The sequence below is a fragment of the Saccopteryx leptura genome, chromosome 2 (genome assembly GCF_036850995.1).
Source record: "Saccopteryx leptura isolate mSacLep1 chromosome 2, mSacLep1_pri_phased_curated, whole genome shotgun sequence".
Taxonomy (NCBI): domain Eukaryota; kingdom Metazoa; phylum Chordata; class Mammalia; order Chiroptera; family Emballonuridae; genus Saccopteryx; species Saccopteryx leptura.
Window position 1 is genome coordinate 138,000,442 of NC_089504.1, and position 243,793 is coordinate 138,244,234.

The 243,793-nt window shown below is 40.8% G+C and overlaps 1 protein-coding gene and 1 pseudogene across 6 annotated transcripts; both read left to right on the forward strand.

The window, feature by feature from the left end:
• The first annotated feature begins 6,665 nt into the window (after positions 1-6,665).
• BICD1 (BICD cargo adaptor 1) lies at positions 6,666-239,755 on the forward strand. 6 transcript variants are annotated; one of them, XM_066368927.1, is made up of 10 exons: positions 6,666-7,351; positions 105,375-105,587; positions 151,017-151,169; positions 160,736-161,161; positions 186,407-187,501; positions 191,826-191,977; positions 202,295-202,612; positions 203,570-203,763; positions 228,873-228,948; positions 233,450-233,652. In XM_066368927.1, the coding sequence occupies exons 1-10, from the start codon at positions 7,139-7,141 to the stop codon at positions 233,535-233,537; spliced, it is 2,928 nt and encodes a 975-aa protein (XP_066225024.1). In that variant the 5' UTR covers positions 6,666-7,138; the 3' UTR covers positions 233,538-233,652. The 6 variants fall into 6 exon arrangements, with proteins under 6 accessions (XP_066225024.1, XP_066225025.1, XP_066225021.1 ...); XM_066368928.1 differs by lacking the exon at positions 228,873-228,948 and having other exon boundaries at positions 233,450-234,638; XM_066368924.1 differs by lacking the exon at positions 203,570-203,763 and having other exon boundaries at positions 202,295-202,502; positions 233,450-233,552.
• LOC136393904 (matrix metalloproteinase-15 pseudogene) lies at positions 164,462-169,223 on the forward strand (annotated as a pseudogene).
• Positions 239,756-243,793: the final 4,038 nt, after the last annotated feature.

Here is a 243,793-nt window from a genome sequence, read left to right on the forward strand (position 1 = left end):
CTGGCAAAGGTTACCCTACAGGATTCACACTATAAAGAAAAACACTTCTCCTCCCGTGTACCTCTACTCTCACACTACTCACCCCTGGCACCAGTCAGGCGGGTTCTCCACACATCAAGTAATTCTGCGACAACTGCTGGGCATCCCACAATGTAACTAAATTCTGACACTACCCACCTGGAGATAGCATGAGATCCCACAGGTCCAAGGCTCAGTCCTATAAGACTGCCCCCATTCCCATTTCAGATACTACTTGAAAGTCCAAGTTCTTACTTTTGCTTCTGATGACTGGCTATAAATCAGAGTTGTCATACTCCAATCTTTGGTTTCAATTAGCTTGTTATAGCAGTTCCCAGAATTCAGGAAAAACAGTTTACTTACTAGATTTATTATAATGTATTATAATGGATATAAGAAAAGATACAGATGAACTGTCAGATGAAGAGATACATAGAGCAAGGTCCAGAAACACAGGTGTTGGGGTGTGCCACCCTCCCAACACACGGATATGTTCACCAAACCCAAAAGTTCTCCGAACCCTGTCCTTTTGGGCTTTTATGGAGCCCTTGTGTGGGCTGTGAACACCCTCCTTTGTAGTTGAGCCTTGATTGCAGTTGGTACATCACGGGGAGGGATTTACCCCCAAGCTGATCAGCTGCAAAGACTGGCTTCAAGGAGGATCAGCTATGCAGGGCCCATCACACAGAGCAGGACTTATTTTAGTGGGGATCTTGTGCTTGCTGAGTCCACTTGAGTGTGTCACTTGTGGAGGTGTTAGGGTGGTGCTTTGATGTGGTCTGAAGCTGTCCAGTGGGAGCGATGGCTCTGGGGCCAAGGTCAACCACTGCCTGTGTTCTGCTTGGGTTCTACCCACAGATGGCTAATACTTGTGCTGGGCTGGGAGGTGCCCAGCAGAGGCCAAGCTGCAAACCAAGGCTATCTGCTGCTAGTGCCAAGCCAGGGACACTTAATGAGCATGGGGCATACTGAGGCCAGTTGCTACTTGTTTGAGAGATATTAGGAAAATCTGAAGCATGAGCCAAGAAAGGCCATTTGTATGGAACAGCCACTAGAAACAGATCGGGTGGGCCCACAGAATGGTTGGGGGTGGGCTTCAAGGAATCACCAGGGCAGGGTAAACAGTGATAGCCAGGTTGATGGAGACTCAGATATGGCTTCCACCCACCAGCTCAGTCTCAATGTAGCTTCTTCTTTATATCCTTAGTTGTAGGACTTCTATTCAGCTAGATTTCAGGTGGTTCTCAATGATGGTTGTCTGTAGTTTTGCTGTATTTTTTATTTCCAAAGAGATTTTAATGCATGCCGAGAAGCTAAACAGAAGTATCTTGTCTCTTCTGTCCTTGTGTGGTATGAAACTCATTTGCCTCAGAAAGATGTTTACTCTGTGAATTTTTGCACTTTGAAAGACCGTATCTTGACCCTGGCCAGCGGCTCAGTGGATAGAGCATCAGCCTGGTGTATGAATGTCCTAGGTTCGATTCCTGGTCAGGGCACACAGGAGAAGTGACCATCTGCTGTTTCCTACCTCTCTCTCCCTCTTCCCCTCTCACAGCCAGTGCCTCAATGGGTTTGAGCATGGCCCCGGGCACTGAGGATATCTCCATTGTAGTGCATCAGTCTCAGACACTAAAAATAGCTTGGCACTCGAGCATCAGCCCTGGATGAGGTTGCTGGGTAGATCCTGTTGGGGCACACGTGGGAGTCTGCCTCACTATTTATCCTCCTCTAACCTAAAAAACCCACACACACAAAAAAAAGACCACAGCTTTTTCTTTTTAAAATTTAGATATAATTGACATACAGTATAACACATTAATTTCAGCTGTAAAACACCTAAATTCTTTATTCTAACTTGCTTAGTAAGCCTCAGACTGTTTTTTTTTTTTAACTCTTTTTTATTGATTGACTTTAGAGACAGAATTAGGGAGAGAGAGACAATCATTCATTTGTTGTTTCACTTAGTTATGCATTCATTGGTCACTTCCCATATGTGCCCTGACTGGGGATCAAATGTGCAACCATGGTGTTTCCAGATGATGCTCTAACAAACTGAACTGACTGACCAGGGCAGACTCTAGTTTTCATTCTTTACAACCACCAACTCTTCTCTGCTTTAGACTTATATAAAAGTGGCTCTCTCTTCCTTGAAAGCTCTTCTCTCACACTTTGCATATTCAATTCCTTCAAATTCCTTAGATACTAAAATAAATTTCACTTGTTGTTGTTCCACTTCAATCTTATTCTGTTTTTCTTCAAAAACTTAAAAAATAAAACATATATGCTGCTTATTAGGTATCAAATATCCTATTAACAATAATCTCATCAGTAGTTATATTGTTATCCCCTCTTTAAGAATGAGGCAACCTACACACTCACTGCTAGTAAGTGGCTAAGTTGGATTTGACCCAAACTGACTAGCCTCTTCTCTTAACCCAGGGGTCCCCAAACTATGGCCCGTGGGCCGCATGCAGCCCCCTGAGGCCATTTATCCGGTCCCCGCTGCACTTCTGGAAGGGGCACCTCTATCATTGGTGGTCAGTGAGAGGAGCATAGTTCCCATTGAAATACTGGTCAGTTTGTTGATTTAAATTTACTTGTTCTTTATTTTAGATATTGTATTTGTTCCCATTTTGTTTTTTTACTTTAAAATAAGATATGTGCAGTGTGCATAGGGATTTGTTCATAGTTTTTTTTATAGTCCGGCCCTCCAACCGTCTGAGGAACAGTGAACTGGCCCCCTGTGTAAAAAGTTTGGGGACCCCTGTTTAACCACTATGCTGGCCCAGAGGTCCCCAAACTTTTTACACAGGGGGCCAGTTCACTGTCCCTCAGACCGTTGGAGGGCCGCCACATACAGTGATCCTCTCACTGACCACCAATGAAAGAGGTGCCCCTTCCGGGAATGCGGCGGGGGCGGAGAAATGGCCTCAGGGGGCTGCATGCGGCCCGCAGGCCATAGTTTGGGGATGCCTGCCGGTAGCCTCTGCCTGTCAATGTTACAATTTGGAACTATTGTATTAATTTATCTTTTTAGTAGTTGTCTGTTTGGTTTCTGAATGTTTTGTTGGTTTCTTTTTTGGTTGTTTGTCCTTACCAGAACAGAAACTCCATGAGGCTAGGGACCATTGACCATTGACATCTCATTGGTCATTGATTTCATAATGCTTACTTACTATTGTACCTAGGACATAATGGATACTTAATAAAGATCTGTTTAATAAGTAAGTGAGCAAGAGCAAGACAATACAATATTTATGCTGATAAAGTTGGTTAGACTAGAGGTTGGTTTGAGGTACTAAGTCACAAAATACAATTTTTAAATTTTATTTAGAAAATTAAATTTAACGGGATGACATTGATCAATAAGAGTACATAGGTTTCAGGTAAACATCTCTATAGCATTTGAACTGCTGATTGTGTTGTATACTCATCACTCAAAGTCAAATCATTTTCCACCAACGTATATTTGTCCCTTTTTACTTCCCTCCTCCCAACAAAATACAAATTTTCCTAAATATGTGTAAGTAAGAACATTCCATAGGTAATTGGAGGCTGCTAGGATAAAGAAATATGAGAAAACTCCACTTTCAGGAATAATTTTCTATATACTTGTCATTGATATACTTATAGATCTAAATCTATCTATTTATCTGTGTCTATACTCACCTATATTTCTATCTTTATCTCTATATCTATATGTACATGATATGTATGACATATACATGAGAACAAGAAAAATGTAGCTGTGCAGTACCAGGAGAATATGGTATACAGTATAAGAAAATAAGTTTACTTTCTTCAAGTTAAATACCAACATAGAAAGGATAATAAGCAATATATATATATATATATTAGCAAAAGAGAGAGAGAAAAAAATAGGGAGAGACAAACAGGAAGGGAGAGAGATGAAAAGCATCAATTTTTCGTAGCAGCACCTTAGTTGTTCATTGATTGCTTTCTCATATGTGCCTTGATGGAAAGGCAGGCTCCAGCTGAGCCTGTGACCCCTTGCTCAAGCCAACGACCTTGGGCTCAAGCCAGTGACCTTGGGCTTCAGGCCAGTGACCTTTGTGCTCAAGTCAGTGACCATGGGGTCATGTCTATGATCTCATACTCAAGCCAGTGACCAGCCTGTGCTCAAGCCAGATGAGCCCGCACTCAAGCCAGTGACCTCGGGGTTTTGAACCTGGGTCCTCTGTGTCCCAGGCTGTCGCTCTAACCAATGTGCCACTGCCTGGGCAAGCAATAAGCAAAATCTTAAAAGCATCTTTTAAAATTGATTTTAGAGAAAGAGAGTAACATCAATTTGTTGGCCCACTTATTTGTGTACTCATTGGTTAATTCTTGTATAGGCCTGATCAGGTATCAAATCTGCATCCTTGGCAACTGGGATGACACTCTAATGAACTGAGCTATCCAGCCAGGGCAATAAGCAAAATCTTCAAGTGTTAAAGTAGGGTACATGTCTGAATGAAGTCAGACTGAATATATTAACAAAAGCATTTTAGTCATAAAGGTGGTACAGGGAATGGGCAGCAATTGAACTTAGAAAAAGGAAAGTCACTGAGGCAAACTCCATTATTTGTTTTATCCAAAGGAAAGGGAGAAACCGGCAATGTACTCCAGGCGTTATGACCCCTTTGGAAGGACTGGGCTTACGCAATGTGGATGAGGGATGGCCAGAGCCATCCTGGAAAGGCAGTTTAACTAACTACAATTACAGGTCTGTCTTTTTCACTTGAGTAGTTCACAATCATTCATCTCTGTGATAGAAGGTGGGTGCTACGGGAGCACACAAGAGGGCTTTTCAACTGCAGTGTGAGGTCAAGGCAGCATAGGTGACATGATGTGGTCATTATCATCCCTGCCTCTCTGACAGGTTGGATTCATGGTGGTTGCAAATTTCAAGTGTTTTCTTTCTCTTTCTCTCCCTCCCTCCCGCCCTCCTTTCTTTCTTTCCTTCTTTCTTTCTTTCTGCCCTCCCTCCCTCCCTCCCTCCTTCCTTCTTATCAGAGAATATTATGTTGTAATTGTAAGCATCTAAGCTTTCTTGCCTGTTTCAGAGGCAGTGAAAATCACATTTGAGAGTCTACTAGTCAAGGGCGTTGTCACTTGCTTCTCTTATCGTACCATCAGCAACTATTTTTTTTTCTTTACCATGTACACAATGATGGGAAAGTTGAGTCCTGCCTTTTAAGTCAGAAAGCTTGTGAGTGTGTGTGAGAGTGTGTGTGGTGTGTGTGTGTGTGTTGAACAACTCCTAGTCACTGAGAAAAAGCTGTGGAATAAGTGCCACCCAAGAGAGGGAAGGAATTGGTCAGACCCTTGGTCTATGGGTCTCACAGCCTCCTAGTTACACAGAAATTGCTCATTTTTTCCTCCTATCTCTTCATTTCCTCTTGGTTGTTCTCGATCCTCATTTTGTCTTTATTTATTCTCTTTCACTCTGACTTTGCCTTCACCTCCTTTTGTGATTCTTCATCATCGCTCTTCATATTGATTAAAGTGGTCCTTTTATGAGCATATAATATTTAGTTGCTGGGTTTGTATTAGTAATGAGTGAAGGTGAAGCCAGCATAATGATCCAGTTCAGTGCTTTGAGTTATGACTCAGTTTTGGCTTCATCACTTAAGGGTTATCTGACTTTAGGAAGTCATTCAACTTTGCCTTCCTTTCACCACCTAAATTAGGGATAGTGGTTCCTACCTCAAAGAGTTGTTAGAATTGGAGAGAATGCATGTGCCACACTCAAAATGCTTGGCACATTGTCTCAAAAAGTATTAGATCTTATTATTTGAAAAAAAGTTTATTGTAGCTTATTGTTGATAGTGTACTTCAGAAACTTCATGTTGTTTTCCTTTATTGAAAAATCCAGAATAGAACTACTGGGGCCAGAAAGAATGGCACCAAGAGGTTTCCTTGTTGCATGTACCATAGAGAAATTTTTTTCCTTGTCAATAGCAATCTTGTGATAAGCTGGGCACAGAAAGCCTGGGCGAGGGCAAGCAATCTTTGGCAAAGACTTTCTTCAGGTGGGAATAAGGTTGTTCAGTGTGAGGTGAACCAGGCCAAGGCAGGGAGGGAGCGTGGAGAGGGAAGAAGAAAGAGGGCGGAAGCGGGCGCCTAGGGGCGCGTCTGGCAGGCTTTGCAATCACAGCGTTAGGATACCCGAAGCCTGGAAGAACTCTGGGAGCCCAGGGGGCGAGAAGGATGCACAAGCCCTGAGTGCATTAGTTACAGTTTTCTTTTCTTCGGGGATCGCGCCTAGTTCAGGCAGTTTACAGAGCTGGGGTTCCCGTAGCAGCGAGACAGGGGCGCCCATGCCACTGTCGGGGGCTTTGACGTCCACCGGAGCAAAAAACCCTAGGAGGAACCCCCGCCGCGGCGAGCGGGCCGGGCCGGGCGGGCGGGCTAGGGCGGAGGCTCCCTCCCTGGGCGTCCTTCCTCCTCCGGCTCCTCGGCCTCCGTCCCACGCGCCCCCCGGTGCAGTCGGCGGCGCGGCGGCCCTGCGCGCCCGGCGGGACGCGCCTCGGGATGTTTCCGTCTGACCCCTCCCGCCTCCCCCCCACCCCGCGCAGACTCCACCCGCCTCCCCGCCCCCTGCTCCGAGCCCCGACCAGGCGCGAGGGGAGGGAGCGGGCCGAGACTGCATCATTCCGCACCGGCTGCAGCACGGCCAGAGGGAGCAGGTGGAGCGAGCGAGCGGCACGCGAGCCGGAGCGCGGGGTCCGGGGAGACTGCAGTGACGCTGCCCGGGAGACATGGCGGCCGGGCCCCTCTGAATAAGCAGAATCCCGAGCCCCTCGCCGACCCGGCCGCCGCAGCCAGGGCCATGCCGCACGGCCGCTGACCGCACGCACCGGCCGGCCCAGAGGACACAGGCGGCGCCAGCGGCTGCCTCACCCCTGAGCCTCTCCCCTGTTTTCTCCATGTTGCGTTTCACGTCAGTTTCTCGGGTGGTGTAGCTGCTGCAAGAGGTGCAGTCGGGACATTGCTCTGCTCGTTCATCCAGCCACACTTTTCTTTACCATTTTCTCCCTTCCCTCCCCTTATCCCGCCTGCTTTGCATCCATCTCCCCCACCCTGTGACCCTCTCCTGCCTCCATCTACCGGGACTATGGCCGCAGAAGAGGTATTGCAGACTGTGGACCATTATAAGACTGAGATAGAGAGGCTGAGCAAGGAGCTCACAGAGACAACCCACGAGAAGATCCAGGCTGCTGAGTACGGGCTGGTGGTCCTGGAAGAGAAGCTGACCCTCAAGCAGCAGTATGACGAGCTGGAGGCAGAGTACGACAGCCTCAAACAGGAGCTGGAGCAGCTAAAAGAGGTGAGTTGCCTGTCACCTCTCTCCTCCTCGCCCCCCCCCCATCCCCACCTCCACCCCCACCCCAACGCCCGCTCATCATTTGTCAAGAAGTCGGAAAGGATGCTTTTGAAAGGATTGTTACTTCATTTTAGAGCCCTTTGTTGATAAGAGAAGATTGAAAGAACCCATTGTTTTCCTCACAAGAGAAAAATTGCCCAGGAAATGAATGCATAAACTGGAATTTGGGAGGCAGTGGCTGTGGGGGAGGGAGATCCCTAAGAGTCTTCAAGTCTCAGCACTCTAAGGCGACATTCAGCTGGGTTGGAATGTATAAAGCAAACTTCACAAAACTGCTGTTATTGCTAACCCAGGTTTCAGTGACAATCTCATAATTCACAAAAGGCGATAGGTAGGTAGATTTGTGTCGAGGGCCCACAATTTCAGGATGTAGAATCTATGACACCTCAGCCTTCTACTGAATGTAACCACCCCTTGATGAGAGAGGGAACTGTTAGAACTCCCCGCCAATCCCATTTGACAAAGGCTAGTCAATCTTCATTATCCTTGGATTTACTTATTCTTGTTCTCGGGCTGTGGCAGAAAAACAACCCTGCTGGGTGATTCCGCTGCCTCGATTTCACCTGAGCAAGGCAGGCTGGGCCGTGCACAAGTCTTGTAAGGTCACCCTGACCAGGGAAAATTGAACCTCCCCTACAAACGGTCTGAAGAATGATGTACATCAATTATATGGGTAGACGTGCACTTCAAATGGGGCTCTTCTGTTTGAAATGACTGTATTTACAAAACTAGAATATCACAAATGGACACTTGTCCTCTAGTCTTTTTTGGTATTTGGCTTCTTTTAAAGACTGGGTAATGTATTGGAAGAAGAAACTAATAAATGTTTTGATTTCATATCAACATTCACCAGAATATACATATTGTTGAAGGGACTCAGTCTGTTTTATCCCATTCCAGAGGCACTATGGGTAGCAGGTAACTGGTTATAAATTTAAATGTACACACCGCCTTTCTATGTGGTAAGTCTTTATTTTTAGGGGCATAGTGGCATTTTACATGTTAATTCTAGTTTTATATATAATGTCTAAAATGTTTTTCTTACAAGTATTCAAACAGTTATTTTGGGGGGGCATCTTGTTTCACGTTGTTACAGTTTAACAACTTGCCTTCTAATTTGGTACATAATATGGCAAGCATTTATACTTTAAGTACGTCTTATTTTTATTCTGATGCCTAAATGCCAAAAATAAATATATGGTAAAAATTCTACGTAGAAATCTGATATTTGTGTATCAGGCTGTATGTAAATTTCTGGTTCATGTTTCTCTTACCATATACATGTCAGTTCTTAGCAGCTGGACTTACTGGTATTTTCCAATTTAGATTAGGTCCTAGGTTGATATGTTTAAATTCAGTGATGCTAAACCTTGTGAAGTCAAGAAACAGGATGGTGATTGTAATTCTCAGAGATGTTTTGATGTTGTCTACACCTGTCATCTTCTCTTTGCCAAGAGAAGGAAGTGCGAATCAGGCAGTGTTAAGCCATCGCCTCCTTGGTAAGGAAAGGAGGTAGACTTGACTTAATGAAAAGGAGGATAACTATTACCTGCTTCCTGCTTGATTTGAAAATGCTTGTAGGGTTTTATTTCCCTGTGTCATTGTACTGACCATGCATAGTAAACCTTAATTCAATTGTTTTTAGCCTTTATTAGACCATGAGCTCTTAGGCAAGGAATCTGTCTTTACTTTGCTACCAAAGTCTTTAGCACAAAACCTAGCATAGTGTGAGTGTGCAATAAATATTTTATGAAAGAATAAATTTATACTGTAAGAAGATACTTTTATGAAGCATTCACTAGTCAATATTGGTTAATGTCAGAGAAAGACGAAGAAAAGTAGGAAGTGACTAGTATGAAAAAACTACCTGTATTACTTTCTTCAGCAATAGTGAGATAAATGATAAAACAGTGTTTTGTAGGAATAGTGTAACACTGGTTTCTTAATACAGAATAAAGCAATTAGCAATTTTCTGTTAAAATGTTGAGGCATATTTTGTTTTATATAACAGGAAGTGGATAAGAATTTATCAGGAGGATTTTTACCAAATGATACTTGTTTACATACAAATTTTGAGTTGCATTTAGCGTAAATCTAATTCAATTATAGGTTCCCAATGACTGGTTTATACAGTTCTACAAAAACATATTTTAGGGCAATAAATAATCAGTATACTTGATTATTTGATAGTGAGACCTGTTATTTTTATATTTTAATGTGATGTACTTTAGTTGGTAGTATTATTTAAATGAGCTAGGTCAGTTTCAATAATATTCCCTGTTTAAAAAGTAAATCCAAAATAATTGTGCAAACTAAGATATTTCAATGATGATAGCACATAGAACTCACTTTTGGAAAATATGCTTTGTGAGTGTCCTGATTTTGAAAAGGAAATTTTGCTCATTTTCAAGTGTATATAGCAAATGATGTTGTATGTCTATAAAGCCAAGTATAAAATAAATCTTTGGCTTGTTTCTAGGCTCTTTTAACAAATAAGATTCACTTAAAAATAATTGGCCCAGTTCATAGGAATGTCAACAGAAAATACTCTACTAAAGTCCCAAGTTGGACATTAGTCATTTGCAGTGTAGGAACATGGCTCAGTCTTTACAGGCCTCTTTGTTTTTGAGCGTCAGCACCCAGCAATGTATCTGCCCTCCTTCCCGAGCTATGTCCTGCTGTGACAGTAATGCAAGTGAGCAGTGTTGCCTGAAGATGCACAAAATCAAGATGATGAAGTCATTAATTTTTTTAGTCATGTCTTAGTCTGGATTGCTTTTTATCCTGCCTGATATTTAGGGCTCTGCCTTGTGCCTACATGACTGCTGTAATTCTACGCCCAAAAGGACACACTTCAAAGAAAAATACGAAAGATCTGAAAAAAGGGTGACTCCTCGCATCACCATGTTCTCCTTTTTATTATACTTGAGCAGCTGGACAAAGCAACATGTTGACTAGAATACTGGACTGTGGTTTGATTTCACAAGTAATGCTTGCTTTTCGATGATGTGAGGGGCACCCATGCCCAAGTATATCCTGGCTGATTTTATGTTTGGGATGTGTGTAAATCAATACTGTCCTTAGGCCAGAATAGTATTAGAGGAAGAATCATGATTCTAACATAGTTTGAAAATAAAAATATACGTGCATTTAAAAAATACAAACCTGTAGAATTTAACTTTAGAATTTTTTTAAAACTTAAAAATATAGTTGGAAACTTAAATGTAGCAAAGTTGAAAAAGAGCCCCTAAGAGAGGAATGATTCAGCATTTCTGGTAGCATTTTAGAAAACATATTCGCATGACAACTTGAGAAAAGTTTGGCAGCTGGGTTACAGCCGACTATGGACTAAGACTCTTCAACTCATTTTCTTGTGCCTTTTCCCAACCCTGATACCAAGGATAGACACCACCTGCCGAAAGCACTTTCTGGGCATTGAACAGCGTCTCCTGGAGCCAATCTTATGTTCTTTCTCAGGACCATAATGAAATCATTCAAGAAAGAAATATTTTACTTTGAGAGATTGTCAAATTAGGGATGTGATGAAAGCCATTTAATTACCTGGCTTCATCTTTAAAGAACTAATTTTTCCCCCCTCATATGCTTAGAAAGATTGTTAAATTATTTTATGTGTTTAAATTCTAATGATGAAATCATAAGGAGGTTAAAAAAAACCCCAAAATGATTTCCCCCCAATCTATGAATAAACAGAGAAAGTTAATACTTAATTTATTTACCTAAGTATTTTTTATTGTTTTTAAAGAAATGTTTATTCTATATGTTATCAAATGAAAACATCTAAACTGTATAAACATAAGCCTCGAGAAGCTGTAAACAACCTCAACAAAGAAACATAAGCACTTTCAATCCCATTTCTTTTTTCTGACCCAGTTGCTTTACCTTGCATCATCACTTCTTTTTCTTTTAATTCAACACTTCATCTCTGTGAAGTTGTTTTTCAGATACCACTTAGGAAGATGTTATAGTCTTTATTCGCATGCGCAATGTTTGCGTGAGCATGTGCAGCAGCTGTGGTTAAGGTTTTGTCAATTTCATGTGTACAAACGTTCTGCCCCATAATCCCCTTAAATATGCTTGCTCTTTATGGATATTGTTTTCTAAGCTGAAAATATGGTACTTACTTGCCTGTTGAAGTATTCAGATAGTAAAGAACTCCCTCACACATGAGGTTCTACCTATAAATATGGCTTCAAAGGAGAGGAGGGGACACGAGGAGATGCATAGTTTTACTATTAAGTAATTTATCATGTTAGGAAAGGAGGCATGTGAAGTCAGATGGCAGGAGGTGAAAGTGGGGACGGGGCAGTGGCCACATTTAGTCCTGGGAATGGGGAACCATTAACAGAAAGTGAAAGGAAACACTTAGTAACTGGTGCCTTATGTCTTATTTAATCTTCAAAGCAACTGAGAGGCTTACTGCCCATTTTTACAGATAAGAAAATAAAGCATTGGACTATGTACAAAGCTCCATTTAGGCCAGGGGTCTCAAACTCAACTCAGCATTAGGGCCGCAGAGCAAGATCACAGCCGTTCGGCGGGCCGCACTAGGTCTACAAAAGGCAACTGTTACGCAACACTTTTCTCACTGCAGTTGAAAACAAAAAAAAATCAGTACAAAATTGTTCGGCAGGCCGCGAGTTTGAGACCCCTGATTTAGGCACTTTGCATGTCTTATCTCTAATTCTTATAAAACCCTTTACAAGGTAGCCTGACCAGGTGGTGGTGCAGTGGATGGAGCGTAGAACTGGGACAAGGAGGACCCAGGTTTTGCCAGCTGGAGCGTGGGCTCATCTGGTTTGAGCAAAGCTCACCAGCTTGAGCCCAAGGTCACTGGCTCAAGCAAGGGGTCACTTGGTCTGCTGCAGCCCCCAGTCAAGGCACACATGAGAAAGCAAACAGTGAACAACTAAGGAGCCACAACGAAGAATTGATGCTTCTCATGTCTCTCCCTTCCTGTCTGTCTGTCCCTATCTGTCCCTCTCTCTATCTCTATCTCTGTCACAAAAACAAAAAATAAATAAAAACCTTTTACAAGGTAGATATTACTTGAATTATACAGAAGAGGAAAGTTCCTAGGTCTTAGAGAGGTTAAGGATTCTTCTCAAGACTGCAAAGCTAAGTGGTGAAAACCTGGTTTGGGAAGAAGCCCACCTTCTTGTCACTGTACCGTACTTACTGAGAGGGTGAAACCTCTTAGTCACAGTGCAGTTCAGAAGGTCCTGGTGTTGGTCCCAGAGGATGGATTGGAGCTGGGCCAGGGCGGCTGGGGTAGTGAAGAGGGAATAAACCTGGAGGTGTAGCATGGAACTCAGCGTTGAATGTAACTGGAAATGGAAAGTGAGGAAAAGAGGAGAGTTGAGAGTCTCAGGATGGATAGAAGGTGGATATACATTCACAAAGGAAGGTCCAATGGCCCGGAGCACTTTTAGAGAATAAAGTTGATGGCCAAGATATGTAATTCTTTTTAATTCATATTTTCTTTTAGGGGAGGCATAAGTTGCATGAGGAATTAAAATACTCAACTCTCCATAAACAAATGAATGATCTGTATAATTGGTTGCCCAAACCTAATTTCCAGAGTATGGAATATATGAACAATTTAACTCATTTTCACCAATTCAGATTGGATTCTGAGTTAGGAGATGTGCAAAGTAATAATCAAGGAACAAAGAAGCTGGGTTGGCACAGTGAGGACTTGAACTAGCCCTTGCTGACCTTTCTGGTTAGAGGGGCTGGGAGCGACCATACACCCTTCATTCATCCGTACTTGAAATTTCATTAGGACCTTGAAGGAGTTTTTTGTCATAAGAGTTTAGTTGCTCTTTAAAAATTATAGTTGTATAATTATGACAGTTTATGTCAACAACCCAAGTTAGATAAAATTATATACATTAACAGATTCCCCTTCCTCTCCTCCCAAATCTGTCTGCATTGCTCACTTTGGTAAGTGCAGTCAGTATTCTCTTGTGTTTTTTTTCTTCTTCTTCTTATTTATTTATTTATTTTTTTGTATTTTTCTGAAGCTGGAAATGGGGAGAGACAGTCAGACAGACTCCCGCATGCACCCGACCGGGATCCACCCGGCACGCCCACCAGGGGGCGACGCTCTGCCCACCAGGGGGCAATGCTCTACCCCTCCGGGGCGTCGCTCTGTTGCGACCAGAGCCAATCTAGCGCCTGGGACAGAGGCCAAGGAGCCATCCCCAGCGCCCGGCCATCTTTGCTCCAATGGAGCCTCAGCTGTGGGAGGGGAAGAGAGAGACAGAGAGGAAGGAGAGGGGGAGGGGTGGAGAAGCAGATGGGCGCTTCTACTGTGTGCCCTGACCGGAACCGAACCCGGGACTTCTGCACGCCAGGCCGATGCTCTACCACTGAGCCAACCGGCCAGGGCTCTCTTGTACATGTTTTAAATACCTTTAAACATGTGAATTCATATGTAGGGTGGTGGTTCTTGTTTCTTTGTTTTATTAAAGTGGGATTGTGCCATACATATTACTCTGCGATGTGGCATTTTTCATTTATTAGTATGTACTTTTAAAATGCAGTTATATCTAGGACAGGACTGTATTTTTAAGGCACTGATGTTTAAAGTGTGAAGAAAGTGGGGCTGATTAGGGAACAAAACCAGAGAGCTTCAGTGTGTGCGGGTGGAGGTGGGGGCGTGCAGGTAGGGCCCAGGTTCTGCCCTGACCATAGCTTGGGTGGAGACAGAGAAAACCAGTGTAGGCGTGTTTAGAAGAAATGGATGGAATTTGTCCCGTAGCAGACCTGTGTGATAATACCAAGGAAAAGGGAAAGTGTCGCTGAATGTTTTCTGGGTAAGTTAGCAGCCCTAGTCTTGTTGGCTGGAGGAGCTATGTGTATCAGCATAATAGATGGCTGGTTTCCATGGCCGGCAAGAACCCGTCCTGCATTGTAGCCACATCCTGTCCATACTGGGTTTTGGCAAGCAGCCAGGATGATTCAGGCAGTTGGGGCTCGTGACATCATCCCATCTTAGCGCTGGGATAGTTGAGTTTGAGTTTTGAGATAGCTGGTGAGGATCTTATTTGACATCTCAGATCAGCATGTTATGCAGGTGTTGGGGAGAAGAGGGTACAAGACAGAGAAATGTTTCACAGAAGTGTTCTTCCTAGATAATCTTTATGATTTTTATCAGCTCTGAACTTTTGTGATGCTGTTTTAAAGTAATGTAGTCTCCTTATTTATCTACCTGTCCTTTTCAGATTTATTCTACTTTTTTTTTTTTTTTTTTTTTTACAAAGTACAGATTACTTTTGCCTAATCGCAGTAGTTTTCACCCAGGCTTCAGGGACATGCATCAACTGTTTTCTGTATTTTTTCTCCTGTCCATTTCCACTTTGGTCACTCAGCTTCAGCCAGGAAGTGACACTTGCGTTCACACTTGTACTCTAGCCCTCCACAGTTTTGTTTTTTTCTAAACATTGATTGTTCTCTTCCCCCTTTGAACACAGGCCCGATCTCTTCCTTCTGGATTCACTGTACCTCTCTAATCAGGCCTATGCAGTTAGGGCACTGATCCATTGAGTTTGTTTTCATTGACATTTTTATACTTGGCTTCAAAAAGCAGAACAAAGCTCAGTGGGCCCTGGGGGGAGCCAGATTTTGGATCAAAACAAAGAACTATATAGCTTTCTAAGAATGGAATGAGGCAGTCCTCCTTAGGAAGTCATGAGTTCCCTGTCACCAAAAAAGTTAAAGGAGATTCTAGCCAGTCACTTGTGGGGAAAACTGGCTTGGAGGGTTAATGCTTGTTTTATGCTAGGTGCCCCTCCTAGTCTCAGTATTTTTTACCTTATTCTGGGTGTTCCAAGTATTTCCATATGTCTCTGCTTTTTATAGTCCCGTCCCCACCACCAAATCACAGTTTTTCTAACATGTTTAAAATTTTGTTTTCGTGTTTAGCGTTTCATAGTATTTAGGGATATTTAGAATGTTTCTAAACATTTATAATGTTTTCAAAGTGTAGAAGAAATTTATCCTCATTTTGATTTATGTTTCATTTGATGTTTTTCAAAAGAAAACGGATGCATAATAGAAAAATTTCAGATGACTACATCTGTAACTGTTGGCAAATTCAGTGAAACTATACATTTTTCTTTTATTTTTATTTATTTATTTTTTACAGGGACAGAGAGAGAGTCAGAGAGAGGGATAGACAAGGACAGACAGACAGGAAGGGAGAGAGATGAGAAGCATCAATCATCAGTTTTTCATTGTGACACCTTAGTTGTTCATAGATTGCTTTCTCATATGTGCCTTGACTGTGGGGCCTTCAGCAGACCGAGTAACTCTTTGCTCAAGCCAGCGACCTTGGGTCCAAGCTGGTGAGCTTTGCTCAAACCAGATGAGCCTGAGCTCAAGCTGGTGACCTCTGGGTCTCAAACCTGGGTCCTCCGCATCCCAGTCCACGCTCTATCTACTGCCTTACCACCTGGTCAGGCGAAACTGTACATTTTTAAGTTATGTGGTTGCATTGGGCAGCGGGGTTTACCGCCTGTGGAGTTTTTCTTTTTTTATGCTTCCAAAAGATGAACGTTTATTCTCAGAGACATCTCTTATTTGAGGAAGGTAACATTTTCATACCAGGAAACTGCAAACCCATTCTCCCCCAACCCCCTTTTGTTTACCTTCCATCTACAAATGGCCCCCCAGGCCCATCCAGCACCCACTTGCCATCCCCTCCTGGGGGGTGGCCTTTAGAGGTGCCAACCTGGACTGAATGGGCTTCACTTCTTTTCTGTCTCCCCCTCTCACAACCCCCTGGGTTGCGGAGTGGTCTCCAGGCTACCTCGACCTTCTCATACATCCACTTATTGATGGTTATTTATTCCACTAACGTACCTCCTCTGGTGCAGGACTCTAGACTAGACCATAACCCTCACCAATGGTGGGGTTTCCCATTCTGCTCTTCCAGCCCCCTGATCTGTAGCAGAACCTTTGTTTTCATACTCGTGCCACCCGTGATCATATACTTTGTCATTTACACATAGTCCTTTTATAATCTGCATCATTAGTTCTTTACATTATACATCAGTCTGAATTTTCCTTTTTGCTGTAGATTGCCCATTTGTAATGCCCATGGCCAAGGCCAAGGAGGTCTACATTGGATTTGGGCAGATGGTAGAGGAACTGTGGAACCAGAAAGTATTGGACCATTTCTGTTTAATAGTGTCTCCCAATGGCTGCTGAACACACAGGCAGGGAAAACTGCTTCTCAGGCAAAGAACCAGCAAAATGGCCCCTCTCAGTGGCAGGCAGGCAACCCGCCATCCGCAGACCTCCTGAGTGCAAGCGCCCATAGCCTTATATAGGACACACACACACACACACACACAGCGCTGCACTTACACACCAATCAGGCAAAGTGCTTGAAGCCGGTAAGCCAGCGAGCAAGCCTAACACAGCTGCTTCCCCATACCATTACTTCTTGCTCTGTTTCATTTATTCATTCAAAAGTTTGTATTTAGTAGTTACTATGTTTGGTACTATGCCATTTGTTGTAGATATAATTATTGAACAAGACAGACAAGATGGAGCTGTGTGAATGGCTTACATTTAGACCAGGGGGACAGTCAGTGTAAGGCTGATGGCCAGGGCCAGGCAAGTTCACGTTGGATTCGGGCCGACGGTAAAGGAACTGTGGAGCTGGAGGATGGTGGGCCATTCAAGTTATTAGAGTCTTGCAACGGTGGACGAGCAGGCAGACAGGAAAACCCGCTTCTCTCTCCCCAGGACTGATGAGGAAACAGGCTGGGGTGAAACCCCTTCTTGGGCAAACAATAGCAAAACATGGCCCCTCCCAATGGCTGTGGCAATCTACAATCTACAATCTGCCACCCTGAGGGCAAGCACCTGCAGCCTTATATAGACTGTTCCCACGTGGTGCTGCCCCGTGCTCATGCACTGATCAGGCAAAGTACAAGCGAGCAAACCTAACACACTTGTTTGCCCAGCAGTCAGCAAGCACGCACACTCTTGTGAAGTGAGAATTCCCTGGTGAAGAGATTGGGACAGGCTGGGGAAGGCATAGTCAGAATATACCTCTCCCTGTAGGTGACATTTGAGCTTGGACCCAAATGTTGAGAGGAGCCAGCCCTGTGGAGATTGGAGGAAGTAATTTTTAGGAAGAGGAACAGTGCAAAGATCTCAGAACTCTGTAGTTGTTAGGATAATGATGGGTCATCATCCCCTGTAAAAGTAACCATTTATATTTGAGAAATGACCATCTATAACATAGTAATTGACTTTGGAGTTTTTGAATAAGGTTTTGTGTCTCAACACTGGAAACGTTTGAGTGGAGCCTCCATACACCCTTAGGGCTTCTTTTGGAATGGGTGGAGCAGACCAGTGGCTTTCAATACAGACTACTTAAGGATCACCTGGGTAATTTATAAAACTACTGCTGCCTGTGCCCTAGTCTGTGGCAGTTCAATCAGAGTCAGAGTCACTGGGGATGGAGCTGGGGCTTCAGTATATTAAGCCCTCTCCCCTCATAGGTGCAGCCAGGGCGGAGACTGTCTCTCCTGGACGTGGGCAACTGTAGGAGTCAGTAACTCCGCAGCGATAGAAGTGTTTGGTAAGAAAAGCTGAGAAGTTATGAGCTAATATGTAAGCATTAATTGCACAGTCTCAGAAGACTCTGTAATGCCTTTCAGAAAATTAACAAATATCATCAAAAATTGCATTAAGCTGTTAAGATGTATGTTAAATTATACTGTGTTTATTTCATCTTTGGGGTTGTTTAAAGTTTTTTTTTAAAGTTATATGTCTCCTTTTTTCTGTTTATCTTTTTAAAATTTTATTTATTGACTTCAGAAAGAGGGAAAGGGGGTGAGAGAGGAGAAACAGTGATTTGTTGTTCCATTTATTTACGCGTTCATTGGTTAATTCCTGTATGTGCCCTGACCGGGAATCGAAACTGCAACCTTGGCATATCCAGATGATGCTCTAACCCACTGAGCCACCCAGCCAGGGCTGTTGTGTCTGTTTTGTTTTCCTGTTTCATTTGCAGTTGTTTATGCTAGCTTTATAAGTTTAGAATTAGAATACTAAAAAAGAATTGCTTCAATGGATTGATCTTGAACTTCTGGGATTATTTCCCATTGTTGTTTTGGTTATACATGCTTACTATTTTCAAACATTTTATGGAGAAAAAGCACTACTGTAAAATGTAATATTTAACGGATATGTTTTTATCTTTAAATTTGGAACCGAGAATAAGAAACCTGTTTACATTTACGGGAAGTTCACAATAACAATAGCAATTTCCTTAAGAATGTTTTGTTGCAGTTGGCGTGGGTCTGTAATAGAAGGTTCAGAATGATGGGTCTTTGTTTTTCTCTTGCTTACTGCAGACTAATGTGGAATCAAATGCCACTGCTGAAGAGCCCTTAGCCATCAATTTTTGAAACTGAAAGAGGTTTATATTATACTGTGGGTGTGCCTTCTTGATAACCATCACTGATCGCCATTTCTAGATGGTGTTAGGAGTTTTTTCGAAGTTGACCTTGGTGTGAGGTGACTAGATGGAGATTGGGTGGGTTTAGTCTTGTACATGACTTCTTTTTGTTGAGCTGAAGATACTATAATCTTGCAGATTATCTCTTTGGCCATTTCCAGCCCCTTTAATTCACAATTTGGCTTTCTTTCTGCTAATGCTGGTTTGTGTACAGAGCTTTTAAGCACAAAATCTCCAGAAAATATAACTAGGAAGGAAAAGCAATAATTAGAAGGAAAAAAGGCAATAATATAATGTATGTATTTGAGGTTACTTATTTATTTTTTGTATTTTTCTGAAGTGAGAAGTGGGGAGGCAGAGAGACAGACTCCCTCATGCGCCCAACCGGGATCCCCCTGGCATGCCCACCCGGGGGCACTGCTCTGCCTATCTGGGGTGTTGCTCCGTTGCAGCTGGAGCCATTCTAGTGCCTGAGGCGGAGGCCATGCAGCCATGCTCAGCGCCAGGGCCAACTTTGCTCCAATGGAGCCTTGGCTGTGGGAGGGGAAGAGAGAGATTGAGAGGAAGGAGAGGGGGAGGGGTGGAGAAGCAGATGAGCGTTTCTCCTGTGTGCCCTGGCCAGGAATCGAACCCAGGACTTCCACAAGCTGGGTCAACGCTCTACCACTGAGCCAACTGTCCAGGGCCATAATGTATGTATTTGAAAACCAATTATAAATACCTTTTGAATTTTGAAAACCATTTGTAAATACATTTTCACTCTTTGGATTAGTATATTTTCTTCTTCTTTTCCAAGTGGGAGGAAAGGAGAGAGACAGACTCCTGCATGTTCCTTAACAGGGATCTTCCCAGCAACCCTTGTCTGGGGCCAATCCTCTGCCTATCTGGGGTGGCTTACAACCAAGCTATTTTTAGCACCTGAGGCAGAGGCTCCACAGAGCCATCTTCAGCACCTGGGGTGATTTGCTCAAGCCAATTAAGCCATGGTGGGGGGAGGGGAGAAGCAGATGGTCGCTTCTCCTGTGTGCCCTGACTGGGAATTGAACCCAAGACATCCACATGCTGGGCTAATGCTCTACCACTGAGCTGACTGACCAGGGCCTAGATGATTTTTTTAAATTGATAGATTCTTAATTAGTGTTAGCAATTCAGAATTAACTATGGTTTAATGATCTGGTTCTACACAATGAGAAGATTCCCTTTTTGTTAATATTTTAATAATTTAGAACTAGAACCTTTTATTAAAAGAGTTCTTGGTCCTGTATCTTAATCACTCTAGTTTTTTCCAATCAAATTTTAGTGCTTTTTTTTTTTTTTTTCATTTAATGAAATAAATAATTTGCCTTTGCAAGTCACATTGAAGTGTTTGGGATAGTATGAGCTACCATTTGCTAAAATTTAGACCAGAGCTTCAAACCTACAATTACATTTTTAGACAACGGTCACAGTAAGACATGTCAGGAAAGGCAACAGAAAGAACTCTAGACCACTGAGATTTTGGTCATCATTGATCAATTCCAAGTGAAAGAAAGATTTTATATATATATATATATATATATATATAATATTTTTTTTACAGAGGCAGAGATAGACAGGGACAGACAGACAGGAATGGAGAGAGATGAGAAGCATCAATCATCAGTTTCTCGTTGCGCGTTGCGACTTCTTAGTTGTTCATTGATTGCTTTCTCACATGCGCCTTGACCGCGGGCCTTCTGCAGACCGAGTAACCCCCTGCTGGAGCCAGCGACCTTGGGTCTAAGCTGGTGAGCTCTTTGCTCAAGCCAGATGAGCCCGCGCTCAAGCTGGTGACCTCGGGGTCTCGAACCTGGGTCCTTCCGCATCCCAGTCCGACGCTCTATCCACTGCACCACCACCTGGTCAGGCCCAAGTGAAATATATTTTAAGTTGCACTTTAATTTGTGATACCAGTGTGACTAGAAATTTAAAAGGTGGACACTAGAGTGAATACTGTGAACATAAAGCTACATAATGATTCATTCATTCTTTCCTTCACTAGGATACATTTAGCGCCTCCGGTGTGTTAGGCACAGGTCTGGACACTGAAGACACAGCAGAGAACAAGCCAGACAGAAATCTCCATGCTCATGAGGCTCACATTCTGCATGGGTGGGGGACTTGGCAGGGGTTGGTGAGGAAGAGAGACAATAAACAGATTGAATAAGCAAACTAGAATGTTAGATGGTCCTACACTGTAGAGAGGAAGATGAGCTGGGAGGAGGGAGATGGCTTGTGGCATGGGGAAGGGTGGCTATTTTCAGTAGTAGTCAGCCGATGCTTCCTTGAGTGGGACTAAAACGAGGCTGCGGGGCTGGAGAGGATTCAGTGAGGGGCTGAATGGGAAATGAGGGCAGAGAGGAAGGGGTGTCAAATGATGGAGCAGCTTCTAGTTGTCACCAGAACTTTGGCTTTTGCTCTGAGCAAGGTGGGAAACTTTTGGAGGATTTTGAGCAAAGGAGTCACAGTGTTCTGCACTTTTTTCCCCATTGAGATAACCTGTATATACATTTAAGCAAGACTGTAACCTCCTAAGGGAAAAGGAGTTTAAGTTAACCTGGTAGCTCTTGAGATACGTTATAAATTCTTTCACCCTCCTATCCCTCCAATCCTCACCCCTACCTTTAGCCCCTACCCGTCTCCAATAACAGGAGTTTAACAGATGTTGATGGTATTGCATTGATTTGGGCTAGGAAAAAAGACAAGGTTATTAAGATAGCCAGCTATTTTGAAGAGTTTGGAATCAACTACTTGTTTTTAAAATAACCGTTTTGACTAATTAAACCAGTTAGTGAAAGGAACTGTGCTGACGTGCCTGGTTTCTTGTACCTGAATCTTTACCTCACTTTCATCCACTCCCTGTTCCTTTTTCTGGACCATAAGAGCCAGTCTGAGGTGACATAGGGACAGTCTCAACATCGTGCTACAGTTCACTGTTATGGTTATGGTTTTAGTTCACAAGGGACTGGAATCAATGCTGGTCATTCATTCATTCTTTCATTTATGTATTGAATATTTATAGAGCATCAATGATATGCCAAGCTTTATGCTGGGTATCCAAAAATGAAGAAGACATAGTCTTTATTTATACACTTGATCTTAGCCAGAAGGCCAAGAAACGATTGACAGAGTCTTTTTTTTTTTTTAAGTTACTTATTTACTGTTGGAGGCAACAGACATGAATAAATGTGATTACAATGTTTTATTTTTTTTGAAAGAGTATAGACTTTTGAGTCAGAATGCACTGTATTTCAATCTGTTTAGTAAGTAGCTATGTGATTTTAGGCTAGTACTTGAACTCTATGCACCTCATTTTTTTGTAAATGGATAAAGATTGTAACTATGGGTGTTTAAGAAAAATTCATGTAAAGCAATTAATACAGTCCTTGATACAAAGTAAGCACCTGATAAATGATGGATGTGATGGTGATAATGATAATTAATACAGTGATACCTCGGTTTTTGTCGACAATTCATCCGAAAACAATTGATGGAATCTGAAACCAATGAAAACCAAGGCAGTTATTTCCATATGAATCAATGTAAATCCAATTAATTCGTTTTAGACACTCCAAAATACATACCAAAAACGCATTTTATAGAGAATAAATGTAGTGTTTAATACTAAAAACAGTAAGTAATTAGTATAAAATTAATGTAAAAGACTAATGTAAAGAATAAATGGAAACTTTCTTTGGTCCCATGATGGAGCTAAAAGGAAAGGGTTAACTTATTAGCAAGGGAAACACTTAACAGGGACAATGAGATTTGAGCACATGTGTAATTTTATCTTATGTGCATTACATACATTTTGAAACTGAAAAACGCAAAATAAACACATTACACCGATTACTGAATACGCAGTAATCACTTATATGTATTATACAGTATTAGCACTTGCAATCAATAAAAAAAGCACAAGAACATTGGAAAGCAATGGAATTGTTTGGCTAGACATGCAGGGTCATGTTCACACAAAGAGAAACACCACCACACTGAGCAGGAGAACGCGTGGGCCGCCCTTTGTTTTCGCAAAACACGTGGGCACGCTGACAAAATTCGAGGCAACCAAGAAAACCGAGACAAATTTTTCTCAGAAAAAATTAATGAAAACCAAAAGTGACGATAACTGAAGTCAACGAAAACTGAGGCATTACTGTAATAACAGTAAAATAATAATGTATTGTGCTTGACAGGGCACCAAAGCTCCTATAAGTCAACTGAAAACAACAATAATACAGTAGGAAAAAGACAAAGACGGTAACTAGACCAAATGAAGAGGCTGTGTAGATAATCAATAAACATTTTTAAAATGCTCAGTCTTAGTAGTCAGTGAATGCAAATTGTAATTAGTTTCCAATTTTTAAAAAACAAATCAATTTACAAAAATCTTAAATACTGATAATATGCAGTGTTGGAAAGTTTGTTGAAATGTAGCATTCTCACTCAGGTTTGTGGGAGTGTGAATTCGTATGAGCTTTGAGACTGTGATCTGTATCAAGACAAAATATACAACATGCTTGGGCCCAACAATCTCATACAAACCATAGTTAATTATGCCAGTCCCCAAATTCTTCTTGTCAAAGAAAAGTACTTTTTAGCATTGACTATCTAATCTACACCCTATGTAAGCATAAATCATATATGTCTGGAACATAAAAAGAATCAAATTGTACTCATTCTTCTTTTAACAAATCTTTTTTGTTAAATTGATTTTAGAGAGAGAGGGAGAAAGAGACAGAAACATTGATTTATTGTTCCAGCCATTTGTGCATCTGCTACTTGATTCCTTTTTCCCCCCCTTTAAATGTTTATTTTATTGATTTTAGAGGGAGAGGAAGAGAGAGTGAAACCGGAACATGGACCATTTCTGTATCTGCCCTGATGGGGGTGGGGGCATGGGGGGGTGGATTGAACTGGCACCCTCTGTGCTTCCTGACGATGCTCTAATCAGCGATGCTCTAACTGACCCAGCTGTCTATCCAGGGCCCACTGCTTGATTCTCCTATGTGCCCTGACTAGGGATCCGACTTGCAACCGTGGCATATCCCATGGATACTCCAACCAACTGAGCCACTGGTCAGGACTTTTAAACATGTCTGAATGGACTTGTATGTGCTTAAATAATGCTTCTGTACATTTAACTAAAATAGTATTTAAAATCTAGCTGTAATTCTATATATCCCCACTTACTACTTCTTCTTTAACCCATTTCTTAGACCTGGTTTGAACTTTTAACTTAACAGTCTCAAAGTGTGATTGAAAAATTTGTTTCATTATTTTAACTCGTTTTGTTTTTGAAAATATATGTATGAGCATTTTGACAAAAGGCGATGCTTGTTATTCTGGTGGTTTCGGGAGTTGCTCCTCCCAGAATAAAGGGACCGCCATCACCATATGTGCTTATTGTTGCCCCAGGAGCGGCCCTGCCATTGCTCTACTGACCATATCAGCCAGAGGAAGTTACACATTTGCTCTTAGGTTTACAAATATACTGTACTTATAAGAAACCCTCTTTCCCCTCCTGTGAAAGATATAGGTGGAGACTTGGGACATTTTAAATTTACGCAACCTCTCTGTGCTGTTTGAAATATAAAAGTCCTGGAATGTAAAAACAACTCTTTGAGAATTCACTGCAAAACAGAAAATTTGACACAGGAAAAAAAAATGCTATTCCTTCTACCTTTTAAGTTCTTTAGCAGGGCTACTACTCAAATGAACAGATACACCAATAGGAGAAAAATCAAATTAAGACATGTGCATGGGGAATTCCACAAGCATGAAAGTGAAAGGCAATGAGGTAAAATTGGGTCTATATGTCATTTTTGGAAAAAGAAGAAAGGAAGAGTGTTTTTGGCCTGAGATTTCAAAGAAAGTAGGCAACTTACAAGTAGTTGAGGAAGAGCGGAACTTCATGGTATGTAAATTTTTGCTGGGCAACCCAGAAACAATTGAGCACAGCAGGTATCTGGTAAATACATGACAGTTGCCCTCCTATTCATCATCTTCAATTCAAATTAGGCCACTAAAATCCTGAAATTTCCTTCCTGGAAGAGGTCTTTTCCTCTGACTCTCTCAGGCAGGAAAGGAGGGGTCGGGAGGTCAAAGGCTCTCTCCGAATCTTTTGTTTCTTAATGACCAGGTTAAAATTAATATCCCCAAAGGCAGCTCTAGGGAGGCAAAACCTTAGTCGCTTTCACTAGAAATGATGAAGTTAAATGGCACTGTATGTCTCAGATGGCCAATAGGCATATGAAAAAATGCTCAACATACTAATCATTAGAGAAATGCAAATTAAAACCACAATGAGATATCACCTCACTTCAGTCAGAATGGCGCTCATCAACAAAACAACACAGAATAAGTGCTGGTGAGGATGTGGAGAAAAGGGAACCCTCCTGCACTGCTGGTGGGAATGCAGACTGGTGCAGCCACTGTGGAAAACAGTATGGAGATTCCTCAAAAAATTAAAAATTGAACTGCCTTTTGATCCAGCTATCCCACTTTTAGGAATATACCCCAAGAACACCATAGCACTGTTTCAAAAGAAGAAATGCACCCCCATCTTTATGGCAGCATTGTTCACAATAGTGAAGATCTGGAAACAGCCCAAGTGTCTGTCAGTGGATGAGTGGATTAAAAAACTTTGGTACATATATACTATGGAATACTACTCAGCCATAAGAAATGATGACATCGGATCATTTACAACAACATGGATGGACCTTGATAACATTATACTGAGCGAAATAAGTAAATTAGAAAAAACTAAGAACTACATGAATCCATACATAGATGGGACATAAAAATGAGACTCAGAGACATGGACAAGAGTGTGGTGGTTGTGGGCGGGGGGGGGGGGGGGGGGGGGGAGTTGGGGAGGGGAGGGGCACAAAGAAAACCAGACAGAAGGTGAAGGAAGACAATTTGACTTCGGGTGATAGGAATGCAGCATAATCAAATGTCAAAATAACCTAGAGATGTTTTCTCTGAACATATGTACCCTGATTTTTCAATGTCACCCCATTAAACATCCGCTATGCCCAGGCATTTCTGGGCCCTGGGGGTACAAAGTTCTTGCTCGCAGGAGTTGACATACTAAAATAATAATTCTGCAAAGTAATGTGTGCTAAAATGTACATAAAGGAGCATAAGGCCTGGCAGGAATGCTAGTGGGGAGGCTATTTTAGAAATGAGGGTCATCCCAAGTGGTGAGAAAGAAGAACTGGAAAAGGATTTCAGAGTCCTGGGTTGAAAGGAACAGCAGGCCCTGGCCGGTTGGCTCAGCGGTAGAGCGTCGGCCTAGCGTGCGGAGGACCCGGGTTCGATTCCCGGCCAGGGCACACAGGAGAAGCACCCATTTGCTTCTCCACCCCTCCGCCGCGCTTTCCTCTCTGTCTCTCTATTCCCCTCCCGCAGCCGAGGCTCCATTGGAGCAAAGATGGCCCGGGCGCTGGGGATGGCTCTGTGGCCTCTGCCTCAGGCGCTAGAGTGGCTCTGGTCGCAACATGGCGACACCCCGGAGGGGCAGAGCATCGCCCCCTGGTGGGCAGAGCGTCGCCCCATGGTGGGCGTGCCGGGTGGATCCCGGTCGGGCGCATGCGGGAGTCTGTCTGACTGTCTCTCCCTGTTTCCAGCTTCAGAAAAAAAAAAAAAAAAAAAAAAAAAAAGAGAAAGGAACAGCAAACAGGAAGACCTGGAGGTGCTAATTAGCCTGGTGTTTGTGCAGATGGTGGGGTTCTTACTGGTATTGGGGGCAGTGATCCTTTGCAAGGTGGAACTGTGTTGATGGACCTGAGGGTCCCTTGAAGGATGTTTACATCCCTGGCCCCACCCACTAAATGCCAGTGGTGTCCTGCTCTTTAAGTTGTCTGATAACAAAACACTCTCAGTGTGCAGCATGCTGACTATAGTTAACAATCAGTATTGTTTATTTGAAAGTTGCTTAAAGAGTAGATATTAAAAGCTCTCATCACAAGAAAAACAAATTCTGCAATCATGTGCCATGATGGATGTTAACTAAACTAACTGCAGTGATCATTCCACAATACATACATATATCAAATCATTATGTCCTACACCTAAAACAAATATAATATTATATGTCAATTACATCTCAATGGAAAAGAAAACTAAAAAGAAAAACAACAAAAACCACACATTCCAAACACTTCTTCTCTCCCTAAGAGGTAATGTTACCCTCAACCAGGGACCCCTGAAAGCTTGAATGGGGGAGATGGGGGGATATTCGAGAGGAAGATGAGAAGTAGACAGTGACTCGGTCCTTGAACCCTGATAAGGAGTCTGGATAAGCATAACGGAAGTCGGTAGAGTGATGTGATCTGATAAGTGTTTTAAAAAGACCACTCTGGCAGTTCCTTGCAGACTGTGCAGACTGTGCAAGGAGCGAGCCAAGATAGGAGGCTCCAGTATTAGATGATGGTGTCTTGGGTGGGGGAGAATCTAATAGAACTGAGAAGTGATCAGATTCAGGATACATGTTGAGGTATTTGCTAATTGGCTTGAGTTAGATAGCAAAAAAAAAAAAAAGAGAGAAATCGGGATGGCTCCTCGGTTTCTCTGTAAGGAGCTAAGAACATAAAGAAATCATATGCTAAGGAGATAAGAAAATGAAGGAATAAAAATGACATTTCACAATTAAATTTAGGAGATGAAATATCCCATAGTTATTTAAATTTAATTCTGTGGATCCCAAATTTGATGCTTTGTTTAAAAAGAATTTAAAAATGTGTCTGCCAAAACTTTTAGTATTTGGAAAGGATTCTTGATTTTGACAGAAAAACAAGCATCATCCTGTAGTTATACTCTATGATGTAATTTACTGCACTTAAGTTGGCTACATTTCATGATACACATTGAAGTTATAGCTATATTTCTTAATTTCCTATTACACACCTAAAATGCTGTCATTTTTCTTTCTATAAAATAAAACAAACTAGCCATATATACTCTTTTAATATTCTGTGAAGCCAGAGCCATCCAGTTACTAAAATGGATGTCAGTATTTTTTTTTAACTTAATTTACTAGGGTGACATTGGTTAATAAAATTAGATAGGTTTTAGTTGTACAGTTCTGTAATACATTGTAAAGCCAGTATCTAAGGCCAGGGCAACTATCACAGCAGCCTGGCCCATGCAGGTTCGCATTGGATTCGAACAGTCGGTAAAGAAACAACGGAGCCAAAAACTGGTGGGCCATAGTCTTTAATCCTAGCTTGCACCCGGCGGGCAAGTAAAAACACACTGGGCTCCAAAACCCACTCACATTCAGTGCTCACAAAGCTACTGATTTATCCGAGTTTCCTAGAATCAAAGGTTTCTAGCTCACCAGACTTATTCTCCTCAGTTCCCCATCTCCTTCCTTATCCCAGATACAAACTCTGCACAAACTGACATCTCACTCAGCACTCCACCATCTTGGCTGCTTCTCCTGTCCACATGGCCTCTTTCTGCTCTCTGCTCTGCTCTCTCCTCTAATGATAATCTCAGGATTATCAAGAGCACAAGCTCCCGCTCTGTCCCCATTTTATAGTGTAGAAATCCAAACTCTTAATCCAATATACAAAATAGGGAAGTCTCTAATACAAAGACACTTCTCTGAGGCATGATTGGATTGTACCGCCCCACATCAAAAAGGGTGGGAAAGGCTTAATCCCAAAACCAAGCCTCAGGCTACAATGATCCTGCCTGCCCCCAACACACATTAATATCACCTGGGCAACGGCCTCCACGTGGGTAACGTCATCTTTAACAAAGTGAGCATAATACATTTTATCTGCCCAACATACATCATCTATTCTATATCTTGCACTGTGTGTTCACCATTCTAAGGGGAGTCTTTTCCCCTTACCATCTTCTACCTCCCCCTCCCCGTCTTCTACCTCCCACCTCCCCCCTCCTCCTTTCCCTCTGGTAAACACTAGACTGTTGTATGTGTCTGTGAGTTGTTTCTTTTTTTTTTCTTTCTTTTTTTCTTTTTTATTAATCTCTTGACCTTTTTCACCCAATCTCCCAATACCTTTCCCTTTGACAGCTGTTAGTCTATTCTCTGTATCTGAGTCTATTTGTATTTTGTTTATTTTGTTCATTAGATTCCAGGTATAAATGGAACATATAATATTTGTCTTTCTCTGACTGGCTTATTTTACATAACATAGTGTTCTCCGTGGACTCTTTAATACTCATTTACTGATGGGCATTTGGTCTGCTTCCAAATATTAGCTATTGTAACAGTGCTGGAATGAACATAGGGGTGCATATATTCTTTTCAATTAGTGTTTCAGTTTTCTTTGAATATATTCCCAGAAATGGAATTGCTAGGTCATAGGCAGTTCCATTTCTAAGTTTTAGAGGTAACTCCATACTGCTTTCCCAGTGACTTGACCAGTCTGCATTCCCAGGGACAGTGCATGGCAGTTCCCTTTTCTCTACATTTGCCTACACTTGTTTGTGGATTTATTGATAATAGCCATTCCTACAGGTGTGAGTTGAAATCTCATTGTGGTTCTAATTTGCATTTCTCTGATGATTAATGACCTTGAGCGTTTTTTAATATATTTGTTTGTTTATTTGTTTTGTACTGAATTGTGTAAGTTCTTTATAAATTTTGGAAATTAACCCCTTATCAGATGTATCATTGGCAAACATGTCCTCCATTCAGTGGGTTGTCTTTTCATTTTGTTGATGGATTTCTTTACTATGCAAAAAGCTGCTTAGTCCCATTTGTTTCTTTTTTCTTTTGTCCTTTGCTTGAAGAGATATATCAAAATATTGCCATGAGTAATGTCTGAGATTTTACTGCCTATGTTTTCTTTGAAGATTTTTATGGTTTCAAGTTTAACATTGAAGTCTTTCATCCATTTTAAGTTTATTCTTATGTATGGTGTAAGAAAATGGTTTAGTTTCTTTCTTTTTTTTTTTTACATGTATCTAATTTTCTGAACACGGTTTGTTGAACAGACTGTCTTTATGTTATGGTATGTTCTTACCTGCTTTGTCAAATATTAATTTACCATAAAGACGTGGGTTTATTTCTGGTCCCTCTATTCTGTTCCACTGATCTATCTGCTATCCTATATTATGCCAGTATGTTGGGCAGATAAAATGTATTATGCTCACTTTGTTAAAGATAACACAAGAGGCCATCGCCCAGGTGATATTAATGTGTGTTGGAGATCGTTGTAACCTGGGGCTTGGTTTTGGGATTAAGCCTTTCCCACCCTTTTTGATGTAGGGCGGTACAATCCAATCATGCCTTAGAGAAGTGACTTTGTATTAGAGACTTCCCTATTTTGTATATTGGATTAAAGGTTGTGAAGCTACACTATAAAATAGGGGTAGAACGGGAACTTGCCGCTTGGTTCCTGAGGTTAGCATGAGAGAGCGGAGAGAGTAGAGCTAGCAGCTAAAGGAGGCCACGTGGAGGAGGCCAGGAGAAGCAGCCAAGATGGCGGAGTGCTGAGTGAGATGCCAGTTTGTACAGAGTTTGTATCTGGGATAAGGAAGAAGATGGGGAACTGAGGGAAATAAGGCTGGTGAGCTAGAAACCTTTGATTCTAGGAAACTCGGATAAATCAGTAGCTTTGTGAGCACTGAATGTGACTGGGTTTTGGAGCCCAGTGTGTATTTTTACTTGCCCGCCGGGTGCAAGCTAGATTAAAGACTATGGCCCACCAGTTTTTGGCTCCATGGTTTCTTTACCGACTGTCCGAATCCAATGCGAACCTGCATGGGCCGGGCTGCTCTGATGGTGGCCCTGGCCATGCCTGCTGGCTTTACATTTGGCGTAGTCTGTGGCAGGATTCGATACAGATTGGCAAGGAGCCTTTGAGTGGTGGAGTAGAGGACTGGCTAGTGTTAGGGTTCCCCATGGCTGTCCTTTTGGGGATTGTAGGCTGGCTGACTTTTACAGCCATGCGTGAGGAAACCGAGAGCTCTGTGGAAGAGGCCGCCCGGGACCTGCAAACCGAGCAGCGGAAGGAGATGGAGCAAACGCAGGAGAAACCGATGCTGACCCTGGAGCTGGAGAAAATGCTGGAGGAGGCCGACCAGGTGTTCGAGATTCGCCTGGAAATGGAGCAAACGCTGGAGGATTCAGAGGTTCGTGAGTTGCAGCTTGCCCTGGATGTTGCGGAGAGCCAGCAGCAGCAGGAGGCCTGGGCTGAGGCTGAGGCTGAGGCTGAAGCTGAAGCTGAGGCCGGGTCGGAGCTGCAAGGTCTGCGGAGCAGAAGGCGGCAGCGGCCCGGGGATCGAGCCTGGCAACGGGAGCTGGTGTTTTCAGTTCCTCTTTGGAGGATGACGAGAATCGGACTGGAGTTGCAATCCGCAGTCTCCGGAAGATGAGAGCGCAGCTGGAAGGAGCACCTACTACGGCCCCGGTAGGTCTGCGATTTTGGGACACAGGGCTGGACATGCTATCCGGAGCAGAGATGGAAATGCTGACTGCCATTGCCATGTGGCCCTCTTTGGGACAGTGTAAGACCTGCCAGGATGGCAGGAATGAGGGGGGTGGCTGACGCCCTATGTGCGTGGACTGGTTTCCTGGACTACGACCGGAGTGGGCATTGGCTCCTTTGTTGGATGGACTTACGGATTACGGATTTTGGACAATGTGAAATACCCTGACGGGGGTGGGGGTGGCTTTGCTGGAAGCACTCCCCTGCCCCAGGAAGCTTTTCCTGTAGGCCGAGGACATTTTGCGCTTTGGGCAAAGTGCTCAGAGACTGGTGAAGTGTACCTTTGTAATTGTTGAAACTGTATTATTTTTGCTGTTGTAATTTGTGTAATGTTCTTATTTCCTTGCACAGGGATGCCGGTGGTATAGATTGTGGGTAGTAAAGTGAGCATAGGGGTGGATTGTTGGGCAGATAAAATGTATTATGCTCACTTTGTTAAAGATAACACAAGAGGCCATCGCCCAGGTGATATTAATGTGTGTTGGAGATCGTTGTAACCTGGGGCTTGGTTTTGGGATTAAGCCTTTCCCACCCTTTTTGATGTAGGGCGGTACAATCCAATCATGCCTTAGAGAAGTGACTTTGTATTAGAGACTTCCCTATTTTGTATATTGGATTAAAGGTTGTGAAGCTACACTATAAAATAGGGGTAGAACGGGAACTTGCCGCTTGGTTCCTGAGGTTAGCATGAGAGAGCGGAGAGAGTAGAGCCAGCAGCTAAAGGAGGCCACGTGGAGGAGGCCAGGAGAAGCAGCCAAGATGGCGGAGTGCTGAGTGAGATGCCAGTTTGTACAGAGTTTGTATCTGGGATAAGGAAGAAGATGGGGAACTGAGGGAAATAAGGCTGGTGAGCTAGAAACCTTTGATTCTAGGAAACTCGGATAAATCAGTAGCTTTGTGAGCACTGAATGTGACTGGGTTTTGGAGCCCAGTGTGTATTTTTACTTGCCCGCCGGGTGCAAGCTAGATTAAAGACTATGGCCCACCAGTTTTTGGCTCCATGGTTTCTTTACCGACTGTCCGAATCCAATGCGAACCTGCATGGGCCGGGCTGCTCTGATGGTGGCCCTGGCCATGCCTGCTGGCTTTACACAGTGCTATCTTTTTTTTTTTTTTTTTTATTACTGTGGCCTTGTCTAGTCTAATATCAGATAATGTCATTCCTCCAACTTTGTTGTTCTTTTTCAAGATTGTTGTGGATATTAGTGGTCTTTTTGGGTGCCATATAAATTTTTAAAATACTTGTTTTAGTTCTGTGGAATACACCATTGGTATCTTGATAGTAATTGAGTTGAATGTATAGATTGCTTTGGGTAGTATGTTCATTTTAATGATGCTAATTCTATCCATAAATACGGTATGTGTATGTGCTTCCACTTATTTATATCTTCTTCAATTTCTTTCTTCAGTGCCTATAGAGCCCCTGAATAGGAACGAACATAGAACAGGAGTTCAGTGCCCTGAGGTTTTCAAAAGCCACAGTGGCTTTACTGACAAAAGTACTGAACACAGCACAACAGGGATAGAATTAGCAATTCTGATTAATCAGTAGATGGGGATATTTGAGCTACTTCCCTTATCCTTTTGTATTTTCTAAAGAAGTTCCCCTTTCTGACCTACTTATTCTTGTTTCTGCTTCTAAGACTTACTTATTCTTGTCTGTGCTTCTATTTGTGTGTATCAGTAAATACCCATGAGGACCAGGGGTCAGGAGCTGGGGGTCAGACCGTCTCATGGAACCTGCATAGGGGATTGTGAGGTGGTCTCCCCTAGGTCCCTTGGTGCAAGCCACGTGTTCCCTGAGTAGTCATTGTCTTTCGCTACAAGTGGTGCCGTGTGAGGAAGGGAGCCGAAGGACAAGTGCTTACACTTTTCTGAGTTCAGCGCTTTACATCCTTGGCTAAAGTTATTTCTAGGTATTTTATTTTATTTTTTGATACAGTTGTAAATGGGATTGTTCTCTTAGTTTCCCTTTCTGATAGTTCATTATAGGTATATAAAAATGCGACTGATTTCTGAATTTTTTTTTGTATCCTGCTACTCTACTGAATTCATTTATCAGTTCTAGTAGTGTTTTGGTGGAATCCTTAGCATTCTCTATAGATAATATCATGTCACTTGTAAATAATGATAGTTTTACTCCTTCCTTTCCAATCTGGATGCCTCTTATTTCTTCTTGTCACATTGCTGTGGCTAGGACATCAGTGCTATGTTGAATAAGAGTGGTGAAAGCAGACATCCCAGTCTTGTTCCTGATATTAAGAGAAAGGCTTACAGTTTTTGCCTATTGAATATGATGTTGGCTGTGGGTATGTAATATATGGCCTTGATTACATTGAGGTGTGCTCCCTCTATTCCTACCTTGCTGAGTTTTTATCATAAATGGGTGCTAGATTATATTAATTTTTTTTTTGCTTTTATTTGATATGATCAGAACTGTACAACTCAGTCTATCCTAGATTCTGCTCAGCAGGGTGGAGATACCAGGAGTCAGGAGGGTGGGGCTTTTATAGCATGAGGCTAGCAGATCTCCCATGAGGGGGAGGCAGCAGTCAGGTTCTTGGAAAAGTTAGAGGAATGGCTCACACCCCAAAGTCACACAGTTCAGTCACTGACACCCCCTGAGTGTGCCCAGACCTCTACCTCCTGGCCCAGGCAGCTGACTTCTCGTGCAAACTCGACAGGTTAGAGCCAGAGGCAGTTCAGAGGTTTGGGCTGTTACATTCCCCCAGGCTGATGCTATATGGAGGGTAGTGTTTCTCCCAAGAAAGATGGCATCTGTAGTGTGGAGAGAAACTCAGCACCAGGATCCTGGTGGCTGTCCCTTCAGCTCTCTCCTTGAAGTGACAAACTCCAGTTCTCATGTGAGTCCACTCTGCCCTTCCTCCACAGGAGCCCAGGGTGAGTGGCTGTGAATGAGATTTTGTGTGTTAGCTTTTTAAGAGAGTGCCTGTGTATCTAGCAGACTCCTCTCTCTCCCTGGTGGACAGAAACCCCACTGCTTTTTATAGCCAGATGTTAGGTAGGTGCCTCTTCCCACCTCTGATGCTTTGGAATGGGGAGCCTGGCTTGGAGTTGAGACCCCACTGTTTTCAAGGAGAACCTCTTCAGGTGAGATAGCCCTCTAAAATGTCAGCCATCACCTGTAGAAGCAGGGCAAGCCTTTTTGGCATCTCCATCCTTCCTACCAGTCTCCACCCTTCCTACCAGTCTCAATGTGGCTTCTTCTGTGAATCCTTGCTTGTAAGACTTCCTATTAGCTAGTCTTCAGTTGGTTATTTATGTTGATAGCTCTGTATTTTAGTTACAATTTTAGTTTGGCCCTGGGAGAAGGTGAGTTTAGCTTCCACATACTCTGTTGCCATCTTGGATCCAAAGTCAGTATTTTTTAAAAATAGTTATTTATATATTCATGAGAGAGAGAGAGAGAGAGAGAGAGAGAAAGAGAGAGTGAGAGGGACAGAAAGAGAGAGAGAGAGGGTGAGAAGCATCAACTTGAAGTTACTTTCACTTTAGTTGTGCATTGATTGCTTCTCATACATCCCTTGACCAGGGCCAAGCCAGTGTCCCCTTGCTCAAGCCAGTGACATTGGGCTTTCATGCCAGCAACCTTTGGGCTCAAACTGGCCAGCTTTGAGATTATGTGGATGATCCCCTGCTCAAGTCAGTAACCTCGTGTTGACCCATGCTCAGAGCCAGCGAATTGGTATTTCAAACCAGTGACCTCAGTGTTCTAGGATGACACTTTATTCACTGTTCCACCACTGGTCAGGCCAGAGTCAGTATTTATAAACCAGAGTTAAAATAATTATTTCTAGAAAGTGATGTGTGCACTGTAGAGTAGAAATATGGAGACTGGGGCACAAATATATCCTTCAACTGTATTTAAAGTAAAAAACGTGACTGATACAAATAACAGCTTTCTTTCCCCTCTACTGTGGATCTTTGCTGACTCACAGTGCTGGGTCATGCTATAGGCCCCAAGGGTCAGGGAGGCAAGTGAAAAAGTTGATGTGATCTTGGTTTGCAGTGATAGAAACATTGTTCAGAACGTGATGATAAATGTCAGTTCATCCACTCCTGGAATATTGTTGTTAAGCCTAATCCGGAGGGACTCGAAACATTGAAGACACGAACAAAATCCGTCAATTACACACCAAAGCTTTATTGTCTAGCTTGGCCAAGCAGCGGCAACTCTGACAGAAATCTGAGGGAGAGCGCGCCGGCCCTTTGTTCTACTTAGTTTTTATAGTTTTGCAAGTGGGAAGTACAGAAGCAAAAATTGCAGTTAGGTGCCCTTTACCACTATTGGTTATAGTCATATGCCCTTTAACATGATAGGACCATGTTCAATTTGCAAGCCATACATCATTTTGGAGAAAACAAAATTTAAAAGTCAACACAATGGTAGAAAGATGTCTCTTTACATATTAAAAGACATTCCTATATTCTCTAATGTTTATCCGCCATCTCTCTGTCCAGAGTCACACACATTAACCACATGCAATCACATAGGAGAGGTAGTTCCCATGGGGACAAATACCTGCAAATGGCTTATTACTATAAGAAAAGGTTTATTTTGGCTTTTCTCTCCCTGTACCTGGCTAGCCATTCACCCCTTTCCCCACAGGTGTGGTGGAATGTCAGGGAATCCATGTTTTCCTTCCCTTTGCATTTACAATACAATGCCAAGGGCCATCCTGGTTTTAGGCCAATCACACAGTACAGAGATTATTCTCAAAATTTCTCTGCACACCTTAACCCAAATTAATAAAATGTTCTTCAAGCCTCTGAAAATATTAATATTAATTCTGCAGCTTTTGGTACTTTACACCTCCTGCGGCTGAAGTGGCACAGTGGCTCCTCAATTGTGTTCTAGGTATAATAATGATCCAGGAACCACTGGGTATCAGATATGGGTGGAACTCAATTTAATATGAAGAAGGACCTTTGTTGGTCAAATAAGTTTGTAAAATATGATTTTTATGTTTGCTTGCTTATAGTTTGCATTGGTGCTGGGCAGCGCCAGCTATATGTGGTCTGTGAAATTGCAAATTACTTTCCTCTTGGGGAAGGGCCATTGTTTTGCTAATGTTTGCTGGGGGGGGGGGGGGGATTTGATTGTCCCCAGCCTGTTTCACAGAGAAGGAGAAGAGACAGAAATAAGCCATGTTTGCAGAGTGAGAGAAGAGAGAGAATAAAGAGTGCTGAAGAAGAAGCCAGTTTGGGCAGAGAGAGAAGAAGGGGAAGGAGAGAGAAGCCATGTTGGCAGGGAAAGAGAAGGTGTACAAATGGGGAACCAGAGCTGAGGGCTTTGGGAGCCCTACTGAGACTGGTGAGGACTTTGATTCTAGGAGGAACTGGAGAAGATTCTCCTGGTTGTGGAACTGGAGAATGTGTCATTGGCTTTGGGAGTCCTGAGTGAAAGGGAAGTGTTTTCCCTGCCTTTTGCTCGTCGGCCAGTGCGAGACTTTAATAAAGGAATGGCCCACCATATTTTGGCTCCTCTGTTTCATTACTGTCTGTCCAAATTCAGTGGGAACCTGCATGTGAATGGCTATGATGGTGGCAGCCCCTGGCCATACAACCTTCCTTATGGAAGGTAAGAGCAGTGTGACAGACAGCAGGCCTTCTGAGGTGAGACCTTCCTGTTGGCTAATGGAGCTGATTAAGTAGAAGCCAAAAAGCAACTTGGTAGGGATGTTGAGGAAGTGAGTCAGACTCTGAATTTGGAATAGAAGATGTCTAAACTGTTTTTAGCACTGTGACTCTGTCATTAAATGTACCCATCTCATTAATACCACAGGATTAGAATAAAGTCCTGATGGTCACACCAGTACTGTGGGTGTTTTGTTGTTTTTTTCAATGACTACTTAGTCATTAGACTTTACAGGTAGAGAGATATCCTGGAGAGATTGGCCCCTCTCATCGAGAGCAGAGATTGCAAACTGGTATCCATGGGCAGAATGCAGCCCAGAGATTTAGAAACATTTGATATAGGGAGCTGTTTTTAATTTTTTTTTCCTTTTAAATATATCATATTTTAGGTCTTAGAAAATTTGAAGATTTTGCCAAGTGCTCTGCCTGCATTTCCGCAGTCCCACCATCCCATCTCACCCCCATCACCCTACTGTCTGCTTCCCTCATTTCTATCACCGGTCACATCCTTGTTGACATTAGGCTTTTGACTTCTGATCTAAATGCTGACAGTCTCTTGCCCTTCCAGGGGGGAAAAATAATAAAGGAGAGCCTGACCTGTGGTAGCACAGTAGAGAAAGCATCGAACTGGAATGCTGAGGTCGCTGGTTCGAAACCCGGGGCTGGCCTGGTCAAGGCACATATGGGAATTGGTGCTTTCTGTCCCCCCCTTTTTTTTCTCTAAAAAATGAATAAATGAAATCTTAAAGAAAATAAAGAAGAAAGGAAGGTCAAGAATGAGAAGGTAGGGGAGTTAGAGGAGGATGATAGTGCCTTCCAAAGAGCCCTGGACTTGAATTAAAAGGATGAGGTTTCATTCTGAGTTCTACCTCTTATACCTTGAACCCTCCATTTCTTCTTCTGCTGAATGGGAACAGTAAACAGGGCTGATGTTTAGTTTTGAATGAAATACATAGTGTATACAGGAGCACTGGACCTTGCTCAAAGTACACACCATGATAATTATCAGCTGGTTGGCTGATGTCTCTGTTTTTCTGTAAAACCTGAGACAACTGTAATGTTCCCCTGTTCTGTGATTGTTGATCTTTCTTTTCTGCTCTGCCAGATTCTTATTCAACTTTATATCAAGCACTACACTTGACGTTTTGATGAGTAAAATAATTGAGTGAATTTTGAGAACGTGGGAAAGAGAATAGAGAAAAGGGAAATAAATGACCTGGCATCTCTTTTCTTCCACAGACCCCCCTCATCTCCTTCCTCAGATCCTCAGGCTCCTAGTCTTGTGCGAACCCTAATCTCTTTAGAAGGCATTACTGTGTATTGACACATGAGAATGGGGAATTTTGTGGTTTTCATTAACTCATATTCTTTTAAAGTAACCAGGAAAGGAGAGTTGCTACATGCAGGAAAGCTACATGTGTATAATTTCATAAAATGGTATGACAATAATAGCTAGGGCCTTCTTTAGTAAGTTTGTAGTTCAGTTTCCATTTTCTAAAACTTTTTACAAGATAGAATTCACATAGTGCTATTAGTTAGCAACTGTGTTACAATTTTCTAATGAGCACTACATACCTGTTTTGTGCCTTAGTCACTGTGGTTGCCAAGGTGACTGCTTTAATATCTTTCATTTGCCTTTGCTGCTGAATTAGATGTCAGTGGACCATCCCTGGTTTAGCCATATTTCCAATGTAGACTCACTCTGAGAATTTTTAAGGCAGTGGTTTTACGGCCTCTGCTGTACTTTTTCTTTTTGTGTGTAGCATGATGAAAAAAATCAAAAGCCCTTAAAGTAAATCAGTTTGATCCGTGTTCCTAAACTAGATGGCAACCTGTTTTAGACTTTTTTCTATATTTTATATGTAGTCACAGCTCAGTAAATACTTGCTGATTGACTGTCAAGTTAAGGATTATTTTCATAGTAGCATATGTTAGGTTTTTAAAGAATTCTGATAGTGAAAAACTTGTTGGCATGTATCCATTTTCAGATTTTTCTAGAAGATCTCATGCTAAATGAGAAGCAGCAGAGCCATCTGTCCCTGTAGCTGAGAGGGAGCTCAGCAGTCCTCCTTTGGGCTGCCCTGTCTTTGCAGTGGCTCTCCCTTGCTGCGCTGTAATTAAGTCAGCCGGCGGGGGCCCCTGTGTTGAAGGGGCCCTCTCCCTGCTGGACAAGTACCACTGTCTTTGTGTTACATGCCATGTTATTGTGGAGTGGATAATACTTCCTGCTTGGGTCTTGATTTAACAGCAGGATCTTCTGGGCTTCTTCCAAGAAGCAGCACATTTCCCTGAAAATAAATGGTGGATGAATTCTTTCTTGAGATTATGTAAAACTATGCTAAATAAAAGCTTTTCTTTTTCTCATGTTCAAAACGAGGCAAAATGTTTGTAGTTCTACTCCTAACGGTTACTTGGTTCACTGGCCTCCTTCTTGCTTTGGCAAAGGCGAATTATTTCCCCCCAAGGCAGAGACATTTTATTAAAAATGTAATATTTTAAAAATGTCTAAAAGTCAAGAATACAGCATCTTTGTAGGCCTCTCAGTGTGGTCTACTAAAAGAAAGGGTATAAATGAGACTGTTAGGATTGGAATTGAGTATCCTCGATTCCTCTTTCTCTTCATTTCATAAAGCCTTGTATTCCCTCCTTCAGCTAAAGCTCCCTCCACACAACCCTTCTCTTCACCTCCCACCCTTGTCCTGCCACTCTAGGTCTCCATGGTAACCAAACTTCCTCCTTTCTTACTCTCTTCCCAGAATATTCTTTCCATCTCCTCGACTTCGTTTACTTGTCTTCCCCTGTAGTGCTTTGTTGAAGATTGTGCTTGTTTTCTCACACATCCTGTGAATTTAAGAATCCAGGGACAGTGGCATGTTCTCCCCTCCCCATTGCAACCATTATTATTCTCTCTAATGATAATTACAAAGAATGGTCTTTATTTTTATTTATTTTTTTTTAAAGATTTTATTTATTCATTATAGAGAGGAGAGAGAGAGAGAGAGAGAGAGAGAGAGAGAGAGAGAGAGAAGGGGGGAGGAGCAGGAAGCATCAACTCCCATATGTGCCTTGACCAGGCAAGCCCAGGGTTTTGAACCGGCAACCTCAGCGTTTCCAGGTTGACACTTTATCCACTGCGCCACCACAGGTCAGGCAAAGAATGGTCTTTATTATTGCATTATACCTCTGTCATTGCCTCTGCTTTTGCTATGCATTCTTGCCTTTGTTTTATTTTGACTGAGTAATTCAGTGAGAAAGACCGGAACTCAAGGGAGGGGCTGGGATGGGGTGATGCAAGCAGGCAGCTCATCAGCAGGTGCGTGGAGACATGATGCTGTCACTGCTTTATGAAAACATATTACTTCAGTCTTAAGTGCTCAGTTCTGACTACATGGCTGAGTACAAAGCAGGTCCAACAATGGTAATAGAAAGTGTGGGTATTTAATTTAAGGATAGGAATAATATTCATGGATAAGTGTCAGGCAGATCAGTTATTTTTTGCTCACTTCATTAAAGATGGCCGCTGCTCTCACGTGGTGATGCTCTCATGTGATACAGCTAATTGCCCTCCTTGCTTGGGAAGGGGCTTGGTTATGCTAAAGGACTTGGTGTATTGGGGGAGGGGCTTTCGCACTAAAAGGTTTTAAAAAGAGGAGCTAGGAGATCATTTTGGGGAGAATGACTACATTCCTTTTTTTTGTCAGAGAGAGGGATAGGGACAGACAGACAGGAATGGAGAGATGAGAAATATCAATTCTTCGTTGCGGTTCCTTAGTTGTTCATTGATTGATTTCTCATATGTGCCTTGACGGGGGGGGGGGGGCGAGGGGGCTACAGCAGACCGAGTGACCCCTTGTTCTAGCCAGCAACCTTGGTCTCAAGCTGATGAGCCTTGCTTAAACCAGATGAGCTCATGCTCAAGCTGGCGACCTTGGGGTCTCGAACCTGGGTCCTCTGCGTCCTGGTCCGATGCTCTATCCACTGTGCCACCACCTGTTCAGGCGTGACCATGTTCTTGTAGAGAACAAGAGCCCATGTTATAGCAGGGCAGGGAGGCCATGTGGAAGAGGCAGCCAAAATGGCGGAAATGTGAAGGAGAAGCCAGTTTGCACATGAGAAGGAGATGTGGAACAGAGTGAGTAAGACGGATGAGGTGGATGCCTTTGATTCTAGGAAAACTTGGATGAGTCAGTGGCTTTGGAAGCCCTAAATGGAAAGGGAAGTGTTTTCCCACTGTGTGTTTTTACTTGCTTGCTGAGTGCGAGTCTAGAATAAAGGAAAATGGACCACCAGTTTTTGGCTCTGCAGTTTCTTTATGATCTGTCCGAATTAAATGTGAACCTACATGGCCAGGCGGCTTTGATGGTGGCCGCGAATACTGGCTTTACAATAAGATAAATAATTTCACCATGCAATGTTCAGTCAATCAGGTCAATATGGTCCTTCGTCTTCCAAGAAGCATTCCATGCCTTTCATTTCTGGCTGGAGCTTTAGAAGTCTGTTATTGTTCCAAGCACTTATTCAAAGGAACAAACCTATTAGAAATGTAAATGATGAAAAATGCTGAACTTGACTTGTGCTCACCAGCATTATGGACCTGTACACAGAGGAAATAGAAATCTACTGCCTTCTTTTTCAAAAATTCTTACTTACTGAATAGGGAAAGCATGCATGTCATGCTGTTTTGAATGTTTGTTATAAGGTTGAACAATTTTTTTTCACGTTATTTAAAAGTCTTTTACTGATAGACTGTTTTTGGGCGTGTGTAATAGCCTTCTTATCAAACTGCACATTAATACCTCCATTGAAAGAAGAGCCGTAGTTGGAGAGTAGCTTCATTTCCTAAGCAGTGTATGTATTTGATTAAATTTTTGTAAGAACTAGATCTCCAAACAAAAACCAAAATGTTGAGTTTTACGGTTTTGTTTGGATGAGTAAAACTTGACGTAAATTTCCTCTTTCTCACAGGGTTACATCTTTAAGTGTGTGTAGTTTTGGCATTTGAAGAAACAGAATTAAAAAAAAAAGATGTAGCTGTATTAAAAGCATGGTATATCCCAGAGAAAATGTGGTGGCTTAAATTCAAGTGATTGGAAACACAAAGATATTCAGTGTGATTGAAATCTTCCTTAGAATGTATATGTCTCCTTCACTCACATAGGAAAACACATTAAGAAGTTAATACTAACTACCTTCCAATTATGTAAAAATTTCTCAAATTCAGAGTCTTCTGTTCCCTTTAAGGGAATAAGAGTTCAGAACCATGAGTCGCTGTTTTGCTTCTTTTCCTTTAGCTGGAGTGGCTGCCTCCCTGAGCCCTTGGCTCTCCGTCCGTGAACAGACGGGACTCCATCTGCCCTTTCCCAGTGAGGACTTACCATTCAGTCAAGACAGTGTGATCTTACACTCTTGTCCTACACGATTCCAACTTAAAGCTGAGAAAATAGAATCATTCAAGACCTTATTATCTCATGTATAGCTTGTTCAGAATTTATACTATTTCTGATTAATTTTTCTGTCCTGATACCTGCTTTGGACCAATTTGTTGTGTTTTTTGTTAAGCTAAAAAAGATATGAAAAGATAACTGATTTAGGGGTCCCTCCTTTGGAAGCACTTTTGAATAGCACCTACTGCAGTAGCCTGTACATATTGATTTTCTTGCCTTTCTTACTCCCTATTCTTTGTAAGCTTCATGAGTCAGTGATCCTTGTCTTACTTGTTTTTGTCTCTCCCCAGGGTTTAGCACATGGTAGGTAATCAACAAATGTTGGTTGAATGTAAGAGTTAAATCATAGTCTAGTTAAAAAAAGAAAAGTATAAATCTCATCAATGTTTTTCACTTTGCTGAACAAAAGAGAAGATAGTAGAATTCTTTTTAAATAGGGAGGAAAAGTTATAATGAAAAGCACAGAAGTCTCTCCACCTATTCCTGCATAATGAATGGTAAGCCTTTCAGGCACACCAGGCTGGCCCTGTGCTGTAAAGGTCAAGAGCGCACAGCTCAGACCGTAGAGATCATGTTTTGATATGAATCCTATCGAATTGCCACTTTTGTTGGTCAATGATGATAGAATATTACAGTCCCACATGGGTGAGCCTAATAGAGTAAGCAGAAAAGTATGAGTATGAGGACTTAAATTTTAATCTATTTTGAGAACCTTTATTGTCTGAGAACATCTGACATAGAAAAAGTCAAAGTAAAATGAATTCACTTAAAAATGAGGACCAGCATATCATAGTAAATAGGAAGAAAAAGAGATTGACTGAAATTCATTACAGACATGTACACATGTGAAAATATGTTGATAAAAATAACTAATTCTTCAAATTAAAAATGAATGGTTTATTGTTATTTATGGCATAATTTTTTTTCTACAAAGAAAATTTTTGTTTTCTACAATAGCCTTCACTTCACATCTGGCTCTTGCAGCATTCCTTTAAAGAAATCTCAAACTAAATTGGAGGACTTCATTAACTTTTCCAAGCCTTTAAAAATATTCTATCATTAGAATTATTTTCTTACAAAGCATCCAAGACATAGATAGGCTTTCTTATTTTCTTTTCATTAATTGTTTACAGTCTAATGTGGCTAGATCCTGTCTGTCCAGGACTTTGGGTGTTATTGGAGTCCTCTTCTGTGGATTTTATGAAATCTTGTTTGTTGCATGATTAGAAATTCCACTGTGCATTCATCTTGCATCCCTTGCTGTGTCGCAGCAGCACTCTGTGAGACTTAGCCATGGAGACACTGATTCTAGTGTAAATAGTTCTCTCTGCCCAACCTATTCTGTGTACCCTGACCTTTCTTTCTGCATGGCAGTTGGTGTCTCCTAATAATATTTTTTGTTTGTCCTTTGTTTCATCCCATCCAATTTCTAGAGCAGGGGTCCCCAAACTACGGCCCGCGGGCCACATGCAGCCCCCTAAGGTCATTTATCCGGCCCCCACCGCACTTCCGGAAGGGGCACCTCTTTCATTGGTGGTCAGTGAGAGGAGCATAGTTCCCATTGAAATACTGGTCAGTTTGTTGATTTAAATTTACTTGTTCTTTATTTTAAATATTGTATTTGTTCCTGTTTTATTTTTTTACTTTAAAATAAGATATGTGCAGTGTGCATAGGGATTTGTTCATAGTTTTTTTATAGTCCGGCCCTCCAACCGTCTGAGGGACAGTGAACTGGCCCCCTGTGTAAAAAGTTTGGGGACCCTTGTTCTAGAGTATTTAGTCTTATATGTCTGCATAAAGCATCTTAAACTGTGAAATATACCATATATACAGAAAAAGTACACAAACATGAAAGATAGTTTTTCTTTTTTATTATTATTATTTTTTGGTATTTTTCTGAAGTAAGAAGATGAGGGGGGGAGGCAGACAGACAGACTCTCGCATGCGCCAGACCGGGATCCACCCGGCACGCCCACCAGGGGGCAATGCTTGGTCCCTCTAGGGCAGTGGTCCCCAACCCCCGGGCCGCGGACTGGTATCTGTCCATGGGCCATTTGGTACTGGTCCGCAGAGAAAGAATAAATAACCTACATTATTTCCATTTTATTTATATTTAAGTCTGAACGATGCTTTATTTTTAAAAAATGACCACATTCCCTCTGTTACATCTAAGACTCACTCTTGATGCTTGTCTTGGTCACATGATACATTTATCCGTCCCACCCTAAAGACTGGTCGTGAAAATATTTTCTGACATTAAACCGGTCTGTGGCTCAAAAAAGGTTGGGGACCACTGCTCTAGGGTACTGCTCCATTGCAATCGGAGCCATTCTAATACCTGAGGTGGAGGCCATGGAGCCATCCTCAGTGCACAGGCCAACTTTGCTCCAATGGAGCCTTGACTGCGGGAGGGGAAGAGAGAGACAGAGAGAAAGTAGAGGGGGAAGGGTGGAGAAGTAGATGGGCGCTTCTCCTGTGTGCCCTGCCTGGGAATCGAACCCAGGACTTCCACAAGCTGGGCTGATGCTCTACCGCTTAGCCAGCCGGTCAGGGCCAGAAAGACAGTTTTAACAGGTAATATAGAGCCACTGCTATAGCCACCTCCCAGGAGAAGGAAATAGAATATCGTGAGTACCCAGGGTCTCCCTGTGTGCCCCTCCTCTATTGCAGCTTCTCCTGCCCCAGGCAATCCAGAATTTTGTCATAAGTTTCTTTTAAATTTTTTATTGAATTTATTGGGGTGATGGTGGTTAATAAATTTACCTAGGTTTCAGGTGTACAGGACATCAGCTGCATATTCTATTGTATGTTCACTACTCCAAGTCAATCTCCTTCCATCACCATTTATCTCTCCTCTTCCTCCTCTATCTCCCCCAACCCTCTTTCCCTCTTGTAATCACCATATTCTTGTCTCTGTGAGTTCTTTTTTTTCCCTTAATTTGTTAATTTTTTTCATCCAGCCCCCAACCCCTGTCCCCTCTGACTGTTATCAGTCTGTTCTCTGTATCTATTAAGTCTATTTCTACTTTGTTAGTTTAGTTTATTCATTAGATTCTATATATAAGTGAAATCATATGATATTTGTCTTTCTCTGACTGGCTTATTTCAGTTAGCTTAATACTCTTCAGGTTCATCCATGCTGTTGCAAAAGGTAACATTTCCTTCTTTTTCATGGTCATGTAGTATTTTATTGTGTAAATGTACCATAGCTTTTTTATCCACTCATCTACTGATGGGCACTTGGCTGCTTCTAAACTTTGGCTATTGTAAATAACACTGCTATGGGTTTCTTTGTATATATTCCCAGAAGTGGAATCACTGGGTCATAAGGCAGTTTTATTTTTAAATTTTTGAGGAAATGCCATAGAATTTTCCACATTGGCTGCAAAATAATATTCTTTCATAGTTTTACCACATGTGGTTTAGTTTTATCTGTTTTTGAACTTGACATGAATGAATTCATATTGTACATATTCTTTCATGCCTTACTTGTTTTAACATGTTTTTTGTGAGGTTCTCCAGGTCGTTGCATATGATAGTAGTTATTTCATTTTATTATTATATGGTATTCCACTGCATGAATATACCACAATCTATATATTTACCTACTCCTTGGTTGATGGACTTTTGGGTTATTATTTTCATTCTTTGAGCTATTATGAATAGTGCTATTATGAACATTTTACCATGTTCATGAATTTCAATGAATGTAATGTCTGTGGCATAGATATACCGATCTTCAACCTTATCATGTTTTCCAAAGTGAACATGCCAATTTATATGTCTACCAGTAGTATATGAGAATCCATCATGGATATTGTCAGATTTTAAAGTTTTGCTTATCTGGTGGGTGTATAATGGTATCTTATCATAGTTATAATTTGCATTTCCCTGGTTACTAGTGAGATTGAACAACTTTTCATGTTTATTTGAATTTCCTATTTTATGAAATATCTAAGTCTTTAGCCATTTTAAATGTTAGGTTATCTGTCATTTTAAAATGGTATATAGAAGTTCTTTATATATATTCTTGATTCCAGTCTTTTATCATTTGTATGTATTGCAGATATCTTCTCCACAGTGGTTTGTGTTTTTTCTTTTTGTGAAGTTCTTTGATAAAGTTCCAATTTTAATGTAATTGAATGTATCCATTTTTTCCTTTGTTGTTCGTGTAGATTTGTGTTTTCTTGAAATTCTTTACTACCCTAAGGTCTTATGTATAATTTGTCTTCCACAGATACTTTTTAAAGCTTGTATTACTGTAAGTGTAAATAAATCTTTGAACCCATAGTAGTTGAATTGCATATATAGAGTTGAGTTCATAATTTCTAAGGTGAATATTAGTATATCACAATAGGACAATGGCTTTTTTGCTAGCAAAATCTAATCCAGTATTTTTCCTTTTTCATTCATAAAAATGTTTTGCTAAAGTAGAAATGAATGTATGCAGGTATAAATCTATAGTAGGTGAGAATGCCAAAGATTATGACTTAAACCAGTGGTAGTCAACCTGGTTTCTACCGCTCACTAGTGAGCGTTCCAGTTTTCAAGGTGGGCGGTAGCAGAGCAACCAAAGTATAAATAAAAAGATAGATTTAACTATAGTAAGTTTTATAAAGATTTATCCTGCCAAACTTAGCAAAAATCTGACATAAAGTGCTTGGTAAGTAATTATTATTATATGCTTTAACTTGCTGTAACTCTGCTTTATAAATTTTATAAAGTAAAATTACTTCCTTACTTTATAAATCACCATTACTGTGGAACCGGTGGGCAGTTAGAAAATTTTACTACTAATAGAGATACAAAAGTGGGTGGTAGGTATAAAAAGGTTGACTGAAAAAAAAAAAAAGGTTGACTGACTACCATGGCTTAAACCAACAAAACATATCTTCTTAGACACAAAAAACATTTTGTCAAATATCTGGTTTCATCTGGGCCAAATGAATAATCACCAGGAGATGTTAGGCAGTTAATTTACTTATGGTACCAGCACCTAATAACCACTTTCATTAATCAAGGCAGATTAATTTATTATCTACCTGCATAACAATGTCCAAAAACCTATATATACAGCAACCTTTTATATAGTAAATGGGACCAAATTTAGCCACTCCAAAATGTGCCTTTGGGATATTGATTTTAGGCTTGTTATTAAGAAACAAAAGAGTCAGAAAGAAGTTTTGACTTTTCCCTTTCCCCGCTGAAAAGAATTCAGATGGAAAGACCTGTTTTAGGAAGAGAACCTTCACATAGTATGATGGATGGGAAGAATCCCTGTGTAACTTGTTTTTCTGGGTTCCCCCCAACCCAGCCCCATTGTTTCTGGGTCCTTAGCAGCAATTTATTCGCTGTGTGTTAACTTTATCTTCTGCCTATTAATTGCTTACTGCCCTTTTGAAACCACAGACCAATACCCTTTTCTCTTTTTTTTATTTTTAAATTTTTCATAGATTTTAAAAAGAGAGGAGAGAGCAAAAGAGTGAGAGAAAGAAAGGGTTGGAGGAGGAGCAATAAGCACCAACTAGTAGTAGCTTCTCAAATGAATCTTGATTAGGCAAGCCCAGGGTTTTGAACTGGCCACCTCAGTTTTCCAGGTCAACGCATTATCCACTGTGCCCCCACAGGTCAGCCCCCCCTTCCCCTTTGTCCAAAATGATATATAAACCTCAACTGTCCAGTGCCCTTTGGGTCTTGTATTCTCAATGACCTCTGAGTGTACACTGGGAAAATAAACTTTGGACATTTTCTCCTGTTAATCTGTTTCATGCTAATTTGATTATTAGCCCAGCTAGAAGAACTTAGAAGGTGGGAAGAAAATATACACTGCTCACAAACATTAGGGGATCAGGAGATGTGCAGATAATCTGTACTTTCAGCCTTTTGTATAGTGCATTTTCATCAATGAAATAAAAGTTGGTTTTCCATCTCATTTGCATAATCAAACAACTTTCTTTGAGTTGTCATTTGCTTTTCTTTTCTTTTTTTTTTTTTTTTTACAGAGGCAGAGATAGACAGGGACAGAGAGAGATGAGAAGCGTCAATCATTAGTTTTTCATTGCGCATTGTGACTTCTTAGTTGTTCATTGATTGCTTTCTCATATGTGCCTTGACCGCGGGCCTTCAAGGACCAAGTAACCCCTTGCTGGAGCCAGTGACCTTGGGTCCAAGCTGGTGAGCTTTTTTTTTTTTTGTATTTTTCTGAAGCTGGAAACCGGGAGAGACAGTCAGACAGACTCCTGCATGCGCCCGACCGGGGATTCACCTGGCACGCCCACCAGGGGCGATGCTCTGCCCTGACCAGAGCCACTCTAGCGCGTGGGGCAGAGGCCAAGGAGCCATCCCCAGCACCCGGGCCATCGTTGCTCCAATGGAGCCTTGGCTGCAGGAGGGGAAGAGAGAGACAGAGAGGAAGGAGGGGGGGGTGGAGAAGCAAATGGGTGCTTCTCCTATGTGCCCTGGCCGGGAATCGAACCCGGGTCCCCCGCCCGCCAGGCCGACGCTCTACCGCTAAGCCAACCGGCCAGGGCCCAAGCTGGTGAGCTTTTTGCTCAAGCCAGATGAGCCCACGCTCAAGCTGGCGACCTCGGGGTCTCGAACCTGGGTTCTTCCGCATCCCAGTCCGACGCTCTATCCACTGCGCCACCACCTGGTCAGGCTCATTTGCTTTTCTAATGTTCTTGTTTAATAAGAAAAAATCAAATGCTTCTTTTTTTATTGCCTCATTTTCATTTTGAAATATCCCCTAATTTTTGTGACTAGTATATTTTTTGCACCCCTCCCTACAATAGCAAATTAAGCTCCTTTTTCCTTCAGAAATACTAAAATTCAAATATTAATCCAAACAACTCTGACCTGTTTGGATTTTCTCTCCCTGATCTTTTTTTTTTTTTTTTTTTTTGTATTTCTCTGAAGCTGGAAACGGGGAGAGACAGTCAGACAGACTCCTGCATGCGCCCGACCAGGATCCACCTGGCACGCCCACCAGGGGGCGATGCTCTGTCGCGACCAGAGCCACTCTAGCGCCTGGGGCAGAGGCCAAGGAGCCATCCCCAGCACCCGGGCCATCTTTGCTCCAGTGGAGCCTCAGCTGCGGGAGGGGAAGAGAGAGACAGAGAGGAAGGAGAGGGGGAGGGGTGGAGAAGCAGATGGGCACTTCTCCTGTGTGCCCTGGCTGGGAATCGAACCTGGGACTTCTGCACACCAGGCCGACGCTCTACCACTGAGCCAACCGGCCAGGGCCCTCTCCCTGACCTTTTGATACTTACATTCTACTCCCTACAAAAGGGGCCAGACGGCATTGTCAGTCATCTCAGTGCTCAGAGCTCTCTCTTGTATCCACATGCCACTTTCTTTTATGGACAAATAGCAGTAGCATTAGTGTGGGTGGGACAAGTGCCATCGTCCCTTATTGAAGAAAAGAGATGGCTGTCTCTTGAAGGTTGAGTAATATATAGAGACGTAGAGGGAGACCTAAGTTTTCTTGAAGGCAGTATTTTTAATTCTCATCAATGTTTTAATCGGTACCACTGCGCATATATTATCTCTGAATATTTTATCACCTCGTGTTGCATTCCTTCACGTTTGGTGGTTGCTTCTGCTGAGCACCTGAGTGAAGAAGAGAGGAATGAGGAAGTAAAGCAGCCTTAATCACAAGTACAGCCACTTAATGCCCATAGGTGCACATCATTGAATCACAAGGAATGCTCACCGACATGGATATAACGAAGAACAACAGAGGAAAAAGCCATGGAAAGGTGCAAAGTAGGAGAGATGGAAAGTTTCATCTTTGCTATCAAAGCCCTATGTTTATATTTCAAAATCCCATTTCTTCTCCTTTTTGACTATAATTTATTGAGTATGAAGTAAATTACCAGGCACTCTGTTAAGCCCAGTTATCATACAGGAGATCCTGAAAATCTTTAAATAGCTTCTTGTCTTAGATGAAGGAAGGAGAATGGAGATGCTAAAATAATCATACATTATTATTATACTACCTGATAATATACAGAATGCATCGGGAGCACAGAAAAAGCAGTTTTTGAGCTGGCTCCTAGCAGAAGACCAGGTTGATAGAATTTGATGATCATTTAGGTTTGAAGGGTTAGGAAGAGGGAGTTTCTTTATTTATTTTGTTCTAAGGCTGCAGTGAATATTATTTCTATAAATGCAGCTGTGTTAGGGAGAAAGGCTTAGAAAAGAGTTCCAGAAGACAGCTGATTTCTGTTTTCTGTGTGTATACACATCATCACAATTGTTCATAGACACAGCACTCATCCTTGCTCCTACGGTATTCATATAACATTTACCCTTACCCAGTCTGGGTGTCAGCTTTGGTCATAGAGAGTAGGGAGCCAGTTTTCCTTTGGTGGATGCAATGCCTTCAGAGAAGTTCTTTCTTTCAGTGATTTTTCTAGTTCAAGGTCTTGATTAGAGCTCTCTGCTTTGTCTCATAACTTATTGATCAATTGATGCCCAGGAAATTTGATATCAGAGACATTTGAGGCTCATTTAATCTTTATAAAAGGTTTTTAAAGTAGTAATTGTCCCTGAAGGCCAGTTTAGTTTTGCTAAGGTGAAAATCGCTATCATAATCAGTATCTTTTTTTTTTCATTTTTCTGAAGCTGGAAACGGGGAGAGACAGTCAGACAGACTCCCGCATGCGCCCGACCGGGATCCACCCGGCACGCCCACCATGGGGCGACGCTCTGCCCACCAGGGGGCGATGCTCTGCCCATCCTGGGCGTCGCCATATTGCGACCAGAGCCACTCTAGCGCCTGGGGCAGAGGCCACAGAGCCATCCCCAGCGCCCGGGCCATCTTTTGCTCCAATGGAGCCTTGGCTGCGGGAGGGGAAGAGAGAGACAGAGAGGAAAGTGCGGCGGAGGGGTGGAGAAGCAAATGGGCACTTCTGTGTGCCCTGGCCGGGAATCGAACCCGGGTCCTCCGCACGCTAGGCCGACGCTCTACCGCTGAGCCAACTGGCCAGGGCCATAATCAGTATCTTTAATCTAGTAAAATAGAGAATTTTTTGGTTAAATGATGAACTGAAGACTCAACAGTTATACTAAGAAAGTTTTATTTGTCCCAGTAGACATTTAGTGTGTTGTGGTGGAATTAGACCAGGGGTTGGGAACCTATGGCTCGCGAGCCAGATGTGGCTCTTTTGATGGCTGCATCTGGCTCACAGACAAATCTTTAATAAAAAAAAAATAACATTAAATATATAAAACAGTCTCATGTATTACAATCCATTCATTTCCTACCACTCATGTTCATGGTTGCGGGTAGCTAGAGCCAATCACAGCTGTCCTCTGGGACAACACCAAATTTTTATTGGAAAATGCGTAAAGTACACGGGTCATTGTATGGCTTTCATTTTGAAATATGTGGCGTTCATGGCTCTCTCAGCCAAAAAGATTCCCGACCCCTGAATTAGACCAATATTATGTCTCTATTAGCATTCTGTAAGTCTACTTTGACCTTGATAGACAAATCAAAGTAAAAATCAGCTGTGTTTTCAGTTAATTGTGTTAGTGGCTGTGTTCCTGTACCCAGCAAGTGTTTCCTGAGCAACTGCTATATGTGAAGCACTATACTAGGTACTAGCCACACAAAGATGAGCACAACACGTATGCATCCTGCCCTCATAGTACTTAGAGTTGAGTAGGGGTGGGGGTGGAATTAATCAATTTTCCATGTTTATAATTACAAATGACATACACATACAAATACAAAGTTTCTCTCATAGCCCATGCCTTCTTCCCTTTCACTTTTCCTCCTAATTATACCATCTGTACTAGTTAACAGTCGTTTGTCAGGCTTATTTAGCAACCAGTTCTGCAATTTTCTCTTGCATGTTTTTGTTAACAACTACTGTTAGATAGTCACTTTTATGTATTGGCCAGTAGGACCTCACATCCCTGATGACTTTCTGATTTCCCTCTAGGGAAGGCAGGTGGAATGAGAGGCTGTGAATTGAAATAGAGAAGAGAAAAGGAAAGATTTGTGAGTCAGAAAAAGTATGGTTTGGCCTGACGCGCAGTGGATAGAGCGTCAGACTGGTATGTGGAGGACCCAGTTTCGAGACCCTGAGGTCACCAGCTTGACCGTGGGCTCACCTGGTTTGAGCAAAAGCTCACCAGCTTGGACCCAAGGTGGCTGGCTCAAGCAAGGGGTTACTTGGTCTGCTGAAGGCCCATGGTCAAGGCACATATGAGAAAGCAATCAGTGAACAACTAAGGTGTCACAATGCGCAATGAAAAACTAATGATTGATGCTTCTCATCTCCCTGTCTATCCCTCTCTCTGACACCCTCTCTCTGTCTCTGTAAAAGAAAAAAGAAAAGAAAAAGACAAAGAAAAAAATATGGTTTGGGCCCTGGCCGGTTGGCTCATTGGAAGAGCATCGGCCTAGCGTGCGGAGGACCCGGGTTCGATTCCCGGCCAGGGCACACAGGAGAAGCGCCCATTTGCTTCTCCACCCCTCCGCCGCGCCTTCCTCTCTGTCTCTCTCTTCCCCTCTCGCAGCCGAGGCTCCATTGGAGCAAAGATGGCCCGGGCGCTGGGGATGGCTCTGTGGTCTCTGCCCCAGGCGCTAGAGTGGCTCTGGTCGCAACATGGCAAAGCCCAGGATGGGCAGAGCATCACCCCCTGGTGGGCAGAGCGTCGCCCCTGGTGGGCGTGCCGGGTGGATCCCGGCCGGGCGCATGCGGGAGTCTGTCTGACTGTCTCTCCCTGTTTCCAGCTTCAGAAAAATGCAAAAAAAAAAAAAGTATATGGTTTGAACACAGGAATTTGAGGGAACTATGATATGATACATTGCAGTGGGGTACTGAATAGACCGGTGCAAAAACACTTCTTGAGTTTCAGGATTGACCAGTGAAAAAAGCAAGAAAATTCACAATGAGGAGCCGTTAACATGTGTCTGGTTCCGCTTATGCAATATATGGTTTCAGATTATAGTATATAAGTTGCTGTCACAATCAGGATAGTAGAATGAGATGAAAATGGAGGATGAGCTTGGCCTGTGCTGGTGCATTGGATAAAGCGTCAACCTGGAATGCTGAGGTCTCAGGTTCAAAACCCTAGGCTTGCCAGGTCAAGGCACATATGGGAGTTGATGCTTCCTGCTCCTCCCCCTTCTCTCTCTCTCTTTCTCTCTCTTTCTTTCTCTCTCTCTGTCTCCTTCTCTCTTTCCTCTCTCTCTCTAAACATGAAGAATTAAAATCTAATATTAAAAAATTAAAAACAAAATAGAGGATGAAGGAGGAAGAGAGCTGTGTGTGGAGTCCTGGGAGCTCAGCCCTTCAGGACAGGGGAGGAGGGTTGGGAGGACCAAAGTGTGATGGGGGCTGCGAGAAGGCCAGGACAGTGGGCTTGTGCAAGCCAGCTCTGTGGCACCTCAGGAACGAGAGCCTGAGAAAAACCAGCTCAGGAAAGCAGCCAGGTGAGGAGTGTCACAGGAATGAGAGCGGAGACTTCTGAATTCTGAAACCCACAGCTCTCTTGTTGCGAAAGGGACAGTTGGGTGGTGGGGCTACGTTTTCCTTGGCCACCATTTTGGATACAGTAATACCTTCCGTTTTTGTTGACCTTGGTTATCGTTGGTTTCGGTTTTTGTTGATTTCTTTCCATGAAAAAATTGTCTCGGTTTTCATCAGTTACCTTGGATTTCGACGGTGTGCTCATGTGACCTCAGTGCTTATTTTGCGAAAACAAAGGGAGACCCATGCGTTCTCCTGCTCAGTGTGGTGGTGTTTCTCGTTGTGTGAGCATCACCCTGCGCATCGAAGCCAAACGATTCTATTGGTTACCAGTGTTTTTGTGTTTTTATTGATTGCGAGTGCTGGTAACTACAATTACGTGTGATTACTGCGTATACAGTATCTGCACCTCTCTCGCCCCTCCTCGCAGTCTTCCATACGCCAAGAAGAGTCTTCAGAAAGGTAAATGCCATGTTAAGTGTTTATTTTTTCTTTACATTAGTCTTTTATATTCATTTTATATTAATTTCTTATTATTTTTAGTATTAAACACTACATTTATTCTCTACAAGATGTGTTTTTGGTACAGATTTTGGTGCGTCTAGAACAAATTAATTGGATTTACATCGAGTCATATGGAAATAATTGCCTCGGTTTTTGTTGGTTTCGGATTTCACTGATTGGTTTTGGACAGGTTATCAACGAAAACCGAGGCATCACTGTATTTTGTTATCAAACTGCTAAACTTCTTCCTTCTGGGTGGTGAAGATTTACCAAGAAGAATGTCTTTGTTATTTAAGGATAAATGATTTGTGATTAGAATCATTCAAATTCATTTTTCACCTCACTGCTCATTCAGTCTCTTTTATTCTTTTTCATGTCTGCTTCAAAGCTAGCTACTCTCTTTAGATTGTCTCTATGGTGACTGTTTTTTAAAAAAGCTTTTCAAGTTTTCTAAGAACATGAATAAATACATAATAATTTAGTGAGTGTGGGTGTAAGTATGTGGGCGTGGCAGTAAAGAGCCGGCTATGCATTTGGAAATAAGGAATAAAACAAAGTATCAGAGTCGAGAAGAAAAAACCTCAAAGAGACAGAATGGTCAGCAAGCTTTGACAGGTCTTAAGAGAAAATAATATTATCTGTTTCAAGGCTACAGCAGTCAGAGAGGCAGGATTGTGTAAAAAGGGAAGCAGAGGACAAGGGAATCTGAGAAGCAGATGCAGGTTGGCAGTGGGCAGGGAATAGGGGTGGGCACCCTACTTGGCCCTTGTCGTGGTCAGTCTGGACAGGCCTGTGCTGTGGCCGCACACACACTGGGTTTTCGGGGCCTGATGCAGTTACATTCGAGTCAGGCACATCTCATGTGAATTCTGTTTCCCTGCTCCCCCAACTGGCGCCTGGTTAACGGGGTGCTGGAGAACTTTCCTTTGAGGAGAGAAGGTAATTTTTGTACTGGGGTCTTTCTCTGACCTCTTGGCAGTTAACATAATAATTTTTATTGTAAATAAATAAATGTCTCTTCTGATTTTGTGCAGCATTCTCCTGTGCGGGAATTCACGTGCAGAAGCGCCTGTGAGCCTGAGTGAGTCTGGGATGGGATAAACTTCCCTAGTCCATGGCTCATAACCTGAATCAGGTCAAGTTCAACAAGTGATACTCTTGGTTAAGGTCTCTTGGCAGGCAGGCACTCTCCTGGTGAAACTCTTTCATATCACCTTCCACTGGGAGCTTTTACAGGTTACTGTTACTTTTCTAAAAGTGATAAAATTTAATGTAGTAAGATTTAATTCTGTAACTGTAAAGATGTGAATCAGATATTACCTAATGCGCAATGAGTAACTGGTCATTTGTAGGCATGTCATGATTGTCTCATTGCATTGTGCTACTTGTTCTCAACTAACAAGTCATTTCTGTATAAGCCGAGAGTCTGAATAAGAGACCATGATGATCCTAAACATGTGTTAACTATAGACAAGTAATATTTGAGTCAGTGTTGGTCATCGATATAGATTTTCTCTGTACAGATGGGGTCGTCTCTTATGAATGAGCATTTATACAATTGTAAGTTCATGTATGTTGTATATAAGTTAATATGTGTAACTTTGTAATAAGTTACATAGGTCACACAGTTTAATGGTCTAGTCTGCCTTTTACATGTTTCTATATGTTTTATAGGAGAAATATTTTTTTTCTGAAGTCAAGAAATATAATATATATAACATTTTATATTGCTAAATTTGTATTCTTTGTCCAAGATGATTGTCTGAAAATAATCTGAAATGTAGAACAATCAAGTTTAGGCTTTAAATATTTTAGATGAACCAAGAAAAAGACTAGTATCAGTTTAAAAGATGCAAAATGAGAATAAAGACAAAATATTGACCCCATCAAATTGGGAGAATTCTGGTCATGTTAACCTAAGAAGAACAAGTAACCAGTTTGGGATTCCCCAATGGTCTGGTAGGTCATTTTGGACTATCTGAAGGTTTATCTAGGAAAATAAGAGAAAAGGCACATGTTTTTTTCTTGACTTTGAAAATTTAGCCTCTGATTGCACTGTACAAATAGGAAGATCTCAGGCACGCAGATGAGGATAGAGATTACAAGACTGGGTTTGGGGGCCGAGCAGAGAGAATGATGAGCTGAAGACACCCGAGTAAGATGCTTCTACTCAGTTGTACGAATGTTTTGCTTGTTAACATCGCTGAATTCACGTCCTTGCTTTTTCATGCCACAAACAGGTAATTTCCAGGACTTTGGTGTTGTGTAATTTGGTGAGTGGTGATGGAAATGTGCCCCTGACACAGGGGCCTTGGGTTGGTCCACAGCAGTGGTAAGTGTGCAGCACTCTGATATCCCACGAGTAAAGGTGCTCGAGTATCTTGAGAAATAAGTAAGAATATGCAGGCTGTTGTTTAGAGATAGCAGTGTAAAGAGAAAAACTTTTTCCATAGGTAAAGAAGCAGACAAGACTCATGGCAAATTCATTGATTCTTCTATCTGAGCGTTTCCATGTCATTTTCATTTATAGCCCTTGCTTGTAATCTTAATATAAACTCTACCAAGCTTCTCAACAGTTCTGGTAAATCTTTGTTCTTCAGCAAATACTCCAAAAAAAAAATTATAGGTTCCACTGGCTTAAGTGTGGGTAGCAAAACAGATGGTGGTGGCATTGTTGGAAAGATGGTAGCAGACACAGTTTGCTTAAAGATAAAAGATTTCCTTGATGTAAAAGAAGACTGAGATTAACGTGACTGGAAAGTTCTGCACGAAGCAGGTGATAAGGTCCAGGTCCTTCGGAGCCCATAATCCGGAAGTGCACCTGCCACTCATGGAGCCTGCGCCGATTCCACCATGGGCAGCGCTCCCCTTCTTCCTTAGCTGGTCATTGCGCCCTCACAGCCCTTCTCTCTGTTCTGCAGCCTCTGGCCACATGCCTGCCTGCTCACCAGGTGCAGCTCATTAATTATTTGCAGCCCACCAATTTTGTGCGGCCCGCAGACTAATCAAACTTCGTGGATTAGTCTGCGGGCCACACAAAATTGGTGGGCGGGCCACATGCGGCCCGCGGGCCCGAGTTTGAGACCCCTGGGTTATGGTACAGGTTCACCTACATCACATACATTTTTCATTTTTATTAATTTGGAGACCTGCACATGCCGACACAAACATAAAATGTTGCACAGTATTTGTTGCAAGACTAGAGCCATTGAAGGTCATGTTCCCAGGCATCCTTAGGCTTATAACTGTACAATATGGGTACTTCATACTGGGTGATGACTAATCAGACTTGATCAGCTCTCCCTCGGGAGTTGGTGAGCTACACGGAGAAAGGAACAGAAGTGCCAGTGGTGGCAAGAGAGGCAGCAGAAGGAAGAGGAGCAGATCCTGGGAGCATCCGTGTCAGAGCCCACTGAGTCACAGATGCGGGAGACCTAGGAGACTCGAGGTTGGCGGGCCTCCCTGCCGCTGCCTGCTCGTGTGCATCTCTCTTTCCTGCCTCCGGTTTGCCTCTTCCTCCTTCCTGTGGCCATGCTGGGGGCTGGATGCTCCACAGTTCCTGAGATTACCTCTTCAGTTTATGCAGTCAGCAGAGACTAGTGTTTTTAAATCCGACTGCAGCTGCCAGGGAGAGGGAAATTGATTGGCTCACCTGGGATTAGGTATTCACAGCTGGTCCATTCTGCTATAACCAGGGAGACAGATTTGTGTGTAAAACATGGTTGCTGGGGTCCAGCCCTATTTGAGGAGTTATTTTTGGAGGCATGTATCATAACTATTTATTTATTTTTTTCTTTAGAAGAAATCAAACCTACTTCATATAGTAATAACATAGTCATAATATAGTCAAAGAAATGCGCAGTCACATCTGGTTAAGTTGATTGTTCACCTGACACCTGGAGCTGAGGTTGTTCCAGTTACATTCCCAAAGCTTCAGCAGTAAAACTGCCCCTACTGAGTGAGTCAGGAGCAAGGCCCACCTGACAGAAGAAATTAAAAAATCAAAATCAGTTCAGGTTTATTAGATTCCCAGTACTTGAAAACAGAAGGTGCATTCAAGACTAACCCAGCTCTAAGATTTGTTGATGGACTTCTACAAGTTCATTATGAACCTTATTTTAAACACAGTCAATATATATATATATATATATATATATATATATATATATATATATTTTTTTTTTTTTTTTTTTCAATGTTAACTATTCTGGACCTAATACTTTTTAGTTACTTCCTCCTCTGGGCGTCTGTGACTGTTGTCTTCATTCTCCTCTTAAGTCTCTTTTTCCCCAGTTCTCCAAGTGATTTTTTTTTTTTTTTTTGAGAGTGAGAGCAGGAAAGGAGAGAAAGGGAAGGGAGAGAGAAGCATCAATTCGCTGGCCACTTAGTTGTGCACTGATTGCTCCTCTTATGTGCCTTGACTGGGGATTGGATCATGACCTCAGGCTCAGGCCGAGCCTCTGACCCCTTGCTCAAGCTGGCAACCTTGGGCTCGTGCCAGTGATCGCGGGCTCCTGTCGGTGAACCCTTGCTCACACTGGTGGCCCTGTGCTCTAGTCGGCAACCTCAGTGTTCTGGGTCAGTGCTCTACTCACTTCGCCACCACCGGTCAGGCTCCCCAAGTGCTCTTTATCTCCGCGCTCTGTGAGTAGGGCTCAGGTTCGGCCCTTCGCCTCTCTGCTCTTCCTTTTCACTCATTTCTATAAATTTTCAGTGTGTTGGTGCTGAGAAGACACATTTTTAGTCCTGATCTTTCACATAACCACTTCTTCGTAGATAACAGTTGCCAATTGAGTACTCAGTGGCTTCATGTCTCACAATTACTAATATTCCCATAATTTCATCAGTGTCATTAAAATTCTTCCATTTTCCTATGCTTAACACCATGCACTCACTCATCTTTCAGTTTCTTCATTGGGTCCCATTTGCAAGCCAGTGGATTTTTTTCTTTGCAGTGACTCTAGGAGTGATCTCATCTGGAATATCTTCAGTATTTTCCTAAGAGGGTTTATGTTTTCTTAAACCTTGGGTCCAGTGGTTCACAGTCAGGAACCACACCAGAATTACTTGAAGACATTTTAAAAGTATAAACCCTCTGAGCTCTGTTACAATCTCCAGAGTGACAGTCTCCAGAGTGGTCTGAACATCTTGACAAACACAGGCAGAGTCTAGAGTAGAAAGGCTCTGAGGTGGTTGTGATGTGCACCCTCGGTTAAGGATCGCGCCTTTGGTCTTCCCTCCAGTCTGTCTTGCCCCTGTTGGATCAGTTCTTTAAACGCCACTTAAATCCTTCCTTTGTGGCAGCCTCCTCACACCTGTTAGGTCAAGGCCAAGCTCCTAGTTTGGCCTTCAGCATTTACTATTCCTTTGTGTGAACTCTGTAACAGTAGTGTTTCCTTTATCTGCCACATTCACATCCATTCTGTGACTTGACTGGTCTCATTAAACTATAGTAGATCTTTCTTAACTCCTTGATCTTCTTCACCAAGCTTTCCCAGAGAATCTAGCTCATAGTATCCTTTCTTTCCTCGAATTCCCCTGATCTTACCGTCATCTGTATTGCTTACAACCTGGTACTTGATCATGTACTGTCTTGTATGCATGAAATCTTTTCTATTGAAGTAGATTTTCAGTTCTTTTAAAAGTAGGAAAGTTTTTAGCATCCTGCACACAATCTTCCATAGCCTGGTGGTACTCTACTTACTCGTACACTAAATAGCATCCATGCTGATGGACTGTGACTGTGGGTAAACCTCCTCCTGCTTTACTCTGTATTCAGTTATGATGATCCCTCTAATTCAAGCAACTTACCCCATATTGTTTCTGCAATTAGGTAGAAAGAGGAGCATCTGTCAAATTAACCTTTTTGCTTTTCTTACTCGAAATGCAATTTTAAAAAATGAGCTGTAGTTTTCATACAATTCAGTATCTTGAGTGATTTTTTTTTTCAGTTAATCAGGATATTTTAAAATTTCTTTAATCCACAGTACAGACAGGGCCCTAAAAGCAAGTGTGGACTTTGTCCACAGCTGGACTCTATCAGCCACTAAGTGTCTGATTGCACATTTCAAAGGCACGCAGCAATCATTTACACTCTTTATTACCCAGGGGCATTTCAAACTGTTACTGAAATGCACTCATCCCTGGAGTCACCATCTGTGAATGGTAACACCATAAGGTACAGTGATGAGTGACTAAACCTAATTAATATGCAAAAAGGAGAATTTCAGCTGTCCAGCTATGGAGATTAAAATTCAACCTTTAGTCGGCTGAGCATTACAGCTAAATTTTTTATCGTAGTACCTAGGTCAAGAACTCATCATTTTAGGATTCGCAAAGAAAGCAAAACAGCCCTTTTTTTCCACTGACATAAGAATATCTAAAAAGGTATATTCTTTAATACATGTTTACTATAAAATACTGTATTAAAACTCTGTGGGGAGCCTGACCAGGTGGTGGCGCAGTGGATAGAGCATCAGACTGGGATGCGGAAGGACCCAGGTTCAGGACCCCGAGGTCGCCAGCTTGAGCGCGGGCTCATCTAGTTTGAGCAAAAAGCTTACCAGCTTGGACCCAAGGTCACTGGCTTGAGCAAGGGGTCACTCAGTCTGCTGAAGGCCCACGGTCAAGGCACATATGAGAAAGCAATCAATGAACAACTAAGAATTCGCAACACACAACGAAAAACTAATGATTGATGCTTCTCATCTCTCTCCGTTCCTGTCTGTCTGCCCCTGTCTATCTCTGCCTCTGTAAAAAAAAAAAAACACACCTCTGTGGGGAAAGGAAAGTTCTTGGAAAATGCAAGGAGATTGTTATTGGTGTTATAAAATACCATGGTAGCAGTCCACCTCCTTGTTTATGCATTTGCTTGCACTCCAGAATCCCTGAGAGGCGAAAAAGAAAATGCTTTCATTTACTATTTCAACTGCATTAAAATAAAAGAAACTTTTGGGAGCAACATTTGTTAAGATATTAAGATATATTCGCTTATATTTAAATCGGTTTATGACAAAGCTTTAAAATCTTTGAAAATTTTCTCTAACTTTATTATGACACGTAACCCTGAAGGGGTCACCTAAACTCTCTGTCTGGCTGGATGTATGAAGCCCTCACAGTGATACCAGACCAGTTGGAATTGTCCAGAAATCCTACAGAACAGTGCATCCCTCGGAAAAGATACTCCGTGGTGATTTATACGTCTCTATGGGCAAATCACACCTTTAAAGTGTAGTGAGGTCTGGAAATAGCCCTGCTGTTGCAACCCATTGAGAGATAACTGTTCTCCTGAGGTTTGCCCCAGCGGGCGGAAGTGAAATAGCATCTAACGTCAGTCTCTGACAGGAGAGGCTTATCAGACATTTGTAAGGGGACAACAGGAGACTCAGGCCTTTCTGCAGTAAAATTGCACTTAAAAGTGATTGCTCCTCCAAGGGTTTTTGTATGCATTGTTAAGGCACATGGCAGTTCAGGCAGCAGGCAAACAGCTTTCTCTGAATGGAGGGACAAGCCTGTCTCTTTGTGGGAAATGCCTGCACTTGTCCTGTCTTTGCCAGGGAGGATACAATGCCATCTTCTCTGCTCAATCCCAGCTCCAGGATGCATTAATAAAGATATGTAGCGGAGGGCCTCTTTAGCTGAGGCTCAGGTTCCCAGCTATCATATTGCTGAGATCTAAGGATATGATTCAAGTAATTGAAGGAAAGCAGAGCGAGGTTATATTAGCTTGAGATGAGGTGCTCGGGGAGATCACTGTTAACAGCATTTTGAGTTATTTGGCAATGGAGACCTCGATCATTTTCCCTAACATTTCAATATGTTTTTGGTGTTCTGGGCTCCGGATACTTACTCTCTTTTTCTAAAGAGCTGTGAATTGCCTGTCAAGTTACATGCTCACATTTTTAAAATATTGCCGTGATGGCATTCCTAATCTTGTCTTGCTATTATTTACCACAAGCAGGGGACATATGTATTTCAGAACAAACTTATTTAAATCAACCAGAAGAACTGCTTGTGACACAATCCCTGAAGCAGTCAGAGCTGCTTTTTATATTCTTAATTATTTGAAAATTATTTGTATTCAGGAAAATCTCCCAACTATTTGAATTCTCCTCTTCAAATAGGGAAAATTCTATAAAATTGTTCTATGTATGTGTATGTATGTATGTGTGTGTATATATAATGTATGCGTGTATATAAACACAAATAAATGTGTATATACACTTGGGTGTTGTGTGAGACATTGTTTAATTTAAGTAGTATGTGATGCTGTGTTTTATGTGTTGGTGAGGTGCTGTGTTTACTATTGTATGCATGTTTATATCGCTATATAAGATTTACTACCCCTTGAACAGTATTGATATTATAACACTGTGACCTAGAATAAACCTCAGGAAATCCTTCAACTTGACCTCACCAAACAATTTCTCAAACATGACGGTACTGTTTTATGCTGAGTAAATGCTATTGACTATTATATAAATAATAATCTTGACATTTATAAATGAAATAATACTTTTCTAGTCAAGCAAATTCTGATTTGCCGATTAATTTTCACAATCAGTACTGATCTTTTGTACCATGTTGTCTTCCAGGGAGAGTAGTGGACTCTAGTTTAGACTTCTAAATTGTTTATTCCTTAAATAGATACATTATGCTACGTAGTATCGTTCAGTGTTTAGTATCGTTCAGTGTTTAAGAGCATGGTTATTAGAGAAAATTCTGGATGTGTTACTTGCTAAGCTGTGTAAATGTGGGCAAGTTACTTAACATCCTTGTGCCTCAGTCTATTCTTTTATAAGCTGTATATGTTAATAATAGTAGCTACCTCTTATGAATTTATGTATTTGTCTATATATCTATACATTTTTATGTATACATTTATACATATTTGTTTTCTGTCTCTTTCTCTTTAGAAATCTATACTAGAAATGTAGACACACACCACGCCCACCTACATGTATATGCGTATACAGAATAAGTTATATGTATATATCAGTGGTTCTTAACTGGGAGTAATTTTGCCCTCCCTTCCTTCTCTGAGGACACTAAGCAATGTCTGGAGACATTTTTTATTGTACCTGTGTATATTGTATAGAGGCCCAGATGCTGCTAAATGCCCTACAATGTAGAAGACAGCCCCTCAAAACAATGAATGACCCAAAATGTCAGTAGTGCTGAGGTTGAGTATAAATCAGCTGTCATCAATATGAATACTGTATAAGTGTGTGTGTGTGTGTGTGTGTGTGTGTGTGTGTGTGTGTTGGGGGGGAGAGAGAGAAGGAGAGAAAGAAATTGACAAATGAGCATACAAATACTAAATGAATTAGAAAATATAAAACTTTGAACTGTTACGTGGATTATAATTACTGGTATGTATGTGTTATCATTTATCATTATTCTTCTAAACCATAGGTCTGGTTTCATAGGCTTAAAACATAATGTTGGTTGTTAATTGGCACATGTTTTGAAAATATTAGATATTGACTCAGCAGATGAAATGTTTGAGAAACCACTCTTGTCTGTTATAATTATTTTGAGTCCGGAGCCTTATTTTCAGAGATAAGTTCTTGATCCCTGCCTCTGTGTGTCAATTTGAATTTCATTTTGAACATGTAGACCTTTTTATAGTGCCCTTTCTGTACAGATGCAAACATTAAAGAAGGACCTATGCCCATTCACATGGATGCTAAGACTTTACCTTCTCTAGAGAGCATGAAATGTTGGTAGGACAGGCTTCTTTGCTGAGGTGCCAGTGTGGGTATGTGGTTATTATTTTTGGATAATTGGTACTAACAGATTTTTAGACCTACCCCTGAACATTTTGGGGACCTAGGACAAGAGGACAAATGGAAACCCACACAATCTTTGTCTAATTGTTAAAAGTGATAAATTAAGGGTGCTCCCCACCTTTTCTGCTTTAGAAATATTCCCATAAGTATGGTTGAAATAAAAATAACCACTCTGATTGAGGTTATAAGAGCTGTCTGACTTGAATTAATTTTATTTATTTATTAGATTTTATTTATTCATTTTTAGAAAGAGAGAGTGAGAGAGAGAGAGAAAAGAGATAGAACAGGGGGAGGAGCAGGAAGCATCAACTCCCATTTTTGCCTTGACCAGGCAAGCCCAGGGTTTCGAACCGGTGACCTCAGCATTCCAGGTTGACAGTTTATCCACTGTGCCACCACAGGTCAGGCTTGAATTAATTTTAATTCTTATACTCTGGTATGAAAATCTGAATCATCTTAAAATACAACGGTGCCACTTCAAGTTGCTTTTGTGTTTCATATTCATTCACTCATTCATGTAACAAATTAGAGGTTATTATATATAGTGTACTGTGATGGGTAGATATCCTGTTAATGGCGAAACATTTTTATATTAAGTTTTAGATATTGCACACACATATACATTTTTGTATTATTTTTTCTTTTTTTCTTTACATAATAAAGGGTTAAAACAAATGAAGGTAGATTAAAAAATTTTGTTTTCCATTAAGAGAAATAGGATCTATTTCTCTATTCTATTTCTATCATTCTATTAAGAGAGATAGAATCATCAACTTGTTGTGCCACTTAGTTGTGTACACGTTGATTGCTTCTTGTATGTACCCTGACTGAGGATTGAACCCACGACCTCAATGCACTGGAAGGATGCTTTATCGACTGGCCCAGACCTACAGGTAGATATTTTAATTGTACTTAAGTTCTATCTAAATTTGCTTTATTTTAAACAAGACTGTGATATAACCTTATAAATATCTAACATACTACTTAAAAATCATTTTTACAGAATGGATTAACTCTATAACATAAGCAGTGTCTTTATCTTCTGTCTGAAAACCTTACTGATACAGAAATATCCAGTATTGCCCATAATTTGTTTAGATCCAGAAAGAAAAATGATTTGAATGTTATTATGTCTTCACACTCACCTAAATCTAGTCTTTTACATGACTTACTGAGCATTCCCCACAAGGTAATAGATCTTAGCGTGAAGATACTGTGGCCAAATCGTCACCCATCATAATGCTGAGTAGTAACCTTTCCAAGCTGAAAGATGGCATACTTATAACAAATGAAAGGGAGCTGATACTAGAGGAACATTAGTGAAATCAATATTATTCAACAGAGACATAGACTCCATTAATGCTGTGTCAATATGACCAATTATTTTCTGGAGCACCGACATCATGGTTGTATTTTTTCTTTGTCTTTGGGAGAGAGTAGTTTTGCTTACCATAATTGTGAAATTATAGTCATTTGCCAGAAGAAGGTCTTGGTAGTTTTGCATTTTCATCATTACTGGTTTCAGTTGGTCGTCATTTGATATTTAAACTCCTGACATTTATTGTAACTTGCCTTAAAAGGATAAAATCAATAACCTGGACTAAATGTTCAGTAAGTTGATGTGAATTCTAGAAATTTCTGGTGATATTCACTGTCCAAGGAATAAGATGAAATGAATGCAGGCAGAACTTTAAGAGTAATGAGAGTTTGTAAATAAATATTTATTTGTAGAATCATTTTGTTTCTGCTCTCCCAATTAGGCTGTAAGTTCCCTAAGTCAGGAGTGGATATATTTTGCTTGTCCATTTTATTCCTATCACCTTATATTGTATATTGTCTAGCAAATAGAAGGCTTTGGATAAATTCTTTTTTTTTTAAGTGAGAGAGAGAGAGAGACCGACAGGGACAGACAGATAGGAAGGGAAAGAGATGAGAAGCATCAACTTACAGTTGCAGCACTTAATTGTTCATTGATTGCTTTCTCATATGTGCCTTTACTTGGGGGCTCCAGCAAAGCAGTGACCTCTTGCTCAAGCCAGAGATCTTGGGCTCAAGCCAGTGACCTTGGGCTTCAAGCCAGTGACCATGGGGTTATGTCTATGATCCCACGCTCAAGGTGGCAGTCCCACACTCAAGCTGACCACCTTGGGGTTTGAACCTGGGTCCTCAGCATCCCAGGCCAATGCTCTATCCACTGCACCTGGTCAGGCGAATAAATATTTTTTCAAATGCATTTGTAACTTTGCATAGATTTTGTTCAGTTTTTTTTTTATATTTGGAAGCTGCCAGCCTCCATAGCACAGAATCTGCCATGATTAGGAAACTGCCACATTGTTGCATCCAGAACCCAGCCATGACTGTCATAATATGCACCAGCAAATGGATGTTCCTCATCATACCTTTCAGTGCCCATGCAGTGAGGGAATAGCCACTGTGGTCTCTGGTAGCACTGTCACAGAGGAGGAAAATACCTCCATGACCAGGTTTGATAGCAGAAACAGCATATGCTCAGCCTCACTTCCTCCATCCAAATCCCCACCTGCGTGTGTCTGTGGTGGACCCTAAATCACACTCAAAACCCTGGCTGCAAAGAATCTGTAAAGTGCTATTTTTAATATTCCAGCCTTTGCTGGAAAGAAGGCTTGTTAGAAAGAATTTGGAATGGATGATAAGTACCAATCTACTGTGTCTGTTCTTCCTTCTCAAAAGTTTGCATTCCATCAGCAATCTTTGGAAGAATGTAATGTAGGTGAATTATTTTTCATTGCCAAAAGGTAATTGATGTATCTAGGTAGTGGTTAAAATTATGGGCTCCAGGCCTGACCTGTGGTGGCGCAGTGGATAAAGCGTCGACCTGGAAATGCTGAGGTCACCGGTTTGGAGCCCTGGGCTTGCCTGGTCCAGGCACATATGGGAGTTGATGCTTCCAGCTCCTACCCCCCTTCTCTCTCTCCTCTCTCTCTCTCTCTCTGTCTCTCCCTCTCCTCTCTAAAATGAATAAATAAATTAAAAAAAATTTTTTTTTAATTATGGGCTCCAAAATCTTTATGCTATCTGAAGACAAATTCTCTTTCTTCTCTCTGATCCCTAATTTCCAAATCTGTTAATGGGCATAATCTTGCCTCAAAATATGACTTTGAGGAATAAATGATATGAAGAATGTGCTATGCTTAGCGTTGTGTCTGACTAATGGTAACTGGACAATACACCTATTGTAATTCTAACCCTTATTCATAAAATTTTGTTTCCTAATAGGAAAAGGAGATTCTTTGATTAAAAACTAAAACTTGAATTTTCCATCATAATAGATTTTCATGTCAGAGTACACTCTTATGTAACAAGTCTCATTGTTCAATTCTTCCTTTGTCCCCATGCAGCAATTGAGTGTTTATTATGCACACAGTTCTAATACGCTAGTTTTTGTGGGTTGATACTCTAGTTTTATTTCATTGATACAGATCTTAGTATATGCTCATTGTGGAGAATTTGAGAAAAAGGAAGTAAATAGAGAAGAACATTAAATTATCTATAATGGTACTATACAGAGATAACTGTTGGTAACAAAGTAATATTTTTCTCTCATTTTTTCCTGCATATTTATGCTTTTAAAAAAGACAATTTATATTTAATTTGATATACTGTTAATTCAGTCAAGACTATATTAGAAGCTTGGAAAACATTTTAATGGCTTGATAATGTTTTATTGTATGAAATATAAAAACTTACATTTCTAGTTCTTTAGTGTCATGGTAATAGCTTTTGAACATGAATTCTAGTGCTTGCTAGGTATTCCATGTGTCCCTGATGTTCCTAGCTTCCCTTTTTAGTTGAGTTAGGATCCTGAGAGTTTTAGACTAGCAATTTTCAATCTTTTTCATCTCATGGCACACATAAACTCATTACTAATATCAAGCACACCAAAAAATATATTTTTTGCTGCTCTGTAGGAAAAAAAAATGATACAATTTTGATTTACAAAAAAAAAAAAATTGTAATTACCTACCCTTTTACCTCCAAAGTGACTTTTAAAAAAATCAGGTGCCTATACTTGAAGGATACCTGGTACCAAGAATTAATGAGATGCAACCTTATTATGCAACATGATCAATAAGATGCAACTCTATAATAGGACCTATATGCTTGTGGATCGAGATGGGGCATTCACACTGGACAGCTATTGTGTTGGCTGTTATCATTTTTTTATTAACAACGTAAGGGAAAAGAGGTCAGTGCTTCTGATTAAATAGTCAGGTATTACATGTTTTAAAAATTCTTTCAGCACACCGATTGAAAATCACTGTTTTAGACAATCATTTGTGCACAGAAGTCACCACCAAGCCTGTGTGTTTCCTTTATCTCTTTCCTCCCCTCCCTGACATGGACAGGAAAGTGCTAATATTTCAGATGGTTTGGCTGGACGTGAAGCTGCCTGTTGTAACTTGAACATTACCAGAGTGAGAAATATTTGTTGAGTTAAACCATTGAGATTTACAGATCTGCCTATTGTAGCAACTTCTGTTAATTATCCTGATAATTTATAGAATTTATCTTGCTTACCAATGGTTTTGATTCATTATTATACTCCCCCGCCCCCAGTTCTAATGGCGAGGCTATTATGTACCAATTCTTATTGGTGCATTTAACACTTGGTTCTTTCCACCTTGTAAAGTGAAGATAAATCGGAATATATGTTTCCACAGTGGAAGACTAAAGAATGCTTACTACTGTATAATCTATTTTTGTCTCTTTTCTCTTTTTTGACATCAAACCAGGTCAGTATTTTAGACTACAAATTTTCACTGAGTGGAGAAAAATAAATGCACCGGGGAACATCCCTGTTGTTAAATGAAACTTTATGGTAATAGAGAGGCAATTAAGGTAATTAGAGAAAGCCAAATATCACCTGTCTCTGTGTGTTCTTTAGTGTTGAGGGTCAAAGGGGAATTTTGCAGCCTGCATTCAGAAATCCCTTTTAAAAGCACATTGATAGTTAGAAAAATTGTTCTTCAAGGGCCTCAAAGGACAAAAATGAATCCATTAACACTCTAGAAAACAATGTGACTACTGCAGGAAAAAATGAAATCAGGAGGCAAAATGGATTTTAGAAGGTCACAGGAGCTAATTGTTAGTATATATGCTCTTCATCAAAATTGTTTTTAATGAGCTCCCTGACAGCTTTGTGTCCTGACAGTGGAGGTGAAACAGCCCGTCTGGGGTCTTCGGGTCATGATTAGCTGACACTGCCTTGCTTTTGCTGAACGAAGAGGGAGCTCTCCTCTTCAGAAAGACCCATGGGACCATGATAAGTCAGACAAAGCATTCCTTGAGAGCTTGCATTTCACATCAGAGGTAGAGGAATTGCAATAAAGATGAACTGGGTTCATGAGTAGAAACTAGAATATTATGAGAAGAAAGGCTAGAATTACTGGAAGACATATTTGGAAAACAATTTTAAGGTTAACTGTTCAGATTTATATAATAAATTTTATTTAATTTTTTTAACTAAATGAGAGGCAGGGAGGCAGAGAGGCAGGCACTTACTTGCATGCGTCCTAACCAGGATAGTCAGGCAAGCCCCCTACAGGGTGATGCTCTGCCCATCAGGGGTGGCTGCTCCCTTGCTCAGTAACCTAGCTATTTCAGTGCCTGAGGCGAAGCCATGGAGCCATCCTCAATGCACAGGGCCAACTCGCTGGAACCATTCAAGCTATGGCTGTGGGAGGGGAAGAGAGAGAGAGAGAGAGAGAGAGAGAGAGAAAGAGAGAGAGAAGTAAGGGTGGAGAAGCAGATGGTCACTTATCCTGTGTGCCCTGACCAGGAATTAAACCCAGGACTTACACATGCCAGGCCGACGCTCTAACATTGAGCCAGCTGGACAGGGCCATATAATAGATTTTGAGGCAATGTTGTGTCAAAATTCATTTGTGAAGAGGATTTGGCAATTAGCCTCAATGTAATTTGTAACTTGACTGATTTGCAAGGATTCAGGTATTCAAAAACAAAACACAATAAAACAATGCAGAATACCTAGAAACTGTAGAGAAGTGCATATCAGGAATTTTGGGAGGGGTATTTATAAAGGGAGATTTGTAGATAATCTTTATTGAATGATTTCTATGGCAAACGTCTATCTCAATTAACAGACTGTGTTAGTCAGACTTTGAGTTTCCGAAGATTGTTACTGAATTTACAAACTGCAGTAGTTCTCAATTGGGGGCTATTTTGGACCTTAAGCTCTAATGTTGGGAGACATTTTTAGTTGTCACATCTAGGGTAACTACTGGCATCTAGTGGGTAGAGGTCAGGGATGTTTCTAAACACCCAAGCATCCTGCATTGCCCAGGAGAGTTTTCACAATAAATAATCATTCAGCTAACAGTTTCATTCTGGCCCAAGTTGAGAAACCTTGAGTTGACCTAAACTCAATTACTTGCATTTAAATGAACAAAGTGATAAAATTGGGAAATGAAAGCTAACCACATTTGTGGGTTAGTACCCAGCCTGTACCCAGCACAGTGCCCTCGAGTGGGATTATAGATGGGTGCCTGCCGCACTGAGATCGTATGATCAGCAACCCCTGCAGTTCTAGGTTGAAACCCTTGGCTGAGGGACATTTCTTGATCTCTCTAAGCTTCAGTTATTTAAAAAAAAAAAGAAAAAGAAAAAAGAGGAAGAATAATAATAGTACTTGCCTTGTAGTATTTTTGTGAAAATTAAGCAAGAAAACATAAGTGCTTGGCACAGTGCCTGACAATTTTTAAATACCTAATAAATTGTAGCTAGTGTTGACATAGAAATAAAATTCAAAAGATATACATATAATGTTTGCATTGGTTGTCCCTGTGCTATGGGTTTTAACTTTCTATTTCTTAGATTGTATTTAAAAATTTTCTACTGTAACGTGCACTTTCATAGTAAGAAAATAATAAACTTATTTTAAATTAATTGAGAAGGAAGCTTCAGATTCCATATCATAAATCCTAAGCATTCTCTTCTATATTCCAGGGTCAAGTCTAGGTTATCTAGATCACAAGACCATCATATTTTCAGCTACCACCTAATTCACCCGTGTGTGGGGAAAGCTGTGTTATTGGACTGAAGTGAGAATGAGAAATAAAATGGGTGTCAGTATTCTGAGATGGCAAAAGCAAGGAGGCCTTTGTGACAGGCTGGATTGTGAGAATGGATCGCAGGATTTTGTTTTGCTGAAGTTATTCCTAGATATTTGTGCTTTGATTAGACATTAAAATTTCTTCGATGGGCACGTAGTAGAAACAGGGAAGTAGCTAAGAGTCATTCTTTGATGTGGATTTTCCTAACGCAAGTTCGTCTGTGCTGAAGGGAAACCCAGAAAGAGCTGCGTGGTGGTTAAAAGCTGGACCGCAGCCGGGTCTCCTTGCCTCGAATCCCAGTCTTACTACTCGTTAGCTCTGTGATCTTGGGGAAGTAGCTTCACTTCCTTGTGAGTTAGTTTCCGAACCTTTAAAAGGGAAATAATAATGTCCTCCATAATATGAAGGGTAAAAGGAGAATGTATATATTCCCTTTATATATATTTATTTATTTTTTATTTATTCATTTTTATTTTTTTATTTATTCATTTTAGAGAGGAGAGGGAGAGACAGAAAGAGAGAGAGAGGAGGGAGAGAAGGGGGGGAGGAGCTGGAAGCATCAACTCCCATATGTGCCTTGACCAGGCAAACCCAGGGCTTCAAACCGGCGACCTCAGCATTTCCAGGTCGACGCTTTATCCACTGTGCCACCACAGGTCAGGCCTATATATTTATTTTTTAAAAAATATTTTTAAAATGTATTAAATACATATATATTCCCATTAAACCTTGCCTAGCTCATAATAGGAACTATGTAAGTGCTTGTTATTATTATGGGAAGTTGGATATATTTTTAAATTTTTCCTTTTTTTAACCTATTGCAAAGAAGAAAGACAACACTATTCAATAACTTCTATAAAACAAGGTAATTTTTTTTTTTCATTTTTCCAAAGCTGGAAACGGGGAGGCAGTCAGACAGACTCCCGCATGCGCCCGACCGGGATCCACCCGGTATGTCCACCAGGGGGCGATGCTCTGCCCCTCTGGGGCGTTGCTCTGTTGCATCCATAGCCATTCTAGCGCCTGAGGTAGAGGCCATGGAGCCATCCTCAGCGCCTGGGCCATCTTTGCTCCAATGGAGCCTCGGCTGCGGGAGGGGTTAAAGAGAGACAGAGAGGAAGGAGAGGGGGAGGGATGGAGAAGTAGATGGGCGCTTCTCCTGTGTGCCCTGGCTGGGAATCGAACCCGGGACTCCTGCACGCCAGGCCGACGCTCTACCACTGAGCCAACCGGCCAGGGTCAAGGTAATTTTGATAGACATTCTTCAACATGTAAGGATATCAGACTGCTCTGTAGTAAGTAAGTATACTGTGGCTCATTCATGCTGTCAGCTACATCAGAGTATCATGTTATTTACAAGTATCTATGAATGTATGATTGAAGCTTTTCAAGCTGTAGTTCTCGGTCAAACACTTTCCTTACCTCTCCCACTCTTTCTCAAGAAGGACCTCGCATTTATGTTTGAGTCATGAGATGAAGTCTGAGAAAGCACACTTTTGTGGAGTTCTTAGTGAGAGAGTGGAGCTTCAGAGTTTCCCTTCTCCTGGTGCAATTTCTTGTTCCTTATTTTCTACTTACATGGTAGGTAAGCCTTGGTCTCCAGGGACTTCCGCTCAGTTCAGTACTAAGGAGCAAGGCCAGGGGAGGGGCCAGCAGCGAAGAGAGCAAGCCCACCCCTCAGGGGCGGTTTCATCCTGGACCTTCAGGGCAAAGGGTAGGAGGTAGGGTAGGGTGGGCCTTGAGATTCAGTTGAGGAGAACAGTTACGTGCCATTTGCCTGACAGGAGTCAGAAAGTCATAGCAGTGCCCTGGATGGATAGCTCAGGTGGTTAGAGCGTTGTCCCAAAGCACAGAGGTTGCTGGTTTTATCCCCAGTCAGGACACATACAGGAGCAGCTCTTTGTTCCTTCCTTCCTCCCTCCCTCTCTCTCTCCCTCCCTCCCCATCCCTCTCTCCCCCTCAAACATTAAAAAAAGTCATAATAGTGATTGATCACTCATAACATTTGTGCTGAGAAATTTTCAGGCTCAAACTTGCCTCAGCAATGCTCAGCAATGTCAAAAGTTCGGGAGTGAGCCAAGTACTTGGGCAGGTCCTGAGTGCATCCAAAATGGATTCCCGAGAAGACTCCTGACTGTGTGCCGCCTGTCTGTCTGTTCTGAGCAAGTGGGACAGCCTTGTCCCGATGCGCAGCATGGACGGGGGCCTTCATTTTCCATAATAGAAGTGGGCTCAGTGATGAACCCTGATAAGTTGAAGGATCTGGCTTAATCAGCACCTCAGGCTCTGATGGGGAATTGTACCAGGAACTGTTGATTTTCTCATGAAAACATATTTTCATTTTAATTTTTTAATTCATGTGGTAAAAGTGTATTAAAGAAAAATAATATATAAAACGTGCAAGAGCATAATACATAATTGTTGAATTATTGAATGTATTCAAAGTATTTGAAGTTTTATTCTCTAGATTAGTGGGTTTTGACTTTTACCCTCAGAACCTTTGAGGCCTCCTAAGAGGAGAGAGAATGTGGAAGGAAGGAAAGGTATAGCTTCGCCTTGATTCATTTTATATATTAGACTTCTCTCAAAGGTTCTATTTGAAGAAAAGGTTTCCTGCTAACCACAGTTTGAAAACTTCTGTGTCAGCAAATGACATCTTACCCAGATCACTGATAGTGATCATTGCAAACCTACCATGTTGCTTAGCTTCCTTCCCAAAGAAAAACCTTCATCAAACAGTGTTTCAAAGTTACACTTTTAACTTATACTTAAGGTTCATATAAGAACTGTTTTTCCCCCTGTGAAACTGTAGAGTATGTGTCCTTTGAACACATAGTCCCCACATAAGGCCCTACATGAATTAGACCTCTGAGTTTAATCCTAAGAAAAACCTCATTTATATAGAGAATCTTTCCTCTTTTCTGACAGTGAAAATTATATCATTATTTCCAACCTTTCCTTAGACATCCTGAAATTCTGAGTTATGTTCTATGCCCAGTCACAGAAATGATACTGACTTTTAAAAAGGATTGGAATATTGGTTTGCTCATTGTTCTTTACCTATTTGCCCTATTTTTACTACTTTCTTTCCATTTTATTATATGTATATTTATATGCCTCTTTGCAGGCTGCCTCAAATGCTTTTTGGAAAGAGGCAGGATATAAATTCAATAAATAAAATATGTCCACTTACAAACAAAACCTTCTTGGGACAGAGCCGAAACATTACTTATATTATATTTAAAGGTCTGGTTCCCCCCCTTCTACAGGAAATTGTTTGATCATTTCCCTGTATTGTACTTTACTCTTTGAAGGTTGCAGACTTTTAGTTAGCTTATTAGCTTATTAGAAGGCTCATGGGTCTAGATTCTGTGTTTGTAGCAGGTGAGCCCTTCCTTTCAGTGGCACTTTACAGGTTATAGTCATCACTCTCTTGGAATGGTATATTTTGTGCATCTAAAATTTGGCAAAATGTTTCTTTTTTTTTTCTTTCCTGAAGTTGGAAACAGGAGGCAGTCAGACAGACTCCCGCATGTGCCCAACTGGGATCCACCCGGCACGCCCACCAGGGGGCGAAGCTCTGCCCATCTTGGGGCATCGCTCTGCCACAATCAGAGCCATTCTAGCGCCTGAGGCAGAGGCCACAGAGCCATCCTCAGTGCCTGGGCCAACTTTGCTCCAATGGAGCCCTGGCTGCGGGAGGGGAAAAGAAAGACAGAGAGGAAGGAGAGGGGGAGGGGTGGAGAAGCAGATGGGCGCTTCTCCTGTGTGCCCTGGCCGGGAATCGAACCCGGGACTTCTGTAGGCCAGGCCGACGCTCTACCACTGAGCCAACCAGCCAGGGCCAGCAAAATAATTTATTGGTTTGAACAAAGATTACTAGATCATTGAATTTTAGAGTTTGAAGTCACATAGAGATCATCTAAGAGGGAAGGAAGGGAAGAGAGGATGGGAGGGATGGAGGAAAGAGAGAAAGCAACTGCTGGAGTCATTCTCACCTAGTTTTTAACTTCTTTTGAGTTTCGCCTCCTCTCTTAACAAATGAAATAGCTCAAAGACAGATCAAACACCCTAAAACAGCAATCTCTCCCTCTAAATCCAATTCTTATCAACTCTGTAGAAATTATTTGCCACTTGACTTCAGTTTTCCTCTCTGAAAAATTACTTAAATTTATATACAGTTACCAGATGTATTCATCAAACATTTCTTTAAGAGACATGCACATATTGGAAGTCAATAAATATTGGTTGGGTGGGTCAATGAATGTGAACTCTTTAGGAATCATTTACCCACAAATGACCTATAACCAAGATTTCCAAAAATTAAATTTGTATTAAGTCAAAAAATAAAACAAAAAAACTAGTCTGCTTCTTCCCACAGAGTTTTAAAACAGCTTTTACGTAATGATCTTGAATATATTTTAATCTTGTTTATAGTAGAAATAAAAAGGTATCATCACATTTTCCTTTTGGGTAGCTTATTATTTTCCTCCCATAAATTCATTGGTGTGTTTTTTTTATGAATATAATAGACTTTGTCTGTTTTGAAAATAGTTTTTCCTTTTGTACTGTTTATTGAGTTTATTTATGTATCTTTTACCCTACAAAAATGTAAGATGTGTACATAGTCAGATGTATTTATTTTTCTTTTCTACTACATCCCTAGGTTTTATAAATACTCATATATTCTAAAATTTGAAAATTATATTTCCCAATTAAATCTACTGGGATTATTCTGTATTTATTTTCTTCCAGTTGGATAACCAACTGTGTCAGCATAATTAAACTATCCTGCTCTGTGACATGAATAGCATTTCTGTCTGTAGTCACATTTTTCCAAATTTCTTGTTCTGTTCCGCAGATCTATCTTCCTATAATTAGGCCATTATAACATTTGAAAGCATTGTTGCTAACAGAAATTTAAAAATAGTAGAAACTACCTTCATTATTCTTGTTTTTATAACTTTCTTGGTTATTTCCAGATTTTTATTTTTTAATATATGTAATTTTAAATCATTTAGCTTTAAAACTTCATTGGGATTCTAACTGGAATGGCATTATATCTTCTGATTGACAAGCATGAAATGTGTTTTCATTTATTCAGATTTCCTTTTATTTTTTTAATGCTTTATAATTTTTTTTCATATAGGGTTGTAGCTTTCCTAAATGTTTTTGGGTTTTGGTATATGCAATTCCAAAAATTTCCTTTTATACTTGGTTATTAGTAGAATAAAGAAAAGCTACTCTCTTTTAATAGCCCTTTATTTATTTGTTTTATAGCATTCGTTAGTTGACCTTTTTGTGTCTGTTTCATCTTTTGAATGTTAGCACAAGGTATCTCATGTTTACCTGGTTTACTGTTTAATCCCTAGCATTTCATGTTGAGTGAATGAATGAATATCCTCTTTTTTTTTTTTGTGAGAGAGGGGGACAGACGGGAAGGGAGATGGAAGCATCAATTCATAGTTGTGGCACCTTAATTGTTTAATCGCTTTTTCATATGTGCCTGATGGGGGCAGGAGCTTCAGCTGAGCTGGTGACCTTAGCTTCAAGCCAGTGACCCCGCACTCAAGCTGGTGACCCTGTGCTCAAGCCAGCGAACTCAGGATTTTGAACCTGGGTCCTCAGCATCCCAGGCCAGTGCTTATCCACTGCGCCACCTCCAGGTCAGGCTGAATATCCTCTTTTAAAAAGTGTTCAAGAGGAAACCAACAATCTACTCTACTTTCCCCCCCTTTTTTTAATGTGCCTAACAAATACTGAACTTTTGATATTCTGCACAATTCAGTGATTTATAGTAAATTTGCAGATGCAGCTATCACTTTAAATTAAATTTAAAACATTTTCATTCTCCTAATAAGATCACTCTTGCCTGTTTACAGATAATTTCTGTTCCCACCCCCACTCTCTGCCCCAAACACCAATCTACTTTTTGTTTCAATGGATTGGCCTATTGTGGACATCTCATGTAAGCGATCATATAATATGTGATGATCTTTTGTAATGATTTCTTTTCCTTAGTATAATGTTACTAAAGTTCATTCATGCTCTAGCATGTATCAATACTTTATCTCTTTATTGCTAAATAATAATCTGTTGTATAGATTATTCTTGTATATCTATTCATTAGTTGTTGGATATTTAGATTCTACTTGTTGGTTATTATGAACTTCACATGCAGGTTTGTTTTCATCTCTCTTGGGTGGAGTGGAATTACTGGTTGATTTTATGGTTTTTGAGAACCTGCCAACTCTCTTCCAAAGTGACTATACCATTTTATATTCCTAGCAGCAATTTACTAGGCTTCTGTTTTCTCCTTTCTTAACTTTTTCCTCCCATTTGTTGATATATGACTGAGATGTAGTTTGCATTGAAGTATAATTTACATGGGATATAATGCTTATATCTGCAGTGTACAATTAAATGAGTTTTGTTTTTGTTTTTTAATAATTTTATTTTTTTAATGGGGTGACATCAATAAATCAGGATACATATATTCAAAGATAACAAGTCCAGGTTATCTTGTCGTTCAATTATGTTGCATACCCACCACCCAAAGTCAGATTGTCCTCTGTCACCTTCTATCTTGTTTTCTTTGTGCCCCTCCCCACCCCCTTTCCCTCTCCCATTCCCCCCTCCCCCCCGTAACCACCACACTCTTATCATTGTCTCTTAGTTTCACTATTATGTCCCACCTACGTATGGAATAATACAGTTCCTGGTTTTTTCTGATTTACTTATTTCGCTTCGTATCATGTTATCAAGATCCCACCATTTTGCTGTAAATGTTCCGATGTCATCATTTCTTATGGCTGAGTAGTATTCCATAGTGTATATGTGCCACATCTTCTTTATCCAGTCATCTATTGATGGGCTTTTTGGTTGTTTCCATGTCCTGGCCACTGTGAACAATGCTGCAATAAACATGGGGCTGCATGTGTCTTTACGTATCAATGTTTCTGAGTTTTTGGGATATATACCCAGTAGAGGGATTGCTGGGTCATAAGGTAGTTCTATTTTCAGTTTTTTGAGGAACCACCATACTTTCTTCCATAATGGTTGTACTACTTTACATTCCCACCAACAGTGTATGAGGGTTCCTTTTTCTCCACAGCCTCTCCAACATTTGCTATTACCTGTCTTGCTAATAACAGCTAATCGAACAGGTGTGAGGTGGTATCTCATTGCCGTTTTGATTTGCATTTCTCTAATAGCTAAAGAAGATGAGCATCTTTTCATATATCTGTTGGCCATTTGTATTTCTTCCTGGGAGAAGTGTCTATTCATATCCTCTTCCCATTTTTTTATTGGATTGTTTGTTTGTTTGTTGTTGAGTTTTATGAGTTCTTTGTATATTTTGGATATTAGGCCCTTATCTGAGCTGTTGTTTGAAAATATCATTTCCCATTTAGTTGGCTTTCTGTTTATTTTGTTATCAGTTTCTCTTGCTGAGCAAAAACTTCTTAGTCTGATGTAGTCCCATTCATTAATTTTTGCCTTCACTTCTCTTGCCTGTGGAGTCAAATTCATAAAATGCTCTTTAAAACCCAGGTCCATGAGTTGAGTACCTATGTCTTCTTCTATGTACTTAATTGTTTCAGATCTTATGTTTAGATCTTTGATCCATTTTGAGTTAATTTTTGTACAGGGGGAGAGACTGTAGTCCAGTTTCATTCTTTTGCATGTGGCTTTCCAGTTTTCCCAGCACCATTTATTGAAGAGGCTTTCTTTTCTCCATTGTGTGTTGTTGGCCCCTTAAATGAGTTTTTGACAACAGCATACATACATGTAACCAACCACTACATCAGTCAGGATATGGAAAATTTCTCTCATTCCAGCAACTCACCTTGACTCTCACCATATTTTGTTTATCCATTTACCTGTTGATGGACATTTGAGTCTTTTTTAGTTTATTGTTATTAGGAACAAAATTTCTACTATTGAACATTCTTATACAGTCTTTTTGGGGACATACTTCATTATTCTTGTAGAAATACCCAAGAATGTAGTTGCTAGGCCCTAAGATATGTTGTCTACTCAGTTGTACCCGATATTAAGTCACATTACAAAATTTTATAAGAATTAAGAGTTTTTAAAATATGTCTTTGATATTCTAAATATAGGGGGTTCTCAGGTTACAACAGAGTTCCATCCCTATGACAGTGATGTAACCTGAATTTTGGTGTAAGTGGAAACACACCCCAGCCTAACATAAATAGAACACTTGGGCTTTTAAAGGTTTTTTTGTTGTTGTTTGTTTTTTTAACAGAGAAAGAGAGAGAGTCAGAGAGAGGGATAGATAGGGACAGACAGGAACGGAGAGAGAGGAGAAGCATCAGTCATCAGTTTTTCATTGTGGCACCTTAGTTGTTCATTGATTGCTTTCTCATATGTGCCTTGACCGTGGGGCTACAGCAGACCTTGGGCTCAAGCTGGTGAGCTTTGCTCAAACCAGATGAGCCTGCACTCAAGCTGGCGACCTCGGGATCGCGAACCTGGGTTCTCTGCATCCTAGTCCGACGCTCTATCCACTGCGCCACTGCCAGGTCAGGCAACACTTGGGCTTTTTTTTTTTTTTTTTTTTTTCATTTCTGAAGCTGGAAACGGGGAGAGACAGTCAGACAGACTCCCGCATGCGCCCGACCGGGATCCACCCGGCACGCCCACCAGGGGCGATGCTCTGCCCACCAGGGGGCGATGCTCTGCCCATCCTGGGCGTCGCCATATTGCGACCAGAGCCACTCTAGTGCCTGAGGCAGAGGCCAAGGAGCCATCCCCAGCGCCCGGGCCATCTTTGCTCCAATGGAGCCTTGGCTGCGGGAGGGGAAGAGAGAGACAGAGAGGAAAGCGCGGCGGAGGGGTGGAGAAGCAAATGGGCGCTTCTCCTGTGTGCCCTGGCCGGGAATCGAACCCGGGTCCTCCGCACGCTAGGCCGACGCTCTACCGCTGAGCCAACCGGCCAGGGCCAACACTTGGGCTTTTAACAGTCCAAAATGGCATAGGTAAACGTACTGGGGGGACACCAACTCCCTTGTCATATGCCACTTTACTGCATATTCTTCTACCCTGTGCAACCATACTAGTTCGCCCATGTCATCCATAAGTATGACGCTATTGGCATAAGCCAAAACACATCTCAATTTTTTAAAGTTTTTATGAGAGTGACCATCATAAACTCAAAATGTATGTTGAGTGCTATAACCCGAGGGAGGATCCCCTATAATTGTACAATTTGCCAATATGTATAATTGACTTCTATGATATTTTACTGATTATTTAATTTTATCGTATAGAACCTCTGAAATATTCAGTAATGATGGGGATATTTGGGACTCTTGTTTCTGTTTAATTGAAATGGGTTTTTTTGCATCAATATTTGGTGAGATGTTAGCTTTTGGTGTGTAGTCTTTATCATGTTTAAGTTGTGTTAAGCTTTCCCTGTGTTACCTAGCTGCTCAGTTTTACCAGCTATATTGTAGGAATATCTTACGGTCTTCCCTTGATTTCCCTCTGTTATTTGTTGATATAATAAATTATGTTTATAGATTTCCTGAAGATGAATTCTTTTAGTGTACCTGTAATAAATCTTACAAAAGACAAAGGTCAGGAATTATATTTTATAGAAGAGGGAGTCTAAATGGTCAACAAACATAAAAAGAGGCTCGACCTTAGTTTTAGTCAAGAAAATATGTATTAAAGTAAAATTGATATACTATTGTTTATCCATCAGATTAGTAAAAAGGGTGATGATACACTGTGCTGGTGAGAATTTAAGAAAACTATCTGATAAATATTTAAAAACTAATAATACATTGTATTACTTTATGTTGGAATAACTTTATAATATTTTTCATGAATTTTATATCATAAGAATTGGACTGTCATTGAGTGAGACAGTCATAATCAAAACATTGACTTCTTGAGTAATTAGTGCTACCCTTGATTAGTTTATAAAATGACAGTACATTATCCAGACATTTGATCCATTTGAAATAACATTATAATAAAATTCTAATTATCAGGTAATTATTTTAATGGTCATTATTTTAATTTTGAATAATGAAGAGTGAGGAGTATGAGGGACATAAGTATTAAAGAGTGCCATTCTTTAAGAAATTTATAATAGCCTGGCCAGGTGGTGGCGCAGTGGCTGGAGCATCGGACTGGGACGTGGAGGACCCAGGCTTGAGGCCCCGAGGTCACCAGGTTGAGTGTGGGGTCATGGGATTGACTGTGGGATCATAGACATGACCCCATAGTCACTAACTTGAGCCTGTGGGTCACTGGCTTGGAGCCCAGGGTTGCTGGCTTGAGCAAGGGGTCACTCGTTCTGCTGCAGCCCCCGAGGTTGGGGCACATGTGGGAAAGCAACTAGTGGGCAGCCGGGAAGACCGAAGAGCTGCGGCGAAGAGTTGGAGCTTCTCGTCTCTCTCCCTTCCTGTCTGTCCCTGTCCCTCTCTCTGTTTTTGTCTCTGTCACACACACACAAATTTATAATAGAAATCATTTGCTCTTCCAAATTGGACAAAATCAAGGATTAATAAGTTAAAGATAGCATGTGTTTCTTATTTCCTTAAGAAAATGTATAGGTTTTTTTTTTCTTAAAATGTGTATTTTTCCCCCTTTCTCATATTAGATTTGGTGGGGGAGGAAGACATTTTCTTCTATCCTTCTAGGCTATTTCAGCTAGTTTAATAATTAAGTTGACATGAGTCAGATTAACAAGAGAAAATAACCAGATATTGTTATGTACATACACATGGAGCCCCACATACTTGAGCATCAGAGACCCCACATATGTGAGAGCTTCAAAGACAGAAAGGTAAAATGAGAGCAGGATGATAAGAAGAGCAGATGCTTGGTAATTAGATGTTTACTCTGCCCTACAGATTGGTCATGAAAAGTTATTTCTGGTGAAAACTCTTATTATGGGCATGACCTCAACTTAAATTCTTTAAGGAAGAGAGAAAAGTTTCTTTTGAGTCTGCAGGGTCTTGATCGCCTTCAACTAAAAAATGATCCACACGCCAAAGTGGCACATGTTGTGAGGCCTCTTCTGAATCCCTTCGATTTCTATTTATTTAGACTTATTTAATGTATTCAGAGTTAGGAGCATAATATATATTTGGACTCAGACTCAAGCTAGATCTTACCTTAATGTGTAGTTTTTTTTCCTACCCCCTTTAACCCAATAAAATAAAGATTTTTACAGTATTTTTTTAAAAAAAGAATAGAATCTATCCTAAGGAAATAAAATCACAGGACTCAAGTGAATGTATACAAAGGTAATTTTATATTATTTGCTTCATGGTAAGAACTAGAAAAATCTGAAGTCTATCAGTAGAAGAATGGTTGGATAAAATCCATATCATGCATTCATATATCATGGCGTTTATGCAATGATAAAAATAATGAGTTAGATCTTTATTGATCTGAAGGAATTTCTGGATTTTTTAAGTGAAATAAATTGCTGAGAAATGTATACAGCATAATAAAATTTTGTAAGCAAACAGTAACGTGTGTATTTGTTTACAATCTTATAGGCAAGAGAAAACATTTCAAAGTATGCATCTGATGACCCTGGCTACATGATTATGTGATGATGGGTGGTTTGTATGTTCATTTGTTTTTTAACCTTATAGCGAGAAAGAGCATAAGTTACTTCTAGAAGTATGAATTACTAATGCACTTACTGTCTGTATTACTTAAATTTTATTCTTCCTGATATAGCCATAATTTCATGAGATTTAGACATGTCTTTAATTAGTAGGCTAATTGAGGGCAAAAATCATTTCTTAAAATACTATGCATCGCCCTCAGAACTTAGGGTAATTCTCATAATGTCAAGATATCACTGTTGAACACAACCCATATGAGAGAATGGGCTCAGCATTAAACAGGTCAGAGCACGAGACTTTAGAAGGAGCAGGCAGGCCCTGTTCAAGTGTTCTCTGCGGGGCTGCAGTGCTGGTATCTACGTGGTGCAATGACACAGGCTTGACCACAGTTCTGGCTGGGACTTGAGCTGTAGTTTCAAGGAGAAGGACAGAAAGCTGAGCTAGAGTAGGACCTGGGTGAAAGGGGACTGATCAAATTTAGGATTGAATTTGATTAACTTTGGTTTTATTCAGACTGGAGCCTGAACTCCAGGATATCCTATCTGGTAAGTGGACCAGGGAAGAAAGACTCATTACTGAGTACCATTAGAAGTCAGGCAGGTGGTCACTTGCTGGCTCTGAGTAGTCTCTAAAATTGTACAGAAGCCCAGCGCCTTTCTGGGTGGGTGAAGGAAATGGCAGCTGTCCTCAAGCCAGTGTAGGGAGTGACTCTGTGACTACTGTTGTCCATGCTGTCTCACTGTAGACCAGAGTCTGGGGTCACTCAGTTCAATGCCTTCCAGCTGTGTGAGTGAGGCTTTAATATTACATTTTCATTTAAGGAGCCCACAGTTCCTATTAGGGAAAATGGCTGTTTCTTAGTATATAGAGATCTCTACTTTTAGCCTCTTTTCCCACAGATGGCAGGGAAAGGTTTTGGAACACATGAAATACTAACCAAAAATAACATGATATATCAATATATTGTAGTTGTTTAAAAAGATCACCAGGGCTGACCAGGTGGTGCACAGTGGATAGAGTGTCAACCTGGGACGCAGAGTACCCAAGTTCAAAACCCCGAGGTCACTGGCTTGAGTGCGGTCTCATCCAGCTTGAGCTTGGGGTTGCTGGCTTGAGCATGGGATCATAGACATGACCCCATGGTCGCTGGCTTGAGCCCAAACGTCACTGGCTTGAAGCCCAAGGTTGCTGGCTTGAGCAACGAGTCACTCACTCTGCTGTGGCCCCCGGTCAAGGCACATATGAGAAAGCAATCAGTGAACAACTAAGGTGTCACAATGAAGAATTGATGCTTCTTCTCTCTTTCCTTTCCTGTCTGTCATTTCCTATCTATTCCTCTCTCTGTCTCTCTCGCTATAAACAAACAAACAAACAAACCACCGAAATGGAACTAAATCTTTAAGGGGATGTTCATTAAAAGGGGTTATTTCACATAGTGAAAGGGGTCCTGCTTTGCATTTTTCTGAGTAAAATGGTCTGTTTGCGCCTTTGTGGGATACAGTGGCCCTACCTCAAGTGATGAAGCAACTCTGTGGAGAAAACCATTTACACCAGAATCCGATGCAGTTCCCACCAGCTACTGTTCCAAGAATGTACTCATATTTTAAATAAATGATAAAATCAATTTCTAGATGAAGTATACATTCCAAAGTAGAAACTTTGTATTATTGGTATATTTATCAATCCATATTAGCTAAGGTTGAACCTGACAGAAAAATATTGATCCAGTCTCAAAATAAGATAAAATACATTTTGAGGTCACTTGTTTTTCTTCTTCTTTGTGCTAGCCAGTGCCTAAAATCTAATGATGGAAGAGTTTAGGAGAGGAAAAAGCCATTTCGGAATGACTGGGTCTGAACAGTGAGCTGACAAAGGCAAGTTAAACAGGAGAAAAGCATACAAACGTATACGTTTTATATGACATGGGAGCCTTCGTAAGGAATGAGAACTTGTAGGAACTGTTAAACCTGAGTATTTTTATGCTGAGTTTGGTGAGGCGGGCACAGTTGTGGAGAAGTATGCTAGGTTGAGGAATTGGAAGTGAGGGTAGTAAACTGGGCGACACTTAACAAGACCTGTTTTTTTAGATTCTTCTCAGTGTCCCATTATTTTTGGAGGTAAGGATGCTTCTCTCCTCCTGTATAGGGAGGACACAGGGCTTGTCTCACAAAAGGGTTTCAGGGCATGTTGCAAGAGAGAGGTGGGGGAGGGAGAACAGTCAGAGTGGTCCTTCCTCCTGCATTTTCCCAAACTTCTTCAGCTTAAAATACTCAGTAAGCCACGGTGTGGTGCCTTAGTTTGGGATGGTGTATCCTGAACCCCACCAATAGGTTGAATAGTAAGGAACCTAAATTTCTACTTTCTTGGTTCCCAATGTGCTAATTTTACTCAAACTGTGGAAATAAGCAAGATGTTTTCATGGCTGTAATACTAATTTTTTAAAAATTGTGCCGACTGTGTTCTAGGCTAAAGTAATTTTAGATCTTTGTGGTGGAGTTAAAGGGGACTTGATGTGGAGGATTTCCCTTGTTTGTACTAGGCAAATAAGCAAAGCCCTATTTATCCACTGAACCTGAGCCCAAACTTGAATTTTTCTTTGCAAAGGTGGTGAAGTCTAGATTAGACTTCAGAGCTCCTGAGTTCCTGGATTTGATAATCGGCTCTAGTGTTCTGCCCAAAGGACCCTAGGGATTTCTGCCTAGTCACCCACTAACACAAGTTTTCTGGGTCTGCTTTTCCATTTTCCTCACCAGTGGATGTCTTCTCGAATGTATTCTGGAGGGCTCTCAGCAGCTCGGATGCATTTAAATAGGTACCAGAATACCTTGTACTTCCCATTGTGGAGCCGGGCCTTTCTCTTGATGTTTCCTATGGTCAGATTTTTTATTTCTTTACTTGATCAAATTTCCAAATATACTCTCCCTTGGGTCTCTTCCTTCTCTTCTGCAAAGGATTTCCTAGGCAAGGTTAACCACGTCCTGCTGGAAATACACGGGTCCCTGAGGAGACTAAAATAGTAATTCACCACTCTGGGCTCAGCTCGTTACATTTTCCTCCTAACCTTATGCTCTCCTAGCCCTGGCTTGCTAATTCAAAATATGGCGGTGTCTTCCAAAAGTCATCCTTTGTAAATGTTTTATTAGTAATAAAAGCTAGCATTTATTGTATACTTATTTTGTAACATATATTATCTTATTTACTTCTTGCCATAATGTTATTAATTAAGGAACATTGGCTATCTCAGGCCCGCCACACTAGTGACCCCTCGTCTGTGTGGATCCCAGCTTTGAACAGGTTGTTGCTGTTGTCTCCTATCATGTTCTCTTGCATGTATATATGGATGTATGTATGCACCTCTCTTGTCTATCTATATACATACACATTTTAATATATATTATCCTGTAGCTTTAGAGGAGTTTTAGGAGGGAATGAAAATAAATGTTTTCTATCTCTGTTTACTTAGAAGATGGAATGTTACTTTCTACAAGGGAATCAAATGAATTTAGGAATATTTCTGACATTTCAAGAGATTATTTAAAAGAACTACAGAGTTATTTATAAAAATAACTTCACATTTTACTAATTTGACATACTGAATGCCATGCTGTACAGTAAATCTGGCTAGAAAGAGAAAATGGTTATTTTTAGACTTGATACTTTTTTCTAATTAACATTTGAAATCATTTAAAATGACTCTCAGGAGCCCTTCGTTTTATGCATATAAATGCAAAAAGACAGCTGGTTATCATATACAGTAGAAGGATTATATTTTAGCACATTTTCAGATTTAGCTAAGCTACTGATCCTATCGGAAAATATTATTTCTCACTCACTGGCTTTTGGAACATAATTTAATTTTCTTAGCAACTTTTGCTTATAGTTGGAGTTTACTTTTTATGATTCTAACAGAGTAAAATACTGACCTATGCAATTTTAGTGTAATTGAGTTTTTCTCTTTATGTCTGTTTGTACCTCATCAATTCAGCAAATGCAGAACTAGAGGTCCCTGCACAGCAGATTGCTGGGGGTGGGAGTAATTTGCTGACCTGTTAGCAGGGTAAGACCCTAGTGTCTGGCAGAATTGTGATGGTAATTGTTCTAAGATGCATTCTCTTTACAAAAGCTAGTGTTGCAGCTGTTTTTAATTAGCTGCTACAAATAAAAAAAACTGCCAGTGTATGCTTGTTAGATCTACTTAAATTTATTCCATTCCAAATGAAGAATTTAAAAAATAGCAATGTAGAACGGGAAACTGTTCATTATCAGTCAGGTTCAGAAAGGTGGTGGTGAGCATCTGAGTGTCTCCTTTTGATTTTTATGGGAAGGAGATAAAGCTGATTTCCTACAGTACAGACCATCACATTCTGCACTGTCTTGTTGTTTTCTAGTGTTTTCTTACATGTAAATTTCTGTCCTGAGCAGATGATGCTTTTGCGAGGAGAAGGAGCTTTGCTGTCCCCACTGCCTGGCACTGTGCGTAGACGGTATTCACTGACACGAGGACATCTGGAGTGTTTCTACCACAGTAGTTCTAAAAACTATTTTGATCAAAGGGTTGGAAATGGAGAGTTAGAAGTGTTGTTATAATTTATATTGAATTTTGGTGAATATTATTTACAGAGCTTTATTTGTCCACTGGGTTAAAAAATATGCCAGTTTTCTTCTTTCTGTGTGTCTATAGGCCTTTAGGCCAATTTGCTATTTATTTTTAAATGGAAGAATTGATGCTAATTGTTAGGACTGTTGAAGAAAGCTGACCTTTTAGGTTACTTACTGTAAGGTGTTAAGTCTGTGATAGTATTGAATGCAGTACCTTGCAAGGAGAAAAGCCGCTTTATTGATTTCATAATACACTGATTTCTTGCTACTGTTATGGCCCTAAATAGTCAGTAATGGACTGTAACTAAAATGTTTTTTGAAAGATGATTGTTTTCCATCCTAGGAGAAGACTTAATGGGAATTTACTTAAAGTAACAGCAAAGGAACTTAGACTTCAGAAAAGCAAAATGAGGCTGATAGAAATACTTTTTCTATAGAACTCCTTTTGGTTGAAACTCTGGAAAAGGGCAAGTAAATTAGATAGCTAAAATCTCTTTCAACTTTTTTTTGTGTGTGACAGAGACAGAGAGAGGGGGCAGATAGGGACAGACAGACAGGAAAGGAGAGAGATGAGAAGCATCAATTCTTACTTGCAGCACTTTAGTTGTTCATTGATTGCTTTCTCATATGTGCCTTGACCGTGGGGCTACAGCAGACCGAGTAACCCCTTGCTCAGGCCAGCAACTTTGGGCTCAAGCTGGTGAGCCTTGCTCAAACCAGATGACCCGTGCTCAAGCTGGCAACCTCGGGGTCTTGAACCTGGGTCCTCCGCATCCCAGTCCGATGCTCTATCCACTGTGCCACCGCCTGGTCAGGCTCTTTCAACTTTTGATTTAAAATTTTCTGTTCCTACTAATTACATTCCTACAGTACCACCTATGTGGTTTTCAGTATCCCTTGTTGCATTCCAGAAGTTGATTTGTAAATCAGTGGTTAGGAATATGTTGTTATGTATAAGTTTGTCCAGATGAAAGTCTCTTTCCCTTTTCTTGTGCCTGAACTAACAGTGTCTGAAAATGCAGGAGCAGAACCCCCCTCCCTCTGCAGCCTGCACTATCTGGCAGGGGAAGCGGGGAAAGCAAGGGACTCCGCCTTCCCCAGGATGTGGAAAGTAATTTTACAAGTAAAGAAGTCCAAGGTGAACGCTGTGCCTAATTTACATTATTGCTTTTGTCATGTTTTCGACCAGTCACAGGAATGTTTCTACTATTAATCACAAATCATAAAAAAAATCCCATTCTTGGTTTATAATGCATCTATGGACCGCATCCACGGCTATGGTTTTTTTTGTTGTTGTTGTTTTTTTTTAATTTTTTTTTTTTTCCTTTCATTTTTCTGAAGCTGGAAACAGGGAGAGACAGTCAGACAGACTCCCGCATGCGCCCGACCGGGATCCACCCGGCATGCCCACCAGGGGCGACGCTCTGCCCACCAGGGGGCGATGCTCTGCCCATCCTGGGCGTCGCCATGTTGCGACCAGAGCCACTCTAGCGCCTGAGGCAGAGGCCACAGAGCCATCCCCAGCGCCCGGGCCATCTTTGCTCCAATGGAGCCTTGGCTGCGGGAGGGGAAGAGAGAGACAGAGAGGAAAGCGCGGCGGAGGGGTGGAGAAGCAAATGGGCGCTTCTCCTGTGTGCCCTGGCCGGGAATCGAACCCGGGTCCTCCGCACGCTAGGCCGACGCTCTACCGCTGAGCCAACCGGCCAGGGCCTGCTATGGTTTTTATACCTTATTAGTCGCTTAGGCTAAGCTAGGGTGTGATAACAAACAGCCCTTAGAATTTCAGGGACTCAAAACGACGAAGGTGTCTCTCTCATGCTATCCATCCATTCCAGGTAACTAAGACTGTTGTCCATGTCATCATCATTCTGAGACGTGAGCTGAAGGAGAAGCCCCTGCCTGAGACTCTGCTAGTCTTTCAGCAGAGGGAAGAAACTCACAATGAGAGTGTACAGTGGGTCTTAAAGCTTCTGCTTGAAAGTGACCCCCGTCGAGCCACACACGTTACAAACCGGATCAGATGGCCACTGGGCGTGTGCAGTCCTTTAGAAATGGGCAGCACAAGTCATGTGGCCCTGCCTGGCATCAGTGTGGCAGGCATGTATAATCCCTGGTGAGGCGCAAGGAATGCTTTTGAATATTGGTAGAGTCTACTATAGTTATAGAATTTTGACACTTGCTGTAAACAAACTCTCATCTGTTGTGTGATGAGGTCTGATGTTGGAAGACTTCTGTGACAGAGACAGCCCTCTGTACTTACCACACTATTTAATTTTCTTCCTGGGATTATAGGAAGTTAGCCTTTTTTCAATCCCTTTCTATCTATTAGGGGTCAGGAGAATATTTCTGGCCAGTGGATTATGGGGAGAAATGATGTGTGTACTTTTAAACCTAGCTCCCAGATATCTGGCAAAACCCTTCTCTTCTCTCCTGCCTTCCTCCCTTCCTCTACCCTCCCCGCTCATCATTGTTGGGGCAAATATGGAGGAGCCTGTCTCTTCAAATCACTGCTCAGAGATGCATCCAAAATGGCCTGTCTAGAAACATCTACTTTGAACTATGAGTTAGAACAAATGAACCTTTGTTGTGTTAAGACACTGAGATGTTGTGCTTCCTTATTTCTGTGTTGCTCTCTCCTGACCAATATAATGTTGTTTTCTGTTTTATTTAATGATACATATTTGCTAGTGATGTGCATTTTGTAGGAAGTAGCCAAATACAACATACACCTAAAAATTTCTGAAAGTATACCTACATTTCTACTACAGAAATATGTAACTGAAGAACTGATTTTTTTAGTTTTGAATTTTAATTAATTTAAGTTTAAATGTTCCCACGTGGCTAATGGCTATGTTATTGGACTGTGGAACCGTAGACAGTGGGAAGCTTGTTGGTGATGTGATGTATTTTAAATCTTTCCACTTGCTCAGCAGTCTAAACATAAAGTCAGCCTGCCATTGTTACCAGAACCCCAGTGGTTTTGAGTTTGTCTGCCTATGCACTCTGGCCCACAGAAATGCACGAGCAGGAATTTGCAGTATAGAAAGAAAAATAATTTGCTATTGAATTGCCAATCTGGGTACAGGGAGCTAATGACTCCAGTGGTTTGTAGGTTACAGGTTATATAGGGCAAATCAACAAAACACCATGAGTTGGGTTTGGGGTCATGCTGGGAGCTGGTTGGGTAGAGGTGCGAGATAAAGAGAATAAATCATTCCTTCGGTCGGTCGTGTCAGGTCGTGAGGTTTTCTCTGGTGTCCCTCTGTCTGATCTCATGGGAATGTAGCCGCAGGGTAGCTCCACCTTAGGGCTCGGGAGCTGAAACATAACTAAGGTCAAGGTCTTATTCTTAGCTTGCCAGATGTCCAGATCCTGTTACCTTTAATTAGGTCCAGGCTACTACTCTCTTCTGCTGCCTTAGGGGTTGCTGATTATCTGGGGGAAAGACTAGGTCTCTGAAGGGTGTAGAGAGAAAAAAAGATGATTTCTAGAGCTAGGATTTAAAGCCAAATTTAATCTTAAGTCATAAGGACCCTTGGTTTTTCACTGTCTAAATTAGACACTTTCTGAATGACTAAGAACTATAAAAATAAATGGCCGAAAGTAATTACAACTTTACATAGTGTTTCATTGGTGATGGTTGTGACTTTGGGGTACTGGTCAGAGTTTTTTTACTAGCTCAGGTTGACTTGAGGGTTCATGTTAATAGCTTCTATATGTAGAGTGCAGAAGAACAAATGGGAGAATGGACATTTTTGCCAGTGTAAGTGTGGTCTTTAAAGATATAAAATAAATGTAAAATGAATAGGAATTCACATTGATTTCTGAATTTCTTCATTGTGAAATATGTGAGATGTATCAGAGTTGACAACTTTGCAAATGCTATGTCCTTCATTAAATTTCTATATTACATTTGTTGGAGATGCTTACAAGTCTAGGAATCATTTATAAGTGTTATAAAAGACTAGTTTCCTCTATGTTTAAAGGACTATTTTATTGGATTCAGAGCAAAATATCTAGATTATGTTGTTCACGCTCTCCCTAACTGGTTATATGAATTTGGGCAGTTTATTTAAACTCTCTGGGTCTCAATTTCTTCTACAGTGAATTTATGAGCTAAGATGACTCACCAACCTCTAATATTATATGGTTGAACATTACTTTATTCCAGTTAGGTATTTTCTCTTTAACCATTTTTTTTTTCATTAAAATTTTTTTTAAAAAAGACTATTCATTTTAGAGAAGAGAGAGAGAAAAAGAGAAAGAAGGGGGGAGGTGCAGGAAGCATTAACTCCTGTATGTGCCTTCGACCAGGCAAGCCCAGGGTTTTGAACCGGCCACCTCAGCATTCCAGGTCAGTGCTTTATCCACTGCACCACCACAGGTCAAGCTCTTGAACCACTTTTTATTTGTATGTAGAATCAGAGATATTAGAACTGAGCCCACCTGTGTCAACATGACTTAATTCTTTGCTTCAGGAAATCTTTGCTCAGGAAGACCATACAGTGAATTAATAAGTGACTTCACTGTTTGCTTTAGGAAATTCTTTCAATCACTTTATTAAGACAAACAGTGTGCTCATCTAGGCAAATAGCTCTCTTATTAGAGCAGTCTGTCGTTCCCCTGGGCAAACAGCTTGACAAGTATGTGGAAGAGTGACATTATGCATTGAGGTCTTGAAAATGAATCTGCTGGAAATGCTTTTATTTTACTATGTAACTGGGAGGAAGATATCTTAGTATGTGAGTCTAGATATTTTTCCCAACTAGCATAAGATTCTGTATAGTTTGTACATGGATGAGGTTCATTATAACAAGATTAATGAGGTCATCGTCATCAGGTTAATTATAACAAGGTGGGTGAGCAAAACCAATTTTCTATCTCAAAAATAGTTTACAGGCCCTGGCTGGTTTGCTCAGTGGTAGAGCGTCAGCCCGGCGTGTAGATGTCTGAGTTCGATTCCCAGTCAGGGCACACAGGAGATGTGCCCATCTGCTTCTCCACCCCTCCCCCTCTCCTTCCTCTATGTCTCTCTCTTCCCCTCCCGCAGCCAAGGCTCCATTGGAGCAAAGTTGGCCCGGGCGCTGAGGATGGCTCCATGGCTTCCGCCTCAGGTGCTAGAATGGCTCTGGTTGCAAAGGACCAAAGGCCCCAGATGGGCAGAGCATCACCCCCTGGTGGGCATTTGGGGTGGATCCCAGTCAGGCGCATGCGGAAGTCTGTCTCTCTGCCTCCCGGATTCTTACTTCAGGAAAAAAAAAATGTATACAACTTAATGTAAATGATCATTTGTCTATGGTATACATTCTAAGAAATTCAGTTTTCTAAAACATAGTCTTAGGGTTACAGGCCAAAGTCTTTGCAGTTTGAAATCATGTACTACAGAGGTTCCCTGATATTACTTACCCAACATTTTATAATTCCCTAGTACGTAGTTTGACAAAAGACAGAGCATGTGCAAATTTAAATTTGAAGCACAGATTTGTGCCTGTGGCTTAAGTGTTCATTGTTCAATGTGCCCTTAACACTACCAAATGAGAGTACTTCTCAACTCATCACATTTCTAACCCTACTCCTTAAATAAATAACCTGTATCAAAGCCATTTTTTTCTTGAAGTTTCTAAGTACCTTCATCACCCATGAGTTCTCTCTTTAATCTAAACTAAAGCTAAATTAAAGTATTTTCAGGTTTATAATTTTCTCATGAAGCCTGATAGGAAGAGCTTTGTTTGTAGGTTCACAGTTTTATCTCAGGAGATTCAGTCACGGACCTGAGAGCAGTTTGCTGAGGATGTCGAGTTAAACTCACAGTGTACCTTTGAGAAGAAATAACCCTGAGAAAGGGTCTCACGATAATACATTCTGTTGCTTTGACATAGCATTTTTGATGTGGGGACATTTGATGGAGACTGTAAAGGACAGTTTGATTTTTAGTTAAGAAAAATTACCAAATACTGTGTAAGCAAACAACGTCGCCTTCTGCCCTCGTGCCACTGTTGACCAGCTAGTGTTCTCTTTTCCTTCTCTTTTCTTACCCCCTCCTCCCTACTCCTGCCCTGTTGATATTGGTTATAATGGTGGTCCATGAGTTGACCACCCTGATGTTGTATGACATCAAGCCGGTGCGTCCCTCCTTCAGCAGACCTAACAACCATCATCGTATTTTTGGTTTATTGGTGACCACAATGTTATGCAGCATATGACTGAACTGAAACAAAGTACATACATATTTATTCAGAAGCTATAACAATGGAAATAAATAAGTGATAGCTACACTAATCAAAATGGACAAATTATATATATAAAAAAGGATAAATTGTAGGATTTTAAATGAGTTAAAAGAGCAAATTGCAAAAAGATGGCAAAATTCATATAATTCCATTTTTTGTTTATTTATTTATGGAATTAAATATTTGTTATTTATTATATGGAATTAAATCCCATATTTATTTATTTATTTTGTATTTTTCTGAAGTTGGAAACGGGGAGGCAGTCAGACAGACTCCCGCATGCCCCCAACCGGGATCCACCTGGCATGCCTACCAGGGGGTGATGCTCTGCCCATCTGGGGCGTTGCTTTGCTGCAACCAGAGCCATTCTAGCGCCTGAGGCAGAGGCCATGGAGCCATCCCCAGCGCCCGGGCCAACTTTGCTCCAATGGAGCCCTGGCTGCGGGAGGGGAAGAGAGAGACAGAGAGGAAGGAGAGGGGGAGGGGTGGAGAAGCAGATGGGCGCTTCTCCTGTGTGCCCTGGCCGGGAATCGAACCCCGGACTCCTGCACGCCAGGCTGACGCTCTACCACTGAGCCAATCGGCCAGGGCCCCATTATATGAATTTTAAAAACAAACTATTAAATAATATATTACTTAAAATACATACATTATGGTAAAATATAAAGAAAAGCAAGAAAATGGTAATAGGAAATTCAGAATAGCGCTTTCTTGGGGAGGGATTCCTGTGCAGCGAGGGAGACGGGGCCAAGGAGGGTCAGACAAAAGCTTTTGAAGCTAATTGGTCATGGTCAGAAATTCATTTTGATGTTATGTTCTTTGTGCTTATATTTTGTTTTATATTTTCTTTTATAGATAGTCGTTATATAAAACAAAATTGAGAAAACCGTTGAGAAGGGAGTTTGTTAAGCAAGACTGAAGATACCAAACCATTGAGGATAGAAAAAACACTCAAGGCTTTAAGTCAGTATATAAATATATGTGAATGATGGGTTATTAGGTATTGTGTTTTGAAAAAGCTGGGGCACCAAACCAAGTTATTGTAGAATATTTAGTTAGGAGGTGTAGAAATACGGTATGTTATTCATTAGAATGAGGCCTCGTCCTGACCTGTGGGGGTGCAGAGGATAGGGCGTTGACCTGGAACGCTGAGGTCGCTGGTTCAGAACCCTGGACTTGCCTGGTCAGGACACATATGGGAGTTGATGCTTTCTGCTCCTCCCCACCTTCATTCTCTCTCTCTCTCTCTCCTTTAAAAAGTGAATAAATATATATAATTAAAAAAAAAAGAACGAGGCCTCGTGGCCTTACAATATGATTAAATCAGTTAAGGATAAGTAATAAATTGTTTAAAAGAAACTGTGGTCAGTCTCAAGTTTAAAATGCGTATTTTTCATTTTTATGATAAATGAAAAATGATTAACAAGATGAGAATAAAAAATTGGTAATCAGGCCCTGGCTGGGGTTGGCTCAACCTGGCATGTGGAAGTCCTGGATTCAGTTCCTGCCAGGGCACACAGGAGAAGCGCCCAACTGCTTCTCCATCCCTCCCTCTCATACTTTTCTCTCTCCCTCCCCCTCCCTCCTCCTCCTCCTGCAGCCATGGCCTCCACATCAGGAGCTCAGAACAGCTGGGTTGCTGAGCAGTGGAGCAACGCTCCAGACAGGCAGGGCATCCCCCACCAGTGGGCTCGCCAGGTGGATCCAGTCGGGTGCATGTGGGAGTCTGCCTCTGCCTCCTCTCCTCTCAATGAATTAAAAAAAAAAATTGATAATCAAATATACTGTGTTTTCCAGATGGATGGAATTTATAATTGAGTAAGAGTTAGGTTAAAGGCTAAAAAAAGTTGGGCAAGTTAAGAAGTTGAAAATTCTCACTAGAAGAAGATAAAACTGAATTCTTTGCTAAAATAAACCTTAGAGCCTGTGTCTTGAGAAAAAAAATTTTTTTTTTTTTTACATTTTTAATAATCAGAAACAAAAAGATACATTAGAGCTCCCTTTCTGGTGAGAGGTTTGGTGTTTCAGAAATGTGTAAGGAGCTGCTCTCCATAAAGAAAGGGACAGTCTCCTGAGTCCTACACACGACCAAGGAAACCTTCACAGCAGGGGGAGCAACAGCTGCCAGGTGTCAGACTTGAGGCTTTCAGGGCAGGAGAGACAGTGTGAGGGTGCATATTTAATAAGCATTCACTGTGTCCAAGGCACTTTGCTATACAGATTATACCTCCTATCTGACAGCCTTACCTTTTAGGCTAGTCTCTTCTTACCTTTGAGGTGAATGTTATTATTTTCATTTTACATATGAGGCAATTGAGACATAGAAATTCAAAAGTCTTGCCCAGTATTTCAGAGAAAGCAGATTTAAACCCAAATGCATGTGATTCCAAAGCACATCTTCCTACTAATAATAGCCAATAATCAGTGAGCCCTTAGTATATTTGTGTCAAGAACTCTTTCAAGTGATACATGGATTTTTTTTCTCTTAGGCCTCACACCAACACTATGAAATAGAAATTATTACCCCATTTTACAGATGAGAAATCAGGGCACAGAATGTTAAGTAACTTGACGAATTGTCATATAGTTAGTAAGTGGCCATGCTGGTCCAGCCCAGGAGCACATGCCTTTAACCTCTTTTGCTTCCTGTAAAGTACTTGTACCCTTTCAAGAATCAGGCTGAATTTTGATTGTCAGGGAAACCTTTGATTTTTTTTTTTTTTTTTTTTTTTTGTATTTTTCTGAAGCTGAAAACGGGGAGAGACAGACAGACTCCCACATGCGCCCGACTGGGATCCACCCGGCACACCCACCAGGGGCGATGCTCTGCCCACCAGGGGGCGATGCTCTGTCCCTCCAGGGCGTCGCTCTGCCGTGACCAGAGCCACTCTAGCGCCTGGGGCAGAGGCCAAGGAGCCATCCCCAGTGCCCGGGCCATCTTTGCTCCAATGGAGCCTTGGCTGCGGGAGGGGAAGAGAGAGACAGAGAGGAAGGAGGGGGAGGTGGAGAAGCAAATGGGCGCTTCTCCTGTGTGCCCTGGCCGGGAATCGAACCCAGGTCCCCCGCACGCCAGGCTGACGCTCTACTGCTGAGCCAACTGGCCAGGGCCGAAACCTTTGATTTTTAATAACGTTTGAGCTATAGGAATTGTGGAAATGGCTTTCTCCCAGCTCGGTTCTTTTGGGTTGTCACCTCCAATGGGTCCTTCTTTTCTAGTTGGATCATATTTTCTGAGACACTTTGCTGCTGGAATATTGTGGTTTAGTAAATATTTCTTAGCCAGCTCTAACAAGTTTAACTAGTTGATTCATATTTTTTTGTGTGCTTTTCTTTACTAGGTCCTTTGGGCTCATTGTATTCTGGGGAATGAGAATTAATTCCCCCCCTTTTTTAAGGGGAGAGGAGCGGAGATAGTGAGGCAGACTCTCACATACACCCTGGCCAGGATTCACCCAGCAACCCCATCAAGGGCCAGTGCTCAAGTATGGAGCTATTTTTAGCGCCTGAGGCTGATGTGCTCCAGCGGCTGCAGCACCCAGGGCCACTCTAACCAATTGATCCACTGGCTGCGGGAGGGAAGAGGGAGAGAAGGGTAAGAGGGAGATGGGGAGAAGCAGGTGGTGGTCGCTTCTCCTGTGTGCCCTGAGTGAGAATCAGACCTGGGACGTCCATACGTCAGGTCCACTGAGCATTAATAATCCTTAATAGAACTTAATAATTCTTAACAGAACTTTCATTTCTCTTAAACTCTCAAATTTTATACTTTTACATGGACTTCTCTCTCTTTAGACTTAATTTAAAACAAATGGTAGACATTATTTAAGTCATTTAACAGGATTTTTAAAAAAGTAGTTGAAGTAGATTAAAATAAAAGAAAATAATACAATGAGGTAGGAATTATAAAAACTTAAAACCATAGAGAAAACAGGAGATAATTATACCAGAAACTTAAAGTATTTTAGTTATTTGCTATAGAGCATTTATTGCTGAATTTTCTGGTAACTGAGGCAACAGAGAAATACAGTTGTTCATAATGTTTATTATATGTTTAAAGAAGGAAAAGGTCATCCATTGTAGAGGATGGGTTTCAGTGACAGGCCAGTTGGCAACACTTTTCTTTCTACAAGTTAAATCATGCCTACATGTTCCCTGAGGCACTCAGATCTTAACATTCTGTCGCAGAAGCTTAAAAGAATTGCCGCTGACGGTCTTCACGTAGGCGCCTCGGCTGTGCTGTGGTTCTTGCTAGCAACACTTAAATGTAGGCATGCTCCTCTGGGGAAGGGTCAGGTTCTGGTCTCTCTCTCCTTTATTCAGCTATCTGGTTAGAGATCTTTTCTCTGTCCTCCGTAAATGAAACCCCTCTCTCCATACCTGTCTCCCTCTCTAACCTTGCACTATCCAACACAGTCGCTGCTAGCTATAGGGGACAATTAAAGTTAATCCATAAAATAAAAAAATTCAGTCCTTTGGTCACACTAGTCATATTTCATCTCAGTAGGCACTGATGGCTAGTGGTTATCATATTGGCAAAACACAGAGACATCACAGAAAGTTCTGTTAACGCATTGCTGTTTTATGCTCTTATCCGGGCTTTCGTTTTCTTTTCAGAGCTTTTCCAACATTATGGCATGCACTTACTGAAGAATACTCCCAAAGCAGAGATTGTTTTCTAGAACATTGCTGAATGCTCAGTGCCTGAAGCAGTGCCTGTTACAGTTCTCTATAAATACTTGTTGAATGAACGAACGAATGAATGTGTGAATTTTAGTATTTCTAATAAAAAATGTTTTGTCTAATATCTTTGAGTACACTGTTCTGCCACAATTTTTAAGATGAAAGAATGAAAATTCTGTAACTGAGGACACAGACTTTAAAGATACTGCTATTATTAAATATACTAGCCAAACTGTTATTTCTTTTATCTTTGACATTTTTGAAGGGTAAATAAATAAGTGTGAAGATTTTGCTTAGTCGGTAATATATTGTCCTAAACATAAAGGTAAAACATAGCAATTTTCTTTGGATTAAGAAGTCATGTGAGTGGGATGAGAAAACCAAAGTACTTATTTTACAGCTAATTGGACTTAACTCTGCTCCATAGTTTAAAGCAGCTGTGATACATTGCCGTGGAATATATGAAAGGCAATATCGTGCAGTGGTAACTACACACACGATGAGAAGTCATAATATATTCTAAAATTTCATAGAAATGTTGGTTTACCTCAATTAATTATAAATAAAAATTATCCGTGAAACGACTCCGGTGTCTAAAGGAATCTGCTTTCTGGACAAAATATAACTAGAAGCATGACTATTCTAGATTTGCCTATAAATAGCCAGCGAAGTGAGTTTTGTTGAGGATGCAGCTTCAGTAGCTTTGGAAATGATTGTTTCTCTTCTCTTGGGCCAGTGTTGACAGGATATACTTGGAATGGTGATGGAGGAGGGAGGTGCCTGACAGACCCGATCAGCTTTCACGGTTAGCCAAATGCTAGATGTCAGTTGGTTGTCATGCCCAATTCCAGTTACTGACAATTAGGAATTAGGTAAAGTAGAAGCATTTTCTCCTTCACCTTCCCCCACTAAATGCATTGTCTGCCTTTTAGTTCTCATTTAATTTGGAAATGCAGATCATTGGGTGTCTATCCATAGCTTGTGCAGGATTGGTGTTACTTTTTGTTTTAATTTAAAATGTCCTTGGATAACCTTGTATCCTTTCATTGGTTTTAAAATCATGTCCAGTGAAGGACCACGTTCTTCATAAAAATAGTAACTAATTTTGGAAATCCACATGTTCAATTAAGATTACCAAGCTGCAATAAATATGAATTAAGGATTCATCAGAAGTTTTATATTGGCAGTATCCATTGTTGCTACCTTTTTGAAAATCCATTCTATGCATATATCTGAAATTTTAAATTTTCCTTTGGTGCTAGATCCAGAGTACAACTTTAAAAACATGACATCAAGGTGGATGGACAGATACATTCATTTACTGTTAACACCTTAGGTGTTGTTTTAGTTGCCAGGAGATCGTTGCCTATGTGCTGAGAATAATATGGGAGGCATAGACTACCTCAGTCTATTGATTTTACTCAGGCAGAGTAAAGAAAACGGCCATAGAAGTGGGAAAATGGATGTGAAAAGGAAGCTAACTGAGGTGCTTGACACACAGCTCATGCTAATTTTAGATTGTACTAAAACTTGACTATAGAATAAGGGTTCCTTTGCCATAGTGAGAGTCTGCTGGATACCTTACCAGGTCACCCCTCCAAAGGCTTTTTACTGGGTAGTATGTCCAGAATTGACCTCACAGAATTTGACCATTAGTGATAGAAAAGCAAAGTAAATTTCACCTCCCAAAATAATTTTTCAGCCCAGGCTGGGTAGCTCAGTTGGCTGGAGCATCATCCTGTTACACCAAGGTTGTCAGTTTGATCCCTGGTCAGGACACACACAAGAATCAACAAATGAATACATAAGTAAGTGGAATAACAATATTTCTTTCTCTCTCAAATCAATTAAAAAATTTTAAATAAAAATATCTGTTCATAAAGGTATCTGTTTAAAAATAATATTAGTTTGCCTGACCAGGAGGTAGCACAGTGGATAGAGCTTCAGCCTGGGTCGCAGAGGACCCAGGTTCAGAACCCTGAGGTCACTGGCTTGAGCACGGAGTCACCAGCTTGAGTGCTGCAGGGTTGCTGGCTTGAGCCCAAGGTTGCTGGCTTGAGCAAGGGGTCACTCACTTTGCTGTAGCCCCCTGGTCTAGGCACATATGAGAAAGCAATGAATGAACACTAAAGAGCTGCTACAAAGAACTGATGTTTCTCATCTCTCCCCTTCCTGTCTGTCCCTAGCTGTCCCTCTCTCTGTCTCTCTTGCTAATAAAAATATTAATAAAAGTATTTTATTTGTTCATGACTCAGTATGCTTTTTATGAAAAGGTTCAAATAAGAGCCGGAGATTGTAAAGCCAAACACCAGGAGTATTTTGCTCTGTACATATGAATATTGATACCAGAATATTTCTCAATGATTAGTAATCATCTTTTGTCTTTGATCCATATTGAGGTTCTAAGAAGGTTTGAGACATGGGTTTCCAGGTTAGTATTTTTTTTTAAAAAATTTTGTTTTCATGAGTTTAATTTAAAGAGTACCAGATTGTCTTTAAAATTACCTAATCAAACTGTCTCTTCCTAACTTTTATGATGTCCCTTATAATGCCTTCAACTTTGTAACAAATGTGAAAATGAATTTCACAGGTTAATTCCAGCCTTATTTCTTTGTGCACTATTCGTTTTATGACATTTTACATTTCAAAATGTACTAATAGCACAAGTTAAATCATAAAGCCATAGTACTTTAACTGAACATAGTATCCCTTTGGTGTTCAAGCACGTACATTCTTTATAACTCTAAATTTCAAAATGTAGTAACGGCACAGTTACATCATAAAACAATAGTACTTCTAACTGAATATAGTAGCCCTTTGGTTTTAAGCCATATACATTCTTTATCATCCTCCTCCTCCTCCTCCTCTTCTTTTCTTGTTGTTGTTGTTATTATTGTTGTTTGTTATTTTTCCGAAGCTAGAAGTGGGGAGGCAGTCAGACTCCCACATGCGCCCGACTGGGATCCACCAGGGGGCGATGCTCTGCCCATTTGGGGCATTGCTGTGTTGCCACTGGAGCCATTCTGTCTAGCGCCTGAGGCAGAGACCATGGAGCCATCCTCAGTGCCCGGGCCAACTTTGCTCCAGTGGAGCCTTGGCTGCGGGAGGGGAAGAGAGAGATAGAGAGGAAGGAGAGGGGGAGGGGTGGAGAAGCAGATGGGCGCTTCTCCTGTGTGCCCTGGCCGGGAATTGAATCCGGGACTTCCACACGCTGGGCCGACACTCTACCGCTTTTTTTCTTATTATTTATTTTAAGACAAAAAGACAATAATATGGTTTTTTGTTGATATAGACACTTTACATTTTTAAATTTGATTTGTTGTGGTGACATTGGTTAATAAAACCATATAGGTTTCTAGCGTACAGTTCTATAACATATCATCTACATACTGCATTGTGTGCTCACCACCCAAGGTCAAGTCTCTTTCCGAAAACATACATTCCTTACAACCCAGTCAGTATTTTATCAGCTCTATCAACTCCTGTAGGGCAGAGACTATACTTACTTATTTTGAAATAATTCTAGATACAGAAAAACAATTGGAAAAATACTACACTAAATTTCATGTACCCTTTTACAAGTTCCCCAAATATTAATATCTTATATAATCATAGTACAATGTAGAAACCAGAATTGATATTGATATAATAATATTAACCAGTATAATGAATCCAATTTTGCCAATTGTCTTACTGTTTTTTGTAGGCCCAGGATCCCGCAGTGCATTTAATTGTCGTGTTTTCTTAGTCGTTTCACATCTTTCTGGTCTGGAGGAGTCTCTCTCTAGTTTTCCTTACTTTAATAGTTTTCAGGAGTCCTGGCCAGTAATTCTGTAGAATGTCTTTCAGGTTGGTTTTATTTTTGTGCTAAAAATTGGCTTATGCATTTTTGGCCAGAATATCACAGAAGTGATGCTATGTTCCTCTTGGTGTTAATATATCAAAGTATACATAATATCAATATGTCTCGTTGCTACTGATCTAACTTTTCGCCACTTAGTTAAGGTCTACCAGCTCTCTCCACTGCAAAAATACTATATTTTTCCCATTGAAATCAATACATTTCTTGAGAGGAGATTTGTGTTTGTTTGTTTGAGAGGGGATGTTTTAAGACTATGCAGATACCCTGTTTCCCATTAATTTTATATTCTACTGATAATTCTTACCTGCAACATTTATTACTCGGTGTTTGCTAGATGCTGACATATTTTATTTTCATCATTCCTTCTGCGTTTATTAATTGGAGTTCTACAAGAGCTATTTTTCTTCATTTATTCAATTTTAACATCAATGTGGCCTTATGGATATTTATTTTATTCTATATATTATAACTCAATACTATAATTATTTATTTTGTTGCCCAGATTATCCCAGCTCTGGACACTGGGGTCCCTTCAGGTGGGCTCTTGTGTCCCTTGACATATCCCCTTTTGTTATTTATCCTCTGGCACCTCAGTATGTATTGAGTTCATTTTGATCTAGCCCCCAAATTGATCGTTTCTCCAAAGACTCCTAGTTTTTTAAATTGGAGATTGATATTTAGAAACAAAATTTTGGTGCAAGGTATGGCCATTGCTAGTGGTATGTCATTGCTTCTATGGCAATAGGTTTATGTATATCCATGCATATAAACCTTTTCTTTCTCTGTATCTACCCTAGTGAATATTTACCGGTACCTAGTAAAGACTGTAAGTTCATCTTGGTACTTCTGATTAACCCAAAACCACTAGTTTCCTTCTAGACTTCTACCCTTCCTTTTTTGTAACTCCTTTCTCCAACAGTGAGAAACCTGGCTTTCATTATCTGTGTTCTTACTTGCTCCACCCTAGTATACATCAAGAGAAGTTTCAGAGTTGTGATCTCATATCCCTGTGAGGTATTTACTAACTAGATAGTAGTGTTTGGGTAGAGTTCCTTTTGTCTTTAGCTTTCCAATATATAGCAAAAATATTGATTTCCAAAATTATTTAGGTTAGCTCTTTTCTTCTCCCCCTCTTTCAGTGTAATTATGATATTTTGCTTATCTGCAATACAGCTAGGTTCATTTGTTGTTTGTGTTCCATTTGGGTTCTAGCAGCATATAGAGGTGGATTGTAATAATGTACTTGGGAAGTATATGAAACATTACTGTGGTTCTCACAGAACTGTATGAAAAGGCACACTTAGAAAAGTGCCACCCCTTCCTCTGTATCACGTTTCATTCCCCCTTTCTTTCTACCCATTCCCACTCACCCCCTGAAGTTGACCACTTTTGTTCGTTTCTTCTTCTTTCTCTTTTTTTTTAAGAGAGAAGAAGAGAGAGAAGGAAAGAGAGAGACAGGAATGGAGAGAGATAAGGAAGCATCAGCTTAGAGTTGCAACACCTTAGTTGTTCATTGATTGCTTTTTTATACGTGCCTTGGCCAGGGGCTACAGCAGAGCGAGTAAACCCTTGCTCAAGCCAGCAACCTTGGGCTCAAGCCAGCAACTTTGGGCTCAAGCCAGTGGCCATAGAATTATATTGATGATCCTGTGCTCAAGCTGGTGAGCCTACACTGAAGCTGGCAACCTCAGGGTTTCAAAACGGGGACCTTGATCCACTGTACTACCACCAGTTGGGCCCCATTTTATTAGTTTCTGGCTCATTATTCTGTATTTTTTTCCCCTCACAAATAAGTAGATACATATGTGCTTTCTTATACAGTGACTACATTTTGATGTCTTTGTGTTATATAGGGCAATTTGAATTTTGTTTGATGATTTGTCTCTTAAGGTTACTGTTCATAATTGGTGTAGCCTTACTGCTAATGTATTAGAAAGCTAATGGTGAACTATAGACATGATCCCTAAAAATATAATCTTTTAGAAAGCTAACAAAACTGTTTTCTTTCTTGAAAAATGTTTTGGGGATTATTTTCTAGAATGAAAATGAGAACGTGAATTTTGATGTGCTCATTGGAACTGAACTGTCTGTTCCTTAATGGGATTTGTAAAAAAAAAAAAAGATAACAAAGCAGACAGCAACGTTTTTCAGGTTCTCTTTAACCCATTGTGTATATATATGTTTTTAACAACATACTTTAAAAAATTATTCAGCCTTAGCTCAGTTGGTTAGAGTGTCATCCTGCCAAGGTTGCAGGTTCGATGTCTGGATAGAGCACATACAAGAGTCAACCAATGAATACATAAATGAGTGTAACTACAAACTGATGTTTCTTTCTCTCTCTCTCCTTCTCCCCCTCCCTCTCCCTATCACTCTCTTTCCCTCTGCCCCTTCCTCTCTGTCTTTAAAAATCAATCAAAAAAAACTTTTAATAAAAAAATTTATTTCTCCTTATTAATCAAAAAAATTTTTTGTATTTTTCTGAAATGAGAAGCGGGGAGGCAGAGAGACAGAATCCTGCATACACCTGACTGGAATCCACCCAGCATGCCCATTTGGGGCTGTTGCTCCATTGCAGCTGGAGCCATTTTAGCCCCTGAGTCGGAAGCCATGGTGCCATCCTCAGTGCCTGTGCTAGCTTGCTCCAGTGGAGCCTTGGCTGCAGAAGGGGAAGAAAGAGAGAGTGAGAGGGGTGGAGAAGCAGATGATTGCATCTCCTGTGTGCACTGACCGGGAATTGAACCTGGGACTTCCAGATGCCTTGCTGATGCTTTATCACTGAGCCAGCCAGCCAGGGCTGCATTTGAATTATTTTAAATATCAATGAGAACTGCTAGACTATTAATACAATATGTAGTTTTTGCTTCTGGGGATCTCGCAAAATAGCTCTTCTTACAAGCAAAGCAAAGCGACTCACTTTCCCAGTGTGATTAATAGTGCTGTTTCAGTGCATTTCATCGTGTACTCTTCTCTTCACATGCTCTGCAGGCCTTTGGGCAGTCCTTCTCCATCCACCGCAAAGTGGCTGAGGATGGAGAGACTCGGGAGGAAACGCTTCTGCAGGAGTCGGCGTCCAAGGAAGCTTACTACCTGGGGAAGATCTTGGAGATGCAGAACGAGCTGAAGCAGAGCCGGGCTGTGGTCACGAACATGCAGGCAGAGAATGAGAGGCTCACCGCCGTCGTGCAGGACCTGAAGGAGGTAAACACCCCCTGAGAGAGAGGTGTGGGGGAGAGGACGAAAGTTCCAGCAGGGAGAGAGGAATAAACCTTTCGTCTTTACCCAGAGGAGCTGCATTAAGCAAGAAGCACATAATACTGATGCTAGCACAATGCCTGCCTTTTCAGTGATATGGCAGCTTATTCTGAGATGGGCTTTTCCTCTCTCTCTCTCTCATCACTATTAATAATTAAAATCTTTATCTATTGAGGATTTGGGCCTGCTGCTTCTGTGAAGGTGTTTAAACAATATGGTGACTTTAGCGCTTCTTCCTCCTTCCCTGGTTTCCCTACATCGTGGAGAGCAGTGGTTGGCAGCACTGCTCCGTGTCGGCCTGATTCAAAAGGGCGGTGGTAGCTCAGGACTCTTCACTCTGGGGAGTGAGACGTGGGGGTGTGTTCCGAGGGGCCTCAGAGTCTGGTGAAGCAGAACCACAAACCTGTCCTGGGTGTAGATAAGGCAGCAAATTACAGCTGGTCTGAATCAGGTCTGTGAGCCTTCCTTCCTCCATCCTGTCCTCCCCGGGACTCAGTTTCTCGTCAGTGTCCCCACAGCTGCAGCGGGTGCCAGGCAGAGTCGGTCTGTGCTGATGTTGGGGACACGGAGAGCTGAAAGCACTTCGTCCACCAGGCCCTTTTAGGGGCATCTTTGGAAACTTCATATTAAATCATCCACTCCGTTTTTCATATTGAAAGCTGTGGAAGAGGCGCTGATGTCCTCTAATTCCTACACGAGTGCTGTGGAGATTGACCAACAGGGACCAGGTCCACTACTAAGTGGGGTTATTAATTGAGCAGTTTAATAAGAGAAAAAAGTAAGGTGAAAAAAATTGTTTGGTATTGTGAAATATAACAGACGTAATCCACTGATAACTTTCTTAAAATTAGTGACGTTCCAGATAGCGTTTTATTATTCTGACATGTAAGCTGTCCAAAATTTATTGTATTTAATAAATAATTTACATTTACACATGTTCATAGTACAGTGAACTAAAAGAATATCTACAGTAAAGTTTCTGCTTTACTTAGGTCATTGTCTTTGGACATGCTCATATATAGCATTGTGACTTGTGGAGACAGAGACAGGAGCCAACCAAGAAGGTAGCATTCTTCTTCTTCTTTTTTTTTTTTTTTAATAGTGAGAGAAAGGGAGTCAGAGACAGACTCTGCATGCGCCCTGATCGGGATCTACCCAGCAAGCCCACTAGGGGGGCGATGCTCTGCCCATCTGGGGCCTTTGCTCCCTTGCAACTGGAGCCATTCTAGCACCTGAGGCGGAGGCCATGGAGCCATCCTCAGCGCCCAGGCCAACTCGATCTAATTGAGCCTTGGCTGCAGGAAGGGAGGAGAGAGAGAGAGAGAGAAGTGAGAAGCAAGAGGGGGTCGGGTGGAGAAGCAGGTGGGCACTTCTCCTGTGTGCCCTGATTGGGAATCAAACCTGGGACTTCCACACACAGGGCTGTAGCTCTACCACAGAGCCAACTGGCCAGGGCAGTTAGCATTCTTGGTATTAAGTAATAAGAAGAACATAAGACAGTTTTCAGGATGCCCTGCTCCTCTTCTCTTCACTGCAAATGATTGTTAAAAGCCAAGCTGCTCTCCAGTTCTTTGTCTGATGCATCTGTATGTGTTGGGTTTGGGCCATGACTTGCTTATCCTTTGTAGTAGCAAATTCTCTTTCTCCTAAGAAATTGTTATTCACTCTTAATGCCAGGCATCCCTGTAAGACAGGCATTCACTGCAGAAGTGGACCCACAGTCATCTAGTGACATAGAGCACCATCCTTGATAAAACGAGGTGTCGAACATCCACAGGGGACAAGCTCGGCAGCCATGAGCAGCAGGTTCCCGTGTCAGGTTAGCAGAGAAGGCGTGACCTGGGCAACATAAGGGCCAAGTGCACATACAGGTGATTTGTGGAGAACTGTGATCGATAAGTCAAGCGGTTTTGATGTCATGTGATTGGATCCTCAAAGCTGCACATCCCCATGGTCACGGCAGCTGCAACTGAAGAAGGTTGAGGAAGGGGCAAAGAATCCAGAGGTGTTTTTCTGTTGAGGCAAAGCAGTGGTGATTGACGGGGCATCCTCACTTTGGTACGCCATGCTTGAGTGCAGTTTCCAATGAGTAGATATGTAATAAGCAGCAGGAGTTGGTAATCAAGAATGAGGATGTAAGTTGGGAATGAAGTGAGGTAACAAAGTAAAAAGTACTTGAGGACCCTTCACTCAGATCAGTTTTGAAATTTAGTAAGCACCAGAATCCCTCAGTAAGACATGAGCCCTGGGTCTCACCCCCAGAGGTTCTGAGTCAGTAGGTCTAGGTGGGACTCAAGCATTTTTATTCTTAAGTTTACAGCACAGGAGGCTGTGGCTGCTGCTGTGGAGGCCACGCTGTGAATTTAGACTTTTTGGCTGTCCTAAAGCTGGGAAGGCTGTATCCCAGGATCACAGTTTTGGCAATTGCTATAAGCACCGTAATCTCCTGAATTATAGCCCTTTGTTTATAATCTCCCTTGGTTATAGTCTTTTGATTTCTATATTTAGTTGATTTGTAGTAAGAGAATAACTTACGACCCAATGTTTTTGTTTTTTTTTTAATTTTAAATAGCTTGAGGATATTTAGCTGATGAAGGTATTCATTCAGGTTGGTCAGGTAATAAAAAGGAAAAAAAAAGCGGACTTCTGTTGCTTGGTCTTCTAAGTGTGCCTAAAATGTATTTGTTGGTACTGTCTCTGATGGGCTGAAAGCTAGGGGTGTCACCACACCCCAACGGCCTGCTGGTTTTCATCCAGGCCAGATGTTTTAATGGATCTAATGAAACTCTTAGTATTTAGAAGAGATTTTATATATATATATATATAATTTTTTTTTTTTTGTATTTTTTCTGAAGCTAGAAATGGGGAGAGACAGTCAGACAGACTCCCGCATGCGCCCGACCGGGATCCACCCGGCACACCCACCAGAGGGCGACGCTCTGCCCACCAGGGGGCGATGCTCTGCCCCTCCGAGGTGTCGCTCTGCCGTGACCAGAGCCACTCTAGCGCCTGAGGCAGAGGCCAAGGAGCCATCCCCAGTGCCCGGGCCAACTTTGCTCCAATGGAGCCTCTGCTGCGGGAGGGGAAGAGAGAGACAGAGAGGAGGGAGAGGGGGAGGGGTGGAGAAGCAGATGGGCTCTTCTCTTGTGTGCCCTGGCTGGGAATCGAACCCGGGACCTCTGCACGCCAGGCCGACGCTCTACCACTGAGCCAACCGGCCAGGGCGAGATTATATTTTTAAGAGGAGAAAAGGAATACATTCCATTTTTTGGCATGTTGGTACCAGACTGGTGATAAATTAAAATCCCAGGTTTTTTTTCTTTATTGTAGGCTCAATTTTATTTGTTTGTTTGTTTGTTTGTTTATTGTACTCTGGACATTGACTAATTCATAGAAATTGGGAGAGAGGTCACGAAACAAACAAACAAAAATCGTGACCTGATGGACCATGAGACGTAGACAAGGATAACAAATGCAAGATATAGTTTATATCCGCCTGACAGATGCTGTGTGAACTCGGTAGTTAAGTTACTGGAATCATCTCTTCCTGCAATAGGATTGTTGGTATTGTCAAAGGTACGTGTGTGTGTATTGTGAAGCTTTGTACATATGTTTGCATGTGTGTGTGGTCAAATTCTTTTCCATATATGGTAAGCATAGGATATAGGATAACATAGTGCAAAAACTGGGGAAATTTCTGAATTAGGAATTAGAAAATCAATACTTAGGTCTCAGCTCTGCTAAAAGTTCTAGTTTTATTCATGATAATGTATTTTTAAAAGGTTATTTTAGTATGAAGTAAATACATAATAAACATAAAATTGTCATTATTTATGTATATCTACTTTCTTAAGTTAAATATTAGATAAACACCTCTTTGAATTTATTATCTAGAAAATTATTTCTGTTGAGATATGAACATGGCTAAAAGAATTATAGTATGTTTTTATTTCTGCTTTGGTTGTTAAAAAGCTCCAGAACTATGTTTAACTGTAAAACCTATGTAAATGTAACTTATTGTTTCAAAATTTGGTAATCAGACTTACACATAGCAAGACAGAAACAACCAATGAGAAAGATGAATTGAGTAGAGGGAGAGGGCACAGCACCTTCTGACGGTAGCAGGAAGTAATGGCTGACATCCTGGCACCAAAACAATAAACACTTATTTAACAGCCAGTAGGTTGAAAGAGGGGAGACGACTGGGTGATCTTACTATCAGTGTAAACAGCCTTACATACCTGGCTGGTTCTTGAAGGGGTCACTGCATTATGACATGTGCTTACTGATGACCTACTTTGTGGGGAAAAGATTAAACTATTTAATTAATGCATCCAATACATAACAAAGCTTTTCTTACAGTTTCTGGCTGAATAATTGGTCATTGGGAGCTGTGTTTATATGTAGCTGAAAGACATTTTTTACCATCTGCGAAGGCATGGCATGGGTAGAGCTGAAAAGGCTCTCTCCTGCTTGCCATACTTGTTGGGAATGGACGTCATGCCTCTGGAATGGTGTTAAAGCACCAAACAGTAAAGAATTATCACTGTCTTTAATTGGTTTAAATAAATAATAATAATGTCATAGCTAACATTTATGTTAGTTTACTGCATGTACTTTACATTCATTATCTCTTTTAATTCTCCCCAAAAACTTACTGTTTCTATCCCGCCTTTACAGGTGAGGCAGAGAGAGGCAAAACAACTTGTCCAACAAGTAGTCAAGGTGGTGTCCTGAACCAGTCAGTCTGACTCTAGAGCCCCTGCTCTTGACAGTGTTAGTGCTGCTTATTGGCTTTTCGACTCTGGCAGAGTGAGCTATCTTTCTTTTGGTTGAAAGTTCTTCTTTCCAACATTTGCTGAACCTACTGTAAATAAATCTCCCCATTACCATCATCAGGAATTTGAAAGCAAAGTTTAATAATATACAGACAGTTTACCTTTGAATGCTTATGATTTGATTGTGCCTTTGGGAAATAATGTTACATATACAGGTTTGTTTGTAGGGTTACTTTAATTAATTATAGGCTCATTGAATTGTATGTTTGGTTTTAAGTCTGTGAATTTATAGGTCATATGAAGAGTCATGTAACCACAGCCACAATCAGAATGTGGAACAGTTTCACCATCCCCCACATCTCCCCTGTGTCATGCTGTTTCTTCGTAGTCCTACACCTTCCCCACCCCAATCTCTGATAACCAATCGTCTGTTGTCTGTCACTATAATTTTTGTCTTTTTAAGAAAGTTACGTAAATGGAATTATAAATTATATAATCCTTTCTCTCAGCAATGCCAATGAGATTTCATCTAACTTGTTGCATAATGTATCAATAGCTTGACCATAGGTGGCTTGCCAGGTAGATCCCAGTCGAGGCACATTCAGAAGTCTGTCTCTGCCTCCCTACTTCTCACTTAAGGAAAATAAAAAAGTCTGTTTCTTTCTATTGCCAAATAATATTTTACTGTATGGATAGACTGCAGTTTTGTTCTCTTTAAACGCCTGTTAAAAAAACGTTTGGGTTGTTTTCAGATATTTATTTATTTTTTTTACAGAGACAGAGAGTGAGTCGGAGAGAGGGATAGACAGGGACAGACAGACAGGAACAGAGAAAGATGAGAAGCATCAATCATTAGTTTTTTGTTGTGCGTTGCGACACCTTAGTTGTTCATTTGATTGCTTTCTCATATGTGCCTTGACCGCGGGCCTTCAGCAGACTGAGTAACCCCTTGCTGGAGCCAGTGACCTTGGGTTCAAGCTGGTGGGCTTTTCCTCAAACCAGATGAGCCCGCACTCAAGCTGGCGACCTCGGGGTCTCGAACCCGGGTCCTCTGCATCCCAGTCTGATGCTCTATCCACTGCGCCACCACCTGGTCAGGCTGTTTTCAGATATTGGCATTATAAATAGAACTGCTATTTACGTTCATGTACATTAATGTTTTTGTGTGAACAAAGTTTCCATTCTTCTAAATAATTAGAAGGGTGGGCATTCTGGGTTAGTGGTAAGTATGTATTTAACATGTCCAGAGTGGCTGTATCATTATTTAGTTCCACTAGCCATGTGTACGAGTTCTCGTTTCCATTCATTCTTTCCAGCACTGGATATTATCAGTATTTTTTATTTTAGCCATTCTAATAGGTGTGTAATGGTATCTCATTGTGTTTTTAGTTTGCATATTTCTGGTAGCTAATAATATTAAACATTTTATGTGTTTATTTGCTTTTCATATAGTCTTCGTGGTAAACTTTCTGTTTCAAGCTTTGCCCATTTTTTAATTGCGTTGTTTCTTATTTCAGGTACATTTTGAGAATTCTTTATATATGCTGGATCCAAGGCCTTTGCTTGGATATGTGATTTGTTCTGTACCTTTGAAGTATGCCGTTGGTAGTTGATTTCTAGCCTCATGCCATTGTGACCAGACAAGATGCTGGATATGGTTTTAATCTTAAATTTTTTGGGACTTGTTTTGTGTTTTTACATGTGGTCTATCCTAGAAAATATACCATGAGCACTTGAAAAGAATGTGTATTCTGCTGCTTTGGGGTGAAAGATTTTGAAGATATCTGTTAAATGCTGTTGATCTAGTGTGTGCTTTAAGTATGCTGTTTCTTTGTTAATTTTATGTCTGGAGGATTTGTCCATTGATGTTAGTGGGGTATTAAAATCCCCTACTATTATATATTATTGTATTGCTGCTGATCTCATCCTTTATGTCCATAAAAATCTTCTTTATATAGTTAGGTGCTCCTACATTAGGTGCATAAAATTTACACTGGTTACATCCTCCTGTTGGATTACTCCCTTTATCATGATGTAGTGACCTTCTTTATCCCTTACTATAGCCTTTGTTTTAAAGGCTATTTTGTCAGATATAAGTGTTGCTACCCCAGTTTATTTTTCATTTCCATTTGTATGAAATACTTTTTTCCATCCCTTCACTTTCAGTTTATGTGTATCTTTAATTCTGAGGTGAGTCTCTTGTTTTCAGCATATGTACGGGTCCTGTTTTCTTATCCATGCAGCTCCTCTGTGTCTTTTGATTGGAGCATTTAATCCATTTACATATAAGGTTATTATTGATATGTACTTATGTACTTATTTATTGCCATTTTAGTCTTTCAATCTACAATCCTCTTTTTCTCGATTTTTTTTTTTTCCTTTGCTCTTTTTACAGCAGGCCCCTTAATATTTCTTGCAGTACTGGTTTGGTTGAAATGAATTCCTTGAGGTTGTTTTTTGTTTGTTTGTTTGTTTGTTTGTTTGTTTTGGTCTGAGAAGTTATTCCTCCAATTTTAAATGATAGGCTTGCTGGATAAAGTAGTCTTGGTTATAGTTTCTGGTTTTGCATCACTTTGAATATTTCTTGCCAATCCCTTCTGGCCTCAATTGTTTCTGTTGAGAAGTCTGATGTCATTCTTATGGGGGCTCCTCTGTAGGTAATTAACTGCTTTTCTCTTGGAGCTTTTAGTATTCTTTCTTTGTCTCTTAACTTTGGCATTTTAATTATGATGTGTCTTGGTGTAGGCCTCTTTGGGTTCCTCTTTAATGAGTCTCTGTTTTTTTGAACTTGTGTGACTTTTTCCTTCATCAATTTAGGGAAATTTTCAACTATGATTTCTTCAAACAGGTTCTCTATCCTTTTTCATTCTCTTCTCCTTCAGGAACACCTATGATGCAGATATTGTTTCTCTTCATGTTGTCACAGAGGTCTCTTAGTTTCTTCAGCCTTTTTGAGCCTCTTTTTGTTTTGCTGCTCTACTTTTGTGTTTATGTTTATCTTGTTTTCTAAATTGCTGATTTGATCCTCTGCTTCATCCTGCCTGCTATTGATTCCTTCTTCTGCTGCCTTCATTTCTGATACTGTATTTGTCATTTCTGACTGGTTCTTTTTTATGATTTCAATGTTCTTTTTGATGCTTGCTGTCTCTTTATTTAGGTGCTTGTTATGTCCATCCAGTGTTGCTCTAAGATCCTTGAGCATTCTAAAAATCATTATTTTAAGCTCTGCATCTGCTATTTTGGTTACTTCCATTTAATTTAGTTCTTTTTCTGGGGATTTCTCTTGTTGATTCATTTGGGTCATATTTCTTTATCTACCCATTTTGTCTGCATTGGGTAGTGCTGTCTGACTTTGAAATTTTTGTGGTGTCTTTTTGTTTTTTAAATGTACTTTTTAATAAGGTATATACATTATTATTTAGAAATTTTTTTAAATTTATTTACTTTAGAGAGGAGAGAGAGAGGGAGAGAGGGAGAGAGAGAAAGAGGGGAGGAGCAGGAAGCATCAGCTCCTATATGTGCCTTGATCAGACAAGTACAGGGTTCTGAACTGGCGACCTTAGCATTCCAGGTTGACGCTTTATCCACTGCACCGTCATGAAAGTTTTTGTGGTGTCTTTATGAGGAAGATAGGCTCAGTGGTACTGATTTCCAGGCCACCTGTTTTCCTTGTTCTAGAAATGCTTCTTGAGGGTACTGTTTTCCCTCCTGTTATATGAGTATTGAATATATTTGGTCCTTTTGTGGGTATGGCTATCCCTTCAGCTGGCTGGCTCTAAGGGTCAACCTTTATCATGTGTATTACACACTGTGCAATGTCTGTCCTGTTGGGCATCTTTATTCTCCACAGTGTCTGGTATCTGCTAGACTCCTCCTTTGGGCATGCTGCTTGTGTAGCTAGCTGAGTCTAGGGTTGCTGCTGTCTTCCACCCACTACCAGTTGTGTTGGTTCTAGATCTTCTTGGGTTGCTGTCAGCTGTTGTTTGTAACCCACTGTGGGCTACCTGTCTGCAGCTACTGCTCTTTCTGTTGTTTGTGTCTGTGTTTTTTGTGCCTGGGTCATGTGGGAGGGGCCAACCTGTGTATAAGGATCAGCTTCCTCTTGCTTAGAGATGACCGCAGCTTTGTAAAAGCCCCAAGCTCTGCAAGATTTGCCTCTACTTTTCAGCTGCTCCACCTCCTCTTGCAGCTGCGTGGTCTTCTCACAGTCTTCTGTAGAATAACTGTAGTATGAGCTCAGACAGTCCTCACCCAGCCAACCCCTCTATAGGTTGCTAGCTTGTTGGGTTAGGGCAGCTGAGGTTGGGAATACAACGCCAGTGGGATCCCCCGCCTCAGGGGTCTCTTGGTCAGGAGCTCAGTATGGGGAATGTGGCCCCTACTCCAGAGCCTGATCCTTCAGCCACGGCTGGATACTCAAATTTTATTTCTCCTCAACAAGGTGAGCAGCAGGTTCAGATCGAAGTGGGGCCAATAGTTCTCTCTGCAGAAATTCTTACTACTGGTGAGACCCTGGTCTCAGGGAGGAAGACTGAGAGAGCCTTCTCTAGGGGCTGACTGTGCCCCCTGCCTGAAAGTGGCTAAGCCCCTTGACCAGATTCAACAGTACACTAACAGGGACCCACATTTTAAGTGTCCATGCTCCAAGCCTCTCTCCCTTCCCCCAGTGGAATCTAGCCCAGCTGGACAGGATATCCAGCGCCCAGGCTTGCTGACTGTGAAGCTCCACCCAATCCAATGCACATGAGCCGCTGTGCTGGTGCTGATCACAGAGCGAAATTTGCCTCAGCTTGGCCAGGTGTGAGGAGCCCTTCCTTTGGCTACCACTGTAGCTAGGGTTGTTAGGTCCTGAACTTATGCTCTCCACAGTTGGCAAACTGGATGTGCCAGCCCTGGGCCTCCCTGGCAGGAAACCTGGTGCAGACCAGTGGGAAACACTGCCCATGACTGGCCCTCAGCAACCTTCTTAGAGCTACAAGCAATCCAGACTTTGTGGCTGTCTCTGCTGGGCCTAGGTGTATATGGAAATACCTAGCTGCACATCTAGTTGGCTTTTGCCCACACTGGGCCTGGGGGAAGGTCTGCTTTAAAGGCCAAGGTTTCCTGAGTCCCACCTCTTGCAGCCTTTGTCTGTTGGCTGCTTGTTGGGCTTGGCCAGTGAATAAACATCTGGTGGGGTCTAGGGCATGCAGCAATGCAAGGGTTAGAAAGGGTGGTGTGTGTGGCTGCCCCTTGGCCCCAGATGTCAGTCTGTCCATACTTTTTTCACAGACCACTGTAGGTTGTGGCCCCAGGAGTCTGGTGGGTGTGGCCTCTGAAACCCAGAGGTTGGTCTGCCCACACTCTGGACAGTTTCTACTGAGTCTCTGATGAGGCGGAATTGCCAGTCTTAGACTCAGGAGCATGTATGGGAAAGCTCTGGCCTCAATATTAGAAAACTGAGTCACTGATGTGCCCCCTGCTTCATGGCTTCTCCGTACGACCACTGGATTTTAGCAAGAGGGAGTCATGCGTCACTTCAGTGAAAGAAGATTCCCTGGAGTGGTGGGAGCAAATGTATTTTAGAGAGAATAAAAGGAGAATTGGAGACAGAATAGAGGCAACTTTTTTCAGGTGTTGGTTTTGTTTGCAAAAAAGGCCAAAGAAAGGAGGAGGTAGCTAGGGTATAAAAGAGGCTCAAGAAAAAATGTGTTTTTTTTTCTTTCAAGGTGAAAGAAATAATTGCAGATGTGAATGCCAGTTGCTGATGGTTATGACCGAGGGGGGAAGGAAATTGTAAGAATGTGAGAGGAGAGGGGGGAAATGCCCACAGCACCTAATGGCCCTGAGTGGAGACGGGAGGAATGGGATCTGGAACAGAAATGGAGGGATTGCCCTTTGAAAGCAGTAGGGCGTTACCAACGTCTTTGGCAGTGCCTGGAAAGGCCGAGCGTGTAGGTGTAGGAATGAAGAAGTGCTGGAAAGTCTCTTCAGGCTGCTTCATTTCCTCACGGAAGCAGGGAGAGAGGTCGGCAGCAGAGGGAAGATGGAGGAGGCATTGGGGATTTGAGGAGAGACGATGGTGAGAGCATCACCTGGGAGGGTGCGTCACTAAGGTATGAGTGTGGAATGAGTGGATGGGGAGAAATTCGTTCAGGAGGAAGAATTCTAGGAACTGAGGTCATCTACGTGAATATTGAGAATCTGGGAATATAGACGAGAAGTTCTGGAGATGTTGGCAATAAGCCAGGAGCTAAAGCCAGCCTTGGAGGAATGGGCAGCGGGGACACGTTGGTGTTTGGTAGGTGACGGTAATGATGCAGGTAGTGGACAGTATGCAGTGACTGTGCCCACCCTGCTGCCACTACCTGGTCCCAGTGAAAACCACTAACAATTTGTTTCTCTAAAACTTTATCTATACCAGCTTTAAAAAAATAATTTCATGATGACATGCAATTTAAAGCCGAGGAGTTTTAGGGAAGGTGGGAGGGAGAATGCTCTGAAAGCATCCATGGGTGCCAAAGGGGCACCCATCCCACCTCCAGGCGAGCACTGGAGAGGGTAGCAGGGGAACAGTGCACCCAAGGAGGAGCCACGTTTCCATTAAAGCACAAAGGATGAACCCTGGCTGGATGGCTTGGTTGGTTAGAGTGTCATCCTGAAGCACAGAGTTTGCTGGTTCAGTCCCTGGTCAGGGCACATACAGGAACAGATCGATGTTTCTGTCTCTCTTTTTCTCCCTTCCTCTCTAAAATCAATCAATAAAAAATAAAAATAAAACACCAAGGATGTGCCTTCTACACATCTGTAAGGTCATCTTAACTCCTGCCGTGATCCCATATGCTCAGAGAGTCAGTGATTCATGATTAAATTGTGTGCATTGCCTTAAGGAGTACTTACACATCATTCTCTTTGTAATGATTGGTAATATTTTTTCCCCATGATTTGGGAAGTTGGGTTATTATGTTTTTCAATGAGAAACAATACGGCAGCTTCTGTGACATTCTCAAAACGATGTCCGTTGATCTTTAATCAAAACTATCTTTAGCCTTTTTGACGTTATTTTGGGGAAATAATAAGAACCTGCATCTCCATAATCCCGAACATTTGGGGGAAATCTTAAAAACATGTAAGTATTTCCAGCATCCAGATGTTAGACATCATTGGGACACAGCTTCAAAATAGTACCATTTTTTGGCCCTGGCCGGTTGGCTCAGTGGTAGAGCGTCGGCCTGGCATGCAGAAGTCCCGGGTTCGATTCCCGGCCAGGGCACACAGGAGAAGCGCCCATCTGCTTCTCCACCCCCCCTCTCCTTCCTCTCTGTCTCTCTCTTCCCCTCCCGCAGCCGAGGCTCCATTGGAGCAAAGATGGCCCGGGCGCTAAGGATGGCTCCTTGGCCTCTGCCCCAGGCGCTAAAGTGGCTCTGGTCACAACAGAGCGATGCCCCAGAGGGGCAGAGCGTCACCCCCTGGTGGGCGTGCCGGGTGGATCCTGGTTGGGCGCATGCGGGAGTCTGACTGTCTATCCCCATTTCCAGCTTCAGAAAGATACAAAAAAAAGAAAAAAAAAATAGTACCATTTTTGTCCATGACTCTTTTCTTTCTGCATTAGACAATAAAAAGGGGCATAAACTTCTGGCCTGATAGGACAGTCACACCAACTTCCTTTATAATAGCCAGTCATGAAACTAGTGCCAAATGAAGAATTAAATGGGAAACTGCAGGGAAGGTTGAGCTAAAGTTAGAAAGTGGGAGGGAGCATTCATTGCTCAGGGCAGACTGTAGAAGTGGCTGGCAGCTCTGGACCTGACACTGGTAAAATAAAAAGTCTGTTTTGAAAGTAATCTTGCATAATCTCTTGATTGTTTTTAATTGTAATTAAATTTTCACCAATTATCTTTAATTAAAAATAATAAACAGTGAAAGGCAGCTTTTTATTTTTTTAATTATTTGTTTCTTTTCCTTTTTATTGAATATATTGGGCTGACACTGGTTAACAAAGTTATACAGGTTTCAGGTGCACAATTCCGCAGCACATCATCGGTACCCTGTATTGTGTGTTCACCACCCTAAGTCAGGTCTCCGTCCATCACCGTTTACCCTCCCCAGGCCCCCCCACCTCCTCGCATCCCGCACCCGCAGCGTCACCACACTGTTGTCTGTGTCCATGAGTTTTTTCTCTTTTTTTGTTCAATCTCTCCAATCCCACCCACCAAGCTCCTCACCCCAACAGCTGTCAGCCTGCTTTCCATCTACGAGTCTGTCTCTGTTCTGCTTGTTAGTTCATTTTGTTCATTAGATTCCACATCTGAGTGAAATTATATGGTAGTTGTCTTTCTCTGACTAAGGCAGCCTGTTTTTTAAAATGTAAAATTGATATGGTATATACTATACTTCCCATATATATGTGGGTTATATAAAATATATATTGATTATCTGTGACATGTTAGCATGCATATGGATTTCTTTTATTTTTCTTCCCTCCCTTCCTTCATCTCTCCTTCTGCCTCCCCTCCCTCCCTTCCCTTCCCTTTCCCGTCTTGTGAATAGGGTCAAACGCTAGTTTTCTACATCTTAGAATATAGGAATAAAGATCTGTGCACAATGCATTTTTGTACATAATGATTCTTGAACTAAAAATAGCTCGGTTCAGTTTTAGACTTTTTCTCCCGCCCAAGCTCAGGTTTTGCTCCCTGTGCAGACTGGGTGGCAGGCCTACCAGTGCACAGTCAGCGTTTCAGCTGGAATGCTTACTGGACAATTTTAATCCTTTTCTTTCTTTCTTTTTTTTTTACATCTTGACCTCTATTTCCAGAGAACATTCTGGTTGGCAGATGTAGCCTGATTAAGATTCTGTTCAGGCATTTAATTCTCTTAAGGGAATTTATAGCTTAATCTAACAATGTAGGATATCTCAATTTACTCAGAACTTAATTTCTTGAAGGTTAAGGAAACTTATACTTGAGTAAGACAATAAGAGCAAATTAACAAGTGATTTCAGTGATAGAACGAATTTTGATATATATCTTGAATTATACTTTTTAATACTTAATGAACATACAGTTTTAAAAATAAATATTTTAGACCAATTATGTTAAATTGATTAATAGACCCAAACTTTAGCTTTCAATTTGACTTAAGAGTAGAATACTCTGTATCCCATAAGAAAGGCTATTTCTTGATAACCTCCTTAACTAGCTTCCTCATCATCACTTGTTCAATAATATTAAACATTCTAAGCTTTAGAAATAGCAGTCTGATAGAGTTTTAGTTTCACTTAATTTTTCAAAAAGCAGAAAAGTAAACATCTCTTCCGAACCTATCACCATGTACAAAAACCTTACTGTCTGAAGTGCACTAAAGAAATCTAGGTTATCAAAATGTATTTCCTGCCTGACCAGGCAGTGGCGCAATGGATAGAGCCTCAGACTGGGACTCGGAAAACCCAGGTTCAAAACCCCAAGGTCAGGAGCTTGAGTGCAGGCTCATCTGGTTAGAGCAAGGCTCATAGCTTGAGCCCAAGGTCGCTGGCTTGAGCAAGTGGTCACTCAGTCTGCTGGAGCCCCCGGTCAAGGCACATATGAGAAAGCAATCAATGAGAAACTAAGGTGCCGCAACAAAGAATTGATGCTTCTCATCTCTCTCCCTTCTGGTCTGTCTGTCCTATCTGTCCCTCTCTTTGTCTCTCTCTGTCTCTGTCACACACACACACAAAAAAAGTATTTCCTGATGGGCTTTGGCACACGATATGGCCCCACTGTTGTTTTTAAATAAGGAGGTAAGATTTGACTACCTGTATAAAAAAGAGGCCAGCAGCCTTTTTCTGGATGACAAAATATTCCTCGTTAGAATGATGGATATAAAAGAACCTGTCAAAATAGAAACATCCCTCTTGCTCCTAGGTATTAATGATAATGAAACTGGGCCCAGAGAGTAGCACAGATCTTACATCATTATTTGAATCAATCTTTCATGGGCATTGTTTACAATGAAATGTTGTTTCACAGCTTTCTTTTCCTTATCTCCTTAAGGAGCCTTTTTATTTATTTTTAATGTTTTTAATTTTAGAGAGAGAAAGGAAGGGAGAGAGAAAGATCAATCTGTTGTTCCACTTAACTCCTGCATTACTCCGTTGATTCTTTTATGTGCTCTGACTGAGGACTGAACCCACAACCTTGGTGTATGGCGATGATGCTTTAAACAACTGAGCTCCCGGCCTGGGCATTAAGAAGCCTTTTTAGATATTTTTCCTAATTGCCTCACAATTAAATACTGAGGAATGAGATTTTGCAGGGCAGGGCTGTATTTCCTATGACTGCTGCAACAATGTACTTCAAATTTTGTGGCTTCAGTCAGCAGATTGATTCTCTTAACGGTTGTGGAGACCTGCAGTCGCAGATTACTGGGCTAAGGTCAAGGTGCTGGCAGGGCCATACTTCCTCTTGGAGATGCAAGTGGAGTGTCCGGTTCCTCCTTCAGATTACACCTCTCTCCAGCTTCTAGAATTACATTTCTTGCTTTCATTGGCTGCTGACCCTTCCATCTTTCAGAGCCGGCCGTGTAGCCTCTTCTTTCAGGACCACGTTACCTTCTTCTATGTCAAATCTTCTGCCTCTCTCTTCTAAGGACACTGATTACACTTGTGGTCTACCCGGATCATTCATGATAATCTCTCCACCTCAAAACCCATAATCGCATCTGCAAAGTCTCTGTTGCATGGAAGTAACATTCACAGTTCCAGGGACGAGGACCTGAATATCTTTGTGTGTATGTGTGTGTATGGGGGGGGTGTTATTAAGCCTACCACACAGGAGTGATACCTCCCCTTATTGGAAATGCATTTTCTAGACCATTAAGAAAGAAAAAGAAGAAGAAAAGATAATAAATATGTAACTTTGGCTAGTAATTAATTTTTTATTTCAAGAGAGAGGACCAGAGAGATAGAGAAAGAAGCATCAATCCGTTTCACTTAGTTGTGTCATAGATTGCTTCTCATAAGTGCCCTGACTGGAGCTTGAACTGATAACCTTGGAGATGGACAGTGCCCTAAGGATCAAGCTGGCACCCTTGGGATTGAGCAGGTACCCTTAGACTCCAGTCAGCAACCCAGACTATGACCAATGACCTGGGCTCCAACTGGAGACCTCAGTGATCCGAGATGATGCTCTATCTACTGTGCCACCAGCTAAGGCTAGTGTTCAGTTCTTTATTACATCTTAATTTATTTGTGTCACTTGCCATTACAACAGAGAGGGAAGATATGTTTAAAATTAATAGGATTTAGGCCCTGGCCGGTTGGCTCAGTAGTAGAGCGTCGGCCTGGTGTGCAGGAGTCCCGGGTTTGATTCCCGGCCAGGGCACACAGGAGAGGCGCCCATCTGCTTCTCCACCACTCCCCCTCTCCTTCCTCTCTGTCTCTCTCTTCCCCTCCTGCAGCCAAGGCTCCATTGGAGCAAAGTTGGCCCAGGCACTGAGGGGATGGCTCTGTGGCCTCTGCCTCAGGCACTAGAATGGCTCTGGTTGCAACAGAGCAACGCCCCAGATGAGCAGAGCATCGCCCCCTGGTGGGCATGCTGGGTGGATCCCAGTCGGGCGCATGCAGGAGTCTGTCTGACTGCCTCCCCGTTTCTAACTTCAGAAAAATACCCAAAAATAAATAAATAAATAATAGGATTTAAAAGAGTCGAGCAGGTGATGCCCATCTTGTGTCCGTGTACTCACCCAATTCACTTATTTTTCATCATCTTTTCTGCTGAGGCCAGTGAGCAGAGAAGGGCACTGAGTCACTCCAAGTTACTGTTAATACCTAACTCTTATTGTGATGGGCAGATCCACCATTAAGCTTCAGACTGAGAGCAATACCATTGAGTTGGCAGATGCTTTTGATGTGTACGTGCAGTCATATGTAACCACAGTTTTTCAGACTTTGGCAAAGAAAAATGGGAATTCTGTGCTGTACAGGTATTTTATTTTGCTACAGAATTTATCCCTCAGGGAAGGCCATTCTGTTAAGCACCTACTAGTGCAAGTGCTATGCCAAACATGTGTAAGCCAGTTATTAGTTCAGAGGAATAAAATGAGTATATAATTAATTCTAAGACTGAAAGACACTTCTCTTCTCCTGAGTTGTTCTTGTCAGGATAGTGGCCTGAATTAAAGCAGGGAATACCTGCCTGACATCCTCTAGCTACACAGATTGATTAGTATCCTCTGGGAAACATCTAGTGCAGTGGTCCCCAACCCCCGGGCCATGGACTGGTACTGGTCCTCAGAGAAAGAATAAATAACTTACATTATTTCCGTTTTATTTATATTTAAGTCTGACCAATGTTTTATTTTTAAAAAATGACCAGATTCCCTCTGTTACATCTGTCTAAGACTCACTCCTGACGCTTGTCTCGGTCACGTGATACGTTGCTGCTAAAATTAAGCCCATAAACTACTAAAATGAGTGAAAAACAAAATTTCATCGAAAGTTTTTTTGTGAAGTGGAAAGGGCCAGTGAGGAGGCAAAAGAAGAACCTATGACCTCGAAGAAGAAGAAGGCTTCATTTAACAGACAATACCAGGAGTCCTACTTGAAGTATGGATTTATCTCAACTGGTGATTCTCGCGCACCAAGGCCGCTCTGCATAATATGTGGCGACTGGCTAAGTAATGAGGCAGTGAAGCCTTCAAAACTGCTTCGCCACTTGGAGACCAAGCACCCTACTTTAAAAGACAAGCCTTCTGAGTATTTCGAAAGAAAAGAGCATGAACAAGAAGGACAGAAACAATTACTGGTGGCCACTACATCAATAAATGCGAGTGCACTGAGAGCATCATCTTGGTGGCTAATTGTATTTCTAAGGCTAAGAAGCCATTCACCATTGGTGAAGAATTGATCCTTCCAGCCACTAAAGACATTTGTTGTGAACTTCTAGGAGAGGCTGCAGTTAAAAAGATAGCACAGATGCCTCTTTCGGCTACCACCGTCACACGGTGCATTGAGGAACTAGCAGAGGACATTGAATCACAATTGTTGGAAAGAATTAATAAATCACCGTGGTACACTCTCCAGGTTGACGAATCTACAGATATTGACAAAAAGGCAATGCTACTTGTTTACGTGCGTTATCTTTATCAAGAGGATGTGCATGAGGATATGTTATGTGCACTATCATTGCCAACCAAAACCATAGCCGCAGAACTATTTAAATCGCTGGATGACTATGTATCTGGAAAACTGAAATGGTCTTTTTGTGTCGGCATATGCACAGATGGAGCTGCTGCCATGACCGGAAGGATGTCTGGTTTAACTACTCGGATTAAGGAGGTTGCACCTGAATGCGAGTCTACGCATTGTGTCATTCACAGGGAAATGCTGGCTAGCCGAAATATACCACCGGAATTTAACAGCGTATTGAATGATGTCATTAAAGTTATTAACCACATCAAAGAACACGCCCTTCACTCGCGCCTGTTCGAGCAGCTTTGTGAGGAAATGAACGCGGAGCACAGACACCTTCTCTTATACACAGAAATAAGATGGTTATCCTGAGGGAGGTCCCTGGCCAGAGTGTTTGAATTATGAGAGCCGCTGCAGAGATTTCTCTCAGAAAAAAAGTCACCACTAGCAGCACATTTCAGTGACGAGGAATGGGTCGCAAAACTCGCTTACTTGTGCGACATATTTAACCTCCTCAATGAACTCAATCGGTCACTTCAGGGGAAAATGACAACTGTCTTCAAGTTGGCAGATAAAGTAGCTGCATTTAAAGCCAAACTGGATTTGTGGGGACGATGCGTGAACAGGGATATATTTGACATGTTTCAAACATTCACGGGAATTTTGGAAGAGACTGAGCCCACGCCTTCATTGTCCCAGCTGGTGCATGATCACCTATATTTGCTTTTAAAAGAGTTTGAACGCTACTTCCCAACCACAAAAGACCCACGAATTGCCAAGGAATGGATCCACGATCCATTTGTCAACAAACCAGGTGAATCCAGCGTGTCTATGCAAGAAGAGGATCAAGTACTGGAGATCGCAAATGACGGCGGCCTTAAAAATATGTTCGAGACTACATCTCTACCCGTGTTCTGGATTAAAGTCATGGCAGAATACCCTGAGATCGCCACAAAAGCACTAAAAACCCTGTTGCCATTTCCGACATCCTATTTGTTTGAAGCAGGATTTTCTGCAGTGACAACAACCAAAACAAAATTACAGAATAGACTGGACATAAGCAACACACTTCGGGTGTCTTTGTCTCCCATTAACCCCTAGATGGGACTGTCTCATTGCAGAGAAGCAAGCTCAGGGCTCCCACTGATTTGGCGTTATGGTTATTGAGAGATAGGCTACTATCTCTCATTCTATATAAACATTATAATAATTAACCCTTAACTTACAATATTCATAACAATGGTGAGTTGTATTTTTCATGCACTTTATATTTGTTTTTGTGTTGTATCTTATTTTTAAGGCATGTTTAAACGTTACCATAGCGACTGGAAAGTGTTTGGAGGCAGAGAGGATGTTACTCATGTTATGTTGTTGGTGCGATGTTAAGAGGACGCTTCTAATAAAGTTGCATACGAGTACACAGTGGATACATGTTTATTTTTATTGTCATAGGTTCATGATTGGTAGTGAGCCTGAACCTACCATATTACATATTGATGTCAGACATGAAACGTTGTCAGAATAACAAATTTAAATACAACCTGAATAATGAGGACATGCTCAATCTTCCTTTAACTTAGCCTAATAAATATTGTAAGTTCGACAATTATATTTAAAAATACCACAGTTTTTATTCCAGTTGCATAATTTTATTTTGGGCATTTATCCATCCCGCCCTAAGGGCCAGTCTGTAAAAATATTTTCTGACATTAAACCGATCCGTGGCCCCAAAAAGGTTGGGGACCACTGATGTAGTGGATACCACTTGGCTCTCCAACCTAAGAGAAGTATTACTATTATACTGTTAAAGACTTACTGTCAGTTCTTCTTTGTTTACGTGATGCATATGGTACATGGCCTTGAACTCAGTCAGTTCTCTATTAACAATCTGTGAGTTATACTTCCATCTGAAATGAGGACTCAGGTCAGGATTATGGATTATACAACCACCTTTGGAAACAGACTTCCCCAATACATTCTACCAAATCATAGGCTAAAAACAGTTGCTATTTTTGGGAATATAGGACCTGGACTTCTTAATCTTTTTTTTTTTTTTCTTGACTGGATTGCCAGGAAATTTTATGGAAGCCTGGCAATACAATATTTCATTCTGGATAAAGTGGATGCACAAAAGAAAAATTGTAGTAGGCAAAATTCCTTATAAGTTTATTACTTAACACTTTGCAAATAATTGAAATTAGAAGATTTGGATGTCATACTTAGAGCTAAGTACAGATTGCCAGGGTTTAAGACTGGTTACACATATATTAGTTAAGTAACCATAGGCAAGTAAATTATCTTCTCTGGGCTTTAATATTGTTATCTCTTAAGTGGGAATAATAACAATACCTACCTCTCACACTATTGTGAGGATTATTTTTTAAGAGAGACAGACAGACAGATAGGGACAAACAGGAAGGGAGAGAGATGAGAAGCATCAACTCATAGTTGTGGGCACCTTAGTTGTTCATTGATTGCTTTCTCGTTACGTCCAGCCAAGCCAGTGACCCCTTGTTCAAGCCAGCGACCTTGGGCTTAAGGCAGCAACCATGGAGTCATGTCTATGATCCCACATTTAAGCCAGTGACTCCGTGCTCAAGCTGGTGAGCCCGTACTCAAGCCAGCAACCTTGGGATTTCAAACCTGGGTCCTCAGCATCCCAGGCTGATGCTCTTATCCACTGTGCCACTGCCTGGTCAGGCTAAATGAATCCTTACATGTGATACTTGGAACAGCACCTAGCACATAGTAAGCACTGAGTCAGTATTAGTAGTTATTGTATTATTTTGTTGCTATTTGCATATATTTTTTAAGTGCATTGAGAATTGTTTTTTAAGAATATTAATTTAGATGTAGAATTACTGGGTCACACGGTATAAGACTATTTTTTTTTCAAGATCATACATATAGCCATGTTGCTTTTTTAAAGTTTTAAAGCAATTTATGCTCCCATTAGAAATCGCAAGGAATTCCCATTTTACTGAGCCCTGGCAAGCATTATGCTTTATAACACTTTCAGGTTGCATATTTAGTAGGTAAACCATGGCATCTCGGTATTAATGTGTAAGGTCATCATTTTATGCTAGAACAGAGCTTGGCATGTAAAAGACACTCAGGAAAGGACAAATGGATAAATGCGATATTTGCCACTTTTATAATTTGTGGAATAATTTATTCATTAATTACATTTTATTTATTACTAAGGACAATATATAATTTGTAATTTTTGCATGTTTATTAGACTTAATATTTCTATTATTTATGTATGCTTCAGGAAATTAATGCTTTTCTTAATCTTTTGCTATGAGCCAATTTGTTATTTGCCTTTTTTGTTGTTGTTTTTTTTTGTTATTTTCCTTTTGATTGTATTTTACTTTGGACACAATGAAGTTTTGTCAGTTCTGTTTTTAAATCTACTCATTGTTTCCTATGAGTTTCCTTTTAGTGGTTTTAAACATAAAATATCTTCTTACTTCTTCTTCCAGTCTCTCCTCCCAAAACTACAATAATTTAATGCTAATTTCTATCAGTTTTATAGTTTAATTTTTACCTTGAATGCATTCTCTATGTGAGATTGAGTTTGGTGTGTGGAACAATGTAGGGGTTTACATTTAAAATCTTCCCCTAAATGACTAAATGCCCCAGAACCATTTCAGCACCTTTTTTATAAGAACAGTACATTTTTCACCTGACCTGTGGTGGTGGGGTGGATAAAGCATTGACTTGGAATGCTGAGGTCGCTGGTTTGAAACCCTGGCTTTGCCTGGTCAAGGCACGTATGACAAGCAATTGATAAACAGCTTAATTGATGCAACTATGAACTTCTTGCTCAGCCCCCCCCCCGTAAAATTAACAAATAAAATCATTTTAAAAATTGAAAAGAATATTACATTTTCATCTATACTTTTTATTTAAAATTACCAAAATCAGTTTAATCAGTGTAATTGCAATCTGAAAAACAGGACAATCAGAGTAATCACAATCTAAACAAAAAAAAACACACCCAGAATATTTTTACAATGTAGACGAATAAAAGAATTGGAAATAAAGAATTGTTAGTAAAGCCATTTTTAATTCAAGTGAAGAAAAATAGAGATATTTAGTATATTATTACTGTTTTCTACAATATACAGCTTTTATGATTTGACATAGTTTTTTTTTTTTCAGAGACAGAGAGAAAGTCAGAGTGAGGGATAGACAAGGACAGACAGACAGGAATGGAGAGATGAGAAGCATCAATCATCAGTTTTTCGTTGCACATTGCGACACCTTAGTTGTTCATTGATTGCTTTCTCATATGTGCCTTGACCGTGGGCCTTCAGCAGACCAAGTGACCCCTTGCTTGAGCCAGCAACCTTGGGTCCAAGCTGGTGAGCTTTTGCTCAAACCAGATGAGCCCGCGCTCAAGCTGGCAACCTCGGAGTCTTGAACCTGGGTCCTCAGCATCCCAGTCCGACGCTCTATCCACTGCACCACCACCTGGTCAGGCTGACATAGTTTTTGAAGACATGACTTACAAGCTTTTAGAACTGGCTTAAGTCCTGGGGTTAAAGGTGTATATTTCTTATGACAGTTTCAATAATTTTACTTTGGATATTGGAAAACCACAAGAATATAGTCAAATTTAGTCTTATTTCCCCAGTCTAATTGGTCAGCAATAGGTTTTGGTGAGTTTCCTGTGTCCTAAGTATTCAGTAGTCTTATCAGGTTTGAGAAGGTTATTTCATACGTAGTTTCTGAATAAATAGATTATTTTGGTCTGAGTGATTTTCTTCATTATTCCTCTTTAAATTGATTTCTTTTTAAAACAATATTTTATTGAATTTATTGGGGTAATAATACTGGTTAATAAAGTTATGTAGATTTCAGGTGCACAATTCTGCAGCACATCATCTGTACACTGCAGTGTGCTCACCACCCTAAGTCAAGTCTCCGTCCACCACCATCTATCCTGCCTCCCTCCTCCACCTCCTCCACCTCCTCCAAGCCCCATTTCCCTTCTGCAGTCCCCATACTGTTGTCTGTGTCTGTACATTTTTTTCTTTGCTTAATCCCTTCATGCTTTCCACAGTGCCCCGGCCCCACCCCCTCTGACAGCTGTCAGTCTGTTCTCCGTTCTTTTCCACAGGACACCTACGTTATTGTGTTCACTGCATTGTGTTTTTGTTTTATTTATTTATTTATTTATTTTTGCATTGTGTTTCTATCCCATCTTGTTGGTTTCTGTCTATTTTGTCTTCTGTTCCATTGTTAGTCTTCTCCACTCTTATTTCAGGTTTTTTATTTGTAATTATTGCCATAATATAATGGAACCATGTGTTTAAAGTTTACTAGCAAGTACTCTCTTCCTCTTATATTTTTCTTGTTTCAATTATTTTTGTAGCTATTTTATTTTATTTTTAATTTATATCAGAGTGGTCTGATTCAGTTTGTTTTTAGATTATCAATATGCCTGTATTCTTGAGCAATAGAACAGTATGGAAGACAGGCTCATGCTTTTTATTATTATTATTATTATTAACTTTGTTAATTAGCATTTCTTGTAGCGGTGGCTTTAGGAAATAAATAATCCACAGGTAAGAAGAATCATTTTTTATCAACAGTTCCAAATTAAAATCATTGCTTTTGGATATATTCTTTAAAATCAAGTATGGAAACTAATGATAATCACGACTAGACATTGCAAAGATCAAAACTGGGTTTCTTTTGTATTTGAAATAGAGAGCTAAGAGTACCTACTCATACAATTTTTTATCTAATTTTCTGCTAATATCTAGTCAGTATGACAGAGCTCTTCTTAAGGACCATTTGACTCTGTGTCACCCTTTACCCTTCCCCTTATGCAAATAAAGGTGACCCCTACATCCAATCAAATCAGCAGAGCAGGCTTTTTATTATTTTTCATGTAATGTCAGCTTTGCCACCCGCTTGCCTGGTACTCAAAGCATATGCATCTATCTCCCTTCAATCTGCAACACAGACTATCCTTCAGAAGCTGTCATCAGAGAGGGTTATCTTCAATTGCCTACTTGTTATTCTCTTCCTGTTAAAACCCAGCAGACAGATATTCAAGGGTCATAACCCAGGTGACATCCAATCCACCAACTCCTCCATTTTTTCTTAAGTTTTATCCTTTTGACATAGGTATTAGAAAGCTGTACACCAGCAATACGATGTGATGTTTAAAAATATGCACTCAGAAGCCAGATGAGAGTTAGGCTTCAATTCAGATCCATTCGCTTACTCTCAGTGGAATCTTGTATAATCTCAAAATCTTTCCAAGTCCCAGCTTTTTCATCTGTGCAGTGGGGATAAAAATAATAGTGAAGAAATCTATTTCTCTTGACTATCTAACGGTGTTTTTAAAAATCAGGTAACTAGAATTGTACATCTCTTGTTTCTTTTTACACTGGTTTGATGGGAATCCAAGAGTGACTTGTTGAGACCTGGTCGGGATATTGTTGTTTGGTATGTGAGCCTTTTGACCATGTGAGCAGTCTGTTGTCTAAGATCAACTGATTATCCTAAAGCAAACAGTGAATTGAATTACTGGTTTACAGTCTTAGCAGCTGTAGACAAAATTTCTCTGGAACAGACAAACAACTAAGTCATATTGACACAGGGCATTCAGTTTTAGTCCTGATAAATAGCTACATCATGTTTATGCTATGGCCATACTTCTTAAGAATCTGCATTTCTTTTTTTATTTTTTAAAATTTCCTATTTGCCTCTCTGGTGGTATTGCAGTGCATACAACATTGATCTGGGTTGTAGAGGTCCCAGGTTCAAAACCTCAATGTTGCCGGCTTGAGTGTAGGCTCCCCAGCTTGAGCATGGGGTCACTGGCTTGAGGGTGGGATCATCAAAATGATTCCAGGGTCGCTGGCTTGAGCCTGAGGTCACTAGCTCAGCTGGAGCTCCCCCTTCCCCTGCCCCCCAGTTAAGGCATATGTGAGAAAGCAGTCAATGAACAACTAAAGTGCCATAACTAGGAGTTGATACTTCTGATTTCTCTCCCTTCTTATCTCTGTCTATCTTTCTTGATATATATATATATATATATATATATATATATATATATATATATATATATTGGGTTGGGTAATAAGTTCATAGCCTTTTTACCGAAGACTTTTATTTAAACAAAAAACAATAATTATATCAATAAGTTAATCAATTATATATTCACCGTTGCTGTTGACAACCTCTTCCCACCTCTCGACTAATTTGTTGATGCCGTTCGCCAAAAATCGCCTGGTCTGGTGTCAAAGAAGTTGTTGAGCCAGTTTTTAAGGACCTCTTTGTTATTGAAGGTAACGCCCTTCATATGGTTTGACAGGGAGCAGAAAAGATGGTAATCGGTCGGTGCAAGGTCCGGAGAATACGGCGGATGCTGAAGGACCTCCCATTCGAGCTCTTGGAGTGCGGCTTTGAGGACTTGTGCAACATGGGGCCTGGTGTTGTCGTTAAGGAGTATGGTTTGACCATGTCGATCAGGTCTTTTCAGTTGAATAGCCTCATTCACGCGGTGTAGCTGGGCAATGTAGAGCTCCTTGTTGACGTGGCATTCTTTTCGAGCATTTCCCAGTTCTTCATCAAATTCAGAAGGCCTTCCGCTGCGGCACGTGTCATCGACGTCAAAGTCGCCATTTTTGAACTTTGCAAACCATTTCCGTGCTGTAGACTCGCCTATGACACCTTCTCCATACACGTCACAAATGTCCCAGGCTGCTTCGGCAGCTTTTTGACCTCGATGTAAAGCAAAGAAGAGCAGGTGTCGAAAATGTTGATTTTTGCCTCCTGGGTACTCCATTTCTAAGCCTCAAAACTAATAAAAAATTAAATAACTCAAAAATACAATTAACATAGTTTTGTAGAGCAGAAAGAGTTTTATCGAATGAATACTTACCCTTTGCCAAACAGCAAACAAATCGTTGTAAAATAAAAGAAAATATAAAAATGCTACGAACTTATTCCCCAACCCAATATATATATATATATATCAATCTCACAAAATTTTTTTATTTTAACTGCTTTATTATTTATGCATATTTTATTAAAAGTTGACTTAAAACATTTAAGTAAAAGTTATAAATAGTGATAATAATATAATACAAGTGATGATATAATTCAAATCAGCAGAGAGAAAGAAAGCAAAGGTGCTGTACGGTGTAGTGTTTACAGCATGGGATCTGAAGACAGACATGTGGGTCTGAATCATGGCCCTGAGTAAGTTAGTTACCTCTCACTCCCTCAGTTTCTTAATCTATTAGATGATTACAGAATTGCCATACAGTTACTTTGAGGATTAAATGAGAGAGTACAAAGCTCTTGGAAGTGAACAGAACAAGTGCCTGATAAATAAAAGCCGAAGAAAAGGTATGAAATCACAGTGTGGCCCCACAGTGATTTTAAGGATTTGAATATTGGGTTGGAGTGAGATTGACATCCGAAAGGAAAAAGCATCCAGCTTTTTTCATTTTTCTGAAGCTGGAAACAGGGAGAGACAGTCAGACAGACTCCCGCATGCGCCCGACCGGGATCCACCCGGCACGCCCACCAGGGGCGATGCTCTGCCCACCAGGGGGCGATGCTCTGCCCATCCTGGGCGTCGCCATGTTGTGACCAGAGCCACTCTAGCGCCTGAGGCAGAGGCCACAGAGCCATCCCCAGCGCCCGGGCCATCTTTGCTCCCATAGAGCCTTGGCTGCGGGAGGGGAAGAGAGAGACAGAGAGGAAAGCGCGGCGGAGGGGTGGAGCAGCAAATGGGCGCTTCTCCTGTGTGCCCTGGCCGGCAATCGAACCCGGGTCCTCCGCACGCTAGGCTGACGCTCTACCGTTGAGCCAACCGGCCAGGGCGCATCCAGCTTTTCTTACCAAGAAGCTGAACTACTGTAGATAAAAATTGCCTGACTTTAACACGGCTCCTGTTAAGTTAATGAATTATTTGAAGAATATCACAAAACCCGGATTTGGTTAATTTCTCTGAAAAGGTCGAATTTCCAATTTCAGGGCTGGAGATGGATATGGTCATCACTGGCCTTCAGTCTTAGAATCGGGACACCCAGGGAGCAGCCGACACTGCTTCCAGTTCTCTTCCCAGTAGATGTGAGGGCTCTGCTGGCTGAGTCGCTGTGTGGAAGGGAATATTGAAAGTGCCCAGTGTCTGGTTTGAGTTTTAAGTTAAGGGAAAATTGGCCCTGGCCGGTTGGCTCAGCGGTAGAGCGTCGGCCTGGCGTGCGGGGGACCCGGGTTCGATTCCCGGCCAGGGCACATAGGAGAAGCACCCATTTGCTTCTCCACCCCCCCCCTCCTTCCTCTCTGTCTCTCTCTTCCCCTCCCGCAGCCAAGGCTCCATTGGAGCAAAGATGGCCGGGGCGCTGGGGATGGCTCCTTGGCCTCTGCCCCAGGCGCTAGAGTGGCTCTGGTCGCGGCAGAGCGACACCCTGGAGGGGCAGAGCATCACCCCCTGGTGGGCAGAGCTTCGCCCCTGGTGGGCGTGCCGGGTGGGTCCCGGTCGGGCGCATGCGGGAGTCTGTCTGACTGTCTCTCCCCATTTCTAGCTTCGGAAAAATACAAAAAAAAATAAAAATAAAATAAAAAAAAATAAAAGTTAAGGGAAAATTATGAAATGATGATGCCTAAGTTGACTTTCCAGTGTAGAACAGAAGGAATGTTTATATAGGAAAAAACTACTTCTCAGTAAATAAGTAAGGATGTGAACAATATCTCTGAGGCTAGAGAAACTCAAATGGTTACAGCTATTTCTCCGACTTCTCAGGATTACCTGATAACTAGGAGAATGATGGAAGGAGAATGAGGAAAATAATTGATTATCTCTACCTCCAGAAATAATACTATAATAATATAACAGATATCCACCAAACCATTAAAACCTTTTTGCACTTTTCTGTTGAATAAGAAGAACCGTTAAGAAAACATCTTTATAGTTATTAGCTATTTATAGCTTTTCTAGTGTTTATTGTTTTTACTTTCCTTTCCCACTATTCTGTTTGCCAGGTCCTGGTCTAGGCACTGGAAATACAGCAAGAAACAAGACAAATCCTTGCTCTCATGAAACTTATATTCAGTATGTGAGATGAACAGTGAACTTAATTATAATATCCTGTCATGTTGTTAAATGGGAAGTCCTTGGAGATACTGAGTTGTTCTGTTGGTGGGGGTGGTGTGACATCAAGAGTTTGTTTTGATTATGTTTGGTTTGAGATGCCTATGAGATCTCCAAGTGGAGAAGACAACAAGAAGATGATTGAAGCCTGACCAGGCGGTGGTGCAGTGGATAGGGCGTTGGCCTGGGATGCTGAGGACCCAGGTTTGAAACCCCGAGGTCGCTGGCTTGAGTGAGGGATCATAGACATGACCCCATGGTTGCTGGCTTGAGCCCAAAGGTTGCTGATTTGACAAAGTTGCTGGCTTGCGCAAGGGGTCAGAGGCTCGGCTGGAGGCACCCAGTCAAGGCACATATGAGAAAGCAATCAATGAACAACTAAGGTGCCACAACTATGACTTGATGCTTCTCATCACTCTCCCTTGCTGTCTGTCTGTCTCTCTCTCTCTCTCTCTAAAAAAGTAAAAAAAAAAAAAAGATTATGATTAGATATATAGCCTAGAGCTCAGGGTAGAGGCTGAGGGTAGAGAAAGAAATGAACTGTGAGAATAAGATGCAGCAAAGGAGTATTTACCAGATTTGGCAATAGAGAGGTTGCTGAGACCTTGGCAAGAGAGTTTCCCTGGGGTGGAGGGCACCATGGCCTGATTACAGAAGGCTGCAGAGAGAATGTGAAGAAATGGAGGTGTTGAGTATAAACAATTAACATCAGGGTTCTCCCCTGAAAGGCAGCAAAGGGATAGGAATATTTTTAGTATCTGCTAGGGTGGTGGTTTCTTCTAATGGGAGATGTGTGCTTGTAGACCGGTGATCCTTGAAGGAGAAACTGGTGATGAAGGAGAGAGGTAGAAGGGATAATTGCGAGAATGAAGTACTTGAGCAGGTTAGATCTGCTTTCCTAATATGTCTGTAGATGGAAACCTTAAAAGGATAATGAAGACTTTTGTGCTGATTTTTAAAAAACTAAGTTAGGATAGGATGGGGATGGTGTGGGGATGGTGTGGGGTGGGAGCTGAATGAACCGGGAAGCTGGGAAGCCTGTGTATTCCTCAGAGCCAGTCTTTAGGGAAAGGAGCTGCAGGTGTGGAGGGCACAGTGTGGCAACAGATGGTAAAAGGAAAGAGAGGTTTGAACAAGCAGACTTCCTGGGAAGCAGACCTGGGATGGAAGAGTATGCCTGGGCTTAACTGACAAGAAGCCCGATGTGTACAGGGATCTCTTTAAAATAAAATGTTTTTATAGGGTTGTTTGAAAGGTGAATAAGTGTGTCGTCTCTTTCCATTTATTTGTGCATCTGTTCTTTTTTTTTTTTTTTTCTTTTCATTTTTCTGAAGCTGGAAACAGGGAGAGACAGTCAGACAGACTCCCGCATGCGCCCGACCGGGATCCACCCGGCACGCCCACCAGGGGCGATGCTCTGCCCACCAGGGGGCGATGCTCTGCCCCTCTGGGGTGTCACCATGTTGCAACCAGAGCCACTCTAGCGCCTGAGGCAGAGGCCACAGAGCCATCCCCAGCGCCCGGGCCATCTTTGCTCCAATGGAGCCTTGGCTGCGGGAGGGGAAGAGAGAGACAGAGAGGAAGGAGAGGGGGAGGGGTGGAGAAGCAAATGGGCGCTTCTCCTGTGTGCCCTGGCTGGGAATCGAACCCGGGTCCTCCGCACGCTAGGCCGACGCTCTACCGCTGAGCCAACCGGCCAGGGCCTTGTGCATCTGTTCTTATAGCCACAGCCTATTAGGACCTTCCATTGCCTTTCACAAGTTGATTTAAAGTTTTAATAACACAAATTTCCTCATCTAAGCACAGAGATCATTTCTGGTTAGGTTATTTCTCTGCAGTCAGCCATTTCCCCTCCAAGGTCATAGTCCAGTAGTTCAACCATACAGAAACAATCTTTTAACCGAAACCTGCAGTGGTGGTGGGGAGATGGGGATGGGAATATTTTTATCAAAAAGTGCATTACATCTACTGGAAGATTTTTTTGTCTGAGCAATACTACTGAGCAATAGTTTTCAAAAATTTCAAATTGTACTAAAATGTGGTCATTAGTCAACTTTATAGCAGATGATTTTCTTTTCGGCTCCCTATTGTAATAGCAGTCATTCAACATTTAAAAAATTAATTTCCTCCTTAATTCTGACCTGATTGTTAAGGCTCCTTCTTGTGAGCTGCTAGAACAGCATGTGAAACCTTATCATCCAAAAAGACTTGGGGTCCTCTTTGGCCCCAAATCTAATATATTGACAGCTGAGATAGAATTAGAATGAGCAAGAAGTTAATGAATAATACCTTAATCACTGTGGAAATCAGAGCCCTGACCCGAGAGCGCCGGTCCTGACACTTGAATTCTGGGATGTCCATACAGGAGCTCCCTGGTACCATCATGGTTCCATGGTGGCAGCACAAGAGAAGTTGATGACAGAGGCCAGCAGTGTCAGCTCTCTAAGTCATTCTGTCTCCCTGGTTGTTTTGTGTCTCTTACTGGGTAGACATTCTCTGGTAAGTGTTAATATTCAGTTCAAAGATCTTCATACTACATGACCACTACCAAGATTCCATCCATATATCTCTTCTTCAGACCTCCTGGTCCCCAATCTTCCAAACTTTGTCCCTCTGGGTCCCTGTATTTATATATAAGGTATATAAATTACCTATAATTTAAATAAAGTGAATAATTTACTTCTTGGTTAGGTCTGTTGTAGGATTGGCATTTAAGTTCAGGAGAGCAGAGATGTTCATAGATTGTTGTTGTTTACTGTATCTCTAGCACTTTCAATAGTATCAGGTACATGATAAGCATTCAGTGAATAGTTGCGGAATGAGTAAATGTTAAATACAGAGTTTTGTGTGAGAAATGTCTATTCTTAGATAGAGGCTTATCTTTTCCTTTACTTTATTATAAATGATATTTGGATTTCCATACTGAAGTATGGAATTTTAATATGGTTATATATATCTATAATCCTTTCCTCTATGGTAAAGCCATAAATATATTCTCGTGTAATTTCTTCTAGCCTATCTTTTCCCCACTGATCTGCAGACAGGTGATGTCATTAAATAGCTAATAGACCAACCTACTATGAACATCTGTTTTCCGAATGAACTTAAGCTTTTGTCAAATTTGGCGTGCCCCAGAAGAGCTTGTTAAAACACAGTTTACTGCCTGACCAGGCAGTGGCACAGTGGATAGAGTGTTGGTTTGGGACACAGAGGACCCAGGTTTGAAACCCTGAGGTCAGTGGCTAGAGTACAGGCTCACTAGTTTGAGCACCGGGTCGCTGACTTGAGCGTGGGATCATAGACATGACCCCATAGTCGCCTGCTTGAGCAAGGGGTCAGAGGCTCGCCTGGAGGCACCCAGTCAAGGCACATATGAGAAAGCAATCAATGAACAACTAAGGGGCTACAATGAAGAATTGATACTTCTCATCTCTCTCCCTTCCTGTTTGACTGTCCCTATCTGTCCCTCTCTCCGTCTCTCTCACTAAAAAAAACAAAAAAACAAAACTGGAGTTCCTGATTCAATAGATCTGAGGTGGGCCTTGAGAATTTGCATTTTTAAAAAGTTTTCATGTGCTATTGATTCTGCTGGTTCTAGACCACACTCTGATGACCCCTGTTATCAATATGTTCATGATAACACGTAGTCATTATTTATTCCTTTTCCCCTAGAATTAATGTTATTAGATTTAAATAGTACTATATTAATATTGAACATCATATTAGAAATTGTTTTTTAAATATAATATTGGAAATAGGTTTATGAATACATAATACTTTGTAATTAAAGTAAATGCTGCTGTGATTATTTAAAAGGAATATAAATATGAATACTGTCCTTTCAGACTTCAATAGGAGTCATTCTTTTTTAATCTAAATTATTTTCTTAGACTGTGAAAACTTAGAGCATATTCTTCTTCATACCTAAGTACAGTACTATATAGAAATTATCAGATGAGTAATTTAATGTGCTATGTATGCTCCATATGCAAAAAAAACCATTTTTACTAGTCTATACTTACAGCTTTCTAATTTGATTTAATTCAGAAAGAAAAAATTATAGAAAATTATTTCACCAAAGATAGGTATATATTTAGTGCATCATTTAAGTATTTCTAGCAGTTTGTAAATGCAATTTTAAATTCTCTGGCTTTATAACACTTTGTACTTGCCTTCTGAAATCATCATCAGTCCTATGACTGAGACACTGTTCAGTAACTCATAAGGAAGATATACTGAAATTGTTCTTTTTGGTTTTTAAAAATGTATACTATTTAGACAGAGAGGAAGGAGAGGGGGAGGGGTGGAGAAGCAGATGGGCGCTTCTCCTGTGTGCCCTGGCCGGGAATCGAACCCGGGACTCCTGTACGCCAGGCTGATGCTCTACCACTGAGCCAACCGGTCAGGGCAAAATATATACTATTTAATTTCATGTTTGCTTTAAATTGATTTGTTAATTTAAACCAGTTCTATGGGCCCCAAGCATATGTTAATTCATAATTGTGATTAATCTAAAATATTATTACTTAGGTTTATATTCTCAATTCACTAATGAAAGAGATTAAAATTATGGTGAATAAAACATTTTAATATATAAACAGTAATAGTATAATGTATCTTAAATATCTGAATATAACTGATACTGTATTTGTGTTACTGCTGATTCTTTACAGAAAGCAGTTCTGGCTCACTGAAAAATTTATATTTCAGATGTCTATTAATCTGACTGTTTCTGGAGAATGTGAGCTTTACTGAAAGTGTACAAGTTTGATACAAGTGAAATTAAATAAGTGAAGTTCCACCAAAGAATCAAAGCTTATCTCACACACACCTTAATTAAATGGTGAATGGGAACATATTGTATCTCACTATTTAACTCACTAAAATGTTAAATACATAAAGCACAAAAGTAATTATCAGGAGCTTTAAGGCAAAACTCTGAAGGGTTTAAAAAAAAATGAAACTCCAACAGAATATTTTATGAACTGTCCCTCCCTCCAACACACACATGCTGAGAACTCATAGTGATTCTTAATATATATTTAATAGTATTTTTTTGGCCTTGGCCCACAGGCTGACTGCATTTCTCAATTAGTCATTTTGTTGCCTAAGATACTAATTAAAATTCAGGGCAGGGAAAAATACATCACTGGCCTTTGTATATCTATGAAAGGCCTTCTGATTAGACTTAATTTGCTATAAAAGTGTCTTTTCTCTGCACACTGAGAGGGACCCTATGTGTGAAGTGTGGTCAGTGGGGTCTCCCAGAACAACACAGACACCAGTGGCTCACCAGCCGGAAGCCATCGCGCTTTCTCCAGTGCAGCTCCGGCTGGAGGAGCCCCTGAGTTGAGCAGGTGCCAAAGAAGGACTCGCTCTCTAACATTCTTTCCCAGGGCTGGGGGGTGGGGGGTGGGGAGCCATGTTTGAGCTCCTGTGGGGCACTCAAAGTCTCCAAAGAGGTAAAGCTTGTTCTCCTCCCCCAAGCACTCCATTTTCTCCCTGAATTATTGTCCTTCCTTTTGAGCCAAATAAGACTGTATTCAGAGCTAAAGGCTACGACCCCCTTCTCTCTCTGTTTTCGTAGTACTTCCTGCCTCCGGAGTTTGGAGGCCCAGAAAACAATGAATTCATTTTGCAGAGAACTCTTCATTTTCTCTTTATTTTATTCTTTTCCATTCAATCTGTTTTCTCAGCTTTCTACCTGAATGTCTAAGTCAGGGAGCCTTAGTAATACACAGTAGCTCAGACTTAGGGATCTGGGGGAACTGGGTCAAAACCTAGAGCTATTTTGCCAGGTGCAGTGGATAGAGCGTCAGCTTGGGGTATGAGGTCCCAGGTTCAAAACCCTGAGGTTGCCAGCTTGAGCGCGGGCTCACCTGCTTGAGTGTGGGTTTGCCGGCTTGAGCAAGGAGTCAGTGGCTTGGCTGGAGCCCCGAACCCTCCGCCCCCACTCCGTCAGGGCACATATGAGAAGCAGTCAGTGAACAACTAAAAGTGACACAACCATGGGTTGAGTTTCTCATTTCTCTCCCTTCTTATCTCTCTCTCTCAAAACAAAGCCCTAGAGCTATCATTTCCTACCTCTGCACCCTATCCCAGTTCCCTTAATCTCTCTAGGCCTCAGTTTACTCACTATTTGAGTAAAATATACAGTAAGAGTCTTTATTTACCTTATACTGTATGTTTAATTACCGAGTATCAATGCCTATTAGTTAATATGCAGTTGAATCATACATTCTCTTGCTGAGAATTTATTCTTTCCTATGTCTGATAAGTCATATGTCTGTGGTTAAAACAAGGTTTAATAAAACAATAAGTTAATCAAGGTTTCCCACTTCAAATTGGTTTCCCACTTTCAGTTGATTGAAAAACATCACTTTGATGATAATGAAGCAGTTGTTTTGTATAAAAGAAGGAGAAAATAGAATCTACTTCACCGACTAAGAAGAAAAAATATTACTGAATATATATATATATTTTTTTTTTTTTTTTTTTTTTTTCATTTTTCTGAAGCTGGAAACAGGGAGAGACAGTCAGACAGACTCCCGCATGCGCCTGACCGGGATCCACCCGGCACGCCCACCAGGGGCGGTGCTCTGCCCCCCAGGGGGCGATGCTCTGCCCATCCTGGGCGTCGCCATATTGCGACCAGAGCCACTCCAGCGCCTGAGGCAGAGGCCACAGAGCCATGCCCAGCGCCCGGGCCATCTTTGCTCCAATGGAGCCTTGGCTGCGGGAGGGGAAGAGAGAGACAGAGAGGAAAGCGCGGCGGAGGGGTGGAGAAGCAAATGGGCGCTTCTCCTATGTGCCCTGGCCGGGAATCGAACCCGGGTCCTCCGCACGCTAGGCCGACGCTCTACCGCTGAGCCAACCGGCCAGGGCTTACTGAATATATTTACACACACATAAATATGTATATATATATCTCTCTCTTTTAAATAGATACTGAATTTTTACTAAGAGAGTAGTATTCAGATATTTCTGTTCATCTTGCCTTATTGGATTTTATTTGGTTTTAGAAGTCCATCTACAAAGATACAGTTTATAGGAAAATATTCTATTCCAAATGTTTTTCACTGTGAGAATGTGTGAAGAAAATGCTTCAGAATGTTCTCTTAGGGAGGCACAAAATTTCTGATGCTGTTTGTATCCTTTTTTTTTTTTTCCAGAGACAGAGGGGTGGAGAGAAGGACAGATAGGGACAGACAGGAAGGGAGAGAGGTGAGAAACATCAGTTCTTCGTTGTGGTACCTTAGTTGTTCAGTGATTGCTTCCTCATATGTGCCTTTGACCCGGGGGTCAAGTGAGTGACCCCTTGCTCAAGCCAACAACCTTTGGGCTCAAGCCAGTGACCATGGGGTCATGTCTGTGAAACCACACTCAAGCTAGATGAGCCCGCACTCAAGCCGGTGACCTTGGGGTTTCAAACTTGGGTCCTCCATGTCCCAGTTTGACGCTCTAGCTACTGCCCAATCAGGGCCCAATCAGGCCTGTTTGTGTCCTTAACACACATTGTTTCTCTTTGGGGCTGATGTGGATGTTCTTGTTCTGCCTTCTGGTGATGAGCAACTCAGTCTCCTCTGAGTGTGTGAAATGTGAGGGAAAGAGGCTGTGCCCTCTCGTGTTCTCTAACATGTCTTTCCTGAGAGCACCTGCAGTCCATAATGATTGCACTCCACTTTCTTAGCCTCAATTTCTGGCTTAGTTTACTTTTACTGAAGTTGCAGCAAGTATACAGGGTCAGATCTCTGAAAGAACTCACCCGATACTAGAGGGCATAGTCATATAACGTTGTATAGGGGGCAGAAAAGTTTTTCTTCTTCCCTTCTAGGTTCTTTGGCTGGTCTAATAATTTAATTGACATAAGGCAGATTAACAAGAAGAAAAAAATTTTATACATATGGGAGCTCCATAAAAATATGGGTCTGGCTGGATTGCTCAATTGGTTAGAGCATCACCTAAACATCCCGAAGCACAGAGGTGGCCAGTTTGATTGCTGGTCAGGGCACATACAGGAACAGATCCGGTGCTCCTGTCTCTCTCTCCCTCCCCTCTCCTCTCTCTAAAATAAATAAAATAAACATTGAAAAAATACTTGAGACTCCCCAGAAGTCAGGCAGTTGCGGTTTTTGTACCATCCTGAGCTAAGGAGCAGTTAGGGGTCTGGGGCATCAAAGGGGCAGAAGACAATTCACAAGAAGGTGAGAAGAGCAGATGTTTGGTGAGCCGATGTTTGCATGCCATGCAGGTAAGTCTTTCTGATATAAAATGTTATCTCTGGTAATAGCTCTCATCCTGGTACAGTCCCCTTACCTGGATTCTTTTAGGCAGTTAAGGAGAGGTGGAAGGCTGTTCCTGAGTATGCTAGACCTCAATTATCATCAACTTGAAATAATCCACATGCCAAAGGGGCGGGGCACATTGTGGAGTGGTTTATTCTGCCCTGCCTCAGCTTTGATAAACTAAAGGATGTGGTGCAGCAGGAGAAAAAACAGGCGACAGAGAGGGAGGTCTGCAATTTCCAGACCCAGCTCTAGGGCCGTTTCTTAACCTCATGGTATATGCTTTGTGTTCAGGCTGCTGTGAAGCACTAAGATAGACTCAAGATACCAGTTTCCGGGGAGCCAAGACTCTCAAGTTTACAAAAAAGTCTTGTATACCATGCTGCTCATGCAGCTAAATTAGAAAGTGTTATCTAAGAAGCCAAGTACCAATCATCAGTCTTTAAATTTCCTACAAATAATATAAACAAACTAGTAGAGTGTGTCTATATTTAACAGCACATTATAAGTCACTATAGCTAATCTAGTTCATCCTGGTTAGTGGCCCAGGGTCAGTCACAGATGTCCAAGGGTCTCTGGAGATGAACATAGAGTTATCTTTGACTGCACATGAATCCCAGCCTTCATTCACCATAGTCCCTGTCCTTTGCAATATTGTTTACCTCTCGCCTGGACCTTATAAATTTTACATTTCACTACCTCGGTCTTCTCCTGTATCTCAGCCTATGACTCCTGCCACATCAGAGTTCCTTTCTTTAGGTGATTCCAAAGTTCAGTTTCCACTTATTTCAGGGCAAAGGACAAAGCTGATACCAGGAAGGCCTTGGTAGGGAGAGTTTTTGGGGAAACTTCAGTGGAGATTATAAGAAGTATAAAACTGATCACCTTTAATAATTACTTTAAAAATACATCTTTCAGTTTCTTAGACTTTTAATACAGTTGTTGAAATTGGAATGCCAGTTAAGAAACCTCAATACTTCAGAGTTTGTAACATATATTGCACTAAGCACATATTAACCATGGTCATTTTCATGTGGGAATAAGTTGGCTCTATAGGTAAAGTTTGAAAATAAATAAGACATAAAGAAAAAAAAAGACATGAAACTTTGGAGGTATATAAAAAATGTTAAGACAGTGGGCAGGGGTGGTAATGAGGCTGATGTGAGAAAAGGTAGAAGTGAGATTTTTACTCATTTGTACATATTTTATAATTTGGGGGTCTGGCATCAGTATCTCTTCATCTTACGCTGTTCGTGAGATGAATCAGAGTCATAGGTACACGTTGAATGGCCTTTTCAAAGAGTCTGCAAACGGTTACGGATGAAGAACACCGTAAAGGAGCTCTAGCACCGCCTACAAAAGCCTTTGCCTGACTTCTTTCTAAAAACTACCTTTTGGTAAAGACGTATGATAGCTCATGACAATTTAGAACGTGCTTTTAGAAATACTTCCTCATTTATTTCTGACAACTCTGGAGTTGAGCTGAAAAGCTGTTTTCCCGTTTTTAGAGGTGAGAAAACTGAAAATCCCCCAAATTTTTTTGGTGTAAGCCAGTATTGAGTCCAGGTCCAGGTCCAGAGCTAGGTTTACTCTACCACCCACCTCTTTATAAAGTAGTTACCTTCCTGCAGCTATTATTTTTTATTCTGTTTCATATATTGAAGACTTCAATTGAGTAATGAAAATAAATAAGACACTATTTATTTATTAACACTATTACTTTTAACTTTCTTCTCTATTACTGGCATTCCAATTTCAACAACTGTATTAAAAGTCTAAGTAAAGTAAGACACTATTACTTTTAACTTTCTTCTCTATTACCATTTGGACTAAAGTTTGTATCTTGAGTAATACAGGTGTTTTATAGCAACAAAAATAAATAGCTGGGTCAGACCTGCCAGATAGCTTGTAAAAATCAATTAGCCTCTATTGTTCACACATACCTAAAGTGTAAACAAAAATAGTGTCTCTAATAGCCTTCAGTCTCTTGAAGGGATAATTTGTACATTTCAAAGCGAGTTATAAATTATATTAATTCCTTTTTTCTGGCCAGCCTTTGTATTCTGAAGGCACTCATCTTGCATTTTGTGATTGGCAATTCCTCCTCCTTTCTCATCACTGTGTAATTTTTTCTTTCAATGTTTTAAAAAGCCACTTTAATGCATACTATTACTTTCATTTTCTTCACTTTTCCTTTTATGATGTCTTTTCTCAGTCACAGTCTCTACATAGTGTGTTTCCACAGTGATGGGGACTAAAATTACTTGTGATCGTCAGTGATTTGTGAGACTGTTGATGCTCTTTGTCCCGTGGGTTAGGTCATGCTTTAACGCCAGGTCGCAATTAAGTCTGTAAGGCTGAGCGGAAGGATGTTTGCTGGAGATCAAACTATTTCTGGAATATTGTGAACCCAGCCTTCATGTGTAGTGCACAATGTATATTTTAAATCTACTTAGTGTATTGCCTACATTTCCCTATTCCTTTAATAGGTTATTATAGTACCTGTGCAATCAGAGCAGTGTGTATATTTGTAATTATAAGGAGATAGTATGAGAAAGGAAAACTGTCATACCCATCATTCAGTATGGAGTTTTGCATCTTTAAATTAACAAATGAGGAACTTAAAAAAGAAAAATCAAGCAAGAAGCAACTAGCCCATTTTGGGAAATTATCTTGGTTTCTTGACTTCAAGCTTGATTATAGAAAAGAGAGAAAAAAATCCAGTATTTTATATCTGCAAAAACTCATTCCAAAACAAAAATCAGTGTATTCACATTACAATACCAGGTCACAAAGCCATCTTTCTATTGATAGAAAATAACTTGCAGCCCACTGAATGAAATTTAAATGATCCTGCTTGTGAAACATAATATCACGATGACTATGTCTGATAAATGACTGGATCAATGCCAGCACAATGCAGTACTTTGCTGATATTGTGTGAAATACGTTTCTTGCTACAGTAAAGCTGTCAATAGATTTCAAAAAACAAAAATATTTTGTCAGCAGTAACCAAACTGTAAAATCTTGCAGTCTCAAAAGACCACATACTGTATGATTCCAGTTATATGAAATGTCCAGTATCGGCAAGTAGAAAGTAGCTTAGTGGTTGCCTCGGGCTGGAGGGGATGAGAGCGTGGGGAGGAGGGCAGTCGTTAATGGGCATGGACATCGTTTTTCGTGACGATAAAAATGTTCTGAAATTAATTATGCTGATGGTCACAACTCTGACTATATTAAAAACTGTTGAAATGTACATCTTAAACGGGTGAATTATTGGCTTGTGAATTATATCTTAATAAAGTTGATTCCAAACAAATCTTACACAAAATGCTTTCCTGTTAAGCACATGTTCTACCCAGTTGAGCTGCAATGTAAATGTTTATTAAACTCTTTTCTTTTACTTAGAACAATATCTGTATTTTAATATCCTTTTATACAAATAAAAGAAGGACAAAACTACAAATCAGAGTGTAGGAAAAACCAGTCATTTATTTTGTGCCATTCATTTCAAATGTGTACGTACAATAGAAGGGCAGCCTTTTTGTGGCTGTCAAGACTTTGCTTATGATAAACATTTGAAATGAGGCATTGAAATGTGAACTGCTTGTGAAATGAACTGGTCCTTGACTTCTAATGGAGGCAGATATCCCATGGGAAAGATGCCTGTATTGCTTCAAATTCAGTCCAGGAAAGTTAACCCTCATGGTGCCACAATCAGCAAGATTCAGATATCTCTTCATGGTAAGAATTGGTTTCATTATAGCTTTATTACACTTGTATAATCACTCGCTCATTGCCAATCAGGACCCAATCATTTTGTCTCACCTTTTTTTATATATCTCTCCACTCCTGCTTTAATTTTATGCCATTATTTAAATCTGACGGTCCCTTCAGCTGTGCATTTGGGATGGATCTGGAGTTGGGCTGTAAGGAACTTGGTGGTTTACCTCACCATCTGCAAAGATACTATGTTTTCTCTTGTCTCAGAGTAATATTTTCCCATCATTTGGTTTGTGGGTTATTCAGAAGGCTCCTTGAAAAAGGCAAAGGTCTTGTGGGCAAATAAATTTAGCACACGCTGCATTCCCTGTCTTACTCTTACATAGTCTTAGTGCATACTAGTATATTAAGAGATTGGAGAACAACAACAAAAATATGTAACTTTATTTAAGCTAATATTTCTCAAATTTATGTTTGAGTGAGTCCTAGTATCCCTGCACTGAACTGTCCTGCTTCAGAACTCAGTGTGGAAAATGCTGTCCCCAAGTCCTACTTCTCTTCTCCCAGCCATGGCCTATCTCTTTATGTTTCTTTTTTCTTTCTGAGCATGTTTTTCTGTTTTGTTTTGTTTTTAGATTTTGTTTATTGGTTTTTAGAGAAAGGAGGAGAGAGAAAGGCGGGGAAAAGCATGTGCCTTGACCAGGCAAGCCTGGGGTTTCAAGCCAGTGACCTCAGCGTTCCAGGTTGCTGCTTTGTCCACTGCGCCATCGCAGGTCAGGCTGAGCATGTTTGTTATCACCCACACTCCAAACTTGTCCTGTTTGTTTTTCTAGTGATTGCCCAGTTATTAAGTCTGGATTGCATTTGGGAATGCTGACTATACTGTATACTCATTATCTTGTTGTGTTCATCGATAGCTCTCCTGAAGAATTGTGAAGCCCAAGGTGCTGCGTGATAGAACAGTGGGTCTCACCTTACTGTGATTTCTCCCTCTGCATCCATCACCTTGTTAATTACTGAAGATTAAGCATTCTTGGCCCCAGTGCAGAGAATTCCTGCTTGGGGAAGGGCCAGGAGAGTTATTGTCCACTTTTTAACAAGGGAGGTGTTTGTTTGTGGACAATGAAGGAAAGGAAGTGTTTCGGTCTTGAACTGCCTGAATCCCTGGCATTGACTGGCAGCTTTCTGGGAGAGAAGTGAGAAAGCCGGAACCACATTCCCCATCCTTTCCTCTGTCCAACTTTCCCCACTTGGATCAGACCATCTGTCTTCCACTATCCACTCACAGATCCAGAAATTCCTGGTTCGACCATCCAACTTAATATTACTTAAAATTATTTATAGGAACATCATTAACTTTCACATTCACTTCGTTGGAAAATTTCTTTTTTCTTTTTTCCTCCCCTTTTTTTCTTTTTTCCTTTTTCTTTTTTAGGTGAGAGGAGGGGAGCTAGTGAGGCAGATTTCCACATACAACCCAACTGGGATCTACCTGGCAACCCTGTCTGGGGCCAATGCTCAAGTACCAAGCTACTTTTAGCACCTGAGGCTGATGCACTTAGACCAACAGAGCTATCCTCAGCACCTGAGGCCACTCTTGAACCAGTTGAGCTACTGGCTGCAGGAGGGAGACAGGGACAATGGGTAGAGAAGCAGATAATCGCTTCTCCTATGTGCCCTGACTGGGAATTGAACCTGAGATGTCATATGCCAGACCGACACTATCCACTGAGCCACTGGCCAGGGCCAATTTCTCTTTTTCTTACAGCTGTATTTGAGTTCATTTATCCTTACTTACACCATTGTTTTTTACTTTTTGTTTGTTGGTTTATTATCACATTAATCAATGACCAAGTCCTGTTCATTCTAAGTGAGATATTCCTCAGCATTCCTCATTTTCTTTTACTTTGGGCTGTTGGAGCAGCTACTTAGCTTGTTCTCTGTGGCTTTTTTCTTGTACCTCCTCTATCCCTGCCCTGAACAGAGTCGCTTGCCAAAACATAGGTCTGATCACATGACTGCTTTGCTTAAAAGACTTTTCTGGTTCCCCAAATTCCTTTGTTTAACATAGAATTTCTTGTAAAATCTGTCTCAGGTTACTTTCTTCCAGCCACAGGAGACTGCATATTTCCCAAACCACTGCCAAGTTAAGGACTTTAAGGGTTCCAAGCACTGAAAACATTTTGCTTCCTCTGACTGTCTCATAGTTTAACAACACTAATCTGTAATTTAACGTTTTACTGTATGAAATCACACCAAGCTTGCATAAGCTGAGAATAATTAGCAGTTTTTCTAGAGTGGCATAAGGAAATGCTCTAGCTGACTACTGGGTATTTTAGCACTGCCCTCAGCACAGATGTGCCTCTGCTTTTGTTCAGAAGTTGACCTCTGGCTAGGAAGTCTGTCCTCTTCAACCATTTATATAGTTAACTCGACTTGCCCTTCAAGGTTCAGCGCAAATGTAACTTCCTTTATGACGCTTTCCCCTGCCTCTCCCAGGAGTGTTGATTGCTCAGCCCTTTGGTGTGAGCCTTTGTAACAGCACTGTTTGTTACAATAAATTATCTGTGTGTCTGGGGTCCCTGCTTAGTCCTCCATGTATTGTCATTAAACTCTCACAATGACCCTATAATATTAAGTACGTATTAGGATCCCCATTTTCTTACAGATGAGAAAACTGGAGTGTCTGTCACCTACATCACACAAGCTACTATTAAGATCCGATGTGACAACGAATATAAATAATTTATAAAGTGCTAAGAGCCATATAATTGGAAGGCATTATTATTTTTTTATACATTATTCTGTGTGTGGTGCTGAGTGTTCATGTTTATATTTTCTTCTAATATAGTAGAAGTGGGGAAATTTATTATTCCTATATAAAAAAATCCTTTTCATGTTAATTAAAATTTTAAGAATGCTGCTATATTCAGGTACAATGCTAATAATGAGGATCATCTGTCCACACATTTCAGGGTAACCCCGTCCCCTGAGGAGGGGCGGGGCCCAGGTCTCTGGAGGTGAAGGGCAAAGGCTGCACGCTGTCCCTGGTCGTGCCATTTTCTCCCCCTTTTCTCTGCTTTTCTTTTCTCTCATTAGTCTTATCCCAGGAAGAAAACACTGGGACATAAATGTCTGATGAGTGGTGCGGAAACCCCCCCCCCCCCAAAACAGGAGCAATCTTTTAAATTTATTAGGGAAGCAAAGAATATTGCCCATAGAATCGAATCTTTGACAATTCAAACAAGGGTTTCTAGCAAAATAAATAAGATCATTTTTTCTCTCTGGGTCTTATGATGTCTGTTTTACTTCAGGCAAGTCTTTCAACTTAGCCAGTATCCCAGCCAAGCTTTTCTTTAGTTAGCATGAGGCGTTTTCCTTAGCTGTTTTATTTTAGTATTTGTTAGTGATCCTCACTAGCTTTGCCATGGTCTTAAAATTATCTTGACATTTGCTGTCTTACCATATAAGATTTTATGGTTAATTCTCAATGTATATGAGCTAGGCTTCTGGTCATTAACATTTTCTTTATAATTTTATATAAAATAACTGGCATCCAATTTATCAGGCTTTTTCATTGCTTTATAAATATAAATAAGGGAAATGATTTATATATCATTCAATTATGGTAGATCTTTTAAAAATTAGAAAAATATCAAAGTTTCATGTTTCTGCAAAGTAAAAGAATTTAATGCAATTTTGTAATCTGGCTTTATCAATAAACGACCATTTTTTATTTTACAATTTATGAGCATATGTGCTCAAAGTATTGTCCAGGGAAGAGGAAATAAAATGTTTCCCTCTCCAAGTCACTGGACTGTATAGTGAAAAAGAATTAAATATCAGTTATTTCATAAATTTAGGTATGTTTTATTTCAAAGTGTGTTATTCTCCCTTTGTTCCTCACTCTACATCAATGCAAGACAAAAAGCCACCATCCATACAATAATATTCTTTTTTAAATTTTATGTTGAACTGTTAGCATTGCTGTTTTGTTATTCATCCCATGGCTGTGAAGGCCTAAATGTGCCAGAAATTAGAACACACTGATGAGCAATATAAAAAGGTTTATTATAGCCAAATGAAAAAGGAAAATTTAATAAATGTGAAAAGTGTAAAAGGTAAGTAAATAACCAATTTCAAGTAATGATCAGTGCTATCCCTTTAACAATTCCTTTTTGAGCACCTACTCAATGCTAGATGCTGGTCTATAAAATAAACCATAGGGTGATGGTGAGTGAAGAGGGGAGAGCTGTCTTACACGAACTATTCATGGAAGACCTCTCTAAGGAGATGACATTTGAACTGAAACCTAAATGACAAGTAAAAGCAGAAGAGTTTCTTAATCTGGGTCCTGGGAGTTGATGGCTAGAATTCAGGATAAGAAACTTGGATGGGAAAAATAATTATATCTCTGTTTTCACTAAACTCAGAATGAAATTTAGCATTTTTTCCATTTGAGTGTAGGCAACAAACTTAGTAGCACCTGTTACTACTTTGTGATCAATATTTTCATACCACATCTCAGTTCTTGCCGGTATTTTGAAGTATCATCATTGCTTTGAAGTTAAGATACAGTCATGCACTGCATAACAATGTTTTGGCCAATGATGGACCACATATGTGCCAGTAGTTCTAAAAGATTATAATAGAGCTGAAAAATTTCTATCGCCTAGTGACATCAGAACTGTCCTAATATAATAGGACAACACATGACTCATGTGTTTATGGTAATGCTGGTGTAAGCAAGCCCATTGCACTGACAATCATATAAAAGTATAGCGCATACAATTATGCACAGTACATAGTACTTGATAATGATATAAACAACTATGTTACTGGTTTATGTGTCCACTATTATGTACTTTTAATCATTATTTTAGAGTGTACTTTTCTGAATTAAAAATAAAGTTTGCTATAAGACATTATTGCTATAAGGCAGTATGCCATGCTATGCCAGGAGCAGCCTCATACATCTTGTATTTACTGTATCCTTTGATTGCATCACTTTCTCATGTGCTTGATTTAATCTCTTGTTGTTTTGTGCAGTAACATGCTGTACCGGCTTGTAGCCTAGGAGCAATATAGGCTACGCCATAGAGCCAGGTGTGTAGTAGGCTAGACCATCTATGTTTGTGTAAATGCATCCTAATATGTTCATGCAATGAAATAATCACCTAAAGGTGAATTTCTCAGAATGTATCACCATTGTTAAGTGGCACATGACTATTTTTAACTACCCAGACTTTATCTACACTTCATAATATCTAGAATAAGAAAGTCTTATATTGATGCTTAATTATATTGTTTCAGAACAATGAAATGGTGGAGCTGCAGAGAATACGGATGAAAGATGAAATACGAGAATATAAATTCCGAGAGGCCCGTCTCCTGCAGGACTATACTGAGCTGGAAGAAGAAAATATTACGTTGCAGAAACTTGTGTCCACGTTAAAGCAGAATCAGGTAATGTTTAAGAAGTTACTTGGTTACACTCCAGATGGACTACATCTTTTGACTACTAAGGTTGAATCTTCTCTTTATTTCTCAGGGAGGAACCTGTTGAAATTTGCCTTAATCTCCCTACAATAGTTCTGTGCTAAAATTTCCCAGCCTTTCTGTTTTTAGCTGAGAAATTTCCTAACCCTTCTATTTTAGCTAAGAAATTTTCCAACCCTTCTGTTTTAAGCTAAGATTTAGAAGGCAAACCTGGAAGTAATATAATTTACAATAAAGCCTCATTGGGTAAGAAAAAATTTTAGTGTATACTTTAGCTCTATGTTAATTTATTTCAGGAGTAAGTCATATAATATTGTAATCAACTTTACCTGACAACTCATTAAAAGCTTGGATCTATCTGCTTGTTTTGTACTATAAGCTTCAGGTCTCTGTGCAGTCACGTCTCTCTCTCTCTCTTTCTCTCTCTCTCTCTCTCTCTCTCTGTAAATGGCTTTTGCATCATAAAGGGAAAGGGATTATGAAATATAAAGCAATAAGAACAAAATTATAAGAAAAAGAAAATGGCCTGACCAGGTGGTGGCGCAGTGGATAGAGCATTGGACTGGGATGCAGAGGACCCAGGTTTGAGACCCTGAGATCGCCAGCTTGAGCGTGGGCTCATCTGGTTTGAGCAAAGCTCACCAGCTTGAGCCCAAGGTCGCTGGCTCAAGCAAGGGGTTACTCAGTCTGCTGAAGGCCCGCGGTCAAGGCACATATGAGAAAGCAATCAATGAACAACTGAGGTGTCGCAATGAGCAACGAAAAACTAATGATTGATGCTTTTCATCTCTCTGTTCCTGTCTGTCTGGGTGTCTGTCCCTATCTGTCCCTCTCTCTGACTCTCTCTCTGTCTCTGTAAAAAAAAACAAAAAAAAACACGCCTAATTTCTTTTTGTCAGCTGTAATCTTACTAAAAAGATTGCATGCATACATTTAAATAATACTTTTTTGGTTATGAACCTTTATTGCTTAATTTTTCTGATTGATTGACGTTTTGGATTGTTACAGTTATTAGTTATAACATTCTTGAATTTGTAATTTTAGAAGAACTTACTTACAAATACTATTTTATCAAGTGGTTAAGTAAAGGTGAATTGTATGCAAGATCTGTTCACCGTGCTTCTCCAGCCACTACCGGCACTCTGGTCTAAACGCTGTCACGACCTCACAGGTCAGGTCAGCTCTCTGTGAGCCACGCTGCCCGAGGCCAGACCCGTACAGAGTCCACAGGGTCAGGTTCTCGCCTTCAGTAAGCTCAGGCCAGCCCAGATGGATGCTTCTACTTCTACTTTCTTTCTTAAGTTGGTAGTTCTATACAAAACTTTTATTGGTTTTGCTAGACATAGAGAAGTTAAGAGAGGAAAGAAAATATCCAGAAGGAAAAAAATAAAGTCCAGGTATTGATACAATTGAAATTTGATTTCTGATTATTGCCATTTCCTCCCATCTTGGGATCGTGGGAGAAACGAGATGTCTTCTAAGGAGAGCAGGGGGAGCTTCATACTGTGAAAAAAGGGCCCCCAGGGTATCGCCATGGTGTTTTCCCCTCATTCCCTCCCTTAAACACTGGCTCAGTGTGTGGAGGGCTCTCAGTACCACGGGCTTTCCAGCTCTTGATTTGACTGGGGTCATTGAGTTCACAGTGGAGAAAACTAGACTTAAAAGAATTTTAAGAAAAAGAAAAAAATGTATGCTTCTCAGAAACATCTTAAAATAAGGATACTTTCTGTGGCTTTTTTTTTTTTTTTTTTTTTTTGGTCATTGATGAAGTATGTAGAGGACTTGAAGCAAATTTACTTTAAGTGCAAATATTTAAAGTGGATGTTTCTAGTGATTCCTAAAAAATCCTCCCTGCTCTGCGCAGGCAGGAGGGTGACCAGACAGTCTGGCTGTGGACCCCAGCACTGTGTGTGGTGGGCTTATTTACTCAGGAGGTTAGTTTAGGCCAGTATTAGGTATTCTTGAGAGACTGCCAAGGTATCCTGTGAATATTCATTAACCCAGATGCCATTTCTGTGGGAATTTTTACGCTCAATCTGGCAGATTACTGTCTACAGTTTACCCAGGCCCTTCCACCAGTAGTGGAAACATGGCACTCAAATGCTTAACTCAGAAGATTGAAAAAAATAAAATAAAAAGGCAAACAGGAAAATGTATACGTCTCTTTAATTATATTTTTTATGTGCAATGTGGTAATTTCCCAATTAAGTGTCTAATTAATTAATCTGGAATCATTTTCCATACTAAGGGCCATTCTGGCTTACTTCTTGACAGCCAGGTGCACTGTAGGGCCACAAGTCTCTCCCAATTAAGGAAATGCAGGCTTGGTTTGTTTGGGTTTTTTTCATTCCTACTACTGGCCTTTATTTACAGGAGTTAGCATATATCATAAACTCTCTTTCTAATTAATGAAGTAATAAGTGTAATAATTTATACCACAGATTTTTTCAAACAGTTGATGATGGCTGGCTTTCAGTCTCAAATCTGGTCTGAATGTTGCTTTGTTGGAAGCTCCCTATGCAAAATATACTGTCCAGCCTGATGTGATGTTTCTCACAGCAGCCAAGCTATTACATTGTAAAATATTTTAGTTCAGTGAACTTGAAGATGCTTTTCTTCTGAAGTTCCATTTTCCTTATTGATTATTTTCTAGATAATTGTTTAAATAGCACTTGTTATTTCTTTTGTGGTTCCTATAGATTAGTTTGTTTATTTTCCATCTTTCTCCACTACAACATAGCACCTAGAAGAGAGACTGACCCATGGAAGGCATTAAATAAGTATCTGTTGAAAGAATTAATAACTAATTTCTCTTAGGTTCACTCTTCAACTTAAAGAGGAAGCTAAAATTTGAGATGATTAACCAATATTTATATATGGTTCTAAATGTGAAATATACGAGAACATCAAAGATTTGACTGATTTGGGTCTGTGTTCAAAGGGAAATCAAGGCCTGACCTGTGGTGGCACAGTGCACAAAGCATCGACCTGGAACCCTGAGGCTGCTAGTTTGAAACCCTGGGCTTGCCTGGTAAAGGCACATATAGGAGTTGATACTTCCTGCCTCTCCCCCCTTCTCTCTCTCTCTCTCTCTCTCTCTTCTCTCCTTCTCCCCCCTCTAAAATGAATAAAGGCTTAAAAAAAAATTTTAATGAAATCAAGTCCAACCTTATAAATGCATTTTCACCTTTATGCTTAAAAAATAAAAAATAAAAAGAAGTGTAGGATGAAGCAGCCATCAGAAAGGCAGGTCAGGTCAGCTGTCAGCTCCCTGACAGACTACCAGAGCAGCCACTGATGCAGCAAAGCTGTTCCTGGACCTCTTGCATAAGAAACCACCTCGCCAGAACCTTAGGAAGGTCTCAAAATGGGAGATTTAGAAAGGGTGTTCAAAGGTCTTAGGGTCTGAACTGGGTTTTGCCTGGTGACAAACTGGTTGGTATAGATTGAGTAGATGGCATAATAGTTTTTAGTCAGGAAGTACAGCACAGTGAGAGTCTTGACGTTTGTCTCGGGGAAGCTGTTTCAGTTGGGTCTCATCTTCTTGAAGTGAGTATTCCCTGTAAGCAGCTAAGCTTTCTACGCATAGTCCCAGTGTTGGTACTAGGGGCCAGGGGTAGGAAAATAGCCTGGTGGCAGTGTTACATAACATAGGGGAGGAAATTATGTTAGTTTTAATTTTTAGAGATGTGATAGTGAAAAGAGGAAAGAAATAATAAATTCCATTTTCCTAGTATCTCACATACTGAATTATACTGAATTAAAGCATGCAAATATTTGTTATCTAAGCATTGGAAACCCTTGATAAAATTAATAATTCAATTATACTTCTATTATGAAAAACATTTCCTCCAGGGATGTATTTCTATATCAGGTAATAATGTCATAAGAAACCTAGGAGACATTTAATTTGGTTTGATTTCATTTACCAGGATATGTTTCTAGGAGGCCATGTCCTGGGGATTTGTTTGTTTGTTTGTTTTTTGTATTTTTCCAAAGTGAGAAGCAGCGGGGAGGCAGTCAGACAGACTCTCCCATGTGCCCAACCAGGATCCACTCGGCATGCCCACTAGGGGGCGATGCTCTGCCCATCTGGGGTGTTGCTCCGCTGCAATTGGAGCCATTCTAGCGCCTGAGGTGGAGGCCATGAAACCATCCTCAGTGCCAGGGCCAACTTTGCTCCAGTGGAGCCCTGGCTGTGATAGAGGAAGAGAGATAGAGAGGAAGGAGAGGGGGAGGGGTGGAGAAGCAGATGGGCGCTTCTCCTCTGTGCCCTGGCCGGGAATCAAACCCTAGACTTCCACGCGCAGGGCAGACGCTCTACCACTGAGCCAATTGGCCAGGGCCCCCTTTTTTTTTTTGTATTTTTCTGAAGCTGGAAACGGGGAGGCAGCCAGACAGACTCCTGCATGCGCCTGACCGGGATCCACCCAGCACGCCCACCAGGGGGTGATGCTCTGCCCATCTGGGCCATCACTCTGTTGCAACCAGAGCCACTCTAGCGCCTGGGGCAGAGGCCATGGAGCCATCCCCAGGGCCTGAGCCATCTTTTGCTCCAGTGGAGCCTCGGCTGCAGGAGGGGAAGAGAGAGACAGAGAGGAAGAAGAGGGGAAAGGGTGGAGAAGCAGATGGGTGCTTCTCCTGTGTGCCCTGGCCGGGAATCGAACCTAGGACTCCTGCACGCCAGGCCGACGCTCTACCACTGAGCCAACCGGCCAGGGCCCCTCCCCTTTTTTATCGATTGATTTTTACGAGATTGGGTGTGGGGAGCAAGAAGTATCAACTCACAGTTGCTTCGCATTAGTTGTTCATTGCTTGTCATATGTGCCTTGCCTTGGCAAGCCCAGAGTCTCAAACCTGTGACCTCTGCATTCTAGGTTGATGTGCAATCCACTGCACCACCACAAGCCAGGTCGGCCATGTACTTTTTTAAAGACAAAAGATATGGTTACTGGCTTGACCTGTGGTGGCACAGTGGATAAAGCATCAACCTAGAACCCTGAGGTCACTGGTTCAAAACCCAGGGCCTACCCAGTCCAGGCACATATGGGAATTGATGCTTCCTGCCTCCCCCATCTCTCTCTCTCTCTCTCTCTCTCTCTCTCTCTCTCTCTCTCTCTCTCTCTCCCTCCCTTCCTCCCTCCCTCCCTCCCTCTAAAGTGAATAAATAAAGTCTTAACAAAAAAAAAAAAAGATATGGTCACTGACTCAGAGCTTATAGTTCCAGTAGGGAATGCGGGCAATGAATTCAAAGCCGTTCAAGCTGTGTGTTAAGTTCGACAATACAGAACCACATTAAGATTTTCAGAGTTCCTAACTCTGAGAAGATTGTGGTACCTCATGTAGTTGAAAATAAAAGGAACTACCAAAACATGAAGTTGCAATAAGGAATCTCAACAAAGTACTACTTTTTTCTCTCATGATAACTACTTTGATGCTGTTTTCAAAATATCAAACACTAATTTTCAAGTTCCTTTTCATTCTGTGTCTTGGTTCATCCAGCTTGCTGGGGCTCGAATCATATGATGCACCCTTATAACGATGGCACCATGAAGGAGTGATCTATTTGACTGAGTGGGTCAACAAACACTTTGGAATTAGGATTAGATTCTTGACTTAGATCTTGAAAGATGAATAAGGGTTTTCCAGATGTCAGCTTTTGTCTAAGCAGAGAAAGACAAAACATCTGGGTGAATATTCGGAGCTTGAACCAGTGAGTAGAGTCAGTGGAAGTGCCCAAACAGAAAGAGATAAGGCTTTGTGGGAAGTCTGCCCTCAATTGAATAAAAATCACAAAATTAAAAACGTACAAAGAACACTGAATTAATGTCATCCAGTCTAGCCCAGGAGTTGACAAAGTTTTTCTTTAAGGGCCAGATTGTAAACATGTTAGGTTTTACAGGCCATCAGTCTCTCTTGCAACTGCTTCATTTTGTTGTTGTCACATTAAAAGCAGCCATAGAGAACATGTAAACAAAAGAGTGTGTGTTTTAGTAAAATTTTATTTACAGAAATACATGGTAGGCTGGATTTGGCTCAGAAGACATAGTAATTTTGAAGACCCCTGGTCTAGTTATCAATTTAATAGGGATTGAAGAATAAAAGGTCTGTAATGCAAACTGAATTAATGTCTGCAAATGTAAGTTATCACACAATCTGGGGGCAGTCAGAGGACTGGTAGAAATACTGGGAAAGGTTTGCAAGCAGGTGTTCTAAATTGTCCGGAGAAAGAAAAGGAAAAGGTCAGGATGAAAATGATTGAAAGTATGTAAGCAGGCCTGCAGGAAACTATGATACTAGACTTTGTTATCACAAGCAGTTTTCCGTGACTTGACTCTTCTGAATATTATATTATGGACCTGTGAAATTCTGTTGACCCTGTATAGCAGTAAGTGTTGGTAGTCCATCAGTATCCATTATATTCCTTATTCCCAATGTTTCACGAGTTTTTTTTAAATGGGCACTAGCCTACCCAGAGTAAAGACTAAATTCTTCACCTCCCTGCAACCAAGTGTCATATAACTAGTATTGGCCAATTGGATATGAAGGAAAGTGATATGGGCAACCTTTGAGACACGTCCTCAAAGGCAGTGGTCCCCAACCTTTTTTGGGCCATGGACTGGTTTAATGTCAGAAAATATTTTCACGGACCTGCCTTTAGGGTGGGACGGATAAATGTATCACGTGACCAAGACAAGCGTCAAGAGTGAGTCTTAGACGGATGTAACAGAGGGAATCTGGTCATTTTTAAAAAATAAACCATCATTCAGACTCAAATATAAATAAAACGAAAATAATGCAAGGTATTTATTCTTTCTCTGCGGACCGGTACCAAATGGCCCACGGACCAGTACTGGTCCATGGCCCGGGGGTTGGGGATCACTGCTCTAGGGACAAGGTATGCCCCTTACATTGTCCCACAGCTTAGAACATGATCAAGATGGCAAGCCACCTGAGACCATATGGATCAGAATGGGAAGCAGTGTAATTAGATAGAAGGAGTCTGGCTCTGGGATGACCTCATGGAGCAGAAATTTCTACTGATCCTTGACTGACTACCTCTATATTGTTACAGCAAAGAGAAATAAACTTCTATCTCGACTAAGTCACTGTTGTTTAGGTCTCTGTCACATTAGCCAAACCTACTACTTCCTAACTATATCAAAAACTTTATCCTAACCTCTGTGAGACAAACCATTGCATTGAGATTATATGAAGAAGGATGGTATGGGTGGAGCAGAACTAGAAATGTATGAAAATGATAATGTTCTATGATCCCTATATTTTAGTTGTTGGGTTTTTGGGGGGTTTTTTCCTGTATTTTTCTGAAGCCAGAAACGAGGAGAGACAGTCAGACAGACTCCCGCATGCGCCCGACCGGGATCCACCCGGCACGCCCACCGGGGGCCACGCTCTGCCCACCAGGGGTCGATGCTCTGCCCCTCCGGGTTGTCGCTCTGTTGCGACCAGAGCCACTCTAGCGCCTGGGGCAGAGTCCACAGAGCTATCCCCAGCGCCCGGGCCTTCTTTGCTCCAATGGAGCCTCGCTGCGGGAGGGAAAGAGAGAGACAGAGAGGAAGGAGAGGGAGAGGGGTGGAGAAGCAGATGGGTGCTTCTCCTATGTGCCCTGGCCGGGAATTGAACCCAGGACTTCTGCACTCCGGGCCAACGCTCTACCACTGAGCAAACCGGCCAGGGCCATATTTTAGTTTTTAAATCGTTTTAGCCTGGCCTGTGGTGGTGCAGTGGAGAAAGCATCAACCTAGAATGCTGAGGTCACCGATTCGAAGCCCTGGGTTTGCCTAGTCAAGGCACATATAGAAGTTGATGCTTCCTGCTCCTCCCTCTTTTCTCTCTCTCTCTCTTCTCTCAAAAATGAATAAATAAAATCTTTTAAAAAGTCTTTTTAAAAATACAAGTTTAAACTATTATAAACACTAAAATAAATGTAAAATTAAACACATAGTTAATTATTAGTTTCTTATAATGATGTATATTCTAGTTTTTTTCATTCACAATAGTTTATTTAGCAAATACTTACTACAGAGCAGAATTCTGTTGAAACACTATGAAGAAACATGGAAGCACTAGGAAGGACACGTAGGTACATAAAGAGTATTTCCTCTTTCTAAGGAGATTACAAGGTGATTGTGGAGATTAAAGTACTTACTGAAAAGTGATCTGTGCCATGGAAAAGCCCCCAAGGAGGCCATGTTGGCCTAGAGTAGAAATCTTTTCCCTGTGGGTTTACATGACCAAGAGGGTGTTTGCGCAGGCTTTTTTTTTTTTTTTTTTTTTTTTTTTGGTATTTTTCTGAAGTGAGAAGCAAGGATGCAGAGAGACAGACTCCCGCATGCACCTGACCAGGATCCACCTGGCATGCCCACCAGGGGGCGATGCTCTGCCCATCTGGAACGTTGCTCCGTTACAACCAGAGCCATTCTAGCACCTGAGGCAGAGGCTATGGAGCCATCCTCAGCACCTGGGCTAACTTTGTTCCAGTGGAGCCTCAGCTGCGGGAGGGGAAAAAAGAGATTGAGAGGAAGGAGAGGGGGAAGGGTGGAGAAGCAGATGGCCACTTCTCCTGTGTGCCCTGGCTGGGAATCGAACCCAAGACTTCCACACGCCAGGCCAACACTCTACCACTGAGCCAACCGGCCAGGGCCTGTGCAGGCTCTTACTTAATATAATTCAAAAGAATATTGATAATACATAGTATAATATATATATATATATATATATTTGTTACCGCATAATTGATAATTGATATTGTTATTCCAGATTTTATCCTTAAGCACATAAAATTTGGCTTCTTCATTTTACTCTTAAATGTATTTATTGAGATTATATTCTTACTGTGATCTTTTAACTAGTTTATCTCTGGGTATAAAAATTACCTCATTATTAATAATTCAATAAAACAGTAATGGTGATGATAAAATCTTGGTTGTGAATAGTCTGATAAGCAGTTACGAAAGAGAAAAATCCACATTATATTAGGCCAACGGCACCCTTTTTTGACCATTGGACCTTATAAAAGAAATCCTAAGACAAATACATTTTCATCTCTGCTAAGAATTTAATTTATGCCTGACCAGGTGGTTACATAGTGGATAGAGCATTCACCTGGAATGCTGAGGACCTAGGTTTGAAACCCCAAGGTCACTGGCTTGAGCAAGGTGGTCACTGGCTCAACTGGAGCCTCCCAATCAAGGCACATATGAGAAAGCAACCAATGAACAACTGAAGTGCCACACTATGGGTTGGTGCTTCTTATCTCTCTCCCTGTCTGTCTCTCTCTTTTTCTCTTGCTAAAAAATAAAAAAATAAAGTGATTTATATATAATTTCTAAAAAAACCCATCCTGTGTTGCCTTAAGGATATATATACCATGTATTTTTGAAGATTTATTTTGTAGACTAATGTTTTTATTTTTTTATTTTTTATTGATTTGGTCCACTAGAGTGTCTAAAGGCAGTTTTGTAAGACCCAAATTTTAGTTTTCTGAATCTTCTCTATCCTTTCTGATTCAGGTTGAATACGAAGGCTTAAAGCATGAGATTAAACGATTTGAGGAGGAGACGGTGCTGCTGAACAGCCAGCTGGAAGATGCCATCCGGTTGAAGGAGATTGCTGAGCACCAACTGGAAGAAGCCCTTGAGACCTTGAAAAATGAGAGGGAGCAAAAGAACAACCTGCGGAAGGAGCTCTCCCAGTACATCACCCTCAATGACAACCATATCAGCATCTCAGTCGATGGACTCAAGTTTGCTGAGGACGGGACTGAACCGAATAATGATGACAAAATGAACGGGCATATCCACGGGCCCCTAGTGAAACTGAATGGAGACTATCGGACTCCTACTTTAAGGAAAGGAGAGTCTCTACACCCTGTTTCTGACTTATTCAGTGAGCTGAACATTTCAGAAATACAGAAATTGAAGCAGCAGCTTATGCAGGTAAGAACTATTTAGGGTTGTTAGAGTGCATTTTGCACAGATGCATAGCATGTTGTGGGAATTCTTATTCTGACATTTTCACTTCTGAGTATTTTTAAAAATATTGCTTCTTCAACAATCAACTTTGAAAGTGCAATATTTTAGAAAATAACAGAAGAGGTGTTGAGAAATCTCATTTGCATTGCTTTAAGAAATTAATCTCTAGAGTCACAAATTAGATTGCAATCAGAAGGCAGACAGACAGCAAACATCTTGATGCATGTCTAACAAAATAATTTAAAAACTTTACATACAAGTGAAATGACAGAAAAGGAACTTTTCCATCAGAAGCAACAATATATATAGCTTCAAGAAGAGGAGTTATACTTCATAGCAATGCTTTAAGTTTTAAAAGACATGAAGATCTTTTAATATGCTAACTAGCCAGGGTACCATATGATTAAAAATATAGTAATGGAATACTATGCAACAATGAAAAAGAAGGAAATCTTAACTTTAGCGATAGTATGGATGGACCTGGAGACTATTACGCTAAGTGAAATAAGCCAGGCAGAGAAAGACAAATATTATGTGATCTCACTTATATATGTGGAATCTAATGAACAAAGTGAACTGAGGAAGGAATAGAGGCAGAGGTGGGGTCACAGAGAGCAGAGGGACAGCTGTCAGAGAGAAGGGGGATAAAGGGATGGAATGAGAGAAGGTGAAGGGATTAGTTATACATAGATACAGACAACAGGACAGCAAATCCCAGAGGGAATGGGAGAAGGGAGGTTAGGGGAGGGTGGCCCAGGGGGGATAATGTAAGACACATTGTTGGGGGTGGAGGGTGTTATATTGAGTGGTGCTGGGGTCCAGCCCTGGGGGGAATCCAGGGGTCCCACAGGAAGAGACGGTGCCGGTGTGAATCGAGTGAGAGAGCTGAATTCTTTTTTAGCATTCACTGCCAGGCATCTCTGCCAATGGCTAGTCTAGCTTTATTTTTATACACACACACTAAGTTACAATTACATGGTATCCAGAATACATTGATTAATAATTGGCTTTGTTTCATTATGGTTACATATTTCTAGGCAACAGTTAATTCATTTCTATATAAGCTATAAATCAGGTGGTAAGTCATTCTAAGTATAGTTATACAATAACTTGAGCAGCAATAACAATATTGGCGCAAACTTCTAAAAGGTCAGTACTGATTAATAACTCTACCTTACTTAATGTCCTATTGTCTAGTCCAATTTTATTTATTTACTATATTCATACACTAGTTAAGTTCTAACTTTATTTTTCTAAGAGTGTTCTACCACCTGTAGGTCAAGTATGCAAAAAGAAAGGAAAGTTTTTCTACCCTACCATGTAAAAAGGCTAGGGAGGTAAAGTAATGAATTAAGTGAAGGCTGAAAGGTGCTTCTGTGTATAGTTACTGTTTCTTACCTATTCATAAGTCACAATCTATTTTTTCTAACATGATTAATAGGAAGGAATTCTCCTACAAACTTAACCCTTTTCGAGGGATATCATAGCCAGCCTCTTATGTCTATGAGCCCAGTTCAAGGGGCTTACAGGCTTTTCTGTGGAACTCACACCCTCTGTCTCATTTCCAAAGAAATTACTATGAATCTACAGGGACGGTGCTATTATCCTGTGCCATAAATGATCGCACACACACCCAGAAAAGGGGGAATAAAAGGCCAAATTAATTCAAAAAGTTAAAGGGGGAAGTATCGTTGCGTCTTTTCTCTGCTGTGACTTTGTCAACCAGTAGCCATTGATTGGCTTCCGACAGAGTGGGATACTTCAATCCATGTTAACACAATAGATTTAAATTTTTATTAAATAAATAAACAAAAGTACAGGATGGATATAAGTCTGAAACCAAGGAGTTCTGATGCCAGCACAAGCTAGACCTTAAACTGTAGTATCTTCAAATCAAATGTCTGTGTAGAGTCCCATGTTTAAGCTTATCTCATTGTAAAATGGCTTTCTATGTAATCTTGCCTCTCTCCCAAACCTTAATCCAGTACTAATGGAAAAATTGTCTGGGGAACATCACCATCATCCCCATCTCCTGGGGGATTCTTGAACTCCAAATTGTTGGGCTCTACACAAATCTACTGAAGCAAGAATCCTGTTCAATGAGCTTGTTGGGTGATTAAGTTTGAGGCTTACTCTTCAGTCTGTTACCCTTCCAAGGTTCTTTGCGTATAGCTGATAAAATCAGAGGCTAAGACTCTGGTAGTCATTTATTTTTAGAGCAAATGACACATAATTTTCTATCTCTATAAGAATGGTAAATAAAAAATGAAATTAGCAGAAATCAGTAAGAGACTAGGGAATGAATGAAGTGAATTTATGATGTTTTATTTTTAATATATACTACATCAAGAGTCAGCATACCCTGCTCTTTACTTGAGAGCTCAGTGCTTGTGCTGCTAACAGAGAATTAGTTTTCACAAGGATTAATTTGAACCTAAATAGGAAGGTAGGGACCCTGGAAGAAAATGAGTGTCATACCAACTTTTACCAGTTCTGTGTAGCTAATGCTTCCGTATGTCTTTATGCTCAGTTAATACAAGTAGGTTGATACTCTGGGGAAGGGGGGAATTTTCCCTCTTAGTTTTTCTGATTGGCCTAAGAATTAAGTTGACATAAGAGGGATTAATAGGAGAAAATAACCACGTTTATTACATTTGTACACATGGGGGTTCTATAAGACTATGGGACCTGAGGTCGACATACAGGGCCATTAGATTTATATTACCTTTCTGGACTAAGGGGGCGGTAGGGGTCTGGGGGGGTGTCTCAGGGAAAGTATAAAATTCACAGGTAGATGAGGAAAAGTAAGCATTTGGTAAACAAATTCTTGCTGGACCACAACAATGTGACAAGGAGGTCGCCTACAAAACAGGCTGTGCCTGGTCTCCCTCTGTCTGCCCCACTTGGTTCCCATGAAGCGAGGGTGATAGCTCCCTTCCCGGTCTCCTGTAGGCAGGTGAGGGGGAGGAAAAGGGCTCTTCTTGAGTCTTTTGCTTCTTAAAAACAACCAGCTTAAAATCATTGATACCCAAACAAAAAGGTATATTTTGGGGTGGCACACTCTGCTTGCCCCACCCCAAAGGGACAGGTGCAGCACTGAATGATCAAATATGACCATTTCTGTAATGAAACGTGAGTATTTACAGTAGGAGGAGAAGGTGAGGACTATGTGAGGCCACACAGCAGGTGCTCAGGGAATTTAGGGCTGTCTGAGTGTGGCCGCCACGTGAGGCATGATAACGCTTTCATTTAAAGGATGTTGAAATGGTGGCTGCCGTTGGTATAGCAACAGCTATCCGAGGAGGCAGCTCTCAATTTGGTATCTCAGCTTATCACGTCCACATGCTCTGGAGGTGAGAGTTGGTATTTTCACAGTTCTTTTTTCTCTTAGGACTTCTTTTGGCAGGGTTTCAAAGCCCTGTGGTTCAGGAAAGGCTGTGTGCCTTCGAATCAAACATCTGCTCTTAGTTCATGTTGACAGTTTGTGAAGGTGTCAACCAAGGGGCACAGGCAGGAATAAAACACCCAGCACCAGAAATATGCAGCTTTTAAGAGTTTCTTCCTTGGGATGAAAGAAACACTTTGAAAACAGCATCCCCAGGCCAAACTTTTTCTTATCTTACAAGATTCCATCTATGCACGTAAATTATGTTTCCCCACCCAGGGGTATTTACTTATTCTTGTTCTAAAATGGAAAAAAAAAAAAGTCCGTTTCTGCCCTGGGTATCAGGAATGGTGGGTGAGTTGCTTTGTTTCTCTGAGACACATTCATAAAGGGAAAGGCACCATATCTCCCCATGTATATGACGTGCTTTTCCCCAAAAAACTTGGGGTCTAAATACTGGGTGCGTCTTATACAGTGGTTGTAGGGGTTTTTTTACTTGCATTTCCCGCTTGTTCACGCTTGTTTTTGTGCTCATTATTGAAGACAGTGATTCATCATCAGACACAGATGAGGACAAGCTAATGGATGGGAGTTTTGACAGTGATGAGGAGTTGTATGAATTTTATGATGAATAAAACTTGAGTTCAGTAACTTTATGTAATACATTTATTTTTCCAATTTCTGGCCCCGGAATTAAGGTGCCAGAATTATACATGGGATTGTCTTATACATGAGGAAATACGGTAATAAATTCAGGCCCCCATCACTAGTCTCTCTGATGCCTTTGTTGGAATTATGGGAGGACAAATCAGGTCCCCTTCCTCAAGATATACTGTCATCTTCTGGGAAATGATGATAATATGAAAATCTGTGAAAACTGGAATTTAAATAGTGCCCCCAATTGTGCAGTGTACAACCTGCAGATAATTAAACCGAGGCCCTGGTGAGCATCCTATCCTAGCCTCCTTTGTAGAGTTGTTTTGAAGACTAAGTGGAATGGTAACTATGAAACCATGTGTAAATCACAAAATTTTATGTTATTAGACTAGAACTGTCCGTCAGGTTTTGAGGTGTCAAGAGGTTGCCACTTCCATTTTATATAAAAAGTCAATACATAAAGTTCAGAAAGTATAGGAAAAGATAAAGAATGGTAAGCCTATATATTTAGGGGTGCTTTTTCCTAGAGAAATTTCGAGTGCATATTTTACTGAATTGTATTTCTTCCTAGGATATGCAGTAAATTACAGGAATATTTTAAATTTACCTAGTCATACTAATTTTCACATAACACAAATGCATATGAATTAAATAAGAAAAATACTTATAAGGAAACATTTTTTGTAAATAACTTTGTTTTATTTTTCAATTACAGTTTACATTCAATATTATTTTGTAGTAATTTCAGGTGTACAGCATAGTGGTTAGACAGTCATATACTTTGCAAAGTGTCTTCCCTGCCCGTATCTCCAGTACCCACCTGACACCACACATAGTTATTACAATATTAGACTATATTCCCTATGCTGTACTTGACATTCTGTAACTACCAATTTGTACTTCTTAATCCCTTCACCTTTTTCACCCAGTCCCCAAGGAAAACATTTTTCATTCATCTAAGATAAACTTGACAATAGACCTCAATAGCGAACAGCTCAATTAATGCCATTCTTTATTCACTAAGAGGCATTCTTCATTCAGGGCATTATTGAATAAACTATTTTGGCTTTTGGGTGCCCTCAAGGCTCTGTTGTTTTCAATATAATATAATTGACATTTTCCAGTAAAAGTCAAGTACCTTAATTAGTTTTATTAGAATAAGAAGTAGTAGATCCTGTCTGGGAAAATACTTAATCTATTTAAAGGAGTCTCTATGCTTTTGTAAAAAAAATTGTGGGTTTTTTTTTGACAGATGGGGGGGGGGCGCAGATAGCGACAGACAGGAAGGGAGAGATGAGAAGCATCAATTCTTTGTTGTGGCTCCTTAGTCTCTTTAGTTGTTCCTTGATTGCTCTCTCATATGCGCCTTAACAGGGGCAGGGGGGAGCGCTACAGCAGAGTGAGTGACGCCTTGTTCAAGCCAAGGACCCTGGGCTTCAAGCCAACGACCTTTGGGCTCAAGCCAGCGACCATGGGGTAATTAGTCTGTGATCCCTTGCTCAAGCTGGATGAGCCCGCGTTCTAGCCGGTGACCTCGGAATTTCGAACCTGGGTCCTCTGAGTCCCAGTATCGATGCTCTACCCACTGCACCACTGACTGGTCAGGGGCTTTTGTAAAATATTATCTTTGGGCCCGGAGCTGCGCGGAACTCGCAGGGGACGTGGGCACCAGCTCCCTGGCTGGCTTGCTCGCTCGCTCCGACTGGCTCAGGAGTTGCCTTGCTCTCGGGAGCCGGCCCCGGGATCCTAGGCGGCGGGACCCGGCGGCGTGAGGCTCCAGCCGGCCCTCTCTTTCATGGGCTGGCTCCGCGTGCCCGGAACTGCCCTGGCCGCTTCTCCTCGGGGTGGGAATTTGCCGAAGGGACCTAAGCGGCTTCGGTGGGGACAGGGACCTGGACTGGGAGGTCTGCTACGCGCCGGGCGGGGAGCCAGGGAGCGTCGCAAGTTTCCGAGTCGAATGCAGGGACGCGGCGCTGGCGAGCCCCGCGTGCTATGATGCCAGTCGGGCTGGGCGCAGAGCGCATAGGCATCGAACGGAGTGCGCCCAGACAGCCGTCATGGGCAGGCAGCCTCCTCAGTGGCGAGGCCCCGACTGCTGCCGCTGCTCCTGGTGCTTCTGGGCTGCCTGGGCCGCGGCGCAACTGCGGAAGACACAGAAGTCAATGCCGAGAACTGGCTGCGGCTCTGGGGCTACCGGCCCAGCCCAGCCGCCACATGTCCACCATGTGCTCGGCCAGATCCTGGCCTCAGCCCTTGCCGAAATGCAGCGGGATCCCTGTTATTGGCGTGCTCGATGAAGAGACCAAGGTGTGGATGAAGCGGCCCGTTGTGGGGTGCCAGATCAGTTTGGGGTGCGTGTGAAGGCCAATCTGCGGCTGCGGAAGCACTATTGCCTCACCGGCAGGAAGTGGAACAACCCTCACCTGACCTTCAGCATCCAGAACTACACGGAGAATCTGGGCTGGTACCACTCTCTGGAGGCGGTGCGCAGGGCCTTCCACGTGTGGGAGCAGGCCACTCGACTGGTCTTCAGGAGATGCCCTACCAGGACATCCAGCTGCGGAGGCAGGAGACTGACATCATGGTTCTCTTTGCCTCTGGCTTCTATAGTGACAGCTCACCCTTTGATGGCACAGGTGGTTTTCTGGCCCACGCCTACTTCCCTGGCCCCTGTCTGACGCAATGAGCCTTGTACCTTCTCCAGCATAGACATGCATGGGAACAGCCTCTTCCCAGTGGCAGTGCACAATCTGGGCCACACACTGGGGCTGGAGCACTTCAGCAGCCCCAGTGCCATCATGGCGCCCTTCTACCAGTGGATGGACATTGACAACTTCCAGCTGCCGGAGGATGATCTCTGGTGTATCTAGCAGCTCTATGGCACCCCAAATGGTCAGCCACAGCCCACCCGACCCCTCCCCACTGTGACACCCCCGCAACCAGGCCAGCCAGACCACCAGCCCTCCAGCCCCCCATCCTCCACCCCCAGGCAGGAAGCCAGAGCGCCCCCGAAGCCAGGCCCCCCAGTGCAGCCCCAAGCCACAGAGAGGCTTGACCAATATGGCCCCAACATCTGCAACGGAGACTTTGACACAGTGGCCATGCTGCGTGGGGAGATGTTTGTGTTCAAGGGCCGCTGGTTCTGGTGGGTCCAGCACAACCGTGTCCTGGACAGCTATCCTCTACCCATCGGGCACTTCTGGCACGGTCTGCCCAGTGACATCAGTGCTGCCTATGAGAGCCAAGATGGGCGTTTGTCTTCTTCAAAGGTGACTGCTACTGGCTCTTCCAGGAAGCAAATCTGGAGTCCAACTACCTACAGCCACTGACCAGCTATGGCTTGGGCATCCCCTACGACCGCATCGACACGGCCATCTGGTGAGAGCCCACAGGGCATGCCTTCTTCCAAGAGGACAGGTACTGGTGCTTCAATGAGGAGACACAACGAGGAGACCCGGCTACCCCAAGCCCATCAGTGTCTGGCAGAGGATCCCGTGTCCCCCAAAGGGGCCTTCCTGAGCAACAATGCAGCCTACACCTACTTCTACAAAGGCACCAAGTACTGGAAGTTAGACAACGAGTGCCTGCGAATGGAGCCCTGATACCCTAAGTCCATCCTGCGGGACTTCATGGGCACAAAGAACTGGGCCCCCGGTGGCCTGACATGGCCCATCGGCCCTTCAACCCCAACGGGAATGCAGAGCCTGGGTTGGGCGCTGACAGCCAGGAGGGTGATGAGGGCTGTGAGGCTGGCCCAGGTACCGGGGAAGGGGACTCTGGGGTGAGGACGGATGGGGGGGCAGCAGCGTGGTAGTGCAGTGGGAGGAGGTGACTCAGACGGTAAACATGGTGATGGTGCTGGTGCCGCAACTGCTGCTGCTTCTGTGCATCTCGGGCCTGACCTATGCCCTGGTGCAGATGCAGTGCAAGGGCGCGCCCCGCATGCTCCTGTATTGCAAGCAGTCTCTGCAGGAGTGGGTCTGACCGCGGCTCCTGCCTCACGGTGCTAGGGGCCCGGCTGGCCTGTCCGTGGTTCTGCCAGGGGCACCTAGCTTGAGCCTTTGCTGGCTTCCTCTGCCCCAGGCCCTCCAACATCCCTGCCAGCCCTGCCCTCATTGTTTATTTATGCCCAGGTTTTTTTGTTTTGGGGGGTTTGTTTGTTTATTTTTTATTTTGCACACTAACTGAGCATTGGTTTCTACTTTCCTGGCCAGGGGCAGTCCTCGGAGCGCAGGGTTAGAGCTTTCTAAACAGAGTTTTGCTCCAGACAGGGAATTAGGCCCCTACCCACCTCTGCCGTGGCCTTAGCCAGCAGGTTAGAGAGTCAAAGGGCCAGGTGGGAGAGTGGCTGACAAGGTCTGGGGGTTCTTCCCGTCCTGGGCCCTCTGCAGCCTGAGCCCTGGGGCCAGAACCATGAGCTCTGTTGCCTTTGGAGACCAGTAGGTCCTAATTGGTCTCCACCCACCTGTCTTTCTCTCCCTGCTTTTGTACAGGGGTGCCCCAGGTCGGGGGAGACAGAGGGGTAGGTGGTCCCCAGCTGTGAGTCCACGTTGAGTTTTGGTTCCTTCCCAACCAACCTCTAAGAACCCCAGCAGCCCGGGCTCCTTGTGCCTAAGAACCCTACCCCGCCCCTGGCCAGCAGAAGGGCCAGCAGCCCCCACGCCCATGTGCCCCTTGAGCCCACTCCTCCTTTTCTCTCTAGAGAAGGGGTTCTGGGCCCACCTTACCAAGGACCAAAGGGGGTCTGCCATGTCCCCTCCCCCCCCAGGAGCCTCGCCTCTAGGCTGGGCCCCCACCCCCTGTGTTCTCTCTGAGCCATGTGACCCACCTGGGCTCCTCCCCTGGGTCTGATCCTCCCCTCGCTCACCCACATCACTGTTCTCAGGGGTCTCAACCCTGCCGCCTAGGGCTCTCCCAGGGAGATGGGGGCTGATGGGTGCCCTGGCCAGAGTGCTGGATGTCACAGAGTATGCCCACCTGTGTGGGTGCCCACCGCCCACCATGTACCAGGCTTAGGGAGGGTTCCTCCCCTCCGGCTCCCTGTCCCCCAGGGCACTAGTGGGAGAGGCCAGCAGGACCCCATTGTGGTAGCCTGGAGACTCCCTGCTCCTGGGCTCAGCCCTGAGGGTGGAGACACTTCCGTCCGTGTTCCTTCGTAAAGCAAGCAGAGGCGAGTGCTGTGGGAAATGGTACTGTACATCGGCTGTCCCCTCCGCTGCCCCACAGCCACAGCCCCGTGGCCCCTGGATGGAGGGGCATCACATGGGCTGGCTCCGAATGCAGGTTCAGCAGCTACTGTCCCCTCAGTCCTCAGAACCAGAGAGCCAGCCAAGGAGGAGGAGGTCCGTGTCCACCCCCCTTTGTTTCTTTCTGTAAATAACCTGCACTGATTAAATTGTATGGCCGGTGGGGGTAGGGTATTTTTACCTTTGATAAATAGCTTCTGTTTACGTAACTTCACATAACAGAGAGTCAAACTAAGCAGGAGAAAACTCTTTGGAATTTTCCCCCCTAGAATCACACTAGATATATAATTTCACATATAATGTGAGAAAACAGTAATGTTCCTATAAAGCTGAAATTATTATGTTTTGCTGTATCTTCATGGGTATGGAAGAAATATTCATGTATTTAGATCTATTAAAAGCAATTTAAATTTTTTCTATAATGATAGTAAGTTATTCATTTGCTATATGACCTGTAAGAATTCAAAGCAATTTATTTATATTTGCCTAATTGGTTGATGCTTATAGTAACTGTATGGGGTAGAAAGCACTGTTATCTCCATTTTATAGATTTAGAAACTGAGACACAACTGTTATGTCAATTGCTCAAAGTAAAAAACTTAATAAATGGACTTGCTACACAGAGAATCACATAAATCAAATGTTATTTCTGCTTAACAAAGACTCAGAATATTTAAAGGGTAAAATGAATAAAACAAGAAGAATCTGTTGTTTTTAACAGTTAAAGTGATAAATATGTTTCCTAGTACAAAGTTGATAATTTAAGTAGTTAAAATATTACAGAATTTATAGTTTAAGATTACCTTTCCGGAGTGACGTCAGAGAAATGGCGCCGTAAGGAGCGATACCGATAAATCTCCCCCAATATTCAACAAGATCTTCAACCAGAGACAGAAAAATCTATCCTTGGAGCCTCCAGAAGTTCCACTCTAAACTCGAAGTACCATCAACAAAACCACCCTCAGATGCCATTAAGGACAAGGAAATCGAATATCATGGATACAAAAGACAGAGAGGTAGCACAGATAGATGAGGAAAAATCTATGGAGAAAAAATTTAATATATTGGAAACCTTAGAGGTAAATGAGAGAGAATTTAAAATAGAAATCCTAAAAATACTCAGAGATATACAAGAAAACACAAAAAGGCAATTTAGGGAGCTCAGAAAACAACTCAATGAACACAAAGAATATATTACCAAGGAAATTGAAACTATAAAAACAAATCACACAGAGATGAAAAACTCAATTCAGCCCTGGCCGGTTGGCTCAGTGGTAGAGCGTCGGCCTGGCGTACAGGAGTCCCGGGTTTGATTCCTGGCCAGGGCACACAGGAGAAGCGCCCATCTGCTTCTCCACCCCTCCCTCTCTCCTTCCTCTCTGTCTCTCTCTTCCCCTCCCGCAGGCAGGGCTCCATTGGAGCAAAGTTGGCCCGTGTGCTGAGGATGGCTCTATGGCCTCTGCCTCAGGCGCTAGAATGGCTCTGGATGCAACAGAGCAACGGCCCAGATAGGCGGAGCATCGCCCCCTGGTGAGCATGCCAGGTGGATCCTGGTCGGGCACATGCGGGAGTCTGTCTGACTGCCTCCCCATTTCCAACTTCAGAAAAATACAAAAAAACACACACAAAAAAACATATTAATTCACAAGATGAAAAACGAGGTAACAAGCTTAGCTAATAGAACAGGCCAGATAGAAGGTAGGATTAGTGAAGACAAGCAACTTGAAGGCACAACAGAGAGAAGAAGAAAGAGACTCAAAAATAAAAAAAAATGAGAAAGCCCTACAGGAATTTTCTGACTCCATCAAAAAGAATAACATAAGAATAGTAGGTATATCAGAGGGAGAAGAGAGAGAAAATGGAATGGAGAACATATTCAAACAAATAATTGATGAGAACTTCCCAAGCCTGTGGAAAGAACTAAAGCCTCAAATTCAAGAAGCAAACAGAACTCTGTTTTCGTAACCCCAATAAACCTACTCAAAGGCACATCATAATGAAATTGGCACAAACCAATGACAAAAAAAATTCTCAAGGCAGCCAGGGAAAAGAAAAATACAACATATAAAGGAAGGCCCATTAGATTATTATCAGATTTCTCAACAGAAACTCTACAAGCTAGAAGAGAGTGGACCCCAATATTTAAAGTCCTGAAAGAGAGGAACTTTCAGCCAAGAATACTATACCCATCAAAGCTATCCTTTAAATACAAAGGAGAAATAAAAACATTTACAGATACAGAAAAGATGAGGGAATTCATCATCAGAAAACCCCCACTCCAGGAATTACTAAAGGGGATTTTCCAACCAGATACAAAAAACAAAACAAAACAAAACCACAAGTAAAAGCTCCACCAAGAACACAATAAAACCAAATTTAAACTGTGACAACAACAAAACAAAAAAAGGGGGAGAGGACGGAAATTAACAGTAGCAAAGGACGATTAAGTGCAAAAGTACTCACAAGATAGTGCACTACAATGAACAGGGTAGGAACCCTTTTTATTACTTAATGGTAACCACCCTTGAAAAAAACACCACAGAAGCACATGATTTAAAAAAGATAGCAACAGAGGAAAGATGTATGGAATACAACCAAACAAAAACAAAAGATAGAAAAATGAAAGAGAAGAATCAAACAAGACACAAAACTAACAGAAAGCAATGTATAAAATGGCAATAGGGAACCCACAAGTGTCAATAATTACACTAAATGTAAACGGATTAAAGTCACCAATAAAAAGGCACAGAGTAGCAGAATGGATTAAAAAAGAAAATCCAATTGTATGCTGCCTACAAGAAACTCATCTAAGCAACAAGGATAAAAACAAATTCAAAGTGAAAGGCTGGAAAACAATACTCCAAGCAAATAACATCCAAAAAAAAGCAGGCATAGCAATACTCATATCTGATAATGCTGACTACAAGACAGCAAAAGTACTCAGAGACAAAAATGGTCATTTCATAATGATTAAGGGGATGCTGAATCAAGAAGACATAACAATTCTTAATATATATGCACCAAACCAAGGAGCACCAAAATATATGACAGCTACTTATTGACCTGAAAAGAAAAACTGACAAAAATACAATCATACTTGGAGACCTCAATACACTGCTGACGGCTCTAGTTCGGTCATCCAAACAGAGAATCAATAAAGATATATTGGCCTTAAACAAAACACTAGAGCACCTGGATATGATAGACATCTACAGGACATTTCATCCCAAAGTGAGAGAGTATACATTTTTCTCCAGTGTACATGGATCCTTCTCAAGAATTGACCAGCCCTGGCTGGTTGGCTCAGTGATAGAGCGACGGCCTGGCGTGTAGAAGTCCCGTGTTCGATTCCTGGCCAGGGCACACAGGAGAAGCACCCATCTGCTTCTCCACCCCTCCCCCTCTCCTTCCTCTCTGTCTCTCTCTTCCCCTCCCACAGCCGAGGCTCCATTGGAGCAAAGATGGCCCGGGCGCTGGGGATGGCTCCTTGGCCTCTGCCCCAGGCACTAGAGTGGCTCTAGTCGCGACAGAGCGATGCCCCGGAGGGGCAGAGCATCGCCCCCTGGTGGGCAGAGCATCGCCCTCTGGTGGGCGTGCCGGGTGGATCCCGGTCTCGCGTATGCGGGAGTCTGTCTGACTGTCTCTCCCCGTTTCCAGCTTCAGAAAAATACAAAAAAAAAAAAAAAAAAAAAAAAGAATTGACCATATGTTGGGCCACAAAAGTAACATCAGCGAATTCAGAAAAATCGAAGTTATACCAAGCATATTTTCTGATCATAAAGTCTTGAAACTAGAATTCAACTGCAAAAAAGAGGAAAAAAACCCCACAAAAATGTGGAAACTAAACAACATACTTTTAAAAAATGAATGGGTCAAAGAAGAAATAAGCGCAGAGATCAATATACAGACAAATGAAAATGTCAATACAACATATCAGAATCTATGGGATGCAGCCAAAGCAGTGATAAGAGGGAAGTTCATATCACTTCAGGCCTATATGAACAAACAAGAGAGAGCCCAGTGAACCACTTAACTTCACACCCTAAGGAACTGGAAAAAGAAGAACAAAGACAACCCAAAACCAGCCGAAGAAAGGAGATAATAAAAATCAGAGCAGAAATAAATGAAATAGAGAACAGAAAAACTATAGAAAAAATTAATAGAACAAGGAGCTGGTTCTTTGAAAAGATCAACAAAATTGACAAACCCTTGGCAAGACTTACCAAGGAAAAAAAAAAAGGACTCATATAACAATCCAAAATGAAAGAAGAGAAAATTACCACGGATATCATAGATATACAAAGAATTACTGTAGAATACTATGAAAACCTTTATGCCACTGAATTCAACAATCTAGAAGAATTGGATAAATTCCTAGAACAATACAACCTTCCTAGACTGAGTCAAGAAGAAGCAGAAAGCCTAAACAGACCAATTAGTAGGGAAGAAATAGAAAAAACTATTAAAAACCTCCCCAAAAATAAAAGTCCAGGCCCAGACGGTTATACTAGTGAATTCTATCAAACATTCAAAGAAGACTTGGTTCCTATTCTAATCAAAGTCTTCCAAAAAACTGAAGAAGAAGCAGTACTTCCAAACACATTTTATGAGGCCAACGTAACCCTCATATCAAAACCAGGCAAGGACAGCACAAAAAAAAAAAAAAAAAGAAAAGAAAAAAAGAAAACTACAGACCAGTATCTCTAATGAATACAGATGCTTAAATACTAAACAAAATACTAGCAAATCGAATACAACAACATATTTAAAAAATAATACAGGCCCTGGCTGTTGGGCTCAGTGGTAGAGCGTCGGCCTGGCGTGCGGGAGTCCCGGGTTTGATTCCCGGCCAGGGCACACAGGAGAAGTGCCCATCTGCTTCTCCGCCCCTCCTCCTCTTCTTCCTCTCTGTCTCTTCCCCTCCTGCAGCTGAGGTTCCAGTGGAGCAAAGTTGGCCCGGGCGCTGAGGATGGCTCTGTGGCCTCTGCCTCAGGTGCTAGAATGGCTCTGGTCACGACAGAGCGATGCCCCAGATGGGCAGAGCATTGCCCCCTGGTGGGCATGCCGGGTGGATCCCGGTCGGGCGCATGCGGGAGTCTGTCTGCCTGCCTCCCCATTTCCAACTTCAGAAAAATACAAAAAATAAAAAATAAATAAAAAAATAAAAAAAAATACATCATGATCAAGTGGGATTCATCCCAGAATCTCAAGGATGGTTCAAAATACGTAAAACAGTTAACGTAATACACCATATCAACAAAACAAAGAACAAAAACCACATGATCTTATCAATAGACGCAGAAAAGACTTTCGATAAAATACAACACAATTTTATGTTTAAGACTCTCAACAAAATGGGTATAGAAGGAAAATATCTCAACACAATAAAGGCCATATATGATAAACCATCAGCTAACATCATATTAAATGGCACAAAACTGAAAGCTTTACCCCTTAAATCAGGAACAAGACAGGATTGTCCACTCTCTCCGCTCTTATTTAATGTGGTGCTAGAGGTTCTAGCCAGAGCAATCAGACAAGACAAAGAAATAAAAGGCATCCATATCAGAAAAGAAGAAGTAAAGGTATCACTTTTTGCAGATGATATGTTCCTATACATCGAAAACCCCAAAGAATCTACAAAAAGACTACAAGAAACAATAAGCCAATACAGTAAGGTCGCAGGCTACAAAATTAACATACAAAAGTCCATAGCCTTTCTTTATGCCAACAATGAAACATTTGAGAACGAACTCAAAAAAATAATCCCCTTCACGATTGCAACAAAAAAAATAAAATACCTAGGAATAAACATAACAAAGAATGTAAAGGACCTATATAATGAAAACTACAAAGCATTGTTAAGGGAAATCGAAAAAGATATAATGATATGGAAAAATATTCCTTGTTCTTGGAATAAGGAAGATTAAATATAATCAAAATGGCCTTATTACCTAAAGCAATATACAAATTTAATGCAATTCCCATCAAAAGTCCAATGACATTTTTTTAAAGAAATGGAACAAAAAATCATCAGATTTATATGGAACTATAAAAAACCCCGAATAGCCAAAGCAATCCTAAAGAAAAAGAATGAAGCTGGAAGCATTACAATACCTGACTTCAAACTATATTATAGAGTCATGACAATCAAAACAGCATGGTATTGGCAGAAAAATAGACACTCAGACCAATGGAACAGAATAGAAAGTCCAGAAATAAAACCACATATATATGGTCAAATAATTTTTGATAAAGGGGCCAACAACACACAATGGAGAAAAGAAAGCCTCTTCAACAAATGGTGCTGGGAAAACTGGAAAGCCACATGCAAAGAATGAAACTCGACTACAGTTTGTCCCCTTGTACTAAAATTAATTCAAAATGGATCAAAGACCTAAATATAAGACCTGAAACAATAAAGTACATAGAAGAAAACATAGGTTCTAAACACATGGACCTTGGTTACAAAGAGCACTTTATGAATTTGACTCCAAAGGCAAGGGAAATGAAGGCAAAGATAAATGAATGGGACTACATCAGACTAAGAAGTTTTTGCTCAGCAAGAGAAACTGACAACAAAATAAACAGACAGCCAACTAAATGGGAAATGATATTTTCAAACAACAGCTCAGATAAGGGCCTAATATCCAAAATATACAAATAACTCATAAAACTCAACAACAAACAAACAATCCAATTAAAAAATGAAAAGAGGACATGAACAGACACTTCTCCCAGGAAGAAATACAAATGGCTAACATATATGAAAAGATGCTCATCTTCATTAGTTATTAGAGAAATGCAAATCAAAACTGCAATGAGATACCACCTCACACCTGTTAGATTAGCTATTATTAACAAGACAGGTAATAGCAAATGTTGGAGAGGCTGTGGAGAAAAAGGAACCCTCATTCACTGTTGGTGGATATGTAAAGTAGTACAACCATTATGGAAGAAAGTATGGTGGTTCCTCAAAAAACTGCAAATAGAACTACCTTATGACCCAGCAATCCCTCTACTGGGTATATACCCCAAAAACTCAGAAACATTGATACGTAAAGACACATGCAGCTCCATGTTTATTGCAGCATTGTTCACAGTGGCCAGGACATGGAAACAACCAAAAAGCCCTTCAATTGAAGACTGGATAAAGAAGATGTGGCATATATACACTATGGAATACTACTCAGCCATAAGAAATGATGACATTGGATCATTTACAACAAAATGGTGGGATCTTGATAACATTATACGGAGTGAAATAAGTAAATCAGAAAAAACCAAGAACTGCATTATTCCATACATAAGTGGGACATAAAAACAAGACTAAGAGACATTGACAAGAGTTTGGTGGTTGGGGGGGGCACAAAGAAAACTAGATAGAAGGTGACGGAGGACAATCTGACTTTGGGTGATGGGTGTGCAGCATAATTGATTGACAAGATAACCTGGACATGTTTTCTTTGAACATATGTACCCTTATTTGTTGATGTCACCTTAGTAAAATTAATTTTAAAAAATAAAAAAAAAAGATTACCTTTCTACCAAACATATTTGTCAAAAGGCTTACTTTATTACTGTATATCAGTAAACATAAAAGAGCATCTGTAATCACAATAACCAGGGGAGGAGTCTTGTAGATTTTCCTAAGAGCTTTATAGAGATATAATTCATATGCCATACAATTCATCTGTATAAAGGGTACAATACAGTGGTTTTCTAGTATATTAAGAGTTGTGCACCCATCACCATAGTCAGTTTTAGAACATTTTTTTAGCCCAAAAAGAATGTACCCATTAGCAGGTACTCCCCATTTCCCAGAACCCTCCAGCCCTAAGCAACCACCAATTTACTTTCCTTCTTAATAGATTTGTCTATTGGAAATTTTATATAAATGGAATTAAACAATATGTGATCTTTTGTGTGTGGCTTTTTTCACTTAGTATAATATGTTTAGGTTCACCCAAGTTGTAGCATATATATCAGTACTTTGTTCCTTTTTATTGCCAAATAATATTCCATTGTAAGATGTACTACATTGTATTCATATATCAGTGGATGGCATTTGAGTTGTTTCCACTCTTTGTCTATTATGAGTAATGCTGCTGTAAACATTCTGTGTGGACATGTGTTTTCATTCTCTTGGCGATACACTGAGAGTGGAACTGCTGGGTCATATGCTAACTCTTATGTTTCATCTTCTGAGGAACTACCAGACTGTTTTCCAAAGCAGCTGTACCATTTTACATCTCTACCAGCAGTGCATGAGGATGTTGATTTCTCTGCATTCTCGCCAGCACTTGTTATTATTTGCCTTTTGATTGTAGCCTAGTTCAGTAGAAGGTTGAATAAAAGTAGCAGGAGCATGGTTCTTTGTCTTGTTCTTGACTGTAAGAGGAAGGCATTCACCATTAGGTATGTCATCTGTGGGTGTTTTGTATCAGGTTGCGGAAGTTCTATTTCTACATTTATTGACTTTTTCCATCATGAGGAGGTATTGGATTTTGTCAAATGCTTTTTTCTATATATTGAGACAATCATGTGATTTTTGTCCTGTATTCTGCTAACACAGTATCTTATTTGATTTTTGTATGTTGCAGTCCTAAGCTAAATCTCACCTGGTTGTCAAATTCTTATGTGTTACTAGATTCAGTTTCCTAGTATGTTGTTGAGGATTTTTGTGTCTGTTTTTATAAGAGATATTGATTTGCAGTTTTCTCATTTTATCTTTATCTGGTTTTAGTGTCAATAATACTGGCTTCAGACTAAGTTAAAAGGGTTCTTCTCCATCCTTTTTTTTTGAAGTCTTTGTCCACCTGACTGACTTTTGTATATGGGTGTGTGAATAAGAGGAAGACATAAAAAAGGAGTTTTCTTTTCATGAAAATCCAAGTATATTCCTTCCTTTTCCCACTGCTGGATTCTCTCAGCTATTCTTTCTCAGTTCTATGTTAAACTTTTCTCACAGTTCTCTCTTGTCAGAGCACAGATATGAACTGCCAGGGATGCTTCACTTCAACAGAGAAGAATGAATCATTTATTTCTGAGTTCTAGTTGTGTATACCGATACTACTCATACTATTACTGGAATCATACCAATAATTCATGTGTCAAATTGAGAGTCACATGACCCGGATAAAGACTTTATGGAAATTAATAGCTTACAAAAGAGCTTTGATTTTTTTGTTTGTTTTCTTCTGTAAAAGTCCTAATATGAATGTGCAAATTCTGGATATTCATTTTTGTTGTTGTTCCTTCACAAAAGAATCTCTCAGTTCTCAATATGTGCAAATATGTTTATAGAAAAGGTAAATTTCCAGGGAAATGAAATATAATCTCCTTGGGACATAATAACAACAACTATACTAGTTAAGATATATTGTATACTTACAATGGACTATACAGTTTACAAATTCACCATTCAAGTTTTCTAGCAAAATGACCAGTCCTACAAAGAAAACTAAAATCTTCAGTTCCAGATAGCAGATAAAGATTGTAGAAAGAGAAATAAGGCAACTATTCTTAGTCACTATAGAAGATTATAATTAGCCTTGGCCAGTGATTCAATGGATAGAGCATTGACCTGGCATATGGATGTCCCGGGTTCAGGGCACACAGGAGAAGTGACCATCTGTTCCCTCCCCTTTCTGTCCTTATTCCCCTTTCACAGTCAGTGTCTCGAGTGGTTCAAGCATGGCCTGGGGTACTGAGGACAGCTCGGTTGGTCTGAGTGCATTACCCTCAGGTGCTAAAAATAGCTCGGTGCTCAAGCATCAGTCACAGATGCAGTTGCTAGGTGGGGTCCTGGTCAGGGCACATGTGGGAGTCTTTCTATCTCCCCTTCTCTCATTTAAAAAAAAAAAAGATTATAATTAAGTCAGTAAGTCTCTCTTGGCTATGTTCACAAAAGGAGATTAAAATAGCACAGTTGAAATGTCTAGTAATGTTAATCTTTAAAGTGCTTAGCATTTATTAATTCAAACCACAGTGTATCTTAAATACTTTAAGCACTGCTCTCTGAAATCCAAATACAGTTATGATACTCTAAGCCTCAATAGCTGAGAGAAAATATAAGGCTGGAGTTTTATAAAATTTTCATCATTTGGTAATTTTTTTTTTAGTCAGACCAATCTTAATTGTCTAGAAAATAAATGTGTGTGTGTTGTGTGTGTGTATAAAATTTGAATACCATTCCATATTCAAGTGATTTTACCAGAAATGTATTGACTGTGGAAAGTAGCACTGTATGTGAGTTTGGGCACACAAAAGAGACAGTGTTCTATTTGATGTTTTCTGGAGCTGCTATATGAAGGAACTGATAGACTTACCCCTCTAGTCTTAAAAAATGTTTATGCTGAATCTGAATTGGCAGAATACAGATTGAAACTCTCCTGAAGGCATTTCTTCACCCATGATAACACTTTTACCTCTAAAACAAATTTAAGACACATTCAGTACATTTTGTTCTGGTCCAGTTTTTTATTTTATTTTGTTATTTTATTCAAAGGCTTTTCTTTTAAGGGTTTTTTAGAAGTAGCTTTATCTTTGGTAATCATGCATATTAATCAAATGATATTTAGACTTTTCAGAGCAAATTTATTTAGTTTTCAAGAGGAAAAGAAAACAAAACTCCTGAAATAATCTATTTTCATTGAGATCGTATATAATGCCAATAATAGAATATTGAGATTTTTCCACCCCCTTTATCAAAAATTCAAACCACTTGGCTTTTCAACTAATACCATATTATATAATTACCTGGGTTTTTCACTTAAAAATATAGACCAGTATTCTAGACAAAGTCAATTGATCTTTAGTTGTGGAGCTACAATCTTTTTATACCTGATGGAACCCAGCTAGTAGGATTTGTATTCAGATATGTCCTGACTCTGAAATGAAAGGGTTGCTTTTGCACCCAGATTCAAATATGTGAAAACAGATGTGTTTGCCATGTAGAATCATTTTGGTCATGGGAATTAGACTGGAGTTACCCTAATCTTAACAACAGCTAACATAATACCTTGAGCATCAAATTCACCACCTTAATTAACAGAATATCATTATCACGACATTTTGTGCACCTTTTATAGACTACTAACTTGAAGCCTGCCCAGAGTCACATAGCTAAGAAAATGTTGGTGCCAAAGTTTAACTTTTCTCTGATGCTGTAGCCTCAATCTTGTTTTTTTTTTTTTTTTTTTTACCTATAAAACTTATACTATCCTTTTGGAGTATTTTGGTTTCTGTAGTCACAATACATACCCTGTGGTCTATGTTCCTGTCATAGATATGGGCTGGCACTATGTCATAAATAAAGCTACAACTTAGAAGCCTCTAATTAATAATATCACAAAACTGTATGTTCTAATATAATTGACCACACTATGCAAGCAGCCCTTGCTTTGCATGATATTGTGGAAACATAAATATGATTAAGCAAGCTGAAACCATGCAAAATAAATTTATTACTGAGAAAATTACAACTGTTCTGTGGTCTTTAAAAATTTTTTATCAAACATTAAAATATTGGTTGTAAATGTATAGAAAAATGGAAAAAATAGTAAAACTACTTATTACACTGTAATCTAAAAATTAGAACCATGAAGTAGTCTTTGTAAAAAATTGACTTCTGAAATAAAAATTTAACCACCCCCCAGAAAAAAAAAATACCTGGGAAATTAACTTTACATTTTGCAGAATATCAAAGTTATCCAAGCTTTTAAATGAAAATATAATCTCCTCCCCCCAAAAGAAAACTGATCAAGAGTAGTTTGAACTTGCCTTCTTCTTGTGCTATAACTTAAAATACTGAGCATCATTTTGATGCCTTGACAATTTGTCATACTGTTGTCTAAGTTTAAATCAGCTTCCAGCATTTTATCCTTTACACTTTCAGTGTCTTAAAATATCTCTGACCATATCTTTAGTGTGCTGGTGTCACTTCCTTGAGGATATTTTCATCCTTCTTATAAAAAACAACTATTTTTGATACATTCTTCTTTGCCAAATTGCTTTGATTGCATATATAAAGTCCTTCCAACATAATCAGAGTCCACATTCCCACATTGAACTATTTCTTCTGTAACTCCATTTATGTTTGATTCAAATTTCACTTTCATTTTCAGTTTCATTTTTGCCCCTTCCTTCTCTCATTCTTTCCTTCCCTTTCTGCCTTCTTTCTTCCTTCATTCATCAATTCCCTCTTTGGATTATCTATTTTTATACAACATCATATGGGTTTATCACTGAGAGACAAGAAGACAGTACAGGGACACACTTTGTTGTCTAATGAACTGAATAACAGATACACAGTGACCAACCACTGACTATATGAAATCATGTGATTGGTCACTGGTCATAATGTTATACGTAGTGATTTTGTAGATTGAAGTGGCCAAGTTAGTACTTTACATTTGCTCTCAGTTAATATATTGGTTGTTGAAATTTGAATTTTATTTTGGGGGGACTGGTATATTAACTAAACCATGGTCCCTGAAACTCATACATATTAGAACAGGGGTCAGGAAACTTTTTGGCTCAGAGAGCCATGAACACCACATATTTTAAAATGTAATTCCGTGAGAGCCATACAATGACCCATGTACATTATGCATTATCCAATAAAAATTTGGCAAGCCCTGGCCGGTTGGCTCAGTGGTAGAGCGTTGGCCTGGCGTGCAGGAGTCCCGGGTTCGATTCCTTGCCAGGGCACACAGGAGAAGTGCCCATCTGCTTCTCCAACCCTCCCCTTCTCCTTCCTCTCTGTCTCTCTCTTCCCCTCTTGCAGGCAAGGGTCCATTGGAACAAAGTTGGCCTGGGCGCTGAGGATGGCTCCATGGCCTCTGCCTCAGGCGCTAGAATGGCTCTGGTTGCAACAGAGCAACGCCCCAGATGGCAGAGCATCGCCCCCTGGTGGGCATGCCAGGTGGATCCTGGTCGGACGCATGCGGGAGTCTGTCTGACTGCCTCCCCGTTTCCAACTTCGGAAAAATACAAAAAAAAAAATTCCTTTTTAAATTAAAAAAAAAAAATTTGGTGGTGTCCCAGAGGATAGCCACCCGCAACCATGAACATGAGCAGTAGGAAATGAATGGATTGTAATACATGAGAATGTTTTATATTTTTAACGTTATTTTTTTTTTTATTAAAGATTTGTCTGCGAGCCAGATGCAGCCATCAAAAGAGCCACATCTGGCTCGTGAGCCATAGGTTCCTGACCCCTGTATTAGAGCCTTGCCAAGTGAGGGACTGTACATGGTAATTATTTGAAGGGTATCAAATACCACAAAGGATCATAAAAATACTCTATTATAAAGTTATAGATTGATGTATTCTAAAGTAATATATTGGTTAAAGTAAATATTAATTATATTTTAGTAATTTATATTTATTATGGAATTATAATTTTTCTTGTTTCCTCGGATTTTAGATGAGTTTGGAGAGATAACATATGATCCATGAAAGTTTGAAACTTGAAACTGATAGCTTTTTCCAGATGTAAAGACATTCAACATCAGTCTCTTATCTTAAAGCAGGTCTCATGATGGTTTATATTTTTTTTAAAAGAAGGAAAAAAAGAAAACAAGTGCAGGAGGATATGATTCCTCTTATACAGTACTCTGAAATGTAAGTGGCTTGACCTGTGGTAGTGTAGTGGATAAAGCGTCAACCTGGAATGCTGAGGTCACCAGTTCTAAACCCTGCGCTTGTCTGGTCTAAGGCACATATGGGAGTTGAAGCTTCCTGCCCCTTCCTCCTTTCTCTCTCTCTCTCTCTCTCTCTCTCACTCTCTCCTCTCTAAAATGAATAAATAAAAAAATAAAAATAAATAAAATGTAAGTGATTGCTTATCAAAAAACATGTTTATATTATAAACATGTAAAAATTATTATTATTTTTTTGACAGAGACAGAGTCAGCGAGAGGGATAGATAGGGACAGACAGACAGGAAGGGAGAGAAATGAGAAACATCAATTCTTCATTTCAGCATCCTAGTTGTTCGTTGATTGCTTATTCATTGATTGCTTTCTTATATGTGCCTTGACCAGGGGGCTATAGCAAAGTGAGTGACCCCTTGCTTAAGCTAGCGACCTTAGGCTTCAAGCCAGTGACCGTTGAGCTTAAGCCAGCAACCATGGGGTCATGTCTATGATGCCTCGCTCAAGCCAGTGATCCTGAACTCAAGCCACATGAGTCCATGCTCAAGCTGGTGACCTCGGGGTTTGAACTTGGGTCCTCTGTGTCCCAGTCCAATGCTCTATTCACTGCACAACTGCCTGGTCAGGCTGCAAAAATTCTTAATCCATAATAGTGACCACCTATATGGAGGGACAGAAATGGTTTTAAAAATTCTCAGATTAGCCTGACCAGGTGGTGGCACAGTGGAAAGAGCATCAGACTGGGATGTGGAAGGACCCAGGTTCGAGACCCCGAGGTCGCCAGCTTGAGCGCAGGCTCATCTGGCTTGAGCAAAAGGCTCACCAGCTTGGACCCAAGGTCACTGGCTCCAGCAGGGAGTTACTTGGTCTGCTGAGGCCCCCGGTCGAGGCACATATGAGAGCAATCAATGAACAACTAAGGTGTCACAACGAAAAACTGATAATTGATGCTTCTCATCTCTCTCCGTTCCTGTCTGTCTGTCCCTATCTATCCCTCTCTCTGACTCTCTCTCTCTGTCTGTCCCTGTAAAAAAAAAAAAAAAAAATTCTCAGATTATACTTTCTTATATATTTATGTTTTGGGGTGTGTGTGTGTGTGTATTTTTCCAAGTGAGAAGCGGGCGGGGAGGGAGGCGAGGGGGGAGCAGCAGAAAGATAGACATGGATGTGCCCAACCAGGATCCACCCGGCATGCCCACCAGGGGGCGATGCTCTGCTCACCTGGGGCATTGCTCTGCGGCAATTGGAGCCATTCTAGTGCCTGAGGCGGAAGCTATGGACCCCTTCTCAGCACCTGGGCCAACTTTGCTCCAGTGGAGCTTTGGCTGCGGAAGGGGGGGAGAGAGAGTGGAATGAGAGGGGGAAGGTTGGAGAAGCAAATGGGTGCTTCTCCTGTATGCCCTGGCGGGGAATCAAACCCAGAACTTCCACACGCCAGCCAGTGCTCTACCGCTGAGCCAACTTGCCAGGGCCTCTTATATACTTATGTTTAATGAGACACTATTTTATCTTAAGACCTGAATATTTTTCAATATACAATAATAACACCTATATAATAATAAAAGTGTCATAGTATTCAGATTAATTACCAATTTTAAAAATTCTTATTGTGGAGAAAAGGAATTGAAATGATTTATAAATTGTTCTTTTATCCCTAAAATTCTGTATCTCTGACTTTTATAGTAAAAGCTCTTAAATTTAGTATATATCAATTTTGGAGATTAAGTACTTATCTTTAGCAGACTGTCGAAGGTTCTCAGCAGTATTTAGTAAGTTCAAGTCTTAGGTTTTAAACCTGATTTCGAGTTAATCTCTGGGGAGAAAGGGGTAATTCAGAGGCATCTTGAGACTACCACTTATCCCACGAGAACTCAGAAGCAGGAATACACTGGGCTCTTGAAATAAAGACAATGCCAAGTACTATCTCTTGAAATCATGTTATTTTTTCTGTAAAGTGTTGAAAGGTAAAAATAAGATTGTTTGAGTAACATTCAAGTTTCATGAGTGGATGTATATAATGCATGAGAATTCAGATGGGTAAATATGCATAGCATAATTCTTTTAGAATGACATCCTTTCAGAGTAATTGACTCACCAGAACTGCTGAAATAAGAAAACACACTCTCATTTCATTCGAAATGAGGGGGGCATTGGCTCTGTTGCATTTATTTTAAGTGTACACATGCCTGACTGTGGATGAACTCAGTTCATAGGTGGCGTTGCACTGCAGTCACTCAGAGACTTTCTTTTGCCATCGCAGGTGGAGCGGGAAAAGGCCATCCTCCTGGCCAACCTCCAGGAGTCACAGACGCAGCTGGAACACACCAAGGGGGCGCTGACAGAGCAGCACGAACGGGTGCACCGGCTCACAGAGCACGTCAATGCCATGCGGGGCCTCCAGACCAGCAAGGAGCTCAAGACCGAGCTGGACGGGGAGAAGGGCCGGGACTCCGGGGAGGAGGCGCATGACTATGAGGTGGACATCAACGGCTTAGAGATCCTTGAGTGCAAGTATAGGGTGGCAGTAACTGAGGTGATCGATTTGAAAGCTGAAATTAAAGCCTTAAAGGAGAAATACAATAAATCTGTAGAAAACTATACTGAAGAGAAGACCAAATATGAGAGTAAGATCCAAATGTATGATGAACAGGTGACAAGCCTGGAGAAAACCACCAAGGAGAGTGGAGAGAAGGTGGCCCACATGGAGAAGGAATTGCAGAAGATGACCAGCATAGCCAATGAAAATCACAATACCCTTAATACAGCTCAGGATGAGTTGGTGACCTTTAGTGAGGAGCTAGCTCAGCTTTACCACCATGTATGTTTGTGTAATAATGAAACCCCCAACAGGGTCATGCTGGACTACTACAGGCAGAGCAGGGTTACCCGTAGTGGCAGCCTGAAAGGGCCCGATGACCCCCGGGGACTTTTGTCTCCACGGTTAGCCAGGCGGGGTGTGTCATCCCCAGTAGAAACAAGGACCTCCTCTGAACCAGTAATAAAAGAAAACACAGAGGCCAGCAAAGAACCAAGTCCAACCAAGACCCCCACTATCTCTCCTGTTATTACTGCCCCACCATCATCTCCAGTATTAGATACAAGTGACATCCGCAAAGAACCAATGAATATCTACAACCTTAATGCCATTATCCGGGACCAAATCAAGCATCTGCAGAAAGCTGTGGACCGATCCTTGCAACTGTCTCGGCAGAGAGCAGCGGCACGGGAGCTGGCCCCCATGATTGATAAGGACAAGGAAGCCTTAATGGAAGAGATCCTCAAGCTCAAGTCCCTGCTGAGCACCAAACGGGAGCAGATTGCCACACTGAGGGCAGTGCTGAAAGCCAACAAACAGGTGATCTCATTCTACTTACCGCACATGCTAACCAATGCTTTCCCAACTTGTTTATTCCTTAATGTTTTTGTAGTGTAAACTATCATCAGGGTGAGAGTTCAGAGTCCTGGTCAGTGGAGGAATAAAAACTAAGTCCCAGTACCAAATCAGAATATAATAATTATTTTTAATTTAGTGAGTGAATGAAATACTAGGAGAGGAGCAACACTCGTTAGGTGGAGGTAGAGGTGAGGAAATTAGAGCAAGAACAAAGGAGAAGATCCATGCAGATATACAAGGCACTTCAGATGGTGCTCAGCTGGACTCCAGCAGTCAAGTGCAGAAACAGGAGCTGGAGGGATGGCAGAATAGGCTGGCATGGCAGCCTGTCCTTACCCCAGGGAGGCACAGCAAGAAAGACACCCTGGCAGGCAGCCAGAGCAAACAGAGGGGAGTTCTATAGCGAGAGACGGGTAGAGAAACAGAGATAGAGATCAGGGTAAGATGTGCACTAGCTCTGCCAGTGACCACATATCTGAAACTTAGGTTCTGTTGGGATGTTAACTCTTCGGGGTCAGAGCTTAAGCAGTAGAGAATTTTTCCTAACCATAGATCTTATCCTTCTGCAGTAAGAATGCTATAACAAGAACCTACCTGCTTGACTGGTGGTGGCGCAGTAGATAGAGCATTGACCTGGAATGTGAGGTCCCAGGTTCGATCCCAGGGTCTCCTGCTTGAGCATGGGCTCATCAGCTTGAGTGCAGGCTCACCAACTTGAGCACAGGTTTGCTGGTTTGAGCAGGGGATCATAAACATGTTCCCATGGTCTTTGGCTTGAAGCTCAAGGTCACTGGCTTGGCTGGAGCACCCCCCTCCCACTCCCCGGCAGTCCAGGCATGTAGACAAAGCAATCAATGAACAGCTCAAGTGCTGCAACCATGAGTTGATGCTTCTCATCTTTCTCCCTCCACCATCCCCTACAAAAAAAAAAAAGAAGAAGAAGAACCTACCTAATTTCTAGAGCTCCTCGAGGACTGAATTTGTTTTCCCACCTGAGTTTTACCTGGGTGCCTGTGAAATAGACAGGAAAATATTTTCTACCTTTATTTAATTTCTCTGGAAAATGAACCTTGAAAGATACATTTGAGAAGGGTGCTAAAAAGGGGCGTTGGTTAAGTAGAGCAACAAAGCACCTGAAACCTTGCAAATATAAGCAGGTAGCCCTGCTTATATTTTAGAGGGTTAATTTCCAATTTAGAGTTCCTTCTTGTGGGGCGAACCACACTATTGCTTTGTCATCTACAGTGCAGCTTTCTAGTGTCTTTTTTCTCAGTTTCATAAATCCATTGATATAGTGTGGAGGTCTAAACCCCAATATTGTCTGCACTGTAAACATGTTTTATGTAAATCTAAAGGCCAAGTAGGACCTTATTTTGTGCTGTCACTTCAGAGAAATAGAAAAGATTAGGATAGACAAAGAATTTGTGAGAGATATGCCTCCAATTAGAGGTCAGAATGAAGGAATTTGTTACCATAAACTCTGTCACAATCCAAAGACCCAGTGATTTATAGTGGCCATAAATAACCAATAGCATATTAGATAAGACATACTATCCAGGGCATTCTCAGACCATTCAGATAACATCTCTGACTTCTTCCTGAAGATTGAATATTAACCTAAAAACCTAGATATGTAAGAATATAAAGACGCATACTGACACAGAGGTTAGAAAATAAGCATGGTCGATCGGCCAGATGGGACTAGTTTGTGAGTAAGCACTCATTGATTACATATTTCATGGCAGGCAGGAAGTAGGGATGAAAGAATAAGTCACTAGTAATCTAGCAGGAGTTCAACAATGCCTATAACTGTTTACAGGATAGTACATATTATTAAGCACTTTGGCACAGTATAGACAATGCCATAGGAATTCAAAGCAGAATAAAGAATTCCTAGCTGTGGTACCGTTTGCATTACGTTAGCCTCGTTGCCCTTAGGAGCTCAGTAAATTAAATGAAAACACATTTCCAGCCGTTAGATTTTAATGATGTTGGACCTATTGCTGGGATGCTTAGGTGCTATAAATAGCTTCAAATGGCTATAGATAACATCCATTATATTTCTACACTATGGAATATTAATTATTAAGGCTAAGGGGAGAACTCTGTGGTATAGGAAAGAAGGAAATTTTCTATTTTAAAATAGTTTTCTGCATTCTTTTTGAGTCTTTTAATATACATACTTTAGGATTTTATTTTGTAAGCACAGTGTCATCTGATGAATAAGCAAATGTTTATGAAGTACCATCTGTGAACTAAACTGTGCTCGATGCTAAAGATTCAAAGATGACTCTGGTCCCTGCCCCCGGGAAGAGGACTCAGACCAGTGGAGATGTCAGAATAGAAACAGATAATTGCAGTGCGAGGTTATACATGCTGTAATTGAGTTATGGGAACATTGCCGAGGAAAAACTGATGTTTTTTTAAAGGAGTTGGAAGAAACTTCACAGAAGGAATTATTGTTATGTCTGTTCCTTAAGGATAAGGAGTTGTTTTCTAGAAGAGGAGGAAGTAATTCCAGACAGAATGAACAGTATGTGGTAGAGGCACAAAATGGAAAGATATATTCAAGGAATGATTTTGAAGATCTCTGTGGCTGGAAACAAGATTTTTTATTTAGAAAGTAAACTTTGGGAGTGTTGGAAGAATGTGGCAAATAATGTAGATGCCAGTAAATCTACTGATGGGTTATAGACACTTAGAATTACTCAGTTCTGAAGAAAAGCTTTGTACAATCTGTGCACAAACACATCTACAGAACTAAGTCCTTTGGGGGCATTTCTAACAAATAATAAATAACTTTGTACTTCTATTTATATCTTGTTTTTCTCCCCCTGTCATAACACCCTTTAGATAACTGACCGTGTGGCTCCTTACCCTTAAAATTTGTTACATCTACATTTTCACAACTTAAACTTATCTGTTCTAAATGAATGTGTTTAAAGGTTTTTAAAAAATTAATACAGCCATTTTTCCCCAGGTCCACTTTTGCATTCTGGATAATTTTCTGAATTTATAAGATTTCCAAAGATGACACTAAGTTATAACACTACAGAACATATTGAACTATTTTTTGAGTAATTTTTCACTTTAATTTGAATTTAAATTCAATCAAAACTTCTAAGAAACTACTTTGGAATCACAACATGAAGAAACTACCACATTGCAACATTGTCTTAATTTAAAAGGAATTTGTTTACCTCTATAGAAGTTGGCACTTTGCATAAGAAAATTGAAGCTATTTCAAGCACAGAAAGAAATGTTAAAAACCAGGGTAATCTTCCTGGGAAATCCTATTAGTAATGGATATTTTTTATTAGTAAGGGACTTTTTTATTAGTATTGAATATTTTTACATAGCCTGAAAAACTATGGTTAACAGTTTGTAAAAACGGTATGTTTTCAGTTTGGTTTTAATATGTTTACCATGTGATAGGCATCAACAAGGTTGCACCAAAATATATATTAATTTCATTCATTGATTCAATCAATATTTGAAAATTTTATTTCCTACTATGTGTCAGGCTGGTTCTTGATTTAAAACTCTATTCCAAGAACTTCAGACATTCCCAACTCTCAAATTCAAATAAATATTTGAGTTCATTCAACATTTTGGAATTTTGTGGTGAAGAATTAAATATGACTACTAAAATTTGATCATTTTGATTTGATTATAGTATCTGATTATTAAAATTTGATTGTTAAATCTGACTATAGTTCACTGTTTTGAAGAAGTTGTATGCAAACACATAATTTTTCCCCCTTAAACCCAAAATATAGATTGATAGTTTGCCATATACTCGTGTCATAAGTTGCAATGGCCTGTATCTTTTATTCTTTGTTTCAGACCACCGAGCACAGGTGACTGCAGAATATTTGAGGTCTATCTATCATATTTCAGTTGGAAGCAGTGCTTTTCCCCTCACTTCTCCTTGATATAATTCTTCTTGTATAAAGTTTCATTTTGGATTCCTTCATGTCTGAACATCCCATACTCTCAACAACTTGCATTAAGTAATGATTGAACGATCATTACCTTAGCTCCTGATATTGACACTGGTTCATGGCTGGCTCTAGGGCAACTTAACCACATTATGGAGTCACAGCATGTCTTGACATTAAAGAAAAAACTACCTTTTGTCCAAAGTACATAGCTGTGTTTATTCAAAATTTAATCAAATCTACTTCACTTCCCTTTATTAAAGTAATAGACCCAGCATGAAGAAATCTGTATGATAGGTTTTCCTCATAGGAAAGTTGTAAGCATTGTGATTTTTCCACTTTAGACAGCTGAGGTGGCCCTAGCTAATCTCAAGAATAAATATGAAAATGAGAAAGCAATGGTGACTGAAACGATGACGAAACTTAGAAATGAACTGAAGGCTTTGAAAGAAGATGCAGCAACTTTCTCATCCCTGAGAGCAATGTTTGCTACAAGGTAAGTCTTTTTTCTTCCAAGATTAGGTGTGATACACGGGGGAAAGGCTTTAAAATTCACATGCGTGGCCTGACTGGTGGTGGCACAGTGGATAAAGGTCCCAGGTTCAAGCCCCAAGGTCGCTGGCTTGAGTAAGGGGTCACTGGCCCAGCTGAAGCCCTTCCCCAACCTCCGTCAAGATACGTATGAGAAAGTAATCAATGAACACCTGAAGTGCTGCTGCTATGAGTTGATGCTTCTCAGCTCTTTATCTCTATGTCTCTGTCTCTCACAAAAAAAAAAGTAAACTTCACATGTGTACCTCTGTGTGTGAAGATAATGGAAGAGAATCCACTCTGACAAATCTAAGAACTTTTGTCCTGTTTTCCAGTGCCCTCTACTGGACACACTGGATCAAGCAATTCCTTTACATAGAAGCATTTATAGATTAATACAACAGATTAAAAAAAATACTTCCAACAAAGGAAAAAGTCCTACTTGCTAAAGTAGCTAAATATAATCCCCAGTGAAATTTACTATCACCAAAGTATATAAAAGTACTTATCATTATTAAAGATTGCATGAGAAAGATACCATCATAATGAAGATTAATATTCATCATATCAGCTACTTAGACTTAATACATTGATGTAAATATAACTTCTAAAATATAATTATATAACCAAGTGTTTTACATTGCCCAAGTAATTAATTACATGCATATTAGTTACCTCCTCCCCCCACCAGTTTCATTACAAGGTGCCACTGTATTTTTTTTTAACTTGAAGTGACTGTTAAGAATGTATTGAGTCAAGGCATTCCAAATCCTGAGATTTTTCACTATGTGACTTTTTTTTTGAATTTTGAAGAGTTTTATTGCAGGAGAAAATTAGTTAAATATGCCGGCTGCATATGGCTAACACAGGACAATTGCAGACCCAAATCTTGCGTGCTGAGTATATTTCAGAGGCTGGTTATATACCCTTTGACCACATACAGGTGGGGGGACATGACAGCATGACATAATCATTATCAAGATTAACATTTAACAAGATTTACGTTACATTAACAAGATTAACATTTGTCTAGGGGATTTATAGAAAACGTTAAAACTTTCAAGGTAATATAATCAAAGATTCTCAAATCCTTTCAGTATCTATCTCTCCTCCTTTGCCTAGAGAAGAGTAGTCAACCTTTTTATACCTACCGCCCACTTTTGTATCTCTGTTAGTAGTAAAATTCTCCAACTGCCCACCAGTTCCACAGCAATGGTGATTTACAAAGTAGGGAAGTAACTTTACTTTATAAAATTTATAAAGCAGAGTTACAGCAAGTTAAAGCATATAATAATAATTACTTACCAAGTACTTTATGTCGGATTTTTGCTAAGTTTGGCAGAATAAATCATTATAAAACAACTTACTATAGTTAAATCTATCTTTTTATTTATACTTGGGTTGCTCCACTACTGCCCACCATGAAAGCTAGAACACCCACTAGTGGGCGGTAGGGACCAGGTTGACTACCACTGGCCTAGAGGTACACGTTAATCTCGGAATTCCAGGAAGGGAGGGAGAGCTAAGATCAGTGTAGGGTGGTACGTTAATTCTGCCTCCTATTGAAAGGGAAGAAGTTTCTCAGTTAACCTAATTCTTTCAGAGAACTTAAGACCAAATGACCCTAGTTGTCCTTGTAAGTCAGGAGACTTCTATATTCCTCTTCCTCCATTTTCCAAGGAAAGAACAGGAAAGCCTGGCCTTTTCTTCCTAGAATATCAATATTAATTTGCAGCTTTTTGGTACCTTACAACATTCCCTACTGGCTTTATGTCATAAGTCAAACCTTTGACTTAATTTACTGAAAAGCATGAGGCTGTTGTGTAGGGATATTAACTTATAACATATAACAGATATTTAACAGACAGCATTAATAGCAATACAGTTCACTAAAGAAACAAATGTTACTGATCAGTTTCCCATAAATTGCACAAACCTTTTGTAACTTTTATAAAATTAACTGGCTTTTGTTTTACCCTAGTTTCCCTTCTCCCCAGTGTCTGATTAAAAAGGAGTCCTTAGTGAGTTTCTTCCTTCTTTAGCCGTATGTAGACCAACCAGCTTCTGGTTTGTGGTTGGAGTAGGGCACGCTATTTTTCTACCTTAGCAGCAGTGGGAGTTGTCAGGATCACGGTGTGTGGACCCGTCCACTGAGAGTCAGTCCTTGGGTGATGTACTGGATTTCCTGGTAATGTTGGACGTGCCTCTCAGACAGTCTTTTGAACAGTTTGCTGAGTAACCTGTAAATCAGGGGTCCCCAAACTTTTTACACAGGGGGCCAGTTCACTGTCCCTCAGACCATTGGAGGACAGGACTATAAGAAAAACTATGAACAAATCCCTGTGCACAATGCACTTATCTTATTTTAAAGTAAAAAAACAAAACGGGAACAAATACAATATTTAAAATAAAGAACAAGTAAATTTAAATCAACAAACTGACCCGTACTTCAATGGGAACTATGCTCCTCTCACTGACCACCAATGAAAGAGGTGCCCCTTCCGGAAGTGCGGTGGGGGCTGGATAAATGGCCTCAGGGGGCCGCATGTGGTGGGCCGTAGTTTGGGGACCCCTGCTGTAAACCCTACAAGTACTTAGGGAAGGGGAGGTTGCGTTTCCTTAACTATTTGATTCATGCATTTTATTTGCCTGGACCTTTTGGGTGCCTGTAGGTACAATATAACTTCAAATTAGCTTCTAATTAATATTGAGTTCCTTTCCTACTAGCTTTGAGACTGTGGACACAAATGCAGGTCCAATACTTAGAACAGACAAGCTAAACCTGGAAAGAATTCCATACAGCAATTTCCTTACTTTGCCCAACATTCACTTGGACATAAACTGAACACTCAGATATGCCTTCTGCAATAGATTCTAAGTTTGACTTTTCCAATTATCCCTTTCCTGTTGGCAAAATCTTTCTCTAATTGGCTTCAAACAAACCTTTGGCAATAAGGGTCCCAAAACCCCACTGGCTTTGGGTGGCACCTATTCATTTGAATTACTATGTTCTGATTTTGAGGCAGACTGGAAAAATATAAAATAAACAATAAAATTCAAACAACTAATGTTAACAATACTATAACAAGTATCCTAATACAATAAAATCACTAAAGCCTATTAGATTATTAAATGAAACAAAGTTCTAATATAACAAAATCCAGAATAAAATTCTTACAGTCACAAATGTCCTTAACATGTTAACGTAATTTCACTAAGTCTGTGTTGACAATATTGCTGCTTTAAATTATTTACAACTGTAACCTAATTTCTATTTCAATCTGAGAAATGTCCTAAAGAGCAGGAGTTACACACATTCAGGAAAAGTCCACAAGGCATTGGGGCTTTGGAGTTGTGGTCACATTCTGCATTTTACAGCTAGAGTCTGTCCCAGTGATTAATGTTTCTAGCTGGAATTAAGAGCAGGTCCCAGCCTACAATAGGCATGGGGCCATTGAGACAAGAGGAATAAAGGAGGCACTATACATTAAATAAAGCAACAGAGATAAGACTGTCAATACCCACAGTAGAGATCTTTGAGGGATAAATAAAACTCAAATATTCAGGCAAGGCATAATAAATGGCCCTCCTGTTCACAAGAAATGAGATCAGTTTACCTGCTACTTGGAAGAAATGCTCTAGGCTCGCTCACGGTGATGTGAGATGGGGCCAATGGCCCTGGGCACCTTTAGCCTTCAGTGGCAAGTTCCAGCATGCTGGGAAAGGTCAGGTCACAGGTAGCTGGATTAGGGCTGGAAGAGACTGAACCCTCCCTCCGTGGAACAAGGGGGCAGCTTACCTTCTCATGTCCCTTTTTCCCACAGCAAAGGCATATCCCTGGTGGGGGTCGAGAAGCATGGCAGGCTTTAGTTCAATGACCTTTCGTTCTACTCTTGAAGCAGGGCCCTGATGGAATCCTATGAAGTCCTTTCAGGGTGCTGGAGCCTTTAAGGTCATGTGCCAAGAGCTGGTATTTCCTGATCTCTTTTGGGCTCTATTTGCCTTTTCTGTTCCTTTCTTGGTCATTATAGACATTAAAAGCCATGCTCAGAAGATCTTGCTGAGGGGCTTGAAGGCCCTTTTCTGTCTATATAAACTTTTGGAAAAAGACAAAAACAGCGTTATTAGCTGGATCAAATAAAAGGATAAAAGCTTGCAGGAGGAACAGGTTTGGTGTCTCCTTTAGAATTCCAGAGTCTCTCCACTGTTGAATAACTCAGTACATTAGCATTCAAAAGAAATTTTAACAAAAGTGTGATAAAATAGATTTGCAGGAGTTTCAGGAGATGACTCCTTTCCTTATATTACCTAGCACTAAACAATATTGTTTCAAAATGATAATAAACTAAACATTACATAAGAAGACATTATTAACAATTATTACATATTTTCCAAATATTTAAACTAAGATCTTGACATCACAGGGCTATGATATAGCAGATAAAAAGAGAATTTTCAAAAGGCCTTTGAAATAACACATACATTTTTAACATGGAAAATATTTTTACACAACAAGGGAACCTTGGTACAAAAAGGAAGTCTTTTGAAATTGGAAGGCTATATAATTCTATATGCCTTAATGTAAAGCCAGTAGCCAGGGACACCATCACAGCCGCCTGGCCCGTGCAGGTTCGCATTAGATTCGGACAGACGGTAATGAAACAATGGAGCGAAAAACTGGTGGGCCATCATCTTTAATCCTACCTTGCACCTGGCGAGCAAGTAAAAACACACACTGGGCTCCAAAACCCACTCTTCAGCGCTTACAAAGCTACTGACTTATCCAAGTTTCCTAGAATCAAAGGTTTCTAGCTCACTAGCCTCATTCTTTTTTGTTCCCCATCTCCTTCTCTCTACACAAACTCTGCTCTAACTGGCTTCTCCTTCAGCACTCCACCATCTTGGCAGCCTCTCTCCTCTCCTCCACATGGCCTTTCTCTGCTCTCTGCTCTAATGATAATCTTAGGAACCAAGAGAGAGCAAGCTCCTGGTCTGCCCCACTTTACAGTGTAGAAACCAAAACCTTTAATCCAATATACAAAGAAGTCTTTGATACAAAGTCAGTTATCTGAGGCATAATGGGATTCCTCACGAGAGTGCCCCACCCCACATCATGTAACAGTCAAGGGTGTGGGGAATAGCTTAGTCTTAAAATTAAGCCTTAGGCTATAATGACCCGGCCTGCTTACAGCCTGTCCCCCACACCCAAAGCAAACTATAAGCGAGCAAACGTATATATCATATTTACAAACTTATTTGACCAACACTTATTATTAGTGCAATTTTAGTACAGTTTACAGTAAAAGAATTGTAAACTACTACCCCAATGAATTATTGATTGAGATAAATAAGAAATGGTCAAAATGCATTCACTATTTCATAACTACCCAGCTGACAAAGAGATATTAATTTTCTTTTGACCCACAGTAATTTACACTATTTAGGTCAACATGAGGGGCAGGATGCCTGGGATTCTTGGTGCCCAGGGGGGTACTGTTATGGCTAAAGCAGTGGGTCTCCCCCATGAATCCCATGCCTCCCATATTAGATAACAACCATGCCACATGAAGGAACTGGGGAAGGGGAAGGGAAACTTGGAAGGGACCCTACACCTGCTTCGGTCCTGCAGGAGAGAGTTGGAACCCTCCTCCCAGGGCTAGTTTTGTTCATTTTACACTTATTTCCCCTTCTATAACTTTCTGCACATCAGTGGAGGGCAATAAGCCATTAATCCTAATCCATGGAGGGCCCACGGGACCCCTATGTCCTAGGGAAGGGAAAGGGAGAGGCAGCTGGAGGTCCTGTTCCTGATAATCCCATTCCCTGTAATCCTGTTACTCATGATCCCAGTACTCCTTCTGGAATGTCCTGATAATTCTAACACCTATAATCCTGTTACTCATCATCCCATCACCCATTCTCCTGCCCCGATAATCCTATCTTCTATAATCCCATCACTCATGATCCCATCACTTTTCTGGAATTGCAGTTCATATCAAAGAACTGATAACCAGCAAGTTCTACACCTGTGGTTTGTTAATTTCTAATTCCTTTTTACCAGGTCTTGTTTCCTTTTCTTTTTCTAAAATTTTTCTAAAGCAAGGTTCTAATCTTTAATGCTGTTCTTACCCTGTATTTTCCAAATGGGTAAAACTTCATTTGGTCAGTAGACGGATATCTGAAACTAGTTTCTATTCTATACTTTCTCTAGTCACTTCACTTCACCCTTAGTTGTCCCTTTGCCCTTCTCCCACTGCTGTGCTCACAGCACGTCCTGGCCCTGCTTTTTTTCTCACCCAAACCGCTTACTTGTCAGCCCTTTGCCCCAGAGGCTGGGGAAACACTTCAAACTGTCCAGGTGGAAGGCAAGAATTAGCACACTAATATAAAGCAAGAAAAATAAGATGGACAATTAACTAGCACCCAGAATAAAGAGTGTTTGACTATAGAGGACACAAGACAAGAAATAGGAGCCAACAGAAGAAAATAATTTCTTCAGGAGAGAAATCAGAGCCCTGAAGCTAGGGATCTTGGATCCAAGAGATTTTACATTTTTCAGGCTTGTTTTGCAAATTTTCTTTTACTTTTGCCCAGAAATTTCTAATTTTTCATGCAGAAATTCAATTTAGGCCTTAGAAATACACATTAAACAAAGACTTCACATACACAAATTATAATTTAAGAAATTTAAATGAGCACACTTTACTTATTCCAATTAAAATTACACTAGAGATATTTTCTGACAAACAAAGAGACAGAACAGATTACTTACTCACAAGGAAGGGGTTCCACTTTCAGGGGCTTCTCAGGTGTTTTCCTAGCCACGTTCCCGGAACTTAGGCTTAGGCACCAGAGATTTCCACTCACACACCACACAGCTCAGGGGTTTCAAACAGAAACAAGGAAAGCAAAGAACGAGATCTCGACAAACACAGAGAAATCTCTGGAAGTCCAAGGTGAGACTAATAAATCCAGGTTAGCCCAGTCTCCACTGATTCAGTGTGATGCGAGACTGACTAATCCTGGACAGACTCAATCTCCATGATGCCTTCCTGGAGCACAAACGAAGTCCCCACTAAATGTCTTTTACTGAGAGCACAACCAGATACCTCTGGAAGTTCTGGGCAGGATGCAGTCCCCACTAATGTCTCCCTAGAGAAACAGACGTCTCTGAAGGCCTGAGGCAGAACTGGTGGACCTGGTCAATTCAGTTCCCACTAATGTCCTTCTAGAGTACAAGCAGATATCCCTGAGAGTCTGAGGCAGGACCTAATCCCCACTAATCGTCCTTTCAGAGGATAACCAGACGTCTCCCAGCAAAGCCCGAGGCAGGACCTAAAAACTCCACCGAAGTCTCTGTCTTGGAGAGCCTGTTACATGGGTGAGATCACGTCTGATCTCCACACAATAGCCCAAATTGACTAGTCCAAAACAGAACAGAAAAGCAAGAATTTAGAGGAAAGCTAGAATTCAGTAAAGCCAAAGAGTTGCTTTACTTACCTCCTTGATTTCTCAGCCAAATTGCCCAAATTGTCAAATTTGGGAACCGGGGGTGTCTACCGGAAAACTGTCTGGACCCCACAGGAAGACCAGGAACCCTGGAACATCTCAGGTGGTGCCTCTCCTTAAGATTCAAGTGGGGCTGGGCAGCTCAGCAGAAAGTCCGTCCAATTTGGGGTGTCTCTATCCAGTACATGAAACACCGGATCCCGGACAAGCCCCCAAATGTTATAAAGTACAGCACCCCAGATTCTGAAAGGCACTGTACCTCACTTCGAGTCCACATAGAGACACCCAGTCCAGATGAATTTTGAAGTTTTTTTTGTTTGTTTGTTTTGTTTTTTACAGGGACAGAGATAGCCTCAGAGAGAGGGATAGATAGGGACAGACAGACAGGAACGGAGAGAGATGAGAAGCATCAATCATCAGTTTTTCATTGTGACACCTTAGTTGTTCATTGATTGCTTTCTCATATGTGCCTTGACTGTGGGCCTTCAGCAGACCAAGTAACCCCTTGCTCAAGCCAGCGACCTTGGGTCCAAGCTGGTGAGCTTTGCTCAAACCAGATGAGCCTGCTCTCAAGCTGGCAACCTCAGGATCTTGAACCTGGGTCTTCCGCATCCCAGTCCAATGCTCTATCCACTGCGCCACTGCCTGGTCAGGCTTGAAGAGTATTATTGAAGGAGAAGATTAGTTAAATATGCTGGCCGCATATGGCTAACACGGGACAATTGCAGACCCAAATCGTGCGCCAGTATGTGACCTTTTTTGCTGTCACATTTTATTGCCAAAATAAAAACAGTTATACGCATATCTTACATGATGCAAACTCAGTACAAAGTTCACAAAACATAACTATGCCTTTATTTGCAAATTCAGTAAATAATTTACATTTAGCTGATACAAGTGTAAACCAAAATCCTGAGTTAAATAAAGCCCAGAATCTGTCTAGCTTTCTTTGGGTTTCAGTAGAGAAAGGCCCAAGCTGATACTTTGTGATTGACTCTCTGGAGATGGCAGATAGGAGGCCAAGTGCCCAAGGGATTCCAGGGGTGTGAGGGAACCAAAGGGAACTGACTTCTGGGTCTCCAAGCATGATAGGAGTTTGGGAGTAGAATATAGTTATATATACCTCTGGCCAGGGGAGGCAGGGCAGAGAATGAAGATGGTGCACATACCCCTCCCTCAATGATGAAAGAAATCAGGATTATATGTAAAATTAAGAAAACAAATTTACTCTTTGAAAAAGAAATCAAAACATTTTTAAAGGCTCAATCTGATTTATATAAGAATTATTTCCCCCAAATACTGCATTTTCACAGAAATGTGATTTTTTTTTTTTTTTTGGTATAGTAATTGCCTTATTCCATAGTACTTTTTAAAATATTGTTATTTGAGCCTGATCAGATGGTGGTGCAGTGGATTGAGTGTCGTACTGGGACACGGAGGACCCAGGTTTGAAACCCTAAGGTCACCAGCTTGAGTGCTGGGTCACTGGCTTGAGCATGGGATCATAGACATGAGCCCAAAGATCACTGGCTTGAAACCTAAGGTCACTGGTTTGAGCAAGGGGTCACTCACTCTGCTGTAGCCCCCCGGTCAAGGCACATATGACAAAGCAATCAATGAACAACTAAGGAACCACAATGAAGAATTGATGTTTCTCATCTCTCTCTCTTCCTGTCTGTCCCTATCTGTCCCTCTCTTTGTCTCTGTCAAAAAATAAAATATTGTTATTTGACCCATTAAAATAAATCCAGGATCCTGAAATTCACACTGTATTTAAGCCCTGAATTTTCTTATGATATCTCTACGGTGCTTTTTGACATGCAAGGTTAAAGAAAATGAGCACCCACCCAGATTTCAAGTTCTTTCACTACAAGGTCTCTTTCTTTAAAATGCCATAGGGCGTCTGCTGATTCCACAGTATACCATGTATTTTGGATAACTCCACAGAGTCATAAAAATACATGAAGAACATTTGTTATTATTATCTTAGTAGGTAAGTCAACTCAGATAAAACTCTAATTATGTGAATGACTTTTTTTTCCAACGTGTATGTGCTCAGGTTTTACCCTTGATGGGAATAGATATCACTGAGCTTACCTTCCGGCTGCAGCACGAGTATCAAGCCTGAGTACAGATGTCTGACAGCCTTCTACATCTGTATCAGATCCTGTGCAGATTTTGGGTTTCTTTGGCATCTATTGCTTAATCTTCCAGTTGAAAAATCATTGAAAATACTCAGGTTTTTAGTTCAGACAAATCTGCCCTACTGAAAGCAGTGGTGGCTGCAATCTGTGCCCAATTAAAATAAAGCCTATAAATATAGATAAAGAAGGAATGGTTTTCTTTATAAACATTATTATTCTTTTACATGCTACAGGCATCGCCTATAAGAAACTTGTCACATTACTCCCAAGAACACGTTACATGATAGAAAAAGCCACTGTAACAAATCTAAGATGCTATGAACACTACCTGGGACTTGACTGCTTATTCCTGTGTCGCCAGGCAGCAGTCCCCACAGTAACTATCCTTGGGGTGTAAGATGTCACCTTTTAAGAATGTCCCCATATGTACTCCATTGTATAGATGAACCGTCAATCGTTGAGCCTGCTCTACTGTTTCTAATTGTCTACTATAGTAGGGTTACCTCAATCCTGCTCTAGGAAGACCGGTCAGTGTTCTAAATATCTAAATTCCAGTAAAATCTATTACTTTTCCATTTAAATTTCAAATTCAGGTTTGCCATGATTTTCTCCTGACGTTTTTGTTTCAGATGTGATGAATATGTCACACAGTTGGATGAGATGCAGAGACAGTTAGCAGCCGCAGAGGACGAGAAGAAGACTCTAAATACTTTGTTACGAATGGCTATCCAGCAAAAACTCGCCCTGACCCAGCGGCTGGAGGACTTAGAGTTTGACCATGAGCAGTCCCGACGCAGCAAAGGCAAATTTGGAAAGAGCAAGATCGGCAGCCCTAAAGTAAGTGGGGAGGCATCAGTCACCGTGCCCACCATAGACACTTACCTCCTGCATAGGCAGGGCCCACAGACACCCAACATTCGGGTCAGCAGTGGCACTCAGAGGAAAAGGTATGCCTGCAGCAATCTTCATAGTACGGTGCAGTGGCCAGATTTTAATTAACTGAAAAAATGAATGTGTTCTTATTGTGGATGATGGAGGAAGGGAAGGAAAAGGAAAACTGGGAATGGGTATATAAATGGGCCTTACTAATGCTGGGGTTTTTTCAAAGCAAAACTTTTGATAATTGTGTTTATTTATTCCTTTCTGTCCTCCACACACCCCTTCTTAATTAACCATAATATGACTTTGAAGTGTCAACATTTTTGCTATTCCTTGTATGCATAAATATACAACTCCCTTACCTCCAACCTAAAAACTGGTAGATAAATGTGGATATTAAGAATGAAGCTATATTTTACATGGATGGTCATTCTAAAATCATTATACCTCTGGTAATGGTTCTTTCACCAGCTTCTCTTTAACGGGGCAAGAATATGACTATGTTCTCTTAGGGGAACTTTTGTTTGTGTTACCAGAACTGATGTCTATATTTAGGTAAAATGGGATGGAATGTGTATAGTCTTTTTCTTAAAAGAAGGTTTTTGTGTATTTTTATTTGGTATGTGAATGTTGCGCAAAGAAATCACTTGTAAGGTTTTCAGCGGCCTGATTTTTCTCATCTTTATTTTTCTAGAGTCCTGGATGTTGAAATATTTACCCTATGTTTTCACTTAATGGTGAAACTTTTATTTTAGGAGCTTTCAGTAAGAAATCAAGTAATATAAATATATTCTATTTGTGGTACAAACTAACTATAATAAATCTCTTTTTCACTATCTAATACAGTTTCCAAATGGGGTTGTATCCTGGTGGGGAAACTAAACAATTAGTAAAAAATCTTGATTTACATGTTAAAAAAAAATTAAATGCCAATAGAAATAATGTTGTCACTGGTGAGGCTTTGAAAGGTAATTAAAGTAAAACTTTTTTGTTTCCTATATGTATTTTCTTGGATCTCCTGCAAGACAATTTTCACCTTCCCTTTGTGATCAGAGCCGTCCCAGGACTTCAGGGGCTTCCTACCTACAGACTTTATTAAGAGTTCCCCCTGATCCCACCTCCACAGAATCATTTCTTCTGAAGGGCCCCCCTTCCATGAGTGAATTCATCCAAGGGCACCGGCTCAGCAAGGAAAAAAGGTTAACCGTGGCTCCACCAGGTAAACATTTTTTCCTTGGGTGCATGTGACGCAAATGACTAGCTGAACAGACAGCTCTCCCCTTCCTTCCAACCACTCACGCCCACCCATCCGCAGAGCCTAACTTTGATGACGAGCACATTTCGACAGCTCAACTAAAAACACCTTTACCCTTAGCCTCCTGTTTCCTCCTTTATTCATCCAGACCATCCTTCCTTAGGAGTCTGCAGGGACTTCCTTTGAACCAGCAAAGATGGAAAATGAGAGTTGGAAGGAATGGGGTAGGTAGAGGGCGCAGTGCAGGACGCACACCTGGGTCCTGTTTGCAATTTGGTAGCTCATAGCAGTTCCATCTTGGTCACGTTTTGTTATTTCGTTTTGAATAGTTTTAAATAAAAAGAAAGTCCTTTGGGGCTCATCTCCTTTTGTAGTGACTCAGAATGTTTCCTCAATCTTTACAGACAAAAGTAAAATCCTCTAAAGCTGTGCTCCTCAGGGACATTCAGGTCTTTACAATGTTCTTGCAATTTGCAAGCCCTTATTCATTTCTGCTTACCCATATGCTCACAATTTACTTTAGCTTCACTGTGTGGCGTTTTTCTTTTTTCTATGAAGGGCTGTCATTGAAAACGTGACTTCTGGCAAATAAAGTTAATCTTTTTGAGAAGCCCCTGCACGCTGTCTAAACATCAGAGGGAGGGCACAGGAAGCCCATGGAACAAAATAAGCCCAAGGACATCGATTATTTGGCTATCACAGGGAATGAAAAATTAAAACTGATGAAGTTAGTTGTCAGCAGTTAGAAACTCAGAGATTTCACATGGGCATCTGTATTTCTGGCCTCCCTTGAAAGATTCTGAATATCGGGCAGCCCCAGGTCTGCATTCACGCATGTCAGCAACCTGTTAGAACTACGTACTGAGCTGCTGCTTTTGAACAGGGCAGGCTGTGCAGTTAGCCGTCCCTCTCACTCCGTTACTTTAACCCAGGCTGCCGAATGCGGTTCTGTTATCTCCTGGTCACTACTGTGGCCTTTGATTTTCCACCTTTGCCCCAGGTATTTTTGTTTGTTTACTTCGATTTTACCTTAATTCCTTTTTGGAAACCTCAGTCTTTGGATCTCTGATACTTTGCTTATGTGATTCATGAATGAGCCCACTGATTGGAATTAAAAGATGTGTGGAAGTTTTGAGAACATGTTAAACATTCTGCAAATATTTGAGAAAATCCATAGTGACAATGACTTGGAAGAGCCTAACAGTCAAAATGTAACCCCCCCCCCCCAAACAAAGAACAACTCTAAGAGTGTTTCTACTTTCATAGCTCATTTCCTATTGCTTTAAACCCCATAGGAAGGTACCTGGAAGTACCTGTGAATTACAAAGTGGTAATGATTAATTTGGATACTTGACTTAAATAAAACCCCACAAGTCTTCTTAGTGTTACAAATAGATTTAGTAGCACTGTCTACTAGAACTTAAAAAAGAAATTTTATAATTAATGAGTAGCCCTAGTATCTTAATTTTAAAAGTATCATGTTGATAGAATTAAAAGTTAATAAATGAATAGTTATTTTCATTTTGTATATGACTATTTGATCATTGTTTTTCATGAATATGTATTTTACATTCTTGTTATTACATTGTGGAAACCATTAACATTGTGTCATAAACTTTTCCATGTTGCTATCTAGTCTTATTTTTATTTTTAAAGATTATATCATACATTTTATTTCCGATGTTACCCCATTAATCACTGCTTCTCCTGTTAACCACTGAGATAGTTTTCCATTATTTATGATATTATAGAATGCTGCTGAGACTATCCTCATGCATTCAGCCTCTCTAGTTTTTCTCAAGAGTGAGATCACTGGGTTAAAAATATGAACATCTTTATGTTTTTGCTCCATTTTGACAGTGCTGTCAAAAAGGATATGTCAATGTACTATAAGCTCCACAAAACATTTTTCTCATTTTCACACATTCTAAATCTTTCTACTACTTTATGCACACTTGACTCATCTTGCAACTCTGAGGCTAGTTAACATACATGAATGAGACTACCATTATGTTGTCTTAAATTGTTTGATTTTGAATAATCAGAAAATGGCATTAGACTTAAGTTTTTTTCTGTGTACAAGATTAAAGATATAAATAATGTTAGTCAGTGTGATCCCTAGGCCAGAAAATCACTTCCATGACAATATAGTATCATCATATTAATAAACCTTATTTTTAACCATTTATTTCAAGTTAAAATAATAAAAGAGGAGAGGGTGTAAAGTTGTTATTATGTATATCCCAAGGAATATTATGAAATCAACCAAATTAATTTTTAATAAATTCTCAGATCAATCCAGCAGCATTTTCTAAAAGGTTTCAGTTAAATGAATTACCATAGAAACTGAGTAACCAACTATACCAAACAAATTGTAGCTTCTAAAAATATTTGCATTATTGACTATGTATCTATATTTTTAGGCTGAACTATATTGGGAAACACACACATATTAAACATTATTTATGATGTTTTTACCTTGCAAAATATTTTTAAAAGGTTGAAAAAGGAAAAACATGCCTTATATAACCAACCCAAGGTTCTATGTGAAAATATCTTAAACCCATGGGAAGTTATAAAGTTTATGAGTGTTCTTTATTCATGAATTTATGTTACTAATTTTTATAAAAGTTAATGGTTAGTAAAAATATGTAGTCATCATTTTTAAAGGATAATTCACTGTTAATTTATTAGAATGGTTTTTTTTGATAGACTTTGTTTTCTAAAATGTAGTTTTAATATATCTTTTTAGGTAATTTTAATTATTCTAATAAGCACACATAAGGGTAGTTTTTCTATTGAGGATCATTGGTCATTAAATCAAAAAGAATGAAATTAATTTGGTTTGGATACTTTGGTTGAGAATTGAGAGCTATAAATCTCATTTAAAATGTTAAGGCACAGAATATAAAATATTATTTACCATATATAAGAGATAGTTTTAAATATATTTTATTTCTATGAGATGGTTAGCAGAAAAATCCCATCTTCTTCAAGGCATAATTTCTCAATATCTGGAGAATTAGCTCTAGGGTGGAGCACAGATTTTCAAAATTAGTAGAATGTTTTATACTAATTGATTTGCAACCTTTTGGAGGAAAATTCTAGCCCTGGCCTCTGGCTCTGGCTCAGTCTGTGCTACCTCAGCCTCTGAAATTCTGTTTCTGGGCATGGCCTGTTGACTTTCTTATTCTTGATTTTATCCCTACCCTGTTACACAAACTCCAGTTCCTCCAACATGAGCCTACCAGCTGGACTCATAAGGAACCCTGTTGTCCTCAGCACATTTACAGTCAGGCAGCAGATAGTGTGTCTGTATAAAATCATTGGTTATTTTGTAGCCAACATTTTAGCTCGATGCCTTAACTACCTAGGCCTACATAATGATAATCATGCAATATCACATGTATTTAATAATTAAACATAGGCTACCAGAATATGTAGAAGAAATCTATGCGATTTGTAGGCAAGAGACATTACTTCTGTAGTAGAGACCTAACTGCACTATATGTACAGGGCAAACAAGAAATCTCAAACTTGGAAAAAGCAAGTATGAACTCTCTTCATAAAGTAGGAGCCTGAGCAGTTGCTTCTCATACTCTGTTTCCATGTGGGAGCTTTTGTGTTGGGGTGTTCCTCTGTCCTTTCCTGCTTCTTTCTTTTCCACCCTCTCTTTCTCGGACACCGTCTCGATGAACCAGTATGAAATAATAGCATTGATTTGAAATATGAAAAATTTCTATGATATTTTAGATTTTACTGATTTGAAAGCAGCTATCAGAAAGTCTTAACCTTAGATACGTAATCATCACTTCTCGGCCTTCTGGCTAAGATCAAGTGTAGACACATCATCAGCCCTTTAGATGGGTAGTCAACAGCAGACATGCACGTGTTCATTAGTAAAAGTTGCCTTTGCATTTCACTACATTCAAACAAGTAGGCATTCATTTGTCTGTTATATTTAAAGCCTGTGTTCTTAAGCCTATGCCCAAACCATGTTTTTTTATTAACCCATTTGCTCATTATTAACTCATTCTTTAAAATTTAACAAAATATATTGAGTGTCTACTATGTCGGGCTATTTTCTTGGCTCTTGATAGACTGATATTCAAATAAACCTCTACCCCTGTTATTCAAGAAATTCATAATCTGATATGGGAGGTAGACAGGCAGATAAGTAATGATGTTAATAGATGTTCCTGGAATAACAGAGAAGTTAGGGTAGTTAGGAGAATCCTCCCAGAAAAGCATTAGTCATGAAAGGCAGCAAGAACGTAATAGGGGTGCAGGTGTGGGTCATGAGAAAAGCCTTACAAGAAAGCAGGTCAACTTGTGTAAAGGCCGTGAGCTTGCGACTGGGAACTGGGCAGGACTCGGGAGTGATGGGAAACGAGACTGGGGTGGTGGGCAGGGATCTGAACACAGAGGGCCAGTTGAGTGCGAGCAGACTTTATTCTGTGGGCTTGGTTAAACGTTTTAAGAATAAGACCAGGTCTTCATTATGTAAAATCACGCTAACAGCAAGGGTAGGGATGGATTAGATGCGGCTAACACCTAAGGGAAAGAAGTATGTACAGAGACTAATGAAACGTGCAGGTGCCAGGTGGTGGCAACTCGGGATCAGAACTGTGAGGAATGTGACTGTCTACATGAGTCTGACGTCAGAGAAGTCCAGCTAGACATGAAAGCCAGCATAGCCCGTGCACACACGTGACTGCCTTTGCTCCGTGAATGCTCTCTGAACTTCCTTTCTGAACTGACCACCTCAGTGGGATTTTTTCCCTAAAATATTTTCCTCTGGAGGCTTTTACCTCGGGGTGTGTTTCACTTCCCCAATCACTATACTGTGTTTTTCCACAGGATTCCATTCCTGAAGTAGCAGGAGTGAACAATATTTTGTTGAAATTTGTAGTTTTTTGGGCTTGTGTTTTCTTTTAACGAAGCTTCCACAGAGTTCTTAACCTGGGCATTTCCTGGTGCCAGAGCATGTTGCCCTGAGTTTGGAATCCACCAAAACAAAAATTAATTCAAAGATACTAATCCACAAAATTATCAACGATATTGAAAAATACATATTTATATCTTGCCTCAATGAAATATGCAATTAGATATTGCGTCAGATTTCCCAGGCTTAGGGAATTAGATGCTGCAAGAGTATTTCTCTTACTTGTTCTGGGTTAGTCATGATTTATTTTAGAGTAGAAACAGACAACACCCTCAAATTTCCTCTCATTTCCTTCAATATTTTTCAAATAACGATTTCATTTTTACAGGAAATCTTTTAGTATGCAATGAACTTGAATTGGAATGTGCCTTGTTAACAATGTCATATGACAGATGTGTCTCTTCAGTAGATTCTGTCCGTCTCTGTAATGACAGATTCCTAATTGAAAACTGAAAATTAACAGAAATTTATCTAATGTATTCCCAATGAGTTCTGTGTTTGTTTAGATCAATGCCATATATCCTCCAGTATTGCTGAATGTTTTGATGTTCATCCAGATAACTATATAGTTTTGTACAAAAATAGTTTGAAATTTTAAGATTTTCCCCTTATTTTCTGTTGCAAAGGGTTACGCTATATGTATCTTACATACCAGCGCTATCACTGTGTACAAAAAGAGCACAAAAATTTTGAAGACTTTTCTGATCTCCTGTCTCCTGTAGGTAGAATTAGCTGCTCCCTCCGCCTGTACCCCACAATAGACAACACAGTCAGTGTCCTAAAATCAGATTCCTCTGTAAATCTGGAATCTTCTTTTGAGCAGGAACCCTGCCTCCTCAGTATTTATTTATTTATTTATTTATTTATTTATTTATTTATTTATTTATTTATTTATTCCATGGAGCCCTCATCCTGAGTGCACAGGCCAGTTTTTGCTCCAGTGGAGCCTTGTCTGTGGGAGGGAAAGAGAGAGATAAAGGGAAAGGAGAGGGGGAAGGGTGGAGAAGCAGATGGGCGCCCCTCTTGTGTGCCCTGGCTGGGAATCAAACCTGGGACTTCCACACGCTGGGCAGATGATCTACCACTGAGCCAACCCGCCAGGGCTCCTCCATCATTTAATACCTAGGTCTTGCCCTGTAGTTTGCACACAAGAGATCCTCAAGTTGTTGAATCACTGGTAATCGGTTCAATTTTTCTATAGTGTATGGCTTTATAGTGACTTATCATCTATACATGTAGTTCTTCTGTACAGAAAGAATTATAAATAGTGTATTTCAGATTTTTTTTTTTTTAGTCTTTTTTTTTTTTTTTTTTTTTTGTATTTTTCTGAAGCTGGAAACGGGGAGAGACAGACAGACTCCCACATGCGCCTGACAGGGATCCACCCGGCACGCCCACCAGGGGGGCGACGCTCTGCCCACCAGGAGGTGATGCTCTGCCCCTCTGGGGCGTTGTTCTGTTGCGACCAGAGCCACTCCAGCACCTGGGGCAGAGGCCAAGGAGCCATCCCCAGCGCCCGGGCCATCTTTGCTCCAATGGAGCCTTGGCTGCGGGAGGGGAAGAGAGAGACAGAGAGGAAGGAGAGGGGGAGGGGTGGAGAAGCAGATGGGCGCTTCTCCTGTGTGCCCTGGCCAGGAATTGAACCCAGGACTTCTGCACACCAGGCCGACGCTCTACCACTGAGCCAACCGGCCAGGGCCTTCAGATGTTTTTTTAAAAAAAACATTTCTTACAATCTTGTTTCTTTTTTTAATTAATTTTTTTTTCTATTACAGTTGACACTCAGTATTAGTTTCAGATGCATAGCATAGTGATTAGACATTTATATTCACTGCTCACAAAAATTAGGGGATATTTTATCACTTCACCTTCATTTTGAAACATCCTCTAATTTTTGTGAGCAATATAATTTATGAAGTGATCCCCCAATCAGTCTAGTACCCACCTGGCCCCATACATAGTTATTACAATATTGTTGAGTATATTTCCTATGCTGTACTTCACACAGGTATGGTGTATAATATGGTGATAAAATTACATAACAATTGCATTTGGAAAATTTTCAAGTCAGTTATTCACTAATTATTTAATCCAGGCAGCATATATCATTTTGAACTTTCTTTTTTAAATATATACCCCCAAGTCAAAGCAATTATAAGACAATATCTATTTTAGAGGGCAAAACATCTGCTAATACAAGGTAGAGAAAAAGTTTCCATATAAATAATAGGCTTTCCTTATTTTTTTTCTTATTCCTTTTATATTTGGTTTTACAGTTTTTAAGTATATTTTTCAGTAGATGATTCAAAATTCAAAAGGTTCAAAAAAGTGTACAGGCCTGACCTGTGGTGGCGCAGTGGATAAAGTGTCGACCTGGAATGCTGAGGTCGCCGGTTTGAAACCCTGGGCTTGCCTGGTCAAGGCACATCTCTCTCTCTCTCTCTCTCTCTCCTCTCTAAAATGAATAAATAAATAAAAATTAAAAAAAAAAAGTGTACAAAGAGGAAGTAGCTCTGTCTGCCACAGTTGTGTCCAGCCAACATTTCAGAAACATTCTCCACGTATACAAGAAAATTTATATAAATATATATATACTACAAATATGTATTAATAACCATATTAGCAACCATAAACATTGTTATGCATGCTATGTTTTCCATTTAATATAGCCTAGATTTTTATTTCGATCAGTTCTTATCTTTTTGTTTATTTTTAACCAGAAGTATGGAGAAGGAAGATATACTTGACCCATTTAGAAAAGCTTAAAATGTTTCCATATGTAGAATAGAAATATTTCTTGCCAGATAATAAAATGACAGCTATAAGATGTTTCATGTTTTAGACCAGAGCTATTTGCTAGAAAGATAATGTGATATTTATATATGTCATTCTAAATACTCTGGTAGCTATTTGAGAAAAATGAAAAGAAACAGGTGAACTTAATTTTAACAATGTATTTTATTTAACACATGATATCCATAGTATTACCATTATAACATGCAGTCAGTGGAAGCAATTATTAAGATATTTTACGTTCTGTTCTTCTTATTCAGTCTTTGAAATTCAGTGTGAATTGTGCAGCACATCTCCAGAAATAGCTATATTTCAAGTGCTCAATAGTCTGATTTGGCTAGTGGCTACTGAATTAGACAGTGCAGTTCTAGACCTTACTTACCAATGGTTTTAACTAGTTGAAGACAGAGGCCTCCAGAACGTGGCTAAGACCGATGGGATGTTGAAGAGGCACAGGTGGGTTGAGGCACATGGAAGGCCCAGGAGATTCCAGGCAATAACTACCTTCCTGTCCTGACTCTGCCTGAATGACACTTTCTGGCACACTGAAAAATATTGACAAGCAGAGGGAAAATTGGAAAGACACCATCACGTTTAGGGTTGCTTCCTAAATCATAGCTGCTGCTGCAAACAGACCACCCTCTGCCCCCACATGACAAATTAGTCCACAGTCTGAATTTAAAAACTGCGCATGTTATCCTACCACCTTCTACCTATGCATGTTCCCCACCCTCAAGTCAGAGAGCAGCCTGTTTCTCCCAACCTGCAATCAGTTATTACAGCACCTAACCCTTACTGCTTGCTCCTTTGTGCCTGGGAATCAGGTGTACAGCTGTCTGCCATGGGCATGGCCTTCCCTTTGTATCCCAAAGCCCTCTGTGCAGAGGAGAGTGTTAGTGCTCTCTTCTGGGGGGCTGCTGGGGCCTCTCCCTCACCGTGTTCCAGGGGAAATGGCCGTTAGCGTCTTCTGTGCTGTGCTCACTGTTTAATCCAATCTGCTCACCATGTTCCAGGGGAAATGGCCGTCAGCGTCTTCTGTGCCGTGCTCACTGTTTAATCCAGTCTGCTCGCACTAGCCTATCATATTCTACTGTTTGCTCTTCCTGTAACTACATAATAACCTCTATTGTAAGAAACCGTCTGATTATAAGCATTTCCTGGATTGTTATATTCAGACTGCAGCTTTGAGAAAGCCACAATAGGTACCCAGTGGAGCCAATCTCTAGGTTAAGAGCCATAGGCTCTCCTTTACCTATATAGGGTATATGGACAGTTAGAGTGAAGCAATGCTGAGGGACCTTCTCCAACCCTGATACTCTCTGATTCTGTGAATACAATTTTTTTCTCCATGATTGGGGCTGGAGCTCATTGTGTACGATCCATGTTTCTAAACAGAACTATATTAAAATATCAGCATCATATAGTATACCTTCCATCAAGGAAAAAGAAAAACCGCCCTGGCTGGATGGCTCAGTGGTAGAGCGTTGGCCTGGCATGCAGGAGTCCCGGGTTTGATTCCTGGCCAGGGCACACAGGAGAAGCGCCTATCTGCTTCTCCACCCCTCCCCCTCTCCTTCCTCTCTGCTTCTCTCTTCCTCTCCCACAGCCAAGGCTCCATTGGAGCAAAGTTGGCCCGGGCGCTGAGGATGGCTCTATGGCTTCTGCCTCAGGCGCTAGAATGGCTCTGGTTGCAACAGAGCAACACTCCAGATAGGCAGAGCATCGCCCCCTGGTGGGCATGCCAGGTGGATCCCGGTCGGGCACATGCGGAAGTCCATCTGACTGCCTCCCCGTTTCCAACTTCAGAAAAATCCAAAAAAAAAAAAAAAAAAGAAAAAAGAAAAGAAAAGAAAAACCCTGTTCTCTAACATTTTGGGGACAATTTAAAATATATATGTGTTATAGACTGACTATATACAAGGCAGGAAATTGCAATATTCCCAGTTAACGCTGAAGCCCAGCTGCCCCTGGACTTCAGTTTCTAAACCTATATGTGTTTTGTTACACTGCATATGAGCCCACTGATTTAATTAAGAAGTCTAGCCAACCTTTTTGGTACCCTTCAACATGGCAGCCAGGCATACTCTTCCGAGCGTTAATAAACAGCTTGGAGAACAGGCCTTTCTATGCACTGGCCCTGGGTTCAGCACCTCTGCTGAGCTCAGAGCAAGTTGGGCAGGGCCTGAAGGAGCAGTCTGAGTTCCTGCTGTGAGCGTGGTGCAAATGACTGGTAGTTCTCTTGCTTGTGGGAAGCCTACGCTTGCTACTAACTATTCCTTTGTTTTAAAGACATAATGAAAATGTAGTTTCATAGCACTCACACCTACTTAAAGTGACCTTGTCATTAATCATCCAGGAAAGATTCACAGGGCGCGGTCTCATTATACAGCAGTGCAGCACCCCACTGGTTCTCGTGTGCACAGCTGACTGTCCTGTCTTCCACACAGCCCTCTCTTTAGTCATCTTTTAACTCTTGTTTGGTTGTCTTGGCTGTTTGTCCAGTGTAGTTGTTAGGCCTGAAAGGTATGGGAGGAAAAGCACAACTTACAATGGTTGACTCTACTCCTTTCTATTTACTTAAAAAATAAGTCAAGTCACCTGACCAGGTGGTGGCACAGTGGTGCAGAGGATAGAGTGTCAGATTGGGACGCGGAGGACTCAGGTTTGAGACCCCGAGGTCGCCACCTTGAGCGTGGGTTCATCTAGTTTGAGCAAAGCTTGGACCCAAGGTCACTGGCTTGAGCAAGGGGTTACTCGGTCTGTTGTAGCCCCTGGGTCAAGGCACATATGAGAAAGCAATCAATGAACAACTAAAGTGCTGCAACGAAAAATTGATGCTTCTTATCTCTCTATCTCTCTCCCTTTCTGTCTGTCTATCCATCCTTATCTATCCGTCTCTCTGACTCTGTCTCTGTCAAAAAAAAAAAAAAGTAAAGTCATAAAGATATCACATACCCATTGATTTTGTTGTCCTTTAAGCCAAAAAGAAAAACAGTCATTGATATACTCTCAATATCACAAACTTCAAGTTTTCCTGACCTGTACATGTAAATGCCAGTGTGTTTTGGCTTTCCACCTTGCTGGACTCCTGGCTCTTCGTTTTCTGTTACGATGCTTAGGCTGCTGATGGCACTTCAGTGTGTCCAGTCCTCAGATCACATCTCCTTCACAGGGGCTGCTTCTTAAACTGGCCTCTCAGGTAATTCGCCTAAGACCGCGAATGTTCCTGTTTTATTTTTTTTAGCATTTTAAAAAATATTTTATTTTTATTCATTTTAGAGAGGAGAAGAGAGAGAAAGAGAGAGTGAGAAGCAGGGGAGGAGCAGGAAGCATCAATTCCCATATGTGCCTTGACCTGGCAAGCCCGGGGTTTTGAACCGGCAACCTCAGCATTTCAGGTCAACGCTTTATCTGCTGCGGCTCCACAGGTCAGGCGCAGATGTTCTTGAAAGGTAGACTAGATTAGACTGCTACTCTCATAATAATTATTTAAAAGAAACAACTTCTGCAGTTTCAAGTATTTGCATTAAAGACATATAAAAATATGTATATTTACATATTTTGCAGGCTAACGGTTTAGAACAGGACTGTCATTTTAACTCACCTTACTTTGACTGGATATAAAATTGATACTTTTTTTTTAGTTGAAGGAAAGATACACTTTGCTCATATTGTGAACTTTTTTTGCCAGTCTGATCCTGTTCATCTAATCCATTTTTTTTGTTCTAAACTGAGCTTCACCTGTTAATTCTTTGTTGCATCTAATATTATGTCTTACTAACAGCTGAAAATCAGTGTATGATCAGTTTGAATCATGAAGACTGACAGCATTAGAAATTTAGAGTAGACAGGGGTACCATTTGCTCTGATCAAATGTTACCCACGTCCCTGACAGACATACATCCCAATGAGGACGTTGTTTAGTTCATCTTAAATATTTATACATACTTCTGGCTTTCCAGGCAGTCCTGGCTGCACCTCTATTCATAGGATCCTTTGAAAGAACAAGTATAATGTAGTCATTTAGTCTCAGTAGGTATTTATAGAGTAAGCCATCATGTGGTGACAGTAGAATCAGTTAAACATAAATTTTTTTCTCTTTTTATGCACTACTTGACATCAAGCAAAACGAGGTAAGTTGGCTGTAAACCTGTAGGTGAATCTTACTTTCTTTAATAAATTTATTGCTTCAGTTAAATTTCTATAAATCAAATGTTTTTACTTTAGGAAGTTTATTGTAAATATTCTTTTCTTGAAAAATGAATAAGCCTCTTCTGTAAATATGGATTTTAAAAATATTTAATGTTTAACCATATTGCTTTTCCTTTAGCTGAGATATGCTGATGGTTTAATTTGCTTATGAGGGCATTGTACATTTTGAAACACTTGGTTTAGTTTGTGGGTTTTTGAATTGTTTTCCCCCAAAAATGTGGGTTACATGTGATAAACATTGCTTATTTTCTTTAAAAATTTTTAAATAAATAAATAAACAAGGAAAAACTGACATTATTGAAAGCCTGTACGTTTCAGATCTATGGCTTTGTAAAAGAGGCCGTCCTGAACCTCTCAGGATATTTTCTAGCATTGATTTTTTTTTGAAAAATGACAAAAAATAATGCAAGAAATATTAAATAAGAAAATCAAACACATTTCACTGAGTGGTGTTTCATATATTTTTCTTGTTTGGGATATATTTTTACAATTGATCTTTTTAGTGGGTTTTTGGGTGTAGTTTGTTAAACTTAATTATCTTTTGTTTCTCTTTGATGGTGAATTAATTCTAACATTTCAAAGGTATAAGGTGGTCTTTACCTGATACATGCTATTATTATTGACTTTGCTAAATTGAGAACAGACTACTGTACGACCTTGAGTTAACTCTGTGCCAGCTGACATTGTTCTTGGGAAGGTCCTTTCTGAACACAAGGTTATTTTCTAATAGGTGTTTAATTGGTGTAAAAATCTGGCAGTAAAATGTACTTTTACCTCTTGGTGCCACTGCGTTTAATCACCCCCTCCCCCTTCACCTTCTGTGCCTTTCCTGCCATTGGCTCTTGGTCACACAAATGCTCATGGTTTAATTGTAAGTTGTTCAGAAGCAGAAAGTTGACTCTACTGCAGGGCATTTTTATATTTCTCTTCTGCAAGATTTGAAATAAAAATAGATCATGAATATCGCTTTGTTTTATCAGCTAGTCCTATGATATTCATGAGGACAGCAAATGGAAAGCTGGGTGAAAGTTTTTGTCAACAATCACTGAAAAGTCTAAAAATGTTCCCTCTCCTTAGCAAGTTATACTTTGATTCTACGTTGTTGAAGACAGTGTTAATGCTTGTCACCAAAGTGTGATAAACTATATATAGTTGTCATTATATAAAGTCAGAGCCAGATGTTTTTAAAGATTTGTCAGTCATATTTTTGCATTGTCTAGACTGAATTTTTTATGTGTTTTAACAAGTCTATCTTTATTGTCCTCTAGAAATATTTAATGAATAATAATTGCTTCTGATTACCAAGGCTATAAACATATAATGGAATTTGCTGTGTTAAACACTGATGTAAATAAAGTTAAGGCTGAACCAGATAGAAGGTGACAGAAGACAATTTAACTTTGCGGGAGGGGTATACAGCACAATCAAATGTCAAAATAATCTAGAGATATTTTCTCTCAACATATGTACCCTGATTTATCAATGTCACTGCATTAAATTTAATAAAAAAATAAAAATAAATAAATAAAGTTAAGGCTGAAGTGGCTGGTGACATAAATGAGCAGATTACACCCCTGAGTGGTTGGAAATTATGCTGTTATCTGTGGGTACTTTCTGAGAAACTAATGTTTAATAGGATATGTGATATGTTTGGCAAGAAGAGATGAGATAGCCAACTCTGTGTGTTTGATTATAAAATGCTAAGAATTGTTCACAGCTGTCCATTCCTATTAGTGCACCATTAAATTCATCATTAGGTTTTGGAAAATATTTTAACTTTTCCTAACTGCTGTATATATTTTTATAAATGTTTCTATCTCGTTTCTCTTTGTTATTTTTTTTATATATATATAACGTTTCTACCTTACGGTTTTTTTAGTTTTTTGAAATTCTCTACTTTCTATGTTGTTTTTAATTTATATGTATAGACATCCAGGGACTACTTAATTGTTCAAGTTGTTACTTCTAGGGAGTGTATTTTGGTGCTTCTTTCTATTAACTTTGCTGTTAATTACTAACACACTATTAATCATTCTGTAGATTTAGTGAGGAATAATTTAGTATTGATGTCATTGGGCACACTTTAAATAATGGCACTTAAAATGTTATTTTTAAGATGTATCCATCAAAGTCTTACAGTTATCAAAGAATAATAATAACTAACTGCCTGATAACACTAAATAACCTTTAAAATCTTTTATCAGATAGTATTTCCTCTTTCTCATTTCTGTTGTTAGAAAGATGTGGTTTTGACGACACGACTGTCTGCATAGTAAACTCTCTGTTTTTCAAGTGGATCCATCAGACAATGTCATTAACAAAGTACTAATAAAGAAACAAATCCAAAAATCTTTTTCGGGAAGTGAAGTCAGTATATTAGCAAGTATTATGCACCTCGTGCAAATTCTCCGAGCAAACTACTGTGGGGAAACGAAAAACTACAAGGATTAGGAGGCAAGGCCCTCTCTTGCCCTCAACCGCGAAGCCTGGCTGAGGAAATTAGGTAAACTGCACGGAAAGCAGTGGTCACCAGCTGTACACAGGAAATGCTGGAGGAGACGAGATAGTGCTGAAGGAGCTTAGGGGAAGCAGACACTTCCTTCTTGAGTGGTCAGGAATACAGACGAAAACTTATTAGTCAGAGAGAAGAGAGAGCATTGCAGAAGAATATAATGTTAGGAGCAAAGACTTATTGAAATAATATCATCGTATAGTTTTTATGGAGCCTTTTAAATTTTCATTGTGAATGGTATTTATTTTTTTTCCTTTTTATTGAATTTACTGGGGTTTATGTTGTTTCTTTAAGCTAAAAACCTAAGGTCATCTGACTCTTCCTTTTGGTCCCTCATGTCTAATCGACGACCATTCCTGTCAATGGGCCCCAGGCTGCGTGCCTGTACAAACGTCTTTCACCTGATCTCTGCAAGGCCAGTGTTTATGTCCTTACTTAACAGATAGAAAAACTGTGACTCAATGGTAAAATTACTTCCTCAGTGCCCCTCAGCTACTGGTTGGTGGAGCAGGGATCTAGGCATGGAGCTCTCTCTTATGCACTCTGATTCTCTTGCTGAAATGAGGGAAGTTGAAGAGCACAAAGGAGAATGAAGAAGAAAGGCAAAGAGACAGGAAATTACTGCAGACGCATCATTGGCAAATAGAAGAAAATTATTGTGAGGTACCTATTATTATCTATTCCCATAGATTGTTGTGTTGAAAACCCTCACATAAGAAGTATGTCAGTGACTATGGGGAGCACCTTTGTGCTATTATGCACAAATGTTCAGAATTCCTGAGTTTGGAAGACTTTTTTTTTTTTTTTTTTTTTTTGTATTTTTCTGAAGCTGGAAACGGGGAGAGACAGTCAGACAGACTCCCGCATGTGCCCGACCCGGATCCACCCGGCACACCCACCAGGGGGCGATGCTCTGCCCCTCCGGGGCGTCGCTCTGCCGAGACCAGAGCTACTCTAGCGCCTGGGGCATAGGCCAAGGAGCCATCCCCAGCGCCTGGGCCATCCCTGCTCCAATGGAGCTTTGGCTGTGGGAGGGGAAGAGAGAGACAGAGAGGAAGGAGGGGGGGTGGAGGAGCAAATGGGCGCTTCTCCTATATGCCCTGGCTGGGAATCGAACCAGGGCACATAGGAGACGCTCTACCGCTGAGCCAACCGGCCAGGGCCAGGAGACTTTAAAAAAAAAAAAAAAAGGCCTAACCTGTGGTGGAGCAGTGGATAAAGGGTCGATATGGAACACTGAGGTCGCTGGTTTGAAACCCCAGGCTTGCCCGGTCAAGGCACATATGGGAGTTGATGCTTTCTGCTCCTCCCCCTCTTCTCTCTCTCTCTCTCTCTCTCTCTCTCTCTCTCTCTCTTTCTCCCCCTCTCCCTCTTCCTTCTCTAAAATGAGTTTAAAAAACCCAGTCAGGGCACATAACAGGAACAGATCAATGTTCCTCTCTCTCATTCTCTCTTTCTCTCCCTTATTCTCTCTCTCAAATTGATGAAATAAACATTAATAAATGAATTAATGGTTGTGCAATTTTTTTTGTCTTCAGGGCACAGTGCAGAAAAATTTATACTTTCTACTAACACAATTATTCAAATTTGACATCCTATCGATTTAGTTTTCCCTAGCACCACTACTTAGACCACTTCTACATCTTCCTACAATGCTTTTTGCTAAGAAATTAAGATGGAGATTTTCATTTAGAATTTGTGTTCTGTTCTTCTGTTTATCTTTTCCTTCACGTTCCCTTGAATTAAAACATATTTATCTATTTCAATCCATGGACTGTTTAGGTTTTTTTGTTTTTGTTTGTTTGATTGATTGATTGATTTTTAGGACTACTTAGGTTTTGGAAGAATTCAAGAGAAGTTTAGCTATTCTTGTTTTATTGAGATTAAAGAGGTACTATTGGCAGAGTGAGAGAGAGTAATAACTGCTTTCACTTTGGATCAAGTATAAAGGCTCTGTATTAGGCTGAGGGGCTTAAGCAGCAAACATTTATTTTCTCCCAGTTCTACAGGCTAGAAGTCCAAGATCAAGGTGTAGGCAGGTTTGGTCTCTTTGTACACAGGCTGCCTTCTAATGGCCTTTTGTTGGTGTGTACGCACCCCTGGGTCTCTGTGTCCTAAATCTCCAGTCTCTTCTGCTTATAAGAACATCAGTCATATTGGATTAGGGCTTAGCCTACCTCAATTATGTCTTCAAAGGTCCTATCTCCAAACATAGTCATATTCTTAGGAACTAGGGTAGTATTTCAACATAAGATTTGAGGGGGGCACACAGTCAGTCTATAGCAGGCTGTATAGGGCATCCTAGTGGATGGGCACGGGGTGGTCAGTCAGAAACCTGGGCTCAGGTTCTCACTCTGAACCTCTCTCTATGGGTCCTCAGAAAATCTTTTTTTTTTTTTTTTTTTTTGGTGACAGAGACAGAGACAGACAAGTCAGGAAGGGAGAGAGATGAGAAGCATCAAGTCTTTGTTGTGGCACCTTAGTTGTTCATTTTATTGCTTTCTCATATGTGCCTTGACCGGGGGGCTCCAGCAGAGCGAGTGACCCTTTGCTCAAGCCAATGACCCTGAGCTCAAGCCAGATGAGCCAGCACTCAAGGCACCAACCTTGGAGTTTCAAACCTAGGTCCTCTGTGTCCCAGTCTGATGCTCTACCTGCTGCGACACCACCTGGTCAGGCTCATTTAATTCTTCTGATGCTCAGTGTTCTACTCTATAAAACGGGCATTATGACATCCAAACTCAGTTGAATATTCTGAACACTAAAAAGCTTTTGTGTCCTGGCCGGTTTGCTCAGTGGTAGAGCGTCGGCCTGGCGTGCAAAAGTCCCGGGTTCGATTACCGGCCAGGGCACACAGGAGAAGCGCCCATCTGCTTCTCCACCCCTCCCCCTCTCCTTCCTCTCTGTCTCTCTCTTCCCCTCCCGCAGCGAGGCTCCATTGGAGCAAAGATGGCCCGGGCGCTGGGGATGGCTCCTTGGCCTCTGCCCCAGGCGCTAGAGTGGCTCTGGTCGCAACAGAGCGTCGCCCCCTGGTGGGCGTGCCGGGTGGATCCCGGTCGGGCGCATGCGGGAGTCTGTCTGACTGTCTCTCCCTGTTTCCAGCTTCAGAAAAATACAAAAATACAAAAAAAAAAAAAGCTTCTGTTCATTTATAAAACACCATATAGGAAATGATCGTGCATAAATTTCTTAGTCTTCCTAAGCCTCAGTTTCTTATCTATAAAATAAGAACAAAACCTGTTTCTCTGAGTTTTTGTAAGGGTGAAAGAACTGTTGCATGCAAAATGCTTATAGCCTAGTGTTCACATATATACAGTGCTCAAGAAATATTCCATGCTACTATTACTACTTTTCATCCTTTCCTCCTTCTTCTACATTCTTTTTGCATGCTCTTCCTTTTCTGTGTGTACAAAAATCTCAACTAGAGAATACTTTGAAAGGACAAGACCAGGTTTTCAGAAAGAAGAAAGAAAGATATATATGAACATAAAAAAGGATGTCTCTGTGCTGTGATCACTAACTATGGAGTTATCTTAGAACAATCTAAAATGATTCTGTCAATTATTAATGTAATAACTTTTATAATTAAACATTCTTTTCTACTATTAATCATTTGCCCTATTCCAACAGTCCTAATGAATAAGTGACTGTTGCCTCCAAATAGGTAAGATTTTTGTTCCAAAGTGATATTTATTTGAAAATAATAGTGATATATTCTATAACAGCAGTTGTTCAAGTTGGTAGATCTAATTATTAAACCTGTCTTTCTTTACCAGTGTTGGAAACAGTACATCAAGTTATCAAAGATATAAACTGTCTCACCAAAAGGCGTGTTTGCTCTTGGTATCATGAATTTTAATTTTTCCTGCCAATATCTGAGTTGCCATTTTCAAAACAAAAAAGGGAAACATATATCCTTTTCTGTCTCACTTTTTTGTTGGAGGAAAAATGCTAAAAAACCATGGCCTCACGGAAGACAAAGAGAGAAGTCCCACAGAAACATAGAATATGAAAGTGAAAAGAGGAATTTCTAGGTATGTCAGAAGGGGAAATTAAATTTTATACAATATGAAAGAAAATAGTTTCTCTATAAACTTGACCTATAAACTTGAGGCTGATCCTCAGTAGTTTTCTAGAAATTCGTGGGTTTTATATGCTCACTATAAAGTAGGGATTACTAAAAACCAACATGATGAGTTCATCAAGAATGACTTATAGCCTGACCGGTGGTAGCACAGTAGATAGAATGCTGACCTGGGACACTGGGGTACCAGGTTCAAAACCCCAAGGTCCCAGCCTGAGTGTGTGCTCATTGGGCTTGAGTGCAGGGTTTCTGAGCATTGGATCATCGACATGATCCAAGGGGTCACTGGCTCAGCTGGAGCCCCTCGTTCAAGGCATGTTGGAGAAGCAATCAATGAACAACTGAAGTGCCACAACTATGCATCTCCCTCTCTTCCTGCCTTCCTGTCCTGATCTCTCTCTCTCTCTCTCTTAAAAAAAACTTATGATAGACTTACCTTTATCTGTAGCTCCTAAGACCAGGGAAAGTGCTACATAATTTATCTGAATTTTGGCAAACAACTAACCAGATATTTTATAATATTTTTTACACAAAGTAGAAAAATTTGAGAGGATAATATAATTGTTTGGATTCATAACTGGTTGAATGGACATGTTCAAAGCTTCCAGATTCCTGATTGATATTTGTAAAATACTGTCTCTGCTTAGCCTGGCCATATCAAGGTCACGGTTATCACATTTTCTGATTTGAAAGAGAAATAAAAGGGAGAGGAGGTTAATATTGCTGGATGACAGAATCTGATCTAGAAGATGTTTCAGGTAGGAAAAGGTGAAACTTTTATTAGAGATGAACATAAAACTAAAATGATAGAAAATATTCCATTGGAACTCCAGACACCACAAGTACAGGTTGGAGGAAGCTTGACTTGAGGGCACCGTCTGTAAACAAAGCAAGCTCATGGGGAGCAGCAGTGTGGCGTGGCTGCCCGGCAATGCCACGCAGGCTTCTGCTCATTTCCTAGAGTCAGGATGTCTCAGCGAAGCCAAACTGCCACTCCACTCTGCCCATCACATCTCATCACACATGACTTCCTTTCTGAGCACCTCGGTGTTAGAAGGCCATGCACAAACTGGTCAGGAAGCAGAGGAGAGTGAGGGAAGTTGAAATCATGTCTTATGAGTAAGAACTTGGCCTGAGAAAAACTCAAGGGACCGGGATAGTTTTCATGGGAACGTGTGTAGCACCTGGAGGAGTTTATGGTCACGAGGGAAGGAGATATGATAATGGAAAATAAGATCTCATGAAAGGGTAGAAATTCATTAGTTCTCAAGTCAGGAAAGCCAGGGGTTGGGTGCAGGCCATTTTGTAAGAGACTGTGTGCCACCAAGAGTTGCTGCTCTGCCTCCACCGAGCATCTGAGCACCGAGGATGCCATCCCTGCAGCCCACCCCCCGTCCTGGCTGGATGTGGTTTCCACAGATTAGCCTCCATCCACACTGTCCTCACCAACCCCACCACTCTCATCTGAGCCAAGCGTGGTGTCAAAACATGGAGGTGTCCCCCGCCTCCTTCCACAGGAGCCTCGCCCCTCCCCCACCCCAGATGTGGACTTCCAAAGGCATTGATTAATTTTATAAATTGCATTGAAAAGTTTAAAAATAGTAGAAGCCTGCCTGACCAGGTGGTGGCGCAGTGAATAGAGTGTCGGACTGGGATGCAGAGGACCCAGGTTTGAGACTCCGAGGTCGCCAGCTTGAGCGTAGGCTCATCAGGTTTGAGCAAGGCTCACCAGCTTGGACCCAAGGTCGCTGGCTCGAGCAAGGGGTTACTTGGTCTGCTGTAGCCCCACGGTCAAGGCACATATGATAAAGCAATTAATGAACAACTAAGGAACCACGATGAAGAATTGATGTTTCTCATCTCCCTTCCTGTCTGACTGCCCCTCTCTCTGACTCTCTCTGTCTCTGCCGCACACACACACACACACACACGCACACACATACACATACACAAATTAAAAAATAGTAGAAGCCCGAGGAGAGACCATATGACAAGACTTGCCCTGCCAAGGAAATTTCTTCATTCCAGCCGCCTCTTGATAGAAGCCGGAATCTATCTCATTCCTACACCCTTCATCGTGCTTCGTGTTTTCGAGGTAATTGGTTGCTTCCACATTACTATGCAACTGTGTGGTGAAATTCTTATGTTTCCTTGATTCTCTGACCCAGGGATTTTCTAGAGGTAGCTGTGTCAATTGGAGAGACCGCTGGAGTAGTGACTAGACACGAGGCCTTGGTGTCAGAACAGCCTGCAGTCAGGTCCTCGATCCGCCACTCCCCAGCTGGGTGACTTTGGGCACGTAATGTCCTGTATGTGGTGATCTGAATTAATTCAATCAGTGAAGGTTTGTGGACCTAAGCTCCGTATTTGCTTCTGGTAGGAAAGGCCATGAAAAAAGTTAAAGGAAAAAAAAAAACTGGTCTCAGGATATATGAGATTTTGATGTAGTACCACATACCAAAAGTACTTATTTTCTTCCTGATAGGAAGAGTAAAAATAAGAACTCCAGAGTGTCTAATTCCAGACAGATAACTGTCTGGAACAGATCATACAAAGGCCCTAGAAGAAATACTTCATGATAATTCAGCAAATAATTATTTTCCTTTGTTCTTATTCTTTTATATCTTTCTTTCTACTTGAGGCCTTTATTTATGGAGGAATATCATACAAGGATACTCTTCAGGTGTCATTAAAACAGACCTCTAGGTGCTTTAAGCAATAATATCCTTTATTTTTCTCTGCTCTTATGGTATTAACAATCTCTTGAGTGTGCATTTCTCAGGCCAGTGACCTTATTATGTAAACCTACAATGTTATTTAATTTTGTTCTGAATATATCAAGTAAACACTAATTTTATAAAATAATTACTATGAGTAGAGACCATAAACAGTTTAGGTGTACAGCATATATGTTACAACCTCTAGGAAGCAGCCCGTGACCACTCAGGTTTAATGTATTGTTTCTGCTCTGAGATCCCCAACTTCCCTATCGTGGGAAGCAATGCAGTGATGTATCTTTAAGTTTCATTCAGCTCTTGCATCGTACCATCCTAGATTCAAATCTCAGCTCTCTCTCTCAGTGGACTTTGGCAAATTACTTAACCTAAGTCCCTCTTTCTACATCCATAGATTGGGAATAATAACACAGGGTTAAAGGACAGCATGTATGTTAAGTACCTGCAATGTGACAGGCACATGGTAATCAATAAGTGTGAGGTGCTATCATTATCATCATTATCATCATCATCATGACACTTTTTTTCCCTTTTTTTTAATTCAGTGAGAGAAGGGGAGGCAGAGAAATAGACTCCCGCATGCACTCTGACCGGGATCTGGGGCATTGTTCCATTGCTCAGCAACCGAGTTCTTCTTAGCACCTGAGGCGGAGGTCATGGAACCATCCTCAGTGCCTGGGGCCAACTCGTTCCAATCGAGCTATGGCTGCAGGAGTGGGGAAGAGAGAGAAGCAAGAGGGGTAGGGGTGGAGAAGTAGATGGGCACTTCTCTTGTGTGCCCTGTCCAGGAATCGAACCTAGGACATCCACACATCGGGTCAATGCTCTACCACTGAGCCAACCGGCCAAAACCATGATGACACTATTCAATAATAGCTTGTTGAATGTGCTTGTCTTCTCAATTGACCAGGGACCAAATCTTCTCTGTGTTCCTTTTATTCCCACCTCCAAACATAGTTTCAGACACATAATAGGAGTTTAGTAACTTGATTATTGAATGGTTCATATGAATTTTGGTGACCCAGATAACAGCATTGACTGCTGGGGTTCTGCAGTGCCTCCTCCTTAAGATACTTAATTTTCATCTTTTATGCCCTCAAAGGCAATGAGAGAGGCCTACTTCCTTCAAGAGTGAGTTTACCAGCTTCTACACAGAGAGGTGAGATCGTGTAAAGCCCAGAGCATCTCACAACTGGAAGGAATCTTCTCAATCTCCCAACCCACCTTTTAATTTTACGAAGTACACGCTAATACGTATGGGTGGTTCAACTAGGTTAGACATGCACGTGATCGGAGGACTACAGATCTGAGAAGAATTTAGAAGACAGTTGAGTTGGAGCAACACAGCTATTTTCTAAATTTTTTTTTTCATCTATCACCATCTTATTTATGGAATTTGCTTTTTACTCTTTAAGCATAACACTTAGCTTACTACTTATAAATAGTAAATGCAAAAAAAATAATAATAATTAGCCTGACCTGTGGTGGCACAGTGGATAAAGCGTCGACCTAGAATGCTGTGGTCGCTGGTTCGAAACCCTGGGCTTGCCTGGTCAAGGCACATATGGGAGTTGATGCTTCCTGCTCCTAACCCCGTCCTCTCCCTCTATAAATGAATAAAAATTAAAATAATAATAATAATAATAATTAGCCAGAGGTGGTGTTACTTCTAAAGAAGGAAAAACTGATATTCACTACAAACGTAAGGAATATCCACTTCATTTAAACAATTGATTAAGGTGGTACATTATAGTCTTGCTCACCTACTTTCTAATTTTAAACACAGGGTTAAAGCTTATTTCAAATGAATAATCTGTGACCGCATTGGCAAAAAAATAAAGTCTAATATAAGTGAGAAATGGAAAAAAATTTAAACTTTTAAAAGTCTAGTTCTGAGGCTTTCCATTTTACCTAAGCTGAAACTTTGCAACAGAAGAGCTTTATTTACACCGCCCCCCTCCCCTGTAAAGCATAAGGCCAGACTCCCCTGTGTTTTTCCCAAGTGTTCATGTTCATTTGTATTCATTGCATTTACACAAATACACCATAGGAGGGCAGCACACACCAGGCCGTATCAGAATCCTCTAAATCAGTCCAACACATTCCTAAATTATCATTTAGATAGAAAAGCCATTGGAAAAGATAAAAGGAGCATAAAGGAATTTACCCTTTAAGACTCTGAGTTTCTACAAAAGAGAATCATTGAGCTAATCAAGCTGCAAAATGGGAAAACAGAAGTAAAGGGGAAAAAGCCTACTACAATATTTCCCACAGCCGAGAAAACAGAAGTATTGGTTACATTTGAAGGACTTTTGCTAAGTGTGCAATCTGAAGATCAGATACGAAAGGAGGATCAGATCTTGTTCCTGTTAGTAAGCAATAATTAATAAATTAACTTTCCAACTAAGACCACCTTGTAAGTGAGTCCTTTCAGTAATGATGGTCTCCTAAATGAGCTCAGAGGAAGTCTGCCTTACATTGTGTGTCCTTTGCATCAAGACAGCTGTAGTGTATTTTTAATGCCTTAGGTCTGGGGTGGGGAAACTTTTTGGCTGAGAGAGCCATGAACGCCACATATTTTAAAATGTAATTCCATGAGAGCCATACAAAGACCCGTGTACGTTACGCATTATCTAATAAAAATTTGGTGTTGTTCAGAGGACAGCTGTGATTGGCTCCAGCCACCCACAACCATGAACATGAGCAGTAGGAAATAAATGGATTGTAATACATGAGAATGTTTTATATTTTTAACGTTATTAATTTTTTTATTAAAGATTTGTCTGTGAGCCAGATGCAGCCATCAAAAGAGCCACATCTGGCTCACGAGCCATAGGTTCCCAACCCGTCTTATATAAAAGCATTAGCAATTTTCATGAATTTTGGTATTCTGGAATTGTATCATCAGGTTTTGTTATAATAAAGAATATACTCACTTTTGAACAAGTGATACTTAAAACACCTGCTTTGGAATATAGATTTTTATACAGCCTCCTCAATTCAGGACTATAAATCCATAATATGTGATCATTTGGCTTAAATATTATCCACATAGCAGAGAAGCGGTATGCTAAGCAAAAATATGATCTAAGCATGACTTTTACTAGCTAGCACTGATGTTAACTTAGTGTGAGTCAAGTATCACTTAAAAATGGCAAAAATAAAGCAAAAGTGGATTTCCCATTCAGGTTAGCTTTCTCCATCGGTACAAGTTACTAACAATTTACTACAGAGTAAACTGTCTAACATTTCTGCTAACAGTCCTTTCTTATGATATATAAAACCAATCTGAAAACTGTAAAGATGATGTTCTTCTCTGACATCCTTCTATTAATCATGGAAAAGACTGTATTGCATGGTTTTCTAAATGTACTTATGGGATTGATAATATGCCCATGTGTCCTGACAATAAAACCAGTTATCTGAATATATTCCATTTTAGAATAGCAGATCTAAGTGCTAACTACCATCATGTTCAAGTTCAGAACTTGATAATTTTTCATTACATTAATAGACCCTTTATTTTTAGATGTATCCAAATACCAAATACAAATGTCCTGATGTACTTGAGTAATCCCGCTACTAATTTTCTCACTAATTTTCTAATACAATGTTTAAGATAAAACGTCTTGTCTCTTCTATTGGCATGATTGGGAGGGGGTCAGGGAGCTTAATCCAGATATTTCTGTGTGAATACACATTCCTCACTAAATCTCTCAGGCAGCTGCTTTAGTTACTAACACAATGCTCTGTCGTCTTTGTATACATGTCTAATTTATCAGTTTCTCGTAGATTGTCAGCAGCCTGCTGCCTCCGTACCGCCACAGTGCTCACAACTAGCCGGGAGGCCAGACTGCCCGACGGTCAGGTAAATTCAGACGCCCTTTCTCTCCCCACCCAGCTGCATGTCAGAGCCATAGACCCCAAGCTCCCCTTTTCAACACCCTAACTGCCGATACCTAATTACATTTGCTACATTTTACTTCACATGTGGTGACACGCAGGCTGGGTACTTGAGGTTCATAGGGGCCAGATGGAAATCTAAGAGAGCTAGAGTGTATTTTGCTGGTTACTAGAGGGACCAATGGCTGCCACCAGTTCTCAGGTGTGAGGAAATATTTGCATTACTCCAATGTTTCATTGCGCTCCAAAACCGAAAGCCTGGAATTGTGAAGATGTGTGGCCCCCATTTTTGTGTTGTTGTTTGTCTTTTGTCTTCAGGCTATATAGCTCAGGCAAACAAACAGGAAGGACATAAAGCATGCCTAATGTCTGTCCTCAGACAACTTCATGAAAGTGTTTCTGTTTTCTGTCCATTCAGTACCTTCATTAAAACTGAAATTGAAAGTGCAGCCTATGACAGACGCTCAGTGCTACTGCTGCCAGGACTGAGTGAAGGAGCTTTGAAGTCAGATTGCTTAGGTTTCAGTTCCATCTCTGACCCATACCAGTCATACATTCTTGGAAAGTTACATTTGTTGACTGAGTTCCAGCTCTTATAAGTCAAGGATAAGAACAAGGCACAGGCCTGGCCCATCTGTGCCCTCGCTACCTGTTACTGCGACTCACCATGCTTGGTGCCAACCTTTCCTCCAGACAGAGACCTGCCCTCTCTTTCAGAACTGCTCTCATTTGCTTGGGCTAAGATTGGAGAAGGCTAGTAGGGAATACTTCTAACTTTTATTTCACACACACCCCTTTTTTTTTGAGAACCAGTTTGACTAAACAGCTCCCTGCCCCAGTTCCACATCTTCTGGAATTACTGACTCTAGATGGCTTGCCACCTCCACACAAATGATCCACTTTTTAAACGAAAGCAATTTAATGAACTGCGAATGTTTCTGGTTTCTACCTACGTGAATATAGATAGCATGGTCCAGAGCAGGCTTCCACGGAGCCTCGTTGTGGTCCACACAGATAAATGGTCAAATGCAGACAGACCTGAAATGACTGTCCTTTCCAGAGTCGCGAGAGTAACGACTGGCTCCCTTCCCACCTGTGCCCACTGCCAAGTGGATCGGATTGAATGTCCTCACTGCCCTTCTCATTTCCTTCTGAAAACTTAACACATAGCCCACCTTTGAAGATACCATACATACACGTTAAATTCTTTATTCTTATTAATCACTATGACCCCATGAGGTAAGCAGTTACTACACCCTTTGGGAAATGCGTTTTGGGGAGGTAAAGTGACTTGTCCAGGGTAACCTACCTGGAAAGCAGCTGGGCTCAGTGACTCAGGCACCCATCCCTCTAACCACCACCGTACACCACAGCTGTCAGGACATACTCCCTCCACCCCGTTAGTTATGTTGTGAGAAGTGAAGTCAGATAGTATTTAAATCACCCACATTGACTCTTCATCCCTGAATTGAAAGGAACATCTGTTTAATGAGAAACAAAATGTGCTAAGAACGTTGATTGATTTTAGATCAGGTATTCTACATCTGATTTTCATTTTAAAAATTGCTTTAGCCTGACTTGTGGTGGCGCAGTGGATAGAGAGCCTTGACTTGGAATTCTGAGGTTGCTGGTTAGAAACCCTGGGCTTGCTGGGTCAAGGCACATACAGGAAGCAGCTATGAGTTGATGCTTCCTGCTCCCCCTCCCTTTCTCTCCCTCTCTCTCTCCCCTCTCTCTAAAATGAATAAATAAAATATCTTTAAAAATTGTTTTATTCTTTCTACACCTTATACATATATTCAGATAGCTATTTAGGTGAATTGTTTTGAATTAAAGAGCACTTGTTCATATTTAAAAATATAGAACTTTTTTGTATGTGCTTTTTATAGACTGATTCCATTGTAGAGCTAAATTATTCATGTTGTTTATAGATAATAGAAACTATAATATGAAAGGGAGGCCCAAAGTGTTGTGGCCTTGGATATAATATTTAAATATATAGAGATATTTGGTAGGCCCGTTGAACTGTAACCTATGTTTAAGCTGTTGCTACACACTTCACTGGTCATGCAGAAATGCTTGTCTTCCTTTATCAAGAATTTATCCCTCTTTGCCTGACCTGTGGTGGCGCAGTGGATAAAGCATCGACCTGGAATGCTGAGGTTGATGGTTCGAAACCCCTGGCTTGCCTGGTCAAGGCACATATGGGAGCTGATGCTTCCTGCTCCTCCCCCTTCTCTTTCTCTAACCTACCCCCTCTCTTTCTCTCTCCCTCCCTCCCTTCCTCCCTCCTTCTCTCCCCCTACCAGTCTCTAAAATGAATAAATTTTTTAAAAATTAGCCTGACCAGCTGGTGGCACAGCGGATGGAACATTGGACTGGGATGCAGAGGACCCAGGTTTGAAATCCCGAGGTCGCCAGCTTGAGCACAGGCTCATCTGGCTTGAGCGGAGGCTCACCAACTTGAGTCCAAAGTCACTGGCTTGAGCAAGGAGTCACTAGGTCTGCTGTAGCCCCCCCCCCCCCCCAAGGCATATATAAGAAAGCAATCAATGAACAACTAAGTGCCACAAAAAGAATTGATGCTTCTCATCCCTCTCCCTTCCTGTCTGTCTGTCCCTCTCTCTATCTCTGTCATACAAAAAAATAAATTTTAAAAAATGTATCCCTCTTCAAAAATTTATTCCTTTTGTGCTATTTGCCATTATATTGAATAACATGTTTGGTCCCCTGAAGAGAAACTCATTCTAAATCATGCAGATTTAACAGAAAAAAACTCTGTTGGGTCTGTAGAAAAGTCTGTCTGTTCTGTGTTTCCAGGGCCATGTGACTCTGGAAGGGGAGAAAGAATCTTGCCATAGAGTATTTTCTCAGTCCACTTGAAACTCTAGGTCTCCTGTGTTTACCTCCCATGTTTTTTAAATTAATAGGAAAAGTCATTTTTATCACTGGTTGTTCTAACTATACAGAAGAGCATATCTCCTCTTACACTAGATTTATAGCAGTTCAAAGACTTTGGGAAAAGTAAGAGTGACCTTAAGCAGATTGGTATTTGACATAATTTGGATTTCATATCAAAATTCTGGTATTCTAACATATACATGAAAGATAATTTCAGTGCCAAAGATTAAAAAATTTTAATGATAATTTTGAATGACCTCAATGACACTAGCTTTTAAAGCTATATATAAATAGTAATAAACAACATTGGGTATTTTTCTGAAACATTACTCTTGTCAGAAATGAATTCTCTGACCTGACCAGGCAGTAGTACAGTGTCAGAGGTAGAGTGTGAGACTGGGACGCGAGGACCAAGGTTCGAAACCTCCAAGGTCACCGGCTTGAGCGCAGCGTCGCTGGCTTGAAGCCCAAGGACACTGGTTTGAGCCCAAGGTCACTGGCTCAAGCAAGGGGTCACTAGCTCAACTGTAGTCCCCCAGTAAAGGCACATGAGGAAAGCAATTGATGAACAACTAGGGAGCTGCAACAAAGAATTGATGCTTCTTATCTCTCTCCGTTTCTGTCTCTTTCACAAAAATAAAATAAAATTCTCTCGTGCTGAACTTCATAATATAAGGAGGAAAGCAGAGTTATGGAATAATGTCAACCTCTTTTAATAATAAAAATATCCCCATAGTGGATTTTCCTTGTTTGATTTCAAAAGGTCTGAACCCAAATGTGATTTGTAGTTTTACCTTAGGAAATTCAATAATTTTGCTTCCTTGTTCTTCAGAATTCTTTCTCATGGCATTGGTGAGCCTGAGCATTTCTGAGTTTATTTAAACCAGAAGCCCTCAGAGGTATTTTGCAAGTCGGCATTATGTACTGAACAAATAGGAGGTGTTTTAAAACTCCAGTTCTATGTAAACAACCAAGCTAAAGCAGATAGGGGAACCATTGGAGCAAATTAGGGTTTCAGTGACAAATTCATGATCCTATTGAATCTTGATCTACCAGAGAACTGATTTGGAATCCTCTGAAGCCTTGGTCCAACACTGCCCGCATCCCTGGGAGCTTGTTAGAAATGCAGATTCTCGGGTCCTGCCCTGGACCTATGAACCAGAATCTGTATCTCACCAAACTCCCCAGGTGATTGGCATGCACACTGAAATTTGAGAAGAACTGATCTAAAGAAACCTTGCAACTAATCCAGAGCCCTAGTTATAAAAAAAAGCCTGTGTGCAAAACTTACCAAAGGGATTGTAAGGAAGAGTTCCCACATTTCCCTAGCATGTTTTATCTTTCATTTTCGCACATGGTCTTGAAAAGCCATGGTCTCTTGGCATGCTTTAAGACTTAAACTATTTTCCATGCAAAATTTTGATTCTCTCTCTCTCTCTCTCTCTCTCTCTCTCTCTCTCTCTCTTTTAACTGTCAGTGAAAATAACGTGTCTGTGTATCCTTATAAGTGTGCCTGGACCCTTGTCACTACGTTTCTCGCTGACACACTTGTTTCTTATTTTCAGTCCTGACGTGGCTCTCCCTGACGAGCAGCCACCTCCCAGCTCGCAGTGCGCCCCTCTCCACTGTCTCTCCAAGCCTCCTTACCCCTAGACTTCATCTCCCGCGGACGAGCATCTGGGGTGAACGTTTGGTAGCCACGCACAGGATACTGCCCAAGATCCAGCTGGTGTTTTCTTCTCAGTTGTTAGATGTTATGATGGGATTCGTGCCCGTCACTTGGAAGATGAAAGAAATTTGAGAAGAGCAACACAAAGCACAGGCTCTGCTGTGATGAAATGTTTTATGGTTTCTCTAGGTCACAGATAAACTTCTGCAATGAAATCGCTACAGTTCAATTAAATAAAAAAACCAAACAGGACACATATATCTCAGATGACTGGCTTTATCTCGATAGCATAAGAGAGACCTAAGACCATGTAAAATATATATATTATAACATCTTTCCTAACACATTCGGCTACGGAAGTTGATTCCAATATTTTTTCATCATTGATATTTATTTTATACTTTATTTGCCATATGATTTATGTCTGTTAAAGTCATTTCTGTAAGAGGTGAACTTAGTTCATTTATTTTTAAATAAGCATAATTTTCTCTGTTAAGTATGAGTTTTAATATAGTTTGAAATCTGGAATTGGCCAGGCTATGGTCATTTTTCTTGCACAAAATGATAAATGAGGTGCATCGGAATGTTAACAATAACTGTATTTTGCTGCTACATTGATATTGTTTATGCACTTATTTTCTAATCAGTAGCTCATTAACTGCTGGATTTTTTTTTTAACTAGAATTCTTCACTGGACATTATGAAGTAAATCTAAGAAAGAGACTATATTATGATTCATTGACTTATTCAACTTTTGAGGGCATCTTTAATTTCTTAAAATTGCAGACAAGTAGATGCACTGGTGCTGCTCCTTTGTGTGCGTGGATGTGTGTATGACGATGTTAGAGAAGGCTAAATACCATGAAAAGGAAAATGGGTGTGTTTATTTAATGACCAGAATTTTTTTTTTAACTTCTCCCAAATTCAGGGTCCTGTTATGAGTCTTTCCTGCTAAAAGGTATCAAGTACAGATGGGAAAATATATACATAGATAGATGTAGGTTAGCCTTTGGTTAGTGACTTTACCCAGAAAGTGTTCACATTTTGATTGAAAATGTATGTTTTGTTGTTTTTTCATAATGAATCTTCCTTGCCAAAAAAAACCAAACCAATAGATAATAAATCTTAGCTCATTGTCTACTTTTGACAAACACTCAGGTGCCTACAATCATATTATACATGTTGAGATAATACATATTCCTTGTTAATTTACAGAGTCTGCTGGGTAACTTTTATGACGATTTAAGACAGTAGGTTTCATAGCAAAATTTACTTTGCACATAATCTGACAAACAAGGAAAACAGCTAATTGAGCTGAAAGGTCTAACACTCTTGGGCTCCTTAACTATCAAGTGCTGCCCACACAATTGCTCCTAGCCCTGATTCCTTGTCTAGTCAGGTAGCCTTAACTTATTTAAAATCATAACAGTTTGACGTTTTCATGTAACAATATCTGTAACTTCTCTCTAAAACCAACAAAAAAAATTCCTCACTGTTAACACAAATGATAGGTAACAACACAGGACCCTATCAATGAAGATCTAGTAAGAGCCGCTCAGCTTGTTGAGTGGAAGCGGTGGGACGTTAATGGGATGGTCCATCAAAGATGGCGGCCAGTGGGTAAGTCATACGGCATGGCACAGCCCCTTGCATCAGTCATAACACCTGTTAAGTCATGGTCACTGTTACCAAAGCAAGCAAGAGGTTATTAGTTTCCTATGTGAGTGCTATTTTCAACAGTGTCATTTATTACACAACTTGAAGTAGTGAGAAATCTTCAACACAAATCGGGCTTCAGCTGAAAGTACAGAAAAAAAGATAAATCTTCCTAAAGTCTTGATGATGGCAGCCTAACCTTCTGTTCTTTCCCAACTGCATTGCCTTGCAGTTCCTGAACACTATCTTCATTTTATTGATGTTGTATCTGCCCTGCACCAGTATTAGTGAGACAGTTTAGATTCTATTAGAGTTCAATTAAAGGAGCTACCCCTGATCCTTGTTTTTTGTTTTTTAAGCATCATGTGGTTGGCCCTGAGAATTGTTATACCTGCGAAGTTGACTTTTAATAAAAATTCTTTGTGCCTGAGGGAAAATATGCCATTTTAAAAAGTACCTCAGGCCTGACCAGGTGGTGACGCAGTGATAGAGTGTCGGACTGGGTTATGGAGGACCCAGGTTCGAGACCCCGAGGTCGCCAGCTTGAGCACGGGCTCATCTGGTTTGAGCAAGGCTCACCAGTTTGAGCACAAGGTCGCTGGCTCAAGCAAGGGGTTACTCGGTCTGCTGTAGCTCCCCAGTCAATGCACATATGAGAAAGCAACCCATGAACAACTAAGGAGCCGCAACAAAGAATTGATGTTTCTCATCTATCTCCCTTCCTGACTGTCTGTCCCTATCCCTCTCTCTGGCTCTCTCTGTCTCTGTCACACACACAAAAAAGTGGTACCTCAGAACATCTTTCTATATTGCCTCGTCAGTTTTGTTGGCAGTTCTGGGAATTCAGCAGTAAGTACTATTTCTATATAGTTAGAGAGGAGTCATCCTGCCAGCAATGCAGTATTATATTTTTGCTCCTTCACTCTGTGTGCCCCAGTGAAAGGTCAGGTCACAGACAACACAGGTACTCCAACCTAAAGTTTATCAAATCTACTGTATACTAATTTTATCTCAGTTCCTTTATAGCAACAGAGAGGGAAATATTGTTTTGAAATATCAATTCTATAAAAAATTTGTTTTGAAATATCAATTCTATAAAAATACTCATTTTAGCGAACCTTTGCCAGGAAGGTATAGAAACTCAGAAGTAAAATTTCTCATTTTCAGCACAAAATTAAGTAATAGTCCCTAAGCAGTTAGATTCCTGTGTATTTACACTGTGGCATCATTTAGCATAGTTTAAACTGAGCCTTATCTACATTTACTTATAGGCATTTCAAGTGAATAAATATGTGTAGTACTGATAAAAGTCAGTCCTTATAAAGAATATCAGGATTCAAAAGGAAATTGAAAAATTGAAGAACTAGTGAAAATCAAAAAGAACAAACCTGAGTAAGACCAGTTGAAGAGAGTTGTGGGGTGAAAAAAAGACTACAGAAATACAAAGGATACTGGCTAATTATTGCCAACACGGCGGGCAAGGATGAAAGGTAACCAGCAAGCATGGTTAGCAGATTAACCAGGTAATTTTTAAAAAGTAAGCACAATTACCATACTGGAAAGGACAGTATGCAGAAATGCTTTTCTACTGAGGATTTTTCTGAGTTAAAAGGTAAAAAGGAGCAATGGGTTGTCTTCAGCCTGAGTGCATTGGGCATACAGGACCCCCAGGTTAATCTCTCCAGTCAACTCTAGATTCATCAGAACCCCTTGCTTCCAGTTCTGTTTCAGTAAGAGCAATTTGGATAACTCTGAGAAGTCAAAGTTAAGTAATGAAGAAAAGACCTATTCAGAAAGATTATACTTTAGGTGAAAGAAGAGGTACACTATTGATCTTCAGGAAAATTTAACCAGTGTTAGATACCAGCTGTAGATATCGTTTTCAAGAATCTAGAATAAGAAAAAGTTTTCAGTGTGAAGGATTTATATTAACTCTAGGATAGAGATCCTTAACAATGGGAAATTGATAATTAAAAGTGATAATTATAAGAACTTTTAAAAAAATTACACATCGGATGTCCAGTAAGGATTAAGTGGCAAGATACCTTATGATAATATATTATAATTCTAAATTTTCACAATCCTATGATCCTTTTATTTTAGATTTTAAAGTGAATTATTCTGGTTAGTATTAAATTATTTTTATTTATTGCAAGTAGAATAGCAATCTGAACTTTTCCAAAATGTTTGGTAAAAAATAAAACAGGATTGTTTGTATTTTTCTTTGCAGCTATAGTTCATATCTTTAAAGTTGACCAGAATGTGGTAATTTTACTATAAAAAGCCTCACTTGTCAGAGTCTGGGAAAAAGAAGTCCTTAGGAATACTTTGAAAATAAATGGTTTGCAATCCCTTAAGAGGTAAAGCCTCTCAAACTTTATCTTAAAAAATCATCAGTCTACAATATTTACTTTTTCCATGCTTTGGGAAATATTCATGTACCTCTGCTTCAAACAAGCGTGAAATGTTGGTCAAATAAACCATAAAATGCAAACTTTTCCTGATTGTATCAAATAAAATCCTCTACAGTTCTCAAGTGGTAATTACAAAATATGACAAGAAATGAAATATATTTACTACTGGGATAAGAATGGCAAGTTTAATGTACAATTGCTATATTCCATCAGTCAAAAGACATAATCTGCCTCAGACACATCAGGGGAACCGATGGATTTCTGGGAAGTGGCTGGGCTGGTTCAACCCAAGGATGCCACAAATGCACTGATATTGTAGATACAAAGTAGGACTTAGGTTCAAAGGGAACTCTTAAGATAAAGTTCATAATTTTAAAAATGGCCCTACAACTTTTTGTTTATAAGTCAGAATGATTCTAAAATAGTCCTGATATTTAAGATTGTAAAATTTACAAGTATATGTTTCCAAGTACGAGGAACATAATTCTCCAAAATAGTCTTGAGTTGTGATAAGTAGAATGATCAGTTGCTAATATTGACATTATTTTTACCTTCAAATCAATTTCTATGGTCACAGAAGACCAATCTAGCTCCCGAGTGACCTTTTCCAATATCTATGAGAATGCCTCACAATGAGTTGTGTCTGTAATTAAATCAATCTTTTTTTTTAATGCCAAGTAAACTGCCGTTGTCCCTGATGTATTTTATTTGCAGCCTAATTCTATTATTTAACGGCTGAACACCTCTTCCATTATTTCTACCCAAAGTATAACTGAAAAAGGTATTTTGTATTAAGATATGTTCCTGAATCAAGGGGTTTCCAGAAATAATCTACTTATGAAGAACAGCAGCAATTAACTGCCTTTAGTGTAAGGGTGTGAGTGCATACAAGTATGCCGTGTAAAATGTTTGCATGAGATATTTTGCATCATGTAAGCTTTCCCATATTCATAATATGAACACTATAGAAGTCTTATTTCTTGTGATTTCTCCATTAGGAATATAGGGAGATTGTTGCCTATATCTGATCTTTCCATATTGAAACGCATGGCTCTAGTCCTCAGGATATTTTTATCCCTTTCCTCTGGAGTTATTTAAAATTTGTCCTGTTTAAACGGAAGGCTAGGTAAACTGCTGGGCCAGATTATTTCTGTGATTGGAATTTAATTGCTGTATAACATTGTTTGAGAGTACATTTTTAACTTTTTTTTCTTTCAGAATTATTCTCTGATCATTGTGGTTCTCTAATGAAAACACTGAAAAGAAAATCTGGTGCATTTTAGTGTGACCATTTTTCTTTTTTAAAGTCTTTTTTAAAATGAATATCAGGGAACTATAAAGAGCAATGTCATCATTTTGTTGACAAATCATTATTCGATGATAATGGAGATACAGAGGGAGTCATTTTGTTGTTTGGGTTCATAGTATGATTATGCACCAGAAGTTAGAGGAAGAGAATGATATTCACATTATTGCCACAAAATTTTTAAACTTGATGACTTGTTAGAGTCAAGTAAACAATTCTTTGAAAATCTTTTATGATGTTCTTGTAATCTACTCAGTGTTTTTATTTGTGTGATTACGCATATATGATGAACCATACATGATCCTGGTCTTGTATTTCTTTCCAGTATGTACATTTGTGTAATGTGTGGTCAACCCCGACTTGTATGTACACTGTGTGATTAGTGTTGTATGTAATTAATTATTCTGCTATTTCCATCTTTAATTGCAATTGTTATTATGCCTTTTGGGGTTGAATGATGTGAAGCATTCCACATATTGATAACATATGAAAATGTGACTAAGACACTGACCTAAGAAACTCTTGTGCTAATTATTTTTAAAAATCCAAATTTCAAAGGACATTTTATCTCAAAGACATATGCATTTGTTTTAAATTCAAAAAATTACGAATCTGTTATTGTTTGTTCTTTTCCATTCTTTTAATCTTAGACAATCCAAAGTGAATGCCTCCTGGGAGAGTCTGTGTGCGTGCCGGCGTTTGTGTAATCTGATCGTGCACTCGATGGTTGGGAAGATACTCCAGTGCTAAGAAAATACCTGAAGCCGATATATTAATTCTTATATCTTGGTTTATGTTACCAACTAAATATAGTGTAATGCGTAACTCTTCCCAGTAAATAAACTGGTTATCTTTTGTTCATTTCATCTATGCTACCTTTTTATTAGTTAGAGCATTTTTTTCTGTATATCACTTTCGTTTGTACTTAGACAAAAGAGAAGCATTTATGAATTTCTACATGATTGATACATTTATTCAAGTTGAGCCCTTATTTGAACTAAAAACTGAATGCTTTGCTTTGATTCCTACGCATTCCTTCCTGGGGAATGTAAACCCCCTTGCCCGCCTTCTCCCTCTGTCATCTCCTTGTCGTCTTCTCTGAAAGGTTATTTTGGCAGGAGGCTACACTTAGGTGTATTAGGTTAAGAATGTACCAGCATGAAAGAAATACCTGTTCTAAAAAGGGAAACATTTTAATGAAAGAAACATGATTTTAATGAAAGAAGAATGAAGTTTGTATGTGTTATTTGGAGGGACAATTCTTTGTTCTTTTATGAAGGAATTGCAGAGTCCAAAAACTTTGAGGTTAATTTACTCGCTCCTTCAAATATGTGTCATAGCAAATCAGATGATTTCCGGGTCATCTGCTTTGACTTGATTTTTTGGAGGAAGGGGAGACAGAGGATTGGAGAACCGGGCAGAATTGGACTTCTGTGAGGTTCTAATAGTTGAAACCTCTAATACAATCTTTATTATACTCCACCAAGGGCACTGCATCAATCCCAGCTAGAGCTGCCTGCTGGCCTGTTGTATAAACACACTGGGAATAATAGCATAAGCTTTCCTAAAAATCTCTCATTTTCCTCTTCTGAAAGATACTGGGTTGTTTTTTTTTGGGGGGGGGGGGTGAGGTTGAATCTATAAGTCTCTCTGATCCTTGGATTTCTTTTATGCAATAAAGCTGGCAGTTTGTTACATTCAAAATCTAAAACAACTAGATAGGCTTCTAGGACTGTCAAGAAGATTTCTCATCCCTACATTTTGCAGGGGACTTGGGTAGCACTGTATTGGTGTGAGGACAACATGGTGGGTGTCTGCAGTGCCACAGGGGTAAGAAAGGGCCAGAATTGATGTGAACTTGTGGCAGGGCTTTTCCCTTACTTTGTGTTGCACACAAATTGATTAGCACATTGTAGGAACTCAATAAGCCTTGCCATCTAATTTTCTTATACCACATCTGGAACTGACTTTAAAGAACCTAATGTCAGCTATAATAATATCAGTAGGCACTAAATACTAACTAATGGGGGAAATAGTCCTTTTTAAAAATTATTTTTCAGAGAGAAAGAGAGAACCACTGACCTGTTTCTGCACATTGTCTGAGTGGGGACTGAACTTACAAACTTTGCATAGCAGGACAACGTTCCAACCAACTGCACTATCTGGCCAGGGTAGGAAATGGCCTTTAAATAAAGTGAATGCTTATTTCTATCATTCTCTCTTGGCAGTCTAAAAACTAGATCTCTAACATTGTGTTTAAGAGCCTTAATATGTACAATACAATCATCTGACAGAGTGCCTTCTTAAACATTTTATGAATCAACTGTGACTAAAATATATACTTTGAGAAGAAACACAGAACCATTTTTCTACAATGTAACTGTCAAGGTAGAGAAATCTCACTGGCAGAAATAGTGCCAGTGTCAAAAGTAAACACGATTTACAATATAATTTAAATGTAGAAAGCAATGCAAAGATAAATAAATCATAACTCTAGCGGCATCCTGTTAAATAGTGAAAAAATGTTGCAACTGTCTACATTATTTGTGAGACCCAATGAAAATGAAAATGTGAATCTCTTTGTTTAAAAATTATTAAGAATTTCAAGACTGCAGCAGTAGAGCATTAAACTAAGAAGAGAGGGTCCTGGATGATTGGCCCAGCGGTAGAGCTTTATCCTGACTTGAGGATGTCCTGGGTTCAATCCCTAGTCAAGGTACACAGAAGAAGTGACCATCTGCTTCTCCACCCCTCCCTCTCTTCCTTCTCTCTTTCTCTTCTCCTCCAACAGCCAAAGCTCCATTGGAACAAGTTGGCCTTGGGTGCTGAGGATGGCTCCATGGCCTCGCTTCAGGCACTGGAATGGTTTGGTTGCTGATCAACAGAGCAATGGCTCCAGATGGGCAGAGATCGCCCCATAGCAGGGCTTGCCGGGTGGCTCCCGGTTGGAATGCGTGTAGGAGTCTGTCCCTCTGCCTCCCAGCTTCTCACTTAAGAAAAGTAAATAAGTAAATAATAAAGTAAGCAGAGTCCTAAGTACAAGCCCTTTATGACATAAAGGTCCACTTGCCTGTGAAGCCAGCCTTGCTCCAGATGATGCTGAAGTGATCAGACCTCAACACTAAACGTAGCTATCCAGAATCTGGTCCTTATTTTTAACAGAATGGATTTCCCAGTTCCTGTGCTTAGGGGCGGGGAAATTATGTGTTTATGTTCTGGAAAAAATTTAATGCTATTAGTTCAAAAAGTTAATAAAGTTGAATCTTGCTCCAATATTCCAATACATTTCAAGCAAAAATATCTAAACTCTCATGTACCAAGTTGTTGAGAGATTATAAAAATCATTAAAAGAAATCTTCAAAATATCAGTCATGAACTTTTTTTTGAGGGATCTCAGGAATTTAATTGGGACCCTGTAAAATCAGAGGCTCACCCACCTCCCCACAAGCCAAGGAGGAAGGTGATGGAAGGGTCAGCCATGCCAGGCGCACGGCATTTCTGCACGTGGTTCTCACTGTGTCAGATGTCACGTCAGGCTGGCCTGTCATAGCCCCACTCGGGCACCAGCCTCCCTTACTCTCCACATTTTCTGAGCTCCCCCAGGAGCAGTAAGCACTTTGATTAGTGTATATTAAAGTAAAGCAAAGGGTGTAAGAACCCTACTGATACCTTTATAACTTCCTTTGACATTTTTGACATTTTAAATTATTAATGTCAGTCAAATGTCACAGGACAATTTACCTTGGGCTATTAGCCCAAGATTAATAAGTGATTCATATCAAATTTTTTTTCAAATCAAAGGAAGAAGAGATTATTCACTACATTGAAATCCATTGACACAAAATATCAGCTCTCATGTTACAGTAAGCTACCCAATATGTAAGAAAGGAAGAAAATTTCATATGTATTTTGTTTTCAATAAAGTGACTGGAAAACTATAGAAATAGTTATCAGTAGAAGAGCAAAGAGTTGATGGGAAAACTGGGTGTGCAGGGGGGGAGTCATACTCTTCAGTAGCTATCTTTTTATATTGGGTTGGGGAATAAGTTCGTAGCATTTTAATATTTTCTTTTATTTTATAACGATTTATTTGCTGTTTGGCAAAGGGTAAGTATTCATTCGATAAAACTCTTTCTGCTCTACAAAACTATGTTAATTGTATTTTTGAGTTATTTAATTTTTTATTAGTTTTGAGGCTTAGAAATGGAATACCCAGGAGGCAAAAATCAACATTCTCGACACCTGCTCTTCTTTGCTTTTCATCGAGGTCAAAAAGCTGCCGAAGCAGCCCGGGACATTTGCGACGTGTATGGAGAAGGTGTCATAGGCGAGTCTACAGCACGGAAATGGTTTGCAAAGTTCAAAAATGGCGACTTTGACATCGATGACACGTGCTGCAGCGGAAGGCCTTCTGAATTCGATGAAGAACTGGGAAATGCTCGAAAAGAATGCCACAGTCAACAAGGAGCTCTACATTGCCCAGCTACACCGCGTGAATGAGGCTATTCGACTGAAAAGACCTGATCGACATGGTCAAACCATACTCCTTCACGACAACGCCAGGCCCCATGTTGCACAAGTCGTCAAAGCCGCACTCCAAGAGCTCGAATGGGAGGTCCTTCAGCATCCGCCGTATTCTCCGGACCTTGCACCGACCGATTACCATCTTTTCCGCTCCCTGTCAAACCATATGAAGGGCATTACCTTCGATAAAAAAGAGTTCCTTAAAAACTGGCTCAACAACTTTTTTGACACCAGACCAGGCGATTTTTGGCAGAACGGCATCAACAGATTGGTCGAGAGGTGGGAAGAGGTTGTAAACAGCAACGGCGAATATATAATTGATTAATTTATTGATATAATT

Excerpts from the sequence above, each read along its gene's own strand:
- BICD1 (XM_066368928.1), top strand. The coding sequence starts at position 7,139 with ATGGCCGCAGAAGAGGTATTGCAGACTGTGGACCATTATAAGACTGAG. Across the intron at positions 161,162-186,406 it reads TGAAGCAGCAGCTTATGCAG|GTGGAGCGGGAAAAGGCCAT; the intron begins GTAAGAACTATT and ends TTGCCATCGCAG. Across the intron at positions 202,613-203,569 it reads AGTGGCACTCAGAGGAAAAG|ACAATTTTCACCTTCCCTTT; the intron begins GTATGCCTGCAG and ends ATCTCCTGCAAG.